At 45.9% G+C, this 236507-nt stretch overlaps 2 protein-coding genes, 3 long non-coding RNA genes and 2 other non-coding genes across 21 annotated transcripts; 5 read left to right on the top strand and 2 right to left on the bottom strand.

Annotated features, from left to right (window-relative positions):
* The first annotated feature begins 5512 nt into the window (after nt 1–5512).
* On the top strand, nt 5513–8078 carry Gm35398. The gene is made up of 3 exons (XR_380024.2): nt 5513–6882; nt 7429–7643; nt 7786–8078. It is a non-coding gene; the product is annotated as a predicted gene, 35398 (long non-coding RNA).
* Nucleotides 8079–31099: 23021 nt separating this feature from the next.
* On the bottom strand, nt 31100–34288 carry Gm35289. Of its 2 annotated transcripts, XR_380022.2 has the most exons (4): nt 34095–34288; nt 33218–33302; nt 31400–31541; nt 31100–31275 (listed from the first exon to the last, which is right to left on the bottom strand). It is a non-coding gene; the product is annotated as a predicted gene, 35289 (long non-coding RNA). The 2 variants fall into 2 exon arrangements; XR_380023.2 differs by lacking the exon at nt 31400–31541.
* A 5891-nt stretch (nt 34289–40179) lies between these two features.
* Nucleotides 40180–55198, top strand: Gm26797 (predicted gene, 26797). Of its 2 annotated transcripts, none has more exons than NR_168548.1 (5): nt 40180–40522; nt 42369–42534; nt 43109–43151; nt 54666–54740; nt 54982–55198. It is a non-coding gene; the product is annotated as a predicted gene, 26797 (long non-coding RNA). The 2 variants fall into 2 exon arrangements; NR_168547.1 differs by adding an exon at nt 46215–46280 and having other exon boundaries at nt 40180–42534.
* Nucleotides 55199–56663: 1465 nt separating this feature from the next.
* Nucleotides 56664–175234, top strand: Ano10 (anoctamin 10). 6 transcript variants are annotated; one of them, XM_011242929.3, is made up of 14 exons: nt 56664–56804; nt 75445–75597; nt 78544–78741; nt 79775–79909; nt 87319–87438; nt 89455–90024; nt 91518–91573; nt 92117–92191; nt 93870–94052; nt 97981–98172; nt 99833–99961; nt 149221–149337; nt 168236–168287; nt 174630–174890. In XM_011242929.3, exons 2-13 carry the CDS (start codon nt 75459–75461, stop codon nt 168251–168253), a joined length of 1932 nt encoding a protein of 643 aa, XP_011241231.1. In that variant the 5' UTR covers nt 56664–56804; nt 75445–75458; the 3' UTR covers nt 168254–168287; nt 174630–174890. The 6 variants fall into 6 exon arrangements, with proteins under 6 accessions (XP_011241231.1, XP_011241230.1, XP_030099801.1 ...); XM_030243941.1 differs by lacking the exon at nt 168236–168287 and having other exon boundaries at nt 56683–56804; nt 79775–79998; nt 174630–175216; NM_001271873.1 differs by lacking the exon at nt 168236–168287 and having other exon boundaries at nt 56685–56804; nt 89629–90024; nt 174630–175234.
* Mir8106 (microRNA 8106) lies at nt 77080–77218 on the top strand. The gene has a single exon (NR_106185.1). It is a non-coding gene; the product is annotated as a microRNA 8106 (primary transcript).
* Nucleotides 175235–181405: 6171 nt separating the features above from the next.
* Nucleotides 181406–233842, bottom strand: Snrk (SNF related kinase). Of its 8 annotated transcripts, none has more exons than NM_001357774.1 (9): nt 233701–233842; nt 219166–219215; nt 218358–218480; nt 217032–217121; nt 213507–214202; nt 193811–193952; nt 190573–190785; nt 187057–187191; nt 181406–184872 (listed from the first exon to the last, which is right to left on the bottom strand). In NM_001357774.1, the coding sequence occupies exons 5-9, from the start codon at nt 214093–214095 to the stop codon at nt 183705–183707; spliced, it is 2247 nt and encodes a 748-aa protein (NP_001344703.1). In that variant the 5' UTR covers nt 214096–214202; nt 217032–217121; nt 218358–218480; nt 219166–219215; nt 233701–233842; the 3' UTR covers nt 181406–183704. The 8 variants fall into 8 exon arrangements, with proteins under 8 accessions (NP_001344703.1, NP_001344704.1, NP_598502.2 ...); XM_006511999.4 differs by having other exon boundaries at nt 181409–184872; nt 217032–217147; nt 233701–233803; NM_001357775.1 differs by lacking the exon at nt 217032–217121.
* Nucleotides 214516–214653, top strand: LOC115487297. Its single transcript, XR_003948486.1, has one exon. It is a non-coding gene; the product is annotated as a small nucleolar RNA SNORA48 (small nucleolar RNA).
* Nucleotides 233843–236507: the final 2665 nt, after the last annotated feature.

Here is a 236507-nt window from a genome sequence, read left to right as displayed (position 1 = left end):
TGGTCCACACCCTTCAAAAACACTTGGGAGTCAGAGGCAAACACATTTCTGTGAGTTGGATTAGCCTGATTAGCCAGCCAGAGCTACACAGTGAGACCCTGTCTTTAAAATAAATAAATTTAAAGGGGAGAGGGCTCGAGGGATGGCTCAGTGGTTAAGAGTGCATACTGTCCTATAGAAGAGAATGGGTTTGTTTCCAGCATCCATGTGGAGCCCCACAACTGCTTGTAATTCCAGTTCCAGGGGAGCAACACCCTCTTCTGGCCTCAGAGCACCTTAATGTATATGGTGCACATACAGGCAAGGAGGCACACCCTCGAGTGGGATTATTTTAATAATTTTTTTCCTGGTTAAGGGACGTGAGCAAATGCGTGAAAGTGATAAAGAGTAAAGCTCAGTACAGGCAAATGAAAGTCAGCAGCTAGCAAGTAAGTCCAAGACTGCGCTTTAAAAATAGAATTCAGAACTATGGCACTCACTGTGATTAAACAAATAGAGGCATCCTGGTGTTGCATAAGGGATGTTTCCCTTGGCTGGGGGCAGGTTCCTCCGGTCAGGAGAAAGTGTATGAACTAGCCTAGCTCTTTGTGCTTGTGACAAGCTGCCTACAGCTGGAGCTGTGTTGTGCAGGGGCCATCTATGCATTAGTTCCTAGGTTCAATTCCCATCCTGCCCTCTACCCCACACTCCAAAAAATGAAATTCTGAGAATATGTAATAGGTTCTCTTAGTTCAGCCACACCTGGGTGGTACTGATGCCCGGAACTACTCAGGAGCCTGATGTAAGCTAACTGAGTCTCAAATAATTCTAATAAGGCCAAAATATGTGGCATTCCCCCTTTCCCAGAGATCTAACCAAGAGCAGGTGTGTGGATGTGGGTTTGAACAGAAACAGAGGCTCCCACCACCCTCTTGATTTTTTTGAAGGCAAATGGATAATGTAAATATCGTTTGTATTCCCTTCGTTACTTTAGGATTACCTCTCTCCAGTCATCAGCTCCTCAGGAAGGCCAGAGTCCTTCCTGAAGCCTACACTAATATTCTTCCCTGTATTTAAGACCCCATGCATCACTCTCCATTTTAGACCACATTTGCTGCTGTAGAGAAACACCTTGACTAATCATTTACAACAAACAAGTTTTATCCCTCACAGTGCTGGAGACTGTGAGGAAGGCGTCTGTGGTATACAAAGAGGGCCTTGCTGCTTCATCTCATGGCAGAGGGCAAAGAGAGCAAGAAAGGGGCCTAACCCTTCTTTTTATAAGAAACCCCCTCCCCCAGAACTGACTCCCGAGATGAAGGCATTAATTGATCCGTGAAAGTAGCACCTCTGTGGCTCAGATGCTGCCCTTAGGCCTCACCTTTCAATACCACTACATGGGTTGCGCTTCCAGTATGAGAACGTTGGGGACACATTTAAACTTCTGATGCTCCTCCACTCCTCTCTCACTGTGATCTCTCCCCCCGGCCCCCGAGCCCCACTCCCTATAGTTCTTAACTTTCTACAATGGCAACAGTTTCTTAGAGATTATCACACTGATTTTATGAGCATGTGTTTGGGTGTGGCATGCACATGCTGTGGTTAGTACATAGATGCCAGAGAATGCTTTGCTGGAATTGGTTCTCAGGTTGCCAGGCCTAACAGCAGGCACCTTTCCCCATTGAGCCATCTTGCTGGCCCACGCTTACCCCTTTTTCAACGGATATTACCAAATACCCTTCCAATGACAGCAAGAGTATTTCAGGGCTGTGGTATTGTCTGTGGTTTAAAGGAGAGGGAAGTGACCAATATCCTCTTATAAGTAATATTTCTCACTGTGTCTGATATTGTAGGAAGATGGAAACCTATAAATAGTTTTATAGAAGCTCTCAGTTGTTGCCAGCAGCTTGCAATGTGTCTTCAGAAACTGACCATCTCCACCTTAAAGGTTATATCCAGCCTAGGAACCCTCTACTGTTTAGGCCAGCTAGCTGTGGGGGCCTCTACTGCCCACACAGTTACAGGCCAGTGGTGTTGAATTCAGTAACAATACTCCAAAGTCTCCAACTCCTGTGGCACTTTCAAGAAGTTGGGCTGGCAAGAATGTACCCTTGGAAGTCTTCATGGACCCTAGGCTTGCTCTAGTGTGTGGCTACTGAGCACTGAAAACAAACAAAAAGCACACCATTAATCTAAAGCTGGTTCTGTGTGGAAACTGATGGAGCTGTGTGCAGGGATATGGAATTTGATGACCTTCCCTAAGTCCGGGGACACTCAATTTGGCTTCACCTTGATGCTAATTGTCTTAGTTAGGGTTTTACTGTTGTGAACAGAGACCATGACCAAGGCAACTCTTGTAAGGACAGGTTATAATTGGGGCTGGCTTACAGGTTCAGAGGTTCAATCCCTTATCATCAAGGTGGGAACATGGCAGCATCCAGGCAGGCATGGTGCAGGAGGAGCTGAGAGTTCTGCATCTTCATCTGAAGGCTGCTAGCAGAATACTGACTTCCAGACAGCTAGAATGAGGGTCTTAAAGCCCACTCCCACAGTGACATACCTATTCCAAAAAGGCCACACCTACACCAACATGCCTACACCTCCTAGTAGTACCACTCCTTAGGCCAAGCATATACAAACCATCACACTGATAATGCTTTTCTTGATTAAACTTGTCTATAAAGCCTTGAGTCCAAGCAGCAATGCTTCAACCCTGCAGTTCCATTCTGACTTCCATGCCATTTGTGAGCCCTTGGACTGTATCTTCCTAAATGACACTAAAACTCCATCCCTTGTAACCAGTACCTTGAGGGCACTCCCAGACAACTACAGTGTGGGCCAGTATGTAAGTCTTTAAACAACCTACTAGTCTTTAAGTAACCTACAAACCAAAAAGTTAATGTTTTTTTGTATGAGATAAGACATTTGTACTGAGGATTTTGTTTGTATTATTCAGCCTCAGAGAGGAAATATTATGGCTCCAGTCAGGCCGCTATAAACTTGTGGTGTCTTAGTACATCATGGTGGGAGCTTATGGTGGAGAAGATATGCTTGCTTCATGCCTTCAGGGAAGCAGAGATAAGGGATGGGGGTGGGGCACAGATGAAGGATATGCCCCAGCAACCTGTCTTCCTTCTACTAGGCTTCACCTCTCAAAGGACCCATCTCCTTCAGGTTCCAACTCCCAAAGTTCTACCTCCCTAAGGGTCTGTCTCCTTAAGGTTCTACCTTTGCAAAGGTCTACCTCCCAAAGTTCTACTTCCCCAAGGGTCTGTCTCCTTAAGGTTCCATCTCCCCAAGGGCCCACCTCCCAGTTGCACCCCACCTCAGATCAGGTCAGGGATGGAGCCTTTATTTACCCCATCAGCCTTTGATGGGAACACTTAAAATGCAAACCATAAGACCCAAGTTTATTCCTGCTCCAATCCTGATGCCTTAGGGCTAATTTTCCTGAGAAGGAAGCCACAAAAGTGACTGTAAGATTTCAAGCTCAGGTGACTCTGGAGGTATAACCAGGAGAAATGAAGAGGCTAGAAGGGCTAACCTTTATCTTCCTTTTGGTGTCCTCTGATTCCTGAAAATCTGAAGTCCTGGTGATGGGCAGGAGGCTCTGAGTCTTCCTTTCCTCTGCCTTGCATCCCGTGAAGAAACAGAAGAGACTGGGTTTTTATTTTCAATGAAATCCATGCTTTTACGTTTTCCCTAGGTTAGATCTGTTATCTTCCTCCCCCCCCCCCCAACCCTGTTATTTTAGGTCTGTTATCTTTCTTTTTTTTTTTTTTTTTTATTCTGACTTTAATTTCTGGTAAGTTCACGTTGAAATAATCAACGTCCTAATAATTCAGAAAAAAAGTGTTGCAAGTCAGGCAGTGGTGTGCATGCCTTTAATACCAGCACTTGGGAGGCAGAGGCAGGCATATTTCTGAGTTCAAGGCTAGCCTGGTTTACAGAGTGAATTCCAGGACAGCTAGGGCCACACAGAAAAACCCTGTCTCGAAAAAGGAAGAAGAAGAAGGAGGAGGGGGAGGGGGAGGGGGAGGGGGAGAGGGAGAGGGAGGGGATGGGGGAGGGGGAGAAAGAAAGAAAGAAAGAAAGAAAGAAAGAAAGAAAGAAAGAAAGAAAGAAAGAAAGAAAAATGAAGGAAGGAAGAAAAAGGAAGGAAGGAAGAAAGGGAAAAGAAGAAAAAAGTGTTGAAAGTGTCGACTGCTTTTCTCATCTGTGCAGACATTATCCTAATAAATAAGAAAAAAAAGGGGGCTGGTGAGATGGCTCAGTGGTTAAGAGCGCTGACTGCTCTTCCAAAGGTCCTAAGTTCAAATCCCAGCAACCACATGGTGGCTCACAACCATCCATAACAAAAATCTGATGCCCTCTTCTGGAGTGTCTGAAGACAGCTACAGTGTGCTTACATATAATAAATAAATAAATATTAAAAAAAAGTGTTGCCCTCAACATGGCAGCATTAAAAGTGTCAGCTGCTTTTCTCATTTGTGCAGACCTTGTATGCCACCAAACAATTTTTAGCAGGGGCATGTTTATTCAGCAGCAAAAAGAAAGTGCTCATACCCATAATCCCCCTGACAATGTTGCCAGCTCATCTGCCCCCCCCTCACCATCTTGGGAGCCCATCCTATAGTTTACAATGGGTTATTGAATATCCATTACATTTAGTCTGCACTTGTGGCAGAAAACAAGCCAGATTTGTTGTCTTGACTCCATTACATTCCCTGACAAGTGTAAAATAATCCATTGTCAGTAAGGTAAGTACTTGGTTCTAAGTAACTCAGCCAACTGCTTATTCAGCTTCAGCTCCCACAGGGATGCTCATGGAACGGTTTTCACCCGTCATGGATTCCAACCTAGATACTGTCTGCTCCCACAGCTGGGGGTGCTCTGCGGTGTCATGAGTGAAGGAGCCCTTAGTGGAGATGCGTTCCTAAGTTGGTGCGGTCTACTGCTGCATTGTTTGTGTGACTAGTTTTGTTAGGTTTTGGGTTTTGTTGTTTTCTTTGTTTGTTGTTTGTTTCTTGTTTGTATGTTTGGGAGAACTAGTTAAATAGTGGTAGCATGAACTACATGTTGAGCCTTGGAACTTTCAAATTGGACGGATGTATGTCACAGAAATTGTCAATCATTTCAAACCAGGGCTGCTCTTAAAACGTTCCTTTGTGGTCTGATTTCTAAATACCGTTGTCTGTTCTATCTGGATGTAAAATTACCAAGGCCACAGCAGGCAAAGTTAGAGCTTAAAATCTTACAGGGAAAACTAAAAGGCAGGGACTGAAGGTGCAATTTAGATGTAGGCCTAGCAAGCCTGAGGCCCTGGGCTCCATCCTCAGCACCACAAGGGTGTGTGTGTGTGGTGGTGGTGGGGTCTCAGGGAGGAGTGAAGTGCATTTGAGCAAACAGAAAACACACAACAAACAGAGGACCCAGTGTGACACCTTTCTATGAAGATGAGGACAGCAGTCTTCTGGATTTGAAAGATGTTATGACCTTAATACACCACACATTTATGGAAATAATTTGTGATGGTAAACCTCAAGTAAAGCTTCCTTTCATTTTTTTTTTAATTAATGAACAGATCATACTGGTCATCACTCAGTGAACACACCCACGTAAGGTGTGAAAACACTGGATTGGCAGTCCAGGCAGCCGTGCATGCAGGAGGATGCCTCCCAGCACAATAGGCTCCCACCTCCCTCACCTGAGCTGCATGGTGCGCCCAGAGACAGATTTTTTTTTTTAACTTTATTAGATGCTGCAAATCAGTCATGAAGACATTTTTAGCTGTGCTGATGAATATACATTTGATGGCTAAATTTAGGCTTTTATTTTAAACATTTTCTCCGTTGAAACCTGAAGGTGTTGCTTAGCTACCTTCCCCTTGTCTCAGCGTAGCCTGCGATTTAATGTAATTTCTTCTGCTGCAGGTGCTAGGAACAGGCTGCTGTCGGGTGCTGTAGGTTCAGAAACAGTAAAACAGGAAATGTATGGCTGTGACTTTCGTGTTAACTCCTGAGTCTCCTAAGCCTATACAGTGTTTCTTGACGTATGTACATCCTTTGCTTGGAGCGAAGTCTATTCAGCATAAGTGATGTGTGTAGTTATACTAGATTATCGTTCTATTATAAAAGTTTGTTTTTAGCGTCAACTAATCTCGCACAGTAGCATGAAATTATTCCAAAACGGCTTTCCAAAATAATTAAGCTCTCAGTAGTGAAACCATCTGTCATGGTTGGTTTTTAAACTCTCAGCTTGACATGACTTGAAATCACCTGGGAAGAGAGTCTCAGGCAGAGAGGGATTGTCTAGGCTAGGTTGGCCTGTGGGCAAATGCCTGTCTGTGGGGAGATCCAGCCTGAAGGTGTGCAGTGGGTTTGGCGTTTAGACTGTGCGAGCGGAGAAAGCTAGCTGAGCACCAAGCGTGCCTGTACCCTTTTCTGTCTGCTCCTGGCTATGGATTGATGCTTCAAGTTCGAGTTCCTCAACTTGTCCGCTCTGATGGTCAGACTATAAACTTAAGTTGTGAACTAAAATAAACCCTTTCTCTTTCACGTTGATTTTTGACGGGGCATTTCAGAGATTTTTATTTTCTAACTGTAAGACGCACATATATCTGTTCAGGTATGTATGTGCACATGACTGCAGGGGTCTGCAGAGGCCAGAAGAGAACATCACTTCCCCTGGAGCTTAAGATCCAGTTCATTGTGAGCTGCCCAACGTGGGTGCTCGGAACTGAACTCTGATCCCCTGCAAGAGCAGTATGTGGTCCTCCTGACTGTTGAGCCATACCTTTGACTCCTAGGTCATTTCATCACAGCAACGGAAATGAAGCTAGGACACCATCCTGCGGCGGGGTTTTTCTCCCTTCAATCCCCCACGGCTTCTGCCTCACTGCAGGTAAGTCTGGCTGTGGATCTCCAGAGGACCATGAGACTCCTTGGTGCAGCTGCCGTTGATGATGTACAGAATGGTGTGCTTACTAGCTGCCGCAGATCAATCCTCTCATCTGAAAAATAATTACTCCTATTCTCTTATAGTTCCTAGAAGTTCTCAGAAAACTTTTTGTAATCCATACACCTTGGGGACTGGATAATTCTTTTGATAGGGCTCCAGCTCAAGGAATTTAAAAAGCGCTGCACAGTTAAGCTTACCAATGTTTACCTCATTCCTGGAAGGTAGTATTTCACCCAACAAGAAGCAAAGCAGTGACTGGAAGGTTCTGTGACTTAGAACCGTTGCACAGAAGTGATAGCAGGTGGTAAGGGGCCCGTGTGTCCCTTAAATTTAACATACTGTGTGCCCTAGCATGATAATGGTGAGTATCCACATCGGGGTAGTGAGGGTTTGAAAGGGCTGTCCCGTCGCTGCCCCTACCCCAACCACAAGGCTAAGGCACAATTCAGGAACCATGTGTTAAGTGGGTCTGCTTTTGTTTTGGTTCAGCTGCAAAGAGCTACTGGCAAGGTGGCTACAAACCTCACAAGACTCATTTTGCCAACTCTCTCGCCATGGGGAGATAAGCACCCGAGCTCCAGTTCTAAGTCAGGTTTTGAGCCAAGATGCAGTTGTCATCTACGGCTTGACCTCTATTGCCGACCTTTCCACCAACTATGCTGTACCAGGACATGGTTGCCAAGACCTCAGCTGTCAACTAAGATGTAAGTCACTTACAGGCAACTCAGATACAAGAATGCCCAGGCTTCTCTTTGCCCTGTTCACTCTGTCCTGGAGGTTAAATCAGAAGGGTTGGTTTTTTTACCCAAATTACAAACTGGGGAATGAGCTTGAGCTCATTGTCAGCTTGACTAGATTTGGTACCACAAGCCCCTGCAGAGGAAGATTCATCCTGAAGAGGCTGGCACTGTCACATCAGTTAAATAAAGCCAGATGAGGACCTGCATCTCCTCTCTGACTCCTGGTCTGCTAGGATGTGAACAAGTTCTTGCTGCCACAGCCACAAACTGCTTCTGTCATTGTACCCCCCCCCCACGCTGTCCCCTCAACTGGGAGCCACAATAAACCATCTTTCCTTAACTCAACCCTGGTTATGTATTTAGATACAACAATGAGAAAAGTAACTAGACAGGCATGTATGAAGATACCATTAAAATCTGTTGTTGTTGTTTAAACAAAACAAACAAACAAAAACAAAAAACAAAAAACAACAACAAAAAACCCTTAGACTCTTAGCCATAGATTAAATACTTAGGTTCAAATATAACAATATACTCACCAGCCCCATGAGGGAAATGATAAGCTATTGCTGAGGATGTAAAAGAACCAGTGAGTAGATAGTCCATGTCATGGAGAAGGCCAGAGGCTGTCAGAGCAGCCCCATTACCTTGATATACAGAGTGAATAGCGTCATCATGGTCGTAATCCCAGCTGGTTATTCTCAAGTTTATGTGGAGAGGCAAAGACCTAGAAGAGTCAAGGAAGTATTAGAGAAACAGAAGGAAGTGGGCAGGCTGGCACTACTGGATTCTATACTGGATTCTGTGAAGGTGTAATGAAGGCCTGCTATCCAGACAGCGTGTTTGTGGCAAAGGAATAGGCAAGTAGATCCAAGGGAAAGAAAAGGAGGCTCAGAAATAAACTCAGTCACAGAATGTGACAATGTTAATGAGCAAAGCAATTGAGCAGAGATCGAATTTTAATAAATGATACAGAAGGAACAGGACAGCCCTGGAGGGGGACTGGGAGGGGATGACACATATATTAAACCCTTCGCACTGACAAGAATCTAATGGATCATAGACATGATATGCAAAACTAAAAACTCCTGAAAGATAACAGAAAAACCCAGATGGCTTGTGTGTCACAGTGACTTTTAAATACAGTGTAAAATCACGATCCATAAAATAATCGGTAAACCGAACTTGATTAAAATCTGAAGGGTCTGCTCTGACACCCACTAATTGATGTGTGTGGAGAGTAATGGTGTAGCAATCATTACACAGTGTGTGTGTGTGTGTGTGTGTGTGTGTGTGTGTGTGCATCAAGTATAGCATTGTACAAGTATAAAAGTATCTGTTAATGAAACATTTTAAAATTAAAAAACCAAGCATCACTGCCCCGAGCTGCCAGTCCTGAGCTTCTGTGTGATCTCTGCACTGCACTGGGCTCTGCTGTCTCATCTTCCTGGAGAAATGAGCAGAGAACTGTGTGACTTCTGTTTAGAAAAAAAGGGGTCAGGGAGCCCAAAGGTCACCTAGGTCACTGGATAATGAACTGGGAGTTGGGAATCAGGTTCTCACTCCTATCTCATTTAAGATCACAAGCACAGTAATATATGAAGAAGAACTTAGTTTTGCATTAAGACAGGCTTTAGGAGTTAAGAGAATCTACATACAAATATATACGTACAAATATTATTAGAATATTCAGAATGATTATTTAGAATAGGAAACAAAAGTATATTTTTATGTTAAAATAGATATTCTACTATAAAATAATCAGAAATTTCTGATTTTCAAAACATGGTATCCTGAGAATGAGAAAACAGACCATAGACTGAGTAATTGAAAAATGCACATCTGAAAAAGGACAATTATCCAAGATATAAAAATATAAAAGTCAGCAAGGTGATAAAGACTATTGCTGTCAAACCCAAGGACCTAGGTTCAATACTCAAACCAATTTGGTGGGAAGAGAAAAACCCCTGCAAAATAACTTCTGACTTCTATATGTGGACCATGGCATGAACATTCTAAGACACGCGCACGCGCGCACACACTCACACACACACACACACACACACACTCAATAAATTAAAAAAACTTTTAAGGAGGTACTATGTATATTCAATTAAAAAATAAAAGCTTTAAAAACACAATAAGAAAATGAACAATCCAACTGAAAACAGGCACAAGATATCTTACAAGAAAAGGTCTCCAGATGGTGGGCAAGCACAGGAATGAATGTGTAAGTATCTCTGTGGCACAGGGACTGACTTAGATTCTTCAGGTATGTAATCAGGAGCAAAGAGCTGTGCCATATGGTAGTTGAGTTTTCAGTTTATTGAGGAACTACAGTTCTGTTTTCCATAGTGGCTGTGATGTGTCTTATAAAACCAAGGATATATTTTGTAGAGCGCGGTATGGTGCGATGAGAGGGGTTGCTTCAGCCAGCCCATGTTGAGACATCCCTTCTCCCCAGCCACCTACAAGGTACCAGCCATATGGGTCTAGTATAGAATAGGCTTTATTTTGAGCCATGGGAAGGGGAGTTGAGAAGGGAATAGAGGAAGAGAAAGAGAAAGGAGAGAGAGGGTGAAGGGGAGGGAGAGGGGGAGAGAGGGGAGGAGAGAGAGGGAGGGGAGGGGGAGCTGAGAACACCTGGAGAAGGAGGGGGAGGAGGAAGGAAGGGGAGGGAAGGAGGAGGAGGAGGAGAAGGAAGGAGAAGGAGAAGAAGGAGAAGGAGAAGGAGAAGGAGAAGGAGAAGGAGAAGGAGAAGGAAAAGGGTCAGAGAGAGAAAAGGGGCAGAGAAAGTCAGAGAGACCAAACAGTCCCTTTATTAGCAAGCCATACCTACCTGTTGGGCAGAGCCTGAAAGGTTTGCTAAGGTAGCTAACAGGCTGTACCAATTTACAGTCCCCACCAGTAAAGGGTAAGGATTCCTCCCTCACCACACCCAATCCTTGCCAGCGTTTGTTGTTTCTTATTTTCTTGACTGGTGAGATGAACTCTCCATGTAATTTTAATGTATATTTCCTGGTGGCTGAACATGTTCACATTTTTTCAAATATTTATTTTTAATAAGCCTTATCATAAAGAATGTCACACTCTGAAATTAACCCAAAGCCTATGTAACTTGATAGCCTTGTAGATAGTTCAAACAGTCATTATGAAGTCAGAGCTTCTTGTTGAGTTTTAAACTTTTACTATCTAATATATTTTTATTCATTCATCAGCTACCAGAAAAAAAAAAAAAAAAAAACCCGCGACAGAATTAGAACTAGAAAAACAATTAGCCTTTTATCTTCTCGCATGAATCATGTCCACAGCCTGCATTCAGTCCTTCCTCCTGTCTGAGCCTTTCTTGTTCTTGTCTACACTTTGTGCTGGCTGCACCCATGTGTAACTTTGTGTCTCTTCGATAAAAAGGTTGAACACTGGCATTGAATCTTCTTTACAAATTTGTAGAATTCCGCAGTGAATCAGCCTGGTCCTGGTTCTGTTGCCTGGAATATATCTCCTGAGGTTTTTGTATCACTTTGAGTAGGATAAATGTATCTACCTCTCTTTCCACTTTTCTAGATTTTCCAGGGCTTTGGTTTTTTATGTAGGTTATTTAACTATTCCCCGGTGACTTCTGATGCCGTTGGTATTTATTGTGATGCTTCTGTATTCATGTTTATCTGTTCTCAATTAGGCCTTTTCTCTCATTCTTTGGTTTTCTTTTTGCTAAGCATTTTTCCATTTTTTTTTCAAAGAAACAACTCTTTTTGAGTCTTTTTACTTTAATCTTTTCTATTTTACTAATATCGGTCTTGATCTTTAAGATTCACTCCTGTCTATTGTTTGAGGGTTTGGCTTGCTCTTGTTTAAGACCCCAGGGTACATCGTCAAGTTATTCTTAAGTTTGGATTCGTGATCATATCCCAGAATTCCTGGAAGTTGTGGTCATGCCTGTGGTTAGTGTTTGTTTTTCCCTCATCCTTCTCCCCTCACACTCTTCCTTCTGTTTGTCTAAAGATGTTTTCTACCATCTCTTAAAATTTTTCATTCAAACATTTGTACTTTTTTCCTCTTCAAAATCTTAATTTTCTTACTGACTTTTTTGTTTGTTTGTTTATTTGTTTGTTTTGTTTTTTGAGACAGGGTTTCTCTTTATAGCCCTAGCTGTCCTGGAACTCACTTTATAGACCAGGCTGGCCTCGAACTCAGAAATCCACCTGCCTCTGCCTCCCGAGTGCTGGGATTAAAGGAGTGCACCACCATGCCTGGCTTCTTACTGACTTTCTTATTCATGTTTTAGACTGTCTTCGTGTCCTGAGTTTACTTACTTCATTTATATTCTTATTTGTATCCTCCTTGAAAGCATTGGTAGTTTTACAAATAAAATTTTAAATTGCTCTTCTGGCATCTTATCCATTTCAGTGTTTTGAACTTAGAAATTTAGAAGTTAAAAATTATTAATATAAATTAGAAGTTTAAACTATTATTAATTAAAATTATTAATTCAAAGTTTTAAAATATTATAAATTAAAATTATTACTATTATTTAAAACTAAAGTCATGCTTCCTTGATATTTTCTTTTCTTTCTTTCTTTTTTTTTCCTTGTTGGTTTTTGGGACAGTGTTTCTCAATTTAGTCCTAGTTGAACTAGAGCTTACTCTGATGATCTGGCTGGTCTCAAACTCACAGGGATTCTACCTCCCAAGTGCTGACATTAAAGGCACATGCCCCATACCCATTTTCTTATGTGTCTGTGCATTTGTTGGCTTGATTTCCATTCAGGTCTATTTGGGAATTTTTCTTAGGTATCAGGACTATTAGCTCAGTCCCTAAGACCTCTCAGATAGGAAAACCAGAGTTATTATATCTGAGTTCTACCCTTGGAATTATATCTGAGTTCTACCCTTGGAACCCATGGTAGAAGGAGAAAACTGACTCCTGAAAGCTGGTGCCTGACCGACCACCACACTCATGTGAACCATGATATGCACATGCCCATGCTCTGGCACAACACACGCCACCACCACAACTGCTGCCGCCGCCACCACAAACAACAGTGAACTGATGAAATTTGGTTTTTGGAAAATAGTAATACAATTGGATCCTGCTATGTGGACGTGTGGGGCCTCATTTGCAGTCCTGGATTTGTCTGTCTTACAGTCTGTGCTGCTGCAGAGCCTGGGCTGAAAGAGCATCAGTTATCCTCCAGAGCCGCCCTCATTTTAGTAGTTTCTCCACTTTGAGTGTGAGGGACCATTGCCAGCCAGCATTAGTTTTGCAGTTTGTGGGCTAGGCAGATCCTCCTACCCTTCCAAGATCCTCCCATGTGTATATCCACGGTTGCTAATATTCTAACTTGAAGGCAGGCAGGCCTGGGAGAAGGAGAAGCAACCACTGGGTTGAGATCTGTCTGAGCCTGCTGAACATTAAACACCCTGTTAGAGGGAGGGACACAGTTGTGCAAACCAAGTATCTTCTGGATCTTGGGAGCTTTCGTCTCCACGGCAGTGAACTTGAGGACAGACAGGCAAGTCCAGTAAGTACATCGGCCGGTCTCAGCTCATGGATCAAAGTCCAAAGCTATTCTCAAGTGATGAAATCAACCTCAAGCCACCCCTGCCTATGTCACTGCCTGAGCAGAGCCTGCTGCCAAGGTGTACTGCTCTCCTGCAACGGGCTCTCCCCAGGGGATGTGTGAAGGCTGCCTGCCCTCGGGCTCCTGACATCTGTGACTGTTCCTGCTCCTAGGCCCTCGGGGTAGCTAGGTTTTAAACAAAAGATTCCCACACAGATGACACTGCCTCTGAGTCATCCTTGGAGCAAAATAGAGCTCCCCCCTGCTGACCCACCCACCAGAAGCGCCTCTGCCCGCCCACGGGGAGCCACTGGCTAGAGCCCTGTGCAGCTTCCTTCTTTTACTATGTTCTGTTTCTCTTCACTCTCTGCTGAACATTAATTCTGCTTTATATTCCCTTTACAGTGGCATGTTCTCTCGATAGATAGATAGATAGATAGATAGATAGATAGATAGATAGATAGATAGACAGAGCCTGACTCATCCTTTATTACACAGTGTGAAGACAGCTTCTCACCCTTCATATTAAACAGAAGTCACAATCTAAAGTCTTTTTATTATATGTGTGTGTATAGTTTTGTTTATGTGAGTGTTTTGCCTGAGTGTGTGTCTGTGTACCACAGGCATGCATTGCCAGTTGAGGCTTGAAGAGGGTGATGGATCCCAAGGAACAAGAGTTACAGATGGTTACAAACCACCATGAGGATTCTGGGAAGCCAAATCTAGTGCTGCCGCACTGCAAACCTGGGAATTTATTATAGACTGGTTCTGAGGAAAAATGGAGGTCACTTCTCAGTCTCCAGTCAACATCCCACAGACCATTTTTTAAGGCAGCAAAACCATTCTGTATGATTCTACAGATCAAATGTACAGGACCAAAGTGAATCTTCAGGTAACACACAGACTTCAGAAAGAGCCAGCGAGCCTCTCAGCCACTCCCAATCTTCCCTGCACTCTCAGGCATCAGCAGTGCTGTGGTAGCACAAATGAGGGACAGGTTATGTAAGAACTTCCTGTTTGCCTCTGCTTGCCAACCTGACTGGATTTAGAGTCCAGATCACTCTGTTTTCAGAGTGGTTTGACAGAGAAGACCTTCCCTGAGTGCAAATAGCACTGTTTCTTGGATAAGGGTCTCAAATTGAATAAAAAGGGGTAAAGGGTGTGGTGTTGTGGTGCATCCCTTTAATCCCGGCACTCAGGAGGCACAGTTAGATGGGTGTCTGTGAGTTTAAAGCCAGCCTGGTCTACATAGCAAGTTCTAGGCCAGCCAGAGCTAAATAGTGTAACCCTATGTGTTCAAGGTGTGTTTGTGTGTGGGTGTGTACAGATGTAGGGAATCATGAATTAGATCAGACCAACTTCATGATTTCCTGCATCTGTACACCTGCAACTCCAGCCCCTCAGAAGACTGAGGCAGAAGGACTGTAAGTGTGAGACCTGCCTGAGATGCAGAGCAAGTCCTGGGTTAGCCTGAGCTATATAGCAAGTGTGGGCGTGTGCGTGTGTGTGTGCACGTGTGTGTGTGTGTGTGTGTGTGTGTGTGTGTGTGTGTGTGTGTGTGTGAGTGAAAACAAGAGGGGTTGGGGAGCTCGGTAGTTAAGAATGCATAAGGCTCTTTAGAGGACCTGACTTAACACCTATGTCAGATCATAATTGCTTGCAACTTCAGGTCCAGGGCATCTGATAGCTCCAGCCTCTGCAAGCACCCACACTTGCACTTATCCACTTACAAACATACACACACATATGTGATTAGAAAATAAATCTATAACAGCAACAGAAATAAAAACAAGCTAGCTAGCCGGGCAGTGGTGGCACATGCCTTTAATCCCAGCACTCGAGAGGCCGAGATAGGCGGATTTCTGAATTCGAGGCCAGCCTGGTCTACAAAGTGAGTTCCAGGATAGCCAAAGGCTATACAGAGAAACCCTGTCTCGGAAAAAAGCAAAAACAAAAAACATGCTAGCTGTCATTATTTACATTTGCAATTCCAGCAATCAGGAGCCTGAGAGGAAGCTGAACAATAGGAAGGCAATTCTCAGCCCAGACACACCTTCAACTACCACCACCACAAATACATTCAGTTTGCATGTATGTGCAAATGCATTTGCATGTGCACACAAGCAAACTGAGTTTTACAAAGAATCAGGTCACATATATGTAATTTTAACCATTTCAACAGTTTTCAGAAAACTGATACAGGTTTAGCCAGTTCAGCTCTTAGACATAGATGGAGCTGCCAGATGCTCACCACAGTACAGTTCCCTTCTCCGCTTTCTGAAATCATCTCAGCCGTTTAGCTTTTATTCAAGGGGAGAGAAGTGGAGAGACATTAAATGTTCTCTTTTGCATTTCTCTTTCTCTCTTTAATGTTTGAAATATGGCTTGAATTCCAAAGCCAAAGTTTGCACTTTGGGAGGCATACAAATCAGGGTTTAAATTCAAGTGCCTAAATGTATGACAGAAATATGGTGGTATTTTAAATATGAGCCTTCCTTAACATGTAAACTTCTTAAACCCACATTCATATCCTTACTGTCATGTGTGATTCTCATTCCCAAACAAATTCCTACCCAGTGCTGCGAGCTTGGCACAGTGGGGGCATGCCTATCATCCCAACACTCAAGGAGTGGAGGCAGAGAGGGGATAGATAGGGCACTCACAGTCATCCCCTACTACTTCATGAGTTTCAGGCCAGCTTGGATTGTGTGGGGCCTTGTCTCAACAACACTAAAATCACATGTAATTGTGGAATGAAAAATCCCAAACTTGGACAACATTAACCTAACACCTGACTATTAGGTGTTGTAGTGGTTATTCCTGGTTGTCAACTTGACTATATTTGGAATGACTACAATCCGGAATTGGAAGGCTCACCAGTGACCCTTATCTGGAGGCTTGGAGATCCTTATCTGGATCTTGGTTTGAAGATCTTAAGCCATAGTGGCTATGGATTCCAGAAGATTGAATCTCCGAGTTTAAGGAACACACCTTTAATCTGGGCTACGCCTTTCATCTGGGATTAAAGGTGTGGTGGGACACACCTTTAATCTGGGCTACACCTTCTGCTGGAGACAATATAAGGACATTGGAAGAAGGGAGTCTAGCTCTTGCTCTTGCTCCTTCGCCTGCTTGCTGCGTGAGACTGAGTAACTGCTAGATCCTTGGACTTCCATTCACAGCTGCGACTGAACAATTGTTGGAATTGGGCTGCCGACTGTAAGTAATCAATAAATTCCTTTACTATCTAGAGACTATCCATAAGTTCTGTGACTCTAGAGAACCCTGACTAATACAGAAGTTGGTACCAGGAGTGGGGTCTAGAGTAACAGAAGTACAAGGATGAATCTTTTAAAATACTGGAATTGGCTTGTTGATCCACCAGCACTTTCAACTATTGAAACCTCTCTAGATTCTCTCCCTCCTGGGAGCTCAGAGAATTTTGAAGACCCATGGTTGAAACTATATTCCGAACTTAAAGAAGCTAATGCCCTTGATTTTCTTAATGAATTAGGTGATTCAGTGCACAAAGCTTTCTACAAGATGGGGAAAAAATCGGAAAATGATTTTACTGGCTGGCTGCTCTTAGTATCTGTGGAAAGAATGATGAATGAAAGGAAGGAGTTGTGTGATAAAATCGAAAGGCTCCAGACACAAGTAAACGATCTAAAAGTTGCTAAGTGTGTCCTTGAGGAGAATCTTCTCTCTTGTAGCAATAGAGCTCAAGTTGCAGAAAATCAAACAGAAACTCTCATTGTAAGACTGGCTGAACTACAGCGAAAATTCAAGTCTCAGCCTCAGAGTGTGTCGACAGTTAAAGTAAGGGCTCTAATTGGCAAAGAATGGGATCCTACAACATGGGACGGGGATGTGTGGGAAGACCATGTTGAAGCTGAGAATTTTGAATCTTCAGATTCTTAAGGGTTTGCCCCACCTGAGGAAGTAGTACCCTCAGCCCCACCCCTTGAAATAATGCCTTCCCCACATGAGGAAATTAATTTTGCAGAGTCTGATAAACCAGCAATGACTTTCACTACTGATGTTTCTCAAGGCCCACCAATAGTTTCTTCTAGACCTGTAACCAGACTCAAAGCAAAACAGGCTCCTAGAGGGGAGGTAGAAAGTGTAGTCCATGAGGAAATTCGCTACACTACTAAGGAGCTTAATGAGTTTGCTAATTCATTCAAGCAGAAACCTGGTGAATATGTGTGGGAATGGATTTTAAGGGTGTGGGATAAGGGTGGAAGGAACATAAAACTAGAGCAGGCTGAGTTTATTGACATGGGTCCTCTGAGTAGAGATTCTAGGTTTAATACGGAAGCTCGCATAGTTAAAAAAGGTGTCAAAAGTTTGTTTGAATGGTTGGCTGAGGTGTTTATCAAAAGATGGCCCACTGGAAATGACTTGGAGATGCCTGATATTCCGTGGCTTAGTGTTGATGAAGGGATTTTAAGACTTAGGGAAATTGCAATGCTAGAGTGGATATATTGTGTAAAGCATAATTGTCCACAATGGGAAGGTCCAGAAGACATGCCTTTCACCAGCTCTATAAGACGCAAATTGGTGAGAGGGGCACCAGCACATTTGAAGGGTTTTGTTCTTTCCCTTTTCCTTGTGCCAGATCTTAGCATTGGAGATGCTTCTGCTCAATTAGATGAATTAAATTCACTGGGTTTAGTTGGATTCCGAGGTAACAAGGGCCAGGTGGCAGCATTGAATCGCTGGAGACAAGGTGATTCTAGTTATTATAATGGACAGCGTAGACAAAAGAATGTTTATAATAACATACCCAGTAATGGTCAGCACAGGAGAGGTGAAATTTATAATGGCATGACTCGGTTGGACCTTTGGTACTGGCTAACCAATCATGGTGTTTCCAGGAATGAAATACATAGGAAGCCTACTGCATATTTGTTTGATCTGTATAAGCAGAAAAATTCTCAAACAAATGAAAGAAAGGCTACATTAGATCGTGGTAAACAGCCAAATGAAAGAAAGGCTACATTAGATCGTGGTAAACAGCAATCTCGGCCAGTGAATCAATTTCCAGACTTGAGACAGTTTGCAGATCCAGAACCCCTTGAATGAAGGGGTGGCCAGGTTCCCCTGAGGAAGGATCTTGATAAGACACTCAAAGGTTTTGCTGTTACCCTTTCTCCAGTTCTTCCCCAGAGGGACCTACGGCCTTTTACAAGGGTAACTGTACACTGGGGAAAAGGAAATAATCAGACTTTTCGGGGTCTGCTGGATACTGGTTCTGAGTTGACACTGATCCCAGGGGATCCCAAGAAACATTGTGGCCCTCCAGTTAAAGTAGGGGCTTATGGAGGGCAGGTGATTAATGGCGTTTTGACTGATGTCCGACTCACAGTAGGTCCAGTAGGTCCCCAGACACATCCTGTGGTGATTTCCCCAGTTCCAGAATGTATAATTGGGATAGATATACTCAGAAATTGGCAGAATTCTCATATTGGTTCCCTGAACTGTAGAGTGAGGGCTATTATGGTTGGAAAGGCCAAATGGAAGCCTTTAGAGTTGCCTCTGCCAAAGAAAATAGTGAATCAAAAACAGTATCGTATTCCTGGAGGCATTGCAGAAATTACTGCCACTATCAAGGACTTGAAAGATGCAGGGGTGGTGGTTCCCACCACATCTCCATTTAACTCTCCTATCTGGCCAGTGCAGAAAACAGATGGATCATGGAGAATGACAGTTGATTATCGAAAACTAAATCAGGTGGTAACTCCAATTGCAGCTGCTGTACCAGACGTAGTTTCGTTACTTGAGCAAATTAACACATCTCCTGGCACCTGGTATGCAGCTATTGATCTGGCAAATGCCTTCTTCTCAGTACCTGTTCATAAGGACCACCAGAAGCAATTTGCTTTCAGTTGGCAAGGCCAACAGTATACCTTCACAGTTTTGCCTCAAGGATATATTAACTCTCCTGCCCTGTGTCATAATTTAGTTAGAAGGGATCTTGATCGTTTGGATCTTCCACAAAATATCACATTGGTGCACTATATTGATGACATTATGCTGATTGGACCAAGTGAGCAGGAAGTAGCAACCACTTTGGACTCATTGGTAACACATATGCGTATCAGAGGATGGGAAATAAATCCAACCAAAATTCAAGGACCATCTACCTCAGTGAAATTCTTAGGAGTCCAGTGGTGTGGGGCATGCAGAGATATTCCTTCTAAGGTGAAAGATAAGTTATTGCACCTGGCCCCTCCTACAACCAAGAAAGAAGCACAACGTTTAGTGGGTCTATTTGGATTTTGGAGACAACACATCCCTCACTTGGGTGTGTTACTTAGGCCTATTTACCAAGTGACTCGGAAAGCTGCTAGCTTTGTGTGGGGCCTGGAACAGGAGAAGGCCCTTCAACAGGTCCAGGCTGCTGTGCAGGCTGCTCTACCACTTGGACCATATGACCCAGCAGATCCGATGGTACTTGAGGTGTCTGTGGCTGATAGAGATGCTGTTTGGAGCCTCTGGCAGGCCCCTGTAGGTGAATCACAGAAAAGGCCTTTGGGATTTTGGAGCAAAGCTCTACCATCATCTGCAGACAACTATTCTCCCTTTGAAAAACAGCTCTTGGCCTGCTATTGGGCCTTAGTGGAAACTGAACGTCTGACAATAGGACACCAAGTCACTATGCGACCTGAACTACCCATCATGAGCTGGGTACTATCAGACCCTGCAAGTCATAAAGTGGGACGCGCGCAGCAGCAGTCTATTATCAAATGGAAGTGGTATATACGTGATCGGGCCAGAGCAGGTCCTGAAGGCACAAGCAAGTTACATGAAGAAGTTGCTCAAATGCCTATGGTTTCTACTCCTGTTACAATGCCATCTGCTGCCAAGCATACGCCTATAGCCTCATGGGGTGTTCCCTATGATCAACTGACCGAAGAGGAGAAGACTAGAGCCTGGTTTACTGATGGCTCTGCACGTTATGCAGGCACCACCCAGAAGTGGACAGCTGCAGCATTACAACCCCTTTCTGGGACAACCTTGAAAGACACAGGTGAAGGGAAATCTTCACAGTGGGCAGAACTTCGGGCAGTACACATGGTATTACAGTTTGTTTGCAAGAAGAAATGGCCAGATGTACGATTATACACTGACTCATGGGCTGTAGCCAATGGATTGGCTGGATGGTCAGGGACTTGGAAAGATCACAATTGGAAAATTGGTGAGAAAGACATCTGGGGAAGAAGTATGTGGATAGATCTCTCCAAATGGGCAAAGGATGTGAAGATATTTGTGTCCCATGTAAATGCTCACCAAAAGGTGACTTCAACTGAGGAGGAGTTCAATAATCAAGTGGATAAGATGACCCGTTCTGTGGACAGTCAGCCTCTCTCCCCAGCCATCCCTGTCATTGCTCAATGGGCACATGAACAAAGTGGTCATGGTGGTCGAGATGGAGGTTATGCTTGGGCTCAGCAACACGGGCTTCCACTCACCAAAGCTGACCTGGCTACTGCTGCTGCTGATTGCCAGATCTGCCAACAGCAGAAACCAACACTGAGCCCCAGATATGGCACCATTCCTCGAGGTGACCAGCCAGCAACCTGGTGGCAGGTTGACTACATTGGACCACTTCCTTCATGGAAAGGACAGCGTTTTGTTCTTACTGGAGTAGATACTTATTCTGGTTATGGATTTGCCTTTCCTGCACGTAAAGCCTCTGCTAAAACCACCATTCAGGGACTGACAGAATGCCTCATCTATCGTCATGGTATTCCACACAGTATTGCTTCTGACCAAGGAACTCATTTCACAGCCAGAGAAGTACGACAGTGGGCCCACGATCATGGAATACACTGGTCTTACCACATTCCCCATCATCCTGAAGCAGCTGGGCTGATAGAAAGATGGAATGGCCTTTTGAAGACGCAGTTACAGCGCCAATTAGGTGGTAACAGCTTGGAAGGCTGGGGCAGAGTTCTTCAGAAGGCAGTATATGCTTTGAATCAGCGCTCGATATATGGTACAGTTTCACCCATAGCCAGGATTCATGGGTCCAGGAATCAAGGGGTGGAAAACGGAATAGTTCCACTTACTATCACTCCTAGTGACCCTCTAGGAAAATTTTTGCTTCCTGTCCCCATAACTCTAGGTTCTGCTGGCCTAGAAGTTTTGGCTCCAGAGAGGGGAGTGCTCCTACCAGGAGCTACAACAAACATTCCATTGAACTGGAAGCTCAGACTTCCCCCTGGTCATTTTGGGCTTCTAATGCCCTTAAACCAACAGGCTAAAAAAGGAATAACAGTGTTAGGAGGGGTGATAGATCCAGATTACCATGGGGAAATTGGATTACCTCTTCACAATGGTGGTAAGCAAGATTATGTCTGGAGTGTAGGAGATCCCTTAGGGCGTCTCTTAGTACTACCATGTCCTGTGATTAAAGTCAATGGGAAACTACAACAGCCTAATCCAAGCAGGATGACAAAGGATGCAGACCCATCAGGAATGAAGGTATGGGTCAATCCTCCAGGAAAAGAGCCAAGACCTGCTGAGGTGCTGGCTGAAGGAGAAGGAAATACAGAATGGGTAGTAGAGGAAGGTAGTTATAAATACCAATTAAGGCCACGTAACCAGTTGCAGAAACGAGGATTATAAAGTAATATGAATGCCCATTGTAAATTTACAAATGCGTTTGCGATTGTACGAGGAATAGTTATATCATGTTAGGCGTATTTACAACCTTGTTATTGTTTCATGTGAACATGAGATATTATTTGTGTCAAGTTGACAAGGGGTGGATTGTAGTGGTTATTCCTGGTTGTCAACTTGACTATATTTGGAATGACTACAATCCGGAATTGGAAGGCTCACCAGTGACCCTTATCTGGAGGCTTGGAGATCCTTATCTGGATCTTGGTTTGAAGATCTTAAGCCATAGTGGCTATGGATTCCAGAAGATTGAATCTCCGAGTTTAAGGAACACACCTTTAATCTGGGCTACGCCTTTCATCTGGGATTAAAGGTGTGGTGGGACACACCTTTAATCTGGGCTACACCTTCTGCTGGAGACAATATAAGGACATTGGAAGAAGGGAGTCTAGCTCTTGCTCTTGCTCCTTCGCCTGCTTGCTGCGTGAGACTGAGTAACTGCTAGATCCTTGGACTTCCATTCACAGCTGCGACTGAACAATTGTTGGGAATTGGGCTGCTGACTGTAAGTAATCAATAAATTCCTTTACTATCTAGAGACTATCCATAAGTTCTGTGACTCTAGAGAACCCTGACTAATACAGGTGTCAAACCTGGGACAAAAGGCTATGTGAGGGGCATACTTAACATACCAAAGTGGACCTGGCTGCCAGGTTCTCCCAGCATCCCTCAGTCCCTAACTATTACAGGGCCCTCCTGGCTGGCACACCCTGCCCCTACCCTAAACTTTTCCAGCCCAGGTATTGGACTGCCCTTCCCTGTACAATCCAATCATGTTGGTTATCTGGCCCTTTTGTCTACTCTTTACCTTCCTAATCTCTTGGTCTGGATCGCCCTCCCCCTCTCCTTACTCGGCCCAGCTTAGCTGGTCATGTCCACTCTGCCTCTGGCTGTGCTCTCCCTTTTATTTACAATAAAACCTCTCCTCCACCATAACTAGGAACAGTCGTGTTCTTTCCTTTTTTCTTTCTTACCACCACCACCTTTCTTCTTCTTCGTCTTCATCTTTTCTTCTTCTTTTTCTTCTTCTCTTCTCTCTCTCCTCCTCTTCTTCCTTCTTCTTCCTCTCCTTCCTCCTCCTTCTTTTCTATTCATCTGGTGTTGAAACCCAGGACCAGTCATATCCTTTCCTTTTTTATTCTGTTTTCCATTCACTGACAGCAACCACATTGGATACAGCATGAGTCTTGTCCCTCCATCTCATCTCCTGATAAAGTATTACCATTTGGATAGAGGTCAGCAGAATTAAAATGTGGAACAGTTTTCAACTTAAGCTCACAGGTGCTCCATCATCTGTGGTGCCTGCTGAGATGGCCAGCGCCGAGGAAGGATTTAAACATTTTAAAATAGAGGAAGAAAACTGAAGCCATTTCCTATTTGTACCCAGATGAGAATAGAAAATGAAATAAAAGGAGGAGCTGACCACTCCTAAAGTCTAGAGAGTTTTATTGTAGATAAAAGGGAGAAAGCAAGCAGGGGGAAGAGTCCAGGCTGAGCATGTCTGGTAGTGTAAACCAGACCATGAGAGGAATGAAGAGGAAGGAGGGTAAGAAAGGAGCTGCTGACTGAGAGAGACAGCCTAGGCCAGAGAAGTAGAGGTTTTTATAGCCAAAATGGCTGAGTTATATAGGGATTAGATTGGGGGCGGGGGAAGCAGAAGCCTAGCCCCTGGTAGGGAGAGGTTTAGGGTAGGGGTTGGGGTGAGACATCTTGGGAGGAGCCACAGGTACTGGAGGAGACTAGTACCCTGTCGGGGGTTTTTTACATTTGTTTGCTTTTGCAGGAGGTGGAAGGAATATGAAAATCTGGTATGTGGTTAACACATTCCAGAAATATCCCTGTCAGTCTAGTTTAGATGAAGGTACTTTCTCTTGAGGCTGAATAAAGGCTGACCCAAGGCTTTTAGACAAAGAACTGTAGGCCAAAATGGACCTCTTTCTTCCCTAACTTATCCAGTCACATATTTTTTGAAGCAATGGAAGATGAGCTAAGGCAATATTGTGAAAGGTCTTTCATAGGTATCGCAGGTCTCTTTAAGTGATATTTTTAATCTGGAAATTATAGGCATACTTTATAACCAACTTTCCTGATACTTTTTGTGACACTTTTTTCCTGTAGTGACTTGGTTAGAAAAAGCCTTTGACACTAGATAATATAAATATTCATCTGTTCTTTCTTCTAGGAGCTAATGAAAACCCTTAAATCCCTTCTAAGATTTATTGAGTTATGAGTTACAAACCACAAAATCTCCCCATGATGTACTATACACAGTGGTATTGTCTATCCATGGAGTTACATAAATGTTAACTTCAGCTCAGTTTTAGATCTGTATGTGTTGTTGCTGCTGGTAATCCAACCCTAGAATATATATTTTTATTTCTAGGCCCAAGAGCAGTGGTTCACAACCCATGGATTACAACCAATCTGGCGAGAAGGGTCAAGTGTAGCAGTGAGTTTTTGCTACATCCCTTTGGCTCTTGGTGGGTTGCACGTGCTTACCCGCCCAGGAGCTATCTTTGGATCTGCTTATGAAAACACACACACACACACACACACACACACACACACACACACAAGCTTTTTTTAAACATGCCCTAGTAGCTCAGTGTCTGGGCACTTGTAAGCCTCCCACAGCTAGCTGCCCTTCACTCCCGTATTCCTAGCTCAACACCTTTTAAATCAGCTTTTAACTTTGCTCCCCTGTATCTTCTGTGCAGACCATTGGTCTTTGCTGCCCTTCTGGGCAGCCCTTCCGGGGACCACGTTCCCTTTACAACTACATTTTGGATGATCTCCACTTTGTAGCTCTAATCTGTTCTGTTTGTCTTTTCTAGATCATAGCAATTCTCCCTTTCCCTCTGGCATCTTAGCCAGGACAACCTAAGGGTCCTGGCCCCTGTCTCCCATTGGCTGTATGGCAATTCTTTATGTTGCCAATCAAATCCAGTTGGGGGCAGGCTTCCTTCAAGAGAACACCATCCACTACACAGGAGTTGCTTAAGACCATTGGGAAACATAGATATTTACATTATGATTCATAACTAGCAAAATTACAGCTATGAAGTAGCAATGAAAATAATTTTATGGTTGGAGTCACCACAACATAAGGAACTGTATTAAACAGTCACAGCATTAGGAAGGTTGAAAAACACTACCCTAGAATACTTTTTTGTTCCGTTGCTATGATAAACAAACAAACAAACAAATAACAAAAACTTAAGGGATAAGTTTATTTGGCTTATACTTCCAGGTCACAGTCCAATATTAAAGCAAGTCAAGGCAAGAAGCTGAAGTCAGGTCTGCTTGCTGTTTCACACAGCATTATCTTTGACTAGGAAACTCACAGCCAAAGTACAAAGAAGGAAGCCACAGAAGAGTGCTGCTTGGTGCCTTGTTCGCTGACCAAATCAGGCTCATGCTATGCCTGAACTTCCTTATATAGGCCAGGGCCACCTGCTTAGGGAATGGTGCTGCCCACAGAGGACTGGACCCTCTTACATCAACTGTCACAACAACCCCTCATAGACACGCCCACAGACAAACCTGATTAAGTTTTTCAGGTGATTCTGAGCTGTGTCAAGTCGACAGTGAATGGTAATTAGAACAATTCATCTTGCCAAATGATACATTCAAGTCTATGATTCATTTGGGATATATATATATATATATATATATATATATATATATATATATATTGCTTGGGAGTGGTCCAATTCTATCCTTTTGTTTATGAATATCTAGTTTGAATATCACTTGCTTAAAAGCCTACTTTCCTTTATTAAATCATGTGGGTGTTCTTGTTGAAAGACAGATGCTCCCAAGTTTTCAGGATTTTTCTGGATCCTCACTTCTGTGCTCCTTCTCTGTATGTATGCCTCGTCACTGTCTGCTACATAAAGTCAGAAATCAGCAACTGTGAACCATCTACTGTAACTTTAATTTTTTTCAAAAATCTACTTTTAATGATGTTCTTAAACTCTTTAACCTCCCTTTTAGCCCACCACCCACCAGAGGTAGTGGGAAAGAAAGGATATAGCAGAAGTAGATGTATTTAGAATGGTTCTTTGGAGCTACTTCCATCTGTGTTGTCTGGATATCGGCAGTTCAGTTCACAGGTTAGCAGTGGCAGCTTGATCCACTCGCAAACACTTCATGGATGCACCAGCAGTCCAGTTCAGTAGAGTTAGGATAGCAAATGTAAATCAGTAGCAGCAGTGACACCACCTAGCAGAGACAGCCAGGCCTCAGCCTTGGCTCAAGTGAGCAGGAGGGACCCTGAGGGACACCAGGAGAAGTTTTCAGCTATGCCTCTCTCGAGGAAGCAAAGATCAACAAAGAATCAAAACCCACAAGTGTTCTAAAACACAGCTAGCTCTAAAAGCAAGCCAAGCTCAGTTTCTGTCACTGTCCAGTGAGTCCTATTTGTACCCTCCAAACATCATGTGCCCTCCACCGGTCTTGCCTCAGCATGTGCACCTGTCTCAGCAAGTTTGTCTCTCAGCTGACATCATTCTGCCAATCAGCCCAAGGAGTCCAAGGAAGTGAAAAGAAACTACAGCACACCACCAGAAGTTTTTTGGTACGTTTCTCTCAATGGAGTCCTAACAAATGCAGCTCAGCTATGCAATGTAAGATGGACTGATACATGCATGTTGTTAGCAAAGAATGCTTGCTTTAGCAGAATATCCTTTCCCCTGTGTCAGCTTCAGCTAAATGTTCATTCACATGTCTGCCCCAGCAAAACACCATCCAACCGACTTTCTGAAGAACCCTTAAGTCTCCACTTCAATCTACCCTTCGATTTTCTTTTTAAATATTGTTGGCTGTTTTGTGCTGGTTATGATGCAGAGATAAGCACCCCTTTGTCCTGTTGATGGGACTGTAAACTAGTCCATCTGTGATGGAAAACAGCTTGGAGATTCCTTTTAGAATTACCATGTGATCCAGCTGTTATACCAGTGGGAATATATCATTATACTAAATATACCTGTGAGATACATGTTTATTGCAACATATCACAACAGCCAACACATAGAATCGGCCTATATGCCTACCAGCAGATGAACAATTAAAGTGTGGTTCATACACACAATGAAATATTACTCATCTGGAACAAAGAATGAAATCCTGTTAGGGGCAGCAACATGGATGGAGCTAAAGGTTAAGTTGAACAAACTAGACCCAGATTGGTAAGTACCTGTTTTCTCACTCACTTGTGGAAAGTGTTAATCTCAGAACTGAACGGAATGGTGGTGACCAGCTTCTAGAAGGCCAATGAGCAGTAGAGGGTCTCAATAAGGAGCCATAAGACCCCAGGGGAGGAAGTGTTCCTGTTTTTTTCTGTAGCACAGCAGAGTAAACTCGGTTCAAACAATCTGTGATATATTTCAAAATATATTGACAAGGAAATGTCCAAAATTTCCAACACATAATGATTGCTGTCTAAGCAGGTGGAAGGGCTGGGTCCCCTGGGTGAGTAATTATACATTGTGTGAGCGAATCAAACCACCAGACCTTATCGTATACAGAGGTACAACAGACTCAGTGAGAAAGGAAGGTGGCTCTCCAGAATCCCGCCCCCTGATGGGAACGTTACAATCTGTTCCTCAGCTTCTACAGCATAGACAGCTGGAATTCGACACGTATTCCACCAAATCTGCTGATCAGTTTGAGGTTATAGCCATCTTGTATTGTCCGTTGTGCCAGGAAGTGAGCGTGAACCCCAAAAGACCACCAAGGAGCCATTTCCGATGTAATCACATTAGGGTCTCTTTATTAAAAACTTGAGTTTGGGCTCACTCACCACTGGCTCACAGGGCAGTTTGGTGAAGCAGCCCCAAACTCTCATCTGCACAAGGTTTTATAGGAAATGGAAGAGAGAGAGAGAGAGAGAGAGAGAGAGAGAGAGAGAGTGTGTGTGTGTGTGTGTGTGTGAGGGATGGATCTAGCCTGGCAAACATCTAACTGAATGTCTATTGTAAGCCAACAGGTGGATGCTCTAAAGCAAGGCTGTATACAATCATGAAAGGTCTGAAAATACATCTGAAATGGTCAGACTAATCTTTGATTACCTGTTGCTAGGAAGTAGCTAGAGGGTAACTCTGGCCAAGGACAAACTGCAGAGACCTTCCTGGTACTCGGGTGTAGCTTGGGTTCAGCTGTGGGCCAAGTTCTCAGGTCTTTCTCTTTCTTTTAAGATGGAGGCTGGTTCCAAGATGGAATAGATTTGGCCTCTCAGTCAAACCTCCTAACTCAATGAAGTAGGGCACCTTGCCCTAATTTAGACCTTTAAAAGGAACACTGAAGACAGGCCACCCACTGTCTTAGGGTTTTACTGCTGTGAACAAACACCATGACCAAGGCAAGTCTTATAAAGGACAACATTTATTTGGGGCTGGCTTACAGGTTCAGAGGTTCAGTCCATTATCAAGGTGGGAGCATGGCAGCATCCAGGCAGGCATTGATGCAGGCCAAGCTGAGAGTTCTACATCTTCATCTGAAGGCTGTTAGTGGAAGACTGACTTCCAGGCAGCTAGGGTGAGGAGGGTCTTAAGTCCATGCCCACAGTGACACAAGGCCACACCTCCTAATAGTGCCACTCCCTGGGCTAAGCATAAACAAACCTTCACAGCTACCCATGCTCCAGCTCCTTCTCAACTCCTGAGGAGCCAAGGATAAAGATGGGAAGCTCTGCAGCTCGGCCTGAGGCTGTGCCCTGGAGGAATCGACTTAAGTCCAGCAGGACACTGGGTTTGAGATGCAGTCTGCCCTGGGTGTTACTAAGTGCCAGGCGGGAGATTCATAGAGAACAGCTGGAGGAGAGACCTTTGTAATGTGTTTCATTTGTGCAGCCCAGCGGGCTGAGCCTTCAGGAAGTCTGTTTGCTAAGAGGAAGGGATGTCTTCCTATGGATTTCAGCATCCACCTACCCCCACCCCCACCCCCACCCCCACCCCCACCCCCACCCCAGGCTATCACTCACCCCTGCATTTCCACTGCCTGGATACAGGCAAAAGAAACCTCTTGTCTAAAACATTTTGTCCCCATCTTTTAGAAGACTGAATCGACTGCATGTGCCACACGTACCATGTCCCTTTCAATGTGGTGTGGGCTGTGCACATGCTACATACATATACTCTTCTTAGGGGATCTGGGGATGTGTCCTGGTGCCTTGACTTTGCATGAGCTTACTTGCCTAATAAGTCACTTCCCCTGGGGCTTCCTCTGGGCGGTATTCAAGCCCCATCACTCGGTGAACTTTATCTGTCCACCCAGGTTGGGCAGGATGAGCGAACTCTTGAAAGACGTCATGAATTGTGATTTCCCCCCAAATTTAATCTGACTTCTCACCTAGCACTTCAAGCGTGACTGCCCTCTCTTAAGTACAGTCGCTGGGAAACAGCAGGTAATGGAGAGAATGTGTGCTTGTTGGCACATCCAAGGGGCAGGGAAGAATTCGGGAAGCACTTTGTTATTCCTGATAAGGCTGTTAAAAGAAACGGCCACCATGCTCCTGGAGACTTGATGAGCAGCATGTCAGGTTGGTGGCTTCTTTCAAAGACACTAAGTTGCTCATGCATTGCATTAATGCTAAGACAGCACACAACCTGTGGCAGCAAAGGAAAGAAGCCGGGCTAGATGGGAGCCAGCAGCTGGCTTGGGATAAGCTGAGCCCTCGCTGCTGGGGACGCTCAAAACAGCTTCAAACAAGACCAGTCTGGTGATGCAAAAGTTCTGGGTGTGAACTCTTCCTGAAGCTCCCTTCTAACCCCTGCCCGATGCCTGATGAGGATAGTCTTGCTGTCAAATCAGTTGCTTTAAACATCTACCAAGGGGATTCTTCACAGTTTTATCCCACCCCTGTCAAGTTGCCATGTGTCCTTTTAAAGGTTTGACTTCTTACTCTCTTCTCTTTTCTGATCACTGATAAAGGACATCAGACTTGGTGTCTTTGATCGTTCTCAAGTACCTTTGTGGGTTTCCTGGGTTTTTCAAGTGCTCCTTTTCAGCCAAGTATTTCCTCCATATCACACTATGTTTCAGTGCCTCCCCACCTCCACCCACCCAAGTTCCAATTGTAACTGGGGAACGCTGTGCCCTCCTCACCTACCCTCTTCCCCAGCCCACCCACCCGGGTTCTGTCCTACCTGGGGAGTGCTGTGCACCCCCCGCCCCTGCCCCACACTCTTGTGACATTCTCAGCCCTAGAGTGGGAGGTGTGAGTCCCAAGATCATGTTTATCCATGTGGAGGAGAGCCTTGTGATGCTATTTTTAAAGTCACCCCAGATCCTTACAAAGGCTTAGGTTTGTTTTGGCCCATAGTGTTGGAAGGTTGTGCAATATGGCAAGCAGGTGAGCTGCTCAGCAGATGGTGTCACCCTGAGCAATGTCTGTGCACCCTGAGCATGCCTGGTACCCCCGAGGCCAATAGAGGGTGTCAGATCCTCCAGAACTGGAGTTGCAGACAGCTGTGAACCACCTTGTGAGGGATGGGAACTGAACCCGAGTCCTCTGCAAAAGCAGCAGTGCTCTTAGCCCTGAGCCGTCCTGCCAGTCTTCAAATATATTTTAAACCTTTTTAGATCAGTGTCTTACTCACTGTTCTATTGCTGTGAAGAGACACATGACCAAGGCAACTCCTATTAAAGAATATTTGATTGGGGGCCTGCTTACAGTTTCCGAGGTTTACCCCATGATCACAGCAGCACACATCGTGTGAAGCAGGAGCTGAGAGCTACGTCCTGATCCATAGTCCAAGAGACAGAACTGGGCCTAACATGGGCTTTTGAAACTTCAACCCCTACTGACACACTTCCTCCAACAAGGCCACACCTCCTAATCCTTACCAAGTAGCACCACTTCCTAATGACTAAGCACTCACATATACGAACTTATGGGGCCATGTCTATCGAAATCACCACAATTTGGAGAAGAATAGTTAAAAGCTAAACATAGGTTCATACTATGTCATACGTCCAAGTGGATTCACCTTTGCCTTGCTTTGTACTTCTTCATCTGGATTCAGGCTCACAGACAGTGCTGCTTACAGTCGGGCTGATGATTCTTCAGTGTTTATTATAAAGCAGGCCTGCTATTGATCAAGTCTCTGAGTTTTTATTCATCTAAGAGAGTCTTAATAAAGAAGAATTTAATTTTAATTTATTTTCATTTGATGTCGAGGGTTTGTACACTTAATAACAGAGACAATCTCCGATAATGTGAAAAGCAGATCTGATATGTAGAAAAGTTCTCACGGCCTAGGCTGGGAACCACAACTTAGATGGGAGAGGCTGCTCGGATTTCAGCACTGTGGTCAGGATGTCTTCCAGAGCTTCCACTATTCCTGCAGAGAGGGAGGAAAAGATGCCTGAGCAGCACAGAACGCAGGCTCTGGGTGGAGCTGCAGGGTGCGAATGAAATATAGGGCTTAGGGTTACTTCTGTTTGGCAAACACATGAGAGACTCACTCCAGAGAATGTATGGTGAAGACCTCAGATGCTTGTGATGGGATTATTCTCAAGGTAGAAAACAGCAGTCGTCGATATATCCTAGGAGTTCAGCCTGGCACCTCCAAGGAAAACTCAAGTTCTAAAGCAAGCCATAAATTACCTGGAGCGGAGCACAGTGTGTGATCTGTAGGCTAGTCCAATAAAAAATGAACTCATAGCTAAGGCTGATATCACTGATAAGTAATCAATAATCTCTCTCCTTATCAACAGAACCTCCCCACCCCCTTTCCTTTGTTCTGTAAATGTCTCGTTTTGAAGACGGTGTGGGGAGAGCCACAGACTGTGCTGACAGACTAGAGTGTACTTGCGACTGTTGGAGTCAAACTCTGGCAGGCAGAGTGCATGACTAAAGGATAAGAGGGCACACCCGTGTGTGTGTGTGTGTGTGTGTGTGTGTGTGTGTGTGTGCACATACGTGAGTAGGGAAGCCAGAGGAATACCTCAGGTATCACTCCTTAGAGACTGCCACCCAGTTAGGCCAGGCTTGATGGCCTGCAAGCTTCAGGCAAGCCTGCTCCACCAGGGATCACAAGATGAAATAGGGTTTGTTGGGGTTCAGGAATTGCCACACAAACCAAAGGAACACTGATATCGGCTAAGTAAGAGCAGTTTATTGAACACACATCTTAATCCTGGTCAGACTAGGGACATTGCTCAGATGTATCTGAACTATGACACCAAATATATTTCTCTGTCAGCTTAGAGTTAAAAAAAAAAAAAAACCGACAAAACCCACAATGAGTTCATTCCCAGGTACAGGAAGTGGTCATCTCTGATTCAAGCCATCCTAGGCAGTAACAGTTGATATTGACTTTTGATTTGATGGGTCCTACATAAAGCTTTGTGAAGTTTCTTAAGATTAGAAAACCTCACACAGAACAAAACAGGGTGTGTGGTCAGCACGCCCTTGCTCTGAGCCAAGTCACTTCTCTGTGTCAATGACTGGCAGGCATGTTATGGCAACAATATGAAATAGCTGGCAGGCATGGAACAAAATGGCTATGGGGTGAGGGGAGGGGAGGAGGAGAGGGGGTGTCGGTCAGACCATAACAGGTTAAGTCTCAAAGAAATTGAGTTGCTTATTAGCACATCAAAGTGGATGCTGTCCAGTGCTCCCAGCATCCCTCAGTACCTGTGGCTCCCTCTCCCTCCCAGGTGTTAGGCTTACATTCCCCTTCCCCCAAACCTCTCTTCCCTATACAACTCAGCTATTTTGGCTTTCTCAAGGTCTCTGGGTCCCTTGCTGGCTCTACTCCTGGATCTCTCTTGGTCCACTTGCCCCTCCACCACCCCCATGGCTGGGTTTATTCTGCAGGCCACGTTTGGTCTGGAATCTTCCAGATGCCTCTGTCTATGTCCTCTCCCATATCTACAATAATCCCCCTCAACCCTACCTAGGTTTGGCCACGTGGAGCAGTCGTCCTGGAGCAGTCACATGGAGCTGTCATGTCTTGCCTCCCTCCCAAGTGCATGTGTCCCATGAGCCCAGCAAAGAGGAGCTTTGTAATAGATGATGCGGGTGAAGTAGGGTAGAAAGCAAAGACCCATGGGAAGGGAGAGTCCTCCACCCTGGAGTCTGACTGAAGCTTCTCGCCAGCCAGCAATGACAGGAGAATCCCAACACAATTGCTGTTGTTATGAAGTCTACTGACTCGGAACTATAGTTCTTGCATAGGTGGGTGTTTTATATCAGGAGCCAGGCTTAAAGGCCGGGTGTTTGAGACCTTGGATGGAGCCTCATTGCTTCCCAAAGAGGTACCGAGGCAAGGATGTTACCTTCGTTTTATTTTCAGTACATATTTCTGCCCTTCTGCATCCTGGGTTCTTATGGTTATAGTGCTGTCCACTGTTCCCAAGGAACCTGGTTGAAAACAAGAAATAAACAGGAAAGGAAAGGATATGATGGCTCCCAGGTATGCTGAAGGGGAGAGTTTATTGTAAGTAAAAGGGAGAGCATAGCCGGAGGCAGAGACAGGAACATCTGTGAGAGCCCAGAGTGAGCTGGGCCACGTAGGAAGAAGGAAGAGGAAGGGGAGGGGAGAGGGGAACAAGTGTTGCATAGGAGAGGCCTCAGGTACAGAAGAGAACCAGAATGTCTGGATTATATAGGGAAGAGCCCATGGAGGAAGGACAGCACGGGGCCAGGATATACCAGCCAGACCCCTTGTACTGGGTAGGGACTGGGGGATGCTGGGAGAGCCAGGCAGCCAGGTCCGCTGTGCTCTGTTAAATAGCACCTCAGCTGTTAGTTCAGGGATTGAAACTTAGCAGAATCTTCCTGAGAAAAGCTCATGCCCTGACTTCTGAGTGAGTCTTACTTGCTTCTGATACATCTCTTTCTCTTAACCTTCTGTGCCTAAGCCTATATTCGAATATCTTTATTAGCCCCAATGTTGCTTCATTCGCAGGCTAATCCTGAAAGTCTCTTCTATGTTAAAGGTAGATATACTTGTTTGGCCCTAGCCTTTATGTCCCAAAACAATGGCATGGGGACACAGGGAAAGTCATCTGGAGATGCATGAAGTGAGTCTCTACTTGACACAGAAATGAACTCCCAGCAAGTCTGGCTAAAACAAAAGACATAGTTCCAAAGAATGATGTGAACCTTTTAAACCCCACAAGCAAAAGTGGGAAATATGAACATAATAGTTACCTGAAACACATAGAGAAGCCCTAAATCAAAATATAAGTGACGAGGAAGAATGGTTGCAACTATCTCTCAGATGGGGCAGGAACACAATGAGTTCTTTAAAATGCAGAGCTTCGTGCTGAAGGAAATGATTCCAGTAATCAGATGGTAGACCTTTCCTTCTCGGAAACCCTGCGAAATACAGAGACCTGGAAAGATCTCACGACGGATGTGTGAGCCTCTGACCCTAGCCGCTTCACTTCTAGGAATCTATCCGGAAAACACAGATAACCAGTTATTTACACAAGGTTGTGTAAGGCAATTCTGTTTGTTGTAGTGAGGCACCAGACATACTGTGGGGCATACAGGTAGTCCTACAAACATGCAGGGAAATGTCTGTAAACCATAGCATTTCCAGAACTCATTTCTAGACTCCAGATGTGAGCCTACAGCAGGTCACAGAGGGAGAAAGGTAAGATAAGAGCACATTTAGGTATTTCCACTTAAAACAAGGAGATGGAGGACGTGAGGGAAGAAGATGGCCAAGAGAGACTTCTCTGAATATGGTTACCTTCTTGTACAGTTTTTAAATTTAGCGCTGGGTAAACATTTCACATATTCAAAACTTAGAAAGATAAAAATAAAATCCTAAAATGGAAAACAAATTGGGACAGATGAGCCTAACTTCATTTCAAATGTGGCAGCAGCAGTTAACAAAGGGATTACTTCAGAAGTCTCCTTATTACCTCAGTTGGGGATGGTGTAAGGATAAGCGACAGCCAGGGCATTTCTGTTGTTAGAACAGTATGAAGGTTCTAACCTAGTAGACACGTGTGTAATTCAGAATCCGAAGAAATGTCATGTAACTGGAAAGCCAGAAGTAAATGCCAAAAGCAAATATTAGGGGTGTTGGTGGGAGAAGACACTGGCCGCCAAGACTAGATAGACTAGATAGAACCTGAGTTCAATCGAGGGGACCCACCCGCATGGAATCAACTCCTCAAGTTGTCTTCTGACCTAAATCAATGTATGAAAGGGTTAATAATAGTAATAATAAAAAGTCAAAGTTAAAATAAACTATCATAAGGTGAAAGTTGAACCGAGTCATTTTACACAGAACGATCTTTTTAAAAGGCCATTTGCTTTTCTCGGATCTGTCTGCCGGGAGGGCCTACAAGAACAACACCACCCTGACAGGGAGCACGCCTCGCTCCAGAGCTCAATATCGAAGCATCGAAGCAACGTTCCTCACTCATTAGAAACATGCCCCTGCCTCTCCGCATGAATTGAGCCACTTAGGATCGATTTTCTATGGTTCAGCTGCCCTGTAGAAGTAGGTGAACTGTAAGCAGATCAGCCCCTGGGCTGTGCCTGGTGTGACCTGAGCCGGGACACAGACCCAGTTGCACACAGTCTTCTGTACACATACTTCCTTGTGAAGGCAAAGCCAAGAGAACACTATGGGAAAATATGAAGGACAGTGTTGCTAGCCCTTGAGTTTTAATTAAATGTTGCTTTTATCTCATATGTACGGGAGTATTTCCTGCATGTGTGTCTGCATAGCACATGCATGCCCAGTGTCCACAGAGATCACAAGAGGGGCATCAGATTCCCTGCAACTGGAGTTATAGGGGTTGTGAGCTACCGGGTGGGAGCTGAGAATCAAACCCAAGTCCTCTGAAAGAGCAGCCAATGTTCTTGAGAAGGCTAGGCTGAGTCTGTGACAGACTTCAAACTGGCAGTTCAGGAGATTAGGCCTAAAAAAAACCCAGGCTTCAGGCATCGAATCAGAAACTGCCCCATCACCTGGCCTGAAGCTAGGCCAATAGATCATCAGTTTCCAGCCAGCCCCCACACCCCGGCAATGGAATGTCCTTAGAGATAGAGTAAGACAAAGCCCAGCTACCCAGGAATTCCGCTAATGTGCTATAAATTGGGTCTTCAAGCTCACTTGAGTGTCTCTCTATTTTGCAAATAGGGAAACCCCAGCATGCAGGACTTCTACAGAATAAAACACTCTTTGCATTTACATACATTTGAGTGTCATTCTTCAGCGAGTCATAGACCCTTACATTCTTAACCACTGAGCCACCTTCTTAGCCCCGAAATGCAGAGATCTAGGCAGGCAAAGCCAGGCACATGCCAATTGCTAAAGGCTTTTGGAAATCCTTCTGAGTTATTTTTAATACAACAAGCAGTACTTTAGCCTTTTTAGTTGAATGCTTTATCAAAAATATCATCTCCGAACATTTTTTTTTCCTTTCGTTTCTCTGGCTGTGGTGGTAGAAAGCTCTGTATTGGCTTTGGAGTGGCACAGAACTTTACACAAAGGCTTCTGCCCTGGAACAGGGAAGCACGGCTGTCATGTGTGACTGGCTTGCTATATAAATTTAGGGCAAGTCCTGTCACCTTTTTTGGATTGTAGTTCTTCAACTGCCAAACAGACGCGTGAGACTTGATTTTCTGCCTCTGTAAACAGTGATGTGAAATCTTCTCCAAGTAGGGCAGCAGTCTGACAGTAACAGGCGCAGCAAGAGAGACTGAGAGGTGCCTACGGCAGGACAGGAGCAGCAAGAGAGACTATGAGAGGTGCCTACAGTAGGACAGGAGCAGCAAGAAAGACTATGAGAGGTGCTTACAGTAGGACAGGAGCCCTGCAGACCAGGTGAGCTCAACTCGGGACTCCTTGATGAAAAGAACAGTATTTGGAGGAAGAGGGTGCTGGAGAGATGGCTTAGTGGTTAATATCTCACTGCTCTCGCAGAGACCTGAGTTCAGTTTGCAGCCCTCACATAGTATGGCTCACAACCACCTATAACTCCAGCGTCAGGGGATTCAATGTACTCCTCTGTATTCTGAGCCACTTGTACTGATGTGGCACACAGACACGGGCACTCATGTACAAATAAATAGAAATGAAAAGTTTTTGTTTTTTAAAGAACAGTATTTTAGTATGCAATTTATAGCCATCCTTAATTTTAATCACTAACTGATTTCAACTACCATTAAAATAGTATGCTTTTGGTTATGTTTTGTAAGTAAATATTTGTTCTCCAATCTACAAGGCCCAAGATGGATTCTGGGTGGTTCCAGCCATTCCCACCTTCCTGCTGCTAAGACTGGCAATGGCAGGACTTTTATTGCATCTCAGAAAACATCATGGCTGTTTCTCTGAACACAGTGAGTCTATTCACTTGCATGATTAGGGAATTTAGACAGCCATCCATGACCATCTATCAATCAAAAACCATAGAATCCCAAACTCAGGAAACATGAAATCCCATTAAAAACCATTCCATTCTCTTAACGTCCACTAGGTTTCTGACAGACCTTCAAGGTCATTACTTGGGCATTAATTACTGTCTTAGTTAGGGTTTTACTGCTGTGAACAAACACCATGACCAAGGCTGCTCTGAGGACAACATTTAATTGGGGCTGGCTTATAGATTCAGAAGTTTAGTTCCATCACTTCTCGGCCTTTTGGCTAAGACCAAGTGTAGAAAGTTCAATTCCTTATCATCAAGGCAGGAACATGGCAACATCCAGGCAGGCATGGTACAGGAGGAGCTGAGAGTTCTACACCATCTGAAGGCTGCTAGCAGAATCCTGACTTCCAGGCAGCCAGGATGAGGGTCGTAAAGGCCATGCCCACAGTGACACATCTACTCCAACAAGGCCACACCTACTCTAACAGGGTCACACCTACTCCAACAAGGCCACACCCACTCTCACAAGGTCACACATCCAAATAGTGCCACACCCTGAGACAAACATATAAAAACCATCTCACCCCCTCTACAAACATGCACATGCACTGGCACACACACACACACACACACACATACACACACACACACACACATACACACACACACATACACACACACACACACACACATACACACACACACACACACACACATACACACACACATACACACACACACACACACATACACACACACACATACACACACACACACACATACACACACACACACACACACACACACACACACACACACAGAGAGAGAGCAAAATGTAGAATAAAAGTGTACCCTAGTTTATACAATGGTAAGAGCTTGCTGGAAGCAGCCCCATCTGCTGTAGTATCTCTAATGTGCTGTTTCTAAACTTGCATGAAACAGGCACGAATAGAGGCATCCCGTCACTATTATCACCTGGGAAGGGGCAGACAACTTCCTGCAATGGCTCCAGCTTGTTCCACATCCTGCACCCGCACCCCAGTCAGCAGCCACTTCTCCCTCCAGCTCCAGGCACACAAATTTTTGTAGACTGGCATAGATCCCAAGTGCCAAAAAGTCTCAGGAAGGTTCACTTCCTACTTTTTTCTCACCCGTAGTAAAACGTAAATTCACGACCACCCAATAAAGGGGGTGAGTTTTTCACCAGCAGCATTCTCCCCACCAGAACTTTTTCAAAATGTTTTTCAATTGTCACATTACAGTGGCAATTGCAATGGTTTGTATATGTTCGACTCAGGGTGTGGCACTATTTGGAGGTGTGGCTTTGTTGGAGTGGGTGTGGCCTGTTGGAGAAGGTGTGTCACTATAGGCATAGGCTTTAAGACCCTCATCCTAGCCAGTCAGTGTTGGCACATGCCTTTAATCCCAGCACTTTGAAGGCAGAGGCAGGCAGATTTCTGAGTTTGAGGCCAGCCTGGTCTACAGAGTGAGTTCCAGGACAGCCAGGGCTAAACAAAGAAACCCTGTCTTGAAAAACAAAACAAAACCAAAAATCAAACAAAAAACCCTCATCTTAGCTGCCTAGAAGCCGGTATTCTTCTAGAAGCCTTCAGATAAAGATGTAGAACTCTCAGCTCCTCCTGCAGCATGCCTGCCTGGATGTTGCCATGGTCCTGTCTTGATGATAATAGACTGAACCTCTGAATCTGTAAGCCAGCCTCAATTAAAAATTGTCTTTTATAAGACTTACCTTGGTCATGGTGTCTGTTCACAGCAATAAAACCCTAACTAAGACGGGGTAGGGTGGGGGGTATGTGGTTATGTTCTAGTTTTCTTTCTGTTACTGCAAAAAAATAGCATGACCAAAAGGAACTTTCAGATGACTTTATTTTGATGAATATTATCAAGGGAAACCAAGGCAGGAACTGAAAGTCTAGAGTCTGGAGGCAATCTGCTCAATGTTTAGTTCTTCTGGTTTACTTAGATGGCTTTCTTATATAACCCAAGCCCACCTGCCCAGGGATGGTGCCATCCACAGTGGTCTTAGCTCTCCTATCTCAATCACCAATTAAGAAAATTCTCCACAGGCGTGCCCACAGGGCCAATTGATAGAAACAAATCTTCGTTTGAGGTTCCTTCTCAGGTCTGCCACGTTACAGGCAAGATTAGCTAACCTATCAAAGTGCCACAGTAAATGCTGGAGGTCAAAGGACAGCCTCGGGGGTTGGCATTTCTTCATGTTGCCAAAGCTTTCTCCAGTGGCTCACCTTTAGGAATGTTTATAGGTCTCTGTCAGTTCTCTCTCCTGGTCACAAGGCTTGCTTAGGCCAATGACAGAGCCATGAGCTCAACCAGCTCTGCCACCAATAACAACATAAATGTCCTCTGTGGGAACGGGGCTGCTGTTGCAAATGGCTCCTGTTCAAGAAAGCCCAGACACATCACATTGTATGTTATGGAAAGCTGAGTTACCTGTGTCTTCATCTCACACAGATCCTCAGCTTCTTTGAGAAGCGTGGCCTTGGGATCTACAGAACCACAACCCCTGTGAACTCTGGAAGGGTGTAAATGGAGCCTGCTGAGTCAGCTGTGTCTAGCTGCATTGCCTTTTGGCCTTGGTTTAAAATGTCAGTCTCTGACTCTCCCTTCAAAAAAATGGAGCTCTGGAATGTGGGCTGGACTTAGTATTTTTTCTAACAAAGGGGAAAAGGCAGAGTTGATGTATGTGACTTGAGGATTAGCTGATTCGAAGATGCTCTCTCCTCTCTCTCCTCTCCCTATGCAGACAGACGGGGGGGGGGGGGGGGGGGGCTATGTCATGGGTACCCGGTGGCCACTTCATGGAGCGGCCTGTGGGAAATCGAAACCTTCTGCCAAGTCACGTGTGCCAGCTCTGTGGAATCAGACGCCGCCTGCCTTCTGCCACCGCAGGCTCCCGTGACCATCCGAGTGGGAAAGCCTCAGCCTGAAGCACCAGGTGGAGCCGTCCTCAGTCCTGGTTCTCAAAAACTCTGTACGGCAACTGAATGTGTGCTTTTTAGTTACTGCTTTATCTACGAGGACTTTGTTAAAAGCCTCAGGAACTGTTGTGAAGACACTGCGCTCATCCTTCCACGTGGGGGCGCTGTCGTACAGCAGCACAGCCTATGAATCCCTCCTCTTATGGCAAAGACGAAACACTTCCATCCGGACCCCTCAAGCTGGGACTCAGCTCCACACATCATCAAGTTGTCACTGGACACTTGAGTTAAGTACTTTTACCTTCTTAAATATACAATTCAATTTTCATGAATAGTGAGATTTGTCACAATATCCCATTCATATCCCGTTGAGCAGATTGAGTACCTCGCATGACATGTTAATTGCTTCGATTTTTGACAGCTAAAAAATCACACAGTGGCATATGCTTTCAAAGGAGTACTTGCGATTCAAAAATATCCAATTTATATTCTTTTTTATTAGCATTGTATAAAAATATCACGAGCAAGCCTTCCCCTTAACTTTCTCAATTGTGATCAACAAAGGTTAACGTTAGGGGGGAAAAATGAGGTTTCCATACATAGCAGTTTCCTGCTGGTGAAGAAGGAGTGACTCTCAATTCATCCCCTCTGTTGTGGTGAGAACTGGAAGGTTATGAATGAATTCCTTGTGCTCCTGTTAGCCAAGGACTACTTAAATATTTCATTTTGGAAAAAAAAAAAGTTCTCACCAAGAATAACTGAAGCTTGAGTTCCAGAAGGTACTCCATCAATAACTGTAAAAATATAATGTAATCAGAACAAATGGCAGCTCCCAGGTCAACCATCCAATAGTGCTGATTTTATTTTTTTTATTCTGTAATTTTTATTGACACAAAGGATAAAAATCAGTAGGTACAGGGGGACAGCTGAGCTGGTTTGTTTCCATCTCTTATCTCTGACACAGAGAGCTTCTCGCTGGAAGAAACCACTCCGCCCAGTGCGCAGTGAGAATAGAATGCTGGACCTCTCACCTACCAGGCAACCCTGGTTGGTTCTCTGGCTGCTCCCTGGGCGGGGCCCCTCTCAACACAGACAGAAACCAGTTGGTTTCTGGTTGGGAGGCTCCCAGTAGCTGGGGGGAGGGAGAGTGGGCAGAAAACTCAGGACAGGAACACCCAACTGTTCTGAGTGCTTTGGGCTTTGGTTCAGGTCTCAGTGAGACAAGGAAGGGGTCCCAGTGAGGTTGCCCAAATGCTGTGTAGCTTGCCACACAGGCCTCCAGCTTCCTGCTCTCTTGCAGTAGGAGCATAGAAGATCAGGTTGCTGTACACAGCCCTGAGGAGTACCATCAACTTCGCACCCGTTTTGAGGTGTTCCTTTCCTCGCCCCCATCCACAGGCTCCTCCCTGGGGCCCTGCACACCGTGTCCTTCCTCTTTCTGGAATGTATATGTGTGCCCCAGTCCCTAGACAGGACCCAATTGGTGATGTGATGCCTCTCGCTGAGTGGTCATCAGCAGGGAATGAAGGAAAGCTGAAAGGGTCTGATTGAAACAAATATACTGCAAGCGGGGAAAAAAGGTGACAGATTTACGTTTTCATGTCTTTTAATTAAAAAAAAAAATCTGAGGCAGTTTATCAGTCACTTGTCCTGTTGCTGAGATAAAATTCTTCCCACAAAACCAACTTAAACTGCTATCTGTCCAACGCCAGCATCAGCCTGTCACCCAGTCACACTGCCTTGCTACTGAACATTGTTCTATGGTTAAATTATACATATACATGTACATAATTTTAAAGCAACTTAAGAGACTTTGGCTCACAATTGAGGGTGGGATGTGACAGTGGCGGGAATGCGAGGCCCTGGTCACAAGGCGCCCACACTTGGGAACAGCGATAGATGAACACTGATGCTCAGCCCAATTCCTCCTCTTTATTCACCCATGGGACTTGGTCTCCCAGTTAGGCTGGGTCTTTCTGCTTCAATTAATCTAATCTAGACAACCCCTCGCAGGCACACCCAGGGTCTGTCTCCTGTTTGCCATTTCTCGAGCCCTTTCTATTTTTAATAAAATCTTAACTCTGCTTCTCACTGACTAGCCCTGAAATCCTTTTGTGTTTCAAAAACCGCAGACCTCATTTTGCAGCACAGTTCCTAACAGAACCAGGGAAGTCTTCAGGCCGCTGAAGATGATAGCAAGTCCTTGTAGCATCCAACGGGGTGACTATCAGAAGCCACCAAATCTCCTTGTGTCCAACACAATCACAAAGCCCGTGAGGATGGCCACCAGCAAAGTGGGTGAGGGTTCTTTGTCTCTGACCCGGTTGCCTTTTGGCATCTTCTATGATGCTGAGACAGACTGATTTGTTAGCTCACACATGGATAAAATTCAAAACTATGTGCATCTCTTGGCCCTACTGATAACAGGCTCTGCTAGTTAAGTTACCCACTGGGACTGAAACCCAGCACTGACCAGGCAGGTTTCTCCTCAGGTAAGCACTCCAATGGCTCTGTCCCAAAAATATGTTAGGCACACAGAAGTACAAAAAAGACCTGTTAGCCATTTAGCCTGTCCCTTGCTAAGATGAGAAATTGAAAAGGCAACTAGAGCCAAATTGTGTCTCTGGTCAGTCCACAGATGTCAAACAGTCCTTACTCCACATGACAGAATTGCAGTCAAAACGCAGAGGTACTAAAGTAGCACATTTAGCCAGGAATTCAAAATACCTACATGATACATCCCCATCCTAACAAAGAGAGGTTTGTGGTCCACACTACAGGGAGAATGCAAAAAAATTTACATTATTCCTTTCCACACAGATGGAGCAAATCTTTAAAATATGAAAATAAGCTTCTGTTTTTCATTCCTCAGTGTCGACATGCAAAACATCAGAACCCTTAATGAAAATTTAAAGGTCAGTCCCTCTTCCATTTATTTCTATTTGATCTGTTGAGACACTTTAAACCCTGTGTAAAATCTTTGACTATAATTGATTTGGTTTAAAGGTTATTGTCAGATGTTACATTTCAAATGCAAATTTGTATAATCAGAACAGGACTTCTCCACCCACATTTGCTGTTTATAGAGACTTTTTATCCATCTCTCTCTAAGATCTTTTTTTTTTACATTGTGTGTTTGTTATCTGTGTCTTCCTGTGTGTGCGTGTTCATGTGTGTGCAGATGCATGTGTGTGTATATGTGCAGATGGAGGCCAGAGAACAACCTGTTGTTGCTCAAATGATAGTCACTGTTTCACTGTAGGGTGTTTTGTTGTTGTTGATGTTGTTGTCATTGTTGTTTTGGTTTGTTTAAAGGATGGCGTCTCTCACTTGCCTGGAACGCCATCATGCTACACTGGCAGGTCAGGGGCCAGGATCACAAACACACAATGCCAGCTCTTGTCTTTTTTCTTTTCTCTCCTTTTAGATGTGAGTTATGGGAATAAACTGGTTACTCACACTCGAAAGGCAAGTACTTTGCTTACTGGACTATGTCCTAACCCTAAGTTTTCACTTTAAAAAGTATTCATTTTTAGGGACTGGAGAGATGGCTTAGTGGTTAAAAGCACCACACTGGCTGTTCTTCCAGCAGGACCCTGGTTCAATTCCCAGAACCCACATGGCAGCTCATGACTGTATGTAACTCCAGTTCCAGGGGATCCCACACAGACACACAGGTAAACTAAACCCCAATGCACATAAAATTAAAAGTAAATCAAAGGATAAAAAATTTAAAAAAAATTTATGTGTGTTTGTGTGCACATGTGCTAAAAGAGGAAATCAGATTCCCTGGAGCTGGCATTACAGGCTGCGAGCTGCCTGATGTGGGTGCCGAGAATTAAACTCTGACCCTCTGCAAAGGCGTCAGGTGCTCTCAGTCACTGAGCCATCTCTCCGGCCCTGTGGAGACATGTGTATTTCATTTTCTGTGAACTTCCTACACAGTCTGCCCATTTCTCTTCTTAATATGGAAGTTCTTATATAAGCATATATAAGAGTATATTCTATATAAGTTTGAAAGGTCCTTCCTCCTAAATACAAATGTCAATCTTTACTCAGCTCCTGCCTTGAGTCTCCTTATGCCTTTTGTTTGAGCATTTGTTGTTTGTTTCTTCTGTGTGCAGATCCATTTCTTTCTATCTAGCCCATCTTACCAGTTTACTGATACCTCCTCCTACTGGTTCACTTAGAAAGGCGTGTGTGTGTGTGTGTGTGTGTGTGTGTGTGTGTGTGTGTGTGTATGAGTGAGTATGTGTGTGCATGTGTGTGAGCTTATGAGTGCATGTGTGTTTGCCTGCATGTATATGCGTGCATGTGTGCATATGTGTGTGGATGTGTGTGCACGTGTATGAGTGAGTTCATGAGTGCATTTACATGTGTGAGTGTGTAGGTGTGTTCAAGAGTGCGGCCATTTAAAAATGTTTTCTTGATGCCATCCCAAGATTTTCAAACATGTAATTTTAAGTCACATCTAAGTCATGTTGGGAAGAGTTCAGCTCAGCAGAATTAGTTGGGGATGATAGAGGATGTTCAGAGTAGCAAACCAGGAAAGAACCGGCACACAGAATGCTTTCCCTTTGAGCATAGTTTTAAAGGCTCTGTTCCAAGATGGACAGAGATTGTGCATGCCTTTAATACTAGCACTGGGGAGGCAGAGGCAGGCAGATCTCTGAGTTCAAGGCCAGCCTAGTCTACAAAGTGAGTTCCACAACAACCAAGGCTATACAGAGAAACCGTGTCTCAAAAAAAAAAAAAAAAAAGAGGAGGAGAAAGGAAGGAAGGAAGGGAGAGAGAGAGAGAGAGAGAGAGAGAGAGAGAGAGAGAGAGAGAGAGAGAGAGAGAGGCTTTTCTGTTCCAAAAGGAGGCATGGGTAGAACGCAGGGAAACCATATAGGATGGTTGGCACCCTAAACCTATCTGTAGTGGTTTGAATAAGAATGGGCCCTGTAGATGCATACATTTGAATGCTTAATCACCAGGGATCTGGAAAAAAAAAAAAAAAGGATTAGGATTTGTGGCCTTGTTGGAGTAGGTGTGACCTTGTTGGATGAAGTGTCACTGAGGTTGGGCTTTGAGATTTCAGACGTTGAAGCTTCTGAGTGTAGAACTCTTAGCTACCTCTCCAGCACCATGTTTGCCTGCCTGCCACCATGGTGACAATGGACTAAACCTCTGTAACTGTAAACAAGCCCCCGTTAAATACTTCTTTTATAAGAGTTGTAGTGGTCATGGTGTCTTGTCACAGCACTAGAACACTAACTGGATACTAGTGACAGGTGGGAGTCACCACCATGGTAGGTCTAGAGCCAGAAGGAAGAGAGTTACTCAACTGTATGAAGGCTTCCTGGCCACAACTGTGGCTTTCTGTGGATGGCACAACCAACTTGCCAACCTGCAGTGACTCAGCACAGAGGTAAGCAATAAAAACTATGACCTTCTCTTCCTTCCATCCAATCTCCTGCCCACGCCCCAGCAACCAAATGCATCCAGAGGCAGAGAACAGGGGAGCTCACTGCTGTGGTCCATGGGCTGGGCCAGCTTCCAGGAACACAGAGAGAGCGGGAAAGACAAGGGACAGACAGACAAAGAACCTGTTTAATTTGCAGCTATGAACACTGCATAAGAGGAGGAAAGCAATTTCCTTAAGTATAATCTTCTTTTGCTGAAAGAAATCAAGGGCTTTCTGTGAGGACTGAGGTAAGCTGGAAGTGATGGAGAATCAGAGCTGCCACGCTGGAGATAGCCACAGGTTATTTAGTGAGTCATTCTTATAAGATGAGAATATTTTAAAATAACTCTTAAGGAAAAAATGTATTACAGTGTGTAGGCCAAGTATAAAAACTTTTAAAAGGCCAGAATTCCTCAACTTTTGTTAGTAAAATCCCAATTTCTAGAACTGGAAATGGAAGGTTGAGAAGGATGGATATCAGACATTTTTTCTCCATTTTTTTTAATTGCTATTGTTGTTTTGTTTTTAGAAAACATCCAGAAAGAATAGGCTCGCTGAGAAACAGAAAAGCAAAGCCCGCCTCTGACATCACAAGGTGAAACTTAAACCTCAGGAACTGCAGAGGGATGGGCTTGGTTCCCAGTGGGTAGGCGGGGGGGGGGGGGGGGGGGGAAGAAGCCTCCTCACAGTTGCTGATCTGAGATAAGTCTGATGGGCAGCCCGTGAGAAAGAACCTGGAAGAGAGGGTGACGACCCATGCCCAAGCCAGAGGGCAACGTGCAGAGACTGGAGGTGGAAGAGATGAGGGCAGAGCTGAAAACAGTCACTAAACCACACATTTGTAGGTTGGTCTCAGTCTGCCCACCAGGAAACCTGTAACATTGTATAGCTAGGATTTGGCTTTAGATGATACAAGCTAAGATGACTCATCATCTAAACCTGTAAGAGAGGGGGAGAGAAAGGAAGAGAAGGGAAGGACAGGAATGGACCAGGGACATGTGGAATTTTCAAGGATATGTTCCCCAGTGACTTACTTCCTCCAACTAGTCTACACCTCCTAATTGTCTCTCTCCCAAAAAATGCCACCAAATTGTGAATCTACCATTATTAGATGAAACCAAGCAGTGGGTCAGACCCAGTGGATTCCCTAAGGCTCTTCCCCTGAACACTGCTGCCCTGAGGATCAGGCCTTCAACACAAGAGCCTTCTGGGGGATGCACACACATATACACATGCACACGAACACACACATAGAAGCACTCTTGAACACACCTACACACTCACACATGTAAATGCACTCATGAACTCACTCATACACGTGCACACACATCCACACACATATGCACACATGCACGCATATACATGCATGCAAACACACATGCACTCATAAGCTCACACACATGCACACACATACTCACTCATACACACACACACACACACACACACACACGCCTTTCTAAGTGAACCAGTAGGAGGAGGTATCAGTAAACTGGTAAGATGGGCTAGATAGAAAGAAATGGATCTGCACCCAGAAGAAACAAACAACAAATGCTCAAACAAAAGGCATAAGGAGACTCAAGGCAGGAGCTGAGTAAAGATTGACATTTGTATTTAGGAGGAAGGACCTTTCAATCTTATATAGAATATACTCTTATATATGCTTATATAAGAACTTCCATATTAAGAAGAGAAATGGGCAGACTGTGTAGGAAGTTCACAGAAAATAAAATACACATGTCTCCACATGAGGAGATGATATTAACCCAGAATAAGAGAAAAGCAACTTAAAACATTGTCTGCATTTTTTACTTCTATATTTTTATGTGCATGCACGTGTGTGTGTGTGGTGTATGTGTGTGTGTGTGTGTGTGTGTTTTTCTTTTTTTTTCCTTTTTTTATTAGGTATTTAGCTCATTTACATTTCCAATGCTATACCAAAAGTCCCCCATATCCACCCACCCCCACTCCCCTGCCCACCCACTCCCCCTTTTTGGCCCTGGTGTTCCCCTATACTGGGGCATATAAAGTTTGCAAGTCCAATGGGCCTCTCTTTCCAGTGATGGCCGACTAGGCCATCTTTTGATACATATGCAGCTAGAGTCAAGAGCTCCGGGGTACTGGTTAGTTCATAATGTTGTTCCACCTATAGGGTTGCAGATCCCTTTAGCTCCTTGGCTACTTTCTCTAGCTCCTCCATTGGGAGCCCTATGATCCATCCATTAGCTGACTGTGAGCATCCACTTCTGTGTTTGCTAGGCCCCGGCATAGTCTCACAAGAGACAGCTACATCTGGGTCCTTTCGATAAAATCTTGCTAGTAGTGTATGCAATGGTGTCAGCGTTTGGATGCTGATTATGGGGTGGATCCCTGGATATGGCAGTCTCTACATGGTCCATCCTTTCATCTCAGCTCCAAACTTTGTCTCTGTAACTCCTTCCATGGGTGTTTTGTTCCCAAATCTAAGGAGGGGCATAGTGTCCACACTTCAGTCTTCTTGAGTTTCATGTGTTTAGCAAATTATATCTTATATCTTGGGTATCCTAGGTTTGGGGCTAATATCCACTTATCAGTGAGTACATATTGTGTGAGTTTCTTTGTGAATGTGTTACCTCACTCAGGATGATGCCCTCCAGGTCCATCCATTTGGCTAGGAATTTCATAAATTCATTCTTTTTAATAGCTGAGTAGTACTCCATTGTGTAGATGTACCACATTTTCTGTATCCATTCCTCTGTTGAGGGGCATCTAGGTTCTTTCCAGCTTCTGGCTATTATAAATAAGGCTGCTATGAACATAGTGGAGCATGTGTCCTTCTTACCAGTTGGGGCAACTTCTGGATATATGCCCAGGAGAGGTATTGCTGGATCCTCCGGTAGTACTATGTCCAATTTTCTGAGGAACCGCCAGACTGATTTCCAGAGTGGTTGTACAAGCCTGCAATCCCACCAACAATGGAGGAGTGTTCCTCTTTCTCCACATCCACGCCAGCATCTGCTGTCACCTGAATTTTTGATCTTAGCCATTCTGACTGGTGTGAGGTGGAATCTCAGGGTTTTTTTGATTTGCATTTCCCTGATGATTAAGGATGTTGAACATTTTTTCAGGTGCTTCTCTGCCATTCGGTATTCCTCAGGTGAGAATTCTTTGTTCAGTTCTGAGCCCCATTTTTTAATGGGGTTATTTGATTTTCTGAAGTCCACCTTCTTGAGTTCTTTATATATGTTGGATATTAGTCCCCTATCTGATTTAGGATAGGTAAAGATCCCTTCCCAATCTGTTGGTGGTCTTTTTGTCTTATTGACGGTGTCTTTTGCCTTGCAGAAACTTTGGAGTATCATTAGGTCCCATTTGTCAATTCTCGATCTTACAGCACAAGCCATTGCTGTTCTGTTCAGGAATTTTTCCCCTGTGCCCATATCTTCAAGGCTTTTCCCCACTTTCTCCTCTATAAGTTTCAGTGTCTCTGGTTTTATGTGAAGTTCCTTGATCCACTTAGATTTGACCTTAGTACAAGGAGATAAGTATGGATCGATTCGCATTCTTCTACACGATAACAACCAGTTGTGCCAGCACCAATTGTTGAAAATGCTGTCTTTCTTCCACTGGATGGTTTTAGCTCCCTTGTCGAAGATCAAGTGACCATAGGTGTGTGGGTTCATTTCTGGGTCTTCAATTCTATTCCATTGGTCTACTTGTCTATCTCTATACCAGTACCATGCAGTTTTTATCACAATTGCTCTGTAGTAAAGCTTTAGGTCTGGCATGGTGATTCCGCCAGAAGTTCTTTTATCCTTGAGAAGACTTTTTGCTATCCTAGGTTTTTTGTTATTCCAGACAAATTTGCAAATTGCTCCTTCCAATTCGTTGAAGAATTGAGTTGGAATTTTGATGGGGATTGCATTGAATCTGTAGATTGCTTTTGGCAAGATAGCCATTTTTACAATGTTGATCCTGCCAATCCATGAGCATGGGAGATCTTTCCATCTTCTGAGATCTTCCTTAATTTCTTTCTTCAGAGATTTGAAGTTTTTATCATACAGATCTTTCACTTCCTTAGTTAGAGTCATGCCAAGATATTTTATATTATTTGTGACTATTGAGAAGGGTGTTGTTTCCCTAATTTCTTTCTCAGCCTGTTTATTCTTTGTATAGAGAAAGGCCATTGACTTGTTTAAGTTTATTTTATATCCAGCTACTTCATCGAAGCTGTTTATCACGTTTAGGAGTTCTCTGGTAGAATTTTTAGGGTCACTTATATATACTATCATATCATCTGCAAAAAGTGATATTTTGACTTCCTCTTTTCCAATTTGTATCCCCTTGATCTCCTTTTGTTGTCGAATTGCTCTGGCTAATACTTCAAGTACTATGTTGAAAAGGTAGGGAGAAAGTGGGCAGCCTTGTCTAGTCCATGATTTTAGTGGGATTGCTTCCAGCTTCTCTCCATTTACTTTGATGTTGGCTACTGGTTTGCTGTAGATTGCTTTTATCATGTTTAGATATGGGCCTTGAATTCCTGATCTTTCCAAAACTTTTATCATGAATGGGTGTTGGATCTTGTCAAATGCTTTTTCTGCATCTAACGAGATGATCATGTGGTTTTTGTCTTTGAGTTTGTTTATATAATGGATTACATTGATGGATTTTCGTATATTAAACCATCCCTGCATCCCTGGAATAAAACCTACTTGGTCAGGATGGATGATTGCTTTAATGTGTTCTTGGATTCGGTTAGCGAGAATTTTATTGAGGATTTTTGCATCGATATTCATAAGAGAAATTGGTCTGAAGTTCTCTATCTTTGTTGGGTCTTTCTGTGGTTTAGGTATCAGAGTAATAGTGGCTTCATAAAATGAGTTGGGTAGAGTACCTTCTACTTCTATTTTGTGAAATAGTTTGTGCAGAACTGGAATTAGATCTTCTTTGAAGGTCTGATAGAACTCTGCACTAAACCCATCTGGTCCTGGGCTTTTTTTGGTTGGGAGACTATTAATAACTGCTTCTATTTCTTTAGGTGATATGGGACTGTTTAGATGATCAACTTGATCCTGATTCAACTTTGGTACCTGGTATCTGTCCAGAAATTTGTCCATTTCGTCCAGGTTTTCCAGTTTTGTTGAGTATAGCCTTTTGTAGAAGGATCTGATGGTGTTTTGGATTTCTTCAGGATCTGTTGTTATGTCTCCCTTTTCATTTCTGATTTTGTTAATTAGGATTTTGTCCCTGTGCCCTTTAGTGAGTCTAGCTAAGAGTTTATCTATCTTGTTGATTTTCTCAAAGAACCAACTCCTCGTTTGGTTAATTCTTTGAATAGTTCTTCTTGTTTCCACTTGGTTGATTTCACCCCTGAGTTTGATTATTTCCTGCCGTCTACTCCTCTTGGGTGAATTTGCTTCCTTTTTTTCCAGGGCTTTTAGATGTGTTGTCAAGCTGCTAGTATGTGCTGTCTCCCGTTTCTTCTTGGAGGCACTCAGAGCTATGAGTTTCCCTCTTAGAAATGCTTTCATTGTGTCCCATAGGTTTGGGTACGTTGTGGCTTCATTTTCATTAAACTCTAAAAAGTCTTTAATTTCTTTCTTTATTCCTTCCTTGACCAAGGTATCATTGAGAAGAGTGTTATTCAGTTTCCATGTGAATGTTGGCTTTCCATTATTTATGTTGTTATTGAAGATCAGTCTTAGGCCATGGTGGTCTGATAGGATACATGGGACAATTTCAATATTTTTGTATCTATTGAGGCCTGTTTTGTGACCAATTATATGGTCAATTTTGGAGAAGGTCCCGTGAGGTGCTGAGAAGAAGGTATATCCTTTTGTTTTAGGATAAAATGTTCTGTAGATATCTGTCAGGTCCATTTGTTTCATAACTTCTGTTAGTTTCACTGTGTCCCTGTTTAGTTTCTGTTTCCACGATCTGTCCTTTGAAGAAAGTGGTGTGTTGAAGTCTCCCACTATTATTGTGTGAGGTGCAATGTATGCTTTGAGCTTTACTAAAGTGTCTCTGATGAATGTGGCTGCCCTTGCATTTGGTGCGTAGATATTCAGAATTGAGAGTTCCTCTTGGAGGATTTTACCTTTGATGAGTATGAAGTGTCCCTCCTTGTCTTTTTTGATAACTTTGGGTTGGAAGTCGATTTTATCCGATATTAAAATGGCTACTCCAGCTTGTTTCTTCAGTCCATTTGCTTGGAAAATTGTTTTCCAGCCTTTCACTCTGAGGTAGTGTCTGTCTTTTTCCCTGAGATGGGTTTCCTGTAAGCAGCAGAATGTTGGGTCCTGTTTGTGTAGCCAGTCTGTTAGTCTATGTCTTTTTATTGGGGAATTGAGTCCATTGATATTAAGAGATATTAAGGAAAAGTAATTGTTGCTTCCTTTTATTTTTGTTGTTAGAGTTGGCATTCTGTTCTTGTGGCTGTCTTCTTTTTGGTTTGTTGAATGATTACTTTCTTGGTTGTTCTAGGGCGTGATTTACGTCCTTGTATTGCTTCTTTTCTGTTATTATCCTTTGAAGGGCTGGATTCGTGGAAAGATATTGTGTGAATTTGGTTTTGTCGTGGAATACTTTGGTTTCTCCATCTATGGTAATTGAGAGTTTGGCCGGGTATAGTAGCCTGGGCTGGCATTTGTGTTCTCTTAGTGTCTGTATAACATCTGTCCAGGCTCTTCTGGCTTTCATAGTCTCTGGTGAAAAGTCTGGTGTAATTCTGATAGGCCTTCCTTTATATGTTACTTGACCTTTCTCCCTTACTGCTTTTAATATTCTATCTTTATTTAGTGCATTTGTTGTTCTGATTATTATGTGTCGGGAGGAATTTCTTTTCTGGTCCAGTCTATTTGGAATTCTGTAGGCTTCTTGTATGATCATGGGCATCTCTTTTTTTATGTTTGGGAAGTTTTCTTCTATTATTTTGTTGAAGATATTAGCTGGCCCTTTAAGTTGAAAATCTTCATTCTCATCAATTCCTATTATCCGTAGGTTTGGTCTTCTCATTGTGTCCTGGATTACCTGGATGTTTTGAGTTAGGATCCTTTTGCATTTTGTATTTTCTTTGACTGTTGTGTCGATGTTCTCTATGGAATCTTCTGCACCTGAGATTCTCTCTTCCATTTCTTGTATTCTGTTGCTGATGCTCGCATCTATGGTTCCAGATCTCTTTCCTAGGGTTTCTATCTCCAGCGTTGCCTCGCTTTGGGTTTTCTTTATTGTGTCTACTTCCCCTTTTAGTTCTAGTATGGTTTTGTTCATTTCCATCACCTGTTTGGATGTGTTTTCCTGTTTTTCTTTAATGATTTCTACCTGTTTGGCTGTGTTTTCCTGCTTTTCTTTAAGGGCCCGTAACTCTTTAGCAGTGCTCTCCTGTAATTCTTTAAGTGACTTATGAAAGTCCTTCTTGATGTCCTCTATCATCATCATGAGAAATGGTTTTAAATCTGGGTCTAGATTTTCGGTTGTGTTGGGGTGCCCAGGACTAGGTGGGGTGGGAGTGCTGCGTTCTGATGATGGTGAGTGGTCTTGATTTCTGTTAGTAGGATTCTTACGTTTGCCTTTCGCCATCTGGTAATCTCTGAAGCTAGCTGTTTTAGTTGTCACTGTTAAGAGCTTGTTCTTCAGGTGACTCTGTTAGCCTCTATAAGCAGACCTGGAGGGTAGCACTCTCCTTAGTTTCAGTGGGCAGAGTATTCTCTGCAGGCAAGCTCTCTTCTTGCAGGGCAGGTACCCAGATATCTGGTGTTCGAACCAGACTCCTGGCAGAAGTTGTGTTCCACTCACTAGAGGTCTTAGGATATCGTGTGGAATCCTGTGTGGGCCCTTGCGGGTGTCAGGCAACTCCGCTGGCAAGGTAACCCGGGGCTCGAGTCGAGCGGAAGGGGTTTGTGCCCCAGATCAGGCCCGGGTAGCCTGCTTCCCTATGTACCGCAGTCTCAGGTTCCGCGCGATTGGATTGGGGCCGGCACTGTGTTCCACTCACCAGAGGTCTTAGGATCCCGTGGGGGGTCCCGTGTGGGCCCTTGCGGGTGTTGGGCAAGACTCTGCTGGCAAGGTAGCCCGGGGCTCGAGTCGAGCGGAAGGGACTTGTCGTGTGTGTGTGTGTGTGTGTGTGTGTGTGTGTGTGTGTGTTTGTGTGTGTGCTTGTGGAGGCCAGAGGTCAACATCACTCACCTTTTCTTATTTTTTGAGACAGGCTCTCATTGAACCTGGAATTTCTTGACTGTCTGGCAAACCCCAGGGTCCTTCTGTCTCTGCCTCGCCTGTGCTGAGGTTACATACATGTGCTGCCTCCCCTGTGCTGAGGTTACATACATGTGCTGCCTCCCCTGTGCTGAGGTTACATACATGTGCTGCCTCCCCTGTGCTGAGGTTACATACATGTGCTGCTTCCCCTGTGCTGAGGTTACATACATGTGCTGCCTCCCCTGTGCTGAGGTTACATACATGTGCTGCCTCCCCTGTGCTGAGGTTACATACATGTGCTGCCTCCCCTGTGCTGAGGTTACATACATGTGCTGCTTCCCCTGTGCTGAGGTTACATACATGTGCTGCCTCCCCTGTGCTGAGGTTACATACATGTGCTGCCTCCCCTGTGCTGAGGTATCATACATGTGCTGCCTTGCCTGTGCTGAGGTTACAAGCAGGTGCTACACTCCCATCTTTTCCTGTGGTGAAGGGGATTAACTCAAGTCCTACCACAAACACCTCACCAGCTGAGGTCTTCTCAGCCCCTAAAACCTTCTTTAATTGGATAAATAGGTTCCATTTCTGATCAAACTGGAGGAAGCCCACTACGCCCTGTGTCTCACTCTTATTGTTAAAACATCTGACAAAATATACCAGCAATGAAGTAAATGGCAGCAGTGGACTGGACGGGGAACCCCAAAGTTGAAGAGAGATCAGTGCAGGGTAGTGAGCTTCCTCTTGGTTTTGTCGTTTTGTCTTTTTCCTTTCTCTCTGATACCTTTTTCCTTTTTCTCTTGATCTGAAGCCTGGCTGAAATGAGAGCTAACAATCAGAAATGATCAGGAAACAACTCCAACCACAGTGAGCAAGATAAAGCGAGGTGAAGTACCGACTGCTTTCCTGAGATTAGTTTATTCAGGAAGCTGGCGCCTAAGACAGGGAGAGAAAAACTGTCCTTTTAGAGCAGTGATTCTCAACCTTCTTAGTGCTGCAACCTTTTAACACAGCCCCTCTGCTCTGGTGACCCCAACCATGAAACTATTTTATTGCTACTTCATAACTGTGACTTTGCTACTGTTATGAACCATAATATAAATATCCATGTTTTCCAATGGTTTTAGGTGACCCCTGTGAAACGTCATTGGAGCCCTCCAAAGGGTCCACAACCCACAGGTTGAGGACCACTGTTCTAGAGGAAGCAACTGGAAAGAAGGACTCTTGGGAACATGAGAGCATGGAGCCTTGCAAAGGGGGTTGTTACATAGCAAAGAATAACTAAGACATGCCTGTCCTAGCCTGCTTCTTTGGTTGCTCCAATAAAATTTAGACCAGAACTAACGTGGGAAGGAAAGGGCTTATTTGACTTATAGTCCATCATTAAGGTAAGCCAGGTCAAGAGCTCAAGGCAGGGTCCTGGAGACAGAACTTGAAGCAAAGACTACAGAAGAATACTGCTGCTTACTGCCTGCTCTTTTAAACAGCCAGGTTCCACCCTCTTAGGATGGTACCACCCATAGTGTGCTGGGCCCTCCCACATCATCAAGAGAATGCTCCTCCCTACCCCCCCTCCCCCCCAACACACAAGCTCAAAGGCCAGTCTGATGGAGGCTGTTCCTTAATGTGATTTCCTCTCAGGCAACTATTGGTGTGTCAGGTTCACAAAAACTAAGTGGCATGGCACCATGACTCAGGCTCACATCTTGTACTTTGCTTTGAGATGGAGATTCACTACATTGCTCAGGCTGGTCTCTAGTTCCTCAGTTCAAGTGATCTTCCAGCCTCAGTCTGCTGAGTATCTGAGACTACAAAAGTGTGGGCCACCAACACAGCTTAACTAAATTTTGTTAATTCAGCTGTGATAAGATTACTCCCAAGAGGGCTGGGATAATCTCTTCCCTAGGATGCACAAGGCCCTGGGTTTAATCTCCAGTATAAAGACTATCTGAGCAAAAAGGATTTAATAGATATTCCATTAAAATGATTGTTTTTCAAAAAATTTCAAACATTTCCAATCAGATACCAAAGAATGAAGTTATATGCAAGGATGAATGTAAGTTCAGGGGCTGAGAAAATTGGAACTCTCCAACTGAAACCCACAAGTCTCCTGAGTCGTCAATTGACTCTAATTGTTAAAGTTCTGAAAGATTTGCCTTGGTTTTCAGAGAGAAGAGAGCTTCAGAATTCTGCTGAAAACCAGCCAAGAATTGCTCCTTAAGGCAGAGAGGGGGCTAGGAGGACAACCTCCAAACCGGAACACCCCCAGGGGTTGGGGTGAAGGCCTTGTCCCCTGGAGGAAGGCAAAAACTGGAAGGGTGTGGAGGGTGGAGGCTAGACGGTAGAGGGTAGAGGTGGGCAGGTGTCTGGATTCTGGTCTAAGAGATTAAGAAAAGGAAAGCGTAAGGAGCCTTATCCTTTCCCTTCCATTCCCTACCCAGCAAAGCCAAGACCCAGCCCGCACCCATACCACCACGAGGACCGCTAGCGAGGCCCCACCCCTCCGGATGAGGCTCCCTTTCTGCCGTGAGTGACAGCAACCCAAGCCCCACCCCACTCGCCACAGCCCCGCCTTTAACATGTCTCTCTACAACGACAGCTGATGAGGCCACGCCCATGCAGCACCACCACATCCCACCAAAATGAGAACCTTCATGGCCCCGCCCCTTCCGTCGCGGCCCCACCCCTCTCCCGAGGGTCAGCCAGTGAAGCTTCACTCTGACACCTCCGCCCCCCTTCCTCGGGACTTACAACTGTTAAGGCACCGCCCCTTTCACGGTGATCCCGCCCCCCACGCCGAGTGACAGCCGGAAGGCCCCGCCCCTCCCGGTCGTTGACGCCTCCTGTCGGCCAAGGCGCCACGCCCCGGTCGTGTATCCAGTCCGCCTTAGCGCCGCGGGCCTGGTTCTCCCCGCTCCCGCGGTCCCCGAGGACGCCGCGTGGGCGGCCGGTGAGTGGGGAGGGGCGCAGTCCGTGTGGTGGGCCCGCTGGGGATGCTCCCCCCCCGCGACAGGGAAAGAGCCACGGAAGCACTGGTCAGGGCTGGAGATCCGCAAGGGTGTGAAAGCCGGCGGAGGCAGGGGGATGTCGGCCGGCTCTGGATTTGCGTCAGGCCTGGAGCAGGGCCGTCTCTGACTGACCATGGGATCCCGGGGTGTCGGGCTGCTCTGATTGACACTTCGGGGAAGGTGCCCGGTAGCCTTGATTGTGTCACACCTCGCGGTCTCTCTAGGGTTGTGAACAGATCCGGTCTGAGGTTTCTGACCGGGCCCATTGTGCGCTTTCCGTGATAGGTGTCGCATGACTCCAGTGAAGGGTGCAGAGCCCTGTCCCTACCCGAAACCCTGTTTGTTCTTTCCCATAGCTGAGGCGGTGCGTAGACGGTCTGACTGAAGTCTCTTCAAGTTTGTTCCCACTCCACAGTTGAATCGCAATCCCTTAAACCCTGATGTTGTAATCGAATCCCGGCAGTTTTAAAAGTTTCAGGTGCACTGTGAGTGGCCTGGTTTCCATTTAAAGTCACAGTAACCTTAGAGGACTAGATATTTCTAAGGACTCTTTCTGTCTTTAAACAATTTTAAATGCAACCGTGCATCCCTTAACCAGGGTAAACTGGGAGGGAGATGCTTGCTGTTTACCTGGCATGAACGTCCGAGGGCACTCACACAGACAAAGAGGCTGTGACTTTACTAGGCATATAGTTTTGTTTTCTGGGGTTTTTTTGTTTTGGTTTGCTTTGGTTTGGTTTTTGGTTTTTAAAAATTTTTGTCTGTGCGTTCGTGTTATTGTGAGTGCAGGCAAACGGATACACACAGGCTTGTACAGGACAGAGGACACAGGTGTGGGCCCTTGCCTCCCACCGTGTTTGAGATAGGATGTCTTTGTGTCTTTTCATTTTTGCTGCTGTGCTGCCTGTTCCAGGCCATTCAGCCCTATGGCTTCTTAGGGTTTTACTGTCTCTGTCTCCCATATCACCTGGAGTTGGGATTACAGAAGCACTCTACTGCGTGCTGGAGTCCAAATTTAGGTCCTCTTGATGAGAAATGAGAGATGCAGAATATCAGACAGGCATAGACAAGGCCTGGTAAACTGTAACGAGTGTGCATTTGGATAGACTGTAGTGTGGTTGCGTGTGCGTGTGTGTATGAGTGTGTAAAGAGGAAAACTAGAAAGGTTGGAACACAGAAAAGAGGATAAAGTTGAGAATATAAATGCCCTGTAGGAATGCTCAGAACCCTATGACCTCTAGTAGCATTTTGTTTTTCTTCCTAATTTGTATATTTAAAAGTGTTTTTTTTTTTTTTTACATATTATTGTATGTGTGCATGTGGGTTTACACATACCATGGAATGTGTGTAGGGATCAGAGGTCAAATTCTGGGAGTCAATTCTCTCCTTTTGTGTATATAAATACACATATAATTAATGGGGTAGTATTCTAATATTAATTTGTGACTTTTTCCAACTTAACATTTTCTCATTTATCATTTTCCTTGATCACTAAATATTCACACTGAACAACCAGCTACTTCTTTCTAAAATAATAATAGTATTTCAGCTATGTGTTTAATACATGCATGCTTGGAGGTGAAGAATTAGGGCTGATCAAGGCAAGTATATTAGTAAGTGTTTAAATGCCATCTATGCTACATTGAGCTAGTCCCTCACAGTATATACATGGGTTGTCTGTAGCTCTCTGCATTTTTACACAGTAACACCTGCTTTTGGAAGATGCCAGCTCAGAATGCTGTTTGTCCTGGTTGTTTTTTGTTTTTATTTTTGTTTTTTTTTTTTTGTTTTTTTTTTTGTAGTTGTTGTTTTCAACTTGACACAAACTATCCTCATCTGAACAAATCCCTCCACCATATTGACAGGTACACAGATCTGTGGGGCATTTTCTTGACTGATGATTGATTGGGGTGGGGGTGTGCAGTCCACGGCCAGTGGAGCCAGCCCTAGGCGGGTGGCCATGGGTTGTATAAGAAAGCAGGCTGACCAGGCCAGTAAGCTGCACCCTCCATGGCCTCTGCTTCAGCTCCTGCTTTGAGTTTCTGTCTTGGCTTCCCAGATGATGGAAGTCAAAAAACCCTTTTCCTCCCAAGTTGCTTTTGGTTGTGGTGCTTATCAGAGCAATAGAAGCTCTGAGACAGTGTTACCTGTGATGTGAAGCTATGGTTGGAATACATGGTAGTTTTTATACATACTTATTAGAAAGGGGAAAATAAGGGATTTGGGGAAATAAAAGATTTTTATTTTGAAATGATTTGGGTTTGTTTTTTGTTTGTTTGTTTTTGTTTTGTTTTGTTTTGTTTTTTTGTTATCTGCAAAGGCATTAGAGTTCTCATGTGCCAGCTTCCCTGAGCCTTGTATGGTCTCAGTACAACAATTAGTGAACACAGGAAAGCAGCCTGACACAGTTCCATTAAGTGACTTGCAGATCTCAGTAGAGCACACCAGTCTCACACTTGTGATAGGATCCATTGTTGTACTTACCTATGGTGTACGTCCTTAGCATTTAACAAAGGCGTCCTCCCAGACAGGATGACCAAGTATGGAGTTGTGCAGTATAGCAAGCTTGCTAGGCAGCAACATCTTCCTTAAATTCATCTCTTGAATGCTGTGTATTAGGAAGGATGCTTATTTTCATTTCCTGTGGACACAAGCTGCTATTTGAGTAAATTACACACTAAAAAGGGTACTCTTTCTTGTGTGAATGTTTAGAGGGCTGGAGTCAACCTCAGGGGATGTCTCGGTTACTCTCCACCTTGTGTTTTTAAGTCAGGGTCCCTCACTGGTTGAAAACTCATCAGTTAGGCTAGGCTGGCTGACTGGAGGGCCCTACTTAGCTTTGCCTGCCCAGCACCAGGAATCCAAGCCTATGCTTTGATACCCAGCATAATAATGTGAGTCCTGGGGATGGAACTCAGGTCCTCATGCTGGAATGACAGGCAGTCTACTGACTGAGCCATCTCTGCAACAGAACAGCTTTAATCACACTCTGTATCAAGCACATCACCACCCAGTCACAGAATAGAGCTGATGAGGTCATCTAAGTGCCTTAACTTTTTGATTTACATAGGAATCCCACTAAGAATCTCTTAAAAGCAGAGTGCCAAGTGCCAACTCCTTACTCAGGCTGTTCTGGAACTCTCTGTGGTCCAGGCTGGCCTCAAACTTGCCATCTTGCTTTAGCCCAGAGAGCACGGGGACCAGATTTGTGCCGCCACTTCCAGCTTAATAAGATGGTTCATAACAACACTCCTGTGCGTGATTTCCTTTGTAGTTGGGAATTTGTGACTGTTCCACCGACTAGCTTAAATCCACAAAGAACACACTCCCCAGAACACAGCACCCTCATTCTTTCCTTGGAAAATCCCTTCCATGCACAACTGCCCCACCCTACCTCCTCAAAGTGAACTCAATGTCTTTCTCTGCATCTTAAGCACCATTCAGATCTGCCTGTTGTGGGCTAAGGATCTGGTGGCTAATGTGAAAACCCTGTGTATGTACAGTAGCTGTCTGTGCTCTCCAACACATGTGTCTGCTGTAATCCAACACATGGTGAAAGAGCACAGCCCACTGCAGCTTTCTGGAGCCTGTGCAGGGCTCCAGAAACCTGGGCTGCTCAGCTTTCTGGTCACTCTAGCTGTTGTCCTGATCACAGGCAAGCTGAACACAGAGGAGAAAGCCATCCTACCCCTTGGTGCCCTGGAGGTTGGTCTGTTGCCCCTGATACAGCCATGCCTGCTGCACACTAAAGCCCACACTGTCTAGTATCTTGGCTCCTCCTTTCTGTTTCCTCTGTGTGGCAATGGCAGAGCAAATTCCCATTGCGACTCCTGGCAAAGTGAGTCACAGAACTCAATTTAGGCCAAGGGTATTTTCACCACACAACTCTTACTCAAGCTGTCGGGGCTGCCAGTGAGCCAGGTAAGATGGAGGCCAGCACCCCATTGCCAGTTACTATAGTGTGAAAGTCTGTCATAACCATATCCTGCTGTGTGCAGAGCACAGAGAGGTATGGGAACCCCCCAGACAGGGCCACCCAAGAAGTATCATATGAAAAAGGGGGTCAGGAGAGAACACTTTAGTGCTGTTGCAGTGGGGAGATAAATACTCTGAGCAGTGGGCACTCTTAGTCGGGAGGAGGAAGGAGAGGATCAGTGGTAGAAGAGTGGGTCTACTCTCTAGGTAACCTGTTCTCCTGGTACACTGCAGCTCAGGTGATGACACAATTGCTGTGTAACTGAGTGTGGGTACCGACAAGCAGCTGTGATCACCAGGGCCTGCCTGCTGCCCTTCACTCTTCACATAGTTTGTATTGCTCACAGTGGAACCTAAGCAATTCTGACGGATGTGATAGATGTGTGTGCGTGTGTGTGAGGGGGTGTGCATTCCTGTGCACCTGCTTTCTGAGGCCAGAGGAGGAACTGGGATTCTGACCTTATTTTTCTCCTCCTATCCCTTTGAGACAGGTCTCTCTCTGGAATTAAGATGGTGGCCAGCAAGCCCCAGAGATGCCCCTGTTTCTGTTCTCCACAGCTCTAGGGTAACAGATGTGCATGTCCACATCTAGATTTTTATGTGGGTCCTGGGAATTTGAACTCAGCTCATCTTCTGGTATTACTTAGTAATATTTAGTGTACATTTTACATGGATTCATAAGTACAGTTTTCTTAAAACATTATGAGAGGAGTTGGCATCTATTAATAACTAAGTATAATTTCTTAAGATATTTGTTTGTTTATTTTATGTATATGAGTGCTCTGTCTTTACACACACCAGAAGAGGGAATCAGATCCATTACAGCTGGTAGTGAGCCACCATGTGGTTGCTGGGAATTGAACTCAGGACCTATGGAAGAGCGGTCAGTGCTTTTACAACTGAGCCACTGCTCCAGCCTCCCAATATAATTTTTAATGTATGTAGTGGGCTATTTCCTTTTTTGAGTGGTCCTATAATAACATACCATACCATATTAGGTTGTCTTTGTTGTTGTTTCTTTGATATAAACCCTAAATAAATACAATAAAATAATGAATTTTTATACTCACATTTGCTTTAAAGTTCCTTTAGAGACAAATTTCATTAATAAAGTGGTAATGAATGTCTAGATATATTTTGTTTAATTTTCTTCTTGGGGTAAATTTATGGAAATAATACTGTTGTTACTATGTAGACATATTTCTTATTGCTGGTTTGCTTTGGCAATAGGGATATATTTGGAAATAGCGATGTATCTTGTTACCATTTGTTTTATTACTGACCTTAAATGTCTTTTCAAATGTGGTTGGTATGATTCTTTTGACAGTTGTGTTTTTGTGTTTAGTGTGTGGGTTTTTGTTTGTTGTTGTTATTGTTGTCTTCCTGTTAATTTCTAGGCACTCTGCAGGTGAGAGATATTATCACTTGCTTGCCGTATATTGCCAATACTGTTAAGGGTCTGCCTTGGACAATGAATGGCAGAGTTTCTTAAGTGAGAATAAATAACAAGCAGTGCTCATTATGGGTTTCTAGGAGTGCTCATGTACCTGCTTTGAAGAGAGGCCTGTTCTGGTTTTCTCAGAAAGATTGTTTTACGACCTGGTGATTAAGAATAAGGGTAGACTCTGCACATCAGACAATGGAGAAAGGCCAGCGAGCTGACCTTTGATGTCTGTCCTCTGAACACTCCGCTCTCTCTCCTCCAGAGTTCTCATTTACCCCAGCTGGAAGCCATGTCTTGTGTGTGACAAACAGAAGGTTGTCACTCCCAGCCACCATTAAGAGACTAGGCAGACCCCCTTTTTAGTCTTCCCTGCCTCCTGGTTCCTTTTTCCTGAGCCTACTCTGTAATGACTTGATACTATTAGGCTCTATCATGGCATGGTTGTAGCAAACACACAATGCATGTTTATTGCTATTACTCATGTTGTAGAGACCATGAGCTGAGCCTCCCTTGGTAAACGACTGTCTTAACTTCATCATGCAGCTCAGGCTGGCCTCAAGCTCATGGTCCTTTTCCTTCAGCCTCAGTAGTGCAGACAGACACCACAGAGATGCACCACAGTGCTCTGTGCCCCAGGCCTCCTACTATGAAAGACACAGTCCCTCAGTTTATAGGACAGGGGTGTGCCTTCCTGCTTTCCTGCTGGTCTCCTGCTAGGACAGCTGCTGCAGTCAGTTGAAGGTGCATCAGAAAGAAAGCCAGTCTTTGTGACAGACTCTCAGAGACCTGTCGCTGCTGAGCGGGTGCTTTGCATCATTCTTGTCCTGCGGCTCCTTTGATTCCACAGGTGCTGCTCCCTCCCATCTAGAAAATCTCTCTACCAAGCGCACTATACATGTTGGTTGAGGTTATTGTCTGTATTTTGAAGGCTATGAAGCTAAGCCATGGCCCTTTTGAGAGCCAAGGCTTGTGATTAACTATTCTGAAGAAACCATTAGCTGTTTGGAAGCACTAGTTGATGTCTTCATAGAACTTAGCCTGCTGGTCTACAGCTAAACCACTCCTAACCCAGCAGATCTTGCCTGGTCCTAGAAGCTGAGCAGATCCAGGCTTGGATGGAGAACTCAGCACGATGACCGGTGGTTCCTGTGCATCTTCACACAGCGTCTGAAGCATCTGGAGACACAGGGTTCCAACTTTCTGCTGCTGAGATAAAACACCCTGGCCAAAAGGAATTTAGGGGAGGAAGGGCTCACTTCAGCTTACAGTTCTAGGTTACTATACATCATGGAGGGGAAGCCAGAGGCAGGAGCTCGAGGATGCTGGTCACCTGACATCCGCAGCCAAGAACAGAGAGAAACAAACGCTCCCAAGCGGCTTGCCTGCCTGCTATTCAGGTTCAGCTGTCTTCTCCACATTTGCACATCTCATGGCCCAGCCTAGGGGCCACCCTCAATAGTCTGCATCTTCTACACCAATTAACTATTAAGGCCTTGTCCCAGCATCATAGTCACAAGCCAACGGTATCCAGACACTTCCTCAACTGAGGTTTTTCTGTAAGGAGCTTCTAAGTTGTGTCAAATAGACATTTAAAATTAAGCACACGTGTGTTGTTTAGGTTAGTATTTGACATGCAATGGAGAAGGTCGCCCTAGTGGGGAGTGTGTAATTTAAACCTGATATTGGTTTCAAAAGCCTGTTATAGGCCAGACTCAAAGTCTACACTATTTTCAGGGCAGGAAGAAAAGGTTGATCAGTCCAAACCAGGCAATCTCTGTTGAGTTGAAGAGGTAGTGGCCCAGTTGAGCAGTGCTGTGTGCAAGTGAGTTTTCAGACTGAGTTTATAATGGAGGAGGGATCTGAAGCTGAGGCTGATGTTGTGGTTTTTAGGACAGGCATTGGCATTGCCAGGGCCGCTGGTCCTATAGCTGTAGGGCTTGGGTGTGTGTGGGAGATGTCCAGACGGGACTATTTATTTTTGTATCTGGAAGAGGAGTTCCCCTATTATGTCCATGATATACCATTAAGCCCAGACCTTTCGAGCCTCCCATCATCTGCTCTTTTGTCCCTTTTCCATGACTGAGATGGAGATGAGTGGGGTCCCTCACTGGTGTTGAGCCCACCAGTCCCCCACATCCAGGTGTGGGGTTCGTTGTCATGCCTATCATTGAAACAGATGGAGGCACACATAACCTTAAGAGTTAGTAAGTAAAGGGCCAGGCTTGCTCTGGAGACTCCCGGCTCAGAGGTGCCTGAGGAAGGCAAGGTTGGGTCTAGCTTTAAGAAGGGAGACAGTGCATCGTGGCTGAGGGGTTGGCAGTGAGAGCATGAGACTGGGTCACTCACCATCTCAAGTCACAATGCAGAGACTGACTAACGTAGGTGCTCAGCTCACTCTCCTATTTACTCATTCAGGTTCCTGCTCCTTGGAGGTGACTGTCCCCGTGGCTTCCCCACCATGATAGACTGTATCTCCTCACACTGTGAGCCAGAAGCAATCCTTTCATCTTGTTTCCTGCTAGATTGTAGGCCACAGCAATGAGGACAATGACTATTATTGTAGCATGTAAGAAAAGGCTCCATTTCACCAAAACCCCAACTACAGAAACAAAACAAAGGGTTGCAGTGATGAGAGACCATGTGTGTGCAGAAGGTCATGCTCAGTAGCAGCTCAGGGGAGGTGTTCTGGTGGGCATGCAACGCCCCTCCTCTGATTCAGGAAAACAGACTGCTCTGTCTCTACCATCCCAGGGTCCCTGGACAGGAGAGAGAAACATAGAGGAGGGCTGGCCCCTCCCCAGGGCGTTCTGGCTGTAGTTCTTGAACTCTCACCTGCCAGTGGCTGGAGTTTAGTCTATGTCCGTGTAACACAGCAGACTAGCACAGAAGTCCAGACATGCAGCGGTGGAGAAGGGGAATGAATGTTCAGTGTCTGTCAAGTGGCTTAGCTGCAGACAACTGTCCTGTCTTTGGCTGGACTCCTTCTCCATCCATGGTGTCTTGGTCACAGCTGGTTGTAGTCTGTATACAATACAGTCTTCCTTCAGGGTGAACTCCGTTCCTTACACTTTTGTTTACTCCGTGGGAAGGGAGCACGCCTCCTGCTGCAAGGAATGCCTCAGGCAAGAAACTTCAAGTCCCTAGTTTATCCCATTCAAAGACATTATGCAAACAACCCATTCAGCCCCCTGCTGTGAGACAGGCTTTCTGCCTCTCCACTGGTCTGGAGAAAGTGACAGAGCTGCTGTTTATCCTTGGGCTCTGTCTCTATCTTCTAAGAAAAACTTAAAGAGAAGCCCAAAGGCCCCTCCTCTGAGTCCGTGTCCGTCCGCCCCCCCCCCCCCCCCCCGTCCCGCCCCGCCCCGCCCCCCCCCCCCCTTCTGCTGAGTCTCTAATTTGATTCACTTCCTCAGAGCCTGTCACTGGAGGTGGAACCCTGATCTGCTTGGTTGGTTTTGTGGCTGCTGAAGTTTTTTGTTTGTGTTTTCTGTTTTGTTTTGTAGCTTTTGTTATCTTCTTATCTTTGAAACATTCAATTTTGCTGAAGTATTCAGACTCCAGCATCTACAATGTAACAAACTGGGGACCCATAAACACCTTAAACTGGAAGGATCCGAAAGGCCTACACTCTTGAGCCTACACCCCCATCCCCCAAACACAACACACACACACATACACACATATATACTCACATGGATACATAAAAATTCGTTGATTCTTTTATAAAAACAAGAAGAGGAAAGTATTAAATTATTTATCTATTAGGAGGATTTAGTGGAGTTAGGTGAGTAGATACTTAGGCCAGCCTCTCCTGTGCAATGGGCAATCAGTAAAGGGAGCCTCTCCCAGCTGACCAAAGCTCTGCCTACCTTACTGTGTCCTTAACATGACAGCTGCTCCCAGGAGCTTGATGGCTGCTCCCAGGAAGCACTGTGTTGTGTTTGTTACTCAGCTCCAGAAAGACCACACCAGGCCCAACTGTTCCCCGTGATGTTTATTGAAGGAGAGAAGGGCAAAGGTGGCAGCGAAAAGAGAAGGGGGGGAGGGAGAGGGAGAGGGAAAGGAAGAGAGGGAGAGAGAGATATATATCAGAGGGGTTTTCCTTTTATATAGATAGTGGCATAACTTCAGGTAAAGGTGGAAGGTGAGCTAAATGGATTCTGGGAATATAGTGGCTGTTGCCTGGGCGAGAGGTGAGCTGGTCAGGCTGTTGCCTAGGTGTGATGTCACAGGGTTAGGAGATCCTGATACCAACACTCTGTTTCCTCTTGCTATGAATGTTGACATTGTTTTTATTAAGTCTGAAAGTGCCACACAGAGACCGTCACTCATATGTGCCATTGGCAAGAGTGTTTTTATTTTGTAAAAGCAAGAAGCCTGCATACAAGGGTCCCACTTACAAAATTGGTGACAATGACAGACTAAGGCGCATAGGTCTTTTTATAGGGAATGAGGGGAATTTTAGCTAGGGTTTGGTCATCTAAACGTCACTGGTGGGTGCTGGGGATGCTACATGAGCCAGTTTCTGATTAGTTTTCCCCTTTTCCTATTACACACAGTCCCTTTCCAGTCACTGTTTGAAGGGTGAGAGGAAAGGGGTCCTTCCCCAGGAACACCTTGGTGGGCTTCTAGGGGTGTGGGCACATTAACTGTGGTTATCCCAGCCAGTATAGTATGGCGGCCTGGGTGAGGCTAGTGGTGGAGTTAATACAACTGCAGGTAAAGTTGAGCAGTCTAAGCAGGACTGATGTGTTGACGGCCCCAAGGAGGGGTATGATGACGGGGGCAAGACTGAGTTTATAATGGAGGAGGGATCTGAAGCTGAGGCTGATGTTGTGGTTTTTAGGACAGGCATTGGCATTGCCAGGGCTGCTGGTCCTATAGCTATAGGGCTTGGGTGCGTGTGTGGGAGATGTCCAGACGGGACTATTTATTTTTGTATCTGGAAGAGGAGTTCCCCTATTATGTCCATGATATACCATTAAGCCCAGACCTTTCCGGCCTCCCATCCTCTGCTCTTTTGTCCCCTTTCCATTACTGAGATGGAGATGAGTGGGGTCCCTCACTCGTGCTGAAGAAGCAAAAAGATTTAGTTTCCTGCTAATCCTCCCATCAGGGGTCCTGTACCATCCCTTTTCCTTGTACACTGCCAAGAAGGTTTGGATCCTCTGTAATTTCTTGTCGGTGTAAGTTGAGACCTCCGGCAATGTGGGTGTCACCATCTGGGGCAGCTGGGCCATTAGGGTAGTGGTGATCTAGAGTGCTGCCCAGTTTTTTCCTCCAAGGATGGCACCATCTTCCTTTGGTGTCTAGGGCAGTGATGACTGCTGCTTTCTTGGGCAGCCACACTGTTTGCAGGATCCTAATTTAGGCTCTCCTGCTTATTTTAGACAGTTTTCCTTCTGAGGTGAGAAGCCCTCTTTCCTATGGCTCTATGAACATGTGTGGTTGCCAAGGCATACTGGCTATCCATGTGGATGTTGAGTCTTTTTTCTTGGCCTAGCTGTAGGGCCTTAGTGCTTTCTGGGCTGATACTCCTGAAGGCAGGGCTTTTGCCCATATGGTTCTATCCTTGGTGATCATTTAGCCCCTGCATATCAGATGGCATCTTTGACAAGACTGCTGCCTTCTCAGTACCATGTTAATTCTGCTTCCTTAAGGGGAATGTCCTTAAAGTCTGGTCTTGTCCCTTGTAGGTGACTCAGAATCTCTGAACAGTCATGTAAAGAACTATCTAGTCCGAGTCAGGGAGCAGGATTACCGGGTTAAGGGCGCTGGTGGTGATGAACTCGATTTGGGGAAGGGTTCAGGAGCAGAGTCTGGTAATAGGTTAGCCTGGCATTGGTCAGCCACCTGTCAGGAGGAGGCTTGAGAACCCTTCAGTGGCCCACGGGGAATGAGTGCCAGCTCCAGGGTCTGTCTGAGTCTTTGACCAGCAAGGTGACGGGCATTATTATCCGGAGCCATGGGGGCCGTCCAGTTGCCACTGGGTCCAGTCGTTTTGACACATAGGCCACCGGTCTTTCCCAGGACCTGTGAGGCTGGGTAAGGACCCCTTCTGCTACTCCTTAATTTTCCCCCACATATAAGTGGACAGAATGGCTTGGTGACTTCTGGCAAGGCCAATGCAAGAGCCTCCAGTAAGACAGCGTTGGCCTTGCCTAATGCCCCCTCCATTTGCTCAGTCTGCTCCAATGGAGCTTTTCCTCCACAGGTCACCTCATACAGAGGATGGACAGACCACCTCATACAGAGGGTGGGCCAGATCAGGAAACCCAGGGATCCAGAGCATACAAAACCCGGCCGAACCCAGGGATTCCCTTACTTCTGGTGATTGGTGGGCCAGGGGATCCTTTGGTTTGTCTCTTCCCTTGTAATTGACAGCCATCTCTCCTTCCCCCTTGAGTATGCATCCCCGAGTTGGCAGAGCTGAGCTTTCTTGGCAGACCATGGAACCCCAGTCTTCCCAGTGTTTTGGGGACTTCCTTAGTGGTGGCTTTACAGGCCACCATGGTGTCAGCAGCAGTCAGCGAGTCTACTACTGCATCAGACTGACATAACAAGTCTACTACTGCATCAGACTGACATAGCAAAGTCTATATACTGTATCAGGCGGACATAGTGAAAGAACTCAGTGGGGAAACCCCCACTCAGCTCCCGATTCGGCGTGCACCCAAGAATCACGAATAGAACACAACACCTTGATGTAACAACAAGAGGTTTTTTAATGGCGGAGCTCCAGGTCGAAACGTATCTCACATAACAGGAGACAGTGGATTCGACCACGAGGCTTGGAAGCTAGGGGTTTTTATAGAAAAGGAGTGGGGCTGGGGGAGGAATTGGCGCGGTTTCACATGATTGGTCCATTTAAACATCAGCAGCCTGTAACATTTAACTTAGGTCAGAGGGGTGGCAGCTAGGGAGGCGATGGGCTTGCCCGGGCATGTCCTGGTCTGTTCTGCTATGTTCTCAGCCCCAGGTTTCAAAGCTCAGAAACAACTCTTTGGGCTATTTAACATACATTACATGAATTACAGTTTTATTTCCTTTCATTAGCAAGTCTCCTACTGCATCAGGCTAACATAGCAAGTCTATATACTGCATCAGGCTAACATAGCAAGTCTACTACTGCATCAGGCTAACATAGCAAGTCTACTACTGCATCAGGCTGACATAGCAAGTCTACTACTGCATCAGACTGACATAGCAAGTCCACTAATATATCAGACATACATTTGGGTGGGCTTGCTGTACTCAGTGAGTATCAGTGCATTCCCATTGTCCCCTGTACCCAGGTTTGTCTTTGAGATAGTGGCCTCAGGGGTTGTTTTAAAATGGAGTGTTGTGCCCCTGTGTCCACGAGAAACTCGATGGGCTTCCCTTCTACTTTTAGGGTTACCTAAGGCTCAGGGAGGAGTGCCAAGGCCTGTCTCCCCTATTCACTCATTTCCTCTAGCTCCAGCACCTTAGCTTCTGTGGGAGTTTTCTGCTCAGAGCATTCACTTTTCTCCTAGGAAGTCCTAACTGTTTATAGTAAGCACGCTGATCCTTCTGTAATCCTGACCTTGGTGAATGTCTGGCGTTCCCTGATTGACAAAGGCCATATTTACTGCCAACTGGTTTTCCTTGGCCTATGGGTTTAAGGGCGTGTTTCCCTAAGCTTCTAGTTCCGGTGACTCATCCTGTTTCTGCCATACCTGGCTCACTTTGAACAAATTTGTTGGCCACCTTGCAGCTGCCCAGAGACACCCCATTAGAGTCTGGAGGTAGACCTTTAATCTCTCCCTATCTGCTGCAGTGTTGAAGTCCCAATCAGGCCAGGTCAAGGGGAACTTCTCTTGATGTGTCAGGTTGTTGTCCTTTCTGGTCCCAGAACCAATTTCCAGGTCTTAGTCAGGATCCTCTCTCTTTCTTCAGTGGTAAAGAGGATCTGAAACAATTGGTAACAATCATCCCATGTAGGCTGATGGTTAAAAAGGACAGAGTCTAACAATCAGTAAGTTTTGCAGGCTTTTGAGAAAATTTGGGACTTTGTAACTTCCAGTTGTAGAGGTCACTAGAGGAGAAAGGCCAGTGAATAAACTGCTGCCTTCCCTGTGAATGGGGTGGGGGAGGGAGGGATGCACACAGAGAAGTGTAGTACACTTGGCCCCAGTGAGTGGTGGACTTGCTGTTTCCCCTACAACTTGTCTTGCCCTGGCTTCTCTCTCCACCACTCTCCCCTGCCGCTTTCCCTCCTGCCCCAGATTTCTACATCTTGCGTGCGCCCAACTGGCCAGGAAGAACGACGCTGCAACAGGATCTTTCTGCACACGTGTTTATTCAGTCCTGTTTCTTCTTGTTTATATCTCCCTTGTTTATATCTCCCTTGTTTATATCTCCCCCGAACCCTGGGCCTCTCACTCTTTTATACTCTCAGTTCCCATCCACGCACAGCAGGCCACGCCACCTCACCAGGCACGCAGCTTCAGCTAATCAGGGCAGCAGGGGCAAATCTCCACCAAATTGGATTCACCTGTATCCTGGTACACCTGCGCAGCACTCAAGATGTTTGTGTCTTATATGAGGAAGTCAGGTGCAAGTCATATGACTTAGCTGCAGTCCCTGGCGCCTTTGGGACTGCCGCCACACCCGCTCCCCACAATTCCCCCTTTTTTCTTTTTTGGCAGAGAGAATGTCTGTAGATAGCCCCCCGCAGCCATGCCCCTTACCTGTCCTTGGGTGACAAACAGCATTGGTTTGATCCCTGTCTTAGGTTGGTGACATGCCCAGGGAGTCTTATCACTGACTACCTCTCTATCATGCCAAGCCACACCTGGGGAGATTGTGTTTTGCTTGCGGCAGGTGCATCAAAAGGCCAGGATGTTAATTAATCTATGGCCAGATCTTAATCGCTGCAAGCAAGCCTCATGGGTGAAGGTAGAGGTCTGATCCCCAGTGTGCAAGCATAGGGGCCCTACACAAAACCATCCCTTAGGCTCATCACCCAGAGAGGTCTTGGCCAGCTCCCGTGTCGTTTTTCCTGGGGGAAGGGAACTAGGACACTGAACCTTCATGCAATCAGACGTGCCTTCCACAGGATGCCAACAGCAAGCTATCCTCTGTGCAGTGCTTAGTCTCGCAACCCATGGCATAACGCAGCATAATTTCTTTTAGAGCGGCAAACCGAATCTGAGGAGATTGTCCCACCTCCACTGCAGCAAAAGCCTATGCTACCATGGCGAAAGTGCGGGCCTGCACACTCTGCACCTAACACATGTGCCAAACACACACACACTATAACAAGCATACATCCCAGGGCTCTCATCCCTGCTCATCTTCCCTGAAGCAAGGGATAGATGGCCAGCGGGGCTATCTCTTTAAGGGGAATTCAGGGATCAAAAAGCGTGGAAAAATTTGAATGTCATGTCGAGCTGGTATCGGCTTCTGGAACACCGAAAGGATCTCTCATCTCGGCTCCATCCTTTGTGCTTGTGGGATCATCCACCACATCCACAGGGGCAACTGGATCAGGAGCCTCATTCTTGTAGCGTCTCACCAATCTCTCTGGCACCCAAAGAGGTTCCGTCTGGTCCTGTGGGAATACACAAACAGACCCTCTCGCCCACGTCAATACCTGATCTGGTCGATCCCAGGGGGGATGGACACAATACCTCGTGGTGATGAGACCATAACCTCAATCACCTGTGTGTCCATCTGGGAAGTCAATATGAAAGTCAAGTTTTCACTAGCTTCCCCTCTGTTGGGCAATGATTTCCACGCCCTTATAGCAATCTGATTCACCTGCTCAAACACCTGCACTGGATATCCTGTCTGTTGTTGTGCAAATCGACCTTGATCAAGCAGCATATCTCTATCCCATGCAAATTCAGCTTGATCAGTGAAAATAGGACATCCCAGCAAGGAGAATCTATCCTCTTTCCAGACCTCCGGACAGAAGGTCTGCCCATAGATGGCTGACGAGGAGGCATAGGGAGGGGGAGCAAAAGCTAATTCGCCTTCCTCCTCTGCCTCAACTCTTTTATTTTGTCTTTTCTGTCCACCTGATAACACTGTGTCTCCTTTCTTTTTCCTTTTTCTTTTTAAGCCCTTCTCCTTTTCCGACATACTTTCTTGTTGCTCTGTAAGGATTTGCTGACCTGTCTTGACTGCCTCTCGATTCAAACAGTAACAGAGTCCATATATCAGAACAAACAAGACCAAAACTATCAGACCTACCCACAAAGGGTCAATGGGAGAAAAAAGCATAACTACACAGCGAGGATCTATTGATCACTACACTGAGTTTATCATAGTTCCTTAACTTGTCCCCAAACCAGGAACCTTAACTTGTCCCAAAACCAGGAACCTTAACTTGTCCCAAAGCCTGCTTCCTGGCAACTTTATATTCGCCTCTATTTTATCCGAGGTCCTTCCCAAACTCCTGGGTTACTTTGTGCCTACTTCCTGGCAACTTTATGCTCACCTCTATTTTATCCGAGGTCCTTCCCAAACTCCTGGGGTTGCAAGTTTCACTCACCATGAACTTACCCTGCCGGCAACCACTGACTGCTGAAAGTTCTGAACTCGGTGGGGGAGTCGGTTCCCCGTACGGGCCACCAATTGTCGCTCCCGCTCTCGACCAGCAAGAACGACGTGACCACCAGTCCTTCTAACAGCAGTTTATTCAGTCCTCATCTTTCTTCTTTCTCTTCATCAGTACCGTTCCCCAGCTGAAGAGTTCTGAATCCACGCCGGATCCTTCTCAACAGTCTGTTTTACGGGAACACCTCATTACCGTGACCCGCAGTTCTGGTTCCGGAATGAGGGATCTTCCTTGCGCCAGTGATGGTTAACTCCCGTCCCGAGTTTTCTTGTCCCGGGTTTTTTCTTCCCGGATTTTCTCGTCCCGGATTTCGGCACCAACTCTTACGTGCGCCCAACTGGCCAGGAAGAACGACGCTGCAACAGGATCTTTCTGCACACGTGTTTATTCAGTCCTGTTTCTTCTTGTTTATATCTCCCTTGTTTATATCTCCCTTGTTTATATCTCCCCCGAACCCTGGGCCTCTCACTCTTTTATACTCTCAGTTCCCATCCACGCACAGCAGGCCACGCCACCTCACCAGGCACGCAGCTTCAGCTAATCAGGGCAGCAGGGGCAAATCTCCACCAAATTGGATTCACCTGTATCCTGGTACACCTGCGCAGCACTCAAGATGTTTGTGTCTTATATGAGGAAGTCAGGTGCAAGTCATATGACTTAGCTGCAGTCCCTGGCGCCTTTGGGACTGCCGCCACACCCGCTCCCCACATCTACACATAGCAGTTTCCTGATGGTGAAAAAAGACTAAAGTGTGGAGAGAGAACTTTCTCTTCACAATCTCCTGAGGGGCAGGATGGCAGAAAGGGGAGCTGATGGCCTAGCCCTCTCTCCTTTTCTCTTTTTTTCTCTGCTGTCACAGCAGTGACAGCCCCTAGGGGGAGGAAAGAAGAGTTTTAATGGGGCAGGAGGCTCTTCCACCAGGGTCTGCCAGGTGGTTATATAGGCAACCTGATCCTGGTGGCCTGGCTTTCCATAGACAACATCCTTAACCCTATAGATGGTGGGGCAGTTGGAGGTTTCTTCTGGCCATCTCACATTGAAGGTGGGCCAGTCATTTCTGTAAAAGACAGACATCTTTTTCTTTTCTACATGAAGATCTTGTCTGGTGCTAATTTACAGACCTTCTTGAAATGATCTAACACAAGACTCAAGCGGGTGGAACTGGTTTGGCCCATGTTTAGAATCAAGACAGTTACAAATAGAGACATAAAAGTCAATACAAATAGAAATGTACCAGTATAGTGTGAGAAAAAGAACCAAAATTCAGAAGGAAGGCCTGTCCTATAAGTGGGTTCTATGTGGCAGGAGTGAACTACCAGAGGGATCAAGGATCAAGTGTGTCAGAGGCGTCTTTTGACCTACTTGGCACAGGTTCCACTGGTCCATCTCCTTAAATCACTCGGGCTTCTAGAAATTGGCTTAGGCCATTCAGACTCAGACTGTCTAGGCATACAGGGGCACAGACAACACAGAGCCTCAGACAGAGACACAGACAGAGCATTTACTCAGCAATGGGTGGCCAAACACTCAATGTGGTGAGGGCCTTGGACACTTCCTGGCCAATGCAACAAAAGTTTAAGTCTGAAAACACATATAGACCACCACTCACATATGCAATTGACAAGGGTGTTTTTATTTTACAAAAGGAGAAAGCCTGCATGCAGAGGTCGGCCACTTACAAAAATGGCGAAGATGACAGACAAAGGCACACAGGCCTTTTTATAGGGAACAAGGGGAGTTTTAGCTACGGTTTAGTAATCTAAAACTTTATTGGTGGGTGCTGGGAATGCTACATGGGTCGGTTTCTGATTGGCTTGTGTCCATGTGGTCAGTGGGCTGCAATCCTGTGACATGAACATTTAACCACAGGCTGAGAGGCCCAAACCATATGAAGCTGTCCAGCACAGATGGCCCATCCTGAGATAAGATATTTCTCCATCGTTGTGGTTATCTCCAGGCTCTTCTTTGGATGAGTGATTTTATAGCTTTGCTCTTGGAATTTACGGTCTGTTCTTATGGTCTAGTTCTTGGGACTTATGACTGGGTTATGGCCAGTTCCTGGAAGTGCCTTTCCTTTTGGAGTCAGTCCTGGGCCTAAAATGGAGTTTATGTTGGCCTCACATTTTCATGTCACCATTTCAGTGACATTTAGACAGTCTTTTTTCTAATTGTGTATGTGAAGATATATAGTTCACATCTTTAATCCCAGCACTCGGGAAGCAGAGAGGCAGGTAGATCTATGTGAATGTGAGGCTAGCCTGGTCCATCTACATAGCAAGTTCCAAGTCAGCCAGGGGTATAAGCTATGTAATGAGACCTTGTCTCAAAAAAAAAAGTAATAAAAAAGTGTGTGCACATGTGGGTGCATGTGCATGTGTGGGTGCATGTGTGTGTTGTCATCTTCAGCAGGAGGGTTGTTAGAAGTAGATGTCCTATCTTAGGTCCTTCTTTAGTGCGCCACTTTAGCTGTGTAGTTTGAGAAGTTTCTGTAGTGGCACTGCTTAGCCAGCAGTGCAGTGTGTAGCATGCTGCTTTCCTCCCAGAATGACTGGATTTTGCTTTTTGTTTTAATTTTCAGGAGGTTTGCCAAAGATGAGAGTGACTTTATCAACGCTGGATACTTGTGAGAGCTCCTTCACACCTCTAGTGGTCATAGAACTCGCCCAGGATGTCAAAGATGAAACCAAAGAATGGCTCAAAAACAGAATCATTGCCAAGAAGAAAGATGGAGGTTAGTGGAAACGTTACTCTGCCAGCTTGGCCATGATGGTGGCTGATGTGTGTCTACCAATGTGTTTTACATGTTATCTCTGGGCTCTGTATGACCTACTGGAGCTTGAAAGGAGATTTTTCAATCAACACTAGACCATGAGCCCTGTAAGTGGCTTTCTACATGTTTCTAAAGGCCATGTCTAACACAGTGCCCAGAGGGAGCTTGCCACGTGGTAAGAGCATCATAAATATGTCTCATGTGAGTAGACACAACCTGCTGAACACCATGGGTCAATATGATGCCATGAAAGGGATACATCTGATCTCTGCCTGCAAACACTGTCCAGGTGGGCAAAATGAACAGCGATTTCTAGACACCGAATGACAGTTCAGTTAGCCGATGAACTGTAAGGGCAGTGTGCTGTACACACATGCAAAGTGTGCAGTACACACATGTGAAGTATGTAGTATACATATGTGAATTGTGTAGTATACAATGTGAGCCATAATTATGTCTGCTATAATAAATGAAGAGGAAGGAAAGGATTGGGGCACTTTGACACCATGTTGTGGAATGCTGGAGATAACTTCAAACACTGTGGCTTCCTCCTCTGTGAAGAGCAACAGGAGCTTGAGCTGGTAACAAAGCTGAGGGCTTTGGGTGAGCAGATAGCCCCTAGGATACACAGAGCCACTCGCCATGCCGGCTGAGGCCTGAAGTCAGTGGTGTCGATTGGAAATTGATGCCTTAAGAATAGATTTTTGGACAAAAGTGGAAATAAAATGTCTTTAAAAGTAATTGAACCAGAGGGAAAGAATATTTTCTTTCAGAAATGTAAGGTATTTTCAACTGGACTGGAGCCCCCTCTTCACATTTCTGTGATTTAAGAGTCACTGCCGTGAGTCCTCAACTTCCTTTGCTCTGGTCCTGCGTCTGTAGGAACACTCGGGAGGGGGAGGGACTGGGGCAACTGCAGCAGAAGGCACTTTGGACCCCAGGGGAAGGGTGTGCATTTACTACACCACTTTTGATTTTATTCTCTCTGACCTCCTGCTGAAACCATGGTGAACAAAACAAACAAGAAAAACACCATCCAGCCAACCAACCAAGACAAAAGAACTGAAAACCAGAAGGACCGTTTTTTAAAATACAAAATCCTGTGGGGTTGGAGATGGCTGAGAAACAGGCTGCCATCCTAGAGACCCCAGAATGGGAGGTCAGTGAGCGCTGAAGACCTGCAGGATCTGCACAGAATCCACAGGGTGCTGCCACCGGAGCCTCAGGTTCACTCTTGCTTCTGTGGAAGGCTAGAGAAGAGTCCACTGAGAAGAAAGACACCATTCTCCTTTCCCACCCTTTCCTGCTTTTGTTGGCTCTTGTTTAAGAAAGGGACTCCAAGAACCAACAGAAGGAAGACTGCCATGTGCCTGACACGGGGGAGACAGTGACACCCACGAAGAGGAGGCATATAGAAGCCACCCACAAGTGAAGAATGTGTTGGAAGACAGTCTTGTTGGAAAAGCAGCTTTACAAAGTGAAACATAAATCCCATGTGCAGAGTCACTGAGTAGCTGAGGTGACTCTGTACATGGCATTTATGTTTTACATTTCTGTGATTTCTCATCGAGCAGCTGAGGTGGCACTAGAAGGCCTCCAAGAGCAGAGAGCAAAGCTGGAGGGCAAGGAGAGGAAGAACCAGCTCGGAGGCACACACCAATCAGAGGGCAGGGAAATGAGAAATCAGCAAGCAGGCTCTCAGGACCCCTCTGGCTTTCAGGGAAAGGGTGTACCCTGTGACCAGATGCTCCAAAGAAAGTTCCAGAACCCGAGGGATTAAGCACAACAGACCTTCTAGGAAAAAAACAAAAAACAAAAGAACGTCCAGTGCAAAGGATCAGACATCTTAGAAGCACCCAGTGAAGCAGTGGGATCCTCCTTATTTCTGAAGGAAAGGGCTGCAGTCTAGGATTCTGGACAGACCCAGCCAACAGTGGAAAGGGCAGACCACAGAGAGGCTCACTAGTAAAGACTGGGCTTCCCTCATGTCAATGTGTCAAGGGGAGACTTAGCCAGAGCACAGAGACTAGACCTGTTAACTGTAGACTAGGCAATGATAAGACAGAAACTTTGGTGAATGAAAGCAAGTGATGAGAATCACCCGCCAGCCGGTGCTTTTTAATACACAGTATGGCATCATGTCCTTCTGGGAGTTACACCAAGTCACTTCCTATACTGTGGTCTTCCTCACACTTAGAGCCTAGCAGAGTATGTGGAAACCTGCAACCTGGTGAAGATGTGACTGACACTGCAAGGAACAGCCTTGAACACAGCCCATCTCTACAAAAGCATCAGGCTGAGGAACCTGCTCAGAGGGACAGCCTTGCACTCCACCTCTGGTGCTGCTCAGTGCTGCTCTAAGTCGGGAGTGGAGAGATGGGTCAGGGGCATGTGGAGATGGTCATGGGGGTGGGGAGATGGGTCACTGGGAGGGAGGAATGATTGTCCTGTAAGCAGGAGGACTTCTTTTTATCTCTAGTACCCACATTAAAAAGCTAGGCACAATGGTATATGTCTGTAGTCCCAGAGCAGGGAGTGTGAATACCAGATGACCCTGGGAGCTGCTGGCCAGCCAGTCTAGCTAAGTTGGTGAGTGACGGGTTCAGTGAGCAGCCATGTCTCAGAAAATGAGAACAATTGAGGAAGACAGTGAACATCAACATGCACACACACATGCATACATGTACACATTCAACACGTGTACATATATATCCACACGTGCACTCATATCCATACACATCCACAGACAAGAATTAACTTCTATCCCAAACTTCCTTATATTTCTTTTTACTTGGATCCCAGACTGAAATTGTTTATACCAATATAAACATTGTATTTTTATAGGTTTTGATTTCCTGAGAGTGTGTGTCTGTTTTGTTCTATACCGTACTATCTTTTGTTTGACAGGTGCCCAGCTATTGTTTAGACCACTGCTAAATAAGTATGAGAAAGAAACCCTAGAAAACCAGAATTTATACCTTGTTGGTGCCTCCAATGTCCGACTGTTACTGGGGGCAGAAGCAGTCGGTCTGGTGAAGGAATGTACGGACGCTGCCATGCGGGCCTTCACCTATGGAACACGCCACAACTTTAAAGGTTTCCATGGTAAGCAGCAGAATCTTTTCCTACCCCACCGAGCTTGTTACAGAGAATTGTTTGATTCCTAGATCAGGTGCAGCATAGCATCAACTAGTGAGTATCTAGGCTTGGTGGGCCTTAGTCTCTTCTTAACTACTCAGTTCTGCCATTGGGAGCACACAGTAGCCCTTGACCATAGTCAATGAGAGGCCAGGCTGTCGAGGGCCCTTGGGCCATAACATAACCCTCCGTGGAGTAGATGGACACAGAGTGTACCTCATTTCCTTGTTCTAAGTTCAGGAATGAGTGTGCATGGGCTCCCCAGCAAATGTAAGAGTAACTCGAAACCTCACTTCCTGGGTTTTCTGGCTCCTTCTGATGTGGTGGGAGGGTAGGTGTGTCCTCGAATTTACAGGCATCTCAAAGAGAGTATTCTGGAGACAATAGGGCCTTGGGGTCTGTGAAGGAAGATGCTCTGGCTCCTGACAGAGCTTTTGGAATTAGGCCTCTTGGTACTGACTTGCTGTAGAACATTTCCCCTCAGTGACCTGGTGATCTAGGTGACATTTCCCTCAATAACAAGAGTTGTCTGTCAGAGCTGCTGCTTTCCTGCAGACTTCATTCTCCAGGATGCTTGGTTCCAGTCTGTAGTGAGACCCATGGGACAGTTTGGAGGGGCTTTCCCTTTTAAGTCAGCTTGCCCAAAAGGTTAGAAACATTAGTACAGTTCAAGGATGTGCAAGCTCACACAGCGTCACCCCACAATCTTACCTCCCCCATTAAGGAGTACAACCTCTGGCTCTAAGAAAACCCAGGACAGTGTGTGCTGCTGGGCTGCTGGGGCCAGAGGAGGACTGAAATCACTGAAGGCTAAGTTAGCATTCAGAGACGTACCTTATCCTAAAGTGCTTTGCCACCTGACAGTTTTCCAGTTTTGTACTCTGACCTCTCTGTAGGTTGTTTCGGTTTATGACATTTCTATAACAAGCACAACAATGTAAGCATTACCAATCTCAGATTGCTACTAAGAAAGTAACCAGAAAGTTTTGTTGTATTTTAGATAACAATAATGACTTCCTCACCATGGCTGAGTGTCAGTTCATTATCAAACACGAACTTGAGAATCTTAGAGCTAGAGACGAGAAGATGATCCCTGGCTACCCACAGGCCAAACTGTACCCTGGGAAGTCGCTGAGTAAGTCACTATCCACTTGCATCTCTGAGTCTGCTCTTAACTCTGGTTACGACCCATAAATCTGGATTGCTCAGCAAGTTCCTGCCCCGGTATGTTGTGCCTTCACGTCGCCTACTCTCTCTGTCTGTGACTCACCTGGTTCTTGCAGCGTCTGTCCACCGCATGTGCTGTTGTGTGCCTTTGGGATCTTTGGATGGGACAGTTTCTCATTTGCATTTTCACAGTACTGATTTTTTTGGATACCAAGCTTTTCACATTTCATCTGCACGTGATAATAATGTTTCAGGTGCTGGGTCTCTGCCCACCGCCTTCTCCTCAGCCTGTGTTCAGAAAACCCAATCTCTTTCCTAGGATGCAGATTTGCCTTGATTTGATGGCATTTTTCTAAAATTTAATCTTTTTTGACCTTTTGTTTTAAATTTTGGTGTACTTTTTTTTTAGGATGAATTATCTTGACTTTTTAGAAACCTTCCCCCCCCCCCCATACTCCTCAAAGTGAGCTGCAACAGTTGTTTTTGTGTCTTGCAAACTGTATTCTAGATGCCTAGATCAATGGGGGCTTTTACTTTTTAGTATGGTATTAACACACCATGCTCAGGTGGTGGTGGTGCACACCCTTAATCCTAGCACTCTGGGAGGCAGAGGCAGAGGCAGGAGGACCTCTGTGAGTTCAAGTCCAGCCTAGTCTACAGAGTGAGTTCCAGAACAGCCAAAACTACACACAGAGAATTGATGTCTTGAAAAACAAACAAAAAAATATTTTTTATACTCCATAAAGCAAGAAGACACTTCCCTAGGGCAATTTTCACATCCCATGTTTATTTTCCCCAGAGAAGGATCATGAGAAGAAGGGAGACATAACTTTTCAGTATCTGAATGTGAAGACTGGTTGAGGTTTCGTTGGCTCTCCTTCCTGTCCCAGGCAGCCGCCTCCCCAGCGTTTCTCTTCTGAGAGGCACCGGTCTAGAGAACACTGTGGAACAATAGGGACTGTGCACAGACACTTAACTGTTGTTGCAGATGCTTTGCCCATCCAAGCTTCTGGAGTTACTCCAGTGTGTTCCTTTCCTGGGCTGCTTGGTGCCCCACCACGAATCTGTCTTCATATTGATGAGTGTCTAATACCTTTTCTCCACTGCTTTAGTCGTAAAGTAGGAGTGGCTCAGGCATGGCTGTCAGGCCACAGGTGTCTGCGTCTTTGGGGACGAACACACCAAGCTGCTTCCTATGCCTGTTGTCTCTGAGTCACACTCTGGCTTTGCATGAGGTCATCTTTATCAGGACTAGAAAGCTCCCACCTTGTTGCTTGGTTAGACTGCATGTTTGTGAATTTACTGGACTCTGCAGTGTCTGATAGGCTGTGAGGTTTTGCTCTGTGTCATCAGTGTGTGGACAATGGTGTTCTGGTGTGGGCCTATTCTGACCTCTCCTGGTGAACCCTTCTTATCTTATTAACTCCTGATGAACGCCACTTACTGCTTTTTTAAATGATAGGAATATTTTATCTATTTTTATTGTGTTTTTGACCATTTCTATTTGTCCTAAAATTTAATTTTGCCATTTGCTTTTTAAAAATCATTTGTATTTTGTTTTGTTTTCTTGATCAGTCCTAATCCTGGAGATTGTTGACTATGGGGATTCCATCATGTTTCTGAGGATTTGTTGTCTGTAAGGTGTGCTGTTTGCTTGTTTGCTTTTTGCTGTGTAGCTTATTATTTGCTGCAGGAAGATTTTTGGCAGGTTTCCAGTGCAGACTGTATCCTTCACAGTTGCTAATTACTCTTTGTTTCCTTGTTTAGTGTTGGGTAAGGCTGAACTCATTCTGTGTGCCTGTTTTTATTTATCCTTTTGCTGTTAGCTCTGCTGAGGGTCATTTTAGCTGCATCTGGTGTTAGGATTTATGTCTTTCATGCAGCCCAATCTGCAGGCTTTTCTCCTATGGATATTTCCTTGTTGATGCCATTCAGTTCTGTGGCTCTGGTGGTCAAGCTCTGGGCTCTACTCATACCAGGCAAGCCCTCTCCCACTGAAATGTAATTTGGATGTATACTGTTTATTAATGACCTGCTTTCTGTTGGGCTGTTTGATGTGGTGTTGTATTTCACGTTGAAATTGCTTTTTTCTGTGCTTAAGAAGAAGTTTGTACCTCATGGTGTGTCTTGTTATTTTCCTTTTTTCAGTGAAAATGCTAGGTAATGCCAACTTTAAAATACATCCAATCAAATTTAACATAACATTTTCTTAATTTCTTTGACTTCATGTTTGCATTTTTTAACTTATATCAAAAGTTAAATTCTTTTCTCTTTTTTAAATTAATTTTTAGTTGTACAGAAAATGGATGTTGTGATATTTTCATACACATATATTTCTGACTTCATGTTCCCTTTTCCGTGACCCTCCATTGCTGCCCGCCTCCTCCTGGTCACTCTTCAACTGAAAAGTTCCACCTTCTGCTTTCACATTAAATTTAGATTTGCATATGAGAGAAAAGAAGAGATCTGTTGTCATCATTCCCTGCCCCTCCCATGACTTTTTGCTGCCCCCTCTCCATGTTGACCTCTCCCTACCCATTGCTTAGAGGGTCCGAGGGCCAAACTTTTGGAGGCGCTACTTAAGTGGCTATACTTGATCCATTTCTCTGCAGTTCTCTGTAGGTTGGATCATGGAGTCGACCCCAGTATAACCTTGGAGGCACAGATGTGGTGCTGTGGGGACAGGTCCTGTGTGGAAGCAAGTCTCCTCATAGGGAGCAAGCTCTTGGTACTTGGCCAGCTCAACTGTGTCCACCCATTTGGGGACTTCCAGATTCCTGGACTTCTTGATGAAGGCTGCCAGAGCTCTGACAAACCCTGCTGTTTTACATTGTGTGACCTAAGCGCTGCCAGCCGAGGGGAAGACTAGACTGGCTTTTGTGAGTTTTTGTCTTGGGCACCATCTGGGTATCATTTAAGAAAGATGGCCATCATCTGAGGAAGCATTTCCACAACTACCTTTGAAGACTTGGTGGTATTGACTGTGTTCTAGAGGTGTAGATTGTGTGTGTGTGTGTGTGTGTGTGTGTGTGTGTATGCATGTAGGGGGCTCTTATGCACTTTCTGGAACATCAACTGTCCTAGTGGATTGTGTATGTGTAGGCTTTTATGTACCTTCTGCAACATCAACTGTCCTAGACTTATATACAATTTTTTTCACCTGTGTTTCTTTCTCTCTTTGTAACTTTGTTGATTTGGAATTTGTAGTCATTTCATGCTTCCTCACATTGCTCTTTGGAGCAATTCCTTCTGTTCTCTCAGCTCCTGTTTGCATTTTAATTTTGGAGATGTGTTTGCTGGAATCCCTTCACTATATCAGCTTTTCCTCGCATGACACTCAGCACGGAGACTTCCTGGCACTGTGGCTTCCAACACTGACCTCCTGCTGTTACTTCTCTGCCCATTTTTTGCTTTGATTTCTCAGTGCTCTCAGTTTCCCTGTCATGTATCTTTATCAGTTTCTCTGTGATTAGTACTTAATATTATTTTTGTCTTGGGTTTTTGAGTCAGAAGCTCAGTCTAGAGCTGAGACTGGACTCAAATTTGTAGCAATCCTCCTGCTTCAGCCTCCCTCATACTGCAAGTATGAGCCACTGTTCATTTAAAATGAAGCACTGTATCCCCAGATTGGCAATTTTGGAAGGTAGGACATGGGAGGAAGGGGCCAGAGTCTCCAGCAAGAAGCAATGATAGAGAGAGGCTTATACTCTGTCCTGCTGTGAGTTCTCCTGAGGCAGCTGCATTCTATAGAGAGCTCTGGGGAACACTGTTCTTGTAGGGAGCACTATTCTAGGGAGCACTGTTCTTGCAGGGCTTGGCCTTGACTCAGCACCAAAGCTAATGGCCTTCCTCCTGGTGGTAGCTAGCAAGACACTATGGATGTGCACCAAGTATTGGAGGCTCATCCATGCCCCCCTGGGCCCCAGGAACTCTGGAACACCACCACTGTCTGCCTGCTCCATCCAGGTTCAGACTTTTGTTTACCCTCTGTTGACCTTAAAGGCTTTGTTTCATGCTTTGTGTTTTGCATTTGTAAATTTTAGTTTCATAAAACTTTCTTTTTAATGTTTCTGGATCTTTTTGTTTTTAATTTTGTTTCATGAACAAGTAAGTGTTGGTGTCTCCAGTGTTCTAGGTAACCAAGCATCCCACATTCTGTATCAACAGAATGTTGACTGATGTATTTGCAAAAGGATATGTGTAGTCTTTCTCATTCACTTGGCTGTGAGGCATGCTCCAGATACTTCTGGGTGGTGCTGCAGTAGAGTACAGACAGCAAGGTCCTGGCGCTGCTGGAAGCCCCAGCTCTCTCTGTTCCCCTGTACCAATCAGCCAACCACCTAGACATGACCAGTTCTACCTGGAGTTTGCACACTTACTCTGGTGTGTCTCACTGGGAGTATGTTCTTCCCTAAGCCCAGCCTAGCTTCCTGTTTGGCGATGTCATCACAGCTCTTGTGAGCATGAGTTCTCACTGGAGATACTCCAGAACTGTGATGGGAAGAAACCTTGTTTCTTATAAAGTTAGCCCAGCTCAGGTCCTCTGTTACAGTAACAGAAGAGCAGGCTAACATGTGTTCTAACACATGTGACGTCTTTAACATTACATGGCTGTGCTCTAGAAGGCATCAGCATCTTGTTAGGACATCCTCTGTGTGTAAGGATAGACAAAGTGGAGTAGGGGGGTCCCTAAAACCCCAAACACCATAATCAGAAATGTATGTAAGAATATTCAACCATTGAAATATGTGTATATTAGATAACACACAGCACACATGCATGCTCAAACACATGCACATTGTGTTTGGCCACATGAGTTTGTAGTCTTTATTAAACAGGTTGGAAATCAAATGAGAAACACAGGAGACATAGGTATCCCTGGGTGTAGCTGTCTTCCAGTTTGGATGGAAGTAGCCTGCTTACCATGATATCCAGCAGCCACAGGAAGGGGCTGCGCTGGTCACCCCTTGCTGTGGAACCCTCCCTTCCTCAGCTGTCTGCTGTCTGGCCAGATGCTCCGCATTGCACAGAGCCTGTCAGGAGTCCTGGGATCCCTTTGCTTTGGAGGTGAACACATGACGTCAGCCCAAGGCAGCTTTGGAGGTGAACACGTCGAGTCAGCCCGAGGCTGTTGGTATTAGTGCTTTTGCTGCTACGGTGTCCTTCAGACCAGGCCAGCCTTTGATTCCCTTGGATAAGATAGTAGTAATCTGTTTGCCATCTGGTGGCTCTCATGAGTCACTCCAGCATGGAGTGGCTATTGATGTGGAATTATCAGCACTCTGGAAGGAGGGAATCTAACTGAGGTTGCTGCCTTCTTTTGTTAGGCCCAAGCACCATCCTATTTTCCTTTCAAGGTAAGAGTCCTTCCTTGTAATTACAGTCAAAGCTGACAGGAGGAGGCTGGAGGTTTTTAAAGATGCCAGCTCCTATTTTTAGAGCTGAAACCAAAACCCTGCTCTGGCATTGGTAGCGATGAGAAGCTGGCAATTTAGACTTGAAGCCTCTCTAGAGGTTCCATTCACTGTCCTATTTTTGGAGATATACAAGCGGGCCTTTGAGCCTGGTGGAGAGCCTTCCATAATGGAGTTGTCTTGTAGAGAAGAACCCGCAACTTCGGTGCTACAAGCCAGCTCAGACTTCAAACACTGGTGGAGCAGTGGAAAACACTGTGATGGAGAAGACCCTGTTGTCGCTGTGTACCCTACACGAAGGACCAGGACTCGGGTTGTAGGTGGTTAAGTCAGGTTAGCTAAAGAAAAGTCTTCAGAAATCTTAGCATAAAGAACTGACAAAAGGTCTTGACAGCATCCAAAGCTGATAGAACTCAAACCACATGTGTATGTCTTTGCACCCTCAGAGCTGGTCCTTCCGACTGGTTCCTTTTCCAGTCACTAAGAAGGGGACCCTTCACAGTAGCTTGCCCTTTACTTCCCTCCTCCTCTGTGGAGAGTCTGAGTGATGGATTGTAAGAGGACTCATGGGTGAGGAGTTCTCTTTTCCTCCAGCTAACTGAGATCCCATCAGGGTGTGAAAGTGGTAGCCATGACTTTTTAAATGCAAATTCCATTTCATGAACAACCTTGCTCTTCAGCAAGAGACTGTCTCAAAGACTCATGGGAAAAGTGCCCCAGCTCCCCAGCATGGCCTTAGGACTGAGGATCCCTCCACACTGCAGGTGGCTCTCGGTACCTACAGCAGATAAGAGATTCTGGGTCCATTGAGCATGGCCAGGAGGCACTGTTTGTCTTTTCCATATTGTGTGTGAATGTTCCAGTCATACTTGTCACCCAGCCTCATGGAGAAGGAGGAGTGCTGGGAGTGTGAAGTTCCTGTTTGTGGATGTGTCTTGTCCTGAGGTTGGAAAGACAGAAATGAGTGAGGATGCTGCCAACACAGGAGCATCTCATCTGCCTCAGAGGAGGTCCTGTAGCCAGCGAAAATCAGAGTACTGGGGCAGAAGAATTAATTTAAAATTTGCCATTGGTCCTAGAAATCCTATTCTAAGTGTATACAGTAAGAAAGGAGTGAAGACATAGAATAATGTATGTGTAATAATTTCAGGATTTGGGGGAGGGGTGTTGGGGTGCTGGATCAGTGGTTAAGAGTACTGTCTACTCTTCAGAGGTTCCATCTGTAATGGGATTTGATGCCCTCTTCTGTCCTGCAGGCATACAGGCAAACAGAGTACTCGTGTGTATAAATAAATAAATCTTTAAAAAACTTTGATATACCACCACTCAAATGATCAAGAGTACTGTAAGATATGTAAGATGATTCCTGTTTTGTATTTAAACATCAGTATATTTGTACATAAATTTCAGTGTATATCTTGACATCTGGTTACATATCAAATTGCTATTTGTAGTAGCTATTTTTATATAGAGAGAAAAATGGAAAGTTTACATGCTTCTGATTTATAGTTTGTATAGTTTAAAATTTTACTCAACTTTTTTTTTTGTTTGTTTGTTTCTTTGGTTGGTTGGTTGGTTGTTTTGTTTTGTTTTGTTTTGTTTTGTTTTGTTTTTAGAGACAGGGTTTCTCTGTGTAGCCCTGGCTGTCCTGGATCTCACTCTGTAGACTAGGCTGGCCTTGAACTCAGAAATCCGCCTGCCTCTGCCTTCCGAGTGCTGGTATTACAGGCATACGCACCACGGCCAGACTTTTACTCAACTTGTACTGCTTTCATAGTGAGAGAACATAGTAAAGATATTTCTAGACTGAAGTACATCGTCCACGTTCAGAGCTGTTGGGGCAGCTGTGATGTGACCCTGCACAGGAAACTGCCACCTCGGTGCTGAGGTGTCCTTGCACTGTTTGCTGAAGGCATCCTAAGCCATGCTGGTGTCTTAGGTAGTTCTCACGCTTCCTCCGCAGTGAGGAGACTGCTCACGTCTGGCATCGTGACCCAAGTGTTCCCGCTGCATGACACTGAAGCCCTGAAGAAGCTGGAGGACACGTGGTACACTCGGTTTGCTCTCAAGTACCAGCCCATAGGTATGTGTCACTGCCTGTGTTCACTGATGAAGCCGCCATCTGCCCGATCAGTGGATCAGTGCTTTCCTGCCAGTGCTTAGCAGCTGCACGGACAAGGAGATGGCTTGGTGGCTTTGTTCCTTTTAAAATCTCATGTAGGCTTTGGCTAAATTTGATCTACAACATAGGCAGTTCAGAGCAGCTGTTGTGAATATACATCTTCTAAAATAAGATCTCATTTGTTTTTAGGTGTGTGTGTGTGTGTGTGTGTGTGTGTGTGTGTGTGTGTGTGTGTAGGTGAGGTTGGGGCTGTCATGTGCATGTAGGTGCCTGCAGAGGCCAGCAGAGGGCATCAGGGCCTGGAGCTACAGTGATGGCAATTCTGAGCTGCCTGCAGGATGTAGTCTAGAGTGAACATGGGTCCTGTGCAAGACCAGCATGCACTCTTAACTGCCAAGCTGTCTCTCCAACAAAGGTGAACCATGTCTTCATATGAGGATAGCTTGACTGAATATTTAGTATTTGAAATTTTCTATTCCCAGGGAGGGGGCCAAGCTATGCTTAAGTTGAGTCAGACTCAATCCTTTATTTTCTGTGAATAAGAGTAACTTTCCTGGTATATATTGAATATTACTTTATGGAAAGCTCCATCAATATTAATGTTTAAACATTTTGGGTCGGTTATGTGTTTGAGTAAACTCTTCTTTTCAGTGCTGGAGATTAAATGTTGAGCATGCTAGGCAAATGCTCTACCACTGAGCACACACGGCCTTTGCTAAGATTTTCTCTTTTCTTTTCTTCTCTTTTCTTTTCTTTTCGTTTCATTTCATTTCGTTTCGTTTCTTTTTCTTTTTTCTTTTCTCTCTCTCTCCTTTTTTTTTTTTTTTTTTTTGACAGTGTTTCTCTGTATAGCCCTGGCTGTCCTAGAACTCACTCTGTAGACCAGGCTGTCCTCTAACTCAGAAGTCCACCTGCCTCTGCCTCCCAAGTGCTGAGATTACAGGCGTACGCACCGCTCCCAGCCTTTGCTAAGACTTTAAGCATGGAGACAGTATTCACGTTGGAGCTTCATTCAGTGTTGTTGTCATCTCATTTTCTTTAAAGCACATTTTTAAATTTTATTTTAAGAGAAGCCTTCTTTCTATATTTTGTTCCTAATCTTCATTTCCACAACCAACTATTTACAGTGTTGAACAAGAAGTTTAAAGATTGAACGCTAGTGAGATGGCCAGGGGTTAGGATGCCTTGCTGCTCCTGCAGGGGCCTTGACTTTGTTTCCGGCAAGTCATGTTGGATGGCTTGCAACCATTTACAACTCCAGCTTCAGGGAGACCAGGCACCCTCTTCCCACCTCCGAGGGCACTGTACTGTAACTCCAGTCCCAGGGGATCTGTGATACCTCACTCTGGCTTCTGTGGGCACTGTATGCATGTAGTGTTCGTGCATACGTTCAGACATACACATATACATAAACTACACTAAACTTAAAACTAGAAAGCTAGTAAAATCCAGTATATAATTAAGAACTAGTTCCTCTCACGTGCCACCCTCCCCCCGCCCCCACTCCCTCATCCCATTCTTGTTCCAGCTTAGCTGCTCTGAGGCCCAGGGATTGATTCCTCACATGGCCAAGGTTAGCAGAGCTGCTGTATGAATGGCCTCTTTGGTTTGTCAGCAGGCTGCCCAGGCTACCTCCTGACCAATACTCATATGAAGGTGTGCACAAACATCCTTGTCTCAATTTGGGAAGAAAGTATCTGTTAGATGAAGGGCAAATAAGGGTGAAACTGAGGTAAGGCCCCTGACAGAGTCACTTCAGCAGCTGATGCCTGAGCTGTGAACTTGGGAAATGCAAGGCCTGTCGGGCTGGCAGGTGGGGTTTGTGCTGCATGCAGGGTAGAGGTGGTACCCCACACAGGATGGGGATGGAGGTGTAAAGGGTCAGCAACCACTGAAAACACACATCTGCTTATGCTGTGGTAAGGTGGCCGTCTTTGGTGGCCTGTACCTTCAGCCCTCCCCTTCTTTCCCCTGCAGACAGCATTCGTAGCTACTTTGGGGAGACAATTGCTCTGTACTTCGGGTTCCTGGAGTACTTCACCTTTGCCTTAATCCCCATGGCCATCATTGGACTGCCCTACTACCTGTTTGTGTGGGAAGACTACGACAAGTATGTCATCTTTGCCTCGTTCAACCTCATATGGTCCACAGTGATCCTGGAGGTGTGGAAGCGTGGCTGTGCCAACATGACCTATCGCTGGGGGACTCTGGTCATGAAGAGGCAGTTTGAGGAGCCCCGGCCAGGGTTTCATGGAGTCCTTGGCATCAATTCAGTCACGGGCCGGGAGGAGCCCCTCTACTCGAGCTACAAGAGACAACTGCGCATCTACCTAGTCTCTCTGCCATTTGTGTGCCTCTGCCTTTATTTCTCCCTTTATGTCATGATGATCTACTTTGACATGGAGGACTGGGCCTTGAGTCTCCACGAGGACAGTGGGTCTGAGTGGACCAGCCTTCTGCTGTATGTACCCAGCATTGTTTATGCCGTTGTGATTGAGATCATGAACCGCCTCTATCGATATGCTGCCGAGTTCCTAACATCTTGGGGTAAGCCTCCACACTTCGTCCCACATCTCCTTGCCTTTAAGAAGTGTTGCTTGAGGTCAGAGGGTCAGGGAGCAATGACTCAGCTGGTAAAGGCACTGTCCTTCATTCTGAGGACTGAATTTTATTCCCAAGACCTACATAGCAGAAGGAGAGAACCAGCCGTGACCTACACCATACACACACACACACACACACACACACACACACACACACACACACACACAGAGCTGTACACACATGCACACATACGTAGCACTCATACATGCTACACAAAATAAAAGTAAAAGATTAAGTTGTTGCTTAGATGTTTGGGCTCACACAACTGAAGAGTAGATAGCATTCCTCTGGGCTTGCTATGGAGACCTAAGACACAGCTCACCTGTGACCTTCACTCATCTTCAGACTATGACTCCATAGTGCTCTTATCCAATGCACCATGCCAGGTTCTGGGTGCCTATGAACATTAGGTTCTCATCTCACCTTCTGGTGTACTGTGAATTAGCAACTCTTCTATGCTTTTGTGGATCAGGAGGTATTGATGTTTACCAAGGCACCAACACTATACAGTATAGTCAGGGTAGTTCAAGCATATCTGTGTTAAACCTGTCCAATACCATAACATTGTATGTCACGCTGAGGGTAAAATAAAACTTCTCCAGAGCAGCTGAGATTTGCGTCCCACCGTCATTGGCGGCAGCTCAAGGGTAGGTGGGCATGTATGCATGCCTGGAAAAAAGAACCAGGATAGAGTTTAAAAGGTCATAGGTCATTCAGTATTTGTCCATGCAAGCAAATGTGTTGTGTTATCCTGTGGGAAGAGGTCTGGACCTTAACTTAGTAGATGCAACGTTGTTAAGTTTCTGTCTGTTCTCTAGTAACAGCGGCCAGTTTTCTCGGGGCTTTCTTTGTATTGGGTCATATGTTCTGATATACACAGCCACACAAGGCAGCAGCCAATCCCTACAGTAGGGCAGGAGGCTGCAAAGCAGGAGGTAGCATGGATGGCCTGAGGTCAGGTAGTGTATACTAGTGAAGGCCAGTCCTCACTGCAGGAGTCCCTCAAGATGTTTTCTGTTCCTACTTCTGTTGTCTTGGGGCCACTATACAATGTCTCTATTTCTAGGTGAGGCTAGAATCTGAATTCAAGTTGTTCCTGTCCAAGGCTCCACACAGAGATGTGCTGCTTCCTGCATAGCCATTTTACAGTACAGTAGAGGCTCTTTTGTGGGATAGCTGGGTGTAGACTCATTTGCCAACACTTCCCAGATTTCTTTTTCCCATATCTAAAAAAAAAAAAAAAAAAAAAAAAAACATCCCCAACCACAATGCTATTTCAGTGGATGAGAGCGTGCCCTTATTGATGTTCTTGGATGGCTGTGACTGACAGCCGGAGATGCCGGGGCCTCTGAGCACAGTCCCACTAATTTGCCCCATGACAGCACACCTACAGTGCTTCTTGTCTGAGATAGTCTTCTTTCCTCTTCACATTATAGAGAATCACAGATTGGAATCTGCCTACCAGAATCATCTCGTTCTGAAAGTGTTGGTGGTAAGTGTTAATATCTTCTAGGCCATGGCGTCTCTCAGCCAGCGCTGCCCTGCTACCTCCTGGTGTGGGACAAAGGTTCAAGTCTGCGGGCACAAAGTGACTCCAGGTCTGGGCTCCTCAGTGTAGTAGTGTCTTTCTGCCATGGTTGCCTGGGTCCCAGCATCTCCATAGGGCAGCAGTCTGAGGCTCCATGTAAGGAAAAGGAGAGCAGGCCCTGCAGGTGCTGCTGACCTAGAGAATGCTTGCAGAGCAGACTTTGTACATCACAGCAGGGAGCCTGGCTGTCCCTGTGTGGGACAGGGTGCAGGGCCCTGATCTCTTCCCAGGTGGGCACTGCTGGGTGAGACTGGAGGGGCTCTGTGCAGTTCCTCCTCATCCCTGCTCTTGTCCTTAGCTCTGTGCTTTGAACCCCTCTCACCTCTGGAGTTGATAGTTGAGTTCAGGCCTGAGGGGAAAGGGAAGCGCCCCAAAGTCCCTGTCTGCGGCAGTTTTAGATGGATTGTGCTGCTTCAGAGCTCTTCACACTGTTGTCTTCTTTGGCAGTTCAACTTCCTGAATTGCTTCGCCTCACTCTTCTACATTGCCTTTGTCCTGAAGGACATGAAGCTTTTGCGCCAGGTGAGTGTGTAACGGGATGCTGAGGGAAGGCTGTGCTTTATGCTTTATTTTGTCTGTTTTTATTCCCCTTTAAAGAATAAGCATTAGGCTGGGCGTGGTGGCACATGCCTTTAATCCCAGCACTTGGGAGGCAGAGGCAGGCGAATTTCTGAGTTCGAGGCCAGCCTGGTCTACAGAGTGAGTTCCAGGACAGCCAGGAATACACAGAGAAACCATGTCTCGCAAAAACCAAAACAAACAAACAAACAAAAAGAATAAGCATTAGTACCTGCTCAGTGTATTATGCTTAGCAGAGAAGTTAGTTAAGTGACTTTCCCAAGGCAGTTCTGATTACACGGGTGTCCGAAGTCTGTGATCTGTGGTCAGTGATGTGGGTGGTTAGGATAACCTTTCACAGGTCTTGCAAATTTCATTTTTGCATTAATAACATGTTATACCTGAAAGAATAGTAGGTCCTGTGTGGTGCTGCTTCATGTCTGAAATGTTTGACAGAGTCCTGCCTGCATTTATAGTATCATAGTTTCTGGATCATATAAAACCAGTAACTAATAAAACTAATAAATTGAATTCAAAGTATTAATTTTTCTCTTAAAAATATGTATTTTGTTTGTATGAGTTCTGGGCCACATGTATACTTATATGCCAAATACCTGATGCCAAGGTGGGGGTGGGGAGACAGACGAGGGCATCAGATCCCCTGTAGCAGGAATTACAGATGATTGTGAGCTGCCATGTCTGCCATGTGGTGCTGGAATTGAACCCTCATCCTCTGGAAGAACAGCCAGTGCTCTTTACCACTCGCTATCTCTGCAGTCCTTCAAAGTATTGATTTCTTCTGTATGTGCATACACATATGCATACAGAGGCAAGTCTAATGTTGGGTTTTTCTTGATTACTTTCCACTTTATTTTTTTGAGATATGGTCTCTCACTAAACCTGGAGTTTGTTAATTCAGCAGGACCAGCTAGTGAGCCCCAAGGGTCTTCCTGTCTCTGCCTCCCCAGCACTGGGATGCTGGCAGTAACCACCATGTCCATCTCTTTATTCAGGGAGTCTGAACTCAGGTCCTCATGCTTGCACAGCAGGCATTGCACTGATGGAGTCATCTCCATAGCTCACACTTCTAAAATACTTTAGTCAACAGTGATCCCCACCCTGTGAAACCTGGAGTTTTGTAGTAACATGCTATAGTTGGGTAAAATGACAAAGATTGCCATCACAATGTCAGGTTAACTTACTTTCCCAAGAACTCTGGATTGCCTACCAGCCGGCCACCCACCCATCCATCCACTCATCCATCCAACCATCCATCCATCCATCCATCCATTCATTCATTCATCCATCCATCCATCCATCCATCCATCCATCCATCCATCCATCCATCCACCATTTATCTAAGGCAGCGTCTCACTATGAAGGGTCCTGGGTGGCCTAGAACTCGATATGTAGACCAAGCCTCCCTCTGCTTCCAGACTGTCAGGATTAAAGTCATGTCCCACCACACCTAGCCCAGCTGGTTTCTTCTGATATTCTTCATGAGTTAGAAACCTTGCATTCACACCCAGCTCTCTAATGCTCATGTTTGTGACATCATATGATCTGATTGTAGTGTTGGAGGATGGTACATGTTGTGGTTTTGCTCTGTTCTTGCTGAGTTGACACTCATGCTTCTCCTTAGAGCTTGGCCACACTCCTGATCACCTCCCAGATTCTGAACCAAGTCGTAGAATCTCTTCTTCCTTACTGGCTGCAGCGGAAGTACTGTGCGAGGGTAAAGCGGAAGGTTCAGGCATTAAAGTCTGAGGTCGACACAACCTTGTATGAGCAAGTCCTCCTGGAGAAGGAAATGGGAACGTACCTGGTAAGTGCAGTATTGTTGAGTTATACTTTAGTGAACGTGTATGAGCGTGTGCTGTGAGCTCATTGTCTCCAATGTGCCATGCTTCCCTCTAAGAGCACTGCAGCGGGCTCCCTCAGCAGGAGCCACTTTGACATTAGAAAGATAGAACTATGCGTTAAGATGCCTGTGTTGACTCTTTAACACCAGAGGGTGAGGGTGGAAGATTACCTGGCTGTTTCACACAGAGAGGTGCAGGGACGGGTGCTCTAGTGTGACAGTGCACAGGAGAGATGGTCCCTGAAGCAGCAGAATTGCTCACCCATGACTATTAGGACATCAGATTAGTGCCATTATAGGTTATTAGTTTATGTGTTGTGTTCGAGAGAGTCTGTCCAACATGGAGTCAAAGATCAACTTCAGGAGGTCAGTTCCCACCTCCCACTCAGTCAAGGCAGAGTTTCTTATATCTGCTGCTCCGCATACCCCAGGCTAGCTTAGCTGGCTGAGAGCTTCCACGCCTTCTGTGTCTGCCTCTTGTCTCACAATGGGAGTGTGGGAGTTACAGATGTGTGTCATGGATCCTGCTTTCTGAGTGGGATGGATTTGGGGACTGAGTGGGTCGTGAAGCCTAAGAGTGTCCTTGTTCTGTGTTGTCATTGTCTCTGCCCCAGGACAGCTCCAGAAGACTTCCCAGTTGTTTTGAGGAAATGCACGTGGATTATTAGAGGTTTAGTTGCTTGTAATAAAAACCTCTAGCTCATGAAAACCTAACTCATCCTCCACTCTTATCTGCTGACAAGCTCTGAACCAAATTTGCCACCCTCTCAGGTCTCTCTGTTGCTTTCTCTAGGCTCATTGTGTGCTGTACAGACCACACACACACACACACACACACACACACACACACACACACACACATACTCCTTTACACTCACTCATATACGCACACTCACACACACTCATACTCACTGTCACTCAGCACACTCACACACTTCTTTACTCACATACTCACTCACACACACACATTCAAACTCACTCACACACTCTCACTCTCACACACTCATTGATTCACGCTCACACAGTCACACACACTCATTCACACTCATACTCACTCAACTCAGTTCTTCCTCATTTGAGAATGAATGGCCATAGGGACACCCAGAATCTTCACACTGATCTCTCTTGTACTCTCACATCTTCTTCCTTTAGGAAGCACAACAGCAGTGTGACCGTAGCCCACTTTTGTGTGTGATAGCACAAACACTAGAATTATCCTGAGCAGAAATGGACAGTGCAGTCCTGTTGTTGGTTAGTAACCAAACCAGGAAGTGGGTCCTAGCCTCTGCCTCTTTGGTTCTGAGTCTGTGCTTACCAACTTGCTTCTTACTGAAGTCAGAAGTCTTGGCATCAGATGCTCCCTGGCTGCCATGCAGGAGTCTGAAGTGTTATTGTGAGTTTGGAAGAAGGAAGTTTGTCAGAGTCTAAACTATTAAACTATTGTGAAACATGGCTTCCCCCTTCACTATAGAAAACTGGGAAAATTTCAAACAGAGTAGGCAAGGAAAATGAAGCTTCTGCCTCTTGGGCTACGGTGGTCCCTGGCTGTCCTGACCTCTGACCTACTCAAAGCTTCCGTGTCCATTGCTGCCCCTCCCTTGCACCCAGTGCTTTGGGCCATCTCCCAGCAAGCTCACTGTGAAGAAGCTGGCGAGGGTTGTGCCTGGATGTTGATCTTCTCTTAAAACATTTTCTGATTTGCAAAATGCAATTACTTTTAAGGGTTCTTTATTTATGTGAATATATTGTTATTTCAGTGAATCAATTTTTCATTCTTAATTTCTAGCAGAACTCATGGAAGGATGGTCTTTCCCCTCACTCCCTTCTCACAGCAGTCAGCCTCTGTGATCATTCAGTGTGGTTTTGCTGGTGTGCTTATGCTGGGCCACACTGAGCTGGGTTGTCCTGTGGCAGGTGGGGTCTTCCATCCGCTCACATTGGTGGCAGACTTCAAACGAGTTTTTCTGTTTTAAAGTGACTGGTTTTCTGCGGGCACGTGCTCTGAAGCTGTGCCCGCTGCTGCTCTAGCCCTGTGTGTGGACGGTGTCAGACTTTGTCTTTTCCCAGCAGGCCTGCTGAGCTTCCCAGCATGCCCAGCATTTCCCATGATCCTGCTGGGCTTTCAGCATGCACAACTCTGTTTTCTTCCTTCTTCCTGACTCCACCTTGTCACTGTTGGCTGTTGTGTTTGTTTTGTGTTTTGGAGACATTTAAAATACCTTGTTTTGTAAGAGTTTTAAATCATGAATAATATTGAACCATTTTCTTTCTGTTGTGATTATTATCTCTTTAATTGTCTTATCATGTTGCTACACTGCTCAGCGGGAATTTGCTAAGATTTTATTTTGTGTTGAGACCATAAGCTACTCATCTCCCTTTCTCCATCCTGGAGGCTGAGGCCTCATTTTATTGACCATGGAACATGAGTTTGGCATCGGTCCCTGCCCCATGGCCTTCATTCCATGCCTGCTTTCCTTGAGAGTTGGTTTGGCACTGGGTACATACACTCAGTAGGGATGGGGTAGGAAAGGAGTCATTGGGCTGGGCCCCTGGAACCTGGACTTTGTCTTCAGATATTAATGAATTAGGAATGTGAGATCACGATTTTGACTGACATCCCATAACCATTCTACATGTCAACTCTTAAGGCTGCCATCAGGTGGTCTTTGCTGGCCTTCACCTAAGAGGTCAGGGAGTCTTGGGCTTGTGTTTGCTTTGCTAAGTTTGTATTTTTCTCTTCTTGCTCTTGGGTTTACCTGGTGCTGCCTCACAGTCTCTCCTAAGTGTAAATGTACTGGCAGTGAGCATGTGGGCACCTAGAGTCACCTAGAACTGCAGTGGGCTCCCTAGCTAGCCCTTTGGGGTATGAGGAAGGGCCCCCTGAAGTGGACTCTCACATGCCAGAAGCCACCCAGCCCACTGTGGCATCAGGAGGGGGTTTTCTGAGCAAGGGACCCTAACATTTCAGAAGCCATTCAACTGTCTCTTTTGAGGAAACTGTACATCTATATGATCACGACAGCATGATTCCAAATGTGAAAACAGAACATGTAATAGAACACACACACACACACACACACACACACACACACACACACACACCCCACACACACTTACTCTCACGCGGTTGGGGGAGGGGTCTTCTAGTGGCAGTGGTTGAGTTACCTATTCTCTGAGGTGTGTTGTCTTTGTTTTGGTTAGGGCTTTCTATGCTCACTCATCAAGCTGACAGCTCTTCCTCAGCCATGCTGTGGGCAAAGGTCAGATGTAGGACTGTAGGATGTGCATGTGTGCATGCTCATATGGACCAGAGGACAACTTACAAGAGTTGGTCCTCTCTTTCCATCATAGGAATTTTGGAAGCAAATTCAGGTCTCTGACCTTAGCATCAGGCTCCTTCACCCGGTGTAACATCTTCCCAGCTCATTGTCACTTTCTAGTTAAGGTCTGGGCATCTTGAGTGCCTATGGATAAGGATCCGTCCTCCCCCTTGAGTGTGTATCTATGAAGCTTTGGCTGTCCTTGAACTCAGAGATCTGCCTGCCTCTGCCTCCTGAGTGTTGGGATTAAAGATGGCTAGCAAGGATACATCTTTTGGATCATTAAAAACAACATGTTTAGATTTGGTGTTGTTTGTCTTGTGTTGGTTCAAGTGGATATCATCAGTTTAATGGTTTATATGTGAGGAAATGGGTAAATAATTTTTGATTCCTTATTTCAGCAACTTAGTGCAAAATAACTTTTAAATTTGTATGACTTTGTGGTTGAGAAGAAAGGATTGGCATAGATCCTGAGTCCTTTAGTAGCTAAAAGCCATCCCCTGCCCCTTTGCTAGCATTGGCGCGGTTATTCCCGTGTGACACTGAGCAATGCCTCTGTCTCTCCATCGCAGGGAACCTTTGATGATTACCTGGAGTTGTTCCTGCAGTTTGGCTATGTGAGCCTTTTCTCTTGTGTTTACCCGCTAGCAGCTGCCTTTGCTGTGTTAAATAACTTCACTGAAGTCAACTCAGATGCCTTGAAAATGTGCAGGGTCTTCAAACGGCCATTTGCAGAACCTTCGGCCAGTATTGGCGTATGGCAGGTAACTATGTGAAGAACAATGTGAAAAGCTGAGTCATTGTTGGGGAAAGAAAAACTCTAAAAGCAGAAAATGTATAATACCCAGAACACCACTAAATACCAGAAAAGAAGCTCAAAAGTAATATTGATAACTCAGGTAAGAAAAGTGAAGAGTAAAGACAGGGATCAGATAGAAAACAAGTGTCTGACTTAAATCTCAGCATACCAATGGTTACACTAACTATAAATGGCCTAAATATACAGATTAAAGACTGAGAATGGCAGAGTGGATGAGACTGTGATCCAGGTGTGCACTGTTTATAGAAATAATTCACAGGGGTTGATAAACAGGGTGAAAGTAAAAGAAAAAAAATACATTGCTGAGAAGAAAAGAGGAAAAATGCAAGCAGAGGCTGCTGTGGTACTGTCTGAGAGGAACACTCTGCCATGAAAAGGGGGACACATTCTCAGAAAACATCAAACTGAAATAAATGTATATGCATCAAGCAACAGTTTTAAAACAGAAGAGAGAACAAAAGCTTGAAGAGAAAGGAGGAATGGTGAACCCACATTGTACTTAAAGATGAAAACACTCTCTTTCCCAAGATAGAAGAGGAAAGTCAAGAATGAAGAAGGCTCAGTGGCGCCATCAGCAGGCAGTGTCTGACAGAACATCCAGTTATCTCAGGACTGAAAGCACTTCAAAGAGTTGGAGTTGTACATAGTGCACCTTTGACAATAAGCTCAAACTAGAGTTAGTGGCAGAAGATAACAGCAGGATATCCATTGGAAAAGCAGACAGCACAAAATGCCCATGAAAAGAAACTCTCAGATGACACTCAAAGATATACTAAACCAGAAGAAAAATATGTGGGGTGTGGCTGATGAGGGAGGGGCCAGGAACTCACAGCACTAGGCATTTATGCTGAAAAAGATCTCAATGTTAAAGTAGAAAAGACAGGCAAGATAAACCCAAGGCCAGTAGAAGAAAGGAACCAAGAAAGAGCCAATTTAGTGAAAGTGAAGGCAGAAATATGATCAGTGAGACACAAACACAGTGGCAGGGCCCAGCAGGCGCGGCGTGAGGTCAGATCTGCAGACAGTGAACTCACACACAATGCACACACACAGTGAGCTCACACACAGCAAGCACACACAGTGAGCATAAACAGTCAGTGTTCTGTAAGTCCCACTGAAGCCTGGCTTCTGGATTTGCTAGTGCCCTACAAGGACTTTGGTTCTTGTCCCCAGGAAGGGACCACATCAATAATGAGCTTGGTTGTAGCTAAGCCAGGTGGAACATGGGGCTTATCAAAGCGGGACGGTTTTGTAGAGTAGCTTCTTTCCAGATATCACCTGCTTTTGGGAGCAAAGTGCTTTCCTGTGATGGTCTTTACATTCCCTTCAGAAACAAGCAGAGACAGGTAGCATGGACAGTGCCGGAGGTGCCCACACTCAAAGCCTGGCCAGCTTAGGTGGGAAGGCTGGACGTACTGCAGAGGAGTAGTCAAGTCAAAAGAATCTAAAATGCCCACTACATACAGCTTTCCTAAGCAAAGAGAACCCTATCAAGATGGGCGGAGGTTTAGCATGTATGTAGATGGGGTAGAAGCTAGGGAAAGGCAACATGGAGATGGGGTGTGTCTGCTGCTGCTCCTCATGCTGTGCCTTTTCCCTTTCAGTTGGCTTTTGAAACGATGAGCGTTATATCCGTGGTCACTAACTGTGCTCTGATTGGAATGTCACCACAAGTGAATGCAGTCTTTCCAGAATCCAAAACAGACCTTGTTCTGATTGTGGTGGCCGTAGAGGTAAGTCAAAGTGTCCATCCCAGCACAGGCCTCTGCTGTCCTCCATCCGAGCTGCCGCGCTGTCTGGAGTAACTCATGTGCCGGGCGGTAAGAAAACATGTCTGACTAGAGAGTGTAGGCTGTGCGCTGCTGCTCCCTGCCCAGCTCACAGGAAGAGACCTTTCCAGACACTGTTGGACTCTCTGTTTGGAATAGACATCTGCGTACTTGCGTGTTTTCTGCCTGTTCTAGGGAAATGCCCCTTCTTGCTTTACGCCTGGTCCACTGCACTGTAACACCCTCAGGCTCTGTGGTAACTTGTAGGAAGGCACATGGTCTTACACACAAGACACAGGTACTCTGGCCACATGTCTCACATCTCTGTTTATCATTTTGGAAAAATGGGGCCCTACTGTGTCTGGAAAACTAAGCAGGGACCAAACATGAGTGAGAAATCTTCAGAGCTGCCTCCACTGCTGGTGATATTTGACACCAAAGAACATTGTGCCCTTTTGTGACTAGTTGGAAATGTAATACTTGTGGAAATGTACAGAAACAGAACTTGGTAGACTGTAGAGCAGCATACCCAAAAACTCTGGGTCAGGGTTGACCCAAGAAAATGAAGTTGTGGCTTTGAATGTCCCACTTGGAGGCTGAAGAGATCCATCTCCATGGTCCCCTTTCTTCTGTCCTATGCTGTGAGCTCACTGTGTGTTCTAACTGCGTGTTAGCTCACTGTGTGTGTGTGTGTGTGTGTGCTTGCACATACTGTGTGTGAGTTCACTGTGTGTGCTCACTATGTTTATGCTCACTGTGTGTGCTTGCTGTGTGTGAGCTCACTGTGTGTGTGCATTGTGTGTGAGTTCACTGTGTGTGCTGTGTTTATGTTCATTGTGTGTGTGTTCACTGTGTGTGCATGTGCTCACCGTGGATGCCATGGGTACAGTGTGCATTCAGGAGAATAATTTATAGACACCACTGAGCAGGAAGGGAGAAAGATGGCCCTGGTGGGTGCCAGTATGTTGGTGTTGAGTTTGGGGTATAGAACCATATTTTGAAGAGCCATTTGTGAGGTTTATTACCTGTCGAAGAGAGGGTAAGGAAAAGACCTGAAGGCTGCCTGGGCTTATAGAAGCCACTCAGCGGGGCTACGGGAGCCCGTGTGATGCCAGAAATGCTGTGCAGCTTTGCCGCTTGTTTCTTTTTTTAACTGAGGCCAGAGTTACCCAGGCTTTGGGCACGGGCTTCAAACCACCTTGGTACAGAAGAGGTCAGCTGGGCACTGGAAGACAGTTTGCATGGAGGATGCTTTCCCAGCCACTGTGATCCTCAGTGTCACGAGAAAGGTGGACCTGGCTGCCAGGTGGTTTCTTGGTTGGCAAGTGCTTAAAAAGAGCGAGAAGGGATGAGAGTCCTGAGAGACACAGAAAGCTTGACAGTCGTTCTGTCTGCACAGCAGCACCGTTCCAAGCTGGAGGATGTGAGTGTGGCCATCTCTGTTTCTACCTTCCCTTCTCTGAGCTTTCATGGGCTCCATGTTGCTGCTTCCCTGGGTTGGATGCTCCTCTAATTGGATCCAGGGCCTGATGCTCCTGCCTTGGCTCGGGTGACCCTTGGCTCGGGGCAGCTCTGCAAACTGCCAGGCTCCAGTTGTTGGTACTCATACACCTGAGAGTTCCCTCCCCCTGGTTGGTAACTTAAGTATTTTTCTGTGTCAGTACAAAAATCAACCTTGGAAAAAATGTTAGATATAACATTACAGCAATAAAAAAAAAAGTAAGTTAACCAGTTTTACTGTAGCACTACTGAGACAGCTGTATGCCATATGGCCTCTCTGTAAATAAAAATGGAGCATTTAGAAATAAATTAGAAAACGTAGGTTTTGGTTGTGTGATCATGTCAGTTTATAAAGTCATGTTGAGATTCAGTTCAGAGTTAGAAGGTAACTGCTAGGCGACATGAATGTCAGTCAGCTCAGCCGTGCCAACCACTCTGTAATGTGTGTGCGATTCACACTGACCCGCAGCTGTGCACAGCTTTTGCTTGTCAGTTCTACTCAACGAAAAACTACCACTGGGTCAAACTACTTTAAAGAAAGGAAGTAATCCATTTTCTATAAAGTAAAATCATTAATTTATATCATTCCCTGTTTTCCCCTGAAGTTTTTGTTGCTGTTTGTTTCTTGGAGACAGGGTGCCATGAAGCCCAGGCTGTCCCCAAAGTGTCTGTGTAGCTGAGGATGCCCTGAACCATGACTGTCCTTTCTCTGTGTCTAGGTGCTGGGATTACAAGCGAGCTTCACCATCGGCTTTTATTAGCTTTTGAAAATGTCTATCTCACAGATAATACTGCATGTTTTACTTTAATGTATTTATTCATGGTCTCTAAGTAAAATTTTGCTCATCCAAAACGCCACAGCAAATTATAAAAAATACATAAATTATGTTTTAAATAAAAATTTAACATATTGATAGAAAGAAGCAATTTAAAATGTTACATTTCAAAGTCATTAGCATCTAAGTGTATTTATGTGATTAAGATTTGTCGCAGAACAAAGACCTTTTGGAAAACAGTCCCTGTGATAAACTCGGCTGTACTTGTCTCCTGGCCTCACACCTCCAACCCCAGATAACTTCCACACTTCTGCTTCTTTCTGATGCTTGGATTTCTTTAGAGTTGGATCCACTGCACCCTCCAAGCATGTCAGGACCAACAGTGAAAGCTGCTGTGGCGTCTGTGTGCTTACTGCCACCTAGCGCTGCCCTTAGAGACATGGCTCGTGACACGGCTTTGTGCAATAGATTTATCGGGGATGGACAGTAGACCTGAGCATGAGGGGAGAGCACACTGAATGTGACCGTTTTATGGGTTAAAGTTTGATATTGGAAATACCATGAACATCAGCCCACAGATCATGTTCCACAGTCCCCTGAGAAGCCACCTCATGCCTGAGACATCCTTTTGTCTCTGATGTTGTTTCCAGCCGAGGGCCACGCCTGTAAGTGCAGAGTCACAGTACCAGTGGAAACAGCAGTGGGCCACACAGTCCAAACTCCTGTGTGGAATGATGTCCCGTTATCTTGTGTATCAGTTATATCAGTCCGATATGCCAAATGCTAACCATTTAACCTCTAAATGCTAATCCTCGGAATGCTAACACTCTAAAGGCAAAAGTGAGCCAACAGTTTGTTGGGAGATTGACTGCATTTTAGGTTCTAGTGACTAGTGAATCCGTTGTCTCTGTTCATGCTTAATTACTAGTTTGAAAAATACCCCTTTAAAGCAGTTTCTTGTGGGTATGGGAGAAGTAAGTTATAGGATGCACTCGCCCCCTACTGGTTAGAAATGGAACTGCGGGTCATCTATGTAGTATGCTAAGAGAGGAGGACGGGTTTTTCCTAGTTTCAGTCATAATATAGTCAGCTCTCGGAAGACAGCTGTTCAGGATTTACTCACTTTAACTCTTTGTTGAATGTGTTGCCCCCTCTCTAGAGCAGGGTGGGCCACGATGTAGATTGCTGTGTCCTGTGGTTACTGTGGAGTCTGTCACTGAGCCACCACTTAGAGCACCCACCCTGTCCTCAGCGGGATCGAGGTGTGTCAGCCTGCCCTGCAGAGACAAGGGTTTGGAGTGAGCAGGGTTTGCTGCCACCTGTAACGGTGAGATCCGAGGGGGACTGCTTGTGTGAGAGAGTGAGCACAGAGTCCTTGTGACGGGAGACGGGTGTGATCTGACTGGTGTGACAGTGCCAGCCCTGTCACCATCAGTTCTTCACCAGGTCATCACAGCAGAGATGTCTGAGTCAGAGTGTAGCTGAGTGACCACCTAAGGCTCCCTTCTCTGAGCTCTGTGAATTTCTCCTTTCAGCATTAGTGCGAGTGCCCGTGCTGGCCATGGCGTGTCTCCCCAGCCCACGTCTTGATGGTTGACTGTGTCACAGTTTGCTCTCATATTAGTTTCCTGCTCCCCTTTCTTTTTCTTCCCTGCTGGGTTTGCTTCCACACCTCAGTCCAACCTTCCCTGCCCCGACTCACCCCTCCTTGTTGTTGGTTCTGACTCTGTCCAGGCCCTCAGCATTGGCTGGAGCCAGGGTCCCGCTGTTTCTCATCTGTGCTCTGCAGAGTGTCAGTTACGTGTCAGTCTTGTGTCAAACATTACATCACTAAGTGTGCTGTAGCTGTTCTCTGCTACTTCATGGGTTCTTTCGTCCACCCTTCTCTGCCCATTTTCCATTCCATCAACCCTAAACACTAGAGAAGAGAGAAAAAAAGAATAGGGAGGGAAGGAAAGAGGTACTTGAATAGTCAGGGGTCTGAAAGGGGAACTGTGTTATCATTAGACTACTTTTTGCTGATGAGGGGCATCGAGTTCCTTGTCGAAAGTTAGAACTTCGCAGTAAGAATATCTAATTATTTCCCTCCTTCTCTTCCCCTCTCCTTTTTTCTTCTTTCTTCTTTGTGGAAGGCTACTTAAACTGCAACCACCCCCAAACAAACAATCAGCAACCCACCCCGGCTCTCTGGACCCTAGCATTTATATACTCTCTGAAAAATTCCCAGAATTCCAAGCATTGCACCCCATGGGATGCAGCTGGCAGAATCACGCCTCTGCTAGAGCCTGAGGCAAATCATAATCAGCTGCTATGAAGAAACCCCATATCCCCAGACCTAGGATTAAAACAAAAACATATTCTTACAATGTTTCTGTTGTTTTTAAAGAACCCCAATTTCCAGATTTCTGACTATAGTATGCAGTTTAGCAGTTCTCACCTGGGCGCTTACAACCAGTCCCCACTAGGCTTGCTGTGTTCCAGCTGCCTCTTTTTGCCCCACAGTAATGCACAATAACTTTACTGACTGGATTTAGTGACACACACTCCTGGGTGTGTCTGTGAGTGTGTCTCCAGACATGGGATCGGGAGGGCCCTGCTGTAAACAGTAGGTTTGCAATGCAATGGCATTACTGGGCAGTGGTGAAAGGTTGGAGATGAGGCCAATTTAGTGCAGATAGGTTCCTGGAGTCACGTGATAGGTTGTTCTGGTTTCTTCCTGTGTGACCTTTCTCTCTGCTTCCTGTTCACCAAGAAGTAGAGAGTAGCTTCTACCTCATGTTCCTGCCGCCAGGCTGTTCTGCCCAAGCAAACGGAGTGAGGCAGCCATGAACTAAACCCTCTAAACCATGAGCCAAAGCAAAGCCCTGCTCCCTTAACCCCTTCACCTCAGGCGTGTTAACAGCCCCACGGAAGTGATGGCGCACCCACACTGTCTGCTCATGGTGCTGTTCTCCCGGGATGATATTCTAACCACGTCTGTCCTCTGTGATGGGAAAGGCTCTCAGTGGTTCCCCTTTGCCTTCCACCTGCCCTGGTTCCTGCTCTACCATAGGACACCTGGTGCCCTTTGTGCAGCTAGCAGGACGCTCACACAACTGTCTAATCTCCATTGTTTCCTCTCCAAGATGGAGCTCCCCAGGCCTGCTCAAGGACCAAAGCTCCCCAGGGGCTGACAGGCGTGTGCCAAGTCACTTCATGAATGGTTTCTAGTGATGAAACAGTTCTTACTAAGAATTTGTACAAGGGCAAATAAATCACAGGGTTTTTTTCCTCCCTCCGTGTTCTTTGTGATAGTTATCTGAGAAAGAATTTCAGAGTGGTAATTGGTAAGCTTGCTGACTGTACTTTTTGGAAGAATATTAAGAAAACCTCTAGGCAAAAATCTTAAAATTCTATTATTTGTAAGAATACCCTGTAAATTTAGAACATGTTTAGTGGAGCTGGAGAGATGGCTCAGAGGTTAAGATCACATCACTATTGCAGAGGATCCAAGTGCAGCTCCCAGCACCCGCACTGGACAGCCCTGGGACACCTCTGCTTGTTTTGATAAATTGAAGTACCTGCAGAAGGATTAGCTACTTGGAATTTGCCAGCTGACGCTGTCCTTTTCAGAAATGCAGATCATTGTGGTTGGCTTTATTAAACTCTGATAATTTAATTGCAAGCTTGGCCAGGAAGAGCCAACAGTCAACTGTTCATGGTGTCCACTTCCCAGGGGGGTTGTTGTTGTTGTTTGTTTGTTTTTGTTTTTTGTCTTACATGTGTTGGGTTCTAGCTCTTCTATTTGTGTCCTTTTGGATGGAATCATGAGCTAGATTTTCCCCTAACATTTGTGCTTTGGTTTTGAGTCAGGGTTGTGAGCTAGCCCACAGGTGTGAGTCACCACACCCAGCCCGTCTTCCTACTTCTGTTTTTTTTATCCTTGCTGGTCATTTTTTATGTTTTCTAGTCTTACTCTAGGCTGCCCCCATCTTCAGTTTTTTATCCAGTTAAAATGCTCTGTGTTCTGTGGTTGGCTTAAAGGCAGGCAGGGCGGGTTCTTCCATCAGATGCATATTTATTTTATGCTTAAGACGTACCAGGTGTTAAGAAGATATGATCCTAGCTTTGGAAGCATCTGCAGAACTGCCTAAGAGAGAAATTCCAGTGTGGTAGGAGGCCTTTCTCTAACCTCATCTCTAGATGGCGCTGATCCCCGTGCCCACTAGAGGGTGCTGGTATAGCAGCTCTCCCAGCTTCTAGATGTAGATGGGATGTAGGGTCTAGGGACAGAGTCTGCTTGCTAAATGCTTATGAAAAGAGATACCACCACCAAAACATATTTGGTTTTGCATGGCATTTTTGTTACTTTAATTGATATAATTTAATGAAATGAAATGAAAACTGATGAAAGCATGTGCTAAAGTAGAAGAGCCATCGCTGCAGTGAGAGCCTTTGGGTAAAGTAGAGCTGTCACTGCAGTGAGAACCTTTGGAAGGACTCCACAAAGACAGACTGCCATCAGACAGGATAAGGAAATGACAGTTAAAGTGATGAGAGGGAAGCCATAAAAACCTGGGCACACTCTCCTATGGCTTCACACTGCTGCCAAGTGTCTGTCAAGGTTTTACTCTTGAAGCCTTGGATTTCCAGTCACCACCATGGGGGTTGTAATGGTTAGTGTTGACTGCTATCCAGCTGGTATTTAGAATCACCTCTGTGTCCAGAAAGGTACAATTGAAGGAGGACCCTCCCCCTCCCCCTCCCTTCCCCCAGTGTGGGCGGTGCCTTGGAGGGCTAGGGTCCCAGCCTGAATAAAAAGGGGAAAGGAGGCAGCCACTGAGCAGCCACATTCCTTCAGCTGCCAGCGCCCCCTCATCCTGCCATGGCTTCCCTGCATGATGAGCTGCACTCCAGACTCAACAAGACACTTCCTCGTGCATGTACCCCACAATGCAGAATATGAAGAACCTTGTGTCCTTGTGTCATCTGAATGGGCTTCCTGGGGACTGCTGTCTTAAGGGTTGGCCTTTAGTCTCTGTGAATGGCAGATGTTTGTTTTGTTGACAACCCAGAGACCTCTCAACACTTATGATTAGAGCACACTCTTTTTTAAAGTAACATTTTGATGACAATTTTTTAGATTATTTTGCATTTTTAAGGTATTATGGTGGTTAACATATTTCTTGCCCTAAAATATAGGCAAAGGCAAGCCCCTCACTTTGGAAGTGATATTTTTTTATTCACAGTAGCATGGTTTCAGAAAATATACTAAGGTGGGGTAAGAATGTAAGCACTGGGAAGCTCACAGCCCAGAGTGTCTGAGTCCTGCTGTGAAGCAGGAGAGCAGGGTGGACCCTCAAGGAATCATACACTGTGGAGAGCATGGTGGTCTAGCTCTGAGGACGCTCACCAGTCACTGCCTCTTCTCAGCCTGTTCTGGGCAGTTCTTTCTCCCCCTCCCTCCCTTCTTCCCTCCCTTCCCTTCCCTCCTCTCCTTCCCTTCCCCTTTCTCCCTCCCTCCCTCCCTTTCTCCCTTTCCCCCTCTTCCTCTCTCCCTTCCTCCCTCCCTTCCCCTCTTCCTCCCTCCCCCCTCCCTCTTTCCTTGTGCTCTTGCTCTCAGCAACAGGAGAACCTGCAGCTCCTGCTGAGCTTCCTTGTTTACATAAGGATATCTCCCACCTTCCACAGCTCCCCAGGTCTGTCTGCTTCCCTTTGCCGAATTCTTTGGCAGCTCCGACTATGGTCCCAGCTCTTGGCACCTGCCACCCATGTGTTCCTGCAGCGCTGCAGAGCAGCTGGAGTAACCAGTGATACAGGAATGCTCTGCAGAACAGCGATTTCCTGTTCAGCCTCTGCCCTCGTGCAACCAGATCTCATCACAACCCTGGCTGAGGGTCTGTTCTAGAGGAGAGGAGACAACCATTCGTCCCTCTTCAGGAGGTGGCGGCACTTCAGAGTGACCATTGCAGGGCTCATTTTTTTGAGTTTTTTACCTTGGTTTAAATGTTCTTTCAGTGTTTAAGATGTTGGTTGGGGTCTGGTCAGGCACTGCCTCAGCGGCTCATGTTTCTGTTACATCACCATGTTGGATTTGCTTTCTTTGCTGAGCCTCTGTCACTCTGTCACTCTGTCACTCTGTCACTCTGTCCCTTCAGCAGATCGATTGCTCAGTAGCTTCAGAGGGGCTTTGGCTTCTTTTGTGGACCCCAAGGTGCCATGATGCAGACAGGACCAGAAGTTAGTAGACTGGCATTATGTGTAAAATGCAGCTGCCTGTATCTGTCCCTGGCTAATAAACACTTTCCCAGGGACGGGCATACATTCAGAGTTGTAAAGATGAATTACAGCTTTCTAACATTGTTAAGTGCCAAGAGGGGCAAAGGGTCTGAGTTTTTCGTTTTACATATATTGGGTAAAAGAAAAAAAAATGAATGTTTCAACTGAAGGTGTGTGCGCCTTTGTGTGAGTATAACATACTTGCGTGTGTGTATGTGTGTGTGTGTGTGTGTGTGTGTGTTGTAAGTTGGGCTCAAGCTGAGCCTCAAAGTCAAGACTGCCTCTGACAGATCGGGCGCAGGTGGATGATGAGCTGCAAAAGATACAGACACTGCTGTCCTTAAGCCACGGGCACTCATGCCTGGGTGACCACACAGGCTTCCCTTGCTCTTTCCATATCAAAGCCTCACGCAGAAGCTAATTGGTACCATCTGTGCTGATAATGAAGTCTATGATGTGGCTACCGGTGCGAGGAACTTGCTGAAGGGGTTTCACAGTCAGGGTGAGATGGGAGCAGGGAGAGTAGTTTTGTGGAGGTTCAGTGCTAACCAGCCATAGAAAGGGAACTGAAAGAAAGAGCAGCCAGGTGCCACCCCACGCTGAGTGCGTGCTCAGTAAGATGTGTGACAGAGTGCTCACATCCCCATGTGTTAAAGTTCCCCTGAGACTGCTGGAATATTCATCCTGCCCAAAGTGGGTGCCTCCTCTTTCAGTGCTTCTGTCCTCTGCCTCTCTGCCTCTCTGTCTCTCTGTCTCACACTCACACTCACACACATACTTACATACACTACACACACACACACACACACACACACACACAGAAGCACTCAAGCATGTGTACAAATTCACAAGTGAGAATAACAGGAGGTGTTAGTTGGTCATTTTATCCTGAGAGGAAGGACAGATCCTAGGCATTCCTCCTCAGCTCTCCTGTATTGCACACATCTTAGTCAAGGTTTTTAGAGAAACTGTGCTCCTCCAGGGGAATCGGTGTGAGAGTGCACATGCATGTGTGTGAGGCACATGCATGGCATAGCACATGTGTGGCTGTCAGACAGTCACAAGTGACACTCCTCACCTTCCACCTCATTTGAGACACTCTTGTTTGCTGCTGTATACCCCACCCAGGTTTGCTGATCCGATCACTAGCTGACCTGTCTCTGCTGATAGGATTCGGGGATTACACGTGTGTGCTCCCACATCTGTCCTTAGGAGTGCTGTGGGGATTTGAACTCACATCCCCACACTTGCACAGTGGATACTTTACCCACTGAGCCAGCTCCAGCCTCTGTATTTTCATGTGGTTACCAGTAGGAAGCTTTATTGGTATCTGTCTTTTGACACCATTTCATTTTGATGTTAGTCAAAAGCATATGGAAACTAGAGAGGCATTTCCAGGGAGGAGTGTGCTTTCCGTTAATCCACGTGTGTCATCTTTGAATAGTAATGCAGTCATATGACTCAGAATTCAGAAGGCTCAAGGTCATGCATGCATTAGTGTACCAGCCACGGAGTCCCTGCTGCACAGCCCGTAAGCCCGGCTCCCTGTCAGTGCATCTGTGGGTAAAGTGCAGATAGCAAGCACAGCTAATCACAGTGGTCGCCAAGCAGGCTGCAGCGCATTTGCTTCATACTTGATTGTCTAGTAGAGATGAGAGTTTCACTGGCAGTCTCAGGGGTGTTGATGTAAAGGAATGCATATGTCAGCTGACCTGATGCTATTAAGCTTTAGAATGTACAGCCTATGGTGTTGCACAAAGCAGATCTGACCTTTTCTAAGAAGTTCTTGTACCATGAAATTGACAGGCTGAGGAAGGTGATTAGCATAGCTGCTGTCTCAAGCCTGGGCCAGTGGCACCGACAGTTTGACAAGATTGGAAAACTGAAAACTGCCTGTGGATAACAACAGACATTCTGCCTTGCTTTCACCAGCACTGGGAATGGGCTGAGGCCAGAGCCAGGGGAACATCTACTTGTGGATTTATTAGGTTAAAAAATAAGAACAAACCCTTTAGAACTGTCCGAAGACTAGCAGCTTTGGGTGGAGAATCATGTTGGGTTTTGTTTTGTTTTATTTTTTGTTTTTTGTTTTTGTTGTTGTTTCTCAGTACAACTCAGCAAGTGTTGCATTAATGAGCTCTTGGAACTTTTTTTTTTTTTTTTTGAGACAGGGTTTCTCTGTAGCCCTGGCTGTCCTGGAACTCACTTTGTAGACCAGACTGGCCTCTAACTCAGAGATCCGCCTGCCTCTGCCTCCCAAGTGCTGGGATTAAAGGCGTTCGCCACCACCCCTGCCTGGCCTGAGCTTTTGAAACTTTAAGCTTCAAGATGAAGTAACTAGGCCGTGGACCTACACTCTGACCCGCAGGCAGAGGGTGGTGATTCTTTGATCTGCCTGTCTTTCCAGCTTTTAGCCCCACCCACACTCCCTCCCTGCTGGACTTACCTCCCCCCTTGCCCAAGCTCCCTTCTTTATTTCCTTCGATAATTGAGATATTCTTTTCTTATATGAACTAGCCAGCTGCAACGCGACAGTTGCTGTCATAGCCCTCCATCTTGCTCTGTTCTTCTCAGGCCTTTGATGATAACTTGGCCTGGGAATGAGCAAAGGCATATTGAGCTGCTTTGGGCTCTGGCCCTGACCTTGCCACAGGCCATGTAGGCAGAGTGCAGAGAGTACATATCCAGTGGAATGGAGGCACGCAGGACACAGCACATAGAGTGTGGAGCGTGGATGAGCTCACAGGAGCTCCACTGTTCCCGGCCGTCCCACTGGCTCAGAGATTGCTCAGGAATCGGTCTTTCCTTCCGTCTACTCTGTCTCCTGGTGCACAGCACCTGTCTTCTCACCTATACTCAGTGAGAATGGCAAGGCAGTGATGGTTGCTGAGTTTTCTAACTCCTGGGTAGAAGTTGAAGTTTAAATGCTGTGTTAGAATGAGGGCAAGGAGAGGCAGCTGAGTTTTTTCCCTCTAGGGTCTGCTGATCTGTGCTGAAACTGGGTGCAGCTCTGGCACTCTGACCTCTCCTGATCGTGATGCCATTCTTGTCCTTGTTGCCAAGGCACAGGTGTCTTGGGGCTGGCAACGAATTGACAGGGTATGGACAGGGCCACATTCATGGTGACTCTTGGGAACATTTCTGTTTACTGGGTGAAACATCACCAGACTTGGACAGCTGTCGACTCCTTCATTATGTTTGAATTACCATGGAAACGACAAAATTGTGAGATCACACGTTATATTTTTATTTTTGAGACCTGCTATATATATTTATACAAATTAGAAAGCAGAGATATACAGTAACTTTCATTTCTTATTTTAAAATATTAATGTAAGGGCTGAAGAGATGGCTCAGTGGTTAAGAGCACTGACTGCTCATCCAGAGATCCTGAGTTCAAATCCCAGCAACCACATGGTGGCTCACAACCATCCATAATGAAATCTGACGCCTTCTTCTGGAGTGTCTGAAGGCAGTTACAATGTACTTACATATAATTAATAAATAAATCTTTTTAAAAAATATTAATGTAAGATGAAGCTTTTAGCATGCACATCAAAAGATAAGTGTATCTAAGCCACGAAAGGCCCGTCTCACCTTCATTATCATTAAGCAACATTTTAGGCTATGCTAACCTATAAACTAATATTAAGATGATGGGTGTCTTGCTGTATTCTTGGAATAAAATAAACCATGACTTGGAATTTAAAGAAGTTAAGACCAGGCCTGGCAGCTTGCACACTACTGCTGATCCCAGGAGACAGGAAGCTGAGGCTGAGTCTTGTGAGAGAAAGGCTAGCTCAGTCTAGATAGCTCCAGGTCAGCCTGGGCTGCACAGTGAGTACCTGTCTCAGAGAAAAAGAAAGTAAGTTGAAACAGCTTGTTCAGGCTGGAGAGATGGCTCAGTGGTTAAGAGCACTGACTGCTCTTCCAGGGGTCCTGAGTTCAACTCCCAGCAACCACATGGTGGCTCACAACCATCTGCAATGGGCTCTGATGCCCTCTTCTGGTGTGTCTGAAGAGAGCAATGGTGTACTCATATACATTAAATAAATAAATAAATAAATCACTTAAAGAAACAGCTTGTTCAATGTAGGGATTTAGTTTGCTGTAGATGTTGGTTCTTGGGAATCTGTCATCTTGGTTTTTTCTTCAAAATACTGGAATATGGTGGGTATAATCATACGTTAGAATGCCTATATTGTGACTACAGACATGTATGTGTGTGTGTGTGTGTGTGTGTGAGAGAGAGAGAGAGAGAGAGAGAGAGAGAGAGCGCTGCGTGTACAAGTCTCAGTTCCATGTGGCTCCAAGCACTCAGCCTCCAGGAGGCTGTGTTGTCACATGGTTGCAGTGGCCTCACTGGGAATGATTTCTTGAGGTACCTTTACTCCTACACTTCAACTCTTGATGCCAGATTTGAGTTCCCATTCAAATGTAGGCCCAGGGCTGTTCCTGCTGGGTTTGGGCATTGATTGCCTTTCTCCATGGTGCCAAAGTTCAAGACCATCGTGTCTCTTAATTGTGTGCAGGGCAGAGGTTGGGGCCGTCTCATCAGCCTTCCACTGTGGGGCTGGTTTTTGGTTTTTGAGATTTTTGTTTTTAGAGGCTGTACTATGAGTCATGAGGTCGGCTCTATTATTGCACTACAGTCCAGAGCTCTGGGACAATATTTTTATGTCTAGAAAAATGCACTTATTTTGGTGGTTTTGGACAATTTTGATTTCAACATAATATATTCACTGATAAACTAAGAAAAGTGTTTCATTTTCTGTTTGGTTTATGATATTTTTAATATTATATGAATTACTCTCACTCTGTTTTATAACTAGGTCTCCTCAAAATCTGTTCTGGTTAATGTCATAGTAATGTTATAGTAACTCTTGATATATTATCCACAGAGCACATGCCAGACATGGCGCAGTAATTTAAATGGATAAAGGGAATTCCGAAATTAAATTTTTATAAATATACAGTCATTGACAAATGTAAAAACTTTCTTGCAGAATTCACCACACAGACTTGTCCATAAGTCTGTGATTTAAATCCTGTGTCTATGTGCTCTAAGCCACTGAAGAGCAGTATTGAGTGTGTGTACATACATGCATATGTGCATACGTGTGTGTATTGTGCTTGTGTTGGTGACTATGTATTCACTGTATAGGGATGCATGCATTTGTATGTTTCTCTTAGAAATATATTATTCATATTGTTGAAGTAAAATATCAGAATTTATTTTAGAGCCAGAGAGAACTCAAGAATCTCTATTAGTACTTAAAAGGAGGCTCAGAAAACAATGCAGTTGCTGTATTTTGTAATTCTATGGGGTAATCTAAATAAATATTCAAATTGTTTTAAATTGAAGTACAGCATGTGTAGATAGGTAGGTAGGTAGATACAACATACATGACAGGCATCCATCCATATATATATATATATATGTGTGTGTGTGTGTGTATATATATATATACATACATACATACATATGTATATATACATACATATATATATGTGGATATATATATATATATATACATACATACATATATATGCATGCATATATACATGCTTACATGTTGTGGATATTGAGCTTGATGAAGTTTGACTGGCCGCATTTGTCTGACAGACATTTTCCCAAAGCCTCTATGTCCTTTCTATGTTTTTTCAGTTAGCACTTGTTGGAATTATTCAAGATGCTCTGAGTAGATTTTCCTCTGGCTGGTTAATTCATTATCTTTCCCTGCTCTGTGATGAGTGCTGTTCATGGCGGGCAGCAAGTGGCAGTGCTCCACAGAGGTGTTGTGTCCCAAAATAGTCACACATACTATGACTTTAAGTCTAGTGAAGAAGTTGTCAAAAGTGATGGTTAATGAGTGAGACTAATAAAATATAGAGACTTAAACAGGACAGAACAGGACAATGAGTGTGTCTCTAATTCTGAGCATGAATCTCAAACGGGAGAGAAGATTTTATTGTCTGTATGTCCATCGTCTCTGACTGCAGAAACTCTGTTGGTACTCATTACAGTCAGTCCTCTGTGCACAGACTTGACTGTTTAATATCCCTGGGTGGATGTGTAAGTGTGTACACTGCCTGTCTCTCTCAAACCAGAGCAATAATTCTGTCATAAAACAAATAGAATAATAAATTGTTCCTGGTGGGGAGATCATGCTGAAGTCATGTACAACCAGGAGACCTCGATCTGGAAGAAATAGTTCCTAGAAAAGCTAAGTCTAGGCCGGTCAGTGGTGGCGCACGTCTTTAATCCCAGCACTTGGGAGGCAGAGGCAGGTGGATTTCTGAGTTTGAGGCCAGCCTGGTCTACAGAGTGAGTTCCAGGACAGCCAGAGCTATACAGAGAAACCCTGTCTCAAAAAGCCAAAAAAAAAAAAAAAAAAAAAAAAAAAGGAAAAGAAAAGAAAAGAAAAACTAAGTTTCTTTAAAAGAAAAACTGGGCTGGCGAGTTGGCTCAGTGGGTAAGAGCACCCGACTGCTCTTCCGAAGGTCCAGAGTTCAAATCCCAGCAACCACATGGTGGCTCACAACCATCTGTAATGAGATCTGACTCCCTCTTCTGGTGTCTAAAGACAGTACTTACATATAATAAATAAATAAAAAAAAAAAAAAAAAAAAGAAAAACTAAGGCTAGAACTTACGCTCTGTGAGCGTCTGCCCTATTGATCTTGACAGCAGACCAGAATGGATTTGGGAAGGGCCTCAGCTCTCACTGCTCCTACCCCTTCACCACAACAAGACTGCTTTGAGGAATCTATAAAGAGATTTCTCTATCAAAAACAGCAAAAGTGCCCCTACAGCTAAAGTCACATACTCAGTGGTGTAAGGCTGGACACTGCCTAAGATCAGGAATGGGAAAAAGATGGCAACTCAAACTTGAGCAGGTTCTGGAAGGCTAGCTGAGGTGTTCAGTCAAGAACACAGGACAAACACATTGTTTTTAAAGAAGTGTACCACTGAATGATAGACAGAACGCAAGCTCTTCTGTAGACAAGACCCTAAGTAATCCAGTGTTGCAGGAAGTATTAAAAATCCAAACGGCATGTTCTGAGCATGCTCTGAGCTCGTGCCGGCAACTCTCTGCCCCAGCGGCCTGGCCAGACATACACTGGCGGACAATGGCTGACCTGTTCTTGTCTCGTAGAGACTCTCTGGCCCGGAGCTCCCAAAACATCTCCACCCAGCTTGCTAAGTTCCTACACGTCAGCCCCATGCTTCAGATCCCCCACAGCCTTTGCAGTGTACCTCAGGCAAACCCACACTTTAATGCAACCTTTCTCTCTTGAACCCAGACAAGCCACTGTGTGAAGGAAAACACAACACAAACTTAGTTCAGAAAAGATGGTAACTCAATTGCTGGGTACAACAACTAAAATCCTAATCTTGTAAGCCTTATTAAATCTAAATCTTCCTGTATCAAATCCTGACTGATCCACAATTGAAATGGGAAACACTCGTAGCTACATCTTGTCTTCACGCTATCCCTGTCCCAAAAAACCTAACTCTCTCCTGCTTCCTCACTTCCTCAGTCCAACCTGGAAGTCCCTCCTACTCACCAAGTGATTGGCTCCTTTATTAATTAGGGTATTGGTTCACAAGAAGTCACCTGAGTACGTGTGTCTCATTCTTGTCCACATAATCCCTCCCAGGAGAGTGGAATTAGCATCAAAATACAAACAGCACCAGGCCTATCCACAATACATCCAGTGAGAAGCAGATGGAATGAACAACTGTCAGGAAGGTTACAGACTCTGGGAACAGCTTGGGAAAGGGAACTAGGGTTCTTTGTGGCATCCAACAACACACCATGAGTGAAATGAAGAACACAGTTCCAGGGCTGGAGAGATGGCCCAGTGTTGTAAAGCCTTGGCTACTTTCCCAGAGGACCCAGGTTCAATTCCTAGCACCCATATGGAGGCAGACAACCACCTGTAACTCCAGTTTCAGAGGAGATGTCTGGTTTCTTCCTGCTTGTTCTTGAGTTGCAGACCTTCCCGTTACATCAGGATGACCAAAAAGGCTTTGTTTGTCTGACCACATTAGCATCTAAGGCAGTGGTTCTCAACCTGTGGGTCTCGGCCCCTGTGTGTGTGGTGTGTATGGTTCCATGTCAGGTATTTATATTACAATTCATAACAGTAGCAAAATTACAAATATAAAGTAGTGACACAATAATTTTATGGTTGGGGTCACCACAAAATGAGGAACTGTGTTAGTGGTTTGCAGCATTAGGAAGGTTGAGACCTACTGCCCTAAGAGAATCTGTTTTATGAGTTTAGCAGATATTCTCAACTGATGGAGAAGTAATTGCCCAGTTGTGAGTTTGTAATCGAATTGCTGTGAGCCCCATGGCTGTCGTTACTGAGCCTAATGGAGGGGCTGAAGGGAAACAGAGCCACACATGCCATAAACAAGGCTGTTAACTCTGTAGCCCTGCGCTGAGTCATCTTGACGGATTCTTTAATGATGGGATAAGAGCAGACCCTGACCGTTGCCCCGGCCCCACAGTGTGCATCTTCTCTCTTGTGTTTGAAATTAATATCTTAATTTGGAGTTCTGTGTTCGATATTGAATAGTACTTTCTTCTCAGATGCCCATGGACTGTGTGCCATCTTTGCCACAGGTGCAGCCTGCAGACTGGTTCAAAAGTATGGCAAGCGTGTGTTTTCAGTGTGTGTTTTCAGTGCTTTGAGATAAGCATTGTGAAGCTTCTGAAGTCTGGTGCTGCTGTGCTGTAAACACACTGGCTCATGGTCTCCTGATATTGGCCAGCTTGGGTGGCAGTCAGCTGGTGCGGTGAGTGACACACTGCTGCCCAGGGACTTAACCAACAGGAAGTTATCCACCTACCATTCCAGACACTGGAAGTCCAGGATGCAGGTGCTGGTACAGCAGGCAGGTCTCAGTCCACACTGAGTGCATAAGCTTTGTGATGCCCGTTCACTAGATGTGGATCCGGAATCAGGAGCACACTGCTGTGAATGGAATCAATCGCCTTAGTTACTGTATGCCCCTGTCTTCATACACAGTCACCCTGGGAGCCGGGACTTCACCAAAGAACCCATCTGAGAAATGTCACTGCACAGTCAACCTGAACTAGTGTTGAAGCAGGAAGCTGCTCTGAGTTTCACACTTGAGTATTAATCACACTACGTGACCTTAACATTGAGCACGATTGCTCCTATGGAATGTTTGATCTTTAGAAGAAAACATTTTTAAAAACTGGATTGGACACTAGAAAAACTAATCAGGTAGTTGATTCCTTCAGAGGCCTGGACATAAACTTGGTGTGATTATAGCAGGTAAGTGTGCACAGGTGTGTCTGTGTGCTCTGGCCTGCTGTCCCTTCACAGACCCCACCACCCTGTAGGAGGGGTAGGCAGGGCTTTCCTGCCCCTGCTTGGATGTGGTTTTTACTGCTGTGCACTTTGAAACCACACACATGCTTGACATTTCCCTATCTCTTTGGGGATTGTTTCTTTCCAACCTGCCACTGCTGCTTCCGGTTTAACTGCTCATGGGTCCTGCCTTTGCCTCACATCTGCCTCTTGCTCGCTAGCTTCCTTGCAGCATGCAGACCTTGCATGGCACCACTATGCTTTTTATCTCCTGTCTAGGTGTCTTTGGAAATTCTCTCTCACCTAATTTTTGCTTATCAGAGGACCTCGTCGAGGACTCCCCTCCCTATCCTTCAAGATCTAGTCCAAACATAGCCTTTCCCATTTTCCCTACCTTCCCCCAAATTATGATGAGGTGCCACATGTGTTAGCAGTACCCCCTCTGCTGACAGTTTCTCAGAATGGGAGATGTACTGTTCTCAGTGTTGGCATCACTGTGGTTCTGGGTCATACAGAAGATACACAGCCAGGCTGCAGCCAAGTCAGCTGCAAAGAGAATAGAGCATCCCTGCCCATGTGCTCTGAGAATCAGCTGTGTCTATGGCCACACCACCTGGACCTGCTTCATACATGAGCAGGTGTGAGGTATACATTGAGGGACATAGATATTTGGCTTTATAAAGTAAAGGTGATTTTCAGGCAGATATGGGTGTCAGATGTCAGACCAACATCAGTTCCATAAGGGAGAATTGATAACACTCCACTGTACAGCTTAGCAGGAGGTGTCTCCTAGAGGCAGGACTCCATTAAAGACACTTGGTGAGGTTTTGCACCACCGGGTGAATCAGTGAATGCCCTATGATCTCTTTACTTTTCTCTCTAGCTGGGGAGCTGCAGTGAGAAGCTAGGCAGCAGGATGTGTGAGTGGCTTCTTCTGGAGGCACCGTGGCACTTGTCTTTGTGTGTGTGTTGCACTCCATTACTATGTTGGACTAACTGTGTTGGTCTGTTTTAACTGTCTCTCTCACAAGACTTAAAGCAATAATCCCCCAAAATGAAATCAGTCAAAAGTTCACGAGGCTTTGTGTGTTGCTTATACAAATTCACTAATATCACAATAATCAAATAGTACTGTCTTTGTAGTAGTCTTCTAACTGAGCTACACAGGGTAATAGTTGGTTCTGCCTTAAGCTTGTTGTGATTGTGCTAACCATAAATATAATTGCTTCTACTATGAGAAAGATAACTTTTCTATATTTCTGTCTACTTACCATGCAGAATAAACAAACTCTGGCCAATTGCCACATTAGTAAAAGGACTGTTATTGGCAGTTTTTTCTGTATATCTGATGGGTTTTAATTAAGCATTTACTGAACCACATACTTTTAAAAAAATTTTTACTCCCTCCCTCCCTGTTTCCAGCAGCAATGCAAGGATTGGGGGAAAGCATCTACTCCATCCGAGTCAGTGCACAGTCTCGTAGACTTTAAGCTGAGTTCTTTATTATAATAATTATAGACTCAGACATGATTGTAATTATTTGTGCAAGATTTCATGGACTGCTTATCCAGTTTCCTCTAATGGGGGTGTTTACAGAACCGTGGAGTGTCAAACAGTCATAGAGTCAACTGAGCTTGTACTCTGTGTGTATGTGTATGTATGTGTGTGTGTATCTTTGTGTGTGTGTGTGTATGTGTGTGAGTCTCTCTGTGTGTTTGTACATGTGTCTGTGTGTTATGCATGTATGTGTATTGTTCTCTTCAGTGCCATTGCATGTGTGGGTTTACATGCCCCTAGCCACAGTGGAGCTACAACGGGGTCCCACTTGTAACTCTGTCCCTAGTCTCTTTGTCAGGTGACAGATGTAGTCTCCATGACCCTTTGGGAATCAGGGCCAGTTCGGGTTGTATATCCTAAAATCAAGGTGAGTGTTAGTTATTTTGTCACCGACATGGTGAAGCACCCAGCAGCCCAAGTGGGAAAGGTTTGCTTGGTTCATGGTCTGAAGTGTCAGCTTCCTCTGCTGCTCTCAACCCGAGGCCAGGCAGAACATGACCAGGGCATGTGCCTGTGGTGGAAGAAACTGTGTCCCACAAGTGCCATAGATCAGGGAGATGGGACTCAGGGACTAAGATAAGACACACTCCTCAGAGCACACCACACACACAGACACAGACACACACACACAGACACACACACAAACACAGACACAGACACACACACACACAGACACAGACACACACACACACACACCCTCCCTCATCCAGAGCGAAGCTGACCCACGTGATTGTTCCCTCTCCAGGGCCCAGCCCTGGTGACTAACGGTTCCACTTCCTATCACAGTAAATGACATGTAGTGGAAGGGTTTATTCTGTTCATGGTTTAAGGCATACAGTGGATCATGGTACAGAAGCATGGCAGCCAGGACAGCCCCAAGCCAAACGGCACCAGGCAATGGAAACACATGGATCAGGAAGCAGGGCCAGGCTGTACCCCATGCCCCACCCTGCCCCAAGACCTATCTCAGGGGCCTCCAAAGGCTCCACTGCCTTCCCAAACAGCACACAAGCCTGCAGGGGACATCCCACATTTGGACAGTCACAGGGATCAAACCTTCCCCATAGGAGCCTCAGGGGCACTTCTCAGATCTGACACACAGTAGGGCACCAAGGTGTGATATCCAGAATCAAGATTTCTGACTGTCAGTCTGATCTCCATTTCCAAATACTTTGTCTTTTTAAAACTACTGTGTAAATGAAACCTTCAAGGTGAGTGTCATTCATGCAGACCTGCCCAGAGAGTCTTGTAGCTACTACACTAGTTCATTGCCAAATTTAAACATTCACCCACTGCAGGATGGGGGCTGCTTTGAGCCCCGTGTAGTCCAGGTAAAGCTGCTGTGAGCATTTTTGTACAGGTTCCCATGTAAATGTAAATTTTCACCTCTTGTGCACATGACCAAAAGTAGTGCTGCCGTGTGATTGGTCTATGTGAAGCTGTTGAGTGCTAGGCATGGACTGTGCATGCATGCAGTTGTCATGTCCGAATGTCTAGCCAGCCTCTCCACTGCTGTTCTAACTTTTGTTTTCCCGGTGGCAGTGGATGTTGGGGTCGTTTCAGGTGTTTGTCATTACAAAGCTCTTCAGTAGAATGTCTATCTTTCCTGTCCTTTCTAACTGGATTTCTTTGCCTCTGTGTTTGAAGAGCTGCAGCTCTCTGGGTGGCAATTCTCAGCAGGGTGGGTAGTCTGTCAGATATAGATACAAGCTGCAGAGGTTGTGGGCTTTGCTGAAATCCTCTTCATGGCTTACTTGTGTTTGACTGTTTTTGAAACACCAGGAGAATTAAAGATAAAATTGAAGCACCACCCATTGTAGCTGTTTGTTTGTTGTTTGTTGTTGTTGTTTGGTTTGTATTTCTTCATACTTGCTTCCTTTCTTCTCCTCTTACTCACTCTTCAGAAATAGAGATGGTTTCTTGTTGTGAAAAGTATTAATGATTATTGAGATTACAATTAATTTGCAGGTTCTTCAGTAAGTGTTGTTTCCCTTCCTTTTACAAATATGCAGAGCCCTTGCTCCGCTTCTCCACATGACTCCAGAGTGGCTTCTCATTAGCATTTGTGTAGCAATGTGAACCTCCATATCCAGAACCACACGTGGGTGGAATTCGATTTTGTCCCAGTTATTGGTGGTAACATGTTTCCTAGAGACCATACGGGATTTCTCTGACACTGTGTATTTGTGTTCTCTGGTTCCAACAAGCCTGTCCTCGTGTGTCAAGTCTATCTTCGCTCAGTGCCTCCTGAGCTTCCATGCGTGAGAGGGTACCCCTTCCACCCTCTGTGCCTCTGTGACAAGCGGGGTCAGCCTTAGCAGTGAAGCATCCTGGCTGGTGCAGCACTGAGCCCCAGCAACAGAAGCTGGGGAGTGGGCCTATGAGGGAGGGAACCAGGCAGTTCAGAGCTCTGCCCGCAAGTTGGTTCCCTTCCTCTAAAGATGGAGTTGGGAAGAAAAAGTGCCAGCCTGCCTGCCTACAAGAGCATTGTAGGAACACCTCCATGTATCCTTTCCTCTGTGTGGAGGAGAAGGCCATACTCGTGATTTCCTGCTGCACGCACATATCTCACATCCACCCTCAGGTGAGAAGGAAATGACACCAAGTCCACTCACGTAGGGCACCCTGAAGCACACTATTCTCTCGTGAAAATGAAGTGGCCCATGGAATCCTCCACCAGTGGGAATTAGAGCTCACTCGGTACCAAGGCCTGTGTGGTGCCAGACTCTCGGCAGTGATGATCTGATGGTAAGGAGGAGTACTTCTGCACTCATGGTGACATGCTCCTGGAAGAAGGCACCACAGTGAGCTGCATAGAAATGCACAAATCAGTGACACATGTGAGGGGAAGAAATCAAGTGAGCAACTGAATAGGAAGTGTCCTGGGAATAGTGAGACAGTGCCAGGAAAGCCCTGACAAGAGGCTTGCCGGAGATGAGCATCCCAGAGCTAAGCATCCCTGAGATGAGCATTGAGTGAGAGTCACGATTAGAGTATACAGGAAGAGGCAGCAGAGCCAGCCTCCATCAGGCCAGGCCTGGCATGTGCGGGAAAGGAGAGGAGAGAGAGGTGAGAGAGAAGATTCCAGAGGCATTCAGAGTAGGAAGGAGCTCAAATAGTATGTTTTCAGGTTATGGCTTTTATCTGGGCGTGTGTGTGTGTGTGTATGTGTGTGTGTGTGTGTGTGTGTGTGTGTGTGGCTCGTTTTTCAAATGGAGTCGCTCTGTTAGCACAGAAGACTGTGGAGGAAGGGAGAATGGTTATTGCTGAGGTGACATGACCCATGTGTAAGGCAGGCAAGGTCTGGATAATGCTGGGAGCAAGCTGGACCAGTTCTGAAAGTTGAAGGCTATGGGGCACTACATACATTAAGTTGGAGGTTATAGGGCATTACATACATTAAGCTGCTCACTGACAGCTTTCATGAGCACTGGGCCTCAAGTACATTTATTACCAACATTTGAACAAGTTTTTTTTTTTCATGTTTTTCCTTGATTACTGACAGCTTAAATCTCTTTAGCCCTTGTAGCTATTCTGAGAAGGAAGGAGTGTCTGCTATTTACTGAAATGTGATGTTCATATGTCCACAAGTCTCTGGTTTGTTCTGAGCACTCACTATGTCATAGCCGGAGGAGGGGGAGGAGGAGGAGGAGGAGGAGGAGGAGGAGGAGGAGGAGGAGGAGGAGGAGGAGGAGGAGAAGGAGGAGAGGGGGAGGAGGAGGAGGAGGAGGAGGAGGAGGAGGAGGAGGGAGGAAGGAGGAAGTAGTCTCCTAGAGTTAGAGAGGTAGTTTACTGTTCTTGTAGAGGCCCCAAGTGGGTTTGTAACACCACATCTGGTGGCTCTGAATTCTGAGGGCACTTGTGCTCATATACACACCCACACAGACACACATGTACACATAATTAAAAATAGTAAAATAAGTAATCTCTAAAGTCCAACCTCAGCTCTTGGGACCATATTATTTAATTGCACATTGTAGTGCTATGCAAGGCTCAAGCAAACCACAGTGGCTGATGCTCCCTGGTTTCCTGTCTCTTGTGTGTTTGTCATTTCCTGGGATACCTGTCACAGAGTGAGTGTTTCAGCTTTGTGATCTGAAGGGGGACTCACTGAAAAGAGCACAGAGAAAAAAGGCAGTGTACCGTCTTGATGCGGAGAATGCCAACTGATACCGTGCTTGCCGCCAAGCTCAAAGAATGGGCTCTGGTGCAGTGTAACCTTGGCTCACAAGCACCTCAGCAAATCTCTGGAGACAATGGCATCTTTATGCTCAGTCATGTCATGCAGGAAACATTGTTGGGGGCATCTGGTCCAAAGCAATTCTTATGCCAAACAGAGAAGGGCTCAGGAATTCAGTGAATTTTTCTTCAGATCTGACTTTGCCATGGACAAGTGCTGTAAGAGAAACCCCCAGGCTGCCTGGGTTGTAGCACGTGCAGGAATCTCCATGAGCTTGAGTGTAAAGCCTTGCTGTGCGTTACTTCAGAGAGTGCTTTTATTATGTCTTCTGTCTTCATTTTGCTAAAGCAAATGAGAACCGTGTGTGAGGCATTCAGAGGAACTTGTTTAAGATTTCTATCATCAGGACTGCTCGTTGCCAAGCATGAGGGTCAGGGTTCAGGTCACCAGAACATAAGTAAAAACTGAGGTGTGTGGTGGCTCACCTGTGACTGCAGGACATGGTAGGGCAGAGACAGGAGCTCCACACAGCACTCTGGCTAGTTAAAGAGCTGGCTCTGGGTTCAGTGGGAGACTCTGCCTCAGTATATAAGCTACAGGGTAAGATGACATCTGATTCCTACCTTAGGCCTCTGCACACAAGCGTGTGCATGCATACAAACACAAACACATGTGTACCTGCTCATAGACATATATTTACACATGCAAACATGCACATATACACATACACACATATGTGAAGAAATATTTTTATTATTCCTATGTTAGAGCCTTGAGATTAGTATGTGTGTTTGTGCATGTACGTGTGTATGTGAGCACTCAGTTGTGCCTATATATGCGGAAGATAGTGGTTTTGTTGCCGTCTGTCGCTTCCTGCCTTCTTGAGAGAGGGCCTCTCACTGACCCTGGTAGATCAGCTGGCTAACCAGCCCCCAGGATTGGCCTGCCCCACTTCTCAGCCCTGGGGTGATAGGTGCACATGTAAGCACATGGATTTTATGTGGATTCTGGGGATTTGAACTCTGGTCCCTGTACTTGCACAGCAAGTGGTGCACCTTAGTTCACATTTTAAAGCTGTTGACTTGACAATGATTTTCTGTCATTTCTCATTTTTCTTACAAATGGAGAGAAGTAATCTGGTTTAAAGAAACCAAACCCCTCTGAATGACAGTTAAAATACATATTTTGCCATAGCCATAGCTGAGGTCAGCTTGGGGCCTGTCACACTGCCTGTCCGTCATCAGTTTGCAGTTTTAGTGGTGCTGATCCACCTTCTCCTGGTGCTGCTGCCCCTGCCATCTTGTGTTAGTACTGATTTTGTTCACCCACTAACCCCCAGTGCTTGATCTATATAACAGGCGCCAGCTACGGTGTGAACAGCGGCCTAGTTCAGGTTTGTAGCACAGACAATCCTTCTGAGTCTACCATAGCATCATCTGAGCAGACACAGTTTTGACAGGACGGTGACTGATGCTGATGATCTTAATGGCTCCTCACTGGCAGAGCAGCCCAGGCTGCTCAGAATCCCAGGCTGAGCTTGGCTAAAACAGCTTGAATCTAATTACTGCTGTTTTCCGAATGCAGTTTCACACACGTGAGGAAGTTAATTTCTTACCTCGGGCTTGAGGCTCACTTTTCCTTTGCCTTCAGTCTGTCCTTCTCCTCCTCCAGATACCTGGGTCACTGGCTGGCCTAGGTCTGTCTCCAGCCCTATATTCTGTCCTTGCTGGGTGAGATTTCCATGGCTCTTAAATGAAACAGGTTTGCCGACTCTGCACATCGCTCCTTCTCGGCTGTGGGGATGGATGTTAGAGGAGAGGCAACTGTAGTGCTTGATTTCCCAGGAAGAAACAACCAGACCAGCACCGAAAGTCAGAGCAAGTCCCTTTCAGGACACTGAGCCTGAGCGGAGATGGGTAGTAGTATTTGTTGGTATGTTCTACACCACTAGAGGGAGCCCTGTTGTTCTGATTTCCGAATCCTGAACCCATCATGCCTATGGCTGTGGCATGGTGGTCCCCTGGTAAGTGCTTGTTGAGCTCCCTCTGCTCTTCATGCCACTGGACACTGCATGCAGCATAGCTTGGAGTATGAAGACACAACATACGAAGAGCAAGGGCAAGCCAGGCTAGCTCCTCCTCAGGCCAGGGGGAGTTTAGGGGAGTCCGAGTCTATGGAGAATGTCAGAGCTGGGCCCTGCTCAGACCTCTGCTCCAGGTCAGCCTCTAACTCTAGACAGAGGTCAGGTCTGGGAATTTTTCCCAACATCCAGACTGTTGCATTGGCATAGTTTAATGGTGAATGAGGACTCACTGTGTGTGCATGTGTTGCTGTGTATGTACAGGGTCTTACATACATGTAGCAAGGATTAAATAGTACATAGGAATGAGTACAAGAAAACCACCGTATGTTTTCAAATATCATGATTTGTGTGTTGACCGCTTTCCCCTTCCCTCTCCCTGGAAGTGGATGAGAGCAAGGATTGAAAGTCAGGAATGGCATTAGCAGACACCACTTACATAGCGTCATGTAGTCCGGGCAGCCAGGCTGGAAGGTGCAGAAACAGGAATAAGCTGGTTGCCTCTGTGCCACACCAGGGGCCTGGAATTCTGCAGGCATCGTGTCTGTTCCCACCTAACCTTCCTGTGAACCCGAAGGAGCTCCTTTCCTCTTCCTCCTCCTCCTCTTCCTCCTCCTCCTCCTCCTCTTCCTCCTCCTCCTCCTCTTCCTCTTCCTCCTCCTCCTCCTCCTCTTCCTCCTCCTCTTCCTCCTCCTCCTCTCCCTTCCTCTCCCTTCTCCTCCTCCTTCTCCTCTCCTTCCTCCTCCTCCTCTCCCTTCCTCTTCCTCTTCCTCCTCCTCCTCTTCTTCCTCCTCCTCCTCTCCTCCCTCATCTTTCTTCTATTCCTTTTCCCTCTCCTCCTCCTCCTCGTTTTTTTTCTTCCTGGGACATGCAGGAGCAGGTCTCACCTGCTGACAGTGCACAGATGCACTCCCTCTCCAGGAGGCCACCTTTTTCACTGTATGTTTTCCTTTCATCAGTTGGGTTTGGAGAGGTAGGTTGGCCTTTTGCAGGGGCATTGGAAACCCCCTATGACCAGCATGCCTAGCAGCTTCCTTGTAAGGAACAGGGGAAAGCTCTTGTCATCTTCCTGTTGTACACATATAAATAGTGGAGGGCCGGTCCTCCATGCCTTCCCCAGCTCACATGCAGAATGAGGTTGCCACACTTCATGCCTTGTGAAAATACATAAGTGGAGGATTTTGCACTACTTAAGCCCTTTACAGTAATTACCAGATTGTTAATGCTTGATTCACAAGTGGAAATTTACTTTAGAGGCTTCCAGTCTCCCAGTCATTGTGTATAAGCACAACTATTGTGCAACAAAACTGGAAATTAGTCAACATCAAGATGCCCATGTTCACATTAACTCAATTCATCAGTTTGTGTGTTTCCTTAGATTATCTCATAGTAAAAAATGTTATCAAAATATTACTTGCAGTGATTCTGTGGTTCTGCCAATTAGCCTCTAGGCAGCCCTCCTCTGCCCATGCCCACAGTTAACAAAACATGGGCTATGAAGCTTAACGGGGTAGCCAGGGTCCTGTAGCGACTGGGATTTCCTCCCCTTCCCTGGTGGGGACTGGAGAGGTCTGTTTTGGAACATCATTATATGGGGGTTCTAGTGAAAGGGCGTCTTACCTAGCTGCAGCCCCTCTACCTCCTGCCCTGGGTGTTCTGAAAGGGAGACGCCCCTCCCTCCTTCTAGGGTGGGTTTCTATGACCAGAACAAAGGGCGGCAGCAGTGTGTGGACTCCATCAGAGGCTGGAACTAAAGAGAGGGAAGATGGGAACCAAGCACACTGGGAGGAAGGGTTGAGCGGCCGGAGGAAGCTTCTGTTTGTTCTGTAAACTCCTTTTCTTTTCACAGTGCAAACTTTTCCTGCTCACTGCAATGAAAGCCGTGTTCACGTGCATGTGCACACACACTCATAGGCAGGCTCCTGTTTCCCTTTTCCAGTGTGAGGGAGGCAACAGAAATTGTCCTCACACATTTACCCACAGTAGGCTTATTAACTCCACTTAGCTCACTCATGGGAACACTTTGAGGTGTAATACAATTCTAAACAATGAAAGGAACAGCTTATATGCATCCCTGCAGCCCGTCTGCCAAAGAGAAGCAGGCCACATGGCACAGTCTTTTCTCCCACCATATAGAAGCCGCCTCAGGATGCAGTCTCAGCTCCCATTGAGAACAGAAGTGCGGTTGTTCTTTGACTTTGATGACGCCACAATAAAGAAGGACGCGGGCCTGCAGAGCCCAGGGAGACAAGAGAGGAGCCCTGAGTCTTGAGTCTTTGAATGCAGGGGGAGGGGAGGGCAGAGCCTAGGACTGGGTCTGGTTTTGCCAGATGCTGCCACTGATGCCAGAGAGAAGGGAAGCTGGCTGAGGGGCTTAAGGGAATGGGGCGGTCACCGACACTGTGAGGAAGTGTGAGGAAGGAAGGGCAGGATTGCTCGCAAGCTGTGCTTTGCTTTCTGTTCTTTGCTTCTGACGTTTGGCACCTCTCAGGGACAGACTGATGGGGAGCCATGTTGTGGTACAGCTGGGCCTTGCATGTGAAGATTGCACAGGGCATAGACACCTCTCCTCATAAATACAGGATATTCCACAGGGCCTACCTTTCCTTGATGCGGGCATTCAGATTATTTTCAGGTATTTTGAATTATCACCAATGTTAACTTTTGCTAATATTTCATAATATTCTCTGGTACCATAGAAGCCAGGGCACAGGATGACCACTTTCAACGATTTAATTGGACCTAGAGCCCACTCAATGGGGAAATCACCTGGTGCTGGAAACCTAGCATCCTTCTGGAGCTACTGAGTTCTCTTAGAAGGGAACCCACTACCATCACTTAACTGTTGGTGGATTTAACTTTTGGTGTACGTTCCCAAAAGCAAAATTGCAGGCCCAAAGAATAAGCACATGCTTTAGTGTAATGGCTATAGCAAGATAATTTTACACAAGGCCCCCTAGCCAGAGCCCTATTTCCCTATACCTTATAAACTAACACAGCTATAGATAGATAGAGACAGAGCATATATATAATAGCATATATATGTATAATAGCATATAAATAAATAAAATGTATGCACACACACACAAAAATAGGAATATATAGATAGGTAGAGAGACAGAGCATATATAATAGCATATATATAATAGCTTATAAATAAAATATATACACACACAGATGTGTGCACAAATATATAAATATAACTTGATAGGCCCACTTTTGTTTGAATATAACTGGTTTCATGGCCAACCGCTTTGTATTGGATAACCAATAAGGAGACCCATCCCTGGGAAAGGCTAATGCTCCTTCTCCCAGGAGTCATCCATTGTCTAGAGGTGGCGCCCACACTAACATGTCTGTCAGCATTGCCATTGTTCTGGTTTTGTTTATGAAGCCATTTTTAGGAGACATTGTTTCACAGCGGTGTACCTGCTGTTCTTTTTTCAGTCTTTCTTCCCCCTCTTCTGGGAAGTTCCCTGAGCCATAGATTCAGGAGCTATGATTTAGATGTAGCCATTATGGCTGAGCTCCCATGTTGATCTGTTGATCTCTGTATGGTGTCTGAGATTGTCTCCATTTGCTGTTTTTTTATTGGAGGTGGTAACTATCCTTATCTGTGGCTATAAGAACAAGATGTAGAGTATAATTAGAAATTATGTTGGCTTAGCAGCTGGGCAGTGGAGGTAAACACCTTCAATCTCAGCACTGAGGAGGCAGATCTCAGAGTTCAAGGCCAGCCTGGTCTACAGAGTGAGTTCCAGGACAGCCAGAGCTACACAGAGAAACCCTGTCTTGGAATAAAAAATGTGTTGGTCTAGCAAAGTGATGGTAGTAGGTTCTCTTCTAAGAGCCTTGACCTCACTAGCTCTGGGAGGATGCTAGGTTCCTAGTACCAGGTGATTTCTGTTCTATTGAGTGGGCTGTAAATCCAATTAGATAGCTGTTGGTTACTACCAACATGTGAGTGTTACCACACCTTTAGGCAAGCAAGTCCCTGTTGCTGAAGACATCACACACTTAGGACACATGTCCCAGATGTTTGAGGTGGATCTGACCTGAAAGTGGTCATCCTGTGCCCTGGCTTCAGTAGTACCAGAAAATATGCCAAGGCAGGGACACAGCTATTGGTCTGTGAACCACAGCAGCAACCAGCATGGCAAGACGCCCATTGAGGTTTTTTCCTGACCTGCAGAGAGAATGAACTCTTACCTGTCAGGCTGAGTGGCCATTTTTCCATTTTCCTTTTGAATGGTTTGTATTTTTCTCATTTGCTGCTGTATCCTTGTGGTTGGAAAATACTTTTAAAAACAGGAGAGGAAGAACTTTGGGTAGTGTTGGCAAATCTGCCTACAGCCAGCCAACCACCTGAAAGAAGAGTGGCAGTCAGAAAGAGCTGGGCCACTGTGAAGGTGTGCTTCCTCTCAGATGATAACAACAGAAGACCCAGTCAGCCAAGGGCCAGTCCTTCACAAGGGAGGCAATTGTCACTTTATTGTGAGATTTTTCTTCTCTCTCTCTCTCTTCTCCATTTTGCTCTTCAAGTCCAGACTGCTAACAGAGAGAAAATACAGACTCCAAGTTAGGGTTAGCAATCTCAATGAGAAGGCTGTCACACTGTACCCCAGTGAGCCAGCCTTTTGCTTTGTCATCAAGAGAAGATACTGTTTTGTAGTAGACTATTCCTCTACCTCAAGAGAAAGGGAAATCACTTTCCTCTGGCCTGTGTGTATTCCATCCAGGCTAACTGTGCTGCGTCTAGAAAGCTGCTGCAGACCTCTCTGCCAGACTCTGGTCTCCACATCATAGGATGAGAACTCTGGCTCCTCGTGTCTTCCTTGGTGGTCAGCCTGAAGTACATACCTTAGTGGTGTAGTGGGTGTAAACACATAAAACACAATTGCCAATCTGCTCGCTGACAATTTTGAGGGGAGCTCTGGCTCCAACGTGTTGTGAGCAGCAGAAATATTGGTGTAGTTGCTTTTGGTCTTTTTTTAACTTTTAAAAATTATTTTATTGTATTATATGTATGTGGTATAGTTTATCCATGTATTTCTCACTGAACCTGAAGCTCAGCTAGAAGCCATTGAGCCCCAGAACAATCTGTCTCTGCCTGTCACAGCACACATGCATATGGCCTGGGTTTTACATAGCTGTTGGGGGGTTGAACTCAGGTCACTGTGCTTGCATTCTTTTACCCATTGAGCCGTCTCCCCAGCCTGTTTTTAGTCTGCCTTGCCTGTGGCACAGTTAGGAAGCAGGCCAAGTGTTGGGCAGTACCCTAGGCCACACCAGCATGGACAGTCACAGGGGATGTGTTTCTAGCAGCATGGCACCTCCCTTCCCTGCACAAACAACAGTAACAAGGCCATGGCACTGCAAAACTGCGGTCACCAACTCACTGTGAGAGTAGAAGGCCAAAGCTGGTTGCACTGGACTCATTTACTTTGGGTAGAGTCACCTAGGCAATCACATGGGCCACAGAGAAGCCAGAGAAAGAGACTCCTTTGAATACAGCTCATCTTGCTGGAGTCTTGCTCTGCATGTCCCATGCTGACTGCTGTCAGGTCCTAGTGCACAGGAAGCAGGGTGCATGTAGTTATTAGTTTATAAGAGAAGATGTAATTAAATTGCTCTTAAACATGACCAAAGATGGAATCTCTCAGGAGACAAATTTAATAAGCAGTCTCTGTCTTCAACCCTGGCGTCCTGTTGATTGGATTGCCTCCCCATTACCCACATGTTTTCAGAAACTGGTTCCCCTTTTCTCCCTCAGCAGATGGCACTGGGTATGCTCATGGCTCCTGTGGGAACTGTGTCCTGCGTCCTCCCTGCCGGGTGGTCAGCACCCAGGCCTCCAGCCTGGGTTTACCATCCCAATCCTTCTTTGAAGATTTGGAATTACCTCAAAGGTGTCCATCTTAGTGGGCTACAGTCCTGGCTGGGAGAGATGTAACTCTCGGCAGTGGCCTGCTGGGCTACCCAGTCTGGGGAGCAGAGAGAAGCTAGCACAAAGAATTCAGAGGTGGCCTTAGGGCCTCACACCTGTCCAGGGATTAGCACTGAAAACTGTTGTCTCAGTGGGCGTTAAAAACAGTTTACCTGTATATTCCAATGTCCCAAATTCCATGCCTTCCTTTAAGCATTTGACAATAAACCTCTCCTCCTTAGTATATATAGTACTCATCAATTCTTAGAAACGTGGGCAGCATGACTTTGTTTCCCTCCTGAAAAACAACCCTGCAAGGCAGATGTGCCCCTCTCACTGGACAGTGAGCTGTGGCAGATGAGTCTCTCTCACTCGACAGAAGCTGTGGCGGCTCTGCCTCTTCCCGTCACTGAGTCTTGTGAGTTTGATCATCTCTGCAGATTATGGAATTTTAAGTGGATGTCTTAAGTGATGTCATAGGGAAATACTTATTTTTAATTTTTACTCTCCCCACATTAAGAAAATAACAAGAAAAATTGAATATGAGTAAGATAACATAGTGTAGATCTTTAGATGGACCTTAGGTAACAAGGATGCTGTGTCCACACACTGGGGAGCTGTGTGAAGCTGGTCTGGTCTCTGGCTTCATTCTTTCTTTTAGCTCAGAGAAGAAATGTAGACCATCTTGGTTTTTTGTTTTGAACTTTCGTTTTAGATTTTGTTTATTTTTATGTATATTTTTAGCATGCACGTGTGTGTGCAGACAGACAGACAGAGAGAGAATGAATGAATTCGGATGCCTAATGATCTATTAAATGTTCCCAGTCTTTGCCAAATGTCAGATCGCATTCAACTCAACATTGTCTATCCACTCAATATGCAGAGTGTGCATGCTGTGTTAAAATGCATTACTGAGCATGTGTAACTGTGACTTCGTGCTGCACGATGCTATTGTGACTTCCCGTGTGCAGAGGTGATGCTGTTATACTGTGAGGACTGAGGACTTTACCTGATATGATGCAAAGGAGGGAAAGACGGGCCAACTTCCCGAGGACACTGAGAACCAAACCATGTTCCTGTCCTGAGAAAGTCAGTTCCATGCCCCAGTAATTAAATGGAGCAAATGTGAGTGGACCACAGACTATCAGCGTGGGTATAGGAGAAGCAAGGCTGTCCCCAGGACACAGCAGCACCCAGAGGCTGGCAGGAGAATGCTGTGGCAGGGCCCTTATGCTACTGGCAGTTGTTCTGTGGGGTTTTCTCTTGGGCACCTTTGCTTTTGAATTCAATTTGATGAAGTGCACAGGAACTAGACAGGAGGTTTCTGAGTCCTCTAAGCTGGAGTCTGCTGGGTAGGAGGAGGTGGGGTTGGTATTCAACTTGGGACTGTTGCTTCCCTTTGATTTGGGCTGTAGCTGAGGTCCACTTGTTTATAGACCAGTGGGCCCTGTTGGCCACAGCTATCTTAGTAATAATCTGTGCATCAGGCAGGTTCTTCTACCTACTTAGACTCCTCAGGTTGTATGTGCATATGTGGGTAACATTAGCTGGCAGATGTCTCTCTAAGGTGGAGAAAGATAACACAGCACGGTACAGCAGACCAGTCTCTGTATTTTCAAAACCCTGATGGAGAGTTTGGCTTTAATTCACTTAGCAAGATGCATTTGCATTTCTTTTTCTTTATTAGATATTATCTTTATTTACATTTCAAATGCTATCCCGAAAGTTCTCTATACCCTTCCCCTGTCCTGCACCCCTACCCACTCACTCCCACTTTTTGGCCCTGGCATTCCCCTGTACTAGGGCATATAAAGTTTGCAAGACCAAGGGGCCTCTCTTCCCAATGCATTTGCATTTCTGAACTTTACCATATGTATCAATAGTTTGTGTCTTTTGGTGGTGGATAGTAGATAGTTCCTCTTGTGTTTATACAATTCTGTAGAAGAGGCATGCTTCCGTTCTTCTCAGTCTTTGTAATTTTGAATCCTATAAGCATGGGTTTTCCATTTGGATAAATATGTGAGAGTGAATTGTCAAGTCAGATATAAGGGAATACCCGACATTAAAATGAGCTTCCCATCCTGGTGTGCATTCTGTGCTCCACTAGCAATGTGTGCCCTCAGTTGACCCAAGTCCTTGTCAGCACTTGGTGCTGTCAGTTACTTTAGCTTTCTACTCGGTGTGTTATTGAAACCGCCTGCATCTGCACACCGACCAGTGACTTGTTATCTTTAGTCTTCTCGGGTGGAATGACCTGGGTGTTCATGTTTGAAGAGTCTGGCTTGGTTTTCTTATAAGTCTTTCTACACTGTGTCTGGGTGAGAAGATTTAGGGAATAGTGCATGGCCTGGGGACCGAAAGAATGCAGTTGTTACTCATGCATGGTGGTGGCTTTCTCAAGGATGGGGTAATAGGAGAATGCCAAGCAAGACCATGAATGAAACACAAGTAGGCATATTAAATCTCAAGGTGGTGGAAGGGAAAAGGAGACAGGTCCAGCTGCAGGGAGGTGGGAAGACATTGGGGGTGGGGTGGGGAAAGAGTGCACTGTGTTCTCCTCCTAAAATGTTTGTTCTCTACATAAAAAGATCAAGGATGCTGCTGCCAAAGGAGAAGTAGAGGTGTGTGATGAGAGTAGACTGTGTGGTGTCAAGCATAACAGAGTTTCATGGACAGGGAAGTGTGGCCCAGGACAGGTCACAGAAGCCTCCTCAGGGCCTGAGTTTCAGCACAGTGATGGGCATTGTGTTTCTGTCTTCAGCTGCTGCAGGCAAATCCTTGTCAACTAGACGTGTAACTAGCCGCAGACTTTCGTGGTTTTATCAGCATTGAATGTCAGGAAACTGAGTCTCAGAGAAGACTGCACCTTATGTGCACTTGAAGGCCCGGGGCCACTGTCCCTTGCAGTGAAGGAACGATGAGGTTTCAGATCAAGTGTGGAGAAATCGAGATTCGGAAACAATATTTTCTTTCCTACCCATAGAACTTTAATTTTTGAAATTTTATCCTTGCCTCAAAATACAAGATATTTTGGGAAAGTAAGGGAGAAAAATATTTATACCTAATGTCCTTTTTAATTAGATGCAGTTTTGCTGGTGGTTAAACCTGATGTTGATGTTTCTGTAAATAGGTTTCCAACTGGGAAAAAGCTGAAGGGTTTTTTTTTGGTTTTTGGTTTTTGGGTTTTTTTGTCTTGTTTTGTTTTGTTTTTTTGACTACTTACAGGTCATCCCAGTGACATTATGTAAGCAAAATCATTAATACTTCCTTCTAAAGACACTTAATGAAAATTGTTTTATAATCAGAGTATATCTATTCAGAGATGAAACCTTAAAATTCTCCAATCTTGACTTACAGAATAATTTAAGTTAATTAACCTTCATTTTTAAGAGCAAACTTATTTTTGCAAAAATAAGTATAGAAAAGGTAGAGTCGCCGTGTGTTCTCCTCTCACACAGTTGCCCTGTTGTTTGCATCTTACATACGTGGTGTCTGCTTCAACACCGATGAACCCACTGACAAGTTATTATCAGCTAATACATTAGAGTCCTGTGTGTGTGTGTGTGTGTGTGTGTGTGTGTGTGTGTGTGTGTGTGTGTGTATGTGTATGTGTGTGTGTGTGTGTGAGTGTGTGTGTGTGTGTGTGTATGTGTGTGTGTATGTGTGTGTGTGTGTGTGTATGTATGTGTGTGTGTGTGTGTGTGTATGTGTGTGTGTGTGTATGTGTGTGTGTGTGTGAGTGTGTGTGTGTGTGTGTATGTGTGTGTGTGTGTGAGTATGTGTGTGTGTGTGTGTATGTGTGTGTGTGTGTGAGTGTGTGTGTGTGTGTGTGTATGTGTGTATGTGTGTGTGTGTGTGTATGTGTGTGTGTGTGTGTGTGTGTGTGTGTGTGTGTGTGTGTATGCCAAATGTTCCCTAGATTTTGGCAGATTCAGAATGTGATTCCTCCATGACAGCAGCACGGGAAAGCTTGTACAGCCTCCTTTCACCTATGTGAAAGGCTTTCTTTCAGTGGTTTTTAGTTTTTATATTCATAAATAAAGCTGCTATAAACTACAGTTTCATTTGAAATGTGTGGTTACAGTAGATGCATCCCTTAGAATGAAAACTACCCACATTTGTTACCCCACCCCCACCATTGACTCATTGCTCATCTGTGCAGGAGAATATTCCTGTACAGCACCTGTTACCATCAAGTTCTTGGTTTCATGGAGCTTTCTAGTCTGATCTGGAAAGAGCCTGGGTTATGATTAAGATGTGTACACACACAAAAACCCCCCACATAAACCTACATGTGAATGCTTGTAAAAACTTTTGGATACTGCAGTTAATGAAGATTAATAGTGCTTACTGTGTTATGTGTTAACTATGAAATGATACCCACAAGCTACTGTTTTGAATGCCTGGTCCACAGCACATGGTATGATTTGGAGAAGGTTGTAGAAACTTTAGTAAGTGGTACCATGCTGGAGGAAGTAGTCTGTGTGGGGCTCCAGGGGTGTGTCCTCTGGCTGATGCTTGCTTCACTCTGCTTCTGAGCTTGCTGTGATGTGGCTTGAGCAGCCCCACCATGCTGGCCTACCATGAGCTGCCCACCATGAAAATAAACACTTCCTCACTTAAATGGTCTATATCACAACAACAGAAAAGTAACTAAGAGAAAACTGGTTTTAGGCACTCATTTCTGTGAACTTGAGATGGTGTGATTCTGAGACTGTGTGGGTCTAAGTCTGTTTTTCGGGAGGAATTGGGAGAATTTGGAAGAGCTTTGAGAAAGCCTGCAATCCTGAGAGCAGCTGAATAGGTGAATCCAGGGGGAGTCCAGACAGCCAGAATGAGGTGAGAGTGGGGACTGCAGAGAGACTGCAGCAAGTGCTTTGGCAGGGATTTCTCTGCACCATGCCCGTGTCCTGAAATGTTGTGGAAGATGAGTTGGAATGTAATGGACTAATTAATTTGGCAGAGGAAATTTCCCATCAGCACAGAAGTCAGGCTGTGGCATACATATTGCCAGCTGCTTTTAGTTGTACAAGTTTCCAGAACCCTAAAATCCTCCTCCTGTCTGCCTGTGTTCGAGCGTCAGTGCAGGTCCTCCATGCAGCCTCTGCCTCCCCAGTGTGCTCCGCTAACTGTTCCTGAAGAAGAGCTTCCTATCTTCCAGAGCTCACAGCAGCAGGCCAGTATCTGGATCAAAGATGGGCCCGTGGGCTAGCACTGAACCCACCCTGGGACATGATGGTGACCAGAGCAGTAGTGGAGTTATGGACCAAACTTGTGCAATAGATAGATCATTGTTTGAACTGTTGAGATCTTCCTGCTACCAGCACAACCTGCTCTGCTTTAAAGCACCACACAGTGTCTGCACGTGTTGTAAAACCCAGTGCATACTATGGCCAAACAGAGAGCGGTTAACTCTTTTGTAAGAAAAGTAGCTTGCAGGTTGGGAGGATGTGTAGTCAAAGCTGAGATGTGACCTAAGAGTTTTGTTGAGCCTCCTTTAGCACAGGTAAGAACCAAGCTACCAATGCCATCTCTGGATGAACCTGGAAGTATCTCTGTTTCTCCTTTGAGTGTCATGATGTCATGTTGATGGGAAATCTCTAGGTTTCCTCTGCCTCTGACCCTAGTAATCCCAGCTATTTGATGGTTGTGTGGCTCAGAGTTATGAGAAGAGTTGAGTTTCACTGTACCCTTCTGTTTTCCCAAGATCTTTACTAGTTATAACAGGATGATAACTCACAGAGAATGAAGAGAATCCACTTTAAATGTTTGGTTTGATGGGTATGGCCATGGCCACAGGAAAATTTAGAGCATTTCATCACTCCAGGAGTTTCCCCTGCCCCTGACAGTCTGAACACAGGCTATCATTGTTGGGTAGTATGGTTTGGTTTGATTTTTAAATGCTGTAGAATATGATCCCCTGTTCTACCATTCTTATCAATGGAATAACAGCACTTATAGCCTTTATATCTGATTTTTTTTTACTCATCATGAGGCTTTGGAAATCCATCAGTGTGACTGTGTTTATTCTAAATAGTCTATAACATTGTGTGAACAATCACAATTGTCTTATTCATTCATCCCATATGGAATATCTCACATGTTCTGTCTCATGTCACCATAGGCGAGGCCGCAGAGAATTTTCCTCTGTACAGTCCATCTCTTTACATCTGCATTTGAGTAGGCACTTCACAATACCATTGCCATCGTTATGGTAAATACAACTTCCACTCTGTGAGCACTTACCAGACTGCTTCCCACAGTGCCTTTAGCATTTGCCATGTCCACCAGCAGTCAAGCGAGCCATAAGCTGCAAACATTGCCTGAATGTATTTGCTCATCATTTTCTTTTGCTTTGTTTGGCTTTCAGCCTTGTGTAGGTGTGTACTGGTTCTCCTTGTGGCTTTACCTTGTGGCTTTAGCTTACATAGTCTGGTGACAAATGGTGTTGCATGCTTTTCTATATTCTCACTAGCATTTTATATGTTGTGAACACTGTTTTAAAACATTATTGCCACCTTAAACTCTTTTTCCATAATTGAGGTGTGAGAGTTCTTGTCTGTTCCGTTAGCATGACCAGTGTCAAAGCAGATACTGCAGGTTTGTCCCCCAGTCTGTGGCAGGACAGATACCGCAGGTATGACCCCCAGTCTGTGGTGGGACATTCTTACTGACTTTGATGCTATGTTTTCAAGATGAGGTTTTAATTGTTAGTAAACCTTAACTCATCATTCTGTGCGTGGTTATTGTTTTATTATGTCTTGTTTTAGAAATTTCTGATTACCCCACAGTCCCCAAAACGTGATCTTGTAGCCTCACAGTGGTGGTAGTCCTATTATGAGCCATTTCCTGTTAACTTTGCCTGTAGCTGGGATGGGGGCTGGGGCGTTTTACCTGACTATTTCTCTGTCATGGTTGAAGACACCCTTTGTAGTCACTGATCCCTTGTCATGTTTTCTTCTAACCGCGTATGTGTGACACAATGATATAAATATCTTTTTTCTCTCTTTTAGGTTTTTAATTTATTTTATGTGTATGGTGCGTCTGTGTATTGTGTGCATACATGTCTGTAGAGGCCTGAAGAAGGTGTTGGATGCTCTGAACTGCAAGCTACAGTTGTTAGCCGTAGTGTGGTTGTGGGAACCAAACCTGAGTCCTCAAGGCCTGAGCGTAGGAGCTGTGGTACCCCAGCCTGTGCTGTCCTGTGGTCAGGGGTCACTGTCCACTTGGTGAGAGTGAGGTGGCTTTGCTAGCCTTCGTCTCTGTCAGTTCCTACACAGCAGACTGCCCTGTACGCTGGGCAGTCTCTCCAGCCCCAACTGCAGAACTTTCTGACATATTCTACCATATTAGTCGGATTCTTACATTATTATTAATGTGGCCTTTGGTTTTCATATCAACGGGTGTTAACCCTCACACACTCTGATTTTTTTCCAATGGTTTTCCTAGTACAGATTCTCATAAATTTTAGAATTAATATAGCTACTTTTACTTCAAATACTTTTAGGACTGCATTGGCTCAGTAGTTCCATTTGGAGATGATTGACAAATCAAAAAAAAAAAATGTGTGCCTTTTTCCATAGGGCTCTCTTACCTCCACGGCAGTATTTTATAGATCTGACTTTGTTATAGTTGTGTATCTGTGCGTGTGTGAGGAAAAGAAGGGGTGAGTATGCACGCGAGGAAGGGACAACTTTCAGGAGCCAATGCTCTCCTTCCACAGTGAGATATGAGGCTCTCGCTCAAGTGGCCAGGCTGGCATGGCAGTGTGGCAAGCACCTTTGCCCACTCAGTCGTTTCTTTGGCTATATAGTTTTTCTATAGTATTTGTACTAAATTCAGCAGTCTTTCTCATAGATGAGTATGTATTGATTTTCTATTTTAATTGTTTGGCAGAAGATTTTATTTTTGTGTTGACTCTGTATTCGCAACTCTGCTGGCTCTGCCTGTCAACAACAGTAGTGTGGCCTCTATGGGGTGAAGCACAGATATCGTATGCACACAGCCTCGCCTTCTGTAGATCTCTAGAGCTTTCCTCTGCTTGACTGGCTGCACTGGCTAGAGCTTCTAGTGGAATGTTGGTGCTTTGTTCCTGGTTGTCAAGGAAAAGCAGTAGGTGTTTTACCATTTGTACATGGCACTAAGCTGTAAAGGGCTTGTTATTGGTGGTGGTGGTTTGTGTGTATTAGTATATATTTTATGTATGTATTTGTGGGTACACTTTCCTGTGTGTGCATGTGTGTCTCTGGGTGCACCCTGTGTGTGTGCATGTGTGTCTGTGGGTGCCCCCTCCTGTGTGTGTACATGTGTGTCTGTGGGTACACTTTCCTGTGTGTGCATGTGTGTCTCTGGGTGCACCCTCCTGTGTGTGTGCAAGTGTGTCTGTGGGTGCCCCCTCCTGTGTGTGTGCATGTGTGCCTGTGGGTACACTTTCCTGTGTGTGCATGTGTGTCTCTGGGTGCACCCTCCTGTGTGTGTGCAAGTGTGTCTGTGGGTTCCCCCTCCTGTGTGTGTGCATGTGTGTCTGTGGGTGCCCCCTCCTGTGTGTGTGCAAGTGTGTCTGTGGGTGCCCCCTCCTGTGTGTGTGCATGTGTGTCTGTGGGTGCCCCCTCCTGTGTGTGTGCAAGTGTGTCTGTGGGTGCCCCCTCCTGTGTGTGTGCATGTGTGCCTGTGGGTACACTTTCCTGTGTGTGCATGTGTGTCTCTGGGTGCACCCTCCTGTGTGTGTGCAAGTGTGTCTGTGGGTGCCCCCTCCTGTGTGTGTGCATGTGTGTCTGTGGGTGCCCCCTCCTGTGTGTGTGCAAGTGTGTCTGTGGGTGCCCCCTCCTGTGTGTGTGCATGTGTGCCTGTGGGTACACTTTCCTGTGTGTGCATGTGTGTCTGTGGGTGCCCCCTCCTGTGTGTGTGCATGTGTGTCTGTGGGTGCCCCCTCCTGTGTGTGTGCATGTGTGTCTGTGGGTGCCCCCTCCTGTGTGTGTGCATGTGTGTCTGTGGGTGCCCCCTCCTGTGTGTGTGCATGTGTGTCTGTGGGTCCACCCTTCTGTGTGTGAGAATGTGGAGGCCAAAAGTCAACACAAAGAACTCTTTCTCCTTCATTCTCTATCTTGGTCTTGGAGGCAGGGTCTCTCGTGGAACCTGTAGCTCACTGTTGTAGCTAGACTTGGGGTCAGTCAGCAAGCCCAGGCTTCATCCTGCACCTTAGGTGTTGGAGTTAAGATATGCATAGCCATGGGGTGCTGGAGATCTGCACATGTCCTCACAGCAATTTCTTTCTCTACTGAGCCATCTCCCCAGGTCCTCTAGCTTCTCTTCTTTCCCCTGACACTAAGCTACAACCTAGATGTGCTGTTTAAACTGAAAATATTTCCTTCTGTTTGTAGTTTGCTGAGGGTTTCCATAATGAGTTGAGTATTCCGTGTCAAAACTCTTCTGCATATATGGATGTAATATGTCATTTGTCTCCTGAGAACAGTGTGTTGTGTGATATCAACTTTCTCCTGTAAAACCAGCTTTGCATTCCTGGAATACACGTCACTTGGCTTACAGTATATTTCAGTTGCTTTCAGGAGACGCATCTGCAGAGTGTTAGTAATAGTTTCCATTGTATGGGATCTCTGGGTGAGGATTGCAGGTCAGCATGGTCAGAATTTAGGGGATTTCAGTCTCACATAAATAACAAGGAGCACAGGTGGCAGGCATCGGTTATGTTATTTCTCTCGTACAGGTAGCAGGCTCGGAACAATGGATGCATTCCATCCTTCTCCCATGTGCTCCTTCTCCTAACTTTCCACTGTGGCCGCCAGGGTTTCAGATTTAGACCTCTGAATCCATAAGGCTGTTTGCTTAATTTATGGCACTGAGCTCCTTGAAGTGTGTGATGATCTTGTGGCTCACAGAAAATATACATCTATTTATGGTGAAACACACACTCTGCTGGACATGTGATGAACATGGAAAAACATACATCTGTCCTACAGTTAGACATGTGCACACTCCTGCAGTGAGAGGGCTCATCTGAACTAACTCAGACATGTGCTATTAATCTTTGTGTTGAGTTCCGTTCTTTAAGCTACCTTTATGTCCTTTCCTCTCTGAATTATTTCAGTGTGATCAAAGCCACATCCATCATTAGATTTTACACTAGCTAGTTTCTCTTTTGGCAGCCTACCTTAGTTCCTAGTTAAATTTACCCTAGTTAAATGTCATCCACAAATCAAGTTAATGATGGTGCAACACGTGTCAAGTTTACAAAATGGTGATACTCTGTTTTGTGCTTCATCATGGTATGTTATAGACAGCTCTGAGCAAGACTTACAAGTAACATATACTAGAAAGCCTTGGCTCTTCTGTTTCATTCACAAGAATGCTGTATTTACTCCCCGGTAGACAGACACCACCTCAGGTATGCTGATCCCACTGGCCCTGCTCCTCTATCCATGGTGCGGGCATCTTTGCCTGGTTCTCATTCATTCTCTCTTCCTTTGTGGGCACCCATGTTAGTGCATGCAGTGTGCATCCTTTCTCTCTAGGGAAGGTTGGGTATCTACTGTCAAGGCTTGAGGCTCTGGATGGCTCGTTCTTCTTCACTCAGTATCAAGTTTATCATGGTACAGTGTCCTCTGTAGGTCGGATTTGTTGATTCTTTGGGTTGTGCATTTCCATCTTAGTGCAGCACGGTTTCCACTATTTTGCATCTGGGCACAGGCTTGTGCACTTCCTTGTGGCTGTGAGCAGAGATGCTCACAGTGAGCAGACGTCTAGCATCTTCAAGGTAAACCTCTGTGTGCTTTAAAGCTTTTGGAGCCTTAAAATACCCATGCTTTATCTAAAAGATCACATTCAGAAGTGTGGTAGAAATTGCCATTAATTATAAAGCCCAGCACCTGTGAGTCTATTTTTATACTGTCCTTTTCCTTTTCTACTAATGACTCTGCAGGTGTGGGTGGCTTTCTTGCACCTGCTGAGCGCCAGGCTGCCAGGGAGAGAGCCAGCTAAGGTATCTGAAGAGCAAGCAAAGTGATGCACATCCATTTCTATTTAAAGAAATTCGTTACTTCAGCATATAGCAGGCATTTAAGTGGTTTTAAAAAGTTAACCCAACCCCTTTGCTTTCCCTCGTCCATGTGCCACGAGTTAGCACCCTGTGCTCCAAGCTATCATGAGAACAGCAGTGCCCGAAAGACAGTGGAGAGCGCACAGTCCCTGTGTGCTGCCAGGCATTGTAATTCCTGAATCTTTTTCACTTTTGTGTCAGGACCTAAGATCAGTATGGGATACAAAAAAGTGAATAAATAAACATCTGTGAGGCAGATACCCACTGTTAGCCTGAGACTGTCACAGGGTGGGCTTAGGAAATGGCTCAGTCGGTAAAGTGGGTAAAGTGCTTGCCTTATGTACTGCCTAGTTTTGTGTCAACTTGACACAGGCTGGAGTTATCACAGAAAAAGGAGCTTCAGTTGAGGAAGTGCCTCCATGAGATCCAACTGTAAGGCATTTTCTCAATTAGTGATCAAGGGGGAAAGGCCTCTTGTGGGCGGGACCATCTCTGGACTGGTAGTCTTGGTTCTATAAGAAAGCAGGCTGAGGAAGCCAGGGAAAGCAAGCCAGTAAAGAACATCCCTCCATGGCCTCTGCATCAGCTCCTGCTCCCTGACCTGCTTGAGTTCCAGTCCTGACTTCCTTTGGTGATGAACAGCAGTATGGAAGTGTAAGCCGAATAAAACCTTTCCTCTCCAACTTGCTTCTTGGTCATGATGTTTGTGCAGGGATAGAAACCCTGACTAAGACACCTTATAAGCTTAAGGATCTGAAAGCAAACCCTGTAGCACATGTGGAAAAGCCAGGTGTGCACATTTCATGCCAGCAGTGGAGAGGTAGAGATGGGGAGAGCCTTGGGGCTCCCTTGTCAGCCAGTGTCACCTACTTGGCAAGCTCCAGGCCAGTGAGCTATACAGCTCAGAAAAGAAAGGTAGACAGAGTCTGAGGAAGACACTGAGGTTATCTTTCACATGTACACACACAGAAGCACACACATGTGCACACACACACACACACACATAAGCAAGTTCACACATTCACTTCCTTACACAGAAATTCATAAGGAGGTTTTTCATCTCATTTTCTTGGAGTACTTGGGGTCAAATCCAGGGTTTCAAGCATGTTGAGCAAGCATCCTGAGCTGTGTCCCTGGCCCACTATCTTTGATTATCTGTAAACACACATGGCCTGATGATTAGGTTGCAATTGAAGGACACAAGCATTCATCCCAATACTATTTTACTTCAGAAAGATAGATGACAGGCAAACTGCTGTCACTAACATTCCGAGGCCCAAACTGAGCTGAAGGTAGGCAGGGGTTGGATTTGACAAGACAGCTAACACAGTGATCTCACAGATGACTACATGTGTATCTTACCATACACCATGCAGAAATGACAGACACATGAGGAAAAGAAGATTCATAGATTTGCAGTGTCTTATGGGAATGTCTGAGTGTAGGTGCTGTGGTACCCCAGTCTGTGCTTTCCTGTGGTCAGTGGTCACTGTCCACTTGGTGAGAGTGAGAAGCCTTTGGAAGCCTTCATCTCTGGAAGCAGACATGCAGATGTGCTGTATGTGACAGGTTGCCACCTCTGCATCTCCCTGCATGCTCCCCTGAGCTTCCAGGCTTTGGGTCATGTCCTGAGAGTGAAGGGGGACAATATCACAAGAAAGGGAGCCTGGTAAAGAGGGGGACGCAGGAGTCATGGGCCACACACGGCCTTGTTAGTGTATGTTGGCCCAAACTACCCAGAAATAAGGAAGGAGAAGAAATGCCATGTGTTGCCCCATCTGTGCACTGGAGATTTGGTGCGATAAGTTATCCTCAACAGATTTGCTGGACCAATAGGCTTTGTGGCTACAGCTTGTAAATGAGAAAGAAAAAAAAAAAAAAACTAGAGAGAAATCAAAGTAGGAGGTAGGTGGTCACAGAACCATCCTGGGATACAGGGGTGCCACCACCTATGAACAGAGCCTGCCAGTAGGGCTCAGACTGCAGCCCTGCTGACCCCACAGAAGGGAATCCTACCATTGCACTGTCAAGACCTCCTTAGCATCCAGAGCCTTCTGGTGCTCACTGTCCCTGTGCATCTTTTAATGGAAGCAGTATAGGTTTAAAGGAAGAGACGGGCCAGCTAGCTTGGGCTATCCTACACTGCATCCTGCAAAATTCATCAAGTATGCTACTTGGCTTTTTGTCAATGTAACAAAACACTGGAGATCAAAGATTTATTCTGGATCAGAGTTTCGGAGATCTCTGGCCATGGTCAAATGGCCCTGCTGCTACGGGACAGGGGTGCCCATTATGGTGGCAGGTGTGTGGAGATTTGCTCACCCATCTTCCTATTACCTCGCAGTCATGCCAGACTGGAAAGAGCCTTCAGCCCATGGGCCTTCCGGGATGCACAGAGTCCAGGCTTTAACAGCATTCTGAGTCAGGCAAAGAGCCAGCCTTTGGGTCCTTTCCTTGCTGTGGAGCTGCTCATTCGTGGGGCCCAGCAGCACCCCAGCGCCCTGTGACTGACATCTTGGGGGTTCATTTAAAAGTAAATGACGTCTGTCCAGTGAGCAGAAAGCATGGTCTTCATGTTTGCTTTGCATCCAGCCCTTGCAGAGCATCTCAGCACAGTTACTTGATTCCTTTTAACTTGTCAAATGACCAGACGACTGTTGATAACACAAAGCGTGTGCCAAGTAAAACAATCTTCCTACCCATCCCCCAGCGGCTGGCCTGGAAGCTGCTTTGAGCCTGAGGTGTGGGTCTGGACAGACACCAGCTTTACCCTGCTTAGGAAGAGCTCTGAATTAGCACAGCTCTGCCAAAGCCTGAACGACTTTCTCATCCCAGGGATGGGTGGGATGCTCTAGGTTCCAGGGCCTTTAAACTAGCCTCTTCTCACCTTTATTCTGATTGATATCTCCCACCTAAGCAGTTGTTGAATGAGCTGTGGGGGCAGAGAGAGCAGGAGAGGGTTCTGATGTTTGATGGTGTCCACTCAGTAGCTCACTGTTGGCTCTCCTAACCATTTCTGCACGCTCGTCTCCTGGGATGTCTTTATTTCTTCATTCTGCTAACCTTTTATGCCCAGATCCTCACTCAAGACCTGCTTCTTGTCAGAAATAGTACAAACAGCTGTGCAGAGGCCCAGGGCACTTGAGATGGCAGGGAGTCCCTGTCTCTGTCTGTGTGCCTGTTTGGTGTGTCAAGAGCAGAGAGCTTGAAGAGCGCTGTGTGTTGGGTCACCGGAGCTGCCCTGCCCTCTGTCTCTTATCCCCTCTGTCCACTCCCTCCCACCTCTTACCCCCTCTCTCCTGTGTTCCCCTGGCCCCTGCCCTGCCCTTGCCCTCTGCCCTCTGGTCCCTGCCCTGCCCCCGGGCCCTTATGCCCTGTCCTTTGCCCCTACCCTGCTTTCTTTGGGGAGGTGTGAACAAATGCCTTTTCACTCACAGGAGATGGGACACCAGCTAGAGGAACAGTTCCACCCATGTCTTTAGATGAGCCTGAGAGTTTATGGGACTTAACTTACAGGAGCATAAGCAGGGAATGACGACAGGAGTTTGGATGGGGGGTACAGAGGAGTAAAATTTCAAAGATAAAAGCCAGGGCTAGAGAGACAGCCCAGCAGTTAAGAGCACTGGCTGCTCTTGCAGGGAATCTGGGTTCATTCAGTTCTCAGCACCCACGTGGGGCCTCATGACTATCTGAAAATTCTAGTTTCAGGGTATTTGGCGCCCTCTACTGACCTCTGAGGGCAGGCCCTTTATGGTGTACATACACTTATGCAGGCAAAAACATTTATACATATAAAATAAATCTAAAGAATTTAAAATATAAAAAGAACTACAAAATATTACCAATGGGTAAAGAGAGAGTGACGAGTGGAAACTCGCTGTTGCTGCTGGTGTTGTGTTCGAGCCCTTCCCGTGAGTTGTTGTTATAAATGAGCATTTGTGCAGCACATTTTCTACTGATCAGAGGGTTCTTATTTTTCTGAGAAGTTTCTTGTGTTGGATTGAGGCTGCTGCACACATAGCTAGCCCTGTAGGAGTCAACTTCCCTTCTCAGGATCCCAGGAATTCAGTTCTGATTTTCACTTTGTTTCAGAAGCCAAGGGGCTGGGCATAGGCTGCTGGGAAACACACCAGGATGTTCTAGTTTTCACAGAATAAAATGGCTCCTCTCCCTGTGCACCGAACTGGAGGCTCCCAAGGCTCCCCATCCCTGCAGTGACAGCACGACCTGCTAGCCAGTGGTCCGGTCCGCAGAGATGACTGCCTCAGAGGTGTTGAACTCAGAGCTGATTTCCTATGGTCACTGTCTTTCTGCCCCTGCCACCTTAACCACTGCGTAAAGCAGACCATTGTGTTGAACACATGTCCTGTGTGTTAGTTTTAGATTTTTCCACCTGAACCCCACGCACACCTTTTCTTCTCTATTTCCTTTCTTTATTATATAATTTTATCAGTTTTACTTTTAAGAAAATGTTTCTGGAGTCTGGTGTGGTGCAGTCACCACAGCCCTTGAGACTTGGCAGCAGGAGGTTCATGAATTTGAGGCCAGTCTGGCTGTATAATAAAACTTCGTCTCTAAAAACAAAGCACCAAACTTAAGAACAGGGGATTCTGCTGATGAAAAATGGCAGTCATGGCGCACAAAGTGCTTCCTTCCCACGGGCAGGTTCCTTCCACCCTTCTCCTCAAATGTGTGCCCTGCTCCTTAGCAGCTTTCCTTGTCAGTAGACAAGACAGCATCTGTGGTGCTGGTGTTGGGAATGAAGTGGGGCTGGAGGCTGTTAGCCAAGCGGCAGTCCAGCCAGGTTACCACAGTCCAGGGCTCTTCCTTCTGGAGTCCAGCTTCTCTGAGCTGTAAGTTGTTTTCTGGGCAAATGGAGAGTCTTGATCAGGTAAGGCAAGGTGCTTGGCAGAGAATAATCCTTTTTTTTATTTGTTTGTTTGTTTGTTTGTTTTTTGAGACAGGGTTTCTCTGTGCAGCCCTGGCTTTGTCCCTTATAAAAGGTGTGTGTGCTGACAAGGCTAAAGATATGGGCAGGCTGATGTCCCTTCCAGATGCTCTGCACCTGAGGGAAGCCAGGCCTGAGGAACTTTGTTTTGTTTTGTTTTGTTTTGTTTTGTTACTTAAACCCATTCCTACCAAGACTCCAGGGGGCACAAACAAGGGTGCAGGTTTGTTAGGTGAGAATGGGTGGGGGTAGGGGTGGTGGCTCCAGCAGCAAACCGCAGAAGGTTCCTTTTCATACACTAGGTTGTTTCTCAGGTAACACTAGGATGAGGTTTTTTTCTCCTTATCACTAACAGGATAAGGGTACAGCCCAGCTCCTCCTCACTGTTGTTTTATCCTTTGTAGGTGATAGCCAGGGTCTTAACTCACATACAGCACATGAAAACATCTGACCAGGGCTGTTTTAGCTTCTGTTTGCCTAAGCATCTGCCAGTGTTCCCAAGGTCAAGGCCATTACATACTCCAAAATCTGGTCACTCCATATCACTGTTAATGTGAGTCTGGCTGGGAGCTGCTAATTTCTAGGTCTTCTGGTTACAGCATGCTCAAATCTAGCACAATGCTGACTTCTGTGCCTACCCCCTTCTCCCAGGAGACATTGTTTATTTCTCCTCTAAAGAATTCATTTTATTTTCCTCCAGCTATCTTTATTCCTGCCAACAGTAGTGTAACTTAAGCTGTTTGTTTCTCTTTAGCTTCCTTACTACCTCTAATTTTTCTTAACCTTTAAAGATTTCCACCTTTTGATGTCCTCTGTCACTCACACTCTCCCCTGCCCCATGTTTGTTCTTTGGTGGTTCAGATATCTGAGGATGTTGAACCTCTTCGTAAGACCCCAGACAATCATGGGTTTGGAGAAAGTCTTTTAGGTTGGGGCTGTGCCTCTATGGGATTCAGTAGAGGCAATGCTCTCTGCCTGATCGTAAATCTCATGTCATATTATGCGGCATTGAAGATGCTAGAGAAGAAGGGCAGTTGTTAAGCGTAGTCTGAAAGGGTACAAGGAGTTTGTGTCCTTAACTGCTGTGTGTGGAGAGAGCAGTGTCAGGTTCAGGCAAGCAAATTTTAACAATGGTCATGTCATGAAAGAAGCCACACCAGACACCTCATGGGTGTAGAGACTCTGAGCATTCATGCTGGCTATGACTCCAGCTGTGGTACAGTTGGGTGGTGGTGGGCAGAGAATGGAGATGGTAAAGAATGCTGGAGCACCAGGCATATTGCTCACCAATGCACAGGTCAAACATTTTGTGGAAGACCTTGGAGCAAGCTTTACTTTTCTACAAAGCACCAAGAGTGCACATGGTATCAGTTTATGACAAGAACTTATTTTCAAATAGTAAAACAAAATCGGCCAGTAATGGTTTTGATGGACCATAACAACTCCTGGCCTGATTAGTCTATGATATGTCAGAGGCCACTAACTCAGTAGTCCCTAAAGTTAACAGAAAGAGTCCAGCATCCTTTAGGATCTAACTTCTCTGCTGGCAACAGGTGGGTAAAACTCTCAACATGAGGTCTTTCTCTTTGCAGCATGCACTCTTGGCTCTGAAGTTCATACTCGCATTTGCCATCCCTGATAAACCACGGCACATCCAACAGAAACTGGCCAGATTGGAATTCGAATCTTTGGAGGCACTCAAGCAACAGGTAAGAGCAGTGTGCCTGGAGACACTGCTGGACTATATTCCTCTAGCACAGGCGCCAAGTCACTGCGTCTCCTTTAGCATGGACTTGTCAGTTAAATGAACACAAAGGAGATGGGATAGCCCAACCCAGATCAGTAATGTCACCAAGGGTGAGGCTAAGCAAGTAGAATAGCTAAGCAATGGGAAATGATAAATACAGGTTTCTAAGAATCACTGCAGAGCCACCCCCACCATGTTCTAACCATGCCTTATATAGAAGCACTGGGGAGGAGAGGCCAGTGAGCAGGATTCCAAATAGTCTCTTACAGAGAGACTGGAGACCTGTGGGCAGAGCCTTAAAGAGTGCTGTGAAGATTGTTTCCTTGTTCTACCAGATGAAAGGGGGGAGAGAGAGAGAGAGAGAGAGAGAGAGAGAGAGAGAGAGAGAGAGAGAGAGAGAGAGAGAGAGAGAGAATGAGAATGAATGAGGATGAATAGGGGGGAGAGTTTACCCTCAGTAGGATTCACCACTGGTGATTTTCTGCCTGTGAGGAGAACAACTAGAAGTCAGTGAGTTTCTAGATGCTCAGAGTGGTTACCTCCATGTGTCAATTTAAGCAACAACACAATGGAGGCAGTGGATTGGGCAGTGTCTTCTTGGGGACCAACTTCAGGTCCAACACCCCCTGCACTACACAGTACTTAGGGAACTAGAGGGGAATCATGAAAAGAATCCACCCTAGCTGACCCTCTAAGAAGTAAGGGTTCTCAGGGCAGTGTTACAGATGGAGACCTCCCCCATGTTAGGAGAGAACTGTGGTTGGATGTGGGGGTTCAACCCAAAAGAGGAGACAAGAGAACCTGGTCTCCAGTCAGCTGGTCTCACTGTACCATGGTAGATGGCAAGACTCAGTTTTGGGATTTGCTAGAGAAATAGGTCCTGAGCCTTGGTCAAGCTCCTAGTGCTCCACAGTGAAACAGCCCTGTGGTGGAGAATGTAGCTCAGAGAACTAAAACAGTCACATACTAAAAGAGGCAGACATACCACGTCTGCAGACAGAGGGGGTTACACACGTAAAGTCCATACGGTAGTTACTGTCATGGCAGGTGGGTTTCTGTGAGCTTTAGGCCATTCTGGACTATGTATGAAGTTCTAAGGCAGCCAGGACTATAGCATAATGAACCCCTCCCCCCCAAAAAGGTAAGGAGGTGGCATATAAGTTCTATATAAAATAATGTTTTCTTCCATGCAAAAATAAGCAGTTTAAATGTTATTGGAAAATTTTCATATACAGAAAAATTATAACATAAAGTCTTTAGATGGTAACTTATTAATATAGCATGGATAATCTGTATGCAAAGTATTTTTAAGGTATCTTAGAATTAGAAAATTCTCTCTTAGGCTAGGGAGATGCTCAGTAGTTAAAGCATGAGGACCAGAGTTCCGACTCCAGCACCCACAGGCAACTGGCCTGCAATTCCAGCTTCAGAAAGCAGAGATAGGCATCCATCTGCAGAGCAAGCTGGGCCTGTAAGCTGGATGGACTGTAGCAAGGGAGCATGGGGTTGACTGGGAGGTCCTGCCTGCCTCTCCATCTGCAGAGCAAGCTGGCCATAGATGGATGGACTGTAGCAAGGGAGCGTGGGGTTGACTGGGAGGTCCTGCCTGCCTCTCCATCTACAGAGCAAGCTGGCCATAGATGGATGGACTGTAGCAAGGGAGCGTGGGGTTGACTGGGAGATTCTGCCTGCCTCAGTGAATAGGAGAGAGGGTGATTCCCAACATTAGCTTTGGGCCTCTGCACATTCCCACAATCCCACAAACACACCCACACAGCCAGACCCACACACGCACATATACACATGTGCCCCCCCACCTCACCTGAAAATAGAAAAAGAAACGGTATTTAGTCTTGGGGAAACTCTGTCAGTCAAATATGCAGGAACAAACGTGGGGAAAGCTCAGCTCCTCCTCACCCTCCCACTGAGCCTCACTGCTGGAGAAGGAGATATCCTGGAAGGTCAGACCACCCTGCTTGTGCCTCTCCACACCTCCACTGGCAAGTGCCTTTCCCAGGGCTTGTGTTTTCTGCCTTCTTTAGCTTGGTGTTCCACCCTGACTTGTAACTAACTGTGGCCTCAACTCCCTGCTCCGCCCTTTGCCATAGAGAGAGAGGCTTCTGGTCACATGTTAAAGCCTCTTGTTGCCCTGCCTCCTCCTCTGTTCCCATCCCAGAGCCAGGCACAGTTGAGCTTAGGCAGTCTCTGCCACTAAGCCTGTCAGGAGATGGCTTGCACTCTGAATGGGGTTGGCCTTTTAACCAGCATACCATAAATCCTGACTTGGAGGCCTGGGTCTGGCCAGCGGGAGGCGCTCAGCACCCTCTGTTGAACCTCCCAGGGACAAACTGTTCTGCAGTGAACTTGGAAGGAAGTGCTAGAAGCAGAGCGCAGCCCCTCACAGTGGGAAACGGGCATTCCTAAGCACACCGGCAAGCTAGATGTGTATGGAAGAGCAGGCAGGTAGACTCATTTGCTTTGCAAAGGGCGTTTGAAATTACTCAGCTCAATTGAGACCTTTAGGAAGAACTTGGGCGGATGCCTGTGTTTCTTTATAAATTGGCTTACTTGGTATCCGGTCATTTTTAAAAGATCCAATTAAACAGAAGGGACTATCCAAGAACCATTTGGTAACTGGAGTCTAGTACCCATCCCAGAGAAGTCAGTAGCCACTTAGCTAGCTACTCCAGGCAGCCTAGCTGCTAAGTCCAGAGCATATATGTGAGCCAGGGAGCAAGGACAGAAGCCTAGAGCCTCCCAGAAAGATAGTAGCCACTGAAATCAGCTCAAAGAACAAGACAAGGGCCCAAATCAGTACAGGATTGTTACCCAGAGGGTTGGTGCTCAGCACTCACCAGCACTGCCTGTCTAGCTGGGATAGCACTCTGGGGAGAGAGCCTGGCCTCTGAGTCATCCTATCCCTCTTCTCCTGGGTCACACAGCTTGTCTACCACACAGGCCGTAAGGTCATGATGAGGATGTACTGGGACAGTGTGCGGAGGGGAGACAGGGATGCTAAGTGGGAACAAGGACCTCCTTTCACCTGAGCACCTTGTATGACAACTGCTTCTGGGTGGGGTCTCAGAGTTCCGATTGCCACAATCAACCACTCTGACTGTAAACAACTTGGGGAAGAAGTTTATTTCAGTTTACAACTCTCAGGTCAAGCTCCATTGCTGACAAAAGTCAAGGCAGGGGCCGTGGATGATTGTTGCCCACTGGCTTGTTGCTAAGGGCGACCCAGCCTGCTTTCTGTAGCACTCAGGACCAATAGCCCGGAGGTGGCACCATCCATATTGAGCTGGGCCCGCCGTAAGTAATCATCGGCCATAAAGTGCACCACAGCTCTGCCCACAGGGCAACCTGGTGGGGCATTTTCTCATTTGAGGTTCCCTCTTCTCAGGTCACTGCAGGTTTTATCAGCCTGACATAAAACTAGCCAACAGAGGCAAGAAGAATTGTGCCTTGGAAGCAACATCCCCTGTCCCCTTGGAAGCAACACCCCCTGTCTCCATGGTCCTCCACAGTTGGAAATTCTAGGTGTTGACTGTGGCAGCTGATGTATCCTGAGGAGAGTATGAGCTGCACATGAGTAAAAGCCCCACCCCCACCCCCCATGGGTGACTCCCAGAGGCCTCTGCGTGGGATCTGTTAGCCATTCCTAGGCCATTTCTCCCACAGTAGCTTTGTCTCAGCTAAGGAGTTAACCTTCTAGATTTTTCTGCCTTAGCTTCTTCAGTACATCTTTTGGGAGCCTGCGCAGCCAGCATGATAAACGTCCTCACAGGTGGCTGGAGAGACAGCTCAGTGGGTGAGAGGGCTTGCTATGCTAGTGACCTGAATTCATATCCAAGTACCCACAGAAGCAAAAGACCCTATGTGGCCATGTCAGGCTTGTATTCCCAGCGCTGTGTGGACATACTGGAGACTCACTGAGGCTCCCTGGCTGCCACCCTAGCTCCAGGTTCAATGGGAAGCATTGCCTGAAGGAGGTAAGGCAGAGAGAAGTGATGATGGAGCAGGACGCTTGATGTCCCCTCCCGCAGCCCCTAACTTCTGTGTAAAGAGAGTGGGGGATGGGGGAGAGGAAGGGAGGAGGAGATGTCTGCTCTGGTAGATGTTGGCTCCTGGCACCTCATCCATTCCTCTGCTGCCCTTTTCTCACTTGGGGTCTCCTGCCACTGTGTAATGGGGCCACTGTCCTTGGTCAGGCTTTTGTCTCCTCTGTGAGCTGTTACGTTCCTAGGTCCAGGTAGTGTCCTACACGGTACAAAGCCTAGCATAAAGTAGTCTCTGGATAAATACCTCAGACTTTGTTGACTCGCACATAGCTCAGAAGCCAGTGTATTAAATAAATGACAAATGATGTCCTTGGACAAAGTGAGAGTCTTAAAATAGACACACAGGCAAAAATGGAGACAAGTCATGTGCCTTCCTGGGATTGCTGGGGGAAGGAATGTGCTGGGGAGCCCTTCAGACGGACCCCAGTCCTGGCTTGGTAAAACTCAGATTTTCTTCCCCCATCAGTAATAAGGAAAGCTTACTAAGTCTGTAGTGTAACCGCAAAGTAAGCCAGATAGAGTGCTTAGCCCTTGTGCTAAAACCTGGCAAATCCTGCCAGGCCACCGTTCGCTCTGTATTTTCCATTCTCTCCAGAGAAGTCTTTAAAGCATGTGAGTCCTTCAAATGTAGCTGCTTTCCCCAGGGAGCAGTCTGTTGGTTGCCACTGACCTCATCTGTTTTCTAACAAACTTTAAAGTCTGTACATCTTGTTTCCCCACCAGATGTAAGAAGCGTGGCAGAGGTGGAAAGCTTTGATACATGTGTTTTATGATGGTAAAAAAGAAATTATTCAAGGAAAAGATGTACCATTGGCATCATCAGTTGAGAGATGGTTTCCTGTAGCTGTTGAGCTTGGAGCTTCCTGGGGAAGAATTACTCCAGACATAGGCTGTGTTATAGTCGGAGGAGGGGCACTGAGTGACGAGCAGCCGGGTCAAAGCCCAGCCTGCATATGTTTTTAAAGCATCAACTGCTAGTCCTTGACTTGTGAATTCCCTCTATTCATTGTATCTGCATATTGGATGTAAGTAGCCACTACTGAATGCTCATCATGCATAGGACACACCTCATTGTTGTTGCAGACAAGGCTCTCAGTGTGCTGTCACCAGTTCACCATTCGGCTGCCTCAGCAGCCAAGGCCGGCTGGGGTTATAGACGGGCTCTGTTGAGACACACCCTGTGAAAAACACATTCTTAAACTTTTAATTGCTAAGATTGGGGATCCTTTAAAACAGAATAAGCTATGCTGTTTTTCCTACTGACTTACATTGCCTGGGGGTCTCAGAGATATGACATGTGCTACCATAGACAAGGGATTGTAACAAATGAAGTGGTTGCAAGACTAGGGAACATGGGGTTCTAGAGAAATCTCTAGGAACTGCACGTTTGCTCATCTCTTTCTCTCAAGATTAGAAAGCAGAACACAGGGAATGTTTGAATTCAACAATTATTTTAAATACCACCTAATTAATAGGAAATAATAATACTAATAATGGTTCTGAAACATAAATAGCAATATTGTAATGCAAAATGAAAACGCAGGTAGTTAAAACTTCTCCCCAAAGATATTCAGTTAGGCCCCTGTGTCCATGGGTTGACTCTGCCCCCGGGCATTGCTCCCTAAGCTGTACTGTTCACACAGCAGTAGGTACTGGCAGTTGACTAAGGGAGGGTGTGTGGGTCAGATGCTGGGTTATTTGTGCAAGGACTCTGGGTCCCTGGAGCCAATCCTTCACTGACCCTGAGTTGCTTGGACCATATATGATGGTTGAAGTTTAAGCATGAAGTAGGTCAAACATTATCTACATTGCAGGAGTGGCAAGTGTTAAGAGCAGAATAGCCCTGCTGCATGATCCTGCTCAGCCCCTGCGTTTACTGTGTAAGAACACGTGTGCCTGTGCTTGTCAGTTGCAAGAGGGACTCCAGTGGTCTGTGCCTGCCAGCATTTATACCTTTGTAGAATCTCTGTGTCCCTGTGGTTCTGTGTACCCAGAACAATACTGCAGCCATGATGGCATGTCTCTTCTAGGCTAGGTTATAAAGACAAAGCCTCTGGCTTCCTGGCTCCTGAATCACTGGCTCTTGGGAAGAGATAGCTGCCAGGTCATAAGGACACTCAGGTAGCAGCAGAGAGCCCCACATGACAAGGAACATGGCCTGCTGCCAACACCACTGAGCGGCTCAGATTCTCTGCACCAGGACTTGGCAACTTTTTCTCTGTAAAGAACAGATAGTAAACAGTCCCAATTGTGTACTCTGCCACAGGTACTGTGTACAAGTACGGCCGTGTACTCCCTGTCACAAGTACTGAGTTCTGTAGACAGTTTGTCAACAGAAAAGAACGGCTCTGTTCCAAAAAACTTCACTTAGAAAGCAGATTGCAAGAGGGTGTATTGAGCTGCAGTTCCCCCCTCAGCCTCAGGCCAGCTTGGAGGCTGCAGTCTGACTCCACTCTGAGGCTTCTCAGAAGCTCTGCTCCAACCAAAGCTGCCCAGCCACTTCCAAATTCCTGACCCACCTTAAGTGTGAGATAGTGATTTGGTAAGCCACTGAATTTTGAAGTGACGTGTTATGCACCAGCAATCCAGAAAAAGAGGCTAGTTGGGTGATCCAAGGCCCAAGTTTTGCCCAAGTTAGCTGTTGACGAAGCTGGACAGTAGGTAGACTGAGGTTCTTTCTCTTTGTAATTAACACAGAAAGGTTTGTCTAAAATCAAACACCCACCCCAGGCCTCTGGCTCTGAGGGCCTCTGTTCTCTTAGCTCCCTTCATAATTTTCATAAAGATTACATAAAGACATGCCATCATTGCTGCATTATCTGAATACACAGAACCAGAGACTCACAGTGGGCAGGGACGCCACAGAAGCATAAATAAAGAGTCACTGATCACAGGGCCAGCGGACATCCTACCAGAGGCTGGGCCTCCTCCCTGGAGTCAAGAGGCGACGGGATCCCTGATGTTTTCTCCACCACTCTGGGCCACCTGAGTCCCTGGCCTCCATCCAGTACAGTTCTTGGGACTTAGACGACACTGTCACTGTTGACCCACCCCTGGAGCCCGCCTCTACCTCTTTGTGCTATACACTAGTCAGAACCAAGAATTGTTCGCTGCTGAAATATGATAACACCTGGGATTTACAGTCCAGTCAGTGTCTCTATAGGTTATGCTCCAGCAGTTCATCTCAGGCAGTCCTCACAGGGCCTGCACATACAGACCTGCCAAGTCTCATTCCAACCTTTATTTCATTCTACGATATTTTATTTGTTTAAAGACAGGGTCTTAATTCTGTAGCCCAGGCTGGCCTTGTCTTTACATCTCCTGTTTCAGCCCCTGAGCACTGGGATTACAGGAGCAATAACTAGCTTTATAGGCAAATAAAGTTCTGCCTATAAAGTATACGAAGTGGATGTTTGAAGTAACCTGTCTGTTGTATGAATCCACATATTCCCCTCCCTAGACTGGGTTGCGAGTGGCTGATGAGTTGTTCTGGTGAGGCTAGGGTCCTGGAGCTGGGTGATTCTGATCCTGTGGTTTCTGGAATGATCATGAGGTAAGATTCAGGCTGTTTCACTGTGACAAGGTTCCTGGACAGGTGACCAGGTGCTCTGGGAAATAACACTGACAGAGAACAGGAAGTGAGTGAGACCATGGGAGAGCAAACATCAGAAACCCGGACCATTTCCTGTGTGTAGGCTGCAGCAGCCCATCCTCCTCCCCCCCCGCACCCCAAAAATCCTCCTCAATGTTGTTCCCGGTTTCAAAGGCGATGGAGAGAAAGCCATTGCCTCCTGGTCACCTGGGAGGTGGTTTGGTCCTACTTTCTTGCTGGCTCTCCACTTAGAGCCCTCAGGGAAGTTCTGCCAGGAAACAGTCACTCTCTAAGGTAGATCTTGACCCCAGGCCTGTGTTGGGGAAAGGCATGGCCTCCTGTGTGTGTTTTGAAAAGTGGGTGGCTGTCTAGAGGCTGTCCACCCCCACTCAGGTGCCTGAGCCTCCCTCCTGCAGGAACATTCACTTGTCTGTCTTTGTTGTCTTGGCAAAAACTGATAGGCATATTGCTAATTTGCAAGTCTGGGTTTCCTGACAACGACAGAAAGCAAACTGGCACATGCCTGAGAGGCAGCTCCCGCCCTGTCTGCTCTCACACGGGGTAGAGATTGTTTTGATTCGAGACAGAGTAAAACTAGATTACTTTTGGAAGGGATGGGGGTACGGAACTAATGTGTTGACTTTTTTCAAGTGTGAACTGTACAAAACTTTTTTTGCACTTATTTACTTATGTGTCTGTTAATGTATGTATGTAGGCCTTTTTCCTGGTAACAGCAGGCAAAGTGAAGACAGAGCCAACCAGCCCTGCTCTTCCTCATGGTTCAGCCCACTCTGGATCTTAATGACTGTTCTCAAGAGAAAGCACTCTTCTTCATATGTGTGTGCATGTGTGTGCGTGTACATGTATATACATGTATGTGCATGGTCCTGTGGTGCCAGGGATGGAACTGCTACCACAGAGATTCACAGAGCCTTATCACTTCATCTTGAGATAGGATCTTGCTAAATTGCCTATGCTGGCTTCTGACTTGAGATCTTTGAGCTGCAGCCCATAAGTAGCTGAAAAGTAGCTGGGTCTGTGTGTGCACAGCCTCTCCTGGCCTAATTCACTTCTAAGTGTTGCTGTGCTATAGGATCCCAAATGTAAATGGACCCTAGGAAGTTAAGAGACGCAGCAGGAAGTAGAAAGAGGAGCAGTGGCTTCTTCCTTCAAAGAATCCTCCAGTTATGAATGAAAAGTGAGGCACAAGGGCATATCTGGGATGACCTCCTTCCCCTTGACCTGGTGAGGTGAGCCTCCCCCAAAATGATGAGATAACCCCGTCCTGTTCTCCAGGGAGATTCCAGGTCTGTGCTAAGAGTCAGCATCTGGGCAGCTGGCGAAGAACACCTGCATTTAATTTGGCAGCATCCCTAGGTCAAGGGGTTCTGGGAGCATTTCTAAGCTTGTGACTCTGAGGACTGGGTCAGCTCTGCACTATGGTGTGTGTGTAAGAGACATAAAAACTTAACAAGTCATATTACCTTGGAATTGGCCAGATGATCTCTGAAGAACCCTCATGGCTATATGAATTGTGGGTTGGGATGACCCAGAGGTGGTCACAGGAGTGGCATCCAGCACCATTCTGTAGGCACCCTGTTTCCAAAGCAGGGGATGGGATTTGGAATGTTGTGGAATTAGCATCTTGACTTTGCAGTAAGGAAGGATAAAGAAAAGGTTTCCAGACTGTGTAAGCCCATCAGTGCCGTGCATCGCTCATCCTCGCCCGCCACAGGCTGTGCGCAGGACACAGTTCTCCTGTGCTGTTGACTCCGTGTAGCAGCATGACATTGTTTCAAACTCATATCCGTGGATTGGGGTCCCCAGCATTTTAAACACTGCCTCCAAAAACATGGCCACAGTTAGTTCTGGCTCAAGTGTTTTGCAAATAAATGTGTTGGGTATGGGAAGTGAAGGCACCTGCATGCTCTGGCTCTCAGAATGCAGTAGCTGTGTCTGTGCACTGAGTCAGCAAGAACCACAACACTTTTGAAGACTCAGCCTGGGAACAAAGCCCCATGCCACCCAGGGCCACCCAGGGCCGTTGGAAGGAAGCTGGAGCAGCTTCCGTGAAAATAGGATTCTTCCTGGGGCTCAAGAGCCACTGTCTGTAATTCCGTGTTCGTGTTCTTCAGAGAAGCATGAACTGCTTAGGGGCCTTTTTAAATGGCAGAGCTCAAAGACAGGTACTCCAGAGGCAGAGGCAGGAGGATGGCTACAAGTTCCAGGCTAGCTTGAATTACATAGTGAGTTCCATGCCAATCTAGGCTGAAGAGTGAGTACTTGTGTAAAGAAAGAAGAGAAAATGGAGGGGGACAGAGAATTGAGGGTACAGAGGAAGGGGAAAGCCCCTCATTCCAGAATTCAGCTGGGAACCTGGATCTTTAACACACACAAGAAAAGGAGAATTGACTGTGGGGCATTTCTTCTTAAAGACGTGAAGAGCACAACTGCTCACTTAGGCCCAGAGTGTCCGCAGCCTTGGGTTTGTGTCACAGCTCTCTTTTATCCCTGGACTCAAACAGTGCATGTCATTAGAGGAAGTCTTTAAGACGAAACAAAAATTAGTCCACCCACTTGAATATTATGATTTTTATTTAACATTTTTCTTCGTCTTGAAACCTTTCATGAGCAAAGTGACGTAGAAGCCACAGAATCACAGGTTCAGTCACCATGCAGACACCTCCGTGTATGTGCCCCACCCCTTCTCTTCCTCTCTCCCTCCCTCCCTCTAGTCCCACCTCCGCTCTTCCCTCTGTCCCACCATTCTTTGTCACACCCTGGTTCCTCCTCACACTCTTTGTAGCCACACAGTCAAGGCTCTTGTTTCATAGTCCCCCAGAGATCCTGTCTCCTCAGGCTACTGAGGCAGAGCTGAGCTGAGCTCTCAGTCTTGCTAGCTGACAATGGAGCAGTTGGTTTATGAGTTGATTGTATTTTTCCTTCTTTTTTTTTACATCACATTATGTTCAAGAATGCTTCAATTCGATATTTCACCTTAACTACTATGCTACTTGAAAGAAGTAAAAGAAATTTGTTTTTGTTTTTCCAGTCCCAAAGGAGGAGGCAATTACCTCTAGCAAGCTGGCTATTGAGAATGACCAGTGTCATAGGAATTTGTCAGTAATTAGGCAGTGACAACCATATATGTTGGGCTACAATTCTAGCTTTGAACAAAAGCTTAAAGATTAAAATGTGCTGAGGAATAATTTGCCAGTTTCTTGTGAGCTGAGGGAAAGCGAGGAGTCCATAAGCCACCACACAATCAGCTCCTAGAAGGTCAGTGGGACACAACCTCTGTGCATTCAGCATTTGGCAAATGCCTTACTCTGAGTAACTTATATGCAGTAGGCATTTACAGTTCTACAAACCAGGAACCCCGCGATTAATGCAGTGTTGGACTCTGAATCTGGTGAGGACTTGCAGCCTCAAAGACACCCTCATTCAAACACAGAGCCCTGTCAGGGCAAGCTCACGGAGTAGAGGTCAGAGGGGCTTGCTTAGGTCCCAGTCTCTGTGTGTGTGTGTGTGTGTGTGTGTGTGTGTGTGTGTGTGAGAGAGAGAGAGAGAGAGAGAGAGATAGAGAGAGAGACAGAGAGACAGAGAGACAGAGAGACAGAGACAGAGAAACAGAGAGACAGACAGGGAGACAGGCAGAGAAAGAGAAAGAGAAAGAGAAGACAGAGGGGGACCTCTCCCTTTTGTGTGTGCATTGCTGTGAATTCAGGGCCCTCGGGCCTCACTAGTGCTTAGGAAGCAAGCACTGTGCCCCTGGCACTTAGCAGTGTCCTCAACCATCAAGTCTGTCTTATGAGAATACTAACCCTGTTCGTGAAGGTCCAACGCCTGATGGCTCACTCACTTCTCCAAAGCCCCACCCGTTCATGTACCACAGTGGTGTGTGAGTTCTAACTTGAGCTGAGACACCCATGTTCGCCTTTCGTAGACTTCCTGGTGGAGGTGGCCACCCTTACATTACCTCTCTGCCCATCTGTGGACTGTGGCAACTTACCGATTCTCCCAAGATGTCAGTCTGTTTCCCTAGGATCCCGCCACACCTGTGAGAACTTGTGCCTCAGAGTGCAGAGTTTGCCAACGGACGAGAGCACTGGGGACCTAGAAACACCTGCCAGAGGATCCAAGCAACACATAGGAGCTTGGGTTTGTTTCAGGTTAGAACAACATCTTGGGTCAGTTTGCAGCTAAAAACTATGGCACAGATCTTAACCATTTTTTCAAGTCTATTTATTCAATACCGTGAGAAATTTTGGAGCTACATTTTGCTTCACAGGAGTGTAAGCCTGCAATCTCAGCTCTTGGAAACCTAAGGCAGGGGAGCCACAAGTATGAGGCCAGCTTGGGCTGTATACTGAGACCTTGCTTGAAAAAACAAAACCAAGAAAGAAGACAAAAGGGAGGGGGTGAGGTGTGAGCCATGGAAATAATCCTGATACTTTTAAAAGCAAGCCAGTCTCTCAGTCTGGCTTTTAAACTCTTGTTCTACTAGCAATGAGCTTGATACTAAAATACACACCCAGGTTCACTTCCCTTCCAAGAGGCTGGCAGGCAGGCTGAGGCATCCTGAAAGATGGCTAAGAAGAGTAGAGCCTCTGGGCAAGACAGACTGTGGCTCAACTCCTTAAGCAGCACTGCACTTTGACTCTGGCCTAACACTGCCCCTGCTTCCCCCTCCAGTACCAGTGTCCCTCGGTTAGAAGAAACCTTTAGCTTAAAGCAACTTGGGGACCTCGCAACTGCTGGGCTCCTTCCAGAAGCTCTAATCTAGCTTTTCCTGGGTAAGGGAAGGGGCCCTGTTCTAAAAGCTGTCCTGTTTTAAAAGGGAACATGTATGAAAACATAAATCCATAAGGATATTGAAAACAAAAGTACTGTCAGTTAACAACCTATGTCATCTAGAAGGATGCACATAGGGCTGGTAGGAACCAGAGCTGAGTAGTCTTGGCCCTGAGCTACTAGGAGGGGGCAGTGCCTTCTGCAGAACACTCCCAGGAACAGGTAAATGCCAGGTTCACCTCATATGCAAATAAGGGTTTGTGTTTACACAGTTACAGCATACCTCATATGCAAATAAGGGTTTATGTCTACACCAATTACAGTCTCTGGCCTTTAGCACCCCTCACAGCAGTGCCTCTCTAGGCCACCAGGGGAAGTGCCCCACTTTGTCCCCAGGAAGAAATGGTTACAGTGTCTTAGATCTCACTGGAGATTGTGGTCTAGTGCAAACAGAGGCCTCCCGGCTGAGCCAGAGCTGCTGTGCTCAGCATAGCCATCATGTGGTTTTCTTGAGGGACTGTGTAATGTTCAAGATGGCTGGTGTCAAAACAAGGGAAGCCCAGCTTTTGACTGACAGTCCTTTTTTTCAAGGCAGCTAGGGCAGCAAGGAAAAGGCTGATAGTTATCCATTAGCGTCAGCATAGCCTGACCTCTGACACTTACTTACAGGAAGGTGACTATCAGGAGGACTAAAGTCATGTCAAGATCTTGTCATTAACTTTAAAATGATGCTTGCCACCAGCCCAATGCCCCACAGACAGGTGGATCCATTAATCTACCTGGACACAGATTGGCACCTTGAAAAGCGGGGTCAGAGAGTCCAAGGCTGCTTGAGGATAGGCAGAACCACGGAAGAATGGGGTGCAGAGAAAGCACCAGAGGTCCACCAAGGACCTGTTTCGTGTCCAGCAGGGTATGTGCATGTGAGGAAACTGACCAGGGAATGAACCATCAGAACGGGGGCCCACGCCTGGCATGCAGGACTAGCCAGTATCATTCCTGTAGCAGATAGAAAACTCAGAATTTATGGGGAGCTGGGAGGACACTCAGGAAAGCCTGCCCAGCCACTTAGTAGGAAGTAACTCCTAGCTGAGCCCCTCTTTTGACCCACCTGGCAAACCACAAAGACACCACCCAAAAGCATCAATGTTTCAGACCTTGCAACCGAATGCCCTTGTAACAGATACCCACCAACTGGGGCTTTCTCAGCCTGATGCAGGACATCGATGGTGGATCTGTAGGTGCTCTCATTAGCAGAAGGTGACTGTTGGCCCTTTGCTGTGAGGACCAACAGGAGAGTCAAGCTAAGAAGGGAAGAAGAGAGACACATAAGGCATGTACACAGAAGCATGGGGCCTTGTTCCCAGATAACTAACCATGTATGTGGAAAGTAAACCTGCAGGGGAGACCAGGAGCCTGGACTGTGACCTGCGCGTCATCGCTGGCCATGCGCCTGCCCCTTCATACAACAGCAGAGTCTTCCTGTAATGGAAATTGGAAAAGTGTTAACTGTCCAGCTTTATCATGGGAAATTTGGCAGCCTCTGATCTGTGTTTTTGTAGAAGCTGATAAGCCTGTTTCTAAAATTGACATGGAAAATAAAGGACCTAAAAATAGCCAAACTCTAAAAAAGAAGAACAAACTGGAGACGAGTGGTAATGTTTTCAGAGTGTGTAGTGAAGTCATAGTGAAGACTACTTGGGGAGTGGGGAGGCAAGTCAGAGCAGCAAGTGACCTGCCTGTGACCACAAAGACTGCAGGTGAGTGAGCAGGGGATGATTCGGCAGATGTCTCTGGAAGGACTGGATGTCAGTACGCAGGAAATCAACACAAAATCACACTTGATCCCCAGGGGGGTCATGCCCTGAATGCAAGTTCTAGAGGAAATAAGGTCAGATCTTGAGACCTTGTAGCAGAAAGATTCACAGATAGAATTTCCAAACTTGGGTGCACATAGAATCAGTTATGTCAATGTCCAAATCTTATCAGTGTTCTGAGAAGCCACAAGCAAAGGAAGAGATCCTGACACTGGGGAGGTGGAGACAGGAGGATCAGGGTTTAGAGCCAGCCTGGATTGCATAGTAAGATCCGGTTGGAAGGAAGGAGAGAGGGCAAAGGAAGGAAAGAGTGGAGGAAGACAGAAGGATCTACAGGAATCTGCCTGGGTCAAGAGAGGCTCCCCTGGAGCTCACCACCTCCACCCCCACTGACCTGGGCCTCATCTCAGGCTACTGCCCTGCCTCTGCCCTTCTGCACTGGTGGGAACAGAAGGAAGCCCAGCAGAGACTATTCCCACAGACTTCAGTTCCCTGAAATCCACAGAGGAAAGACTGAAAACATGGGAGCTGAGGAACAGCCCTCCCCACACATCTGTCCTGTGACCCATCCTCCAACATTTGTTGCATGGGAAGCATATTGAAGCCTCTTGAGAAAAAGAGAGGCTTGGTCTGCCCTATGCAGGGCCTGTGTTTATTTACAGCAAGGGAACATTTTGTATTCATATTCTCTCTCTCTCTCTCTCTCTCTCTCTCTCTCTCTCTCTCTCTCTCTCTCTGTATGTGTGTGTGTGTGTGTGTGTGTGTGATGGGATGTGACCCCTTAGAGGAGTGGGAACAGCTTCTGTAGTCCACAAGAAAAGCTGAGAAATGTAGACTTTTAGCAGGAAATTAACAACATGGGAACACAGGGACTTGGTTGGTTAATTATTTCCCATAAGTTTTAGCCAATCTTGACAGAAGGGGGTACATAGTCTCTTAACTGTTCTGAGTGTATCATGTATCTCCCTGTAAGATGGAAAAAGTTCAGAGAGAAAGCCAGGAACAGAAACATAAAGAAAAGGCTGAAGATCAAGAGGCCAAGGGAGAATTCTATACAGGGAAGAGAGAACTCTAGAGCAGCTGGCTTTGTAAGGGTAGTTTGAGCACAAGAGGGGAGGACTACACCCTGCTGGAGGAAGCCTGGGGATGACCACCAGAGGCTGCCTGTCTGCAGGCAGAGACCAGAGGAAGATTCCAAGAAAGGCCCAGTGGGAAGTGAGTTGCCTCCTAGACAGGGATTTCCAAACTTGAGAGCCAGTGTGCTAGAGTAATGACCATAGCAGCCTCCCTTCCTGTGCAGATGGAGTGTGGTGGGAAGTTTGCTCCTGTCTATAGCTCTTGGAGGCTGCTTTGCCTGCTGGTGAGGCTGTGAGTGTGAGGAGGGAGCTGAGCTGAGCTGAGCGTCATCTCCTTGCCACTGAAATAAAGACCGGAAAGAGCTCCAGCCTGTGACCCTGACGAGGGACCAGGAAAGGCGTACAAAACCCCCCGAGGCCCAGCGCAGCTTAGCTCACTATGGAGAACCCAAAACACTTAGCACTGCAGGAACTGGGGGGACCTGGAGACCTCTTGTGTCAAAGGTCAAGACTTTGGCCAAGGAAGAAAAACAGCCACATGGAATGGACAACAAAGAGCACAGTTTAGGATCCTAAACCAAGCTTAATAGCAGTGAGTGGACAGGTGCTGAGAGAACCCAGAATGGGCTTGTTAGAAACCAGCAGCATGACTGCTGGCTTTCAAGTCCTGATGTGGGCATGGACAGCACAGTGCCCAGACAGGCCTGCCCACTCAATGGAATTGTGCCTACAGCTCAGTGGAGAGAATGCCTAGTCATTTCCAGAAGAATGAGAGGGTTTAGGGCTTCAACAGCCTGGAATAGCTCTGGGTGGTTTCCATAGAAAGAGTCAAGATCATGACGTGAACTTGACTGGAAACAGATTCACACTGACCTCCCGGGGCTGGGGAGTAGCTGAGCAACATCACTTAAGAACTACGAAGGCATTTTCTGTTTTCACATCCTGCCATCCTTGGCATGGTTGTTCATCATGGTCACAAGATAGCTGCCACTGCTCCAGGCACCACATACCTATCTCCAAAGGCAGAGAGGAAAGGAAACCTTAAACACTATTATCCAGGATCTAGTGACTAGTTCATTCATGTCCTAACTGTGAGGCAATTGAGAAGGCATCTGCCAGTGTGAATCCTGGGCTCTCACCACCAGGGGGCAAACTATGGATACAGGTGGCCTAGGCATCTAGAGCTGCTTTCCCGGAGCACCACTATCTGCAGCTGTTGACATAGAAACGAGTTCAGGTGGAACCATACTAGACATCCAGGCCCCCAGTTGCATTGTGCAAGTTGCAGGTGTTTGCTAGAACATTCTGTCATCAGAGCTCTGTGGAGACAAGAGAAACCTGGATTTGGCTTTTGAGAGATGGCCATCTTCTGAGGGCCTGCTGGAGGAGTGTGAGCCTGCAAGACATGCCTCACAGCCCAGGGCAGAAAGAGTCTCCAGCAGATAGTTAGGCCTGTTGGCACATACCTGTAACCCCAGCACTCAGGAGGTGGAGGCAGGAGGATCTTGTGTTTGAGGCCAGCTTGGACTGCAAAGTAAGTCTCAAAGTGGGAGGGTGTAAGAATGTCAGAGCTGTTGTAACATAGGTGAATGTCAAGAGAGACCCTTGTTTATATAGTGTGGCCATGATAGGGGAGTTACCTTATACGGAGCCATTTCATTGGATTAATAAGGCGGAGTTAGAGATAAGAAAGCAACCCCTGTGGACAGAAATATCTTTTCATTTTCCTTGGAAGAAAGGGGATAGGCTAAAGACTGGTGGGGCCCAGGACATGGCCCAGTGTCTCCAAACCCACCATGCACCCGTGTCTCACTTTCTGTTAGTTAAAAGTAAATGGCTAAGTCTAACTCACTGGAGGATAGGAGACTCCACAAAAGCTTGAACCCCAGGGATGGGGACAGGGTCATGATGGTCATGAGAATCATGAGAAATGCCTGACCCACATTCTACAACCTAGCTGGGGAGAATAGCCTTCTTGTCGTAATGCTCTGGCTGTTTCCTGAGAGAATTTTGTTTAGGGGTTCACAGTTTTCCTGTCTTTTTTCAGAGGGACTTTAAGGTCTGGAATTTATTTTGTGTTTGGTTTGTTTTTGCTTGTTTGTTTTTTGGTTTTGTTTGTTTTGTTTTTGAGGCAGGGTCACACTAGTCCAGGGTGGCATTGAACTCTCCACCCTTGTGCCTCGGTTTCCCTGGTGCTGGGTATATGGGAGTATGCCACCTCCCTTAGCTTCGCTTTTGTCTTATTTTGTTGTACGTTCTGGATTCTGTCACTTTGATGCAGTTTGGAAAGCGTGAGACCACAGGAAAACAATCATTATTTCACAGTTGAAAATCACTAAGCTAGCAGTTTCTTTGGGTGTATAAGGAAAAGGCTTGTTTTTATGATTCTTCACTGACCTGCGTAGGGGTGGAAGGTTGTGATCCACTTAGCTGCTTCAGGAAACGGGGGTGAGGCATGAGCAGCTAGCACATCTGTGTGATTTGGGCTCCTTTAATGTTGTCGGCAGTTTTTAAATTTGAAATAATACCAAAATTTAAGTTGTGAAAACATTCTTAGGCATTCTGGAAGACCTACTTAAAAGTGAATTATAAATGGGATGCCCGTTTACAGTTCATGAGAGGCTCACTGTCTGTGGAGCATCCTCAGGTGGTCCTTGCACTTTTGCTTTTTAGCGTAGAACATTGCCCTGAGAGCATGTGCAATCCCCGCCACCATGGCTCTCCTCCATTGAAGCTTCTGCCCTAGGAAGTGGGACGTGGACAAATCGGAGAAGTGAACTTTCTCAGCCACCTGTGGAAGGAAGGGAGGTGCTGAGCAAAGGCAGCTGAAACTGATGAGACGTCCTCTTCAGTCCCCACTGACTCTCTTCTGACTCTGGATGACAGTTCAGGAGTGAGGTCATCAGCTTGGTGGCAGGCACCCTGTCACCTTATACACCAGGAGAAGGACACAGAGTGTGACCTGGGAGAGCGCAGCATGCCTGGCCTGGGCTCACGCACTGTTCTCAGCGAGCAGTTGGGGTCAGTGGCTTCTGTGTAGACAAAGAACTCAGGGAGCCCTGGAGCTGGGCTGCAGCTGCTGGTCCAGGAGAAAATCCAGAGGCCCAAAGTGTTCTGCATATGGCCCTGCCCTGAGTTTCCCCAGCTGGAGGACAGAGGGGAAGGCACAGAGTACTGGGAGAGGAGATGCAGGAGGGAGCTGGGGTACATTCCAGCTGTGTTTGTGGTGGGTGGACTCAGAATTCTCAGGGACTGTAAGTTTCTCACAGCTCCTGTTAAAATATCACGATGTGTCTGTGGAATCCTACTTCTCTGAGGATGAGACCCATCCCTGAAAACTGAGATTCCAGGGACTTCGGCAGAAGTCCCTGCTCCTGTGTATTGTATATGTGTCTTTTGTACCCTGTGAGGGCTGTTTAGAAGGAGGTCCTCTCAAGGTGCTGAGGCTTGGGGTCTGAGTCACACTGGTGAGATTTTGTCCCCTTTCTTTCTTCTGGGTCATGTTTTGCTGTGAGATCAGCCACTACTTCCTGCCTGACTGGACCACTGGGCTGTGTGAGCCAAGGACGCAGGTACTGATGCCCATTCCTTTAGAAGAGAAGTATGTTTCCTTGAGTCGCTCACCAGTCACGGCTCTCTTCCCTTCTGTCACACCTTTGAATTGAGGCTCTGTAAGAAGGTACACACGTCCATGTGTTCTGCCACATACTAGTCTGGGATACTTAGTTCAAAAGGAAAAAAAAAAGACACCCAGAATTTGGTTGTGTGGCCTGCGACTGTCTGACCCCAAAGGACTCTAAGAAATAGTTTCATTTCATTTCCTAAGGACATGTAAGTTGAGTCTTCCATGGGCTTTGCTCAGTGACAGAATCATTCCACAAAACCTGGCTGTGTGTTCCTGAAGCACTTCATCCATGTCCTCATTTCAGATGGCTTTCAGGTCATTGCAGGCAACAGCTGCATCTTTACCAGGAGAGTCCCATGCTGGGTAACAACCAGCCTGCCTCCTGTTCTGTCTGCTGGTTTGGGCTCCACAGCAGAACATAGAAATAATGTTAGGAGAAGGACAGGTTATTTGAAGGTGCATTTAGTCCAGTAGCTATTAGACGGATCAGTTCATCTATCTGAAAAGCGACCTGGATGCTGTGGCTTCTGCCTGGAAACTTTTCCATGCAGTCCGGTGAATCTTGACCACACTGGCCTTGATGACAACATTGGCTTAATCCAAAGTATGAAAGTAATCTCTTTGTCAAAGAGAAGATCTTCACATGAGATAGCACATGAGATCGTCACACAAGATAGCAGTCTTCACATGAGTGAGGTGCCGTCCTGGAATGTTCCAGCTTTACAAAGCATGGGGTTGGAACAGAGAAGCCGCTGCTGTCAGACTTCAGTTCAGAGGCATCTCTATCCTTAAAACCAGTGAGAAGAGGCCAGTGAACTTGGCATCAGGACCATTTTTGGAAATGGTCAGACAGACTCCATCTCACCCCACTCCCAGCACTTGGGAGGCAGAGGCAGGCGGATTTCTGAGTTCGAGGCCAGCCTGGTCTACAGAGTGAGTTCCAGGATAGCCAGGACTGTACAGAGAAACCCTGTCTCAAAAACTAACAAACAAACAAAACCCTCATATTAACCAATCAGACACAGAAAGAAAGGTGCACATTTTTCTTGAAAGTAGAATCCAGCTTCTAAAAACAATTAGGAAAATAGGAGAGGTACTGAGGGCTTCTGTCTTGACCAGACAGTTTAGAGTCTTGGGAGCATCTTCAAGACCTGAAGACAGACTGACTGCATCCAGAGGAACAGTAGCAATGCAGCTCCGATAGCTGCAGGAGAGCCGTGGGCTCTGTGAGCAACACAGTCTAGTTAGTGTTCGGGGCTTGTGGGGGTTTGAATAGGTTTGGCCCTCGTAGACTCATGTGTGTGAATGCTTGGCCATAGGGAGTGCACTATGAGGAGGTGTGGCCTTGTTAGAGGAAATGTGTCACTGTGAGGCTGGCTTTGAGGTCTTATATGCTCAAGCTTCGCCCAGTGTGACAGTCCCCTCCTTGGTGCCTGTGGATCAAGATGTAGAACTCTCAGCTTCTCTTCCAGCACCAAGTCTGCCTGAACGCTGCCATGCTTCCCACAACAATGATAATGGACTGAACCTCTGAAACTGTGAGTCAGCCCCAATTACATGTTTTCCTTCTAAGAGTTGCCGAGGTCATGGTGTCTCTTCACAGCAATGAAACCCTAACTAAAAAAGGGCTTCTTTTTATGGGTCCAGGAGAGGAGGAGGAGTTGGTTGCTAAGGGGTGTATATGGGTGGGTCTCTTGTTTTGATTGACAGGCTTGTATTATGCAAGCTTTTGCTCAGTAAGCATGTCCTTCCCCATGATGCATCTGATTTTAGTCATATGAGCATCCAATCTTATGCACAGGCATAAAATATTAAATGGGGAGCAGGCTTTCCCAAAAAGTGCACTCAGAGGACACAGTTTGTCTTATTGCAAAGACACCCCAAATCAATCTACCCCCCGCCCCCCCCCCCCCACACACACACTTGCCTCTCTTATGACCAGGTAGAATCCTCTGAACACATTTGAATGGAAGTTGACCACAAAAGGGCACTTACTAAGGGTTGCTAGGGAGGGGAGAGTATGTGCTGTTGGAGCCGTCCAAGGAGGTAAAATGGCAGGGACGAATGTGGTCAAAGCACCGTGTGTGAAAAGCTAAGATGAAACCATTACTTAATTAAATGACAAAGATCGGGAAGGATGGCTGGCTTCTCACTGTGGTGACTGCAGAGATCATCAGAATTTGGTGATCCTGGTGTCACCTAAGCTCACTGTGCGTTTGTGGCATAAGAAACATCAGGACACTCCTGTTTCCCTCAGGTGGACAAAGTGGTCTGTGAAATCTCATGTAGAATAGTAAACCAGCCTCCTCTTTCAGAGGGAATCATGGGAGCCACTGGGACATGGTTAGGAGGGATAAGCCCAGACAGCTGCCCCGCCACCTCTCAGAGCCACACTTGAGGCCTGTAGGCATCAAGGTAACAGGCCTGGTGGCTGGCATAATGAGCCCGTGACTCACTGCAAGCAAGCTGTGGTTTTGATTCCAAGTGGCCTCTTGGGAGGAACTTGCTGCCGTCTGACCAGCCTGCAAGTCAGGTGCCAGGCACAGAGCTCCACCCCTTCACTCCAACCTCATGTCTGTTTTGGGGGTGCAGAGCCTGTAAAGAGGTCACTTTCTCCTCAAGGTCCTCTGCCTTCATGTACAAGCTCATCTTATTGCACCCCACTCCTCTAAGAAAGGGGAGCCTCCAAGGCAGGGTTGTGTTTAGAAGCTGGAAGCCAAAGCCTACCCAGTGGTAGCTGTCCCAGTGCATCCTGGGCCTTGACTTGGCCCACCATGTCTGGGTGGTTCCAAAATGTGGTGACCAGCTTCAGCAATCGGTTAAATATGCTCTCCTTGTCTTTCACATCTGGATAATCCACTCCACCTCTGCTCTCTGACATGCTCTGGAGGTCGTATCTGTTGTGAGGTTCTGCTTCCCAGAGTCTTGGCCTCTGGCATCAGAGCCCCTCCGTCCAGCAGCGTCTAGGCACCTTCTTTGTGAGAGTTCAGGTGGCTAAGCAACTGCTAACTTACTTTCCCATCCTTTTGCATCTGACTTTAGAAGCCTGGGTTGGGGCTATAGCTTAGCAGAAGAGCATTTGTCTGTTAGAGGCAAAGCCCTGGATCTGGTCACAGCACATCAATAGATCTGAAACTCAGTAGGCCACCCCATATGTCATCAAGTCCTCATGGGACCGACAGTGTCCAAGGAGCTCTGAGTCTCCTAGCACATGTTTTTAAGAGAGAAATGCACTGCACTGTGGTCCTTGTAAGGGATGGTTGATCAGGGTGCATATTTAAGAACAGCTCTGACTGAATCCTGAGAGCCAGGCAGCACTGGACACATCTCTCATTGTCTTCATGTCTAGCTGCATTCCCTCAAACCAGTGGCTTAACCAGCCACTCCCCCATCTCTGAGAAAGTAACATTCATGGGGATGCTGTAGTGGCAGGGCAGGCAGAGGAGGCAGGGCAGACAGAGCAGGTCCCCTGGCTTTTCCTGTTACCTCCTCCATCAGAGGCTTTGCTTTCTACCTCAGTGCAGGCTAGAACCACCTAGGGAGCTTGCAAAAGTCCACTGTCTGGGCTACACCCCAGACCAGTTAAACCAGGACTGAGGTGAGTGGTGAGTGAGTATGAACTGGGATCACTCTATCCCAGTCCAGCTCCCCTGCTCCTGGGAAGCCTCAGGGAGCCAGATGCAGTTCAACTAAACAAACCACCTTGAGACATCCTTCAGGGTCCCCGGACACCAGATAACCAGCTCCACTTAGCACAGGACTCTGCTCCAAAGGAACAGAGGCCACGAGGCTATCAGCGTGCTTCTCTCATAAGGACACTGAGCTGGCCACCTGGGGTTGCTCAGTCAAATTCCTTCAGAATGTGATTGTTGGGGGTCAAGGTGTTGGCATGGATGCTGAGAGATTTAAAGCTGGGCAACAGCTGCGTCTAGGAAGCAAGTTTCCAATGCTCCTGACAGAAGGTCCTGATGCTCTGAGGGTAGGCTTAGGGAGAGTCTGCTATGAGTGACGGAGGCCGAAGGAGCTGAGGCCACAGGATTCACCAGAACCATCCCAGGTCTGGGGAAGCGTGAACAGTCTCGGCTCCTTCTGTGTTCCCCACAGGGAAAGAGGGGCCCAGCTACAGGAAGCCAACTGCACTTTTAAAGGACTATTTGGAGCATGAGTCACAAGTTTAAAAACAAATTCCATTCTCTCTTCACTCTGCTGCTATTTTATAGGGAAAGGTCAGCTCTATTATCTTTTCCTGCCTGATGTTTATGCAGGTTTTAATTTCAGAGTCTCCAGAGCCCAGTTGATGTTTAAAGGGGTGGCTATGCTCCTCCTCTCCCCAGACTCTAGGTCAGAGTTGCTGAAGAGAAACTGGAGAGCCGGTAACCCTGGGATACCCTTCAGCTAGGACCACCCAACTCAATTAGGAATCTCCAGTGAGGGAGAACGTCCTGAAGGACCATCCATAGAGCGAGGCAAAAGTCACAATGGAGTGACCTTGGCTCAGCTGGCTAGGCCACTTAGCTCCGTTGCTCACGGACCTGCTCTAGGGCAGGCAAAGGTTAGCCAGCCATGGTACATGACATCCCCCTATCCTGCCGCAGCAGAGCAACATGGCCCCAAGACCTCAGACACCACTAGTACCTTAGGGCTATCCTGAGCCAGGCAGGCTTCAGGAGAGCCTGAGCTGACCTTGAAAAAAACAGTGACATTGAGGGATAGCCCCATGGGTACAGCAATTACAAGGTCAAATAGGGACAATGGTCACTTAGGGCACGGTCATTCTGGGAAGAAATCCCATTCACCTTGGACTCCATCCCAGAGGAAGCTTCTTCTAGAAGAGCTGTGGACTCCTGCATGTCCCGTGACTGTTTGTCTGGTCGGTCATCTGCACCATGAAGCTCCCAGTGTAGATGCATAGACACAAGGAGCAGCTTGCACCTCACAAGACTCTTGGAAGCTACCCAGTTCTCTCCCTGCCTGAAACGCCAGGGTCTGCCTAGATTCAACATATCTCTCCTCTAAATCAAGTCTTATTTCCTGTGTTACTTGTCAGTCAGGAGATAGATGCTTATACCCGACCATTCATGCTTTTAGTCATAAAGAGAGTCTAAAAGTTTCATAGTTGTTCAGGGATGTCAGCTGTCAAGGTCGTGGTGAATCTGGGCTGCAATGTTTGAGTTTCCTTGACTGGGGCAGTTTCACAGCAGTAGCCAACAGGCCTTATGGGCTGTGACAGACAAGGGTCTTACCTCAGGGAAGGTGTAACCAATGCTGGGGCTTGTTTCTGCAGGTTTGTGGACTAAGTCAAACCAACTGCACCATTCTGCTGGGGCACATCATAGCTGTGGGGCCCTGGGCAGGGATGGCCCTGAGCCAGCCTCAACTCTGGTGTCTACCTAGTGTCCCAGGCCCTTGCACAAAAATATTTCCTGATCTGGCCAACTGGTCACCCCATTCTACCTTCCCCTGCATAGATGTAGAATGGGGCTAGACTCCACAGCCACCCCTGAGTCACATGGAGGAAAACAGAGCTGGCTCTGAGGAACAGTAGGCTGAGATGCCTTACACCTCATAGATTGTCAAAGCAGAGACAAGTTCCTGTTCATGGCCTTGGAAGGGGCCTTTCTACCTGTGTGACACATGGGTCCTGAGGGGGACAACCTGGTACATGCAGGCTAGCACTGTTTGTTTTCATAGGTGAATGGTCATTATTGGAAACCCCTGCTTTAAGCTACATCCCAGATTATGTATTCAGAAGAAGCCATGCTCTCCAGTGCCTCTGGGAGACATGTCTGGGATCTGTAGGACGGGGGGAGGGAGGGACACTGGGAGCTTTCTCCAGCTCTTCCCAGGTAGGTCCCAAGGTGTTCCCCAGGGAGGATATGGGCTATGTGGGTGGCAGCACTGTCTGTGGGGCAGCAACTGAGGAAGGTGGTAGACACATCTCTGCACAGATGGACTGCCTAGGTTCACAAGGCCAAATTTTCTAGTCACTCACCTCATAGGGACATAGTAAAGACTTGGTCTTACTTTGGCGTCCTGTCTTTTCTGGGGTCCTGCCAGAGGCTTGTCAGGCCCCTGTATTCTGGGCTCACAGCAGCATTTCTACCTATAAAAATCATTCTTCCTAAGCAGGTAAGGAACCCAGGAAGTAAGCTTTGGGCAGTGGCCTAGGGGCAATCTCCTTCCTGAGGTTCCCGACCTCTGCCTGGTGTCTGCAGAACGGAGCCTCTGCTGTGCCAGTACCACCCATAGACTCTCAGGGTTCACCTGATATTCTGTATTCCCTCAACAGCAAATGAAGCTGGTGGCAGAAAACCTGAAGGAGGAGTACCAGGAAGATGGGAAGGAAGCTACCTGAGCTGCACCATGCTGGCCGTCCTGTCCCCTGTGCTGAAGGACACCTGCATCACACCTGCACAGGGAGGGGACAGCAGCCTGAACTTAGCCCTGATGCTGGGCTGTGTGAAGTGGCTAATATGCAGCAGGCACACCAAGGTCTAGCTCTGTGGGAAAAGTGGCTGAGGCTCTCTCTCAGTACCTCTTTCCCTGGTGCCTCTCACTCGGACCCTCCCAGGGCCGCACACACCCTCCAGCTGTTTCATCACTTTGCTCAGGAGCCTCAGCTGCCTTTGAACGTTATCCCTAAAGAGTCACCAGCTTTCCACATGACATTCACAGTAGGTGCCAGTCACTTCTAACCCCAGGGACCCTATTATGGGGTGGTGGCTTAGTGTCTGTGCCCATTATACCCATGGTGGGAACCATGCTGAGGCAGCGGTGGTCGGGGAGTAGGGGCACACCTGAATCTCCTCCTTGCTTCTGTATGGTGTTATGTTGACACTTTGCAACTGAGCTATTAAAGGCAGCCCTTGGCTCCGACTCCTGCTTCTCCAAGACTTGGCAAATGTTTCAAGCTGCCCCACCCCCACCCCCCAGGTGAGGTTGTGACATACGCAGCAATGAGATGGGGATCAGGACTGAAGCGAACCCCAAAGCTTACAGCCAGGTTCTGTGGGGACACTGATGCTCTGACACCTCAAGGGGCCCAGTATGGGCTGTAACCTGCAGCAGAATGGTGTATGGCCAGTGGTGCTGTCTGCCTCCCCAGCTGAACGTACAGTGTCCACTGATTTGCGGGTTTGACAGCTCACCCAGGAAGCCAGCTCTATAAAGATGGGAGCTCATGCCCTTGCTGGACCCTGTAAGCCATCCTGACAGCTATTTAGATGGCAGGCTCTAGGTTCATCCTCCTTAGCAGGAGGTTGGGTAGCCTGCTCCATGCAGCTCAGTGGTCCACTCCTGATTGCCCACTTTACCCAGAGAAGAGGCCATAGCTGGCTCAGTATCACTTGTTTTTAGAAGCTCTGACCCTGAACTTTGTCCTCACCCTTACTTGGGAGGACATACTACAAGGCATGATTATGTAGTAGTTGTTGGTTTCCTGATGGAACTTTCTAGATCAGGCTTATGTTTTAAAGAGCATATGGGCAGCCACCAAAGCCCTGAGACCCCAGTCTCCTTAGCCCAGGAATTCAAGTAAGACCCTTGGCCCTGCCTCCTGGGTTCCCACAGAGTCTAAGCTAGGGCAGCAGTCACAGGAACATAGCTGATTGTGAATCAGAGACTCCTGGGTTACCCCGTCTAAATCTATCGGCTCATCTGCCCACAAGTGGTCCCAGCTGCGGCCTGTGCAAGTTCAGCAGGCTTCCCTGAACTGGCGACTGCTGTTTCCACATGCCCCACTTCTGCCACCAGAGAGAACAGGACCCTCCCCTGGGCCTGTGGCCACAGGAGAAGATGGGTATGGGATAGAATGCACCAGGTGACGGCCGAGAGGCTCTGAGAGGGCTGGCTCTGTGCCTATGTGTTCGTGTTCCCAGGACTCAGAGCAGGTGGAGTATGGTACACAGCAGCCATTCCAGACTCTGTGGTGTGGGTGAAAGCAGAAGTTTGTAGCCCCATTAGCTGCTCTGCATTCCTGTTGTCCCTTGTCACTGGACTGAGGAGGGCACCTGGGAAGGTGCCATCCCACCAGGTCCTTTCCTTCCTTCCTTCCTGCTTGCTCACATTACCTTATTCCCTGTAATGTCCTGGTCACTGACAGCTTCCGTATCGCTGGCCCTTACATACCAGCCATGACATTGCCCTATGAGCCTTGGGTCTTTACTAAGGTCTCCAACACCACCCTCAGTCCTTGTGATGACTGACACCCAAGAGGTCCAGGAGGCAGGGTCAAGGGTCCCATTTGAATTCCTGGGCTAAGGAGACCATAGAGTCTCAGGGCTTCTGCCATTCTCCCTGGGCCCAGAGGATCACCTGTGTGAAACCCTCTGCTTTTGGTTCTTGCCCATTCCAAATACCAAGAGTTGGTCCCCAAGTTCTATTAACAGGCTCAGTCAACATGTCAGTCCCCACCTGACTGGGAAAAAATGTACTAGGAGTCAGTTCCCAGGACAGTGGTACCATGGTCAGGCAGGGGGAAGCCTGTGAAGGCCCGAAGTGCAGCCCATTGCTCAGAGCAAGAGCCCAAGGAGGAAGGGGACAGATGCACCCTGGGAAATTACAGGGGACTCCACATCTACTGCTCTCCTAGCCATGCAGATGCTTTCACAGAAGTCCTTGCGAGGCGCACCATGTAGGCCAGTCGTGGGACAAGAGCCCCAGGCATGAGGGACTCACACATAAGCCTGTCCCACAGGCTTTACCTGGAAGGCTTCCCAGCAAGATGTGATATGAAGCAGCTGAGTCTGGATGCAGCCAGGAGATAAGTATGCCTAGGGACAGCTACCTCAGTGTCCAAGTCCTCACACCAGCAGGTTTTAGCAGATGGCAGGGCTGTACGCAGGGTCCCAGGCTCTGGATCCTAGATACAGGCAGACCAAACTCATTGACCCAGAGACTGTGGAGCCTGGGCCTCACTTTGCCTAACTAAGGACTAGTTTCCCCCACCACATGCAATTCAAACTTGCTTCCCTGCCAATACAACTGCCAATGAGTCTCACAGGTTGTTGGTAGAAATGGATGGCACTGGGGTTGGCTCCAGGCCAAGTCACTTGGCAGTCAAACTTCTGTGGCCTGACACGCATGGCCAGACATCCCCCACCCCCACCCCGAGCACCTTCCACCACACCTCTCACTGGAGGTCTTTCTGTCTCATGTTTCAGACCAGAGAGCCCATGGTGGGCCTGAGACAGGCTAGACCTGTGCTGGTGGCCCTGGGTCTCAGACGGGACGTCTCCCCCACACCATTCTTGTTTGTAATCATCTGTGGCACTGTTAACTCCCTCATAGCAGCTCAAAAATCTCAGAACTTGGATACGATAAGACCAGTGTTGAAAGAAGCCCAGCCAGGCTTTGAGGCAGAAAGCCATGGTCCCCCCACCCCTCCCTTCTCTATCTCACTGGGTCCATTGGATAGACAAGGAAGCAGGTATTCAGAACTTGAGTGACCTGCCCTTTGCTGGCTATCTGGACTGTGTCCACTGCCCTATACTCCATCTCACAGGTTCCCTTCCCAGCATCTGGCATCCTGTTCCCAGCCTTAATCCCCACACCTCTTGCCTTCTTCTAGTGGGAAACAAGCATCCAGGGGAAAGGGGAAACGTGAAAGGGGAAAGGAGAAAGGCCACAAGGTGAGGGCCAACACAGTCCCTACAGGAACCCTGTGGCCCGTCCCCATGGGGTCATGCCTGATACAGTGCTCCCATCAATGGTCAGATGATGCGGCCCCTAAGGAACTCCATGCCTGCCTTCATGCTCCATCCAAGGGTGGCCTGAGGAGAAGGGGACCTGACAATCTGGATCCTTTGCCAGGGTAGCCGTGCTCTTGGGCTTCCTGTCTTCAGTTTGGGAACACACTTCTTTTCCAACCACAAAACGGAAGGAAGATACTTTCCTTAACCCCAGGAGAGTCTTGTCCATGTTTGTTCAAGTGGGCACCAGGGCTGAGAATGGAGGCCACTGTCCCCAATTCTCTAAGCATCTCAAGGACTGGTAAGGAGGCAAAGGGGGCAGGCGAGCTGACAGGGGACAGAGGACAAAGTGGGGCCGGCGAGCCGATAGAGGGCAGAGAAGAGCTGCGTGGAGAACCAACTGGTGTAGGACACCCAGCGGTCACACAAAATAAGTTACCAAACCAGGCTACACATCATTTCAGAAAACAAGTTTTGTATTTTTAAAAAGACTGGAGTAATCGTATTCTGATGAGAAGACAGAATCCAGCTAGAAAACTCAGCAGGGACTGAGATGGGAAATCCCCATACTTGGAAATTAAGCACCTTGTAAAACAACACAATGTAATGATTTATTTATTTGTACGTGTATGGGGTATTTGCCTGCAGGATGTCTGTACACTATGTGTGTCTTGCCCAAGGAGGCCACAAGAGGGTATTGGATCATTCAGGCCTGGAGTCACTGATGGTTGTGAGCTGCCATGTGGGTGCTGGGAATTGAACCCAGGTTGTCTGTAAGAGCAGGCAGTGCTCTTGGCCTTTGAGCCACTTCTCTGGTTTAGTTTAAATGGACCTCTTACATTTCTGGGTAGAGAACAGACAACAGAAGTAGAAAACCCTGGGGAACTTTCAGTGAGTGAAGGTGGAGTCACATACCAGGGTGCCGGCAGGAGAGGTTCAGGCAGGACCAACACAGAGGCTAAGAAAGACTCACTCAGTCACAGAAGGATGCTGGGATCTTGGCTTCATGGCCAGGGTGGCAGAAAAACAGAGCCAAAATGAGACTTCCTCTCAAACTGTCTTTTATCAGATATTTTATCTCAGCAACAAAATTAGTGCAGAACAGTAGGCTCACTGCCATGATCAATCTGTGTGGGTCTGAGGCCTTTGGGACTATTTTCCAGGAGAAATGTGAGAGTTTTGGAACTTTGGGCCAGAAAAACTCTCAAATCCTGTTAAGTGGGGATCGATGGGTCATTCTGGAAGGAACCTGGAAGACAGGTATACTGAGAGAAATGAAGGCAGTGGAGGTCCCCTCATGAAGTTCCAGAGACATGACTTCCTTAGGAGCTGGGCTAGACGCTATTCAAAGTATATTCTAGCAAAGATCACCCATCTCCCAAGATCTTGAGATGAACTTAAGTGGACTGATTTGTTTGATGGAAGAAATTTCAAGACATTAGACCATTCAAGCTATGACATAGCTATTCCACGCTGCTGTTTTACATATCCATGGTGAAAAATGAGCAAAAATCTGGGCAAGATCTTTAAAATTCAGTTTGATGGGGGAAAAGATTTCAAGCAAATTAAAAAGTCCCAGACAAAGAGCATGCATACACCAGCACTGCTGTTGCTGTGGAGATTAGCACCAAGGAGACCAGTGCTCCTGCTAAGAAGCCCTAGGGAAAGACCCAACCTCATGGAGGGCCTGTCCTATGAAAACAGTGTGCTGTGCTCAGGATGGCAATGCACCTGCTTTCTCTCTGAGTTCAGAGATGTTTACTCTGAACCATTGTGTGCTGGAAGCTTGTTCATTTTACAGGTGCTCATGGCTGATACGGCTTTGCATTTCGGATGAGACTCGGGCTCAGGACCTTTTAGATATGCTGGAACTGTTAAAGACTATGGGGCTTCTGAAGTTAGACTGAATGCAGTTTGCATTGAGACAGCCACAAACCTGTCTGTCTCAGGGAAGGAAGGGGTAGACGTGCTGTGTTTGGATACCAAGCTGGCAAGGGACAGAGTAGGATCCAGGATCACCTAGGAGACAATCCTGTCCTTACCTGAGAGGATTATCTAGATTTAGCCTTGGGGAGAAGGAGGAGGTCTGTGAGGAATTAAAGATTAGCTGAGGTAGACAAACCTATCCTAATTGCCAGACAAATGAGAGCTGAGCAGCAGCACACACACTCTGGTTCCTGACTCTAGATGCATATGACAATCTATGGCTATCCCGAGCTCCCACCTCCATGCCTTCCCCACTATGGTGGACTTTATTCTCGAGCCAAAACATACCATGCCTCCTTTAAACTGTCAGCCAAGGTAAACAAGCAACCAGTACAGGCCGCTACTAAGAATTCCTGTTCGTAGAACTTCTGCCGTTGCCATTTGAGGAGCGAGTACCACCAGGACAGGAAGAATTCCAAAGGCTTGGGAGAGTGACATGCTGGCTAGATGTATCTATGTATTGAGTCAGAGGTGGTGGGTATGTGTTCCTGGGGGAGATATAGGTATGTCTGGAAGGCTTGCTGGCCTATGGTCTTGAGTTTGCACCAGTTAGTTAAAGTCAACGTTGACTCATCTCTTTGAGGCAGAGAGGAAGAGGAGTCTAGAAAGATGGCATATCTCTAGCTGGAAGAACCCAACTTAGCAAATTCTCTCACACAACTGATGTTGGACCCTGGGCTGTGACTGCCGAAGACCAGTGGGAAAGCAGAGGAAAAAGCAAGCTGATCTTGCCACAAGACCTTGTTTTGGATGTGTGAAAATGGATTATGGAAATAGTTACACAAACCATTGAATGCTCTAAAACTGACTGAATTGTGTTACAGTCAAATAGTGTACCACGTGAGATGTCTCTCAAGTCATTCCAAGATCTGTCTTCTGGATTTTGCAAATGAAGGTTATGCTGACCAGCAAAGTCACCGAGCCAGGATGCAGCAGTAAGAGGACCTAGTGTGCCAGCAATGTGAGGAAGTGGACTGCAGGTGGGGCAGCTTTTGGCTAGAGTGGCTGCCAATGACTACGACAGGCCTCATGGCTGCCAGGGAGAGGGCAGACCTTGGTACCACAGTAAAGGAAGGGCAGAACACGTGCGGACATACAAAGCAGACTGTGGGGGCGTGTGGCAGTTCTAATGGCTTTGTTTGCTAAAGTAGGAACCAGCCAAATGAGGACAAGCAGATGAAACAGAATTAAGTTCTGGATTCCTTCTGTCCAGACGGTTTAAAGGAAATGCTGCCCTTTGGATAGTAAACTAGGCCTCTCTGGTGCCACCTGACACCGGTGGATAGAACTGTTTTTTTCAGCCCCACCAAGTGAGCAGGGCCCACAGAAAGCAAACCGCATCTCCTAGTGCTGGACTGGGCATGTCTCATAAAAGGAACACAGACTCGGCTTCTATTGCTGAACATCAGTATGTCACTTTATTATTGGATTATTTCCCATCTGTCACATACCTGTCAATGTTCACACAAGGAAAAAGACTGGTCAGAACTAGAGGCATCTGACCAATTAGCTGACAAGTTTGTGTTCTCAGCACATACCAACTCTGGCTCTAGGACATCTTTGTTCAGGCTCATGACTATTAAAATTGGTGTCAAGATTGTCACATCTTTAAATACAGATAGAATTCCAGAAGTACATAATTATATATATATACACACAGAAAAATACAAGACTAACTTTCCCACAATATTTAATTATACACTACTGTAACTCGGCTAGGGGACGAGTCCCTGGCTACAGCAAGGACGTAGTTTGGTCCACTATGGGTGTGGTGGTTCTGCTCCTTCCCTCTGTGACGACACCCGTGACACTGTGACGACACCCCGTGACACACAACACATGCACAGACATCCACTTGTCAACAAATGGGTAAGACAGCACTCAACAGACATTGTGTACCCAGAGGGTCACCAACCACACACAACTAATAAGGCTATGACACAGCTCTGCAGCATAAATGGCCGACACTGCTGATCTAAAGTGAGCACCGTATATACACCTGAATAGAAAACCACTGGAGACCAAACGCAGACGGGTGAGTGCAGAGGCGCCGCTCAGAGGCTGGCCGTGACCACAGAAGAGTATGTACATTACTTGGGAAACAGCTGCGACAGTTTATTGCAATGCCCCTATAGACATCTCTCCTGGCTCACACAGACGTGGCTCCGTCTCTGAGAACCACGCTGGTTTCTGGCCCTTGGAAGATCCCTGCTTAAGAATTTCAAGCAAATGTGCTCTATGGCTTCACCCACGTCTCCCCTCACAGCTCTCAACTATGTGAATGTCACACTGAATGGGACTGCAGCTTAAAGCACAAGCAGTTAGCTAGCTCTAGGAAGTAGCTTAAGTATCATTTTACTTAGTAAAGTCAGGTTACACTGTGAAGTTCTGAGTAATATACACTAACCTAAAGCAGCAGTCACTGAGCACTGAAGGAAGTGGTGGCCTGTGCCCTGCCCGCTCTGAGACACATGCTCAGCTGCACTGTTGTCCCTCAGAACAGGGCAGCAGCTGAAGAGTGAGGAAAGGACCCTGGGCCAGCCGCACCTACCCCACAGGCCGCTTAAACACTGCTTTCAATCCCTTGGGCACCGTGTGAAAACCCAGCATCTGGGCTTCCCAAGATCAGGGAGGAGGCCTGCCTCAGGAGATAGCTATCAGTCCGGAGTCGTCGGTGCGGGAGAGGGCAAGCTAGCGCTCCGCGCTCAGCACGTGGCAGGAAGGCAGCAGTGTGCCACTGACGGCTCCAAGCACTACCCTTTCCTGAGCAGTTTCTTACCAGCCGCTCTTCACAGCTGAGCCAAATGCTGCCATGAAATGGGAGAAACCTGAGGCCACCTCACCACCAAGCTCCTGAACCACCACCTCAGGATGTCCTGCCTCCTCGTCAGAGTGCTGACTTTGCTGCCTGCCCCTGTGTGCACTGTGGCTACTGCAGCAGGCCCTCCGCTTCTCCTCTCCACACAGGTTTGAAGGAAACCCTGCCTTGTGTCCTGCAGGGGAAACTTACACAGAGCCTCTTTTTTTTTTTTTTTTTTTTTTTTTTTAATTTTTGTTCTGTCAGACAGACATACACACTCTAAGTAGAGTTAAGACTTGAGTTCACCTCATTGCCTCACAGAAGATTGTCTCCTGGGTAATTCTATGGGTAAGCTGCCTCTCAAAGCTAAGGAGCTGACCTCACCTAACACAAACAAGACAATCTCTGTCAGTGAAAAGATAAGAGCCCCAACTGCTTTCACACTATTGGTTAAGACAAACAGGTGTGGGCGCTCAAACCGTGGCTCTAAGGTTCTCGGTGCACAGGCCCTGGGTGGCTGGCAGCGGGGGTTGCTCCTCCCAGGCCTGTGGGCATCACCACGTTATTGCTTTGGTTCTGTCTCGGGCACCAGTGTGCCTCAGAGCATGGAGTTTCCCTATCACCGGAGGTCAAGACAGGAATTTGGGCTTTTCACAAGGAAACGAAAGCATTTTCCCTCCAGGTTAAGTGCAGAACATGGATTTCTAAGCGCTCCATTTACGTTGGGTTCCAGATAACACAATTTCATCCTGGTCATCCACACTGAAAATCATGAATGTAAAATCACACAGTAGACTTTTCGGCTGGAAAAGAAAAGTAGCGTGTAGCAGCATGCACAAAGACCATGCATTGTCACGTCAGAACAGATGAAGTGAGCGCGCTTTACAGGTCAGATGACATGGCAGCAGCTGGCGGGGCTGGAGGCGCAGAGCAGCCCTTCCTTGCGGCTGCGCTGGATGTTCACGGAGATGGTCTTTTCGCACAGAGGTAGCTGGAGCGCGTTGTTCCTCAGCTTCTTGGTCCTCACCGGGTCAAGGTCAGCAGAGGGGCTGGGGCCTGGGGCGCTGATGCACATCTTCCACGTGGACTTCTCCTGCACCTTCACGCTGGAGAACAAGGCCTTCTGCGGGTCCAGAATGTACTTGGCGCCATGCAGCTGTGAGCCTAGGCACAGGCTCACGAGTTTGAGGCTCTGCACAAGCTCTGCACCACGTGGAGCGGCAGAGGCTGAGGCGGGGGAGGGTGAGGATGAGTCAGGGCCTGCACAGCGCCTTGAGGACCCTGCTGTACCCGACGGGGTCCCACCAGAGCCTCCCTGGCTGCCACCACCCGTGCCCTGCTCACCCGGGCTGGCCTTGTCCACACCGCCACCGCTGCTAGGCTTGCTCTGGCCGCCACCATCGCCCTCGCTGCCTGGTGGCCCCTCACTGCTGTCACGCCGGTGCCACGAGTAAGCAAAGCCGCTGTCCTTGTCCAGCCTCCGCCGGCTCTCGGAGTCGTCATCGCTGGTCTCAGAGCTGCTGCAGCTAGAGCCCCGGCCCTGGCTTTTCCTGCGGTGGTAGCGCTTGTGCACTGTGCCTGGTGAGGCAATGTTCATCTTCAGCCGGCTCAGCTTGGGCGGCAGGTTCTCGTCCATGTCAAACTCGTCGTCTGACTCGCCCTCCTCGAAGATCTGGTTGAGCACTGGGGCACTCTTGCGAGACGTCAGGCGATTGGTGACCGATGGCTTCCGGCGCAGCACCACCTGCGTGGACAGGGACACAGGCTTCTTGTCCTCCTCATCCTCCTCCTCATCTTCTTCCACCCTGAAGAGACACTTGCGCCCACTGGCTGCGGGCTTCATGCTTGCAGGTGGAACAGTGGACAGTGCCGGCCCAGCCAGCTCCGGGAGCTCATCTTTCTTGGCTGGGTCACACAGGCCTTTGCTCCTGTGGCCATTGAGGACATTGTCACCAGCCCTAGCAGGAGACTGCGGGACTGTGGCATGTGACAGAGGGGTGGCAGTGAGATCATCTTCAAGGTCTTGGGGTACATCAATTTTGGTTGGCCATGACTGCCTGTGTGATAGAGGAAAAAGAAACTGTCATGAAGTTGCTGGCCTGTCCAAGTGTTAAGAGCCTGCTTTCTTTCATATGCTAACCACCCATGGGAAGTCAGATGTGGCAGGCAAAGCACAGGTTATCCGGCACTAGCCAGCACCACCACAGTTGGTGGATGGAGACTGGAGAGGTTCCAGAGTCACTGGCCAGCAATACCTGCACAGATGGCAGAGAAGACCCTGTTTCAAAGAAGGTAGGTGAGGACCAAAACCCAAGGTGTCCTTGAACCTCTACAAGCAAGCCATGGAAAACAGGCCTTCATAATGTTGCATGCACACAGAGTTAGGACAGAATTCACACATGTGGAAAGCATTTTAGGTCCATGATCAAGGACCCCAGAGGGCAGATGTGGCTTGAGGACATGGTCATGTGGCAACTTCATCATACCACTGCTGTCGGAAAAAACATGGGGCATAGAGATGCTGGGGAAGCCCAAGCTCTCCCTAAACTCAACACCACACACTTATATACATACCTGAATACATACACACATGCATACCTTACATACATGGTCACACACCCCCACACACCCCCAGACACACATGCACATCTGCATATATGTTCACATGCATACCTACAAACATGCATAGACTATCATATACTCAAATGCATATCTACATACATAATCTAGATATAGTATCTCACGTATACATGCATGCTACACACATTCCATTACATATACAAATGCACACCTACACATGTGGACAGGCTCATATGCACACATTCATACACACATACCACCTATATGAACATGTACATGCATATCTACTCTCTCTCTCTCTCTCTCTCTCTCTCACACACATACACACACACACACACACACACACACACTTTCTTCAGCCTTTATGCGTACAACAGCATGGATGAGATTCACCTGGGATGTCCAGCACACACAAGGGTACTAGGATAGCAAAACTGTTAACTAAACTTTGTCTTTCAATCTGGAGTTGCTGGTATAGGCAGGTTCTCTGGATTGCCCAAGGGAAGGGTGGACGCCAGAAACTGTAATGATGCCAGAGGCATTTACAACAGCTACTTTGTGACCTACAGTTGTAAATATGTTACCACAGACATCTTCCCCCAACTTGGAGCAACTGTAGGGGAGGAAAAACTGCCTGCCTCTGCCACTGCTGGAGCTGGGTGTTCAGCGGGGCTTCTAAGGCCACCATGTGGGGAAATAGCCAACCAGTGAGCACTGAGTAGGAGGAGCTAAGGCAAGGGGCCATGGAGAAGCAGGAGCAACATGGCAGGATGCAGGCTCAGCTCTTCTCCCTTCCCCCACCTTAAAGCAAAACCCAGAGGACCACAAACACCTGTGAGTACTCACTCTTCCCTCACTGGCTGTCTCTGTGGGAAAATTACAGTTTGTCACTCATCTTTCCTGAGCATATGATATGACTCACCTGTCCAAAATGCCAACAACTGGTAGAGCCCAACAGGGCAAAGATCACATCTTAACAGAACAGAGTGGCAAAAGAAACTGACAAAGGTTGACGGCACTGAGTTCATGGAGGGTATTACTTGGTCAGAGTCGGCCACCGAGAGCTGTGTGGGTGAATGTTCTGAAATCCAGTCAACAAAAGAGGTGGAATAACAACTCCCCACTTCTGCAGGTAAAGCCCCCGAGACAGGTCACAGGTTTGAAGGACAGTGAGGGTTCATTCCACCACGCAAGCCTGACGATCAACTTCAGTGAGGGCTCTGGTCCGAGACCTCAAAAGAAGCCCTGCTGGTCTAACTCAGAGAGCCCCTCCTCACATGACCCTCAGGAGGTCGACGGGACTCAGGTAAATCAGAGATGCTTTGGACCTGAGATCCAACAGCTAGTAAGTCAACTAAGTGCTCTAGCTTCCAACCTCTGAAATCCTAAATGCTCCTATTTAAAAAAAGCTTTCCAAGTGATTGCAGGGGAATCCACACTGCTCTTGGAGAAAATCTTGAAGGAAAAAAGAGTGAGATGCCTAGGTATTGGGAACACCCACTACCACGTATAGCAGAGAAGCGTGCTGTAACCTCTGTGGAAAGCAGCCATCGGCACCATGAGGTCAAGGACCCTCCTACTTGGAGAACTAGGAACCATCAACAAACAGTTCCCTACTCAAAATGTTAACTTACTAATATCAGCAAAGGTATTTTTCTCACCTAAACTGGGCCTTGATGTTGCTGGGGCTAGCAGACCTGGTCTGTATTTCTTTCTCTTGCTTTTCTCTCAGGATCCTTTCAGCAAGTAAAAAGTAAGTGGCGGTAATGTGGTTGTACCTGTTGGTTTCCAGGGCTCTGAGGAAAGAAACCAAAAACAATCAGAAGCTACACAGCTAGGTTTTTACAAGATTAAAAAAATAATATTGCCTAATGAAATCCGGTATCTGGGAAGCTTTTAAAATGAGACAAAAATACAAACTAGAAAGAATAAAACCCTGTAGTTGTTTAGGTTATAACTGAAATCTGGAAAAGCAACTGAAGAAAAATGTTCAGATCAGTGAGGAAACAGCAACCTGCTGCGGTAGCCGGACGGACGGTGTTAGTGTCCCAGACATAAGAAAGGCACTGAGGCTCCCAACAGGGTGTTCTCTGCCCGGTGTGGCTGGCATGTGAAGCTGGGTTTTGCTGAGGAGGATCCTTTGCTTCCAGAAGACTGGACTGAGGACAAGGCTCATGCTACCTAAGGCGCTAGGTGAGCGATAGCCAATCCGAATGGTTGGAGCAGTTCTATTCTTGATCCACCAGCAGTGTAGGCACTGCAGAGCAGTCAGCGCAATCAAGAGGAGGCTCCTCTCACCTTCTCCCTGAGTACAATCAGCATGTTCCTGCATCCATTTAAACAGCAATGCTCACAGGACACCATGTCAAGGCAGGCATCATGGTGGCTAGCTGCTGGGGACCTAACAATAAGTGTATGGCCTCACCCACCTCCTGCAGTGGGCTGTCACGGAACCACCTCACAGGGCTTAGGAACAGTAGCTCTGGTTTCTATAACCCTCTGGCCTGGCAAACTGCAGTGTGCATGGAGACTATGGGCAGGGACCACTGCGGAGAAGCAGCAGTGTGCATGGAGACTATGGGCAGGGACCACTGCAGAGAAGCAGCAGTGTGCATGGAGACTATGGGCAGGAGACCACTGCAGAGAAGCAGCAGTGTGCATGGAGACTATGGGCAGGAGACCACTGCAGAGAAGCAGCAGTGTGCATGGAGACTATGGGCAGGAGACCACTGCAGAGAAGCAGCAGTGTGCATGGAGACTATGGGCAGGAGACCACTGCAGAGAAGCAGCAGTGTGCATGGAGACTATGGGCAGGAGACCATTGCGGAGAAGCAGCAGTGTGCATGGAGACTATGGGCAGGAGACCACTGCAGAGAAGCAGCAGTGTGCATGGAGACTATGGGCAGGAGAACACTGCGGAGAAGCAGCAGTGTGCATGGAGACTATGGGCATGAGAACACTGCAGAGAAGCAGCAGTGTGCATGGAGACTATGGGCATGAGAACACTGCGGAGAAGCAGCAGTGTGCATGGAGACTATGGGCAGGAGACCACTGCAGAGAAGCAGCAGTGTGCATGGAGACTATGGGCATGAGAACACTGCAGAGAAGCAGCAGTGTGCATGGAGACTATGGGCATGAGAACACTGCGGAGAAGCAGCAGTGTGCATGGAGACTATGGGCAGGAGACCACTGTGGAGAAGCAGCAGTGTGCATGGAGACTATGGGCATGAGAACACTGCGGAGAAGCAGCAGTGTGCATGGAGACTATGGGCAGGAGACCACTGCAGAGAAGCAGCAGTGTGCATGGAGACTATGGGCATGAGAACACTGCGGAGAAGCAGCAGTGTGCATGGAGACTATGGGCATGAGAACACTGCAGAGAAGCAGCAGTGTGCATGGAGACTATGGGCATGAGAACACTGCGGAGAAGCAGCAGTGTGCATGGAGACTATGGGCATGAGAACACTGCGGAGAAGCAGCAGTGTGCATGGAGACTATGGGCAGGAGACCACTGCGGAGAAGCAGCAGTGTGCATGGAGACTATGGGCAGGAGACCACTGCGGAGAAGCAGCAGTGTGCATGGAGACTATGGGCATGAGAACACTGCAGAGAAGCAGCAGTGTGCATGGAGACTATGGGCATGAGAACACTGCGGAGAAGCAGCAGTGTGCATGGAGACTATGGGCAGGAGACCACTGTGGAGAAGCAGCAGTGTGCATGGAGACTATGGGCATGAGAACACTGCGGAGAAGCAGCAGTGTGCATGGAGACTATGGGCAGGAGACCACTGCGGAGAAGCAGCAGTGTGCATGGAGACTATGGGCAGGAGACCACTGTGGAGAAGCAGCAGTGTGCATGGAGACTATGGGCAGGAGACCACTGCGGAGAAGCAGCAGTGTGCATGGAGACTATGGGCAGGAGACCACTGCAGAGAAGCAGCAGTGTGCATGGAGACTATGGGCAGGAGACCACTGCAGAGAAGCAGCAGTGTGCATGGAGACTATGGGCAGGAGACCACTGTGGAGAAGCAGCAGTGTGCATGGAGACTATGGGCAGGAGACCACTGCGGAGAAGCAGCAGTGTGCATGGAGACTATGGGCAGGAGACCACTGCGGAGAAGCAGCAGTGTGCATGGAGACTATGGGCAGGAGACCACTGCGGAGAAGCAGCAGTGTGCATGGAGACTATGGGCAGGAGACCACTGCGGAGAAGCAGCAGTGTGCATGGAGACTATGGGCAGGAGACCACTGTGGAGAAGCAGCAGTGTGCATGGAGACTATGGGCAGGGACCACTGTGGAGAAGCAGCAGTGTCCCGTGTCCTCAGGTCATTTCAATGGAAAACTCATAAGCCGGATCTTACAGAAAACTAAGGCCAAGTTCTAAGCCTGGCTTTATTTCTGCAAATACTTATTTTTACTGCACTAAAACTACTCTACAGGGGTGTGCCCTTTATGCAGATATAACCCTTCCCAGAGACTAGAGCTCCTACTGGGCACATGTTACTCACTGGGCAACACACAGGGTCTACATGCCCAGCCTGCATCAACCTCTTCCCCAGGTCAGAAAACTGAATGCAGACCTGAGTGGCCAAATCATGGTTACCTCTCTCCTGCTTCCTTGAGTTGTGGTATCTGTTTCATTAAGTCCATGAAGTAACTGCTCTTTATCTGTGGCCGAGCTCTATCTTCAGACAGGACCTCTGACCACATGACCTGCTACTAGAGCAGACAGACAGACAGAGCATGCCGCTATTACTCTGCTGTGTGGTCTACACTACTAAGGTTGTGGGAAAATGGCTCTTGTTTTGACAGATTTCATGAGCAACTAAATAATGTGCAGATTCCAGGACAGTGCAGAGAGGCTTAAGGAGCAGACAGCAAATCCTTTAGACTTGGGACCATTCATTCCATCCTGGTAAGTACAGAGCAGACCTTGTGGATTTACAGCCTGCCTCTACTTCTTATTTACTTCCTGCTTCCTGATGGCAGAAGCAGTGTGACTAGCAGACCTCCTGATCCTGCCACCACACCTCTCCACCAAAATAGATTACATTCCCTTAAACTACAGGTCAGAATTAAACCCTTCCTCCCTTAAAACACTCTTGGTCAGGTAGTCAGTCACAGTATTAAGAAAAGCAAGCAGTGTGAGCCGTTAGTGTCTGAAGGCTCTGACGTACTCTACGATGGCGTCTCGGTCCGCGATGTCCCCGAGCACCATGCGCTGGATGATGCTGTTGTGCTCTTCCTCGGAGAGGTTCTTGTAGGACACGAGGGGAATGTTATACTTGGTGGCTGGTGATGGGTCCACTCCCTGGAGCCAAGGGTGGCTTTCAATCTCTTCCAGAGAGGCTCTCCTTTTGGGGTCTCTCTGTAGCATTCGTGTGATCAGGCTGTGAAGAAAGGTAGGCCCATTACTGTAGCAAATTGTCTGCAAGGACTAGTAACGATGGCTGTTACCAACAAGCACTGTCTCTTACACGGTCACAAGCAATTTAACTAGGTTCACTGACAAATGAGAATCTGGGGCCACTGTATTCACAAAATAAAACAATCCCAGCCTCTTAGTGCACTGATGAGACAGCTCGTGTCATGAGAATGAATGACTCTCCTAATGAAAATAATATCATGTAACACATTTTTAGAAGTGGACTGGCAAAAAATAAACACGGAATACTTAATAGCTAAAACCATAGTAAAAGCAGGGTTGGGTCATAGGGACAGGTAGCTGGCAGCCACACGGCTCCCTGTGTGGTTTGAAAAGAAAGAGGACTCCATCTCAGTGCCCAGTGAGAAACAAGAAAGAAATCCACTGCTCAGAGGAAGTTGAGAAGGAACACATGAACTAACACTGGTTCTGGAAAACACAAAACTCCTTTCTGTAGAATGTAACTGAAAAGAACTTCTGAACAATGCTTCAAAAACTAGCACAAATAAAAACCCACAAAGGAAATAAGGTGCCATCAGCAAGACCCTGACACACAGAAAATCAGAATGCAGACGCTGGAAATGCCGAATACACAGCACAGACATCCACTGTTAAATGTGCTTAAAACAGCCAGGCAGTGGTGGCGCACACTTTAATCCCAGCACTCGGAGGCAGAGGCAGGCGGATTTCTGAGTTCGAGGCCAGCCTGAGATCCAGGACAGCCAGGGCTACACAGGAAACCCTGTCTTGAAAAACCAAAACTAAAAAACACCCTCCCCCCCCAAAAAAACAATTTCAAAGCAAATGCTGACAAACCTTAAGGAATAAAATAAAGCCACCATCACAGAAGATAATCTTAGAGCAGTGAAGAAAACTCTAAATGCAAACAATTTTGAACAATTAATGAGCTTGACCTTAAAGATGTATATAGACCTCTGACCCCAACTTGAAAATACATTTTTCAAGAACTCAATTGTAACAATTATCCTCATGATAGGCATAAATAAGCCTCAACATTTTGAATACAAGGTAACATACAGACTATATTCTAACTTAACAATCAAAAGCAATAGCTAATTAGAAATAAAACCACCTTGTAAACAAGGCAGGAATAAAATAAGACAACAAAGCCTAGGAAACACAAGAACTATTGATCATATCCAATGTGGAGAGGCTAATCTGTCTCAGAAGCATTCTTAGTCCTAAATATTCTAACAGTGAAGGATTCTAAATATTCTAACAGTGAGGTGCATAAAGTTCTGAATAAGAAAGCAGCCCCTTGTTAGGCAGACAAATACTGACAGGAGGACAGGAAGACATACAGCTGTGAGGTAATAGCATCAGAAGCCAGTCCTGGGACCGTCACAGGGGAAGTGACAAGCCTCAGATGGCTGATGACAAGCAGGAGGAGCAGCCATGCAGAGCATGGTTCCAACAGTAAAGGCATCGCAGTCACTAATGGAAACACACGGAAAGCCACATAAAATGGACATGCTCCTTAAAACACACCATTCAGAAAAACACATTAGGAAAGGCTCACTTTGTTGCTGCTGTTGTTTTCCCTCATTGGAATGGTCCTATAGTTATTACAAATAATTCCTCCAGAAGGGATACATAGAGGCCGTGTCTCAGACCTTAGGAATGGGGGCATCCATGTTGTGTCTGTAACTGGTGGGCTTTCAAATGACACAGTTGATGTAGAGTAAATGACACGGTTGATGTAGAGTGAATAGATAGCGCTTCTGTCTGTTTTTAACTGGAAGCGGAGACGCTTATCATGGACTATAAATATCTAACCCGCACTTGGTGTACGCCTGCTTCCTAAGAGCAAGGACCTAAAATCACCACTGCACATGCAGGCACACAAGTTTGTGTACACATACTCACACGCACATACTTGCACATGTCCACACGCAGAGGTGCAAGTGGGCACTCACACTGGAAGGCATGTCATCCAGCCTAAAATCAACAACACCCAGTACAGGAGGACAGAGTTTCCCAAGTACTCTAGGCTAAAGCCACCATCACAACCAGGACACAGAAAAAGCCTTCTATATGCTACACCCTAAAATAAACACCCTCCACGTGCTCCATCCCCAAATTGCCACCAGCACGAGCACCACACACAGAGCCTCTTCTGTGCTCCAGCCTCAACTACACACTTTACACTCAACTACACACTTTACACTCTCACTTCATATGGTTTTCACAGTAACCCTGTCAAGTACCCTTTCCACTGTCACATAAGCACTAAGCAGAGAAGACAGCATTTAAGTCGGCAGAATCCCATGCCCAAGTTGGGGCTCCACCTGAAAGAGAACCCTCAATCGTGTATCACTCTTTCTTACAGCTTGTCAGGAAAAACTCAAAAAGTTGTTAATACAGAAGAAAACATTTTAATTGGTAACTGCAATCTCAGCTGGTTCATTTAGAAATATCACTGACTGCAAACAGCCCTTTCTCAGGATTCTCTCCCACACAGATGATAGAGAAACCCCTATGTGCCGGTCAGTGCTAGCTTCCCACGGTGGCACACACCAAAGCACAGCCTTTACTCTGTTGTGGGAGGGCATGTGAATATGACATGCTGTTAGTTAGACATGCTACTATGACACAGCCAGGAGGCACTGTGTAATGAATGACACGATCCTGCCAAACAGGAAAGCTCAACTCTTTTCTGGAAGCTTCAACTCTTGCTTTTTGCCACTGAAGAAAAAAAAAAAAGGGCAGTGGCTAGAGACGGTCCTAACCACCACTCTGGAGGCTGAGAGGCAAAGAGGGCTTCTTGAAAGTATGTGCAAGAATGTTTTTCATTCTCCTGTTGAATTTCTTACCAAATACTAATCGGTGCCCCAAACAACAACAGCAGAAGCTTAGTCTCATAGCTAACTGGACTCGGATCCCTGCAGGTGGAGGGATGCGGGTTCCCGCTGTGCCGCTGCGTCAGCCTCTGTTAATGGAGTCGCTTTATGTGCGCATGCTTTACTTACTCCCTGCACCCTGCAGACACGCGGGGTGGCACCGTGTACTTGCAGTCCATGATCATGGTCAGTGTCTCGCTGTCGTTGGCTTCTTGGAAGGGTGGCTGCCCACACACCAGCATGAAAAGGATCACGCCCAGGCTCCATATGTCTGCAAACCAAAGACGGCATGGTTAAACACCAGAGCATCCAGAGAACCAGGAGCACAGGGGGAGGGAAGGGAGGAAAATAAGTATTTTATTCTTAATGTAAAAATACTCAGAGCAGACTACAAAATCTCAACAGAGTTGGGTTTAAGCCCCGTCTGATAAGAGAACTGAGAGATAAGTGTTCCCAGGCTTCTAAGCCAAGGGACAAGGTCCACTCTTCCCTGACTATAGCATGCCCAGCATCAAAGATAAGATGTTAAACTGTGAAACTGGAAAGGATTTGCCTGAGGTCAGCGTTACCTCAGTTGTTCCTGACCTCATTCTGGGGTGGTGACTGGGTCATACAGCTCCTGACAGGTATAATGGAGAAAGCTACAGCTCAGACACACTCAAAACATGGTCATCATGCAAATAAACAGTGAGGGCTGCTCATCAGAACAGGGAAGGCATGGAGGTGGGGGAGCAGAGAGACAGCTCAGTTGTTAGCACAAGCTGCCCTTGTAGAGGCCCTGAGTTTGATTCCCAGCACCCACACAGTGGCTCACACCCTCCTGTAACGCCAGCTCCAAAGGATCTGACGCCCTCTTGTGGCCGCCATGTGCACTGCACTCATGTGCACTACTACCCCCACCCCTAACACACACAGGATTTTAAAAGATTTTTTTTTTTAATTAATTTTTTTAAAAGGAGAATGAGTTTCTTGTCATTAAAGTATCCCAGTACTGTCCAGCTTTGGACAAACTTCTGTCCTGACAGGAACCTGCCAAGTGTGAAGCTGCAGGAACTAACACTGGAGGAACCATAATGGTAACCAACCTCCTCTCTTGTCTTTAAACAAACCTGTCAGTGGAAAAACAAAAGTGATGCTTTTTTAAAAACTTTTTTTTTCCAGAAAAAAAAAGGATTTAAAGAAGGCATCACAAATTTTCATTCCAAAAATTAAAATATATGTGTGCTAATATCAATACACATGCACACACACACACACACACACACACACACACACATATGCACATGAGCAAGTACACACAGGCTCAGAGGAAAAGCTAGGCACACTATGGGCCTGCCATGTCATCACACCTGCTAACAGGCAACTGCTGTTTTCGTGTAAGCCTAAAACACCCAAAATAATGGAAGTTCCAAGCGAGGAAAATTAAAATCTGTTAATCATTTCTTTGATTTAAATGAGAAAGGAGGGCAACAAGTGAGAGCCCACCCATTCCCCACAGTGTGGCTTTTCAGGTAGGTGCTTATGAAATGCAGGCAGATAGCAGCAGAACAGGGCCCACGTACAGGCCACGCAGTCTAATCCCCAGGACATAGCTGGCCTGCTCTCGGGATGCATGGCCGGTCTGATGCACTGGCTGCCTTGACAGTGGATCTCAGGGGGCTCTACTAACTCAAGTACCTCAGTAATGACTGCCAACCATACTTATTCTTTAAATAGCCATTGAGAAGTATTTAAAGTGTTAAGGTTTTAAAAGGAAATGTATGAAACTGATATTTAACTTAAACTGTCCTTGTGTGAGTTTTAAAAGATTTATATTAATGTGTATGAGTGTTTTACAAATGTATGTATGTATGTTAAGTATGTATGTAGGCCACATGCATGCAGTGCCATGGAGGTCAGAAAAGGGTATCAGATTCCCAGGAACTGAAGTTACAAACAGCTGTGAGCCATGATGGTCATGGACTCACCTTCTCTTTCTTCTGTATGTTGCCTTGGTTACCATGTCTTAGGACAACAGCAGAGAAGTAACTAAGGCAAGGGTCATTTCCTCAAGCACATGACCTATTTTTTATAGTAGTATTCTGTCTACTGTGTGTTAGAGGGACAACTAAGAGCAACACAACAAGCAGACCGCACAGCCTGGCTAGTGCCTAAGTAAGTTCCCTATGTGGAACTACTTACAAGTTGAAGAACTTAGAAATATAGCCTGTACTAAGTGATGTGAAAATTTTGAAGCATTTCAGTTAAGGACTATATGGTCACACAACAGACAGCTTCAGAAAAAGGTAGCCCTTCCAGAAATGAGGGATCAGCACTAAGCATGCAGAGACTTGCTGTCCTTATCATCCAGGATAGCTCAACTATGTACACAGCACTATGTATATAGGCAATTCTTACAGTATACATATGAGAATGTCTGTGTAGGCATTGTTCTAGTTTCTTCAGTTGCTGTGATGAAAACACTGACCAAAAGCAACTTACCAGAGGGCAGGACTTATCTGGGCATGGTCCATCACTGAGAGAAATTAGGGCAGAACTCAAACTTTGTAGTTGACGGCAGAAAGCCACATAAGAGCACCGCTGGCTGGCTCACTCTGGCTCAGGACTAGTTAGCTTTCTTATATAGACTAGGGTCACCTGCCCAGGTAATGTGCCACCCACATTGGGCTGGGCCCTCCTATATCAATTAATAATCAAGATAATCCCTCAAAGATATGATGCAGAGGCCAACCCAATGAAGACAACTACTCAACTAAGACTTGAGGTGCTCCTAGGCTGCGACAAGTTGACAGACAGTCACACACCAATACTATTATCATAGCTATACAAGAGATGCGAGTGTTCTGGGGCCTGAGATGGTACGTCCTGGAACCAATCTTCTGTTGACACCGAGGACTTTATTTCTCTTCTCTCTTTTTGTCCTTGATTCATTTTACTTTTTCCACTACAAGGGCCAAAGGAAAATGATAAACACAGGCTACTAGCCAGGTACAGTGGCACACACACAGTGGATCACAAGTTGAGATCAGCCTGAGAGAACCCGGCTCACAACAAAAAAAGCCGTAATAACAAATAGTTCATTAAACAAATGTGGAATAGTCACAAATGATTTTAAAATGTGTGGATTTGGGCCGGAAAAAATGCTTCAGTGATTAAATGTTTGCTCTGCAAGCATAAAGACTAGAGTTCATATCCCCAGAACTGAACCCATATAAATGTCAAATGGGCATGACAGCCACCTGCATCTATCTTTGGAAGATAGAAACAGCATCCCCACAATAAACTGTCTAGTGAGAGTAGACATTTCAGGGCATTCTGGTTTGACTGAGAGACCCTGCTTCATTGAATAAGGTGGAAGAGAGCTACTGTGGGCAATTTCTAGACATGAACCTTGGGTCTCCATATATATGTATACACACACCCACACATGAATGTACCCATACACACACACACACATATGCATGTACCCACACACACACACACACACACATGCATGTACCCACACACACACACATGCATGTACACACACATGCATGTACACACACACACACACACACGTACCCACACACACACATACACACATGCATGTACACACACACACACAATGGAAGAAAGAAGTATGAGAGTAATCTGCATCTGCATTCCTAGGGAGCTACTGTGAGATAAGATGGTGAACACCACAATCTTGTTAAGTGTCGAGAGGCACTGAACTGCCCTGCCTTACTCAGCAACAGCAGGCACTGTCCCAGGCAGAGCAGAGGCATTTGACCTTACAAGAGTCTCATTTCTCTGAGGAAAGCCAGAGCTAAGTTCCCAGAGGCACAAAGGCAACAGGAGGAATTAAAAACAAAACAAAACAAAGACTGGGGATGGTGGGGAAAATAGCAAGGAAGGCTTCAGGGTAACAAGGCATAAAGCTGAGGACTTCGGAACCTAAGTCTTCATGGTTTGAACACGTAGCTCCTAGCAAGTGGTGCCATTTCCCAGGGTGCAGAGCTTTTGGGAGGGGGGGCTGGAAAGTACAGGTAGGTAACTAGGCATGGCCTTTATGATAATGGACTGAAAATTCATAGACCATTCGTTAGGAATTTTGGTCACAACAATTCAAAATATAATAGTGACATTGGTACCATTAGTGTGGTGATGGTGTGATACACCTGGACATGAGACTTCAGTATTAGAAACTGGTTTGTGGGAGAACAGAGATGAGTTTGGAGGCCCAAGATAGGTAAGGCCTAGAGTGCTATAATCTCTGTTAGGTGGGCTGTTCTGGTCAGAATTCAGAGGGCTAAGACAGCAAACACGAACAGCAATGACTGTACCCAACAGGCAGGCTCGCTGCTGCTGCTTTCAGCCAGCTTCACCCGGAACATCAGAAGCAAACATGCGGGATTTGAAAACATGAAATGGAGCATGGTCACAGTGAAGACTACAGAAAGAAACACCAGTGAGCTACAGCTGGTACAGAGGAGCTGCGGTAGCACTAGACCCAGAGAGGGCTCCAGGCTGTAAAAATGCAAAAGCACTTTAAAACACTCATTTAAAAAGACAGCATCATAGGGACACCCTAAGCAAGCAGTAGTGTGTTTCCCATGGTCAGTCATGTGGGCACTTAGAGGCTGCTGTAGTAGGGGTGCAAGGTCACCCAGATAGTTCTGGAGCTGGCAGGAAGAACTCAGTACTGTCTATGTGACAGTCAAGCAAGGCAGGAAGCTGGAGGCAGGAGCCGATGCAGAGGCCATGGAGGGGGAGCTGCTTACTGGCTTGCTCCCCATGGCTTGCTTCAGTCTGCTTTTGAGTGCTGGTTACTAAAGGTTCTTTCCTGCTCCAAATAAATGCTTACTTAGTAAATATATATATATATATATATATATAAATACTTTCAATTTGTAGAACCCTTGACCATCAGTCCAGGGTTTGCCTCATCCACAATGGGCTGGGCCCTCCCCACCATCAGTAACTAAGAAAATGCCCTAAAAGCTTGCCTACAGCCCAATCTTACGGAGGTTATTTTCTTAATTGAAGTTCTCTCCTCTCGGATGACTTTAACTTATGTCAAGCTGACTTAAAACTAGCACAGAGCCCTGAGTGTTGCAAATGGCAGGGCCACAGGAAGGAACTCATGATGTCAGAGTACACTCTAGCCACTGGCCATGGAACGATCAGAGTTGATTTGCTTGCTGGGTTTCATTCTTTGGTCCAGTCTTTCCTGTTCTCCTATTCCAACCTTTTAGAAGGGGCGTGTTCACTCTGTACCTCTGCATAATGAAAATAGTTACATAAGGGTTACAGCTAAGAGACATTAGTCTCAAACAGACTTTGAATGTTGACCCTCAGAACAGTGTAGGGACTGGTATGACTATGGAGATGAAACACATTTTACATAGAGATGGCCATGAGCCTCTGAGACCAGGAGCAGTATGTTAAGACTAAAGTCTGGACTGCTCCCCACTGGCTAATGTTCTGGGCACCTGATCCTCAGCCTGAGGTGCCATTTGGAAGGCTGTGGCATCTTTAGGTTAAACCTGGAAAAAGCAAGCGAGCAGGAACTGGCCTTTGAGGGTTACACCTGGCCTTGCTTACACTCTGTTACTGACCTCCACCACCGTGAGCGGCTCTGCCATACACTCCCACCAGAGAATTGCTAGGTCATACCTTCCCTGCTATGATCTAATGAAATGCTCATTACCTAACCTCTCATAACCTAAGACAATCTTCCCTCACCTAAGTTGCTTCTTTCAGGTCCTAATGAAGGTCCCCAGGAGCAGACGTCTGATATGAAGGCCAGTAAGGGTGAAAGCAGAATTACCTCTCATAAGTTGGAGAGGGAGGTGACATTATCTTAATAAAAATTCATCTTAATACTATTCTATTTTTCCATGAAAAGTTTTAATACAATACAACTATAAGCTCCTGAGCCTGAGGTGGTAGTAGTGCTACCATCGCAGGCCAGGCTGGAGAAACATGGATACAGAGAAGAAACACCACATTACCTTCATTTTAAAAACACAATAGTGAGATTGTGTGCAGATATGCTAACAAACAAAAAGCATCCAAAACCCAAGCGTGGTAATGCTACTACTTCAAGTGACATTTTGATTTCAGACCCAACTATAAAGGCTCTTGGTTGACAAAAAAAAAAAAAAAAAAAAAAAAAAGAAAAAAAGAAAAATAAATGCTTACTTAGTAAAAAAAAAATATATATATATATATATATCTTTCAATTTGTGGTAACACAGGAAGAAGAGGATAAATCTGAAGTTTGATTTTATAGAGGATGGGAGTCACTGGTAGTTCTCAGGAGAACTAGAAATACAATTCCCAAATCAGTCCAGCAGCTTCCCACACTGGCACATGGTAGGATTATCAATCATAATACAGTCGAATGGTGCTGATTCTCAGGCTGATGTAGTAGAGTTTATATTAGAAAGTCCTCTTAGGAAGGCTATCAAAAGATAAAAATGAAAACAAGACGGAAAAAGAACATGCCAATTAAAAAATAACTTCTAATAGGAATTATCCAAAATAAAAATGAGAAAGAAATAAAATGGGAAGAATGAGAGGTTTCTGACAGAAACCTCTACTAGTTTTCCTCAAACTTTCTTTTAACAGAACTAGTCAGGAGTCAATAAGTAAACAGAACCAGAAAGCTTTAGAGTCACTGCTGATGAAGCAGCGCTGCACACAACACCTCCTATTCCTGTACACACCTTTATTCAAATGGCACTTACTAGCAACCAACACTCGACCTGTGCAAAGACACCCGGGACTCTCCGCAGAAGTGTGAGGACCCTGGGAACCTACACAAATCTGCCCCTTGTTTCCTGTGTGGTAAGTCTGACACTTGACTGCCTGTGGTTTCCCACACTGAACTCCATTTACCCAGCAAGAGGTACTGGTCCGAATCCAAAATTACCTGGAGCCCTGGCTACTAGAGGTTCTTTCCTGCTCCAAACAAGGTTTGTGGTTAGTCCTGAGGGTAGGAAAGCTAGCACAAAATGAACCACCAGGTTCTTTCAACAGATTGCTAACAGTGAAGCTGGGCCACGGCTGTGCTCAGGGGTAGGGTGCTTGCCAGGTCTGACCAAAGCCCTGGGTTCGATTCCTAGCAGCACAAAACGGCAAACCCAGAGCAAAGCAGAAGAGGGTAGAGGAACCTAGCTAGATGAGCCTCTCACACATGCAGCAAGCTGTCTCTAGCACCCTCTGTTTCACTATTCTCTATTTTGAAGCATGGTTTCAGGGGGAAGCAGTCCTTCCTTAGCAAAGCCAGGAGGAGTGGATCACCATGGAGGTCTCCACACTTCCTTTCCAGCAAGACTTGAGAGAATCAAAATGTTCCATGCAACTAAAAATCAATGCCCCCCGAACTAAGCTAAAAAATTTGTCCCAAATTGTCCCCACCTGTGGCCCAGTCTCATCAATGGCACTTCTACACTTTATCTAATTTTAGGAAACAGCACTGCCCATTTACTCAACAGGTTCTTTGACTCCCTAGTCTAGGACCCAATTCTACCGTGTGCTTTAACTTTCCAAGCGCTCCCCTACAACTCTCATCTTCTTTTCAAGCTCCTTCACATCACCCTCCAGCCTAGAGACCTAGGACCCGGAAATCACAGCTGTAGGTGGTCATTACTTTTTCACCATTGTGCAGAGGTCTGTGGACGCAGACCACATTCCCTGGACCCAGCTGAGCCTGCTACTGCGGGAACCTGAGACCATGCAGAGCACAGTTCTCTGTAAACACTGTGCAAATAGCAGCTCCAGACTGCAAGGGCAGGCAGTGCTTATTCCTATCTTAAAAAATAAAAAAACAAACAAACAAACAAAAAAACAAAGCCAAGAGGAGGAGGCCTCTAAGAACTGTGAGGCAGAACGCAGAGGGTGATCAGTGATCACCAGTTGCAGTTTGCTTTAGTCAGCTCTTTACCACCTTGTGCAAACTTGTTTGCTCAAGTCAAAATAGGGAAAAAGTTCAAGAACCCAAAGAGTTATCAGTCACACTGTGAGCTTGCACATCCACACACATCCACACTGTGAGCTTGCACGCACGCACACACACACACACACACACACACACACACATCCACAGCCACACTATGAACTTGTACACAAACATCCACACTGTGAGCTTGTACACACACATCCACACTGTGAGCTTGCACACACCCATACACACATCCATAGCCACACTGTGAGTTTGCACACACACACATCTATCCAGGCAGACAATAGACACTAACTCAGCATTCCTTCACATCCCACTTTAAAAACCTAGTGCCAATCTAGAAACGGCTTTCATAAATGAAGAAAGTAAGATAGTCAAGATAAGCGAAACAAAACAAAACCACAGGCTACTTCTTTAGCATGGCTTCATGAGAAGAACATGCATGCATGGCAGGGCAAGAACCACCTTAGCCAACTTATCTCGCTTCCGTAAGCCTAATTTTTCTTCTATCACTTCTCTGGTAATTTCTTGGTGATATCAACTGCTTCTGGGTACAGAGCATCTTGCTCCCTCTCTCCCTCTCCGCGTGTGTGTGTGTGTGTGTGTGTGTGTGTGTGTGTGTGTGTGTGTGTGTGTGCCACAGGAACGAGAATGAAGGGAGAAAGAAGGAGACCTCAAAATAGTCTTGTATTCTTGGAGAGAGGGAGCCTTCACTTGTAATGGTGCAATCTGTGGGGTTCCCTCAAGGGACTCACAGGTCAATCTCTCCATAATGAGAGTAATAAAAATTCAATCTTTTCCTTCCTTTCTTTCCACCCCTCCCTTCTTTTGTTTTTTTCAAGACAGTTTCTCTGTGTAGCTCCAGCTATCCCGAAACTCCCTCGGTAGAGCAGGCTGGCCTTGAACTTAGGAGATCTGCCAACCTTGGCCTCCCAACTGCTGGAATTAGAGTCATGCGCCAGCACTGCCTGGTGGATGACTTCTATTTTCAATACAAGTAATTGCTTCAAAGATTATGAACACTCAGTAAACCCAGGTATGTTCCACAAAAATCTATAGCTGACATAAAACATTTCTTTTTAAAACTAGGATTACTGACCATCTTTGTATGTATCCATGTGCATGTGTGTGGAGCTGTATATGGCTATGTATGTATATGTGCATGCATGTGTTTGTGGGTCTGTGATCTCAATACTAACACGTGGAGAGAATCTAAGGAGTCAGGCAGTGTTGGTGGCTGTTGTGATTTATTCCGTTTCCTTGCTCCAGGTCAGGTTGATTTGCATGTTCTGACCAAGTCAGAGCAAACACGGGGAGCCACCCAGGTATATTCCAAGACAACATCCAACTGAATGACTGATTCCCTCACATTTTCTGCCTAATCAAAACAACCCCTCAAGGAATTGCTAAAGACAATGGTGAAGAGTTAGTTACAAATGCACACCTTTACAAAATTAGATCTTTTTGATCTACCTCCCTTTTATAAGCTCTAGGAGGAAATCCCTAGCTGCCATTCAATTTTATTGTAGTGCTGATCTCAAAGTCTGAGACTTTCACATCTTCAAAGTAAAAACCATGGAGACAAGGGTGTGAACACAGCAGCACACGTCCAGAGACAAGGGTGTGAACACAGCAGCATAGGTGAGAGACAAAGGTGTGAACACAGCAGCACAGGGTGAGAGACAAGGGTGTGAACACAGCAGCACAAGATGAGGACTCTTTCATGACATATCCAGTGTGGATGCTCTTTCAAAGGGGTACCCACTAAAGAATACTATGTCAGGACACAGTGACTTCACAGCTGGTTCCAGGTAGTAAACTGAATACTTCAACCCCCCACTCAGTCTTCTACAATCAGTCTGACTCTGAACACAAACTAGAAACGTCTCCACTGAGGACAAAAGTGAGTGGTGTGATTCCATCTGTTGGGTTAGTACACACTTGATAAACTTGATACTTAGGTTTAACAGCAGCTATGAGGTTTTTCTGTCTGCTTGCAACCATATTGAAAAATTGTCTTTTCTCCATTGAATTACTTCAGCACCTTTTTTTTTTCTGAGAAAAGCTATGTATGAATGTTATCTATGAATGTATGTTATCTATGTATGTTAGCATGTATGCTATCTATGTATGTGTGTTATCTATGTACGTAAGCTATGTAAGTATGCTATCTATGCATGTTACCTATGTATGTATGTTATCTATGTATGATATCTATGAATGTATGCATATATGTATGTTATCTATGTGTATTGTTAGCTATGTAAATATGTGTGTTATGAACTTTCCACTCAGTGCTTTCTGTGTGTGTACCCTTCACACTAGGTTGTCTACCACAATTTTGATCACTATGTTTTACACTACATCATGAATACTCTAATCACTTGTAAGATAAAACATTTTCTTACTTAACAAGTGCCTACTTACAAGTTGTTTAATGAGACCCTTTTTATCTGCTCAGAAAGGCTAAGCACAGCTCAATGCTCAGCTTTCCCCCCTTAACTCTTCATATACAAGAATATGTTTAACAGACTGCATCCCAAGGGGTCTGCCATTCCTTCTCTCCAGATAAGCCATCCCTCCAGTCAGCAGCTACAATAGTTCTTCTCCTGCTAGCTTCTGAATACATTAGTCCTGTTTCTTTGTCCACATGACTAGAATAGCCAACTGAAGAACCAGTCTAAGATGCAGAGGAACCTGTGAGGGGCCCCTGCCTCCTCTAAAGGGCCACAGCAGACTCAGATGCAAAGTCAACACATATACACTCTAGGCTGCACACCACCAGGCTGTGCATTCACCAGGCTGCACACCAAGAGGTCATCACACTGAGGCCTGGGTCAGCAGTGAAGGGGCTGGAAGCAGCAGAGGCATGGCCCCTTTCCAGAATGCAGCACCCACTAACAGGCGTTAAAGAAGAGGTCTCCACACTTCCTACTAGGTGAAAGCTGGAAACAGAAATGCTGAGCTTGCTAGTATTTTATATAAAATTATTGCAAATCTCTAAGAAACTCTGAATGACAGCCATAAACAAAATATGTATGGTTTGTCCATTTTAGGTACAAAGGACTGCGGGTTTTGTTTGTTTTGTTTCTTGTTTTTCTCTGCTTCCTGGTGCACTGCCAAGTCAGGGCCAACTCAAAAGTTATTAGCAGGGTGTGGTGATGCATATCTAGAATCCCAGGACTCTGGAGGCTACAGCAGGAGGACAGGAAGTACAAAGCCAGACTCTGCTTTAAATTAGAAAAGAAAAGGTGAAGGAGAGGAGAGACTTACGGGTGGGGGTGGGGGTGTGAATGCATAAACAGATCTCTATGAACACAGTAACTGACAGTTTAGGAGTCTCAGCGCTCCATCTTATATAAGGCAACCCCATGTTCACATGACAGCCTCCTCTCCTCCCTTCACAAAGCCAGAGAGTCAAAGGTTAGACAGAGGTCACACAAACTCTCCACCAAGAACCCAAACTCCCCTAACTGATGCTATCACTTTGATACTGAAGCTAGATGGTCAATCCCAGCAAGTTGTATCAAGTTGTTTTCTTACAACCTGGTAAAGGCTGTGCCTGTATTGAACAGTCACCAAGGCACCCACTGAGGAGAACAGTGGGACTTTGCCCCACAGGGAATCATGGCTGGTCCCACTGTGCCAACTGAAAACACACTTACATGAGCTGACTGAAGACTGACACCAGTTCTGAGATGAAGCAGAGAGCCAGTCCTCAGGAGCCCAAAGGTGTGACCTTAATGATTCCTTATGACAACCAAGCCCAATTAGCAAATGGTGTTCTCCAATAGAAAGGGTCTTTTGAGTAGTATCTGAAAAGCATAAAATCACTAAAACCCCCAAACCAAAAAGGCTACTTTAGTTGTTGGAATACAAGCTTGGAGATGACTTAGACTTAATAAGAGTTATGTAGATCATCTGATCCTGGTATTCTGCTGGACTCATTGTCTTGTAAGAATCTGTTCCACCAATTTCAGTCCTCTAGAAAGTTAAGTACTGCTTAAACAGAGAAACAAGAATCCACCCTGGCACACAGTGATGGGGCTTCTCTGTCTACTAAGCTCTCGCCCCACAGAGGGTCTCTTATGAACCGTAGCAAATATGTCAAGACCCAGTGAAGAACTGATGCATATAAACTTAGCTAACGTGTCAAATGAGTTTAAAACATACAATAAATGTGCTGAACAACTCCGAGTCCATTACGGTGTATAATGTGGTTGGTAATGTGGCCACTGGTTGATGGACTCTTCAGGAACAACCTTGTCTAGAAACCTTAGCTCAAAATTTCTATCATCATTTTCTACCCGAATCACAGCTAGATAATTTATAGAAAGATAGATAATCTACAGTAGGAAAAGTGGGAAAGGGCTCTGAGAGATGGTTCAGTGCTTTAGAGCACTGACTGTTCTTCCAGAGGACCCGAGTTCAATTCCCAGCACCCACACAACCATCTGTAATTCTACTCCCAGGATATCTGATGCCCTCTTCTGGCCTCCACAGGTACTGCACAGATGTGGTACAAATACATGCAGGAAAAACACCTAAACACCATCACTCTCTTTATTCAACCTCTCCACTAGCCCTCCTTTATTTTCAGCAAAGGGGCATTATGCCCAGAGCCTTGACTTCAGGCCTTAGATCTACCTTGGAGAAGGTCTCTATCCCTCAAATCCCCAGACATAGAGCCACACGGGCTGACAGGCTACCATTTGCCTTTCTAAGTTAAAATTTAAGGATATTAGTTAGGGCATTTAGTTTCTGAAACATAGAATGCATTTGTGTGTACATGTGTGGCGCCTCACCTGATGTTCCTTAGGCATCATCCACATCTTACCAAGGAGACAAGGCTGGCCTCACAGGTCTGCTCTCCACCTACTTAGCACATACACTGTCACGCCTGATGTTTTAAAGGTGTGGTTACTAAAGGAAGAGGGGAGTGAAACAGGAGAAGCTGGTGAAGGGATATGTCTGGGATGAAGGCTATGAAGAAGCCCGCTTCTACAGGCCAGTCTGCGTGGTGAACGCAGCTCTGCGCTGGTCTTCTTCTACCACTGTCAGTGTGGTAAGTGAGAAGCTGATTGACAGAAACCACAGCCACTGAAAGAAAGAAGTCACACACTGTGCAAGGCCATCCTCAGCCACATAAGCAAGTCTGAGCCAGCCTGGGCTACAAGACACCTCATTTCAAAACAAAACAAACAAACAAACAAACAACAACAACAAAAACCCAGACATTTGTTCTAACCACTAAATTCTTTGTTTTACAAACCAGTTTTCCTTCTTTAAGAGGCTTACATTTTATACATAATAGAGCTTTAAAATTAAGAAAGGGCAGCAGGAAAAACAGGCTCAGGCTCCCTTTTATAGTCTCAGCACTCAGAAGGCTGAGACAGGAGGGTTTTGAGTTGGAAGCCAGCCTGGACCACATACCGAAACTATCTCAATGAAGGGGAAGGGGGTGTCAGTGTTTTGAGCATGAGATCTGATGGTGTGACCATTCTGCATCTACATGCATTTCTGAGTTTAAATAGTTGCTGCCTACCTGTTCTTAAAGCACTGCTGAAGTCCCAGCCCCACCTGTGTCCACACTGATGTGAAAGGGAAAGATGGGACAGAGAGAAACTTCTGACTCCTCTCCCATCTCTTGAATACTGGGACTGGGACATCTCTTGAGTGTCTTGCCTGGACCACATAAGGTTTATGCAGCAGTGGGGGTTAAACCCAGGGCCTTCTGTATGTCAGACAAGTGCTCTATCAACTAAGCTACTTTTTTTTTTTTAACACAAAGACTAACCAACTATACAACAAATACCAGCACTTATTTACTTTCTTTTTCTTTCTTTTTTTCTTTCTTTAACTTTACATTTTTTTAAAGGGAAGAAAGGTCCTAGCTTTAAAGCCTGGCTTCATATGCATATGTAAACAAGCTTCTGAGAGTTAAATTCAACCAACATGTGGGAAAACATGTGAGCAAAGCTCCCAGGCCTATCCTCCCACCCCACTTTCCCACAGCAGCTAACACTGTAGAAATTCCCCTGAGGATAGGTTTCCAGAATGGAGAGCACTTTTTCTTTACTCTTTCTCCCACAACCAGAGGCAGCCAGGATCTAAGGCCAAATGTTCCCCTGGGACAGCAGCCATAGCACAGGCCACGGCATTCTGTGACTCCCCAAAACAGGACACACTGAGGCAGTTTTGCCAGTGGTCTGAGGGCTTTTATGTCAGGCATTATTACTGCAGGAGGTAACAGAGCCCAGAGAACTGGAGAAGGACTGGTGAGGCAGGGGGCCCCACCTATGGAGAAGTAAGGGCCTCACAGACCTGGTGGCATATATGCAGGAGAATCCTAGACAAGACTATTCAGTTCCAGGCAAGAACAGGAGATGACGAGGTCAGGAGACAGCCAGGTATGACCAACTGTAACAGCAGCAGATGCCACCAGAACCATTAAATAAACAGTCCAGTGAGTAAGGTAGAGACAGACTGCTGCCTGGAATGTGTACATTGGAGTGTGTACACTCTCCTCCTCCTCTTCCTCCCTACTCTTCCTCCCTCGCTCTTCTTCCCTCCCCCTTCTCTCTCCCTCTCTCCCAGTCTCACACACTCAGATTTACAGGACGACCCTCAGTGTACAGATGTGTCACGTGGTGTTCCCAGTGAGCAGAACTTTCCCTAACTACAGCAGATCAGAAGCAGAAGCAGACACTGACAGCTTGCACAGCTCACTCAGACCTCAGTATTTTAAAGCTACCTTTCACAGTTTTGATGTCATTTATTACAGGCACACACAGAAATCCCATCTTAAGGCTGCCCCTGGCCCATGTTGGTGAACCAACACCACACCACCATCACCTCTAACCCTCACACTCATCACCATGTTCCCTACAATGTGACCACAAAAGAATCCCATAATGGAATCAGAGTGCACAGTGTTTTGGCATGAGGTGGGATTTTTGTTTTTGCTATGAGATAGTTCTCTTTGTAACTAAAGCTGGTGTGAGTTCATGATCCTCCTGCCTCTCCTTTCTTAGTGGTAGAATTAAAGTATGCATTTCTGCACCTTTAGTGTGTACTCAAGAGCTTCAATAATGAGCATCTTTATTGCTGCACAAACCCCATGGTGTGGGAGGTGTTGCTCTCCCCATGATGGTAGACTTGTGGGTCGATGTGAGCACAGCTATTCATCACAGCAGAGGTGTGACCACAGGGCTGCATGGTAACTGTACATTTTATTTTGTAAGAACCTGCCACACTGTTTCTAAATCTGGTCTTATCTTATTAGTGATCCCTTTGAAATCCTGGTTATTGGTTGTTGGTGGTGGGTTTTGTTTGTTTTGTTTTTTAACTGTAGTCATTCTAGGTCCTCTGCCTTTCCCTACAGACTTTAGATATCTCTGTGTGTAAGGAGCTATGGGCATCAGCTGGGGGCTGTGCTGACTGGATCCCCGTGGACAGGGTGGCATCTACAGTGCACTCTCCAGCCGTGAGTAGGGCCTGCTCTGCATTTCCCACATTAGCACCTCATCACTTTCAGTTAGATAAGTCCATACACGTTCCTATTTATTTCATTACAAATGATACTGTTTTAATTTTGTCCTCCATGGGTTTATTCATTGATATTACAGAAATGTATGTGTTTTCTTGGATTTTAAGTCCTGTGAGCTGAACTCACTTATTAGTAATTTTTTGTAGACTTCTTGAGATTTTCCAGGTAGTTAACCATGTCAATTATAAGTAGAGACAGTTTTATTTCTTCCTTCCACTGTGTATGCTTTGGGGCACTGTTAGGAATAGCAGTTAGACATCCTGCCTTGTTTCTGGAGACGGGACTGTAAAGGCCCACGATGCGACTCACAGGTCTCGGGCTCTGAATGACCCTGCTCCTGGTTACTCCCAGTGTATTGAGAACATGCAAAGGCATGTTGTAGTGCATGCAGAATGGAGCACAGACTTGGAAGAAGTCTACAATTGGTATATTAATATTCATGAGTATACATTCATGACGTAGGATGATCAGCACTAAAACGCAGAGCCATGAGTGTAAGAGATACTACAGAGTACACATAATTATTTTTACATATTTGTAAAATGTGTACATACACAATACAGAGAGCATATGCAAATATTAAGCTATATGCTTAATCTGAAGCCAAACTTGCATTATATTAATGTGAGGTCATGTTTAAAGTAACTTAGACTTCATATCTATTTATTCCATAACTGGCCATAATAAACTAATGCTGACACTGCCTATTTCATCTTTGAAATGTTTGCCTATAAATTAGGAAGCATCTAATACAGTTTTCAGGTCAAAAAATCTAATATCCCAGGAAGACTCCAAATCTCAAGAGAAATTTTTAAAAGTTTCAATGTCAAATCTAATTTTTTTTAAACTTTAAAATCTTTGAGAAGTCAAGAAGCCCTAAGCAGTGTCAGGGCCTGCACTGCACGAGCGCCAAAAGTCCGAGACCCAACAGTTTTCATATCTTAAGAGTTTCTACAAGGAAGAAAATCTGAATAAGTGTTTTCCTAGAACTGTTTTGGAAAATAAACAAACAACAACAACAACCATACCCAGAAATCTCAATGAAGCTCCATTCCCATACTCCTCTCCACGGCCAACAGAAGTCCCAGTGTACCTCTGTCTGTTCTTCCACAGGTAACCCCACTGTCCACTGCCACACTGCAGTCTCTCCACAGTACCCCAAAGCTGCTACCAGAGAGTCCAGAGTTTTTAATGCAGACAATCATTTTCTTCCCTCTCCAACAAGAAGTCAGCTTGACACAGCTGTCTGGAAGCCCCAAGAGGAGAATGCAGCAACAGCCTCCAGAACAAGATCTGGTCGGACCCCTCGCCCCCTCCCAACCCCTACATTCCTAGACCTGGCAGAAAAGGGGCTACAGAGGATGGAATGAAGGACAACTCCCAAAACCTAGCTCCAGGACCTTCTGGTGCTTCTTTCTAGACTTACACCAGACACAGGAAGGAACTGATCTAAGCAATGGTATTCTGATTTTTCTACCTCCTAACTGTACCTAGGCCTAGCAGACCAGCTTCAGGAAGGAAAAATGGACCATGGGTCTGGAAAAGAAGATGGCATCTAAAGGAGATACTGAATCTGTCATATAGTTAAGTCCAGAAGCCAGCACTTCCCACTTAGGGGAAGTTTTTGTCTATCCACTAGGAGGCTGCAACACCCAGAAATATACACATAGGCAAGGTATTGAAAAATCTCACAGACACAAGATGAACAAGCAACCAATGTCTCCTCATACCCAGAAAAAGTGAATGTGAGCAGAAGAAAGGCCACAAAGCAGAAAAAAATAAAATAAAATAAACATTCAGACAAATCTATCAATGGAATGCTGACAGACAGAGAAGCAAAACCCAGACAGCTCAGTAACACAGGACCAGTGACAAGAAACAAAGCCAGTCTCACACCAGATATCAGCTGGCCACTTTAGAAGCAAAAGGGTGGCAGAAAACATGTAAAATTAATAGTATGTGTGTCTATATCCAACCAAAGTATTATTTTGAGCAGATTTCTAGATAGACAAAGACATGGAGTACCATTCACAAATCCTCCATAAAGGATTATTTTTAAAAAATGTTAGAAATGAAGACACTAAAGAGGTTTCCAAGAAATCATACAAGAACAGAGGAAACTCAGAGCTGAGAAATATCACGAAAAGAAAAAAAAAATCACATAGAAAACAAAGGTGTGGTTAATAAGTGAAACCAAAATCTGGTTCCCTGAAGAATCAAGAATATAATGACAACAGAACTAAGCCTTAAGGCAAAAGGAGCCAAGACCCATAAAGAACAATGGCACAGCTTATCTAGGATCATTTTGTCAAAACATCACTAACTTTGGCATAATAGCATATTAACAGAAAGAAGACTTTGTGGAACCAATTTTGTATTTATCTACATCACATCACAAAGGGTCAGTTAAAATCAAATAAAATAACAAAGAAAAAGAAAGAACCCATAACTGAATTCACTGCACACGTCACTAACACATCATTATCTGCTGCTTGGTAACATTCTCCAAACACTTTTGTTCTTCTGAACTTTTCTGAAGCTTCATTATACAGTATTTAGGATAGACGTAAGAGGAGGAGGAGGAGCAGAGGAGGAGGAGGGGCAGAGGAGGAGGAGGGAGGAGGGGAGGGAGGAGAGCATCAGTGTAGAAGTGCCAATAGAACAGAAACACAAAACTTCCTGGGAAGTTCCTGGAAAACCATGTTCACTTTACGGCCCATGCATCACCTGTCAACACATGCCACTGCACTGTGCTTTAAACAATCATAACATTTGTATCATATGTCCTCTTTACCAATTGCTTTCTGTCCTTACACATACTTAAAGAAATCCATCATGATGGCACATGTGCTGCATTTTTACCAACGTACAAAATTAAGTAGGAATATTGAACAACTTATTCAACAGTGACATAATACACTTCTTTAGTGGGTTGGGGCATCCACAAGGCTCTGTATTCCATACACACACACACACACACGCACACGCAGACACACACACACACAAATAGGAGAACTACTTGATCACATGATGTGTACATCTTTCTTTACCAGGGTATTGCCAAACTGTCTTCTAAATTACACAATTGTTCCTGATTTTCACAACATTTGGCTTGGTCTTACTTCATGTGTGGAAAGCAGAAAGGTATCTTACTACAGTTCTCTTCTGCTTCACCCTGTTTTACATATTTACATCCATGCCTGTTCTGTCACCTGGCTTTATTTTCTGATTTAAGTGGCTTCACTCACCAAAATCTCTGGCTCAAATACCCTAACCAAAGGCTGACTGAACCAGGTGGTCTTTGAAGGCAGAGGTCACCCACCATCCCTTCTTTGCCAGAACCCAACAGTCTAACAAATTCTGCCTCCCTCCACCATGTTTTATGTGACATCGTCAGTCTAACATGTCAGCATGTTGTTCTCACTCATCTCCTGTGGCCTGCAGCGCACATATCAACACTCTTGTCTATGAAGTCTGATGTCCTGTTCATGTGACCTAAGAATATGTTTCTCTGAGATTAAATAAAATCTAAAGCTGATGGCACCTTCAGTTCAACAAATCCTTTCAAGTCTGAACAATTTCTTGTATGACCTTCACAACTGATATGGTTTAAGGGAACAAAGCTAATCTAACCTGAAAAACAGCAAGTCCTTCCACTACAGACAGGTAACTCTGGACAAGAGAACGAAGGATGCTAGGGGAGAAGGCAAGGACAGCTGGGAATGCTAAGGGCCCCATACCAAGAGCCCCACATACACTGGCATGTAGCACAGCAGTTTCCTAGTCTGCCCTTTGTTCCCATGGTGATGGGGCAAAGTTCCCATCTGTACAATGAAAAAGCAAACAAAATACCATAGGAAAGCTGTCCATCTTACAGACAAAGAAACAGCAGAGTGGTCAGTTACTTAGTCAAGGTCACAATTAGCATGAGTCCAATTTCTAATAGCCATGTTGCCACCCCAATGTTGTGTGACAAGATTGTTAAAGGACATTTGCAGGAAGGGATGGTCAGGGTTACTCCCAGAAAACAATCTAAGAAGATGAAAGGGAGTAAACTCAGTCTTTAAGAAAAAAAGCTACAATGAATGCCCTGAAAGGTTCCCTTCAACAATACTCTAATTACCTTTGTTTTAAAAACACCTTTAGACATTTTCCCTTATAAGTATGAAATAACCTGTCTGCCAGCTTAGGAACACACAGTATTCATGAGACCAAATTTCTTAAGAAAGACATATATAATCAAAATTCTCTTTGGAATTATTTTCAACCAACATAACCAACTAACAGCAGTGGCAGGTTCCACAGAGCTTCCTGGGTAGGTCACCTACCTACTGCAGGGGCATCGTACTCATCGCCAAGCAGGATTTCTGGAGCAGAGTATGCAAGAGACCCGCAGCTCGTGGTGAGTTTCTTTCCAGGCTGAAATTTGTTGCTGAAGCCAAAGTCTGTCAACTTCACAAGACCTTGTTTTTCAAAAAAGACTACATTCTCTGGTTTCAAGTCTCTGTGGACCACATGGAGTTTATGGCAATAAGATATAGCATGAACTATCTGAGCAAAGTACTTCTTGGCCAAGTCTTCATTAAGACCCTCCTCGTGCTTCATTATATAATCAAACATATCTCCTCCATCTCCAAGTTCTAGAATGAGATAAAGTTTGGTCTGGGTGTCTATGACTTCATAGAGACGCACAATGTTGGGGTGCTGCACTAGTTTCATGCACCTCACTTCCTGGAAGAGATGACCAGTGGCTAGAGTGTCCAGCTTCGTCTTGTCAATGACTTTCACTGCCACCTTCTCACCTGTGAAGACATGCCTGGCAAGTTTGACCACTGCAAAATGACCTCGACCCAAGGTTTTATCCAGATCATATAATCCAGCAATTTTCCCATCATATCCTCGCTTGAACCCTGCCATGCTGGTTCAACAAACAGAAAGATACTTAAAAGTGCTTGAAGTGGGTCTTCTCATATGAGTATATCTGTTGGAAATAAGGCCTTCATTGTCAACATCATAATGGATACCTGTAAAACAAGAGAGACAATCAACTTGTGGATTTTCTTTCTATTATTTTATTTTGAGTGCCTTAAGTCAGTTGCAGTATACAATGAGTCAGGGTAGTTATTAAAAATCTACTTATATGCTTAGAATTTATAATTCAAAATAAAAGTTTAGAAGTACCATAGTCCACAGACAAAAAGCAGCAGCTCATTGGAAGCAATTTTGGGGGGGGGCGGAATATCAGAAATAAGTAACTGATAAGTTTGAAAAACTATGTTTATATGACAAATATTTTCTAAAAGTAAAATTCCATCAGACTTTAAAACTATGGTGAGAGACCCCAGCAATGGGCAGAGACACCTTGTTGGTGGTGTTCTTATACTAGGCAGGGGCAAAAAGGACGGCAGCCCTTTGTTTCATCCTAGCTTGATGGGTGGTTTGGTGACTAAAGCTGTTTATGTCTAGGACATATAAAAATTAAATCAAATCCAGGCGGCACAGCACAGCACAGGAAGAAGACAGAGACCACAGGAAGACCACAATGCCCTTTAGCCCATGGCACAAGTGGACCACAGACACTCCCTGTCTCCAAGCCACTCAGCACAATGGAGGACGAGGTGCATGCATGGCCAGCCTGCAGTGGGAGCTACCACAATGTGAGATTATGTGGTGGTCAGAGAGGAGAGAAAGAGAAGTGCAGTAGCTTGAGCTTTATGGAGAGAGATGGAACTGGAGACTTGTGGGTGGAGAGGAGAAGTCTGGTGTGAGGGGCCAGCTCACCACCTGGGGCTATGGTCGGTCAGGTCCCAGCCTGAGCTGCCACTGAGGGTCATGTCTAAGTCTGTGACTACTCAGCAACAGGGGCCAAAGTTCATGTCCATAACTCATATTACATCTAGAGTACATGGGCTGTCCCTGGTGAGGGCAGCCTCTGAGAATCACAGGATCATGTGGATGTCCATGGGCTGTGCATAACTGGCCCCTCCCCTCACTGGGTGCAGTGAGCTCTGGAGAGCTGGTCCCATCTCTCATCTCTCGCCAGCAGCAGAACTGGGGAGAGCAGACCCTGTGCCTTGCTCAGGCAGCACAGTTGAACTAGTCCTGGTAGCTGGGGTGTGAGTGAGCCAGCCACAATGGCCTGAGTGTGGGAGAGCTGACCCTGGCACTCATTAGCTGGGTGTGGCATGGCTGCACAGGAGATGCCCCTGCCCCTTTGGCAGCTGGGAAAGCTGCTCACAGGGTCATGAGCTCAAGAGAATTATTCCTGCCCCTCATCAGCTGCAGGACTCAGGATAGCACGGTAGGGCTGGTCCTGGTAGAAAGGATATAGGTAAGCCAGCCCAGTGGGTGAGTGCAGGAGAGCTGGCCCCACCACTAGTCTGGTGTGAGGTAGTATGGGTATGGGGCTGATACCCTCCCTTTTCTCTCCTTGTCACCAGCAGTAGCTAGGAGAACTGATCATAAGACCTAGCCCTGCCCTCTTACTGGCTGCAGCACTCATGGGCCCTGCACCTCACCTGGGTAATACAGAAGAGCTGGCCCTGATGGCAAGGCATGACTGAATCAGCCCCAAGGGTCTGAGAATGGGAGAGCTGACCAGTCCCTCACAGGCTGCAGCACTTGGGCCCTGAACCTTGACTGGGCAGCACAGTGGAGCTGCCCCAAGGGCATGAGAGCAGTAGAGCTGACTTTGGCAGCCTAGCTGAAGCAGTGCTTATTATTGTCCTGGTGGTGCAGATAAGGGAGAGCAAACAGGCTGATTAGCTCACACTGTGGCATACTACAGTCTCCATGATGAGATGTTTTCTATGCTTTGTTGTTGCTGGTTTGTGTGTGTGTTTTATTTTGGGGTCAGGTTGTAAGGCTGCAGGGGCAGACATGGGAGGATGGGGGATGAGGCACGACGGGGTGCATAATGTGAAGTTCATAAAGAATCAATAAGAAGTTTGAAAAAAAATATGGTGAGCATTCACAATGAAGGAAAAATGGAGAATAAGGACATAGGTAGAAACCCAGCAACCACTTGCTATCATCCAGAGACTAGTGATAGTTGCAGAGGGTATAGGAAGGCCTCTTTGGCAGTCTTCTCTCCCTGCATCTCTGAATGATGCCATGTGATCTGTGAGTATCTAAAGGTTCCTGAAGACCATTCTGTCACAGCCTCAAATCTAAGCCAATACTGACACAAAGAGGATATATAACTAAAACTCTTACTACTTCTGAAGTGAAACTTATTCCCCAAGCAACTATCCGCTTCCTGACATCATGGGTTAGGCATCCTTGAACACAGCAAGCACTCAATATTCTGGCTGGAGGTTGCTCACTCTTAATGCCTATTATGAGCTTTTCTAACTCACACATAATCCACTATGGCCGCTCACTGTCCCAGAGTATATAAGCATTCACTCTTACAGACCAGCTAAGTCTCAGATTCTTTGGTTTTAGAAGCCAAATTTCATATCATACTTAAAAATTTCAACCTTTATAATAACAAACATGACAGAAATATGTTCTTATAAATGTTAACTCAGAAAAAAAACGAAATATATAAAATTACACAAGTTAAAATAGCACTTTAAATCTCACAAACTGAACAAACACTTTAGAAATGAGTACCAGAATCAGTGACAAACATGCATACCTCCCAGACAAGTTGTCACACATGCACACTACTTTGGTGATGCCTTCTCTCATAGTCCCAGCTGTGTGCTCTAAAAGCAGACACACTACCTGTGCTGTTTAATGATGGAGGTACACATAACCTCCAACTAAATCTTAAGCACACTAGGACAGTGAGCATTAAAGCATTAGAGCACGTTATTTCAAAGATCAGAAGAAAAGCCCAAACTTACTGAAATCTTTCCACAGGCACTCGTGGAAGTGGGACTGTACTCTGTCACAGGTTCCTGAGGTCAGACTGTCTCATCTTAAAGCCAAGGAAACTGCATACATGTGATTGGTATTAAAGCTAAAATTCAATATAAATCAGACTTCAGAGCCCAACTGGAGATCAAGCCCAAGTCTTGCATTAGGCAAGCTCTACCACTGAGCTACATCCTCATCCTCCAGAGCCCACTCTTGAAGATCTGACCACTCCAGTAACATCACATTTGATATCTAATATAGTAAGAGTCAAAATGCGATTATGAAAGTGATACATTATCATATTAACACTGCTTCAAAAATTACTGAAATCACTTACTTAGGGCCACCTTACCTCAAAAACTGACAGACAATAAACTTAAACAGGCCAACAATAGCATTTTCCAACTAGCATGTTCCATACTTTAGAAGGCACTGTGATTACACTTAGCACTGACTTCTGAATGAGCACTGTACATGTCACATATCCAGCTTCACCACCCTTTCCCAGTTTTCACAGCTACTCAGCACATTCTGAGAGATATGAAGACCGCAAGGCAGTCGAGAAGCTGGAGTCAGCCCCAGGCACAGGACACCTGTCAGTGCTTTAAAACAACCTGTTCTGCTGTTTCTCTACAAACTGACTTGAGAACCAAAACCGAATGAGTTGATTTTTACTAAAATTTTTAATTAATAAACCATATAAGAGCTTGAGAAATGGCTCAGCAGTTAAGAGTGCTTACTGCTCTTACAGAGGACTTGGGTTCAGTTCCCAAAACCAATGTTAATTCCAGTCCCAGGGTATCTGACATCCCTCTGGGTACCTGTACTCAGGAGCACAAACACAGATATAGACACAGATACAGACACACAAAATAAAATATTTTTAATATATTCTACGTATAAGAGTGCTCTATCTGCATGTACACCTGCATGCCAGAAGGCAACACTGGATCCCATTAGAGATGGCTGTAAGCTACCATATGGATGCTGGGAATTGAACTCAGAAATCTCTGGAAGAGAAGCCAGTGCTCTTAACTGCTGAGCCATTTCTACAACCCCATAATTTTCTCAAAAAAAAAGAAATAGACTAGTATATAATAAAATTGTTAGAAAGAACCAACTTCTTCTGTACTATGTATTATCCTGGTCCACCTGAGGTAATAACTGACCAGTATAAGCAGGGAAATCTAAATTGAAAAGTGTTTCTGTGTTTGGACATCAGGTCCCCTAAAGAAACTTTAATTCATATATATTTGGCTAGAGACTGTCTAATCTCAATCCTCAATTGACTCCGTGTGTTCAGCTGTTCTTACCTGTCTAAGTATATGCTGCATATTTTTGCAAATTCAACTTTCACCTTCAAAACATTTCTTGGGACTGCCTACGCCATTTTCTCGTCTTTATTCTTTTCCTCTGTATTTCTGTTAAGATGCATTCTGGAAAGTGGCAAATAGATCAAATTAGATAAATCAATCTAGGGATTGTTAAAGTTAAGCCTGAGACTAAGAAAATGGCTCAGTGGGTTAAAATGTTGTCCACACAAACAGAAGAACCTGAGAGAAATCCCCACGACCCATATTTGTAACCTCAAGTGCAAAACCTGGGGAGTGTGGGGGTGGGGAGCACGATGGCAGGCAGTCCCTGAGCTCATGCTCACTAGCTGGCCCAGCCAGGTCAATGAGTTCCAGGTTCAATGAGGCGGGGAGAGCCAGGGAGATGGCTTAGGGGTAAAGGTCCTCACTTGACAACCCGAACCCTATCTTTAGAACCCAGAAATTGTCCTCTGACCTTCACAAGAGACAGCTGTGGAAGGCGCACACAGAAAGTAAATAAATGAGTGTTTAAATTGGGGGTGGGATCAGTTGGATAATGATCAAGGAAGATACAACGATAACCTTTGGCCTCCACATATACACGCAGCATGCATGTACATACATATACATATACATTATATATATATGTGTGTGTGTGTGCGTGTGTATAAAAATATATAAATACGCAGTATTATAAATTGTTGCTCCCTCTCTGAGGCTCTCAGTGGCTCTGTCCTGCCCATATATGCTAATGTTGAGAGGTGACTGGGAGAGGTGCAGGTGTGTCTGTACTGGCTCGAGGACGTACCTTGCAAACAGCATACCAAATCACTCTGTTACCAGTATTTGTTGTTTCTCCTAAAGGAAAATACAGAAAATGATTTCAGTGCATTCTATTTGTTTCAATTTTGTTTAAAGTAAAACTACATATTCTAGGACAAGACAAACCTGCAAACTGCAAATCTGTCCTTGGTGACCTGTCTCCTCCTATTATCTTTCTTCCCTCTATTAATTACTATTCCCCTTTCCCTGCCACTGCAAGAGACTGAAGCCAGGGCTTTGCTCATGCTAGGCAAGTTTTCTGTCACTAAGTCCCAGTCCCAGTTCCAGTCTCAGCCCCAGCCCCAGCTCCAGCCCCAGCCCGAATCACAGCTTTTAAAAAAATAGTTGCAATGAACCCCAAGAACACCTGCCATTTTCTAAAGACCTCCTAGGTAATAGGCCCTGAACCTGCATCTGCTGAATCCTAACTGTGCACCAGCAAAGAATGAATAATGAAGCTCAACTTGTCTGATTTATCTCTGACTAGGATCCTGCTCGGCCTGCCTATACCCCTGGACAAGTTCACCAAGCTCCCACTACAGCAGCAGAGGAGAGGAACCCGCATAAGACACTCCTAAGCAAGGCAGAAATGCATTGTGATGCCAGCAACAGGCAGCACACGAAACACCTTCATGTCTGCCACCAAAGAGTAAACAAAACTGTCACTATGAGCAAAGCAGCTGCACTGTTTCCCATCCCGAGCACAGTAAGGAGTCCTTTCCAAAGTGGGCTTATAGGCTTTCCACCAACCTGAAACACAACACAAATAAGCAAAAGGCTTGAGTAATTCTGGTAGGTCAAAGCAACTCACAGTCCCACTAAAGGTGCTGAGTGTCTGGGCAGTCAGTGAGCCTAAGTTCAGGTGTGCTTGAAAGAAAGTACAAGGTGTGGGAGAGCAGACACAAAAGATGACGTGTGGAGAGAAAGGCAAGTCTGCTGGAGTGAGAGCCAAGAGGACCCCACAGCCATTCGCACAGTCTCCCATTCACTGGCGGGTAAACTGCAGCTTACCAGCCAGCCTGCCTGCCTGCCAGACCCTTCAGCCCCAAGTGGGCCTTAGCAGCTCCTCCCACTAGCCCTGCCTGCTTCTCTCTCCAACAGCCATTCCTGCAGTTTCTCTATCAAGGCAGCATGGTAGTTAAGCACTGGTTCTGAAAGCTATCCTTCATATGAGTCCAGACCATCAATCACAAGCCACAGGTCCTCAGCAAGTTACCTGACCTTACTGTACAGTCAGCTCCCTCAGTAGACATGTTACTAACAAGAACACAGCCCTGCCGGTAAGCCTAGCACTCAAAGGGCAGAGTAAGAAGGATCAAGAGTCTGAAGCCAGCCTGGTTTATATAAAATGCCACTATATTTCATCCCCAGACAAACTAAGTCAAACACACAGACTCTAAAGGCTGTGGAGGGGGATGGAGAGATGGCTCAGCAGGGCAGCACTCTTACCGCTCTTGCAATGCTCTTACCTAAGCTCCATTCCCAACATTTCACCTCAGATGGCTCACAAACACCTGCAACTCAGAAACCATCTGAAACTTCAGCTCTCTGTGGCACCTGCACTCATCATGTGCAGTGCACACACATGTGCAACTCACACACGTGCATGTGCACACTCAAAGGCAATAGAAACAAATCTTTTCTGTAGGTTAAGAATAGTAGAGATCAAATACGCTATATGACTACAATATTTGTGATCAGAAAACACACCGCCCACAACCTTGTTTGTGCTGCCGCATTCCTGCTGTTCCTCCTGGCTGCTTGTCTACATCAAGCGAAGAGCTCACTGAACTAGGTTCTTGCGTCCCTAACACATCAAACTGAAAAACTAGCAATAAGAAAGATCTTGGGATACAGAAAATAATATGTCTAACAACACTAAAATCTGATTTTCTTTTTCTTTTCTTTTTTGTTGTTGCTGTTGTTGTTTCTTTGTTTTTGAGATGGGGGTCTCACTATGTAGTCCTGCTCTGTAGACTGGCCTTAAACTTAGAGGTCTATCTGCCTCCTGAGTGCTGGGATTAAACGTGTGTACCACCACTCCTTGGCTAAAATCTGATTTTCAATAAAATGCCTTTTAAAGAAATGTAAGTACTTGCTTCCCTGCTGCAATGTTTGACTTAGTATCACTATGTAGCCCAGGCTGGCCTCCACTCCAGATCTTCCTGCCTCAGTCTCCCACATGCCAAGATTACAAGACTACATCATCACGCCATCTTAAGTAATATACTCATAGCAAATCTGAACGTATAGAATGGAAAACTTTAACCTCGAGAGTAAAGGAGTGGCCACGGTGCTGGGAGGACATCCGCACTCTTAGCTACCTACGGTGGTCTCAACTTTATCCAGCTCTGTTCACCACTCAACCCCTGGTCTGTAGCACCTGCCTTTGTCCATAATTAGAATTTCAACTGTGAAAAAACATGTTTAGTTTCAGAAAAAGTTTAATCAGAACATGTTGGCAAAAAGAGTGGGGACATAGTAAGAGAAAAGTCATCTGTATCTCCCCTCTGGTAATAAACCAAACAGAGAGCTTTGACGCTGTCCTCTGGGGACACAGCCAGGTACAAATTTTAAAATAAACTGGCAGAAACACACAACAAATTAAATACACTAATAATTTACTTCATCAAGTTTGGAAAATGCAAACCTGGACTAGTAAACACTCACCTGCAATCTTGGAGGATGGTTCCAAACCTGACATTCACCGTTAAAAAGCAGATACCTTAAGTACAATGACTACTTTTTCCTGTCTTTGTAGAACAAACATTTTAAACAACTGCATTACTGAGCTGGCATCTTTCTGAACAGCAAGCATCACTAAGACCAGCCACTTTAAAGCAGCCTTCTTGCATGGCACAGACTTAGCAGTTTAATACCTAGGCTAGACTTGAAGTGAAGCAGACTAACTAGGCCAACAGTGTTTGGTACATGGAAACGGCAGTTCAAGAAACGAGTAGTGGTAGGTGTTATAAGAATATACTAATGTTCTCTCAGTTCAAGCAGGCAGAAGCGACTAAGCATAGAGGTGTGGCTGAAGAAGAGGAAGGAAGTGTGGGTGGCCCTACACACTTTGCAAGCTGCTGCAACAGTAGTAGAAGCAGCCTCTGCTACCTCTACCGTGGGTCTGGAAGCCACTGTTACTCCTGCTGAAACTCACTTTGAACTTTTTGGTCACATCACCACCGCTGCAGTGGGGTCTGTTTGTCAAACATGTATCCTGCAACTCTTCTCCCCCAGGAGAAGTGATCAAAGATGTCACTGCACACAACTCTGAACAAACTCACAGCTTGCTGAGAAATCAAACAAAACTGGCTGTGTGTAAAAATCAAGCTACCCCTAAGCCTATCGACACTTTGTTTAGAAAATAACATTTCCCCAAATGAATCAATCAATATCCCAATACACAGAAAACCCCAAAACAAAGCAAACTAGGCCAGTAGTTCTTCACATACACACACAACCCAAGGCTCTGATTTTGAAAAGCTGACCTAACACTGGATTTAACCTTTTCCATACAAACTAACTGGCATTGATTTTTTTACAAATATCAAAAAAATTAAAGTGATAATCCATAATCATAGGAACATCCGACCACCAGACTGGAAGCCACGCCTGTAAAGAGCCAACTGAATTCAGTGATGCAGCCAACACTCAGTGATGATTACCAAAGTGAGCTGCTGGGTTTTGCTAAAACTTTATCAACAAAAGTGATACAGGGTCCCAGAAGACCCTAATGAGATCCTCCAGTAATATCAGGAACCACAGGTCAGGTACAGTGAACACAGCCCTATTACGTATTTTCTAGTGTTCTCTTTATCCAAAATTAGCAATACTCCGGTGTGTCTCCTCCTTCTGGGAGTAACCATGTAAATTAAAGACCAACACCCACAACAGGTCAACAGGCCCTAAGTTTTGGAAGAACTAGAGTTCTGTACTGGAGAAGGGTGTGCTAAAAATTACTATGGGTTTATTATAACTGTATCAGCCTGCACTCACTGGACAGACTCACTGTGGCATTAAAATTAAGAGGTAAGCCAATAACTCCTATTAGAAATGTCCTAACAGGCAGAGTTACATCCTCAAATCTAAGGACTTTGGAAAGAAAGGTGCCTTGTGGGACCATGAAAGGCAACCTGTTTTCTGGTCGAGTTAGGTTCAAATCCCAGAAACCCAACAGATTAATCTGCAAGGGACAGAAGGCCCATTTGCCATGCTCCCAGACATAGGCTCCTGACATGAGGACCCAGCTCCATCATTCTGTGGCTATCAGTCACTTAGGCTATAGCCAGGTATGCTCCTTCCCACAGTTACCCTGCAACAGCAAGGTAGCCCAGCCCACTATAAAAGCTGATGCTTGGCCCCTCCTCTCTCCCTTAAGCTCTTGCTCTCACTGTCACCTTTAGCCTCCTTCTCCTCCTCTCCTCTCCCCTCTCTCCAGTGGCCATGGCTTCTACTTCCCTACTCTTCTCCCTCTCTGCCTTTCTACAATAAACACAGTAAAACCATGGACCATCTCTGTTCACTGAGATCTGCCATGCTGGAGCAATGGAGCAGGCTTCCCCCTAAAGAGCCGCCAGCCAACCCAAGCAGTGCACTGAGCTAGCAGCCTGAGCTAGCCAGACTCTCTCGCCAGTGTGGGAACCACCCAGTGAGCCTTCTATCCCTGCCCCTTCTCCCTTCTGCACTGGGGCTGACTGAGCCACCCCCAGGTCCCCCACTTCATTCTGAGCTTTTCTGCAGTGTCCAAGAGCTAGAAATTGTCATCTCTGGACTCTGTGTGGCCCAAGGACCCCAGATTGCTCCCTCTCCCACCCCCCTCACCCCCCCACCCCCTCACTCCCTACTACCCCCCCTCACCCCTCACCCCCCACAGACTGGGGTTCCGTGGCTTCTCACAGCCAGGCGCCCACCCAGCTGAGCGTGCAGCAGTCCCCTGCTTCCATCCCGCCCGGAGCTCTGGCGGGACACGGGTCATCTCTCCTACCCCTTTATTTCCCCACAACAGGGTACCCCCCACCCCCGCAATGCCTATAATTATATCATTTTCCCTTTCCTTTTTCTCCCCACAACCTTTCCCATGACTCCCTTTACTCCCTCTCAAATTAATAGCTCTCTTTCTCTGTTCCTGATACATACACACATACACACACACACACAAATATATAAACACAACTTGCCTAGTTCATTTCATTAAGTGTTACTTGTATGTATAGGATTTCAGGGCTTGGGGTCTCATCCCTGAGAAGATAGATTCTCCTGGTCAGTCTTTCAGCCTTTCTTAGTTGACTGTAGTTCTCTGCCTAGGAGATTCCAGAGACCATTACAGAAAGCCCCAAATGGTCAAATTGTAGAGAACAACTGGTCTTGGAGTGCTCAACCCCAGTGGATACATATGCAACACAACTCAACACAACAATTCAACTACAACACAACACTTAAGGCTCAGAATATCGAGAAGAAGAGAGCAGAAAGACTATTAAGAGCAGGAAATCTACTCTGAGACTATGTCTCCTAGAAATAACAGGGAAGCTCCACTCATAACACCTCAACAATACAGCTGCTTAACCAAGACCTGCACAAGGATGACACCAACAGACTTGTTATCATGCTCGAATTCTCTTGCAAGTAGGCAAACAAGACAACAATGCCAGTTCAGAGGCCTGCTCCAGGCTCTCAAGGCAGCGTCTGTCTGGTCAATGCAGATCAATACTCAAAGTGCTAGCTTAAGTAATCTTTCTCTTGTCTAAGCAGATCAAGAGATCAAGTTGTAACTGGGACATACAGAGGAGCCAGGCCAGTCCCAAACGATGCTGGGCAGACAAGAAGGGGACCCCAGGTAGCAAGTCACAAACAAGCCTTCGAGCCACAGCACAGGGGGCTCGAAGTCAACCACCTCAGCAGAACCTGCCTCTTGGTAAAGCATGCCATCATTGTTTAAACCTACCAGTGTGGTGACAGAGCTGACATACGTACTTACATAACAATACTGACCTAAACAAAAGCTCTTGTGGAAATGACTGCAAAAGAAAAAAAAAAAAAAAACAACTCACTTTCCCCAGGAAAACAGAATGTAAAGTAGAAAACTTCCTCTTTTTTAAAGACCTATAAGCACTGTCAACTTCATTTTTATCCTCTGTTCCTTCTTTCTCTGATCTGGGATGAAGGTGGCCATTTAAAAATGGTCATAAAAGGAATGCTGAAACAGACAACTCACCACAGACTAAAAGTATTGGCTGATTCTGACTTAAAAGAATCACTAGAATTTTCTTACAAGGGTGGGGCTGAATGCTAACTTTCTGAATAGCAAAAACTTGATAAATTAATATCCTTGATTTACAGCCTTACTGTAGGTTGGACATTCCTAGCCCAACCTCAAGAGTTCCCAAATCTGACCACAGTAGACAGTTTCATACCATGAAACAAACTTTCACAAACTTAAAGCTTATGCAAAGTTATCTTGAGGCTATGTGTCTTAAGTTGTACATGGAACATGAATGACTTTCAAGTTTAGAATTAGATCCCACCCCACAAATTGCATTAAATTTCTATTTAAAATCTGATATTCTAAAAATCTTCAAAAAGGTGAGGAATGCCCAAACTCCAAAACCTAGTTCTGGTCCCAAGCATTTCAGATAAGGAACATTTAACTTGTTCTAAGGTGTCTAAAATAAAGATGAGTACAAATATTTTATATCCAATAATGTTCAATAAGATTTAAATGTCAAAACTCAGAACTAGCATATAAGTCCATTACACAGAAATGATGGAATAAATCAGTCTACCCAGTATTAACATTATGCTGTATAACACTATGTAGAAAAAGTTCAGAGGCTACAGAGAGCTCAAGTCAGCGAAGTGCCTCTCACAGTAACCACAATCCATGTAGAAAGCCAGTGTGGTTGCACACGTGTGGAATCTGAGCATCAGGGAGGCAGAAACCAGTAGGCTAAGGGGCTTTCTGGCCAGCCAAGCCCAGTCTCACTGCACTGGCTTTCTGGCCAGCCTGCACCCAGGGCTGCCCTTTGCCCTCTACATGCATGCACACACACATATACATTCATACATGCTAAATTCATTAATAGCACATCATCTCAATTTTCTAAAAAACCATGTTCTTTGCTTTAATGTATACATTTTAAAAATCTAAAATGCTAAATCAATAAAAATATATTTCCCTTCTTTATGATTTCCTGTCTTTTTGGAATTTGTTAGTGAAACATGTACTACTTTTATAGCCCAAGAAAGAGATATGTACCTTTTGCAAAAAGAGATCTATGAAATAGGCCATGCTCTTTGAAATACATTGTTGAAGGCCTGTTTTTGTGCTCTTAAGAAACAAGACCCGAGGTAGCAGGTATGCAGCTCTTTGGGGCTGGGAGCAAGAACACTGAGTCACTTTTATTAAGCAAAAGTGTGTGCCTTAGTGGAGGACACTATACCATCCCTGTCTTTAGAACCTCACAAACCAATAAAGAAAACAGGATCCTCTAGAAAAAGCCCACCAGCGGCTTTCAGATGGAAGAGAAGGGGGACCAAAGAAGGACAGGACAGTCAGACCAAGGCTCCTGCAGAGCCAGCAGTAAACAGAGCAGCAGAGAGAAGGTATTTGCTTGGCTGGCTCAGGAAAGAGAAGCACCATTCCGAGTCAAGTTCTAACTGTGGAGAAGTGAATTTTGTAAACTAAGGAAAAGGCTGTTACTGAAGGGTGCTTGATGACTAACCATTGAGTTACTAAGTTAGTCAAGATGTGTGAAGTGCTGAAAATGCCCAGGAAAGGGCTCATCTGTGTCTCAAGGCAAGAAATGGATTTAGGATCCATAAGGAAGCAACTAAGAAATAAGACCATCAGAGATTTCAAACCAGTTTCAAAAGTTCATAAACATTTTTTTGTTGATTTATTAGATCCCCCATTACCATCCATAGACAGCATTCTATCATTCAGTGAAGACAGAAGTGAATTTTATGATAAAACCAGTGACTTTTTATTGTCTTGTTTCAAACTTAAAATGTCTCTTACTATAATTGCATGTAAATTCCAGTTTATTTGGAATGGTTTAAAACAGTAAGCCAGCCAGGCAGTGGTGGCGCACGCCTTTAATCCAGCACTTGGGAGCCAGAGGCAGGCAGATTTCTGAGTTCGAGGCCTGCCTGGTCTACAGAGTGAGTTCCAGGACAACCAGGGCTAAACAGAGAAACCCTGTCTCAAAAAAAAAAACAAAAAAAAAACAAAAAACAAAAACAAAAACAAAAAACAAAAACTAAAAAAAACAAAAAAGAAAGAAAGAAAACCTAAGCTGTAAGAGATGCTCAGGGGACAACAAACAGCATTGCCACCAAGCCTGACCATCTGAGTTCAACTGCCAGGCACCATCACCTGCATGCTGTACTCTAGTCTCCACACGCACACTCTCAATCAATCAATCAATCAATCAATCAATTTAGACAATTAAAAAGAGGACCAGAATTCCTGGGAATCTATACACATAAGGGTAAGACAGCAGGAACACAGGCGTTAGTGAAGGGCTCCCTTTGCCTTCCTCCTGTGCCTGGGGAGAGCTGCCTGGGGTGGACTCCAGGCCCACTGACCCCACGCAGGACTACAACATTTTCCTATGATAACGCAGTGCTTCCCTTTTACCCAGACCTCTCTAATTCCCAGAGAAAACAAAGCACTACAGTGGACCTCGGGGATTTCTGGTCTCCTCCAATTCTAACATGCCATGGAAGTGCTGGCCCCAGCAACCCACAGAACAGAACTCACAATGCAGCAAAGGCTCACCTGCTAATAAGCACTGCCAACAATAATTCTTGAGATGTTGAGAATCTGTGTTTAAGTTAAGACAGGAACTTATGGGCAAACAAGTACACAGAAGACAGGCTGAGGTCATTACTGGTCACCTAAAAATGGAACAACTTGAAAACAACATCCGACAATTGCTTGTACACCATCTGTGGACAGACTACAAGAGTCCTCCCAAACTAAACCAAGAGAACAAGTCAAGAAAAATGCAGGGAAGCTCTAGTTACTTAAAAATTGTATCCTTTTCCAAAGAACAAATTTAATGTACTTTGCAAATCACATTCTTTCCATTTGTTTCAAAAAAAAGCAGTTTCCTTCCTAAGGGCATGTGGTAAACACTCATCAACCAAGGGAACAAATCAGTCCCTGAAGCCAGACTAAAGACACTGTCATTCAAATTTCTCTCGCACTATCATAATTCTTCACGCCAACAGAAAACTGTTTAACCTACAGAAAATTAGGTAGAACAGAACACCAACTTTAAGCTCCAGTCTACTATTCAGGGTTGTACATCATCATTAAAGACAACCATAGTTCTCTTGCACAATACAGCATCATAATCCATTCACAACCAGGTTAGCACATTGTCCTAGACCCAAAATGAACTTTTCATAGACATGTCACAGTGAAAATGTTTAAAATGTAAGTTCTACTCTCTCTCTCTCTCTCCAACCCAGAACTGGACTAAAATAGTGAACCAAGTTTCGCGATCTCTCCAACTTCCTCCAGCTTTGCCACACAGCAAGTAGAGTCAGTACAGAGGGAGACAGGAGGAGCCAGCTGTAGGCTTAAGGTTCCATATTTCAAAGTGTCACTTGCTAACAGTGCTAAGGACTGTAAGGTTAGTTCCCTAATCTACTGTCATACTCCCTAGTAACCGTAACACCCTGCTCCCAAACACCGCTCCACTGTTTACGGCCTCTTGCAGGGACAGGCATTAAAAAAGAGGTGTTCTTTCCTTTAAATCTGCCTTGGGGGTTCACAGAAGGCATCCCAGAGAAATTTCTGTGTGTGCTTAAGATACAAATTGAAATCATGTTGTGGGAAAAGAGGCTTTCCAGGAAAGATAGCTGAGACCTTACTTTGATGGGTCAGTACTACCTGTGGAACACAGATCCAAAGGGCCTGTGATGGGACGGTACTACCAGTGGAGCACAGATCCAAAGGGCCTGGTACCAAATTATTTTTTTCTCAGGTCTGGCTAGCCCTAACTAATGCTTTACCATCCAGCTTAAAGGTCACCATCCTGATTATCCCCTATATTCTCCCCACCTCCTGTCACACACCAGCTCCACCATATACACTAGCAGCACAATATCCTGTACCATTATCATCATCACTGTGTGTCACATATTTGTATGACAATGTAATCACTAATCTGCATCCCCACTGGCTAGGTAAGTTTAGCTGTACAAATCATGTGTGCCTTATTCAGTTCTGTAACCCAGGTACAGTGTATGTACATATAGTAACTGTTAGGTATAGTATCTACCTAAAACACACTGATACATTTTATTATATAAAGGAGTCTCAGGTAAAGAAACAGCAATCAAATGATGGCTTCAGAAATTAGTCCAGCTGCAAAATGGAGATCTGACTGGACGGACAAAACTCATCTGGGAGACGGCTAAGGAGGCAACTAGAAACATCTCCAGGTACACGATCACCAATGGCTTAGAACTGAGGGCTGCCAGAGTCTGGACGGTGATGGTGAGGATCAAGCAGAAGACCTCGCTGTAGAGGCAGACTCCATGAGTGAAGCACCCAGGGGGCAAGCAGAGAGACATGTGGAATGAGGAGAGCGGGAGCTGGGGGTACCAACCTCAGACTGGAGAAGGAGGAGGACAACATCTACAGATGCTGACAGAGAACTGAATTTCCTCCTAGCTCCAAAACTGTATGCCTGAAAAACAAGGGAAGTCCAGCCTAGCTGTATTAAAACAGGCATGTTTTCCATTAATGGGCTTATAAGTCATTTTAACTGATGAAGGCACGTCTTGAGTGCACATACTGTATCAGGCATGGCTCCCACCTGGGGATACAAGAACCAAAGCAATCAGCCTTCAAGGAGTTGCCTGAGAAAGTAAGCACATATCAACAACTGAGAAAACCAGGCTCACTGGAGCTGTGTTTGACCAGTTACCATATCAGTCATATGGTGTGCTGGGATGCTGACTTCATACCCAACAATAAATGGTGTAGGCAAATCTGCAATTGAGTGGTGAACAGAAATAGATAGGTGAACTCTCTCATTTTGCACCTGGAGACGACATGTCCCATGAATGGACCATGCCCTGTCACTGAGTTGCCCTGGACTGAGTTGCTATCAGCAGCAGACTGGGGGGTCTCAGCCTAAGAAAGGGAGAGAGGACTGATAAACATGGAAGAGCCTGCTGCGCACAGGCCAAATTCTGGAGGTGCCGAAGGAAATTCCTGGGAGGCTCTTGAAGTGACAATGGAGAGATGAGTGTTCAGGGAGGACGGAGAAGGAATCTGTCAGCAGGGTCCTCTCCTACCAAAGGCAAGAAATGGTTTCCCAAGGGGTGAAAGACCACAGCCCAAAACAGATGTGCAGAAAAGCAGATGAGGAAATAATTCTGTGAAAATAACAGTTCAGTTCCAGCCCATCCCAGGCAGACCACACCTGCAGTGCTCTCTCCCAAGGCTACCAGACCTCACGGATTTGACAGTGTGGCTCTTCCCAAACAACAAAAGCCAACACATCCCAAAGTTGGCGTCACACCTTCCTCCCTTTACAAATGTTTTACAGAATGTGCTGTGCAGTTGTGCTGTGTCCACCTCAACTCCTTTTCTCACAGTGAGTCTGACCTCCTGCTCCCTCAACTCCCTGCCTGGAATGCTAGCCTTTGAGACTGGCCTTCAGTGAGTAGCACCCCCTACTGTTCGTTCACTGCCTCCTGCTCTATTCCTGTCAAAAGCAATCCTTCTGCTAGTTTACCTTAGTGTTCCACAATAGCTTGCTTCCAAGAACCTAAGGGCAGAAACTGGTTTCTGCTTTCTCCTACTGCTACCCTTCTACCCTGGAACCTTCCAAACAGATAAAAACTCTAGGAATTCATCCTTATCCTTATAAGTTTATCCTCCCACATCTACTCAGCCTTTCTACCCTAGTAGACCTAAGACTTTTGTCTGCACATAATGGGGAGTACCTGCATCCTGAACAGCAGGACTTTGTTGTATTTTGAGGAAAGGTCTTACTATGTTTGCACTTGCTACGAAACCCAGGCCAGTTTCGAACTCATGATTCTCCTTATCTCAGCCTCCCCAGGGCTGGGAGTGTGAGTGTGTGTGTGTCTGTGAGAGAGAGATCACATGTTTCAGGAGAGTGTGTTTGTGTGTGTGCTTTTATTCCTGAGATGCCACACATACTATGTAGCCCAAGCTGGACTTGAATTTTGATCCTTCCTATCTCTGATGCTCAAGTACTGATATTACTTGGTGCTGAGTTAGTTTTCCTACAAAAATGTGTTTTAGCTAAACATTCTATCTTGTGGCTGGGATGCTGTTAAAGTAAGCCTTCAGTATTTCTCACCTATGTGTTTAAGTCAGAAAATCCGGGCTGTGTAGAAAATTCACATACCTTTTTTCATCCTAGGCAGTATAATGAACTGATGCTCAGAAAGGTGCAATAGGAAATAAATTATGTTTTATTTAATACCAGTGCTTAGAATCATAGCCACTCACTTATATCCCCCAAATAGCCTTTTCTAGTTAGTTTCACTTTCAACAGGAGATAAGCAACCTCACTTTAGTGTAGACATGCCCAGTAAAAACAACACAAATGTCCTTCAATTTTAATTAAAGGACAGTTAAAAGGCTTCCTTTTAGGATTATGTGATTAAGTTACAAGATCACTACATAAAGACCTAATCTGTATGTCTGTCTGCTCTATAGAAGTAAAAATAAAAATCAGTGTAACTTCCCAGTTCTTGGATGTTTTAAACCAGTAGCTCTCAACTGTGAGCTGCGACCTCTTTGCTTTCAAACGACCCTTTCGTGGGGGTCACCTTAGACCATCAGAAAACACAGATATTTACATTGTGATTCATAACAGCACCAAAATTATAGTTATGAAGTAGCAATGAAAATAATTTTATGGTTAGGAGTCACCACAACATGAGGAAATGTACTGGTCCAAGCACTAGGAAGGTTGAGAATCATTGTTTAATCAAATGTGTCATACTGCAATTATTCATTAAAATTTACTCAGAATACTATAAAATTTACTCAGAAGAGCATAAAAGGATAAAAGAAAATTTCTGCATAAAGTAAAATAACTAGCTGTGCAAAAATTTAAAAGTCAAAAAGTGGCACTTAAGAGTTTCTGATCAGAAAGCTTTGAGGACAGGAATATTAAGTCAGTGCTATGCCCTCGATTTTTTTTTAACCCAGCTTCATTATGTGACCTTGGGAATGTCATATAATTTCTTTCATCCCTAGGTCTGTAAAATGGGTCAATTTTACACTGACAGCCAGAAAAATTGCTATGTATTTGATGTTCTCTGAAAGAAACTTGTCTAATTAGTATGTTTAATTAACACACATACAGAATTGTCTTCAAGAACCCAATTCCAAGAGAAATATTTAACCAGACGCTGAAGACAGATTTCTCTGAAGGGAATGGTTTTATAAATCTGGAAAACACTGTAACAAGATTAGAAATTAACAAGTTGATTACATAATCCTTGACAACCTGGGCTTCAGACTGCACCGATACGAACTGTGATAAGTTAGGGATCAATTTGGGACAGTGTCCCAATCCCTACAAAGAATCCAAACTGAGCCTTTTGACCCTGGACAGGAATCTGTTGGAAACTCAGCAGAAAGAGCTGTACACCTGTAGGTCCATCGCTTACTTCACCTTAAACCTGACAAAACACTTCAAGCATCCAGGTGGTTTCACCAAGGCTCCTAAGACTTGGAGAATACGCTCATTTAAACGGAAGGGAAAGTAAGAAACCTGACAGCCCAGAGGCCCTACAGCCTCTGACTTCTACAGTCTTAGGAACCCCGGAGAGAAATTCCCCAATGCATACACGACCCGAACTCACAGCGAAGCTCCTAGGTTGTAGCTGACCCCACTGTTTAAGAACATCACAGCTGGAGGAAGCCTAAGCTTAAAGGGCTGCCACTCTCCTGGCTCCCGAGTCCAAGCAAAAGGCAACAAGGTGTTTGTTTTTATTGCAAATGGTTCGGAAAGAAATCAACAGGCGATGTCTACGGAAAAGAACAGCGTCTCCTAACGCGAAAAAATCCGAGCAGTCCCCGGGGAGCCGCACCGCTGCCCCTTCCGCAGCCGAGCGCCCTTCTCCGTAGACAACCGCGTCCCCGAGCTATCGTGAGGCGGCGGCCGCCCGGCTCTGCAGCGGGACTCGCGGCCCACGGGGAAACTGAGGCCCGTGGATCTCGCGTCGCCCGGGGCCCGCTGCGGGCGCGGCGCGGGGCCGCGTCGACTCCCGCGCTGCCGCAATCCCGCGGCGGCCGCAAGGGCAGGGCCGGGCCGGGCTGCGCGAAGCCCGCAGGCCGGGCGAGCTCGGGGCCGGGGTGGTGCCGCGGGCCGCGTCCTCTGCGCAGGGCACCCCGGGCCGAGCGCGCAACTTACTTTCCGCCTGCGGCGGCGCCAGCCCAGCCCCGCTAAGGCGGCCGCTGAGGAGAAGCGCAGACCCGGCCCACGCTCCCGCGCCGCGCTCGCCCTACCTCAGCCGGCAGGCGGGCATCCGTCCGCAGCGGCCGCGGCGTCGACAACTCCCTCCCGGCCGCCGGAACCCCGCACCCAGGGCTAATCATAATACCGAGCGGGCGGCCGGGGGTGCGGCCGCGCTGCGCAGGCGCGGGCCTTGCGTCATCGTGACGAAAGCGATGGGGTGGGGTCTTGTGTGAGGGCGGGGCCTTGGGTCGGGCGGGGCGGGGTTAACCCGGCGCACCTGCAGGCCAGCTCAGGGTCTACTGGAGGGCGTCCTGGCCCTGGCCTGAGCACATCCTACTCTGGAAAGAATAGAGATTATGCAGAAGGAAGCGCCAGGACGATGGACAGCGGCAGCAGGCATAGCAGCTAGAGCTATAGCTTTCAGGGGATATTGGAAGAGATCTTGGGGCTGAGGGCAAGGAGCACATGCGCTTTATCCATCAATGTTCACCCTATCTCCCATCTAGCTTGAAGCAATGAGAGACAACAAAATTAATATACATATGCACGTGCATATATATATATATATATATATATATATATATATATGTGTGTGTGTGTGTGTGTGTGTGTGTGTGTGTATCATATATACACAAGCATGCATACACATATGCACATATATATATATATACATACACATTTCTTTACTTTTTCTTCTCTCTGGGAATACATTTGAAGAATTCTGTTGCTTTTGTTACCACTAAAGCAGAAAGAAGCAAAGCCCAACACCTGAATGCAGGCTTGCCTCTAGAGTCAAAAGTCACTGGCCAGGCCAGGCAGCCTCTGAGAAACAACGTGGAGAAGTACACAGCAGGCACTAACTTGGCTGTTCATGGTTCTGTTCCAAGATGACTCAGAAAGGGATGTTAGTGGTGGCAGGACAAGAGGGAGGGAACTCCCAGCTCTATCTCCTGGAAGGATAATGAGCCATGGAGACTAGTCCTCTGGGGCTCCTGAAAAGAAGCCAGGTGCCAGGTTTCTCTCCCCTACTTTTCCTTCTGTGTTCCTGCATCCACAGAAGAAGAAAAAACACACACACACAAGCAGAATGAGCTTCTTACATGTCCAAGCCTGACTCAACTGACTGGACAAAAAAATCTAAATGGCTTTTGCCATCTCTGTTGGTCAGAAAATGGCAAGTCTTCTTCCTTCCTCCCTTCATTTATTTATTTGTTTATTTATTTATTTATTTATTTATACTACAACATCCACTTCGCATGCCTGAAGATGGCTGGGAAGCAGAATGACTGGGAAGGTGGTCTCGATCTTCTGCTGAAATGTGTGCTTAGACCTTCAATTATCCTAATGCTTTAGCCCTGGGTGGCAAAGTGCACATAGGAAAACCCCAGCATTGGCCTCTGCTCACGCAGGCCCCACCTGACTTAGGATCATGAAAGGACAGTGTCATTTGACGTGGAAATGTTTTCTTTTTCTTTCTTCATGTCTCTCTTTCTTATTTTTTTACATGTGTGTGTGTGTGTGTGTGTGTGTGTGTGTGTGTATGTTCAACATCCATGTAGAAGTCAACCTGTAGAAGAGAAAGCTCTGTCTCTTTGTCTGACACCACATGGGTCCTAGGGATGGAACTCGAATTAGCAATCGAGGCAGCAGGCACCCCCACCTGCTGAGCCATCTTAGAAGCTCTGCCAGGGAGATTCTAATTTAGACACACATTGAGCAACCGCTCCTAACTAGGTCTTGCACAATCTGCTCTTTTGCTGAAAGACCTTTGCCCTCTGGGAACTGTCACTAGTCAGGGACACTGTGGCCAATGAAGGAATAAAAGCATCACTTATAATGGTCTCCCAAGGGAAGTCCAGTAGCCAAGTTTGTACCCCGAAAGAACATTCATAACATAGGACAGTGGCTACAGCACATGAGCCCTTGAAATGGGGTTTATGTTGCTATTGTGTAACTCAGACTCTGACCAAATCAATACATTGAAGTGAGTCAAATTTATAAATTGATTTCAATGAAATATGCTTTGGTTATCTTCCTGAGATGAACAGGCAGTGCTATCAGCCATTTTCTTATCTATAGGGTTTCCCTCAAGGCTGGGGTGATGCTGGGAAGAAGATGACCCAATTTTAGCCCCACACCTTCAATGTGTTAGTTAACATGATATGATTATGCTTGAGCAATATTTTAAAATATTTAAACACAAATTAAGGTATTATTACTCTACTTGGCTTTTAATCAAATTTGCTTAGTTTAATGAAGAAACCCCCTTCTCAGATCTTCCCCAAGGCTTTCTTTAATACACACTGGTTTCTTAACATTGGGTCTTTTTATGGACCTGCAAGAAGTCTTAATTAGATACATGCTACAAAATGACAGGATGGAGCTTGCAGCCTTGTGTTACAGTCTCTGATTCAGATCTCAAAAGCAACAAAGTAGCAACTATTTAAAGAAGAAGTCCTTTATTGGATGAAAATCAGGAAGAGGCAACAAATTAGATCAAGATGTGAGAGCCAAGCAGATTAGTGAAGAATCATCATTTGCTTCTTGACCCTAGAAAGCAGTGTGTTTAACAAGCTCACCTTATCCAGGCATTATTATTTTTTTCATCAGTTACAAAAAAAAAAAAAAGTTAAAAAAAGACATTTTTAAAGCAACAGATAGTGATTATCCACTAAAGTGAATATTTGAGTTATGATTGATTTTTCTTTTATATTTTCAACTCTTCATTTGTACATTAACACACTTCTAAATTTTCTACTGCACGTAAAAATTCTGGGTTCCTTCCAGTTCACAGAAATACTTCTTCACTGGCATGGCCTTAAGAGTTCCTCAAAGGCTGCCTTCTTTACAGTCTGGC

This window comes from Mus musculus, chromosome 9 (assembly GCF_000001635.26).
Source record: "Mus musculus strain C57BL/6J chromosome 9, GRCm38.p6 C57BL/6J".
NCBI lineage: Eukaryota > Metazoa > Chordata > Mammalia > Rodentia > Muridae > Mus > Mus musculus.
The sequence above is the reverse complement of the archived record's forward strand: the minus strand, read 5'-3'. Positions and strand labels throughout refer to the sequence as shown.

What these genes read in the sequence shown, in the direction of transcription:
- Ano10 (XM_011242928.3), top strand. Translation starts at nt 75,459, where the DNA reads ATGAGAGTGACTTTATCAACGCTGGATACTTGTGAGAGCTCCTTCACA. An exon ending in TCTCAAGTACCAGCCCATAG is followed by an intron (nt 87,439 to 89,454) that starts GTATGTGTCACT and finishes TTTCCCCTGCAG; the next exon opens with ACAGCATTCGTAGCTACTTT. An exon ending in CCAGTATTGGCGTATGGCAG is followed by an intron (nt 98,173 to 99,832) that starts GTAACTATGTGA and finishes TTTCCCTTTCAG; the next exon opens with TTGGCTTTTGAAACGATGAG.
- Snrk (NM_001357774.1), bottom strand. Translation starts at nt 214,095, where the DNA reads ATGGCAGGGTTCAAGCGAGGATATGATGGGAAAATTGCTGGATTATAT. An exon ending in GTACGATGCCCCTGCAGTAG is followed by an intron (nt 193,953 to 213,506) that starts GTAGGTGACCTA and finishes TTTGGTTTGCAG; the next exon opens with ACATATGGAGCCTGGGCGTG. An exon ending in GTGTCTGCAGGGTGCAGGGA is followed by an intron (nt 190,786 to 193,810) that starts GTAAGTAAAGCA and finishes CTTTCTTCACAG; the next exon opens with CCTGATCACACGAATGCTAC.